General features: G+C 41.0%; 1 protein-coding gene across 1 annotated transcript; it reads left to right on the top strand.

Annotated features, from left to right (window-relative positions):
- The first annotated feature begins 99,890 nt into the window (after positions 1 to 99,890).
- LOC136879364 (mucin-3A) lies at positions 99,891 to 286,908 on the top strand. The gene is made up of 13 exons (XM_068229094.1): positions 99,891 to 99,969; positions 109,533 to 109,724; positions 208,690 to 208,796; positions 214,521 to 214,698; positions 227,246 to 227,428; positions 227,527 to 227,580; positions 235,622 to 235,810; positions 242,405 to 242,511; positions 242,610 to 243,586; positions 259,740 to 259,891; positions 271,378 to 271,548; positions 274,257 to 274,442; positions 286,010 to 286,908. Exons 1-13 carry the CDS (start codon positions 99,891 to 99,893, stop codon positions 286,906 to 286,908), a joined length of 3,474 nt encoding a protein of 1,157 aa, XP_068085195.1.
- The last annotated feature ends 1,450 nt before the right edge of the window (positions 286,909 to 288,358 follow it).

The following is a 288,358-nucleotide window of genomic DNA, read 5'->3' as shown; positions in this document are numbered from 1 at the left end:
AAGGCCTAACCGCTGACCATTCAGCCATAAATTCCTATTGCACACGGTGATAGCTTTTTCTTACCATTTGATTTACGTCGCACCGACACAGATAGGTCTTATGGCGACGATGGAATTAGAAAGGGCTAGGAGTGGGAAGGAAGCGGCCGTGAGCTTAATTAAGGCACAGACCCAGCATTTGCCTGATCTGAAAATGGGGAACCACGGAAAACCATCTTCAGGGCAGCCGACAGTGGGGTTCGAACCCACTATCTCCCTGATGCAAGCTCACAGCTGCGTGCCCCTGAGCGCACGAGCAACTCGCCAGGTAATACTATCGTAGGGATCGGAAGAGAATAGAATTGACTAAGAGAGGCCGATTAGGGAAGATGAAGGCGAAAGAGACTGCAACAAGTAGATGGAAGCAATGCCACCTTCAGCTAGGAACCCACTGTTCAGCAACCATGCTCCGATGTTTTTCAAGTGACAAAAAGATGAAATCACAACACAGCGATGTCTAAAGAAAGTGTTCATTGGTTCAAATGTAGGTACACAAAGTCGATATTGATATTGCTCATATTTCAAAAAAAAAGTTTAAAATACGCTACTGGTCTTGGCTTTCTGTGTTTTCCCAGATAATGCAGGCTGTTCTTCCTACTGTCTTACGTGGAATGAATAGAACTTAGAGCGTAGGTTTCTAGTTTTGTGGGAAGTCTCCCTTTACGGATGGCTAGCAATGAAGGTGCTTGTTTACCAATTGTCGCAAGACTAGCTGACTGTGACGGACATGGGGGCGTGCTGTGAGTCACTCTGCACCTCAGGTATCCCTCCTGGGGTATTGACCCTTATGAAAAATGAACAGTACCTTATGTTCAGAGACAGACAACTTCAGAAGCAATAGCAAGCATCCAAGAACATTTCTTTCGCAAACAAAGTATTGATCGCTCTCTATGTTCCATGTAAGTTTTCAACTTCTTGAATAATTGAGGCTCTGAGATCATCATTTTGGTGCTTTATGAGTTATTACTGTGGTTCTTATCTTTATATGATTCCGCATTTGTTGATGCTAAAATGGGACTAGTTCAGTAAGTCTTTCCCTGTCTGAACCAGTATTGAAATTTTGTGTCGTACAAAAGTGAAGTCTGGGACAGTGATCGGGAATTAAATTTGACGTCCAAATCAAATCTGAACATAGTTGTCTTACTATAACTACAACCTGGGTTGTTTAATAAGAAATTCCTTTTGTTCTATTCCGTCCATGTTACAAGCCAAGATACTGATAAGTTGTTGAGTTTTCTTTCCATGAGAACGTCGATTTTGGTATTATGTTTTGTTATATGACGCATGTTTACACACGTATTTGGAATGCGTATTAATATGCTTAAATGATTAAAAACACGTTTTGCTATAAAATTGTACGCATTTTTGAGTTTATAATTTTTGGTAAAATGAATAAAAAACGGGACTTGTCAGTCATTTTCTATACCAATTTCCTACTATGTGTCTTTATTATACGATTGCGTATTTTACTATATGACTTTAATCTTCCTAATGAGCATGTAGGGTATAGGAATATTATTATACAGAATTATGTATAAAAGTTGATATATCTCAAAACTACTATTCAGTGACTTGTCGCGCTTTTAATCTCAGTATCTCAATTACTGTCGAACCTCGATATCTCGAACGACGTCGGAAGTTAAATTTTATTTCGAGTTATCGAAATTTCGGATACGGAGAATTCCACGTAGTCGAATCAATTCAATTTACGGACTGATACTGTATACAGTGTTATTTAACCATATAAAAACAAACTCGATTTCATGATTTTAATAATTACATCACTCGGTCCGACTCATTGACTGAATGGTCGGCATTAGGCCTTCGGTTCAGAGGGTCCCGGGTTCGATTCCCAGCTGGGTATTGGATTTTAATCGCGTGTGATTAGTTCTTCTGGCTCGGGGACTGGGTGTGTTTGTGTTTGTCCCAAAACGTTCATCTTCAAACTCAAACAACGCACTACTCTACCAACCATCACAGAAACACGCAATAATGATTACGCCCCTTCAAAGGAAGGGCATCCGGCCGTAAAACAAGGCCAACTCCACATGTGCGACACAGTTTCGCACCCGCGACCACACAGGTGTGGGAAAAGCGGTAGAAGAAGTAGTAGAAGAAGAAGAATCACAACACTTATGGAAGCAACTCGTTGAAGACAAGCTTCTTTCCTTCCACATAGAGCAAACAACAGTTATTGCTGTGAAAAGCCTATCATTTACATTCAACTGTATCTGGGCTGGAAGAACACGTTCTGTATTCACCAAAGTCACTTACTTTTGCGGATCTTATATTTCGAAAACTCGGATAATATCATTATCTGGGACAACGCTCACTTCTGAATTCACCACAGAATTTATTACCTCGATTCACCAAAACTAAGTTTACATTTCAATCTGAATTTGAACTTCAACTTGTTCATACTAACACACGGAGAAACAAATGACCAATGCTGCCGCCAGTATCGAAATGTAAACAAGTTATGATTTCATTCCGGGTTTGCAAGTAATTTATAATATATTCTGCCCGCTATTAAACGAAGAAAGAAGCCTGTATGACTTTCCAAGAGAATGAAATGTTATTGAATTTGGTGTCAGGAAACATTAACATCATCGAGAATAAAGTGCGACTCGTTGGCTGAATGGTCAGCGTACTGGAATTCTATTCAGAGGGTCCCGGGTTCGATTCCCGACCGGGTCGAGGATTTTAACCTGGATTGGTTAATCCCAATGGCCCGCGGGCTGGGTGTTTGTGCTGTCCTCAACATCCCTGCAACTTACGCACCACACATAACACTACCTTCCACCACAATAACACGCAGTTACCTACATATAGCAGATGCCGCCCACCCTTATAGGAGGGTCTGCCTTAAAAGGGCTGTACTCGGTTAGAAATAGCCACATGAAATTATTATTATTATTATTATTATTATTATTATTATTATTATTATTATCGAGAATTAAAAATATAGTCTACACACTGTATATTTCAATATAATATAAGGCAGTATCCCGCAATTCTTCATTAAAAAGATCATCCATTCGTGTACCGTACAAGATATAGGCTATAACAGTAGCGTAGACAGGATCGACCGATGCGGGGGGAGGGGGGAGGTTATGGTTACAAAATGATAATATAACATAATGAAGGTGCTAGTACGTGTGTGGTTCGCGCATGCGCGAGTGTCATAAGGACGCTTATACAAGTAAATTATATTCACATTTCAATACCGGTACATTACCAAATCTGACATTAAAATCGTACCGTATCGTAATCTGCTTACCCTCCAGGGTCGGTTTTTCCCTCGGACTCAGCGAGGGATCCCACCTCTACCGCCTCAAGGGCAGTGTCCTGGAGCTTCAGACTCTGTGTCGGGGTATACAACTGGGGAGGATGACCAGTACCTCGCCCAGGCGGCCTCACCTGCTATGCTGAACAGGGGCCTTGCGGGGGGATGGGAAGATTGGAAGGGATAGACAAGGAAGTGGGAAGGAGGCGGCCGTGGCCTTAAGTTAGGTACCATCCCGGCATTTGTCTGGAGGAGAAGTGGGAAACCACGGAAAACCACTTCCAGGATGGCTGAGGTGGGAATCGAACCCACCTCTACTCAGTTGACCTCACGAGGCTGAGTGGACACCGTTCCAGGCCTCGTGCCACTTTTCAAATTTCGTGGCAGAGCCGGGAATCGAACCCGGGCCTCCGGGGGTGGCAGATTATCACACCAACCATTACACCACAGAGGCGGACTCTGACATTAAAATACAGAACAAAACCTATACGATCAAAGTTAATAGCCCTACGGCGCATGGTGTGTTCAGATTACAATCTAAAATCAAATTTTGGAGGCTTCTTAGAAAATAGATTCAAGATTTCTGTTGGTTTTACAATTTTGACCCTGGAATATTCAAAAGAACCATTCCTTTGAGTTGACTTTCACTTGTTTATTGTGAATTTCCGTTTATTTTCTTTTGAATAATTCCATGGGAGGGGGGTTGGTTTCTAACCCCCTCCCCCTTGGTTATACCCCTGGACTATAATCGAGAATTAATCTCAGAATTCCAGGTTATGTTCGATCATGGATAAAATTACACTGTCGAAGCCTTAGATAACCTAAAGCGTTTTTCAAAATCAGTGTCATTGTAGCCTCCAAAATTTGTAGTGCGTACTTTTTATCCAACTAGGACGTTTTATTGCAAAATCTTGGTTATACTCCTCATCGCCTGATTTTCTTCCAGTTAAATATTCAAGCCGCCTACGGGCTTGAAGAACTACTCCCTTAGATTTCCTGCTTTACCGGCCTAATTTACCAGTAAAACTTAAAACCGAGATAATGATGTTTGTTGAATACAAATATAACTGTTACACCGTTCTTTTAAACTTTAAACCAGGATAAAAGCTTTTACACGCATTGGTGAATACCAGCCTTAAGGCGACTCTCCGAAGATAAAAATATATTTTTACCTAATGCAGGGATTTTCACGAAACTTTGTGGGAATATCACGTACATAAAAATCCAGATATCACGGACATTTCTTTCATATACAATTAATCGTTTTTCCAAAATCGTTCTTTTAAAATTTTTAATTCATCTTTTTCATGAAATTTAATTAACATGTTAATGTAAATTCGTAATTAGGTAGATATTACTTCTTTTAAAAGCACTACGTATTTTTCTGTATATAATTTATATAAGGAGATGTATCGTACTAAAGTTTGTGTAATTTTTACGTTCTAAAATTTTGGACTTAAAAATTCCTACTACTCAAAAAAATTCTGCAATCAAAAATTCCATATGCAGATTTCTTCATATAGCTGTGATACATATACCATACACATTTTGTTACATTTGGCAGATATTATGGGAGAAAATGGGATTTAAATGCAAAATTACAATTGGCAAACGAAGAATTACTACAGTGATAAATTGTTTGAATTCAGCGGAAAACTTCTTGAAAAAAGAAACTAAATCCTTTCAATTTCAGTCATAAAAAATTTCAAGAAAATACCCAAAATATCGTTTTTTATCTCCGGCTCGCGCAGGAGTGTGTTCTTGCAGCTTCAACTGCTATGGTCAACACACCAGGGGTGAACAGATAAGCCCAATATAAACATACAGGTCGGCCCGGAAGCTGAACCGTGTATGTTAAGGAACAATAACGCATAAACCTTAAATGCTGTATTGCACAGTTAATGTTGTAAAAAAATCGAGTTACAGATACTTTCAGCTTCGAGAAATCGAGAAATTCGTGTAAAAGAATTTCAGGTAATACAAAATAAAAACACCTGAAGAATAAGACAGATGGCCAGGAAATTGAACTCACTTCGAGATACTAAAAATTCCAGTAATGGAGGTTTGAGATATCAAGGTTCGACTGTAGATCGCTGATGGTTTCAGTTTTATTTGATAGTCAAGTTATGGTACTTAACCCCTTATAGGTTTAAACTCTGGGGAACAAAAAATATTACTTATTTTGGTAAATAATATGGCATTGAGAGCTATTGTTTTTTCTTCACCAAACTCTGAGTCAATGCACTGTTTGTTAATGAAATTTGGGGTGGTAGTAATTTTACTAGAGATCATTTAGGATTATTATAATTATTATAATATATATTATAATTTACGAAATGATAAATACTATTACAAAACTCTATGGGAAGAGTATTCACAACGACATGAGACGTTTTGAACGCCTTAGATTGAAATCTCTGAAGACGATCGTGGTTGCAGGTTCGAAACGCGTCAGCGTTATTACACGACCTAACATCCCCAAATTTCGCCCTGTCGGTGGGGGCGGTAGAATAACACCCACAGTAACCTATGCCCTGCCTATCGTAAGAGGCGATTAAAAGGGCCCCAGGGGCTGTGTACTTCGAAGCGTGGGTTGACGAACACGGGACCCTTAGCTGTGTCATGGAATTGTTTCCACTTGTGCCGTCTACATCTTAAAACAACCTTAAATTGGTTATATAAATCAGAGGGCTTTACTAAAGAACAATGCACGTACAATGTACGCACAGAACATCCTATACACCGGATTAGTCCAGTTCAGTTTTGCTTTTCGTACTTGATAGAAAAATAACTATTGTCGCTTTTGTTGTTAATGCGAAAAACTCATGCATCTACTTACTGAATTACCTGCGGCGGCCCATCTCCCATTGTGGAGAAGGGCAAAGCGATTACCGGGCTGATGAGGAGACTAACAAATAAGCTGACTTCGTTTCGTATGGGCCATTCCCCAGTTTGAATATTCTACAGCAAAACCTGTCCATCCGAATGGTGAAGGATCGGCTCGTCACGTTGGTTAGATCATGAAGGTCTTAAGGTCTCTGTGTCCTGTAATAATAACGGTCAATCCCGGATCCTCTCTGCGGGCGGTTGATTTCCTCCTGACAACTGGATTAACTCATAACATGCATGCAGCGGCTCAAACACGCGCTACTGATCAATATCAAAACCTTTGTAGCTTACCAGAGTTAGTCTATTTCAACGTTTTCTGGCTAGGGAGATCTTAATCTGACAACCTGGATTTTATGGCGTTTGAGTAGCAATTATGAACGGCTGAGATAGGGAAGGAGGTTTAGAGATCTGAAATGAGATACTGTACAGTGAACTCCCGGTAATTCGGGATAATGAAGGAGAAAATATGCACACAAAAAAATCGATGAACACGGATAATCCAATTCAGCATCCATACTCACATACATCTTCAATATAGACGGCTCAGTGTGCAAGCATCTCTGAATTTAATAAACGCCTCCACTATCCTCTATCTGTAACTAGCTTTGAGGCTTCGTTTAGTTCCATATGTCATATCTTTAAATTACAAGACAACAAACTTCACTTAAACGTGGACAAGAGAGTCTCAATGACGTTTAGGAATGGTGAAAAAGCATTAGAGTTTTACATACACGGGATACCTCTGAAGAATGTATCAAGCTTCAGATATTTGGGCGTCACATTACAAACTAAATTATGCTACACTCATTACTTTTACCGTTTTCGAAGACGCCGAGGTGTCGGCCGGAATTTAGTCCCGCAGGAGTTCGTTTACGTTCCAGCTGACGTATTTGAGCACCTTCAAATACCACCGGACTGAGCCAGGATTGAAACTGCCAAGTTGGGGTCAGAAGGCCAGCGCCTCAACCGTCTGAGCCACTCAGCCGGGGGGTAATGTCTTCTCTAGCCACATCAATAACAGAATAAAGGCAGCAATCAGAGCTTTCAACGACAACAAGAAGCTGATTAATCTGTCTATCAAAAACAGTCCTGAAATTATTTGATCTCAAAGTCCCACCCGTGCTCACGTATTGTCTAGAAATTGTATGGCCACATCTGAAAATGAAGCAACTAGAAAGAGTGAAAGCAATTTTTTAAGAAAGAAGCACTATGTGTCACAAAATATACACCTTCAAGGCTTTTGTACGGGTGAATATGCGAACCTTTCTACGTAGAGGGCCTTCGTTATCACCTGACGCTACCAACTACGCCAACTTACCTGTAGCTTGTATAGAAATTATGGGCAAAGAAGAGAGACGTACGGAGCGAACTTTACTCGACGGACGCAATAATCTTCAAAGATTGGCAAGGAAGAAGATTGGAGCTTAGTTACACGCTTCGCCATACATGTCTTTCATTATAAGTTACGGACTGTGTTTGTGGACGTTGTGGCAAGATCTGTGAAACATACCATGCTATGATTTTCACTTGCTGGCACGAACCTCTAACAGCCTTTCGCACAGATGAACAATGTGATTTTATTATTAACGTAAATTCCTTTCTGGCCATTGGCTATAATAAAATGTATTATTATATCACTAAATTATTAAAAACTGAGTCTAGTCATCGAGTTTAACTTTCTCCTAGATAACCCATCCTCCTCCATACGCCTCGCCACCACCACAGAAGCCGTTTTTTGATTTGTCGCTTCTTCAGTCGCGTTATTTCCTAACTTAGGCTTTACACCTTCTCATTTCGAGTGCCCTCTTTTCATTGTCCCTACCTGTTTCTTACCGCAATCCTCCTCGCTACTTTCATGTCTATTACTTCTAAAGCCGCGTTACCGATGCGGGAGCGCACAAGCACGACCCGCATGCCAATCCGTTGAGCAAGTTTCCACTGTGTTCGGACCTCGTGCGGACCGAGAACACCGTCTGTGTTCAGGTGTAGTGTAGTGTTTTCCCTCGTCTCGTCTCAAAACTCACGAGTTTCAAAACTCACGAGTCTCAAAACTCACGAATTCCAGGAAGAGGATTGATAAGAACAAGTTTCTCTACCTGGGCCAGTCTCAAAACTGACGAGCAGGGCCAGTTCTTCTTTGAATGGATAAATGACCATCTTATTAGTGATGGGATAATCGAATACTTTTAATAATCAAATAACTCCCATTCGATTATTTAAATAATGGCATGAATAATCAAATCAAATAATCGAACGAGTTTCAAATATCATTCAGTTATATCACGCAGAATAATCGGATGCGTCATGAATATGTTTTTCTGTTTATTTGTGTCGGGTAGATAACCGATTGAAGTAAGCGAATAGTTGGACGCTTACGAAAAATAGAAATACGCCTGTTTCCAAATGAATCTCCCATAGTTGAAACTAAATGAGTGAATTATCTGCCTTCGTCTCCAATATTTCTAAATAAACTTCCTTATTCAAGTAAATGCCGCCTTCTGGCCGCATTGTCGAACTAAGGCCTAGCACTACCAACTGACAGTTTCTTTTAACTAGCAGCGGGCAATATACCTACTTTAATTTTATGTCGTCCAGCTGCATGCATAACCGGTTAGCATGCTGGCATTTGATCCAACGGATCCAGGGGTCCCGAGTTCAGTTTCCGGTCGAGTGAGAGATTTTAACTTTCATTAGTTAATTCCTATGGCTCGGGGACTGGGGGTTCGTGCCGTCTTCAGCATTAGACTTCATCTTAGGTAGGGTCTCATCCTCACAGACGTGCAGGTCTCCTATACGGTGTCAACTCTAAAGACCTGCACCAGACCTCCCCGGAGGCCACACGTCATTATTATAAATGTATGCGAAAGGTAAAAAATGCATTATATTATCTTTAAGACAACAGCAGAATATTTTAATAATAATAATAATAATAATAATAATAATAATAATAATAATAATAATAATAATAATAATAATAATAATAATAATAATAATAATACACCTCGGTCTCTTTCATTCACCAGCCATTATTTCTCTCCTGTGGGTTGGGGTGGCTGAATAACATCGACAGTATCCTCTGCCTGTCGTAAGGGAAGCGTGTGTCCCTTCTGCGGTTATCGCAAGTACGAGCTGTCCGGAGTCGTGAATTTTGAGACTCGTTAGAATGTTTACTACAGCTACCAGTTTGTAGTCTTGAGTTTTGATACTATTTGTTACTAATTACAGCCCGTGAGTTTTGAGATTCGTGAATTTTGAGACGTAACCTTTTGCCTGACCTGAGGCTACAATAGTGAATCGAAAATTGATTGTCGCCAGTTATTGTTATATTGTTATATTGCATTCCTTGAAAACAAAAAGGAGAAAGCTGTGGTGGCAAAGAAAACTGTATGAAGAGAGATGCAATGCTCAATTGTTACAAACGTTCGGACATAAAACAGATGACAACGTTAAAAATTTTACGAGAATGTCATCCGAGGATTTTGAATGGATATTGCATAGTATCAGGGCTACGATTGAAAGAGAGGACACACATTTAGTAAAGCCGTATCTGCCGAGGAACGCCTAGCTGTGACACTGCAATTCCTGGCTACAGGAGACTCTTCCACGAGTTTGCAGTTCCTCTTCAAAATTTCGAAACAAGCCATTGGCAGAATCCTACCTGAAGTGTGCCAAGCCATCGTAGCCTGCTTAAAGGATTGTGTGAAGGTATTGTAATAACCTCGTCCTTGAGGCTCCACAGAACGGGATACTTGTGGTAGTACCCCAGGAGGATAAGAGAATTATCCTGGGACAATTCCATTTCAACTTGAAATTATATTTCACACTCTTCCTTCACTTCACTTGCACTAGCGAGATCGCATATGCATAGCGACAGCGGAAGCGGTCGGCTCATACTGTTCGGGCTACCCCAATCGTCATCAACCGTCCACACTGAGCACGAACAGAGCACTAATCATATCCGTGTACTTCTGTCTAATTTCCTCGTCCTGGAAATATTTTACCCTTATCCGTCTGCAGACAGGTTTCACTTTCTCCATCCTAGGACTAGTGGTTCCCATCATCAATAAATCCCCGGAATACCCGTGCATACCTACCAAATATTCTGAATTCAAAGTGTGTTATGATGTAGTCTATTATGAATCTGGTGCCCCTACCCTCTCAGTTGAAACGGTGAATTCCCTGAAGCTTGAAGAATAAATTACCAACCGCTAATCCCACACTAACACGAAAGTCCAACAAAATCTTTCCATACCCATTTGCTTTCATATATTTAGAATATTTATTCATCATTTTCTCATATCCTTCAGTCCTATTTCCAATTCTCGTACTGAAAGCATCATTAATCTACTTGTATCCTTGCCAATCCGATATACTAACTCCCCTAAGAGCAGAAATCGGAATTCCTCGTTAACAGTACTTGTTACCTCGAAGTTATGCTCCCTAAAATCTTAACGTCGATCATCCAAACAATCAATCAATTTTAGAATGGAAAGTCAGCAGCTAAATCAATGACCCGTTATATTTTTCCTCTCATAACGGTGACAGTCCTATAAGCGGAATTAAGGTATGGCCTCTCCCAAGAATGGCTCCATTGAAGGCTAAATTATATACCTGATTTATTTCTGTCGCTGACTAGTTCACAGAGTACGAATAAAATACTTATGCAGATTACACCGAGCCAGACATATAGACGACTTTAAAAAGTTACCACCTGGCTCACCAAGGACATCCACTAATGATATAGCTACCAACGTCTTTACATCACTATATCAACCACGTGACCCAGAAGATCGGAGCAATCCCGGCCAATAAATCAACTGCCACATAAAAACGACAAATAATATAAATTTATAGTAAATTACAAACTGTTTGAGTGTTGATGAGTTTCACCTGTACACCAGTTTCTCTGTTAATCACTCAAGAATGATAAATAATCCAGAAACACGATCTACAACTCTTAATATGTAATAAAGATGAATAGTAGATTAATTAGCAACTTGAAGATGACAAACGTCTAAGTCTACCGAGCTCGATAGCTGCAGTCACTTAAGTGCGGCCAGTATCCAGTATTCGGGAGATAGTAGGTACGAATCCCACTGTCGGCAGCCCTGAAAATGGTTTTCCGTGGTTTCCCATTTTCACACCAGGCAAATGCTGGGGCTGTACCTTAATTAAGGCCACGGCCGCTTCCTTCCCACTCCTAGCCCTTCTCTGTCCCATCGTCGCCATAAGACCTATCTGTGTCGGTGCGACGTAAAGCCACTAGCAAAAAAAAACTTCTAAGTCAATCGTTTTATTACTTTAGCAAAACGAATAACCTATAGTTTATTTTGTTAGTGATTTAAACGTGTTCGCTCAAGATGCGTTTTCCGAGCACGATGGGATAGGGAAGAACTAGAACATGAAAAAAAGCGGCCGTGGCCTCAATTAAGGTACAGAGTCTGGTGTGAAAATGGAAAACCATTGGAAACCACTTTCATGTCGAGCCATGTTGTGAGTCTCATTCATAGGAAAAGTCATCTCACTTATAATTACTGCGTTGATGGTGTGAAAGTTCCTTATGAGAATCACTTACGTGTCCATATACGGAAATACCTTCATTGGGGTAATCACATAAATGGGACAGTAAATAAAAGGTGCAGATCTCTGCACATGTTATGAGAGTATTTAGGGTTTGTAATAAAGATGTAAAGGAGAGGGCATACTGTATAAGTTTCTGGTAAGACCCCAACTAGAGTATGGTTTCAGTGTATGCGACCCTCACCAGGATTACTTGATTCAAGAAATAAGAAACCAAAGAAAAGCCTCTCGATTTGTTCTAGGTGATTTCCGACAAAGGATTAACGTTACGAAAAAATTGCAAAGTTTGGGATGGGAAGACTTGGGTGAAAGGAAACGAGTTGCTCGACTAAGTGGTGTATTCCGAACTGTTAGTGGAGAGATGGCGTGGAATGACATCAGTAGACGAATAAGTTTGAGTGGTGGTTTTAAAAGTAGGAAAGGTCACAATATGAAGATAAAGTAGGAATTCAAGAGGACAAATTGGGGCAAAAATTCGTTTATAGGAAGAAGAGTTAGAGATTGGAATAATTTACCAAGGGAGATATTCAATGCATTTCCAAATTCCTTGCAATTAATTAAGAAAAGACCAGGTAAACAACGGATAAGGAATCTGTCACATGGGCAACTGCCATAAATACAGATCAGTGCTGATTGATTGATTGATTGATTGATTGATTGATTGATTGATTGATTGATTGATTGATTGATTGATTGATTGATTGATTGATTGATTGATTGATTGATTGATTGATTGATTGATTGATTGATTGATTGATTGATTGATTGATTGATTGATTGATTGATTGATTGATTGATTGATTGATTGATTGATTGATTGATTGATTGATTGATTGATTGATGCATCGCGATGGTGGGTTTCGAATGTACCACCTTTCGAATATAAGCTTACAGCTTACGCAATCAGCTTGCTTGGTAAATCAGTTGATCTCAGGACCGTTGTTAACATTAGGGGACTCAAAATAATAATAATGAAAATATTAATAAATACTTGTCGACCCTTCTCTGCTTCTCTACGGGGCCGGGTATAGTGTGAGATGACTCCCCGTAGCGAGTTCTTGTAATAAAACCCGTAAGCTCTGATTTCCTTACTATTGTACCTTACAAAGAATTGCCATACCAAACCAAACCCCATGGCACTACAGCCCTTGAAGTGCCTTGGCCTACCAAGCAACCGCTGCTCAGTCCGATGGCCTGCAGGACTTGCCATACAGTTACAATAATAATTATAAATAATCACATGTCCTGATGCACGATGTACAGACATTTTCACATTCTATGTCACTGAAGCCTTTTCCGTTTTGCTGTATTGGAAGGCAGAGAAATTAAAACACAACACAATTTTCACTAGGGATATTTTATATGCCGACATCGCAAGCTACAGTGCGTCGATGGAACATTTCCAGACTTTCAAAAATCCGACTGCCTCGGCGGTGTGTGAACCTGCAATCTTGGATTCCGGAAGTCGACACTCCAGCATTGGTCCAAGGAAGGATCTACGAGGCATGATATCAATAAGTGATATTTTTGAAAGAAAATGGAAGCTTGTTTTTCTACTAAGTAGGTTGCGTATTTATTCAGACATGTTCAGAGTGTGGTTTACAGAAGGTTCTACGAGTATGTTGGCCAAAAAGATACTGTCTCTATTTCTGTTTTACTTTTCATATCTGAAACCTAACCAATTCTATGAATTTCACAGTATAGAAGAATAGCCGATGTAGATGTAGGTGGTGCCAAAAAAAGACATAAGCTATAGACTATCCGAATAAGAATGATTTGTCTTAAGAACAGAACTTTGCTCACCTCAAGCGTAATAGACTGGTGTTTCTGAAAACAGTAGTATGAGAGTGACGCTGAATGACAATGAAACTTATACAATAATAGAAAGGAAGGAGAATAAAGGGATGTTTACGATGAAATAGTAATTAAATACTGAGCCAAACTGGGGAAAGAGATAAGTCTTATGCAATTTGGTCAGAAGAAGGAGCATAATGATAAGACACATTTTAAGACAGCCAGTCGACCTAAAGGAATCAAGACTTCATGAAAGAATTAAAAAGGAATCAAGACTTCATGAAAGAATTAAAATGAAAAAGGATGCTATGGAGAGTCTGTAGGTTGCTCCTAAACGGATGAGGAAAGGCGCACAGTAATCTATGGAAAGAATATAGAAGTTGAAAGCCCATAGTCTCGATATTAATAAATTGCTTTTCCATAGCACATCACAATCAGTTTTCACATGTTACAAGCATATGCATCACGAGGAAAAGCGGTTCTCCTTTTTCTTCTTGGAAGCCCTAATCTGAACTCTTCAGGTTAATTACATCCTACCATGACGAAATCTTCTTCCATGACTACGAAATAAAGTAAATTAATCGTACTGAGTTAGAAAGAGCGTAAAAAGTGACGGTCATATAGTAGGAGAAGAATAGTGAAATGAAAACCTACAACCTGTTTTCCAGTCAGTGACCGGATCAAGGATGAAATGAGTAAAGCCCCCATCTTGCGGTGAGGATAGGAAATGTGCCGGCTGCCGAAGCCTATCGCACTCCTCTGGGGCAGTGATAAATGACTGACATATGAGATGAAATGATATTGGGGAGTGTTGCTGGAATGAAAGATGACAGGGAAAACAGGGGTACCTGGAAAAAAACTGTCTTGCCTCCGCTTTGTCTAGCAAAAATCTCACATGGAGTGGCCGGGATTTGAACCGCGGTGTCCAGCATTGAAAGGTCGGCTATTTTCTTGGTGTGTGTGTCGTCATCATCATCATTACAACCTATCACGGCGCGCAGACGGAGGCTGTTAGGAAAATAATGGTATGTTTCTCAAAACTGCAAGAGCATATAACGTAAACACCATACCAATAACAGAACAGAGTTTTAGAGAAAAGTATGAGGTAGTATATTTGTAGTCACTCACTACGCATATTGTCTAATTATATTACGGTTCTCCCCTTGTTGTCTAAATACGAAATAATTTACTATTAAATAACAATCGCATAATGGTTGAAAATATTCGTCTTCGGATCAAGCCTGAGTGAAACTGCAGTCCGTCCGTCCCCATTTCTATAGAAATGCAATTCTGTAATTGGCTTTAAGCCTCACTAACTACTGCAATGTTTCTCGGAGACAACAAGATGCCTGCATGTTGTCCCATAGAAAATCTTTTTCGTGCCATCAAGTCTACCGGCACGAGGCTGGCGTATCTCAATACCTTAAAATACAGTGAGCCGGATTCGAACCCGCTAACTCGGCCACAGAAGGTTAGCATTCAACCATCTGAGTCACTCATCCTGGCACATATTTATTTCCAAATATGTCATAAAATTATTTTCTAAAATCGATTTCTAAATTTTCATTCTTTGTAGTGGTACTTTTTTTCACAGTTGGCTTTACGTCGCTCCGGCACAGATAGGTCTTATAGGGACGATGGGATAGGAAAGAGCAGGGATTGGAAGGAAGCGGCCTTGGCCTTAATTAAGGTCCACCGAACTCGATAGCTGCAGTTGCTTAAGTGAGGCCAGTATCCAGTATTCGGGAGGTAGTGGGTTCGAACCCCACTGTCGGCAGCCCTGAAGATGGTTTTCCGTGGTTTCCCATTTTCCCACCAGGCACACGGCTGATTCCTTCTCACTCCTAGCCCTTTCCTGTCCCATCGTCGCCATAGGACCTATCTGTGTCGGTGTGACGTAAAGCAACTAGCAACAACAACAATTAAGTCCCAGCAGACCATTAGCCTAGTGTGAAGATGAGAAACCACAGAAAACCATCTTCAGGGCTGCCGACAGTGGGGTTTGAACCCACTATCTCCCGAATGAAAGCTCATATATGCACGCCCTCAGCGCACGGCCAAGTCGCTCGGTAGGCTGCGTTTTCGAACATCAGACAAAGCCGTATACAAGATTAATTACCAGCGAAATTCCCTAGACTTCTGTTTGAAAAAATGGGACAGATCTAACCTTGGAAAGCCTATCTCTAAATACTCACCTTTTAAAGACAAGAGATGCCCGCCTGGAAAAAAACAAGCGAGAAGTCAATTCTATCCAGAATAACTTGGAATGTATAGTAGTATGGAACATTTAACAGGCAACACTTCAAGCGTTCTTGTTTAGCGGGACTGCATACTACCGTTACAATGAATAAATTGAATAAATAGTCATCTCAGAGACTGATTCGTACTTTTGTATTAATATTTATTCATTCATGCCATACCACGTTCTCAGAAAATATATAAGGTGATCGGTAAATTAATGTTACACCCAGTACTTTATATCGCATACTACAACTTCAAAACATAATGTTAGAATCATAGGGACCTGAATAAAAAATAAATAATTTGCAGTCATAAACTTCAAGACTGTTTCACTAACGACGCTTGTGTCTCCAGTTAAATATAGTTCCTAATAAATTTCCTATTAACTCTTTTGAATTTCTCGACTTTCTGATGTGAAAATCTTTTCTTGTGTGTAAATATGCCGATAAGAAAGGGTTTCTGTCATGTCCCAATTCCCCTCCATATTCCGTTATGTTCTGTCCTGAGTTAAGAAACGTTATTTAATTATTTGTCGTATGAAGAAAATGTACAGGATATAGATGATGGAAAATACTAGTAACGTTTACTGTCACTTTAGTATTACATGTTATTTTGAAAAGATTTTTATTAAAGGAGGAATCGTAAAATGATTAGCTGCAATCCCAGTAACCTTTAACTTAAATACTAAGTTCCATTAAATTCCAACTAGATGCTTTCCTGCGATACTTCATTATAAGACCAACAAACAAACAAACAAACAAACAAACAAACAAACAAACAAACAAACAAACAAACAAACAAACAAAAAACAAACAAAAATAAATAAAATCATAATTGATTTGCATTTAGGGCTATCTCACGCAGGTGGCAGATTTCATATTAACCGTTTACCTAATCTTTTATTAAACGATATCAAATAACTTGGAAATGTGTCGAACATTTCCCTTGATAATTTATTCCAATCCCTTCTCCCCGTCCTATAAACGAATATTTGTCGTGTTATGATCTTTCCTACAGTTAAAAGCACCACCCAAGCTTCTTCATCTACTAATTTTATTCCACGCCCTCTTTCCACCGACAGTTCGGAACATACCACACAGTTGTGTAGCCCGTCTCCTTACTCCCAAGTCTTCCCAGCCAAAAGTTGCAAATTTTTTGTAAAACTACTCCCCTATCGGAAATCATGCAGAACAAATCTTGCTGCTTTCCTTTGGATCTCTTCCGGTTCTCGTATCAACTAACCTCGGTTGAGGGTCCCGTACACTGGAGTCTTTCTAGAGACTTATACACCATCTCGTTTACGTACTACAACCCCTCAATACTCTCATAACCATATGAAGAATTCTGTAACCTTTCGTAACAACTCCGTTAATATGATTACCCCAATGAGGATAATTCCTTATATTAAAACCGAGGAACTTACAATGTTCTCCATGAGGTACAACAACACACTATTTTCTAGAAATTTAACCACCGATTTTTTGAACTTTGCTTTACGTCGCACCAACACAGATAGGTCTTATGGCGACGATGGGATAGAAAAGGCCTAGGAATGTAAAGGAAGCGGCCGTGGCCTTAATTAAGGTACAGCCCAAGCATTTGACTGGTGTGAAAATGGGAAACCACGGAAAACCATCTTCAGGGCTGCCGACAGTGGGATTCGTACCTACTATCTCCCGATTACTGGATACTGGCCGCACTTAAGCGACTGCAGCTATCGAACTCGGTTAACCACCGATTCAACCACTCTTTTGTCTAACCCAATAGCCCTCAGTTTCTTCAGTAATCTCCCATGATCTAAACTGTCACAATATTGCCCAGTTCGACGTAACTATCAGGTTAATATTCATAAAGATTAAATATAGAAACTGTTAATTTATAATATTCGTCGCCATAAGACATATCTGTGTCGGTGCGACGTAAAGCCCCTAGCAAAAAATTTATAATACTGAGTATGAGTTGTTCGCTTATTTTGAAATATCTGCATGCCCCTTGCGGTGCCCCAGCTAGTACTACTTTTCTTCGTTTATGTACGTCTTAGGGCTGACAGCAAGCAAGCCTTTTGCAATAAGAATATTATGAATATTGTATCTTTCATGTTAGTCTCTGGTTAACTACTTAATTTGTTCCTCTTCTTCTTCTTCTTCTTCTTCTAGTTCCAGCTAATCCCTTTTCCTATAGAGTCGCTGTTTTAATGACCGTCTTATAATTTCTTTACATACATTTTTCTCTTCATCTAGATCTCTCTCCTTGAAGTCTTTCCGTATTAGCTCCATTCATCTATTTGGCCAGATACTTCATAATTGCTCTTATTCCTTCTTTTATTTCTATCAAAACTCGCCTGAATTAATTCTGAACCTTATCAGTTCGTCGGCTGGCAAACCGAAATTACGATTTTAAGTTTTAACACGGTAATACAGGAAAGTACGGCTCCTAAACAAGTTTTGTACAGAAAACAAGAAAGAAAGAAAAAAGGAAAAATAAGAAAGAAGGAACGAAGCCACATAATAATAATAATAATAATAATAATAATAATAATACCGACAAGAGCCTCCGTGGCTCAGACGGCAGCGCGTCGGCCTCTCACCGCTGAATACCGTGGTTCAAATCCCGGTCAATCCATGTGAGATTTGTGCTGGACAAAGCGGAGGCGGGACAGGTTTTTCTCCGGGTACTCCGGTTTTCCCTGTCATCTTTCATTCCAGCAACACTCTCCATTCTCATTTCGTAGCATCTATCATTCATTAATATATCACTTTGGGAGTGGCGACCCCATTGTAATAATAATAGCCTATATATGATTCATTCATTACATCCCTGACCCGGTCACTGACTGGAAAACAGGTTGTAGGTTTTCATTTTCAATAATACCGACAGAAAACTGTACGTCTCACAAAATCTATCGATGGAAGTTTAACTAAGACACTATAATTCTTTTTTCTTGCTATTCGCTTTACGTCTCACCGACACAGGTAGGTCTCATGGCGACGATGGGACAGGAAAGGCGTAGGAGTGGGAAGGAAGCGACCGTGGCCTTAATTAAAGTACAGCCCCAGTATTTGCCTGGTGTGAAAATGTGAAACCACTGAAAACCATCTTCAGGGATGCTATCAGTGGGATTCGAACCCACAATCTCCCAGATGCAAGCTCACAGCTGCGCGACCCTAACCGCACGCCCAATTAGCCCAGTACACTATAATGCAATAGTCAGACCATCAGTATTTTATGCAGCAGAGTGCCTATCTCGAACTAAGAAAACCCCCACTAAGAGCCCTCGAAGTACAAGAAAGGAAGATAGTAGGACCAAGGATCCTATCAGATGGAAGGCGATGGTACAAACCAAACCGTGAACTCTACCAACACCAAGAGACCCTCACAGGTGCCATCAGAAGAAAACGGCTTGCTTTCTACGGACACCTGTGTAGAATGGATTCCCACAGTTTTCCCTGTCATCTCTCATTCCAGCAACACTCTCCACTATCGTTTCATTTTATCTGTCAGTCATTAATAATAGTATGGGCTAAGGGGATTCAGAACCATGGCGTCATTTTTTTCTGCTGAGTCAGTACCCGCGGTCGTTGACCCCGGCCAAAGGCACTGACCCTATGACGTCACGACCACGTGGTCTTGTTTGTAAAGCTGACAGCTGTTATCTTGACGGACCCTAAACTCACTTTTTTTAGACAAGGGAACGTTGCTAACCTCACTGCTGCCTTCTTGACGGACCCTAACCTCACTGCTACCATCTTAACGACGTGACTCAGTAATCCTTCATTCTTTGGCTGAACTTTACTTTGAGTTGCTCGGACCATTTACTGGTATCATGGTGCTTAGATTATGTAAGTAATGATAGGAAGGGTCTGGTTTTGATAGGTGAACGCCAGACTGAGTGGCTGTCCTATAAGATCTTCAAAGTAGCCAGTAAGGGTAAAGCCACTGGATCGCTGTGGATTCAGCTGGTAGAGAAGTAAGTTACGTGGCAGAACTTGATATTAACATTGCAATCATAATTAACAGGAGCAACTACCGTTCAACAATCAATAATAATGTTATTTGCTTTACTTTCCACTAACTACTTATTTTTACCGTTCTTGGAGATGCTGATGTGCTGGAATTTAGTCCCGTGGGAGTTCTTTTACGTGCCAGTAAAGCTACCGACACGAGGCTGACGTATTTAAGCACCTTCAATACCACCGGATTGAGCCAGGATCGAACCTGCCAAGTTGGGGGTCAGAATGCCAGCGCTTCAAACACTTGAGCCGCTCAGTCCGGGGTTCAGCTATCAAAACCAGAACCTTCCTATCATCACTTTCATAATCTAAGCACCATGAGACCGGGAAATGATTCTAGCAACGCAAAATAGAGTTCAGACGGAAAATGAAGGATTACTGGGCCAAGAGAAAAGGTCAAGGTACCAAAAGGAAAGTAGGAGCCAGACCTACGATTAAGACACCACAAGCAGCAACCATTGAAAACAAGAACACAGCTAAAGCACAAGCACCATGGTCCTTAGGTTGCCCAAACAAACTTAAATAATAATAATAATAATAATAATAATAATAATAATAATAATAATAATAATAATAATAATAATAATAATAAATATCATCATCTTTTCCATCTTTATAGCTGTACGATAAATCGCTTCTGCATTGACAAGTTTATTTCTAATTAACTGGGACTAGGATGTAAAAACAGTCCTTCGGGACGTCAAACGCATATGACAGACTAAAGGAAAATAAAATATTTAATCCATAATTACTAATAACAAAAATAAAGCAAAGTGTGCTTAATGCAAACAAAGCAGGTGTTGCAAGGCCACAGCAGCGCTAACCTTGCTGTTCACACCTGGGCAGATCTATCAGTTCCCGCTCATTACCTACAATGATATCACGATAGACGGCCAAGGTCTACCCACCCTCCTCAGACCTCCATTGAAAAAAAAAGGAACACGGTGCTTTTGAATAGGTAATAAAAATGAGAGAGATCGAATGAGTCTCAATAAGAATCAATTCTCGTCAGTTATTATTTCTTCAACTAAAGCAAACAAGCGAGCTCCTAGTTTGGCGTGACTCTCGATATGGTGATTATAGCCACGTGGAATTTCCGACATCCGAACCACAATACCACAGGCACTGGCCGCGATTCGATACACGGCCTCATCGGCGAGACGTCGATGACATTTCCACTTGGTAATCATGCCACTGTTATTTCAGCCATCTATATACGTACGATGATATAAGTAGTCTTTCTTTTCTTACTTCTAAACATCAAACAAAACAATTCTCTCCATCCTATCTGTCCGATGAACTGCTTCTCTATTGACACATTCATTTCTAATTAACTGGGAATAGGGTTTAGAAACAGTCCTTCGGGACATCTTCTTCTTCTTCTTCTTCTTCTTCTTCTTCTTCTTGCGTTACGGCCTCTGTAGGACCACGGACAGCTTCTTCATGGATTGCATTTTCTTCCTCTCCTCCCAGAACCTCTTCATTGTTTCTCTTCCTCTCTCCCGCTCTTCTTCCGAGATATTCAGTATCCTCTTCTCTTGTCTACTCCACTGGTGACTCTCAATCCTTTTCCTGTATCCATCCCTATCATTGATCTCTGGCATATTAGTCGGTATGTACTTGCTTCTCCAATTTTCCTTTCTTCCACCTTGATCCCCAATTCCGACCAATCTTTCCGGAGTTCAACTACCCACTTGGTTACTGTCTTTCCTCGTGTCTTCGCTGTTGTTTCCCATACTCTTTTCGTCATTCTATCCATATTCATCCTGATTACATGTCCCACAAACCTTGCTCTTTTCAGTCTGATTTCTTCTGAGATTGTCCTCATGTTCCGGTATAGTCCTTCGGGACATCAAAATAACACTCACATTCTGGAAATTGAATGCAAAAAGCAGGCAAAGTTCCATACTCCAAAAGGGGCGTGACAGTTGTACGATATTGTCACTGGCTTACGCGACCACGATTCAAATCTTGGCCAACGTATGTTGGAATTTTCACACTAAAATTCACGTCCCTATTGTTTGCATTCCACATAAAATTGGCGGCCCGTATCATTGATTACGATATCTTCAGTCTCATAATCACTACATTATTATCTCTACGTCAGCTGAGTGAAATCTGCTAGGAGTTATTTATAATAATAATAATATATCAGCGTAAAATGAGTGTTAATCGGTGAGTCTAGCGAATATATAATTATTCGAAAGATTTTTCCTCCTTTATTTTACAATAGGCGTAGGCACCGACAGAGATAGGTTTTATGGCAACGATGAGAAAGGGAAGGGCTAGGAGTGGGAAGGAAGCAATCGAGGCCTTAATTAAGGTGCAACCCCAGCATTTGACTGGTTTGAAAATGGGAAGCCATGGAAAAACATCTTCACGGATGCCTATCGTGGGGCTCAAACCCACTATCTCCCGAACGCAAGCCGATATCTACGTGACCCATACCGCACAACCACTTGCTCAGTATTCGTAAGATCAGAAGCTACTGTCCTTTCATTGTGAACAACTTGAATTTTGCAGAATATGAAGACAAAATAATCCTCCTCAAGGTTCAGATCCTGTTCCTCGGTTCTGCTCTTTATACATTTTGCAAGAAAGACGCATACGCATAGTATTTCCGCAAGCAACAAGTAGAAAATATAATGATGGTTCATTTCCGTGTGTGCCTTCTTGTACAACTAACAACAGCCTTCAGGCGTGGTTTGTGAGTAGTACAGACGATCGTGACTTATCTTTTCTTTTCCCTATATGTGTGTGATAAAGGCAGTTCGACTCGACCGGTTGTTGTGTTTGCATATGCCACTTGATCTCAGCACAGAGCCGCTTCTTGTTTACCGAGGGGCGTGCCCTCAAGGTGAACAACCGAAAAATCGCTCGCTCTTGTAGTACCCGTACCGTCTGCACGCCCCGTCACGGATTACCTCAGCACAAGAGGCCCTAATTCATATACAGGTTGTCTCATAAAGGCCGAACCAAACCTTTCCTAATGATTACACCAAATCACATTATGATTACAGATTTAGTGACATCTTTGTTCATTCTATGCATATGAACGCCTGTATGGAAACAACTTATAGGAGTATCAGAGGAAGTGTGTAAAATTCGGATAAATACCACTATATTTGATGTTAGATTCCTGCATTTGGTGAATGTAGAGGGAGAAGTGTTAAAACTCACGCGACAGACACCTGATATAAATCGTCGTGACGTGGCACCTTACTAAACTCTACTGACACGAAATATGTTTCAGTTTGTTTCTCTGCAAAGGGTGGTTGGTGAATTCATTAGTCGATGTGTAGTTTGTATCATTTTCCATAATGAAAATTCATGGCATGTTTCCAGTCATTCGACCGGGTTAGGAATGGAATGAATGAAGCTCGTATCTAGCGTCATGGATCAGAATTGTCCCGGGTGCCGAAGCCCGTCGCACTCCGCTGGACCAATGATTAATGATTGACAGATGAAATTATATTGTAGAATGTTTCTGGAATTAAAGATGACAGGGAACACCGGAGTACCCAGAGAAAAACCTTCCCGCCTCAGCTTTGACAGCACAAATCTCACATGGAATGACAGGGATTTGAACCACGGAGTCCAGCGGTGAGAAGCCAGCGCGCTGCTGCCTGAGCCACGGCCCTTTATTATAATATCCTTTATTATTTTCTGAGAATATATGCCAAAAGAAGAGGTAAATGTCTTTATACTAAGTTAGTACCGTTATCTCAGCAGATATTGACATCTTGGAGAGGTACTGCAAGTTCCATTATGAGCCCATTAATACTCAAAGTGAAAAGCATAATGTCGATATCATTAACGGTTCACGAGTTTTTTGAGATGGGCATCTTAGTTGTATGATCGTGTGAAATACGATCGAAATACTGTAGGATCACTCATCCAAAAATTGTATGTTAGGAGCCATAAAATACTGAATGATATTTTAATATCGTAGGGTTGAAATGTCCACTGTATATTTAATTCCTTCTTCTTCTATCGCTTTTCCCGTATCTATGGGATTGCGGGTGCGAATTCTGTCGCACATGTGGATTTGGCCCTGCTTTACGGCCGGATTCCCTTCCTGATGCCAACCCTATATGGAGAGATACACCCCGAAATTTTATGGACTAATAGGTTAAAATGCAAACTAATTTCGTTCGTAGGAAGTGGCACGCAGCCTATTCTTCCGTAATGTAGCGAGAGTAACATAAATGCTAGGGGTTCTCATAGGCAGTAACCCAAAAGTTTATGCTAACCTCATAGCGCAACTGTTGTGCAGGATAGACTATACTTGTTCCTCACTTCAGTATAAGATTGCATTCTAATCTATTACTGCCTAAAAGTCCTGGCGCTAATTATTATTATTATTATTATTATTATTATTATTATTATTATTATTATTATTATTATTATTAATATTATTATTATTATTATTATTGTTATTCCCCGGTCTAGAAAGCCAAGAATAACGGCCGAGAGGATCCGTCGTGTTGACCACACGACCCCTTGTCATCTGCAGGCCTTAGGACTGAGCAGCGGTCGCTTGGTAGGCCAAGGCCCTTCAAGGGCTGTAGTGCCATGGGTTTTATTATTATTATTATTATTATTATTATTATTATTATTATTATTATTATTATTATTACGTCCTTCGTTCAGGTCGGCTTGTATCGTTGTTCTATGTCCTACAGCTTTAGCAGGCTGGGGATATTGATTACCTCGGAGCGAGTAAGGGTACATCAGTCGGCTTGATAAGTATTATAACCGGGCGAGTTGGCCGTGCGGTTAGGGTGCGCTGCTGTGAGTTTGCATCCGGGAGATAGTGGGCTCGAATCCCACTGTCGGCAGCCCTGAGATGGTTTTCCGTAGTTTAAAATTTTCACACCAAGAAAATGCTGGGGCTGTACCTTAAGGACAGCCGCTTCCTTCCAACTCCTAGGCCTTTCCTAACCCATCGTCGCCATAAATCCTATCTGTGTCGGTGCGACGTAAAGCCACTAGCAAAAAAGATAAATATTATAATTTATTCAAAACTTCGGTAACTTGCACATAATGGACAGTATAGAGAACACACAATGCAACATAATATTATAGCATATTTTAGCACCTTACTACTTTAGTATTTAATCTACTTGTCGAATCTCTCTTCAAAGGATTATACAACAGCTAGAACGAATGAAAGAGTACGGAATTTAAAACAAGTTTAAAAAGCGAAGGTTATGAGTATATATGGAGGTGATGACATGAGGAGCAAAATTATACAAGTTAATCAGTATCGATATTTGGGGATCATGCTAAATGAATAGTGGATAAGTGATAAAGATATAACAAGAAGAACCATGGTAAAGGAAGCATTTAATGAAAAGAAACGCTTGTAACAGTGTAGAATGGAGTTAGAACAGAAAAAGACTTGTTAAACAAAGTGTTGTTTTATGCGATTGTGGAACATGGATTATGAAGAAGGGAGATAAGGTTAGGGTCGAAGCTTTGGAATAATTGTGCGTTTGGTGGAGAATGGAAGAAATAAAGTGGGTAGAGATAGTGAAACTGAAAGAGTGTTAAAATAAGTCAAAGAACACTCATGAATACCCTTTCATAAAGAAAATTCAACTGAATAGGCCACGGTATGAAACGGAAATAACTTCAGCAATAGCTCTCGAAGGTACAGTAAAAGGAGAAAAGAGACAAGGTAAGGTAAGGGTATGTTCTGCCCGAAGGCAGCTCCGAACCTCCGCAGCGGGGTACCTGAGCCGGAGTTTACGTACGGTAGGGTGGCCAGTTCCTTTCCGCTCCTCCATTCCCTTACCCCCCACCAACAGCGCGTGGCAACCCATCCACTTCTCGACCACGCCCAATGTTGCTTAACTTCGGAGATCTGATGGGATCCGGTATTTCAACACGGCTACGGCCGTTGGCCAAAAGAGACAAGGACAGCGAATAATAACAATGGCGAAAGAAGTGAAAAGTGGGGAAGAACAGGCTTGACACAGGAGGAGATAGAGTCAGAGGTGGTGTCTGGAAGAACACCAGATGGTGATGATGATGATGATGATGATGATGATGAGTATTTTAGTATCAACGGCTTGGGAATACATGAGGGGGCGTGATTATCTCAGCAGTGGCTTAGCTGATGGCTTTCCCCTCGGAAGGCCGAGGTTCGAATCGCGGTCAATCCTGGGTCGAGATTTCCATCTCAAGAATCACGCGGCGTCAGCAAGGGCATTCGGTCTCATACCCCGGCCAAAAGCAAAATGATCCTGGGTGGCTCCAGGGACCCCAGAAATAACTGGAATAAGCTGAAGAAGTCCGCCTCTGCGGTGTAATGGTTAGTGTGATATGCTGCCACACCCGGAGACCCTGGTTCGATTCCCGGCTCTACCACGAATTTTGAAAAAAGTGGTACGAGTGCTGGAACGGGGTCCACTCAGCCTCGGGAGATCAACTGAGTAGAGGTGGGTTCGATTCCCACCTCAGCCATCCTGGAAGTGGTTTCCGTGGTTTCCCACTTCTCCTCCAGGCAAATGCCGGGATGGTACGTAACTTAAAGCCACGGCCACTTCCTTCCCTCTTCCTTGTATATCCCTTCCAATCTTCCCTTCCCCCCGCAAGGCCCCTGTTCAGCATAGCAGGTGAGGCCGCCTTGGCGAGGTACTGGTCATTCTCCCCAGTTGTATCCCCCGACCCAATGTCTCACGCTTCAGTACCCTGCTCTTGAGGCGGTAGAGGTGGGATCCCTCGCTGAGTCCGAGGGAAAAACCAACCCTGGAGGGTAAGCAGATTAAGAAAGAAAGAAAAAAGAAAGAAAGAAGCTGAAGAAAGTTTGGCTTGGGGATACATGAAAGTTAAAAGTTAACAAAGAGGAACGATCATGTATTAAGTCATCTATAACCAATCACCATGACTTACTCACACAAATTTTGAAACGAAATGGACTCATCTTGTTGAGGCAGTTAAGTTTGCGGATGTTTATGTTTCTTGCACTGATTTTCTCTTTCCTGACAACTGTTTCTTAAAGGAAAGAAGTACAGTCTACTTTGATTCCCATAAATAGTTCGACTTGGTAAAGAAATCGAAATCATACAGACCTCAACTTCTCGCTTTTCTTTTACGACAAAAAATGTGCAAGTACAAGATATAGTTGCGTTTGGTATGTAATTTTCAGAGATGCTTGCAAAATAAAATAATAAAACATTCGGTATGTAATTCAACTTAAAACCTAAATAAAGTGAAATGAGGCGGTGTCATGATGATTTTAAGGTAAAACAGTCGGCGGCACACAGGACAGTAACTGACACGCCAGTCGGAAAAGGTTTGCCATTCCTGCTCTAAGGGTTCGTATTCCACGTAAGGCAGTGAAGTATTTGGCGTTTGTGATAGGAGATATTTGAGTCTAACATATTACTGTGATAATCAGCAACAAGTCCTAAATACTAAGCCTCTACAACCAGAGGTTCCTGCCTTATGCTGCACTCCGAACTTTCCTTCCTCGGTTTTTCTCCCTCCTTTCCTCCCGGTATATTTCCTTCCAAATGTTGTTTCGGAAACTGGTTATACCTTAATATACAACCTACAGATTTAACTTTCCTGTCTTCCATTACGTTCAGCACGTTTCACTTTTCCTTTCTCTCCAGTATGTTCGTATAATTCTCTACCAAATGCACATACCTACAGTTTGTAGTAGTTTTCTTTTCCTTAATTATCAATTGTCCAGTTCTCGCTTACGAATAACAACGTGCTCCAAACGAAGTGTTTATGAATTTCTTCTTTAACTCCTTATCCAATGATGATGATGCTTGTAATTTAAAGGGGACTAACATCGAGGTCATCGGCCCCTAATGGTATGAAATGAAATAACAAAAAGTACAAATTCATTCACTGACCAGAATAAAATAAAAAATAAAATAAAAATTGGATGGACATGAACGCAACAAAAACCAAACAAACAAACAAACAAAAACAAACAAACAAAAACAGTGGATCAGACTCAAGAAAGATCGTAAATAATAGTATTACTGACCAGGGGACCACTTATAAAGCACAATGATGCTTGATGTCTAAAGGGGTGCAAAATCCATGTCTGAGGCCCCATAGAATGGTAGGCCTACATGTCGCGAGCAAAGTAGAACCATGGTATTTGTCATGTTGGGGTACTAATCAAAAGTAGCGAAGACTCACGGTGTTCCACACAAGATGATACTACTCACAAGTATTGTACTTCGTACAGGGAACGCAGACCTATGGTGTTTCTCACACAATGGCGCCACTCATAGCCAACGCAAACCGATGAGGCTCCTCACCTAGGTGTATTAATCACGGGCGCCGGTATTCCCGTGTGTTCCTCACATAGTGAGCACCAATCACAGGCTACGCCCAGACCCGCGGTGTTGCTGACATGAGTTCCACGCACGGGTACTAGAAACCCCCAGGCCAACCTCTTAACTGCTACGAATCACAAACCTATTTCGTACCTAATATAGTGGTACTACTCGCAAGTACAGGCAACCCATGGTGTTCCCCGCATGTTGGTACGAATCAAAAGTAGTTTCATGGTTCTAATTCAATCATCCCTTGGTTGCCTCTTTTAGTCGCCTCTTACGACGGGAAGGGGATACCGCGGATGTATTCTACATGTGCGTCCCCCACCCGCAGGGGGGTAGTGTGTTTGGTTCGCGAGAGGTATTTTATTTCCCTCAAGTCCGCCGGCAAGCCGGTTAGGACCCCCCTATCCGCCACCTGGGACGCGCCACGTGGGAGTATCACCTCTCCCTCTGCTACGCCAGCGTAGCAGGTTCGTGGCTTCCTTACCTAAAAGTCGGTATGCTATTATACTATATATCCTGTTGAGAACATTTTATTGCTATTACAGTCCTCCTGATTTCACTGACGCAGAAATCATACTTCCCAAATCACACACTTGAGCTTCCTATTATTATATAAATATTAGTTTATCTACTGTCCTTCCCACAACTAGGGCTTTTTATTTTACAACTTTCTAATATTTGATTTATCTCCAAGCGTTCATTTTAAAAAAGAAACCCACTGAGAAAAATGTCGAACAAATACGTGGCGATCGTGATTTAAATCAATTCTTAACCATCTTCTTAATTACAGTTTCCAATCTCCATCTAAATCAGGGAATCCTTTTGTGTTTGATAACGTTTGGGAAGAAAAAACAAAAGTATTGAAATTAATTACCCATGGCATTTGCAGACGATTTTTCTGTACTTTCAGAGAGCCTGACAGATGCAACAATACAAATCAATCTCTTGGAAGGAATAGCCAACAAAACATATTTTAAAATCTCTGTAGAAAAAGCCACATTTATAACAAACATTAAAAACTCTCCAAAATCTTTGACGGCAGATATTGGTCAAATAGAGAAGAATCAAAATACAGGTAAGGTGAGGGTGTATTCTGCCCGAAAGAAGGTCTGAACCTCCGCAGAGGTGTGCCTGAGCCAGAGTTTACGTACGGTAGGTTGGCCAGTTCCTTTCCGCTCCTCCATTCCCTTACACCCCACCAACAGCGCGTGGCAACCCATCCAAATTTTGACCACGCTCAATATTGCTTAACTTCGGAGATCTCACGGGTTTAAGAAGGAAATATACCAGAACATAGAAAGTAAAACAGAAACAATACGAAACAGGAGATGGTAATTATTTTTACATATCTATAGAATGAATGATAACAGATTGACAAAACTGATATTCAAGTACCTTTGGGATATAAAGTCAACAACGAAGTGGATAAATGAGGTCAAGAAGGATTTAAAAATAATAAGAGGAGAGGAAAGTACAGAAAGATAATTTTTTTAAAATAAAGTTTTAAGATTGGAAGGATTCCAAGGAAGAATAAAAAAGAAATCTGATCCAAAGTGTTGTGAAGAGAGAAAAATGAATGAATAAAATGAAGGAATACTGGAAAGAGCTGAAGAGGAAAGAACAAAGAACGATAAATTGAACTTGACATGTGGTCCCTAGTAGGCCTCATCGTTAGGAAGAAGAAAATTACGGAAGCCACAAAAATAGTGTAGTAACATAAAATTCAAACATTTGTGAAGTGGTTTTGTTGACGCATATAGTACGATACGCTGCATGACTGTTTGACCTTCACGTCAAAACTTTGTATCTCACTTATAGCCTAGCATTGTGTGGTCCTGACCAGGAACTCGGTAAAGAAGAAGTGCAGGGAGGTATTCAACCGAATGCAATGGCACAGCAGGGCTACACAGACCTCCCACGGCGGAAACAAATGGGAACATGTCTAAATCAGTTCAGGACAGAGCTCGCCATAACATCTGAAGTAATCCGCTCACGATAGAGATACAAACTACATAAACATGAATTCGACTGAGGCCAAGGTCTCTTAGAAGAGACTGAAATAAGTTACTGCCATTTAAATGGTTATATTATATTAATTTACTTGATTTATCAGGATTCGCATTTGAGATCAACCAATTGTTAGGCGGGTGCGTTGATAATGCTTAAAATAAGCAGCGGAGCCAGGATCGACCGACGGGGAAGGGTTTACAGTTACAAAATGATGATAGAACTTTGTACGTGTGTGGTTTGCGCATGCGTGTCTTTATAAGGACACTGGTACAAGTGAATTATGTTCATAAAGTATTTGGTGGAGTAGCCCCCTGATGAACTAAGGAATACACAGATCAGTACAATATTAGACAGTCTTACATACCACTTAATATATTTTTTATTTTTTAACATTTATCGTATCCACTTGAACCGAAGCAAATTCAAGTGGATTATTATACTGACGAATGTTCCGGAAGTAATTAAAAAAGGAAATTATCAATATTTATGAAATGAGAAGGCAATTCGTCACTGCTAATGTCTATTCCCTTTCTTTTCTTAACGGATAATCACAGCATATGACACAAAACAGGCGTCCCAGCGGCCAAAATTTGAAGTGGACAGCAATTATGGCGCGTATTTTCCTACAAGAACAGTATTTGCAAATCGCACACTTCATACAATTTTTAAACTTATCTTTTAAAGAAATGGCCGATATTTATGAAATGAGAATGCAATTCGTCACTGATAATGTCTATTCTCTTTCTTTTGAATGCTCATTTGTCACTATAGGTTACTTGTGAGCTTCGCGAAAGGGATCTATACTACTGAAATAATAGATATAATTCAGATTACAGTATACAGTACCGGTACAGTACATTAAAACGCAGAACAAGAAGAATATGATCAAGGTCAATAGATTTACAGCGGATGGTTCGTTCAGATTACAATATAAAATCCAACTTTCGAGGCTTGTTAGAAAATAGTTTCAAGATATCTGTTGATTTTACATTTATGTCTCTGTGAATGTTCAAAAGAGCCCGCCCAATGAGACTACTTTCATTTCTTTATTTTCTTTTGTGAAAGTTCCACGAGCGGTTCTAACCCCCCCTCCCCCCCAGTAACCCCGTCCCCCCGCCTGGCTTCGCCCCTGCATAAAATAACAAATACAATTCAATACAATCGCATTTTCATGTGTGATTGTCAAACTTCCTATTTGTTTTTACTTTTTACAAGTTGCTTTTCGTCGCACCGACACACAGATAGGTTTTATGGCGACGATGGGATATGAAAGACCTACAAGTGGGAAGAAAGCGGCTGAGACCCCAGCGCTTTTCTGGTGCGAAAATGGAAAACCACGGAAAACCACTATCTCCCGGATCCAAGCTCACAGCTGTGCGCTCCTAAGCGCACGGCCAACTCTTCCGGTGGATACAATACCAGAGTCTTCCTGTTTTAAATAGATTTTTCTTACAGTTTCTAATTATCGAAAGTTATACATGACCTGCCCTATACCAGGTGGAAATATAATAACCCGTTCGCTTTTGGAGTCCATGGTGCTGATAGTGATTACCGTTTAAAAGCAGAAAGTACAATATAGGCAACCATCCCCAAGTAACACTAAGCACAAGAGAAAAAAGGAAAGGTCCGATCCTTCAAGAATGAATGAATCGCTAAGGGAAAGAAGTAAAAAAAACCACCGGGGTCAGAAGAAAATACGACTTGAAAATACGAGTTAACCATGGGAGGTGAGATAGGAAAGAAATAAAAAGCGAGGACACTGGCTTAAATAAGTGGATGCAATTCCTAGGTTCTTTTTTTTTTTTTTTTTTTTTTTTTTTTTTTTTCTAGGTCTTATGGCGACGATGGGAGAGGAAAGGCCTAGGAATGGCAAGGAAGCGGCCGTGGCCTTAATTAAGGTACAGCCCCAGCATTTTTCTGGTGTGAAAATGGGAAAGCACGGGAAACCATCTTCAGGGCTGTCGACAGTGGGGTTCGAACCCACTATCTCCCGGATGCGAGCTCACCGCTGCGCGCTCCTAAGCGCACGGCCAACTCTTCCGGTGGATACAATACCAGAGTCACCTAAGAGTCTCATGGTCACCAACCACTTACCCCAAGTTGACAGCCGCTGGGGCCTTCCTTTTAGTCGCCTTTTACGACAGGCAGGATAGTTCTGTATTCTATTTCCCTACCCATCGGAGAAAATATCGGATTCTCCTCGCCCCAGAACAAAACTAAACGATGGGATATTCTCAAAGCTTCGAAACTGTGGTTATACCAACCCATGCACATTGTTAAATCTTCTGAAAAGTGTATCATTAGTACTTATAAGAGCACCTGATGTCTGCATCCACGATACAACAATACAAGATCACACATGCATGACAGAAAGAAATGAATGAATGAATGAATGAATGAATGAATGAATGAATGAATGAATGAATGAATGAACGAAAAGTCACCGAACTAAGTGGCTCAGATGGCAGAACACTGATCGATTCCGGCTCAGTGAGGTTGTATTTAAAGGCGTTAAAATAGGCCAGCCTCGTGTTGTTAGATTTGTCGTCTCGTAAAAGAATTCCCGCGGGACATATTTCCGACACCTCGGCGTCTTCGTAATGCGCGAGAAAAGTTATAATACTTTAATCACCAGCAAACATACATGTCGTAAGCGGCATTTTGAGCTTTATCATTGGTGTTTTATACTGGTGTGCCGATCACTGATTTAAAGTCCAGACGTAGCAGAAAATCAGTCGACCTATAGGAATGTGCTTAATTATGGTTCTCCGTCAGGAAATCCAAACATTTAAGAAACGATATCTCCACTTCCGGAGGTTCACAAAGCTCTAAGGTTCACTCATCCTACACCATAAATGAGTAGTACGTTAATTCCTGGGGGCAAAGGTGAACGGACGTAGAGCTAACCACTCTACACCACCAAGTGCTAAGTACCCCTCCAAGAGCCTTCATGGCCTGTACGGAGATGACTGCGTTTTGCTTACTTACGGATAATAATCATTAAGACGAGAGATGAGGGAGATATTTAATTACCTATCTCCCAACTCCTTAGATGATAGTCATTTGAGACCCTCATGAGCCACGCTGTAATCTTCCTGCTAGATCACAGGGCGAAAGTTATCCAACTTACTTTCTAAAATCATGTAAACGAGCTTGTATTTTATGTAACTGTCGAAACACTCATCGTATCCACGAAACCTCCAGGTAATACGTGGAATCCGAATCAAGATGACGTGATGTTTCATTTTTAAAATCTTAAATATTTACGGTGGGAATTGAGCCACGGCCCTGATACTGAGATTTTCTTATTTTCTTATTTTATTTCTTTTTTTAATATCTCTGCTACAGGCTTTACGCCGCACCGACACAGAGAGGTCTTAAGGGGTCGATGGAATAGGAAAGGGCTAGGAGTGTAAAGGAAGTTAATTTTTTTGCTAGTTGCTTTAAATCGCACCGACACAAATAGGTTTTATGGCGACGATGGGACAAGAAAGGCCTAGGAATGGTAGGGAAGCGGCCGTGGCCTTAAGTAAGGCACAGCTCCAGTATTTGCCTGGTGTGAAAATGGGAAACCACGGAAAACCATCTTCAGGGCTGCCGACAGTGGGGTTCGAACCCACTTGGAAAGGAAGCGGCCGGAGTCTTAATTAAGGTAGAGCCCCAGCATTTGCCTGGTGAGAAAATCGGAAACCACGGAAAACCATCTTCAGGGCTGCGGACAGTGGGTTTCGAACCCACTACTTCCCGAATGCAAGCTCACAGCTGAGCGGCCCTAACCGCACATCCATCTCGCTCGGTCAGAGTGGAAGAGGCGCTGGGATACCGGATACTTTTCTTACAGTCGTGAACAACATCCCAGTACCTTGGAAACATATTTTTATGTTATTGGTTTTAATCTCAATTTCATACATTTTAGTGGTTTTTGGAGACGCCGAGGTGCCGGAATTTTGTCCCATATGAGGTGTTTAACATAACCGCAATTCTAGCGATAAGAAGCTGATGTATTTGAGCATTTTCAAATATCAGTAGGACTGAGCCGAAAGCGAACCCGCTAACATGAGCTCAGGAGCCCTGGGCTTTACCGTCCTAGTCACACAGCCCGGCAGAACACAAGGACAGCGACTAACCAACTGCGCCACAGAGGTCGGCGCCCTAAGTTAGAAGCTAGTGACGAAGACACGTAACTATTCTGCTTCAGACTTAGTTTCCACCCATTCCTAAAGGCAAGTCGCAAGCATCCTGACTTTCACGGATAAAAAAACACAGAACGAGAATCCTATGAAAACAAATTTATGCTTTGTATCATCTTATGCTACACTTAGAAATACGGACTCAGCTTTCCTTGTGCGGGCTAGTTGTCAACAGCCACAAGAAAGCAGCGAGATTCACTTGAGGAGGAGCTGTACAGGCGGCAAGTGGGCGGTTCTACCTACAAGTCAGACACACGTGTCAAGGCATAAGGCACGGGATGAAGCGAACGAGTGGGAGATTCCATCGACCTTGCGTCCTTCCGTTTATATCTCGTTTCTATGAAAAGCACTTTTGCTTTCTTCTCTGCAGATAATGAAGCGTTGCAACTATCCACAAGTTTAGTTACGGCGCGGGGAAATAAAATTGTACTGAGTGCGTCAATAATGTAGCAAATCTTTTATCAAGTCCACGTTCATATCCTTCTAACGAGCTCGATAGCTGCAGTCGCTTAAGTGCGGCCAGTATCCACTATTCGGGAGATAGTAGGTTCGAACCCCACTGTCGGCAGCCCTGAAAATGGTTTTCCATGGTTTCCCAATTTCACACCAGGCAAATGCTGGGGCTGTACCTTAATTAAGGCCATGGCCGCTTCCTTCCCACTCCTAGCCCTTCTCTGTCCCAACGTCGCCATAAGACCTATCTGTGTCGGTGCGACGTAAAGCAAAAAAAAAAATAATATCCTTCTGAAAAGAAATGGGAAGCCGCAACATTAAGATGTCGAAGCATCGAATCCCGACGCTAAAAGAAGTTATCTAGATTGGCGGCGGTGGTGGTGGTGGTGACTGTGATTGTTTTAAAAGGAAGTACAACTAGGCAACCATCTTTTCTTAACACCGTAAAAAAGTAGTTAGTGGGACGTTAAGCCAATAACATTGATTTAATTTTCTTAACACTTCCGCAAAGTACGTCGATACATCTATTTTTAAAAAGGTTATTTTATAATTTGTTTTACGTCGCACCGACACAGATAGGACTTATGCCGAGGATGGGATAGGAAAGGGCTATTAGGGGAAAGGAAGCAACCGTGGCCTTACTTAAGGTACAGCACCAGCATTTACCTGGTGAGAAAATGGGAAACCACGGATAACCATCTTCAGGGCTGCCAACAGTGGGGTTCGAACCCACTATTTCCCGGATGCAAGCTGGCAGCTACATGACCCGAATCGCGCGGCTACTTGCTCGGTACAAAAATATTTCCAAGGCCTGTCAAAAATAATACCGTTGGAGTCCGCAGAGAACAGCAGTAGGCTAAGGGAGGTCGGAAATTACGGATGAAAGTGAGGAGCCGACACAAGTAAGCGTGAGTGGAAACAATGCGAGACTTAGCTACGGGATACGTGGTCGCTAAATTTATGATTTTTCATAAGCAGTTTGTCCGGATTGTTAGATGTGCAGTAGTACAGTTTAAATATCTGGGATTGATAACTGAGTCTCACTTCCTTTGGAATGCTCACATTAATAGTACATCATATGACAAAGAAAATCTGTTCATTAGTATCAGGCAGAGATTACGCTATTCCACTTACACATCTCTCAAGAAAAGTATGCGAGAGTTCGGAGTTAAAGCCAAATTGGCAAACCTAATCCGTGAAACCCTCACAGACACCACATCAAAACTAAAATGTATGGGTGAAATATCTAAACCATTCAGAATAAATACAGGTGTAAAGCAAAGTGATAGTTTATCTCTTTTCTATTCAACTGCGTTCTGGAGAAAATAGTAAGAATTTAGAATGAAAACTGACAGAACACAAGCTATCACCAATAACACTGGAAAGAAAGAACAGAGGTGTTGAAATAAACAGGCTAGCATTTGCAGATGATTTTGCCATACTTTCAGAAAGCCTGAAAAATACAGCAATACAAGTCAATCTCTTGGAAGGAAAATCTTAACAGGTTTAAGAATTTCTATAGGGGTAAAAAAACAAACTCGTGACAAATATTTTAAATATGCTCCAAATGTATATTAACAGAAACTGGTCGAATAAGGAACGTAAATAAATTCAGATATTTGGGAGAAACAATTCGAGAAAATGGTGTGGAAAAGTCCGCTGTAGAAGAATGGATACACAAGATGGAAAGAAAATACGGTATAACAACGAATATCTACAACAGAACGTGTTTATCTAAAAACCTCAAAATACAGCACTACAACACAGTAGTCAAACTGGAATGCTTGCAAGCGAGTGAATGTCTAATACTGAATTACAAGATGAATAAATTCCAAGTACAGGAAAAAAAATTATACGGAATATACTCGGCCCATTAAGAACTACAGAACTAGGGAAATCAAGAAGTAATGATGAAATATACAGGAACATAGGAAACATAACAGAAACATTGCCAAGATGTGATTGGTATTTTTTGGACATGTATTCAGAATGGATGTAAACAGATCTTCAAATATCTTTGGAACAAGAAGTCAACAACAACTTCGATTCTTTTTAAGTCAAGAAAGAATTGGCAAGAAACAATATAAGAGAAGAAGAAACAGAGAGAGAGAGAGAGAGAGAGAGAAATTTTTAGAAAGAAATTGTTAAAAATGGAAGGATTCCAAGGTCGGGAGGGAAAGAAAACAGGCACAAAATGGTCCGAGGAGAAGTTGTTGTTGTTGATGATGATGATGATGATGATGATTGTTGTTTAAAGTGGCCTAACACCTAGGTCATCGGCCCCTAATGGTACGAAATGTTATGACAATTCAAAAACCCATAATCCTCCACAGACCAGAATTCGAAAACGTGAGACGAAGAATGAATGACTGCATATGAAGTTGAAACAATCAGTGGATCCGACCCGCAATGCCCCACATTCCCAGGAACTAGCGTTAAACAATAGTATTACAGACCAAGGGACTGCTTCTAAAGCACAGTACTGGATCGATGATGCTTGTAGTCGAAACGGGTCCGAATTCCAGGTCGTCTGCCCCTCAAAATGGTACTTATCGCTAGGAAAATAGAACCATGCTATTTTTCATGTTGCTGTACTAATCAAAAGTAGCGTAGACCCGCGGTATTCCACACATTATGGTACTACTCACAGGTTATGAAATTCGCACATGTAACACAGACCTATGGTGTTTCGCACACTGCGGCGCTATTTACAGGCAATGCAAACCTATGGCGTTCCTCACATAAGTGGACTAACCACAGAGACCCGCACTATCCCGTGGTGTTTCTTATATTGTGGGTACTAAGCATAGGCAAGGCAGAACCATTGTGTTGCTCATATAGGGGTACGAATCACAACAGGTACTGTAAAATGTATCCTGAGCCAACACACTGTCGCTACGAATCACAAACCTGCTTTTTACCTAACATAGTGGTACAAAGCGCAAGTAAAAGTGACCCGTGGTGTTCCGCGCGTGATGGTACTAATCACAAGTAGTATAATGGTTCTAATTTGATCATCCCTTGGTCGCCCCTTTTAGTCGCCTCTTAGGACAGGCAGGGGGTGCCGTGGGTGTATTCTTCGTCTGCGTCTCCCACCCACAGATGGTCCGAAGAGAAGAAAAGGAAATGAAGGAGTAATAGAGGAATAAGAAAGAACAACAAAGAAAGAAGTACTGAAATTGTCACGTGGTCCCCAGATCACCCTAAAAGGGAAATAATAATAATAATAATAATAATAATAATAATAATAATAATAATAATAATAATAATAATAATACCGCTAGTTTTTCGTCCCACTAACACTTCTACGGTTTCCCGTAAATATACCGACACGAGGTTGGCATATTTGAATTCTTTGGAATCTGAGTTTGTAAAAATATTGTAAAGACGAAGTTTGGAACCAAGGATTCGCTGAGGTGGATCTCACGTGGAATCGGAAGGCTTAACAGAGGAGGTGGTATGAGAATGAGCAATGTTACAGGTGTGGACCCGGCAGCCTTGAAGTTGTCTGGAGCTCAGGTAGCCCTGCAATCAGCGAGCATCAGCTGTTTCGCCCAAGGAGCAGAGCGGCCAGAGGCCCCTCAATTGCCCCCTATCAAACAATCCTGTTATCTCCTCACGCCCTACATCTTACCGGTCACTCCTTCGCTACATCACCTTCCATTGCTTTCTTCGTCTGGTTCCCGTATCTGAAGATTGATTGGCCATTTCAGTGTTGAATTCTTTCCATTCCTATTTATCTTAACCCCTCAACGTCGTTGTGTGTTTTGGCAAGGGAAATTATATTTCTGTAACAGGGCTTGTCCCTCTGCCTCTCTCATCTATTTTTGAATTTTGTAACATGACAAACCATATAGTTGATTTACAAGGGAACGCCGTGACGTTCGCGCTCCTGTAATAATGAATGCATTCAGGTAACAGTAACATCCGTGAAGTACATTATTTCGGAGCTCTTTGTATCTCGAGTTATTGAACGGAAAACTTTGAACTGGCCCCAGTTCGAACCCCACTGTCGGCAGCCCTGAAGCCGGTTTTCCGTGGTTCCGCCATTCTTAGACCAGGCAAATGCTGGGGCAGTACCTTAATTAAGGCCACTGCCGCTTCCTTTTCACTCCTAGTCCTTTCCTATCCCATCGTCGCCGTAAGACATGCGATGGTGCAACGTAAAACAAATTCCAAATAGTAAAAATTAAAAGCACTGCTCCCAGTACTTAGGCAACCTGCAAGCGCCTTTTAGTAAAATATGGCAGATATTACGTTCCTACAGGAACGTGTATCTAAATTGAACAAAATAAAAATGATAATAAGAAAAATTATTATAAACTAAGTCGAACCTCGATATATCGAACCTCCATTACTCGAATTTTCAGTATCTCGAAGTAACTTAAATTTCCCCGCCATTTATCTCATTCTTCGCGTGTATTTATTTCTCTCATTACTCGAAGTTCGGTTGCACGAATTTCTCGATTTATCGAAGCAAGCATATCCATTCTTGAAGCAAAAAATACTCTGTAACAAGAATTTTGTGCAGCATTAATTGTGCATGTGGTTTGTGAGGAACAGTAAACAAGTAAAGATATGTTTACATTGATTCTGGGAGCTAATATGACTGGAACCGAAAAAACTAAAACTTCCAATGATCGGAAAATCAGCGATGCCTCGCCTTTTCTCGGGTGTGAATTAATTAGTGGTCACGTACGAAAGCAACCCCCGAAGTCGCGGATGACAAGCGCCATTTATGAATGTCGGCTGCGTGGTATTGGCGGGAAGTTTCAGTGTGAAGGGAGGAAAGGTCAATAGTAACAAACAAAAGAGACTAACGGATTTTTTTTTTCCAAAGGTGTTAACCAAGGTATGTTTCTTGTTTCACTGTTGTATGTACTGAATCCTGTCTTTGAAAAATGTTCCACGAACCTGCTACGCAGGCGTAGCAGGGGGAGAGGTGATACTCCCACGTGGCGCGTCCCAGGTGGCGGATAGGGGGATCCTAACCGGCTTGCCGGCGGACTTGAGGGAAATAAAATACCTCTCGCGGACCAAACACACTACCCCCTGCGGGTGGGGGACGCACATGTAGAATACACCCGCGGTATCCCCTGCCTGTCGTAAGAGGCGACTACAAGGGGCGACCAAGGGATGATTGAATTAGAACCATGAAACTACTTTTGATTACTACCATCATGCGGGGAACACCATGGGTTGCATGTACTTGCGAGTAGTATCACTTAAATTGGTACGAAATAGGTTTGTGATTAGTTGCAGTAAAAAGCCTGGCCTGGTGGATTCCAGTACCCGTGCGTTGTACCCATGCGGGCAACACCGCGGGTCTGGGCGTAGCCTGTGAGTTGTACCGCTATATGAGCGGCACCGTGGGTCAGCGTTGCCTGTGATTGGTTCCCACTATGTGAGGAACACCACGGGAATACCGGCGCCCGTGACTAGTACACCCAGGTGAGGAACCTTACCGGTTTGCGTTGGCTATGAGTGGCGCCATTGTGTGAGAAACACCACAGGTCTGCGTTCCCTGTACGAAGTACAATACTTGTGAGTAGTACCATCTTGTGTGGACCACCGTGAGTCTTCGCTACTTTTGATCAGTACCCCAAAATGACAAATACCATGGTTCTACTTTACTCGCGACATGTACCATTCTGTGGGGCCTTAGACGTGAATTTAGCACCCCTTCAGACATCAAGCATCATTGTGTTTTATAAATGGTCCCTTGGTCAGTAATACTCTAATAACTACCTTCTTTTTTAGTCTGATCCACTGTTTTTGTTTGTTTGTTTGTTTGTTTTAGTTTTTTTTGTAGGGTTCATGTCCATCCATTCATTCTTCATGACATTTTTATTTTATTTTGGTCAGTGGATGAATTTGAATTTTTTGTTATTTCGTACCATTAGGGGCCGATGACCTCGATGTTAGGCCACTTTAAACAACAAGAATCATCATCATCATCATGAAAAATGTTACTATAATAAGGTTATAATTAAAGTGATGCCGTAAAATATAGTTTGTATATTCTTAAATACTGTTAAGAATAATGTATTCAGTATAAGCTCGTAGATGCATATGATTGAATTATGTGCTATACATGCTCAAAACCGGCGTTCTCTATATATAGACATTTCGATAACTCGAAATAAAATTTATCTCCCGAGGTGATTTGAGATATCGAGATATCAGAAATTTAACGTGGTGAGGTAAAGAAACCTTGTAGACAAGTTTCAGCATGGAAATGCACTCTCTTACTTATAATGAGCCTCTCATCACCCAAATATAAATCAGTGCTTCGCTATGGATATTTCCTCTCGTGTTAGGTATTCAAATGATATAGATCAGGGTTTTCCAACTTGTAAGTGCTCGAGGGTGACATTGGAAACCTGAGGCATGATCGCGGACCACACTTCAATAATAGAGGCAAATTTTCGTAAAATTCTGCAAATACAACCTTACAACTGTAGAGTACGTGCAAGTCGAAAAGTTGAAAAGTTGAAAACCAGAAAAGCAAGCTGGAATTGATCAGATTTCTGGGGATATACTAAAGACAATGGGTTGGGATATAGTACCATATCTGAAGTACTTATTTGATTAATGTTTGGTCGGAGGAGCTATACCAGATGAATGGAGAGTTGCTATAGTAGCCCCTGTGTATAAAGGAAAGGGTGATAGAAATAAAGCTGAAAAATACAGGCCAGTAAGTTTGACATGAATTTGGGAAGGCATTCTTTCTGATTATATTAGACATGTTTGTGAAATTAATAACTGGTTCGATAGAAGGAAATTCGGTTTTAGGAAAGGTTATTCCACTGAAGCTCAACTTGTAGGATTCCAGCAAGATATAGCAGATATTTTGGATTCTGGAGGTCAAATGGACTGTATCGCGATTGACCTGTCTAAAGCACTTGATAGGGTGGATCATGGGAGACTACTGGCAAAAATATAATATAATATAAGGAAAGATCTTCATTGGGGTAATCACATAAATGGGATTGTAAATAAAGGGTACAGATCTCTGCACATGGTTATGAGAGTGTTTAGGGGTTGTAGTAAGGATGTAAAGGAGAGGGCATATAAGTCTCTGGTAAGACCCCAACTAGAGTATGGTTCCAGTGTATGGGACCCTCACCAGGATTACCTGATTCAAGAACTGGAAAAAATCCAAAGAAAAGCAGCTCGATTTGTTCTGGGTGATTTCCGACAAAAGAGTAGCGTTACGAAAATGTTGCAATGTTTGGGTTGGGAAGAATTGAGAGAAAGAAGAAGATCTGCTCGACTAAATGGTATGTTCCGAGCTGTCAGCGGAGAGATGGCGTGGAATGACATTAGTAGACGAATAAGTTTGAATGGGTTTACAAAAGTAGGAAAGATTACAATATGAAGATAAAGTTGGAATTCAAGAGGACAAACTGGAGCAAATATTCATTTATAGGAAGGGGAGTTAGTGATTGGAATAACTTACCAAGGGAGACGTTCAATAAATTTCCAATTTCTTTGAAATCATTTAGGAAATGGCTAGGAAAGCAACAGATAGGGAATCTGCCACCTGGGCGACTGCCCTAAATGCAGATCAGTATTGATTGATTTGATTGATTGATTGATTGATTGATTGATTGATTGATTGATTGATTGATTGATTGATTGATTGATTGATTGATTGATTGATTGATTGATTGATTGATTGATTGATTGATTGATTGATTGATTGATTGATTGATTGATTGATTGTGGGCCAAGTCAATGAATATTTAATTTTCACGACCGCATTGTACTCGAAGAAACTTTCAACTTACAAGGTCGTGTTCCGTGCCCACAGTACGCATTGAAGAGTGATGGCAGTAGTGCAGTCTAGATTCTTTCCAACATAACAAATATGACCTAGACTACCAAAGCTCACTCGGACAGAGCAACCGACGCGAAATCGGCAGGTTGTGGGTTGGGATCCCACTGGTGTCCGGATGGCCATTTTTGTTCCGTACTTAACAAATCTTCAGTATGCTATTTGCTTTACGTCGCACCGACACAGATAGGTCTTATGGCGACGATGGGAGAGGAAAGGCCTAGGAATGGGAAGGAAGCGGCCTTACTTAAGGTAGAGCCCCAGCATTTGCCTGGTGTGAAAATGGGAAACCACGAAAAAACCATCTTCAGGGCTGCCGACAGTGGGGTTCGAACCTACTATCTCCCGGATACGAGCACACAGCTGCGCGCTCCTAACCGCACGGCCAACTCGCCCGGTTCTTCAGTATGTACTATCTGTACTGAACAAGACTTAATAACCAATATTCTTTAAATCACTATAACAATGCAATACCTTATGGTTAATGTGAATTTAGTCCGGCTCCATGGCTAAATGGTTCAATGCGTTCTACAAGAGGTCATTCGCAACCAGTAAATTCAGGTTGGAGTTACGGAAGAAGCCAGTCAGTTGCTAAGTCTGGAGCACTGATTTGTCAAAGGGTGCCAAGAAGAATTTTAGAGAGGAGAACACTCCCAGTGTTGCCAACTTAGCGGATCTTCCGCTAAATTTGACGGAATTAGGAGACTGTCGGCGGAGAAATATATCATTTAGCGGACAGCGGAATTTTTGGCGGAATTCTAGACTCATTATAGCGGAATTTAGTGCTTTATGCATTTTACCTTCTTTGTTAATTTGTACTCCAGTCTGTCTTCAAGCTATTCCGCATTTTTGTTGTCAGGAGCTAGCAGTCACGTGAGGAAACCATATTATTTGGATTTGATGTTATGAGATCATGGTATCATCAACTTCTAAAGCGTAGGGGAAAGGGTACTTATCTCTTAGTTGACGAATCACGACAGATAACGAAACATTGAGAGAGTAGCATTTATATTTATGCTATGAAGAAAGACCGTTTACAATTTAATAAACTGGCTTGTTCTGTGTGTGGCCCTTGAGGTAGGGGTTCACCTAGTTTGCATCCAGCAAGTTTTAGAGCGCCGGCTTGCAGGCAGGGGGTTAATCCCAGTGAAACTCACAGATCAGGTGCGTGCAGATATTTACTTTTATTATTATTATTATTATTATTATTATTATTATTATTATTATTATTATTATTATTATTATTACTCATTATTTGATATCGGATTTCTTGGCGGAATTTCAGCGGATTTTAAGTAGTATTTAGCAGATATTGAAAATATAAGTTGGCAACACTGAACACTCCTTTACACATTTCTTCCGAGCAAAGCCAACTGGTTCGGACATGACCTGAAAAGAACCCGATTATTGTATGATGTTTAAGGAAAGGTAAAGGGAGCATGGGTAAATGGGAGAAGAAGAACCCAGTTACTACACTAGCGGTTTCCAATTCCTAAGGGACCAAGGGACACATTGGCAACCTTAAGCATGATCGCGGGCCGCACTTTGATAATGGGCCAATTTTCGTAAAATTCCACAAATAGAACAAATGTAGCAGTATGACATAATATGCATAGTTCAATTGAAATAAAGGTTTAATCATTTCAATTGCTTAACACAATATTTTAGAATTGCCTAAAAGAGCGAAATTAAAAATAAACAAATATATTCATACACAGGACAATTGAATTTGGAAGAAGAGTACCGAACAATGTCAGTTCATTTGAACTGATATTTGACAAATGACAAAAAGGAAAAGAATATCTAAATACAAACCGAAATTAATAATGTGGTCAAAAGCTTACAGTTTAGTATAGTGTGAAGGGAACAATGCTGTACAGTTGTAAGAGCCAACAATCGCAGCAGTGCACTTCCCTGAACATTTCTTCGAGTGTGCAGCATCGTGTACTAGCCAGTACTACCAATGAGAGAAGAACGAAGAACTGAGAAGTAAAGAATTTCGTGGCATGCTACGTTTCATGAATTGTCCACAGTGAGGTTGGCGTGGAGTTCAAGATTTGGAAGGGGTGGCATAGCCATTTTTATAATGGCCGAAACCCAGTACTGGCATTTGTGAGGGCTCATTTTCCGCCGAAGTTTGGATTTAATTTTTTAAATAAAAAATAATATATTCAGATCAAGTGAATATTTAAAAATAGGAAATAATATTAAAGACTTGAGTCTATAAAGGGTATACAAATTAATACATTTTTAATAAGCTATGAAAATTTTCTTGTAAATGTTCTTCACATTTCTTGAAATATATCCGTTAAACGCTCTCGCGGACCGCCATTTGGGAACTCCTGTGCTAGAGCATCTAACAGAACAATTGAAGTACTGGATGCTGAAGAAGTAAGCTGAGGATAGAGCGATATGGAAAGTCAAATTCACAAGCCGAGTCAAAGGTCCTACCATTAGACACAATAATAATAATAATAATAATAATAATAATAATAATAATAATAATAATAATAATAATAATAATAATACGAGGGCGAATAAAAAAGTAACCTACATTTCCAAGTTTTGGCCATTTATGAAACCACCTACACATAGGAAACACGGTTCTGACAGCATGCAATATCAGTTTCGGACTCGTCATCCACTGAGATCCTATTTCATCTTACCAAACACATGATAATCGCATGGCGCTAAGTCTGGATTGTATGGAGGATGTTGCCATACCTCCCACTTAAATCTCTGCAGCAGTTCGGATGTTTGGCGGGTCGTGTGAGGTGTTGCGTTATCATACAACAAAATCACACTGGCGCTCAATTTTACGAAACGATGAGGAGGTGAAAGCAACTGTCTCCAGGTGGTTATATAGCCCTGGAGGTGATTTCTACGCGTACGGAATCGAAAAGTTGATTGACTGTTCCGAGAAATGTTTACAGACTCGGGGACTGTGTGGAAAAGTGAGCTTACATTGTCAATCAATCAATCAATCAATCAATCAATCAATCAATCAATCAATCAATCAATCAATCAATCAATGCTGATCTGCATTTAGGGCGGTCGCTCAGGTGGCAGATTCTCTATCTGTTGTTCTCCTAGCCTTAAACGATTTCAAAGAAATTGGAAATTTATTGAACATCTCCCTTGGTAAGTTATTCCAGTCACTAACTCCCCTTCCTATAAATGAATATTTGCCCCAATTTGTCCTCTTGAATTCCAACTTTATCTTCATATTGTGATCTTTCCTACTTTTAAAGACGCCACTCAAACTTATTCGTCTACTAATGTCATTTCACGCCGTCTCTCCGCTGACAGTTCGGAACATACAACTTAGTCGAGCAGCTCGTCTTCTTTCTCCCAGTTCTTCCCAGCCCAAACTTTGCAACATTTTCGTAACGCTACTCTTTTGTCGGAAATCACCCAGAACAAATCGAGCTGCTTTTCTTTGCATTTTTTCCAGTTCTTGAATGATGTAATCCTGGTGAGGGTCCCATACACTGGAACCATACTCTAGTTGGGGTCTTACCAGAGACTTATATACCCTCTCCTTTACATCCTTACTACAACTCCTAAACACCCTCATAACCATGTGCAGAAACCCGCACCTTTTATTTACAATCCTATTTATGTGATTACCCCAATGAAGGTCTTTCCTTATATTAACACCTAGATACTTACAATGATCTCCAAAAGGAACTTTCACCCCATCAACGCAGTAATTAAAACTGAGAGGACTTTTCCTATTTGTGAAACTCACAACCTGACTTTTAACCCCGTTTATTAACATACCATTGCCCGCTGCCCATCTCACAACATTATCGAGGTCACGTTACAGTTGCTCACAATCTTGTAACTTATTTATCACTCTATAGAGAATAACATAATCTGCAAAAAGCCTTACCTCTGATTCCAATCCTTTACTCATATCATTGATATATAGAAGAAAACATAAAAGTCCAATAATACTGCCCTGAGGAATTCCCCTCCTAATTATTACAGGGTCAGATAAAGCTTCGCCTACTCTAATTTTCTGAGATCTATTTTCTAGAAATATAGCAACCCATTCAGTCACTCTTTTGTCTAGTCCAATTGCACTCATTTTTGCCAGTAGTCTCCCATAATCCACCCTATCAAATGCTTTAGACAGGTCACTCGCGATACAGTCCATTTGACCTCCTGAACCCAAGATATCTGCTATAACTTGCTGGAATTCTACAAGTTGGGCTTCAGTGGAATAACCTTTCCTAAAACCGAACTGCCTTCTATCAATCAGTTATTAATTTCGCAAACATGTCTGATATAGTCAGAAAGAATGTTTTCCAAAAGCTTACATGCAACGCATGTCAAACTTACTGGCCTGTAATTTTCAGCTTTATATCTATCACCCTTTCCTTTATACACAGGGGCTACTATAGCAACTCTCCATTCATTTGGTATAGCTCCTTCAACCAAACAATAATCAAATAAGTACTTCAGATATGGTACTATATCCCAACCCATTGTTGTTAGTATGTATCTCATAGCCGTGTTGCCTATGTGTAGGTGGTTTTATAAATGGCCATAACTTAGAAGTGTAACTTACTTTTTGATTCGCCCTCGTAATAATAATAATCAGAAAAGCTAATTTTGAACAGGAAAGCGGACACTGAAAACATTGAGAAAAAGGAACGAAAAATCATGTGAAACATTCTAGACCCAAAACCGGCAGATGGACAATACCGACTCAGAGGCAAACAGGAAATAAAAAAAAAAAACACAAATATTCACAGTGACATTAGAAAACGCAGGTTATGATTCTATGGACCCAGACACAAATAGTCGAATTCTATGACAACAGGAGTAAAGCAAAACAGACACAGTGAAATGTGGACTGGTGAAATCAGAACCGATCTGAAACAGGCAGGAATTACACGAAACAGATATCCAATACTAGGTAATATTCAGATCCAAATTTTTAAAATGGCAAATTGACCAAGAGGAAATACTAAAGAAGAAGACTGGAACAAGCTTCTCTGAAGACAGAAAGGAAGCCCACAGTAAAAGAATTAAGGCAATACCGGCAAAAAGGAAGGCCAAAGCATGCCTCCAAGTACTCTGTGTAATCTTAGTCGGCTTAGTAGCTAATAATAATAATAATAATAATAATAATAATAATAATAATAATATTAATAATCATTTTACTATTCATATGGGCAGAATACATTTCTTTAGTTCAGATGCTGTTGTTGATCAGGGTAAAATTAATTTAATGAGTTAATCAAAGAGGTGAATAGTTTCTGTTTGTGGCTCAAGCAGTCTAGAAATTCACCAAAGACTTGCCTTTGAAAGAGCAGCACTCAAAGGCCTATATAAGATCTTCAAGTGTTCAGATCTATGTTTGCATACTGAAGTCAGAATCGTTAAAGCATTAGTCTTGTGGGAGGTGGACCATAAGGAAGTAAGATAGCAAGCATATTGGTGAGTTTGGGATCTGGTGTTGGAAAAGGATATTGAGTATCCCTTCGACAGCTAAGAAGACAAATGCATGGCTCATTCATCTGTCTCTTGAGGCACTCACTACAAGACTACAGCTGTGATATTCTGGGCACAATGTGAACGCTCTGATTCACTGGAAACTACTATTACACTATGTTTCGGAAAGTGGAGCGGTCTCGGAGAGGATGGCGGCGAGCATTGAGATGGATGGACTCCATCAAATCCAACATGAACATGTCACTGAAGGATTTTAATTATATGGTTGAAGCCTGAAACATCTGGAGGAAGTCCATCCATGCAGTCACCAGGAGTCGACCTTGACTTGGTGGCACATCATCACATATTTTCAGTACACTACCGAGATGAACTTAAGTAAACTCCTCAAATGCCTCGGCCTGAACATAGTTCTTCTGGTGTCGTATCGTCTCAGAAGGCTGGCGGCCATCCTGAGGTCATCTTAATGTTGGAATGAAATGGCGTATAGCTGTTAGTGCCGGGAGTGACCGAGGACATGTTCGGCTCGGCAGGTGCAGGTCTTTTGATTTGACTCCCGTAGGCGACCTGCGCGTCGTGATGAGGATGGAATGATGATGAAGACGATACACACACCCCCAGTCCCCGTGCCAGACAAATGAGCCAATTAAGGTTAAAATTCCCAACCCTGCCGGGAATCGAACGCGGGACCCCTGTGACCAAAGGCCAGCACGCTAACCACTTAGCCATGGAGCCGGACTATCTTAATGTTGAACACATTTCTTAGCAGACAAAGTAGGGGGTCCCCATACTACGTAAAACGTATTTTCCTCAATTGTGCCGAAATTTGAAAGGATAAAGAGCCCGCAAAGGTTTCAAATTGTGAGTCTTGGATAGCTCCATCAAACTAAAAACAAAAAATTTCAAAAATCACTTCTGGCCTAAATGCAGCCCAAAATCGCCTGTTTCTTTACTCGTCTTCTTTTTGATTCAAATCCTAGCCAAATTAACTTATTTACATAATTCTTCCTGTAATGTGTTCCTTGATTCAATACACTCAGCATTTAATGATTTTTGAAACATGTCCACACTGAATTTACTTACAAGGGCTTAAGTGAAACTCTGCATTGACTCACATTCGCGCTCGTGGTGGTAGAAAAAGGCAAACTGCTAATCTAATCGACCGGATAACGATGATTAAGAAAAGTATTGTAATTTTAGTAATAAATAAAGAATATAATCTCATACTTCATTTAGTGTTGTAGTATACAAAGAAGAAGATTTGTACAACACAAATAAAAATGTTAATTTTGAAGCCCTTTTTACTCTGTACAAATAAGTTTCTCTAACTTGTTTCTTTTGCTCAATGTATGTACATTAAATCCGTAATCTGAATAAGCTTGAAGATGTCTTGGAAAATTAATACATATATTCAAATCTAACCTAATATGTACAATAAGTTTCTCGTTGCCAGAACACAATGAAAAATCAATATCCCTATAATTGACTGCCTAAGTTGATCATGAGAAGAGTTCTAGCAGAGGGCTCTGTAAGTTTACAATCTTAATATGACTGATGCCTTGTTGGCAGGATGTAGTGTTTACAGTGCACTATGTCTTCTGGTATAGGCTAGAGTAATTTTGTTACTTTCATTGACCTGTCTCAGTCTCATCCTTGGCTTTGACAATATGAAAGTGACCGAGGTATGAGCGAAGCCAGTAATGCCATTCCTCATGTACCAGACCCTGTTATGAATGGTGTGAAAATATCGCTCATAGGGTCGGTTGGTGCATGCATTTCAGTGGGCTTGGCAGACTGATATGCAATAGCAACTTCTGGCTCATTGAGGAAAGCAACGGGAAACTACCTCACTCCTCACTTCCCTAGTACGCCTATTGAGTGACACCTAGGCTATCTATGACAGCTGTTGGTGGAGCTGTAGAGGATCAAACCAATACATACATACATACAATATGACTGTCCACTTCAAACAGGTGAGGTGTCATCACAACACTTTATTATATTTTATTTACCTAAAATTCGTAGCTCATATCCCTAGGATGTTTTCAACATTTAGTTGCTTGCCTGAAGGGACAGAACTGTGGATTTTTCCTAACTTTGTGACCCCATATCAGAGCTGCCGTATTGTGGATGTCGAGCCACTTTTGAAGGTTCCGCGCCCAGGATAATCTTCTGCAGCCATTTCGATCATATTTTATGATCAACTGTACCAGACTATATTTTCCATTTCTGAAGATTTCATCGAAGTAGGCTGCAAACAGGACTGGTGGCCGACCCGAGGATGTAGGACACATATAAAGAAAGATCACCATTAAAAGGGTGGACAAATAAAAAAATAGAAGCTTTGAATGATAAAAGGAAGCGCTAGTCAGTCTTAAACACTATTCCAGAAGGCGAGACTTCTATAAGCCTTGGCGACGCCCACTTGAAAGATATAAACGATCATAAAAGTGACCATGGCCATTGGGTGTTTACGAAAATGAATGAGGAATCATAGACCAAGAGATCAGCAGACATATGGTCACAATGAATGAAAAGAAAGACCTTGAAAGGAAGAATGAATGAAGCAATAAATAACACCGTATGTGCTGCAAGTTGTGCTGCCTGGCCCTCTCGCAGCCATGAGGAGGGTGACAACACAAAAACTTGCCTCAGTTAGTAGCCTCCCCTCTCCTGGACTGATGAATATTCATCTCTCCTGGCTGGTCGTCGTCCACCTGTCTGCCAGTTTTGGCTAGCACCCAGCAAGCTAATACACTCACTACTACAACAACAGTACCAGTCCGAGTACACAAAGCATGATTTCTGTTGATGTTTGATCAACCCCGTTTACTTTTCTCTGCTTTAACATTATCTCTGGTTAATGGTGAAGCCCAATTCTACCCTGGTTGTCTATTCATATGTGGTGAATTGACTGTGTTTGATCATCATACCCATATACCTGAGCGAGGGCAATCTGTCTGGTATATTGCGCTATGTGTAATCGTAATTATTTGGAACTATGTAAGGACAGGTAGGCACTTCAGAAATTATTGGAACCCTGAGGGAAAATGTCTCTCGGATTACCTGCTGTCAGCGTCGGGATTTAGCGCATCCTGATTTCCAGTTCTATTGCGAGAAACGACACTTTATCATGTATTAACCTGAATTAGGATGATAGCCTCCTTACCGATAACAGCTAATTCCTTGAATATCCTAACACATCTATAAATATATTGAAAACTAAACACATTTTGTTCAAAGATAGAGTCAGAAAAAGACAAACCCTATTGCGCTTCAGTACTCATGGACTTTGGCCAACCAAGCAACCGCTGCTCAGCACGAAGCCCTGAAAATTACAGTAAAAGGTGATGCGTGGGCAGCGCGACGAATCCTCTCGACCGTTATTCTCGACTTTCTAGACCGGCGCCGCTGTCTCGCCGTCAGATAGCTCCTCAATTGTTCTCACGTAGGCTGAGTGAACTCCGAATCCACCCTCAGATAGAGTTTGAAATCGTTGACATGACTGGGAATCAAACCTGGAGCCTCCGGCTAAGGGTCAGACTCACCACCCATAGATTACGAGGGCCGGGATCAATGTATCTGAAATTAAAAAAGAACGTACAGCCGCCACTGATAGCAAGCAAATGATTACAACACAACATGTGTTTCTATGTGCCAGCACTACGAGTAGGTGCTTGCCCCTTACCTGGAGCACCTAGGTTCGATTTCCGGACAACTAAGGATTTCAAAAGAGCTCCGGTGCAGATAACTCAGCCTCCTGGGACTAACTGAAGGGATCCTTGATATAAGAAGTAGTGAACAGGTCACGGAAGCCAAGTAGTACGGCAGTGATACTCTAATATAAGTCTGGGCAGCAGTCACCTTGGCAGACAAAGGTGCTTACTGGGCCATTGTTCCACGAGCTGGTTTCTGTTCATGCGTTTTTCTCTCAGACATTGATCTTAATGAACTTTTCGAGAAACTATTTGCATGGAATTAATGACTGCGGTGTGCAAAGTCTCTAAATTAAACAGTAACAATATGAAAAATAGCGAAATAGTCTACCGATTCCGCCCTTCCGGGGAGGAAGAACCACGTCGTAAGCATTCGAATATAGTCGAAAAGTTTTCAGGTTGAATACAAGCGTTTCTTTACTACGAGATTTCAATGCATGGGTAAGACGTGAACTCCCACCTCTCAGGTAGTACAACTTCGAAAAATTAATATGTTGGCCAAAGAAAGACAAGAGCTACGAAAGGCGTGAAAATGAAAGACTCTCTAGACCACGAGTGCTCTAATACCGCTGGGGTCGGAAAAGAACAAGAGTCGACCAAGAAAGGTCGGATACGCTAGATGAAAGGGAGGAGCCAGACACAAGTAAGTCAAACAATACCAGGACTCACCTGAGGATTCCGTGGTCGCCAACACACGCTCTTAAGTTAAGAGCCCATGGAGCCCCTTTCAGTAGCCTCTTAAGACAGACAAGGAATACTGTCGGTGTTATTCTACCACCCCCACCCACAGGGGACTCCCACTTCTTAATGCATTTCTGTGGCAAACATAGTGCATCACTTATCATTAATCATAAATGCCTTTCTTTAATGGAGGTCGATCCAATCCCCGTAATAATCACGTATAGGAGAAAGTAGACCGTTGTACAAGGAAAGTCCTCATATCGCCATCAGAGAAGAACACTTCCATGTTGACAAAACGTGTGAATTTTCAACTCGTTTAGAACGAATGGCTGAACTGAATTTTCCAAATTATAGACATTAAAATAATTGATTTAATATAATGTAAGTACCTGTGAATATTGATTATAACTTGAGCCCGGATTTTTATGCATTAATAGGTTAGAATGCAAAACTTACTGAAGCGAATAGCATGTATAGTCTACCTTCACAACTACTATGCTACGGGGTTTGCATAAACATTAAGGGCACGGCCCATCAGAACCCCTAAAATGTATGTTACTCTTGCTACATAATGGAAGAGCGGGTGGCCGACACTTCCCGCTAACCAAATTAGTTTGCAATCTAATCTGTTACTGCTAAAAATCCGGGCTTTAATTATAATAGTTCAAGAAAAGTATTCTTTAATTTAAATATCATCGAAGAATTTACTCATTCTTTCCTTTTAAGTACTCTCTTCCTTCTCTTCCGACATTCCTTTGACATTTCAGACTATCAGTTTTATTTTATTTGGTTTCATAGCATATCACTTGAGCAAATAATAATAATAATAATAATAATAATAATAATAATAATAATAATAATAATAATAATAATAATAATATAGCATATGGATATTGTATAGCATCCTGGATGTTAGTGCATGTTAGACATCATTCCGGCATTTGTCTGATGTTGTAGTCAGGAAGCTAACGGAAACAAACTGTACGATAGTTCAGAGAGGGGATTTAACCCGCTTCTCACCTCAATGTTTTCGAGGCTGACCAGTCTCTCCTACAACATACAAGCAACCCGTATTACACATCAGGAGAAAGAAAGAAAGAAAGAAAGAAAGAAAGAAAGAAAGAAAGAAAGAAAGAAAGAAAGAAAGAAAGAAAGAAAGAAATAATAGTGTCTGGGATAGAGTAAGTTTTAGAATAAAAGGACCGAGAGAGGGCCATACGGTTAGGGACGCGCAGCTGTGAGCTTGCATTCGGGAGATAGTGGGTTCGAGCCCCACTGTCGGAAGCACTGTAGATGGTTTTCCGGAGTTTCCTATTTTGACCAAACAATTAACGCCAAAGTCGCTTCTTCCCCACTCCTAGTCATTTCCTATCCCAACGTCGCCATAAGACCTATCGGTGTCAGTGCGACATAAAGCAGCTTGTAAAAAAAAAAAAAGATAGAGGGACAAGAAACTAAAATTGCAGGGGTAAAGGAGAGAGGCTTAAGACTTCTACAGAAGAGCAGTAAAGATTTCAAGATACAAGGGTCTTTGGAAAGAAAGGAAAAAGCAACAAAAAACGTACACAAGAAGGGATGAAAGGCTGTTTCCTATTCATATCCAACGGACGGCTGTATCAATTATTATTATTATTATTATTATTATTATTATTATTATTATTATTATTATTATACGGGTTTATCATCATACCAACTACTTTCACGGATTTTAGGGACGCCAAAGTGCCGTAATTTTGTCCGCCCACGAGAAAAATTGACAATCGAGCTAAGGAGAGGACTTTTTTTTGTGTGTTTGCAATTTGCTTTACGTCGCACCGACACAGAGAGGTTTTATTGCGACGATGGGTTAGGAAAGGCGTATGAACGGGAAGGAAGCGGCCGTGGCCTTAATTAAGTTACATCCCCAGCATTTGCCTCGTGTGAAAATGGGAAACCACAGAAAACCATCTTCAGGGCTGCCGACAGTTGTGTTCGAACCCACTATCTCCCGGATGTAAGCTCACAGTTGCGCGACCCTAACCGTACAGCCAACTCGCCCGGTAGGAGAGGAAGAATTGTAAGTGCCGGGCTATCTAGCGACACGAGGTTGATATATTTGAGTACCTTCAATTACCACCGCTCTGACCCGCGCTCGAAATGCGAACTTGAGCCAGCTCTCCACCAAACCAAAACCAAGCCCCATGGCGCAACAGCCCCGAAGGGCCCTGGCCCACCAAGCGACCGCTGCTCAACCCGCAGATTACGAGGTGTCGTGTGGTCAGCAACTCTTGGCTCTCTAAGACCGGGGCTGCCATCTCACCGTCAGATATCTCCTCAGCTGTAATCACGTAGGCTGAGTGGACCCCGAAACAGCCTTCAGATCCAGATAAAATTCCCTGACCTCGCCGGGAATCGAAGCCAGGTTCTCCGGGTAGGAGGCAGGCACGCTATCCCTACACCGCGGGGCCGGCAGACAGCTCTCCACCATCTAAGCTAAACAGCCCGGCAACAAACATACAAAATCTTCTTCTTCTTCTCCTCCTTGTTCGCATTTTCCCAATTTCTTGGGGTCATCCCCATGTGAATTTGGCCTAGTGATACGACCAGATTCACTTCCTCGCGCCAAAACTATGTGAAAGGCTGTATTCACTATTCGGGCTTTCTCTGGTGGTGTTTGTTAGAGTGATGTATTGTACGTAAATGCACATGTGTTCTAAGAAGAAAACAAATACCCTGTTCCCGAGTTTGAGGAGAAAACCATACCCCTTTCAAAATCCTTTGACCCGAAGGCCATTACGCTAGTCACACAGCCAATGGAGCTGGCCAGACTTAAAAAAAAAATCTTGAATAAAGGTTAATTAAATATTTAATTACTTGTGTACAGAATTATTTACAACAAGTTTAATCGCGGGTTTGATAAGTTATAGTGCTTCATTACCTGTAGTGATTGATCTCTCTCTTACTAATTAGGAAAAAGAAACCATTCGACTTAATGCTGATCAACTTGTCACTCGTTTAGTAAACAGGAGTCATCACTAGGCACTAAACTTAATTGATGGGTATCAACTGTTTGCTCATTTAACACCTCATTAAGACTGTCTCTCGCTTTCAGACAAGTCTGCAACTGCACGAAAACAAAAACGACAGTTATCGCTGAGGCGACGAGGAATGAAAGAGCACCATGTGGAAAGTGATCCTTCTCTACCAGATGTGTAACTTCGGAACTATGCCTCAGTCTTAGAAGCACCAACAATTTTCTTGGTTGCATGGAGTAGGCCTACCAAGGAAAGGGAGGGATGTGTGGGTGGGTTACAAAATACCTACAAATTCCTCGTGACAAATCACCACTTTATTGAATCTAATGGCATGTCTCCAAAGACTATAAGCCTCGTAATAGCTCACTTGGCTGCGGTGGAGATCTGAAAGTTTTTAAGGGTTAGGAGGTTCGAATCACACGCAAGTATTTTACTCTATTTTCGAGGCTGACCAGGAACTCTTTACAGCATACAAGGAATCGGCATTGCATATCAGAACGAAAGAAAGAAAGAAAGAAAGAAAGAAAAGAAATAATGTTTGGGGCAAAGCGAGTATTAGAAAAAAAGGACCGATCTAATTGGACTTGCTATTAGGCCCGCGCAGCTGATTCGGAAGATAGCCGGTTCGAATCCCAATGTCGGCAGCCGTGAAGATGAAGATGGTATTCCGTGGTTTCCCATTTTCATACCACGAAAATGCTGGGACTGTACCAAAATTAAGGCCACGGCCGCTTCCGTCCCAGTCCTAGCCCTGTCCTATCCCATTGTCGCCATAAGATCTACCTGTGTTGCTATGATGTAAAGAAAAACTGTTTTCCCTTCTTTCTTTCTGTATGAGGAATTCATTCTTAAAATGTTGGCTTTGAAGTGAATGGTTGAATGATCAGTGTCCAGAGCTTCGGTTTATGCGGTCCCAGGTTCGATTCCCGGCTGTTTCAGTTTTTTAACCTAATCTGGTTAATTCCCCCGATTAGGGAACTGCGAGTTTCTGTTCATCCCGATGCACACCTCATTATATACATACTACACCACCAGCTACAACAGGAACACCATATGGTAAATACAGGGTGCGCAAAATAAAACTGGCCCGAAAATATTTATAAAACTGACGCGGAATTGACCCTTGTTAATGAACAGGAAATGTTGGAAACCGTGATTTCGATGCACCAATCGGTTGCTATCACATGTCTGCGCGTGCGCATCTCCCGAGTACGTCGCCGTGTCATGACTAGAGCCCGGATTATATGTAATTACATATTCTGTTCCCATTTATATAGATAAGACAAAGACACCTCCGTACAGGCCATGAAGGCCCTTGGAGGAGTGGCATGTGATGGGGTATAGTGGTTAGCTCTACGCCCGACCGCCTTTGCGCTCAGGAATTAACCTAGTACTCATTTTTGGTGTAGGCTGAGTGAACCTCAGGGCCATATGCACCTCCGGAAGTGGAAATGCCGTTTCTTAAATTTTACGAATTCCTGACGGGGATTCGAACCCACGTCCTTCCGGGCGAACCGAGCACGCCTTTACCGCCTCGGTCAGGCAGCCCCTCCATATATGTAAATACAAGAGAAACTAAAATGTTGGCGAATCACACTAAAAGGACTATTATTCCAGGAGTTTAAAGTTACATATTTTTACATATTTTGACGCATAATAAATATTTTGATAAATATTACATATTTTAAATATTTTGAAGAATATAGCGCATTTGAAATAAAACACAGTTCTTTTTTTTCACTAATTTTACATCGATTTAATTAAACACTTGCAAATAATTTAAAAAACCTGCAAGTCTCTAACATCTAAAAACAATTTAATATTTTAAAGTCAGGTAATTTTGTCAAAGAATCGCATCCCTTACCTATGTTGGCGGTACAATCCTTGGGTGTCTCGAGCTGTGTCTATCAATCTTCCCTTGCACAAACTTTGTCACCTTGTTCTCCTCTCAAATTTCTCTTTATTTCATTCTTTCGTCCTTTCTTCTTCAGTTATTGCCCATGCTTCACTTCCATAAAGGGCTACACTCCACACACAAGTCTTCAGAAACATTCTTCTAATAAGCATACTTGTGTTTGAGGAGATCAAATTTGTTCTCTCTTAACAAGGACCTTCCTTGCTTGAGCAAGTCTACAATTTAAAAATTCTTTGCCGGGCTAATTTGAAATACGCGCCAGTGACTTCATGTGAATTTGTAAGGTCTTTTTCTATATATAACAGCATCCTAACAGACAGAAGGCATTCGATGACCGCAGAAAATTTGGAAAACTATTTAGTTTTTAATTGAGCCTCCGAACGAAATTTAGAGGTCGAATGACATCTGCACTTTTAACTTTTTTGGTCTTGTTTCCTTTTCTGTGTACAAGAATACACCAAATAAATCTTAGATATTAAGTTAATGTATATACGTATTTATTACATATTCAACTACATATTTTGTCAATTTTAGCTACATATTTATGTACATATTTCTCATTTTTATATCAGATATAATCCGGGCTCTAGTCATTATATGTAAAATTTGTTATTTGTTCTACGTCGCAGCGACACAGATAGGTCTTATGGCGACGATGGGATTGAAAAGGGCTGGGAGTGGGAAGGAAGAGGCCGTGACCTTAATTAAGGTACAGCTCCAGCATTTGCCTGGTGTGAAAATGGGAAACCACGGAAAACAATCCTATCCACTATCTTCCGGATGCAAGCTACCAGCTGCGCGCCCCTAACCGCACAGCCAATCCCCTCGGTTGAACGCTTGTTTGACCAGTGCGAAGGAGTGAAAGGTGCAGACGTGTTTAGTGACCAGTTCAATGCAACACAAAATGGTGCTCACGAGAAAGCAGCGCATGTTCACAGTCGTGTGTTATGCGAACCACGATTCGCGGAAATCCTATCCGGAACTGTTTGCGAAAGAGTTTAAGACTGGAAGTGTCTTTGCAAAACCTCCAGCAAATTCTGCAACGCAAAACTTAGTGTCAAAATGGGGTGAAACGGGCTCTGTAGCGATTGAAACCCGTAACGTTCCGACAAGAGTTCGAAGACCAGGAAACATTGTTCGACAGAAGGAAAGCCTGGTATGAAGTCTGAAGAAATCTCAATGCCTCTTATCTGTGCAAGCGGAAATTAAGAGATCGGCGTGTAGAAACATTATCGAAAAGGACCTGTATCTGCATCCTTAAACATTTTCTGTTGTGCATGCTGTAAAGCATCCAGACGAACCTTCGCGTGTTGAGTTCTGCCGGTGGTTTCTGAGTGCAGTGGAGTCAGAACCTTTGGAACCTCAATTATTCATTTCTTCAAATGAGGCCATTTCCAGCATCTTCTGCAGCGTTGCCAACCTCTGAGATGGTCAGGATCGTACAATAAACCCAAAAGGATCGTATTTTTTTCAAGAGAGGATCTTACGACCTAAGATAACCACTAAAATATTCGCTATTTAAGTCTGTTTTACAGACGCAATGGCTCACTTACGCAGCAGCTTGCTTCTCAAGAAGCTGACTGGTTTGATTCGTGGTTAATAATATGATATTTCCGAAAAGTCGAGTACGTCTGCTTCGGACGGCACGTAAAACTGCACGTTCCGCGGGTAACGTATAACACGATAGCTAAGTGTCCCACTGCCGCAACTCCACATTTAAACAGGTTAAGATGCACAATAAGTCATTGTGCTAATATGTGAGATACAGTGTCACGGATACGAATATAATGTTTATTTAGATTTTTTGCTAGTGGCTTTACGTCGCACCGACACAGATAGGTCTTACGCCCACGATGGGAGAGGAAACACCTAGGAGAGGGAAGGAAGCGGCTGTGGCTTTAATTAAGGTACAGTCCCAGCATTTGCCTGGTGTGAAAATGGGAAACCACGGAAAACCATCTTCAGGGCTGCCGACAGTGGGATTCGAACCCACTATCTTCCGGATGCAAGCTCATTGCCGCGCCTTTAAGCACACAGTTTATTTAGATTACTCAAGAATTGAGTAATTTGTAAAAAAAAAAAGTAGTCAACATGAGTTGTAAAGTCACTGAAGTGTCCTAGGCCTACCTCATAGCTGGAAATCATCATCTTCATCATTATCATCTTCTTCTATGGAACCTTTAGGCACATTCACAGCAGAAGGTTCTAAAGTACCAGTACTTGAGCTTGCTAGTTGATTATACAACACTGCTTTAGTCATCCTCCTGAGCATATTCATCGACGGTTTGAAATCTTCACACGTACCACTTACTCATACACTGACTGCGCAGCGAGCATCCATTCACCGCAGAAGGAATTAGCCTATTCCTCTCTTTGACTTTAATAAGATTAATTTTGCAGAATATTCTTTCACAATCACCTTTCGAGTGAGGAAGTGACAAAATAGAGAGCGCAAGTTCTGGAAGTGCGGGAAATTCACATTCAGCAAACGTGTTTAGCACCTCCTGTAACTTACCCCAAAATTAATCTACTTCAGAGTAGGCTTTAATATCATCACTGACGTTGACAAAGGGTGATTTCCTCCAGTCATCGTCAATATTGTGATCCATTGATTGCAGTACAAGCACGAGACCGCAAAGTAACTCAGAAAGGAAGAGAGCCCATTCTTGGCAAATTCCCTTTGGGAATCTCATTATTCGAAAAGTCTCTCCCTCTCTTTCCAACTTGTCATTCATGATAATTTGATAAGGTAAATCCGGTACAGATTCCGCTCCGGTGCAGATGTCGCATACACTGTACGCACAGGTTCCCATCGTTGGAGCTATATGGCACTGTGTATGGTTTCTCAGTTTTTAAGGAAGAACTACTGTCTGCGGGTGTAATGGAATTTGCTAGTATATTACGCGAGTTATAGCCAATATCTTGTGGAGAGTACATGTTTCCTCCTGACAAAGTTTTTCCTTCTGTTCATTTATTGAATATTAAAATGGTTTCAAATGCTTAAACTAGCCGTTCTTTGGTACAGCAGAAATCAGAAGCATTACTCTAATTGAAAATAAGCTTATTTTCGGCCATGTTGGTCTTGAGATACAACAGGAGAGGGAGGCGTCTCTACCTGATAGTTGGGAGAGTTGGCGCACAGCAATCCGGTGGAGATGCCTCATTGCTAACAGATTCTAATAGCGATCTGAAAACATACATTACTATTCAGAGGGTACCAGTATTGCGTCACGATTTTTAAAATAGATCATTTATTTTTATTGCTTTCATTGCTAACATTGTTGTCATTACATACAATTACATTATTTTCAGAAATAAAAATGTATTTGATAGACCAGGGAGTGTTTATAAATGGATGAGTTTGGAGTCCTGGCTAACAGCCAAACTGGTTCTGTGATAACGAAAAAAGGTTCCAAATCTGTTCCTGTACTAAAGTCAGGAGAGGAAGGCGAAAATGTAACTATTCTGGCTTGTTGTAATTCTTCGGGCCAATTTATGCTTCATGTTTTTATTTATTTATTTATTTATTTATTTATTTATTTATTTATTTATTTATTTATTTATTTATTTATTTATTTATTTATTTATTTATTTGCTATTTGCTTTACGTCGCACCGACACAGATATGTCTTATGGCGACGATGGGATGGGAAAGGCCTAGGAATGGGAAGGAAGCAACCGTGGCCTTAATTAAGGTACAGCCCCAGCATTCGCCTGGTGTGCAAATGGGAAACCACGGAAACCATCTTCAGGGCTGCCGACAGTGGGGTTCAAACCCACTATCTCCCGATTACTGTGTTTTGATTTGTAAGGGTGTTCTAATGTTCAGTTATATTAAAGTTGAAGAAATTAGCTTCAATTTGATTTTGTTCTTGATTATTTTACTTGCGGCATCTCTGCCAAGCAAAGTCGGCATCTCTGCCAAGCAAAGTCGGCATCTATATCGGGTTCCAGGGAGAGACGCCGCTGATGCAACAATTGTTTTGTTCTTTCCTTTCTCTTATTTATTTTCAACTACGAACGTTTTTCTCATCTCTTGTCGAATGTAAATATTTTCAAATTATATTCTATCAATTTGCAACATTTTTTAAAATAAATGTACTGATAAATAACAAAAAATCTAAAAAATGCGCCAACTCTACCGGAATTACCTTAGAACATAACTTGCACGAATAAAAGGAGCAAAAATCTACGCATTTTAAGGGGAAAGCAAGAAAAAAATTACGATACGTCATTGGATCGTACATTAGGCGTACGATCCGCGGGATGGATCGCACGAGAGTACACAGATCGTACGGTTGGCAACGCTCATTTTCTGTGATGTACATTAAAAGGGATCAATACCGCGTCAGTCCTGTTGTAAATATTTTCCGGACCAGTTTCATTCTGCCCACCCTGTACATCCCTGCACACAGCGTTGGCGTCACGTAGGGTATCCAGCCGTAAAACAAGGCCAAGTCCACACGTTCCCACCTGCGACCCCAACAGAGCATTGGGAAAGTGGCGAAGAACTACGAGCTCATAAATAATTACCACAATTCTCTTCTTGCATTCCAGTCGGTCTCATTACTTTTTCCGCGCGACAACCTGCAAGTGCTCTCAACTTTTCTAACAGATGCGAGAGTCAAGATCACACATGAGCAGCTTTAAATAACGATGACGTGGACGTTACTTTCAGCTGGCAAGTCATTAAAATAATTAGGCTTATGCCTTACGTACTGTTTATCACAATAATACTTAATGACATGGCAATTACATATTTATATGTAATTACAAGGCAGAGAAACCCGATAAACCAGACGGACGTAATAAAAGTTGATCGCCTTCTTAATATGACATTACGACTTGCAGGAGTGGCTAATGCATCAAGGTCGGAGTCCAAAGACTGAAACCCACTATTACTGGGGATTTTTAAATAAAAATTGTGTCACTGGGCCACAGACTTGTGGGTACGATTGGTTATTAGGCAATGATAATCAGGCTAATCAGCACTTGGCTGGAGCAGTGAATCATACAATACATATTCCTGGATTACTACTTGCGAAAAAATTATCTATATATATATATAAAATAAGAGTTTTGTCTGTACATTGCTCAAAATTTTAAAAGGATGGTATTTCTGTATCAGTCATGTCCATAGTAACAAGGATATGCATTCTTCAATTTTCCGTAATGTCTGTCTGTCTGTCTGTCTGTCTGTCTGTCTGTCTGTCTGTCTGTCTGTCTGTCTGTCTGTCTGTCTGTCTGTCTGTCTGTCTGTCTGTCTGTCTGTCTGTCTGTCTGTCTGTCTGTCTGTCTGTCTGTCTGTCTGTCTGTCTGTCTGTCTGTACACGCATCACGAGAAAACGGCTGAAGAGAATTTAATGAAAATCGGAATGTAAAGTCCGGGAATGAGTCGCTACAATCTAGGCCAAAAATAATCTTTTTCACGCTGAGAGAAATGGTAGTTTAGGGGAAGGCCTAAAATTTCGTTCCTAAATATTTATGTTACTAGTGCTCCTATCTTAATGAAAACCGGTGTGTAAAGTTCTAAAATACGTCGCTACAATATAAACTATAAATAATCTTATTCACTCTGAAAGAAATGGTAGTTATGGGGAAGGCCTAACATTTTATTCGCAAATATTTTTATTAGTGGTCCTATCTTTATTTTTTTTTTAAGTATGAAAAGTCGGCGAGCCGGTCCCGTGGTGTAGGGGTAACGTGTCTGCCTCTTACCCGGAGGCCTCGGGTTCGATTCCCGGCCAGGTCAAGGATTTGTAACTGGATTCCGAGGGCTGGTTCGAGGTCTACTCAGCCTACGTGATTAGAATTGAGGAGCTAACTGACGGTGAGATAGCGGCCCCGGTCTATAAAGCCAAGAATAACGGCAGAGAGGATTCGTCGTGCTGACCACACGACACCTCGTAATCTGCAGGCCTTCGGGCTGAGCAGCGGTCGCTTGGTAGGCCAAGGCCCTTCAAGGTCTGCAGTGCCATGGGGTTTGGTCTAGTTTGGTTTTGCATCGCAGATAAGTCTTATGACAAATCCTCTCGGCCGTTATTCGTGGCTTTCTAGACCGGGACCGCTATCTCACCGTCAGATAGCTCCTCAATTCTAATCACGTAGGCTGAGTGGATCTCGAACCAGCTCTCAGGTCCAGGTAAAAATCCCTGACCGGAAATCGAACCCGAGGCCTCCGGGTAAAAGGCAGGCACGCTACCCCTACAAAGCAGTTTGTAAAAATAAAAGGTTAGTATTATGCTTATGAGGTCAAGTGTGTTTTTCATTTTTCCACTTTAATGATGAGCCTTGCAATTTTTCTTTCCATTACTCGGAACTATTTATCTCACCTGTGGACGAGGTCAAGATGCTACTAACAGGGGAACAATCGAAGAATCTGTACTCACACTCTCGTCTTTTAAGCCAAAATATATCCATGATTCTATGTTTTCCCGTGTAGCGAAGAAAATGTACGAGTGCGAAATTTAAAAAAAGAAAAACTTTTAATAATGATAATAGTGCGCCTCTTTGGTGTAGTGGTAAGTGTGATTAGCTGCCACCCCCGGAGGTACGGGTTCGATTCCCGGCTCTGCCACGAAAATTTGATGGTACGAGGGCTGGAACGGGGTCCACTCAGCCTCGGGAGGTCAACTGAGTAGAGATGGGTTCGATTCCCATCTCAGCCATCCTGGAAGTGGTTTTCTGTGGTTTCCCACTTCTCCTCCAGGCAAATGCCGGGATGGTACCTAACTTAATGCCATGTTCGCTTCCTTCCCTGTTCCTTGCTTATCCCTTCCAATCTTCCCATCCCCCACCAAGGCCCCTGTTCAGCATAGCAGGTGTGGCCGCCTGAGCGAGGTACTGGTCATTCTCCCCAGTTTTATCCCACGCCCCAACGTCTCACGCTCAAGGACACTGCCCTTGAGGCGGTAGAGGTGGGACCCCTCGCTGAGTCCGAAGGAAAAACCACCCTGGAGGGTAAGCACATTAAGAAACAAATAATAATAATAATAATAATAATAATAATAATAATAATAATAATAATAATAATAATAATAATAATAATAATAATAATAATAATAATAATAATAATAATAATAATATATTTACGAGGTCTGGAACATCATTAATTTGTCACAATATTCACGAACATTCTTTCGTCGAAACACTCATTTTTATTTCGATTTATCGGAACTCTCAATCTCCCATACGGGTGGAGCCAAACGACGAATTATCTGTACCTCTCGTATGTCGTGAAATGAAATGGCGTATGGCTTTTAGTGTCGGGAGTGTCCGAGGACAAGTTCGGCTAGCCAGATGCAGGTCTTTTTATTTGACTCTTGTAGGCGACTTGCGCATCGTGATGAGGATGAAATGATGATGAAGACAGTACATACACCCAGTCCCCGTGCCAGCGAAATTAACCAATTAAGTTTAAAATTCCCGACCCTGCCGGGAATCGAACCCGGGAACCCTGTGACCAAAGGCCAGCACGCTAACCATTTAGCCATGGAGCCGGGCGTCGCATGCCGTAAGAGGCTACTATGAGGGGAATAACCAAACAATCTGTACTTGCTCTTTCGCCTTCTAAGTCTAAAACATACTCAAGATTCTATGCTTTTCGGTGTACCGGAGACGATCTACGAGAGCGAAGTTAAAGCACTTGTTTCAAGCTATCCATAGACCGACCAACCCCAGAACATAATCTGTTGAGGGCCTTCCACGTCACCTAGTTTTCTTTACGACCAGAAGGGAAACTTCCTGATGGTACCCTTGAGCCATACGCCACTTCATTTTCACCCACCCTGCACGATCAGTTGATCTGGAAGTAAGATCACCGGAAAAAAACCATTTGTCACCCTAGTGCGCACGCACAGATGGAGCGTTGAGCGTGTACAGATGGCGCAACGAACGAGACCCATCCTCAAAGGCGGGCACACTGCCTCTATGTGAGCATAGGGCAGTAGCGCACAGCGAGACATTGATGTTTCAAGCGGACAGAATACGTCAACGTGGGTAGATGTAAGAATGTGACAGAGTGGAAAAAAGGAACAATCGTGTTTGGTCATGCCCATGGTCACACGGTGCGTGAAGTTGCTGGATTTGGTGGTGTTTCGCAGCCGACTGTTCATCGTGTCTACAAGCAGTGGTGTACTACATGTCGCCACGGAACACGGCGTCGGAATTTTGGTCGGAAAAAGATCCTAACGGAGAGAGGCCGGAGACGTGATTCAGAGCTTGTGAAACAAAATCGCTTCTAAACCCGATAGGAATTGCTGCAGTCAGTAAATGCAGATCCATCACAACCTGTTACCGAGAGAAGCATGCGGTGAACACTTGGAGTTGGTCATCTCGCAACAGGCCATTGCTCACACAGACACATAAAGCTGCCGATCTTCAATTGGCTAGAAATCATCGAAAGTGGACAGTAACTGACTGCCGGAACGTAATCTGGTTGACGAATCACGTTTATGCCTGCATTCTAGTGACGCACACCGTCGAGTGTACCGAAAACCAAACAAAGCATTTCAGCCTGGATGTGTGTAAGATCAGGGTCAAGCCGGCGGTAGGTCTGTGATGCTTTGGGAGTGTTTTTCGTATTATGGATTGGACCCGCTCACTGAGGAGACCACTAACATGAACCAGCAGTTTATTGAAATATTCTAGATGATCAGCTGTTGCCTTTCAGTTAACATTAGCATTATGATTATGATATCAATACCCCAAATTTTCAAGATGACAGAAGCTAAGTTCATCGGGCTGGACGCATCTGTGACTGGTTTTATGAACACTCCACCACCATATTACATCTCGATTGGCCTCCAAAATCACCTGACTTGAATCCCATTGAAAATTTGTGGGGCATGCTGGAACAGCCGGTAAAACGCCGACATCAGTATCCCCGCAATTTGGTGGAACTGCGCGATCCAATCCTCAGCAAGTGGCTTAACCTGGATGCGCCGTACCTGCACGACCTTGTGGACTCGCTTCCTAACCGAATCCAGGCGGTTATCAAGTCCATAGGCGGAGTTAGACGGTACTGAATGATGTTTGTAATGGTTTCTCCAGGGGTGACTAATTTATTGTCCGTTGAGCTTATTACGGCAGAAAGGGGCGAGGCGTAAACATCGAAAATGACATTTCCTACAGTTCGCCAATACAGGAAACAGAACGGACAAATTTGATGTTTCATGTTTTGATCCCCGTAATATAGCTACACCACCGTGCATAATACGACGTATATCCCTCGCAGGAACCTTGTAAGGCTAGGGGAGCAATGTAGCTGCCTCCTTGGCAACCTGGTCAACTAACTCTTCCCACTACACCACGGGCTTGGATGCCACACAAATGTAATTCTGGTACTTACTTCCCATAATCAAGCCGGGGGTATTGCGGGAAGCACGTGTCGACAGACTGCTATGAGTTCAAGGAGTCAGTGCACACAAGGTAATGTTGACGTCTACTGAACAGCGCGTACCGCACAGCAACCAAGATGTCATATAGCTCGATTCGGTACACACTGCAGGATTCGTGTAGAGGAAAGAGAAATCTATTATCGTTAACAATTAACGAATAGCCCACTCCCCCTGCTACTCTCGCGAGCCATCCTTATACAGCACACTTGATCCTAAATACCAGCTCCCAACGTACCAGAAAAGCCTCTGATATATGGAGGTATCCGAGTTGTCTTTTTGCCGGTGTACAATTTCAGGATAATGTCAAGTCGACATATTGTCCATAGAGGCACCTTCTAGGTGTTCTGAGAAGACAAGGAAGCGAAGGTACTGTGTAGAGATGAGAAGAATATAAGAAGGAAGAATGTGGCCGGCAAGCACGAACTTCCTGTTCTGCCCAGACAGATCGGCTCTTATCTGCTACACGAAAATAATGACTCACACTTTGCAATTTGCTGGATTACAACTGACAAGAGCGAAGAGCTGCCAGTAGAAGATAATACAAAGTCGCCTGAGTAGTAGCGGAGTTGCTATGGTAACCATTGCGTCACTGGCTCTGCTGGAGAAAACCCCTTCGCCCCGTGCCTCACGGGGCATGTGCATTCTTCTGATCTCCCAACAATACTTCAAACATTGTGTACTTCCAACCGTATTCCAAACGGCTGCGCTGCCCGTGGATAAGCAGCATACAACCAGCGATTCTGGTTATGGAATACGCAAGGGCAGCTTGGGTGAAGTGGAATCTGCCGTAGATTTGCAGCATACAGGTGTAAAGGAGGTTGGCTGTGGGACTCGCACGAAAAGATCCTGTTACCAGTCTAACTCCGCGGTGGTGGACGCTATTCAGTTTCTCAAGAACATTTTTCCTTTATGATCCGTATTCTACACTACCGTAGTCTAGTCTGGATAAAGTATGTGCCTAAAAATGTGTAGGAGCCCCGTGCGATCAGCCCCCCACCCCCAACCGCCTGCAATTGCGGCTCACACGATAATATACAGTAGTATCGAAAAAGAGCCCAAGAAATCGGTGGGTGTCTACGACAGGAACAGCCTGAGGATGAAGATACGCTTCCGGCAGAAGTGAACAACAGATGCTGGCCGTTGAAAACCGAATGAGTGTTCGGTGAATTTAGAAAATAATCACTTTACAAAATGTAATACCTACATTGCATAAAATAAATTACAACTTATAGAATATTTTCTTGATGTATTCACACGAAAATACATGAAAGCAGATTTCACTTTTCACAAAATTACATTCTGGCAGACATGTATACTATAAATGTAAAAAAAAGTATAAATTTATTATGAACAATTGTTTTTTTGTTACAATCTATTCAAAATGATTAAGTGCTTATGTCTTATGAGTTGATTATTGTTTTTTTCTGGGCTGAGTGGCTCAGACGGTTGAGGCGCTCGCTGGTCCTCTGACCCCAACTTGGCAAGTTCGATCCTGGCTCAATCCGGTGGCATTCGAAGGTGCTCAAATATGTCAGCCCCTTGTCAGTAGATTTACTGGCACGTAAAAGAACTCCCGCGGGACTAAACTGCGGCAACTCGGCGTCTCCGAAAACCGTAAAAGTAATATTTTTCTCCCCCACGGAATCCTCACCACTCTTCGATAGACTGAAAAGCTTTAAAGTTATATATTCCAAATCAAGTCATTCTTCCCATTCCATCTCTAAAGCTATTCACCATTGGCTGCTGAGAATTTGTAAATAAATCTAATCATTTAATGTCCCTCTTGTCAACCAACTCTTATCCCGATGTCTGGAGGGGGAGGGGGGGGTTAAATTGGGTAGGGTCCCTTGTGAGAAACAAAATAATAAATCTCTAGAGTGCGCTATAGGTGTGACAAGCTAAGAACGAACATCTTTAAACCACTGGCCGAGTTTGTTTTCTTTTTGCTCCGTGTAATTACTTAGAATGTGTCTGGTTAGAGGCGTGTTTTAGTCTATGAGGCGCCTCCATTTCTACACCTCCTGGTCCCTGATGAATTTTCATATACCGCGATACTTTACAACTGCTCGTTCGCCTTAATCTTATAATAACAATTTGTAGTCGTACCCTTTTCTTTTCTTTTCTCTTATGTTATTTTTAGTAGACATAAATTTTTATAAAGCTCCTCTACAGTTTTGATTGGATAAATGTAGGCGATATGTGCTACTCTATATGCAATAGCACAACCGTGATATCCATTTTACCTTGGAAAATTATTTTTCACTGGTGAACGAGTTTGCCGTGCAAGCTGGTTGGCTACCACCATTGCCACAGTTCAGCGACATCTTAATGCCTTTCCGTGTCGCTAATAGGAAATTCTGGTATAGTAGTTGCAGCACGTTGAACTAAGCAGTGCAATCTTTATTTCGTTGAATCGCTCGCTGTAAGTATGGATATACGGTTGGAGGACAAGTATCTTGTAAATTAATTGTAGTCTAACTGCATTAAACTATACATTAAATGTATGTGAACGAATATCAGCCATAACATGCCTAGACAGTTACAACTCCTCTCTATAAAATCACAATCATGTCAATATCAAGAAAATACAGCTCCAATTATTCAGACTTCTATTTTTTTTTACAATACTGTATGTTTTACGTAGCAGCGACACAGATAGGTCTTATGGGATGGAAAAAAGGCTAGGAGGGGGAAGGAAGCAACCATGGCCTTAATTAAGGTACAGCCCCTAGCATTTGCCTGGTGTGAGAATGGGAAACCACGGAAATCCATCTTCAAGGCGGGCTGCCGAAGGTGGGGTTCAAATCCACTCTCTCCCGAATGCAAGCTGATAGGTAGATGACCCAAACCTCACAGCCACTGGCTTGGTATTCAAATTTAATAAATATAATAAATATGTTATTGGTGTTGTGTTCCCCTAACTATCAACTGAAAAACCACTATCGACTATTCGGGCATACGATCTTGTAACTTTTTTTTTTTTTTTTGCTAGTTGCTTTACGTCGCACCGACACAGATAGGTCTTATGGCGACGATGGGACAGGGAAGGGCTAGGAGTGGGAAGGAAGCGGCCGTGGCCTTAATTAAGGTACAGCCCCCAGCATTTGCCTGGTGTGAAAATGGGAAACCACGGAAAACAATTTTCAGGGCTGCTGACAGTGGGGTTCGAACCTACTATCTCCCGAATACTGGATACTGGCCGCACTTAAGCGACTGCAGCTATCGAGCTCGGTGTGTAACTATTGACTCAATAGTTGAATAATTTTAGTCGAAGGTATTCTTTATATATCGCAAGTAATCCGTGGTTTCCTGACTAAAATATCTTAAACTATCACCAAACTGTGTATAATGTTCACTAAGTTTAGATTTAGCGTTTTAATTTTCACACTCATCGCTTCTGGAACCGCACCTATGTCCGCTATACAAAAAATGTTGTACCCACGTCTATTCTTGACAAAGTCCACTGATAAGAAACATTTATTTCTGCCGGGGAACTGAAAAATGTCCGTTGTTCAAAAGAGCCAGCTACTCAGAAATATCTTTCTTTTCTTAATCTGTTTAGCCTCCAGGGTTGGTTTTTCCCTCCTACTTAGCGAGGAATCCCACCTATACCGCCTCAAGGGCAGTGTCCAAGAGCGTGAGACTTTGGTGATCTAGAGGGAGGACCAGTACCTCGCCCAGGCGGCCACACCTGCCATGGTGAACAGCGGCGTTGTGAGGGGATGGGAAGATTGGAATGGATAGACAAGGAAGAGGGAAGGAAGCGCGCCCGGGGCCTTAAGTTTGGTACCATCCCGGCAATTGCCTGGAGGAGAAGTGGGAAACCACAGAAAACCACTTCGAGGATGGCTGAGGTGGGAATCGAACCCACTTAGTTGATATCCCGAGGCTGAGCGGACCGCCTTCCAGCACTCGTACAACTTTTTTTAAATTTCGTGGCAGAGCCGGGACCTCCAGAGGTGGCAGCTAATCACACTAACCACCACACCACAGAGGCGGCTATCAGAAATATTTTCGCTGTATTTTTAACTGCAGTTAATTGTCGTCTCACGATTTTTGAGCCATTTTAAAAATGGAAGCCTTAGTTCAATGTTTGTAGTTTATTCGAGTCGCCGGCCCCGTGGTGTAGAGGTAGCATACCTGCCTCTTACCTGGAGGCACCGGGTTCGATTCCCGGCCAAGTCAGGAACATGGATCTGAGGGCTGATTCGAGGTCCAATCATCCTACATGATTAAAATTGACGGTGAGATGGCGAGCCCGGTCTAGAAAACCAAGAATAATGGCCGAGAAGATTCGTCATCCTGCCTAAATGACACCTCGTAATCTGCAGGCCTTCGGGCTGAGCAGTGGCCGCTTGGTAGGCCAAGGCTCTTCGGGGCTGCAGTGCCATGGGGTTAGCTTATTTGAGTCAAGTGCATTTCTATTTATTTTGCAAAATTCCTTCGTAATTTTCCCATTCACAATTTCTGTGACTGCTTTTACGATTACTGAGCAATAGTTCAATGTGCACCTCCAATGTACGTAAGAAATAGTTTTCTAACAATCTCATTGCCAACTTCGGTATTATAGTACTGGAAAAGAGGTAGTCTGCGTCCTGTTTTATTAATAACTTCTCAAAAGCCATTACAAATATGATCTACATTAGACTACACATTGTGCTCCCCAGCGTAGCCTAGTTTGCGCACAGGCGCAACACTTGGTTAGCAAAAGTGTTCCATTACATGCTATTTCAGATTTGCCCGCATACAGATAATAGTCGCATCTTGCTCTGATGATGATGATGATGATGATGATGATGTTCGTTGTTTAAAGGGGCCTAACATCTAGGTCATCGGCCCCTAATGGTGGAGACGAAATGCAATGGCAAATTAAAAGTCCAAAATTCTCCACTGACCAGAATTCAAAACGTGAGGACGAAGAATGAATGGATGGATATGAATTTAAAACAATCAGTGGAACCGACCCACAATGCCTCACATTCACAGAAACCTGGCGTAAACTGGCGTGTATTACTGACCATGGGACTGCTTCTATAGCACAATACTAAATCGACGATGCTTGTAGTCTAAAGGGGCCTAACATCTAGGTCATCGGCCTCTCATGATGGTACTTATCGCTAGGAAAGTAGAACCATGATATTTGTCATGTTGGGGTGCTAATCAAAAGTCGCGTAGACTCGCGGTATTCCACACATTCTGATACTACTCACAAGCAATGAAATTCGCACATGTAGCACAGACCTATGGGGTTTCGCACATTGCGACGCCATTTACAAGCAACGCAAACCTATGGTGTTCATCACATAAGTGTAGTAATCACAGGTACTGTAAAAGCCGGAAAAGCACTCTGTTTCTACTAATTACAAGAATATTGTGTACCTAACATTGTGGTACTACGCGCAAGTAAAAGAGACCGATGGTGTTCGCCGCGTGGTGGTACTAATTACAAGTAGTCTCATGGTTCTATTTCGATAATTCCTTGGTCGCCCCTTTTAATCGTCTCTAACGACAGGCAGGAGATACCGTGGGTGTATTCTTCGTCTGCGTCCTCCACCCACACGGGGTAGAGAGAAAGACAAAAGAAGAAAAGAGAATGAATCCGTGACTTCGAAGAATAAAGTAACGGAGGAAAAAACGCAAGGGCCACGAAGGGCGTGAAAACGAAAGACTCCCTAGGCCTCCATACGTAATACCGTCCGGGTCGGAAATGAACAAGAGTTGACAAAGGGAGGTCGGACAGGAGGAGCCTGGTACAAGTAAGGGGAAGCAATGCCAGGACTCAGCTAAGGGCCCCGTCGTCGCTAAACCACGCTCCCAAGGGGCCCCTTTTAGTCGCCTCTTACGACAGACAGGGGATACCGTGGGTGTATTCTTCGGCTGCGTCCCCCACCCACAGGAGGTCATCTTACTGTTGTAGCACACATCTGATACCAGTGAAATGGTAACTCTCATGTGGAGAGGGCAAGGCCAATAGACTACTTTTTCTTCTACCACGTTTCCCACACCTGTGGGGTCGCGGGTGCGAACTACGCCGCACATGTGGATTTGGCCCTGTTGGCTGGATTCCCTTCCTAACGCCAACCCTATATGGAGGGATGTATTCAATATTGCGTGTTTCTGTGCTGGTTGGTAGTGTAGTGTGTTGTGTGAATACGAAGTGGAGAGTGTTGGGACAGACAGAAATACCCAGTCCCCAAGACAGAAGAATTAATCAGAAGCGATTAAAATCTCCGATCCGGCCGGGAATCGAATCCGGAACCCCCTGAACCGAAGGGCAGTACGCTGACCATTCAGCCAACGATTCGGACGACACACTTATTATTATTATTATTATTATTATTATTATTATTATTATTATTATTATTATTATTATTATTATCTTTCTTCCACCACTTTCCGACACCCTAGTGGGGTCGAGGGTGCGAACTGTGCCGCGTAAGTGGACTTGGCTCTATTTTGCGATCGGATGCTCTTCCGAACGCCATCTCTATATAGAAGGATGTACGGTATGCACCAATGCGTGTTTCTGTGGTGTTTGGTATTGTAGTGTGCTGAATGTCTTTAGACAAACACAAAAACCCAGTTCCATTGTAAGAAGAATTAGCCAGACAGTGCATTATGTACAGGCCGAGCAACTTTGTTACTTTCATTGATTTGTCTCATCCTTGATTTTGACGATGTGAAAGTGACTGAGCTACGAGTGATTCTAGTACCGCCATTCTTATGCAGCTAGTCCCTGTTATGAATGGTGTGAATATGTCACTCATAGGGTCGGTTGGTCCATTTATTTCAGTGGGATTGGCAGATTTTATGTAATAGTAACTTATGGCTTGGTGGGAAACTACGTCACTCCTCATTTCCCAGTACACCTCTTTAGTGACACCTAAGCCATCTATGACCTCTGAATGTGGAGCTGTTGAGGATCCAACCAGCCTTCAGGATGACTACTTAACATACATGTTCACATATTTACAGCTATCAGTTCGGTTTCCTATTTGTTGCCCACATCACTCATGTAGTGTCCGGCCAGCTCCAATGAAGGGATTCAATTCAAATGATGATTGCAATCCACAGCGAATGTCTTAACACATTTAAAGAGCAATCATTTAAACCTCAAACCGGAATACCAAACGGGGATACTTCTAAGTGCCTGTACAATAAACTAAAACGAAAAAGATGTTGTATATCTTCAGTTTTGTGTTCATTGGAAGAAATTTAGATTCCAGTGTGGACTCCAAGGGTAAAATGGCTTATTGGCGGTTGAGACTTTTGCTTTAATTTCTTCTTGTTAAACGCACAGCGTAATGATTTTCATATTGAAGCTTCCACTGCCTGTCAAAATGGGTCATCATCTTCATCCACTAAAGGCAACGCGTTGCCGCTGTAGCCACATCTGACGATCTTCTGCTAGCCACTTCATGTTGCTATATGAACCACACGCCAGTTCACCGACGGAGTTCTTGACGTCTGACATCTATGGTCGTCCCCTGGGTTTCTTTCCCAGTACTTTACCTTCAATGATGGATCTTTGTTTTCCTTTTCTTGGTCGTATTTAATAAATATCTATCCCCTTTTATGTTCATTAAAAGAAAGCCATTTGTTGTTTTATCTGTCCAAGTTGTTTTTGTCATTCTTCTCCAAAACCACATTTCTGCAGCCTCAAGTTTTGTTTCTTCCTATTTCCCTAATGTCCACGTTTCGCATCCATACTGTAGCACACTCCAAACAAAGGTCTTGAGAAATGATTTTCTGGTCTTCAAACTGAGATGGTTGTTTAGCAATAAGCTTTTCTTATTTTGGAAGGCTTATTTTGCTACCACTATTATTTTCTTGATTTCTGAAAGGGATCTGTTATCAGAGGTAATTACACTATCCAAATAGGAGAATTCTGTGACTTGTTCTATCGGCGTGTTATTTAATTTTAAGTGTTTTCTCCCTGTACGCCAACGGCCGTAGCAGTGTTGAAACACCGGATCCCGTGAGATCTCCGAAGTTAAGCAACATTGGGCGCGGTCAGGAGTTGGATGGGTTGCCACACGCTGTTGGTTGGGGGTAAGGGAATGGAGGAGCGGAAAGGAACTGGCCACCCTACCGCACGTAAACTCCGGCTCAGGAACACCTCTGCGGAGGTTCGGACCTGCCTTCGGGCAGCATAAAAGGACAGAACCTCTCCCTATAGGCTTCTTTTTGTCTACTATCATGAATTTTGTTTTTTTTTATATTTATTTCTAGTTGAAATTGTTCTAAGGATTTGTTGAGTGTTCTTAGCATCTTACTCATATCCTTTTGAAAATTAGCTAAGAAAGCAATGTCATCCGCAAAGCGGATACTGTGCATCTGACTACCATTAAAATTCACCCCTTTAGTGTGCTCTTTCACTTCACTAACTGCATTTTCTATGAACAGGTTCAAGAGATATGGTGACAGTGGGCAGCCTTGTCGCACTTCTCTTCTAATTATTGCTTCTCAAAATCGGTATACATTCCTAATAAATTTTTGATGGTGTCGTGCATTATGATGGCGGTTCACATACATTGCAGTGTTCATTGTCAATGTGACTGAAATATCGTATCAACTTATACTAGCAGAGCCTCACCGAGCAAGTTAGCTACTCCGAACGTGTCGTGCTGATGTAAGCATGCATTTAGGCGATGATGGGTTTAATATATATTTATAGCTGATCCGCATTTAGGACTGTCGCACAGGTGCCAGATTCCCTATTAATTGTTTATCTAGTCTTTTCTTAATTTCAAAGAAGTTGGGAATTTATCGAACATCTCCCTTGGTAAATTATTCCTTTCCTTAATTCCTTTTCTTATGAACGAATGTTTGCCTCAATTTGTCCACTTAAATTCCCAGTTTATACTCATACTGCGACCTTTCCTACTTTTGAATGCTCCACTCAGGATTATTCGTCTACTAATATCATTCGACTCCACCTCTACGCTGACAGTTTTCCATAGTTTCATATCTTCACACCAGGTAGATGTACCTCAGTTGATGTCAAGAGGTGCTATTCATAAACATTGACTAGTTCTGCTTTACTCCAGACTAACTACGTACCAAGAATACGTTATTCATAGACCTGTATTATGCACGCACTAAGATAGTCTAGAGATCATCCTCGCAGAGTGTTGTCAAGCGTTGTAAATTACTTGTGAGCGTGCGCAAAACTCGCGAAACGGAGCACGGCCGTATTGATGTAGCTAGCTAGCGCTATGGAGATCTTGTTGGACCGTTTCCCGAGACGTCAGTAACAACTGAGTAACAAGTAGCGTCCGTTTCATATTCATACGTGCAGACCTGACTCATGTCGGACGTGAAAAAGAAGATTTGAGAAACCAACTGGAAACTAGAGGAAAAATTATTCCTCTTTTCACGTATGGAGAAGAGATTGCAAGGGGTGGAAAATAAAATCTACTTCCACAAATTCGAATATAAAGAAGATACATTCATTTTCAATTTCTCGTAAGCATAATTACCCTAATATTATCTTCCCAGTTACTGATGATTTTACATTACATTACTTACAAGTTTATAAAAATATTAGCATTGGATAATATCATGACTGATCGGGAAAAGTTTTCTATTTTTACCCGGACGGGGCGTTACATAAGACTATGTGTCTGTATAACAGATAACACGCTGATATTGCAAATGTGCTAATAGTATTAATGTGACAGACAGAAAATTAAGATGATTTCATGGACCATATTGACCATAATAATGTCAGTTGTTAAAGCTAGCTGATTAAAAGCAGGCTAACTATATTTCGGAGATTTTTTTTTAATCCAGTGTCGCTTGGTACGCCATGGCTTTCGGGGTTGTTTTGCCATGGGGGCTTGCTTTGCTTTATTTATTTTATTACCTGAACCTTTAAAGAAAACCATCCTTTTCTATTACTATAAATTTGTGCGTCTTCCTCTCCAGGATTTTAAAAACCGAAAGTGTATTGATGATTACAACTGATAGGGTGCCGGCACATAGCCTACTGCTGTCGAATAGCACGAAGGGGTCTGCTCAAGCCCTTATGTCCCCATCCGAATGACGAATCACCATCAACATCGCCAGTTGCCATCACTCCATATGAGTAATCCTATCACAGTACCACTGAAAATCCTCCCATCCTTACACACCTGTGCATACACTGTTAGCGAAGTGAGTTCTATAGGTAAGCAAAGATTTATAAACTTCCATCGAGGCAAAGAATCTTGATGAAACTACCTGGTCACCCTATTAGTGATATGTCACGTCCACTTGATTTCAACACTTCCTGCTCTCAGTGGCTGGTTTAACGGGGATCTTGTATGAATGAAGTTGAAAACTGTTACACCACTCTATATTTGATTAACTGCGACATGTGAGGCCCATTAAAGGCGGGTTCACAAAGCAGCGCCCAATTTGAGTTAATAGGATGGCCATGTTCAGTCCTTGGCGTCATTAATTTCTCAGCACTTGGTCCCATTCATATCGACCAGATAAAATAGAGCTTTCTTCGCGGAAACTTCCACTGTCCCTATAAATACTGCTCCGTCTTGGCCTTTTCCGAATTACTTAGGATCGACAATTCATCTGAAACTTGCCCAATATTACGGCTGGACCATCCGTATGAGTATTTCGGTGGTAATGTGATGTGATGTGTTGTATGTGTGAGTATATGATGAGGTGAGTATTAAGATGAACACAAATATCCAGTCCCCGATACAGAGAAATTAACCAGACGTTGCTAAAATCCCCGGCCCGACCGGAAGTCGAACCCGGGAAACTCTGGATCCAAAGAGTCCAGTCTGTCGATAATACATCTTCACCTTCGTCCACCACTTATCCCACATCTGTGGGATCGCGGGTGCGAACTATTTAGCACGCGTGGATTTGGTTCTGTTTGGCGACCGGATGTCCTTCCTGACACCAACTCTATATGGAGAGATGTAATCACTATTGCGTGTTTCTGTGGCGGTTCGTAGTGTTGTGTGTTGTCTGAATATGAAGAGGAGAGTGTTGGTACAAACAAAAATACCCAGTCCCGGGACCAGAAGAATTAATCAGACGCGATTAAAATCTCCGATTCGACCTTAATACTACTACTACTACTACTACTACTACTACTACTACTACTACTACTACTACTACTACTACTACTAAGAATAAGAATAATTAGGTGGGTTCACTTCATGATTTCAAAATGGTGGGTTTGATTCCGGACAAAGTCGTCAGTTCAGTTTTAGAGCCAGGCAAAGATCCTTATGTTAAAAATACAGTGAGTCTATATGTACAGTGTGACTAACGAGTGCTTCATTCTGATTGGCTCCGCCAGGATTTAGCCAAATGTCCAGGCAGCTGATTTATACGTATGTATTCCGCACAGGGAAAGATCGCTCTAATGCAATTTCAGCGAAGTACAAGCTACCTGTTTTAAATTTAATACTATTGAAAATATGTTTTTTATTAAACAAGGGGGATTATTTAGTATTATTAGTTTCCAAATGTGTGTGAATTTACGTATTTCTGAGCTCTGAGGTCTGAGTTTTGAAGAAAATTACAGCAGGCTGTTGTGCTTATGGATGGGCAAAAACAGATCGGGAAAGGGTTTTAAAATTAAATTGGAAAATTTCTTATTTTCACCCCTGAAAGTAGCACGCTATAAGACGCTCACAGCAACGAGTAGAATTCTCATATGCATTGTAATGGTACCAATAATAACAAAATGGGTTAGTAATTTTATAGAGGCCAATGTCAGATTTCTCCGTTAACATTCGCCGTTATCAGAAACCTCTACATAACGAAAGTTGTTTCGTGCGATTTTACCGTGTAAGGAAAAATGAGAGATTCTCACGATTATATTCTTTTTTACAAATTTCCAAATATTATTATTATTTTTTTGCTAGTGGCTTTACGTCGCACTGACACAGATAGGTCTTATGGCGACGATGGGATAGGAAAAGTCTAGGAGTTGGAAGAAAGCGGCCGTGGACTTAATTAAGGTACAGCCCCAGCATTTGCCTGGTGTGAAAATAGGAAAGCACGGAAAACCATCTTCAGGGCTGTCGACAGTGGGATTCGAACGCACTATCTCCCGGATGCAAGCTCACAGCCGCGCGCCTCTAACCGCACGGCCAACTCGCCCGGTCCAAATGTTCTGGAAAATATCTATTTTATCTAAAACCTGTACATAAAAAAGTTACCCTCGATCATTTATGTCTCATTCATTTTCACCGTATGAGATATCATGTTTGATATATTCTCGAATTCAAGCTTTTTGGCTATTCATCTCTTAAAGGATGTGGTTATAAGTGCCGCCTAGCATCAAGTTGAGTTTTCCCATACATTATAATGAAAACAGTAATAGTCCGGTACCGTGGCTGGATGGTAAGCACACTGCCCTTCGGTTCAGAGGGTCGCGGGTTCGATTCTCGGCAGTGGGGTATTTAATAGCTCGGGCTTGGGGATCCATTTGTTCCACACTCTCCTCTTTATATTCAGACAACACACGACAAACCACCGCAGTGATTACATCCCTCCATATAGGATTGGCGTCAGGAAGGGCATCCGGTTATTAAACAGGGCAAGATCCAAATGTGCGACGCAGTTCGCCCCCACAACCCCACAGTTGTGGGAAGAGCGGTAAAAAAAAAGAAAGTAATGATAACAGTAATAATAATGTATTAGCGAAACCGATAGTAGCGTATAGAATGTTCAAAATACAGTGGGTATCAACCAGTACTAACCGAACCGGGGCACAGAATTAGTCGCACATCACGGGGATCGAACCGCAGGCGGTCGATAATCGAGTGAATACAACTACTCCAGGACGACGGAAGTTGCTTGTTGTTTTCACCACTAAAGAGTAACAGGTTTTCGTTATTATTTGTGTTAGTATCACGAGTAGAATGGTACAGTATATTATGTTAAATTATATTGTGTTCACAAAAATATGGAGCTAGATAATACAATTTTGTCTACCTATCGACTAACTAACATATTATTTTCTATCTTCTGCGTGTATTAAGATTCTCTACATACCGATAAGTCATGAACAAAAAGTACATTTCTATGTATAGTTTGATGATGCTACGTTGTATATTCTGATAATATGTAAAACCATGTAACCTGGAATATGGCAATGTTAATGTAGGCTAAATTTACAGTCATCAGATTATTCAAACAATGACCAAACTATATTATGCCACATGTATTATAATATAAATGTTATTATAGGCCTAGCTACCAACACAGAATTTCTAACCTCTTAAAACACTGTGACTTGTATACCACGTATAAATCTAAATTTTGAAGTCTTACATCAGGTGGTCAGATTCTGAATATACAAATCCTGATAGACATACACAGTATAAGCAAAATAAATAGCATCTTAAAACATTGAGCTAGTCTATTCTTTATTGAAACAATAATAATATAACTCTCCTTCATCTATCAGCTGATTGAGTACTTGGCTAAAACACTTCTTCTACTTCTTCTTACAAATTGTTTTACGTGGCACCGACACACGTGGTTTCCCATTTTCACACCAGGCAAATGCTGGGGCTGTACCTTAATTTAGGCCACGGCCGCTTCCTTCCCAGTCCTAGCCATTTCCTGTCCCATCGTCGCCATAAGACCTATCTGTGTCGGTGCGACGTAAAGCCAATAGCAAAAAAAAAAATCCGGTCCCTGCCGGGAATTGAACCCGGGAACCCTGTGACTAAACCATTTAGAGCCGGACATTCAAAACTAGATTGTGTGCGTGAAGTGTTATACGCATTTGGTGCTGCTTAGGGTGTGGAAGGCTGGACACTATTGGTAATGACTTCTTGACATAATCTTACTTTGTTAGGTCGTACTGAGTACATGTAGTTCATGCCGAAGAGATGTCAAGTTCAGAACAAAAGATGACCAAATAGAGACAACGTTCACATTTCGCAACTGATGCTTTTCCTCTTGTGATACGGGGGGTTGTGTACAATAGTTCTTTCCGGCATGCACCCTATCTACTCGACAGGACCTATAGTTTATATTTTGAAAGAACGAACATGACGGAATTGGCGGGAGCCCGTAAGAACTCAACAGTAGCCTCAGCTGATTTGCGTGTTGAATGACAGTGTCTTAAAGGGGGAGACCTAGTTTAACACAGGGAAAATATGCCAATATTCATTCGATTGTTATATATGCTACAAACGTAGTTGACAAATGCTGCACATAACCCAGTATTGGCATGCTTCAGAGCAATCAGAAGCAACTTCAATAATGTCAAAATTCTAATTACAACATTTCAAAATAAAATGTCCAAAATTTCCCGCCTGTTTAAGGGTTTCCTTCATAATTCCCTTACTGTTTCACGGATAATTATGAATTTTTCAGAGTTTCCTCACACAGTGTTGTACTACAATCTGTACCTCATTCAGATCAATGGGAATGAAATTAGATTTTATATAACGTATTTATTTACAAAAAATCCGAATTACAGTCTATGTTAATGATTGAGGTTCAATTTGCAGGTGGAGGTTTGATACACACTTTAAAAAAGGAAAAGTACGAAAATTCTTATAAACTTGGAATTTATAAGCGAAACAGTGATATCTTGTAAAAAAAAAAAGGCGGGAAATTTTGAACTTTTTATTTTAAAATATTAAAATTATTAAAATTCTGACAATATTGAAGTTGCTTCCGGTTGCCAGGAAGCTCGCCAACACTTGGATATGTGCAGGAATTGTCAACAACAATTGTAGCATATTTAACAATCGAATGAATATTAACCTTCTATTTTCCTTTGTTACGCTGGGTCTCCCCCCCAACGAGTAGATGCGATCAGAGCAGTAGTGTAATATCGTTTCAATACAAAAGTTCACACAGCGTCTATATTAACTCAATGCAATGATTCGTTTCGTTACAATTCAACAAACACCAGGCTGTAGCAAGTTATCTACATGCAACACCAAGTCTAATGAATAAAGGTAAGCACTCGCAGTATGTACAGGCATAAATGCAGACGATCCGACTTCACAGTTCACGCCCACTTCAAAATTGAATGAATAACCTTATAACTTTAAATATTAACAGGCAATTGTTCATATTGCTGGTCTATGCTGCGTCCAATGTCACAAGTGAGTTTTAAACAAGACTATTATTTACGTGACTCATGCTGCGGAGAGTACGAAAAAGCCAACAATCTTTCACACAACACATTTAAACGCAGAAAGGGACTTTCAATTGTTTTTCCGTGGTTTCACATCTCCACCCCAGAAAAATTCTGAGACTGTACCTTATTAAAGGTCGAGTCGCTTCCTTCCCACCCCTAGCCATTTCCTATCTCATAGTCGCCATAAGAATTATCTGTGCCGGTGCGACGTAAAGCCAGTTGTAAACAAAATCCATTTCTTTCGACCACAATTATGTTTAAGGGACCCTCTACCTATTCCCTCGGCAAAATAGTAGTAGAAAGTCATGAAAAACACTAATACATTATGCTATTTCTTAAATCCATAAATCCTATGCGAATTAGTAGTGTTATGTTGCCATTGATGCTTTCACGGCCTGTACTTATAGACATGATGCTGTATAGGCTTTTAGGCTTATGCCGTGTCAAGAAAATAAGGTGAAATTCTCTACGTTTCGCAGGGAACTGTGCCATGCGTCCTCAGAAGAATCTCGACTGTCCACAACTCATGCTGGAGAGACTGCGAAAATACCAACAACCTTTCACACAACTCGTGGACAGTCGAGAATTCTTCTGAGGACGCAGGGCACAGTTCCCTGCGAAACGTAAAGAATTTCACCTTATTTTCTTGACACGGCATAAGCCTAAAAGCCTATACGGCATCATGAGTAGTAGTGTTATGTTTTCCTTAACAATGTAGTCTTAACTCTGAGATATAGGCCTGCTAAAGAAAGTGCAAATAGTTTCAGTGCATAACACGAAAACAGTAAGTTTTAATTAGAAAGAAATGCAATTTATAATTTACAAAATTGGTCATTTCCCAACCATTTCAAGTTCTTGAGATAGGCCCCTTTGGTTTAGGACCACAAACTAGGCAAGCCTTCTGCCCCACGGGACGAATTCTCAGCCTTCGACTCCGTGAAGTCATAATACGAGATAATTCACACAACAGAATAACAAATCCGCTGAAGCAAATAAAACGGTACGGAATATACAGGGTAAAATAGCGAATAGACAGCAAGGAGAAGCGGACCGGTTGGTGCATCTTACACAGCATGTGGCACAGAAATGAATTATTTCCCACTAATATTAACAATGTTATATTTTTGGGCCGGGGGCCTATATCCAATTAGCGTCATCTATTTCTCGACGTCATTGTGACCATGGCAACCAGTATTCGTCTATGTATACTAGGTCAGTAGCGCCATCTTCTCACTGTGCGTTTTTTTCGTGTAACTAAGAGCTTGAGAAAATCTCGTATGAAGTGAATCCCGTTCTACTCCTCAGTCCAGAATTAAAATCTTTGAACTGGCCAGAAAACGAACCCAGGGCCTTGGAATAAGACACGGGCACGCTACCTCTGCCCTACAGGGTTCGCTAATAATAATAATAATAATAATAATAATAATAATAATAATAATAATAATAACACCTCCACGCCGCTAGTTCAAATATTGCGCCAATTTAAACTCCTCTACAGGAGAAGTTTGGAACTGTGAAATCTGAACTAATTCTACTATTTCTTAAAAGATGTCACTACGGTAAATGGTGTAATTTTGAAATTTTCTGAACTGTGTCAATTCCGACGTGTTTTTGTTTACTATCTAGCAAGAGGTGTGGACGTCCTCTTCTAGATGTCACTGCCTAAGAACTATAATTATGCACCCTAGTGCGAAGTGAAGGAACTGTTTTTTGAAGAAATTTGGTATTAACAAGTTTGTTCTTTGTTAAATTTCTTTCATTCATTTTTTGGGTTGGCAGTATAACCCTTATCTTTCCGCCAGTTTTGAATTTAACCAATCAGTAATTTCTGTAATTAATTTTCCTCCAATCATAGCTTTCTTCCTCAGATTTCCATCTGTAATTCCTGGTCTACCAATAAAGTTGAGGGGGTGTGTCTATTCATTCTTGAAAGGTCTCGAATTTTCCACGAGGATATAAAAACTGCTGATTTTCTTGTCTCGCGGCCACTTCAGTAACATCTCTCTTAGTGTGTGAATATGTAGCAGGGGGCGGGAAGCGCCTCTTTCTTCACGCAGCAGTTCATCTACAAGGTAATGGCCTGTTAACATCTTTATTTCTTGCTAGCTCAGCAGTTTAACTCTCGGGGAGGGTTCGAAACCTTTAGTATGTAACCTACCTTCTTAAAATGTAAATTCTTTTCTGTCTATCTATAAATTACAAATCTGTAAAGCGGGGATAGAGAGTGCTTCACCCTCTCGAACTCCCCTTCATTTTTGAAAAAGGAGGTGACTACGCTTTCATAACCGTTCTTCTCTTCTTTATGTAGTAAAGTTTTCTAATACGTGTCACCTCCCTAGCTTGGGATTAGCCCCTGTATGATCGGCCTAGCGCCACATAGGTTTTAGACAAAACTTGGTGTAGGGGTGCAAGTTATCGCCTCCATTCAATTTTGTATTTTGGGCCATTTACTTAACCCGTTTGTTTTCCTTCCTGCGAAGGCCCAGTAGATTTCCTTGTGTGCCTTTAGGGCAGATAGAAATGAAGTTTGTTGTAGCCTTTGATAGGCTTGTAAAATTGAGAGCGGGTCTGCTCTTTTTCTCTTAACATTGTAATTAGGAGCAAGGGCTCCTCGTACTTAGGGGTTTTCCGCTCTTCAGCAATTGTGGTTGTGAGCTGAGGGCTCAAGGAATGTAAAACGGGGCTCGAAGGCCCAAAACTTGTAACGACTGTAATCTATAACTTCTTAATTTGTTGATTTGCTACTTGGTACCTGTTACGCTTTTGTTATTTGTTGTCATTTGTTGATTTTGAAAACAAAATATAACCTTTGTTAAAGTTTTTTTTTTTTTTTTTGCTACGGGCTTTACATCGCACCGACACAGATAGGTCTTATGGCGACGAAGTTAAAGTTTTAAATTAACTTTAATTTGGTAGTTGAGACCTATTCCAGCCCGCACCTTCTTTCACCTCTGCTGTTCCACAGATACCTCGGAACAATAATAATCACAAACTTAGACAGGATCACCAAATGAAAATGAAATGGCGTATAGCTTTTAGTGCCGGGAGTGTCGGAGGACATGTGCGGCTCACCAGGTGCATGTCTTTTGATTTGACGGCCTTAGGCGTCCTGCGCGTCATGATGAGGATGAAATGATTATGAAGACGACACATACACCCAGTCCCCGTGCCAGCGAAATTAACCAGTGATGGTTAAAATTCCCGACCCTACCGGAAATCGAACCCGAAATCCCTGTGACCAAAGGCCAGCACGCTAGCCATTTAGCCATGGAGCCGGACAGGTGCACCAAAACGAAGTCGCAACTCGACTAAATCATGTCCATTCTGATGCAAGGAAGAAAGTACCGGTTCACTCCCAAATGATGAAAACCTGGTGGGCCTACAACAAGACAAACAGTTTAGATCTGGCGGTCCTTAGCGGCGCTAACGATGAATAATAATAATAATAATAATAATAATAATAATAGATCAAGGAGCTCGATGTCAGGCTCCATAACTCATTTGTTATGGAGTTCCACACCCGCAGAACCTACCGTGAAGAAGTGGATGTGCCGTTTGGTGGTGAATGCAGGGATGGTCAGGATATTCCTGTTGTGAGAGCTGGTGTTTAGTTGATGGGTTTCGACAGCTTGGTAAACCTGGATGCTAGGTGCTGAGGTGCAGACGTACGAGTGTTGTGCAACAGACACAGGGCATAAAGCTGCCTTCTCATTTGCAGGTTTAGCATAGAGAATTTGTTCAGATACGGAGTGACATGCTCACGCGGTTTCACACTAAAGATGAAATAAATGCAGGAATTTGAGTTAGGGTCGTTGTACACGTATGCACAGAAATGGTGTTCCGACATAAACAAAACATGGTGTCCCCCACCTCCTCTCTTAACGCACTGCTGCAGTTAGACAGCCCTACAAGACTGGTGTAATTGAAACGGGCACAGTGATGGATGTATAGCAATACACATACTGTGCCTTCAGCATTACCCGTTCACTCCCTACCCCCCCTTTTCGGTACTGCAGTGGCCTTCAACACTACCACTTCACTCCCTGCCCTGCTCTTCAGCACTGGAGTGGGGCAGTGTTGATTGATTGTTTTTTTTTGTGGCGGGGCATCATTTCTGTGCATTTCTGGTGGCCATGATCGTTAAGGCGCTGACGTCTAAACCAGGGTCAGCCAACTGCGTGTACGTGTGATGTCAGGTAACACGTCACACACTCTGCTCGGGCAGCGAAACGAAGTACTTAGTACTGTAACTGAGAAGTGAAGGCTAGAGGGGTGAGGGGAAACACAACGTCATTCGTAGGGGGAGGTCCAAGAGCTGCAGGTACAATGCGGTATGTATAGTACATATTTCTATCTAACTATTTTATTGCAACGTAACTTTGTTATGAAGTAACATAAGAGTTATAAAGCAACTTTATTTCTGCATATACAAACTAAACATTTAGCTGTAGCAATCCTATCTTTTCAACAAATAAATATAGATCTTCCCATAAAGATAAAAAGATCGGAGGGGTAGGTAGCTTGTCGCACCGTGATGTGCCCGGTTCATCCATACGTACTGTACCACTACCACCACCACTGCGTATGGCACTGCACGTGTTTACTACAAAGCGAGGCCGTCTCTTCGTCTCACTCTACGTCACATGTGCTCTCCGACGTCACACGGGCCCTCTTACACCACACGCCAGCCAGTTGGCTGACCCTGGTCTAAACGCTCTGACACCGAGGTTAGCCGGTTCCAGTCCCGTTGGTCGCAAAAATTTTCTCCATCAGAATGTTGGCCGGCGTGCCAAAAGCCTGGATTAAATTCCAAACCTCTCCGCAGTGCTCATATGGAGTGAGGGCATATGACGCTGTTGATGGTGATTCGTCCGTCGGATGGGGATCTTAAGCCTTGAACAGACCCCTTGGTACTCTTCGACAGGAGTAGGCTATTTGCCGGCACCAAGTTTCACCCTCACCCTCCTCTCATATATCACGTCATTCATTTCATCTCATTAACTCTTCTGATGAGGTTGACGTCAGGAAGCGCACCCGCCACGACAGATTCATCTCACTTCATACCCGACCCCGTAGGGAAACGAAACACGCGTTGGACAAACACACACACATCATTTCTGTGCATGCTTGTGCACAACGCAGTCACCTAATATGGCATTATTAGTGTGTTCAGTTGATTTTTGTTGTAAGAGGAAGTAATTTGTGCAGTGGATGGAGGGACCGATACACTCTCAAACAGGTACATTTTACATGATCTACCCATTCGTCGGACATAACATTCAGATTCGTTATTCTTTTCCACAGTACAACTTTTGTGTCATATAGAACAACGTCAGGTAGGCTAATCTACAAGCTGCTGAGTCTACTTGATTCCAATCCATTTACAGCCTAGAGCATGAGCAAGCCTCGATCGCGGAAGTCTCCTGTTAGATGAGACAAAAAAGTACCATAGTATAAACGCTGTGTTTGTACGACAGACACACTTTTCATAACCGCTCCAATCTCTCTCTCTCTCTCTCTCTCTCTCTCTCTCTCTCTCTCTCTCTCTCTCTCTCTCTCTCTCCAGTGGCGATCGCACTCACATTAAGAACATTGTGGCGGGCGGAGCAACCGGTTTTCTTAAAAGGACAGCCAAAAAACGGTACCTTAAATGCGCTTATTATATCAAATAGCCATATCACACACGACAAAATAGGACCACTTCTAATCTGATAAAATGAAACGTATATAGCCTTCTATGTGGTTAAGTAAATTCAGAATGTTACATTATAATCAACATATTATAGTTATTAATATTACATCTTCTTGAGATCGTCGTAGTCATCATTACTGATTACAGTTTTCCATTGCAGGCAAGTTAGCCCTTCTGACTCTCAATTAGCACTTTTATTTTCATTATCCTTGAAATTGAACGGCTCTAAATTGTCTCTAAAATGTATTTAATACCCTGTCCTTCACTTCAAAATATGTTAAAGCCCATATTCTTAAGACTGGTCACACCTACCAGCCACATATATATATGCAGTCCATCAGAACAATTTTCATTGTCTCCATTTTCATATGCTGATGTGTAAAGGAAAATGAACGTTACTGTAGGAGTGCGTACATTCATCATGAAAACAAAATCGCTACACTGCGGTATGGTAAGGTCCATTTTTCTTTACACATCAGCATGGGAAAATGAACCTAATGAACATTATTCCGATGGAATGCATATTAATATGTGGCTGGGAGACGTGGCCAGTCTTAAGGAATATAATAGGTATTAAGAGCTTTGGGACATGCGAGGATTTAAAAGAAAGCCATCGATACATACATTTTTGGGTTTGCCAAGTCGGGGCGGTGAAGGTTGGTTCACCCAGGAGGACGAGAGTTCGTTTCCCCGTCAGGGAGTCGAAAGGTGTAGAAACGAAAGTTCCACGTCTGGAGGTGCACATGGAGTACCAAGTTCATTCTTGGCGGTAAAGCGGCTAGGAATAGAGCTAATCACTCTATCTCACTTAATGCTGAGGTTGCCTTTACCTTGCATGTTTCCTCGATGCAATTTACATGGCAAGTCATTTTCCACCTCCGGTGCATTTTCCCCACTTTACTACCACTCCGCTTTTAGGCGGGGATGATCCGAGGCATATCGTCACAATACGATTTTTTTTTCTATTTCCTTTACGTCGCACCGACATAGACAGATCCAATGGCGACGGTGGGTTAGGAAAGGGCTAGGAGTGTGAAGGAAGCGGTCGTGGCCTTAATTAAGGTACAGCCCCAGCATTTGCCTGGTGTAAAAATGGGAAACCACGGAAAACCATCTTCAGGGATTCGAACCCACTATCTCCCAGATGCAAACTCACAGCTGCGCGCTCCTAACCGCACGCCCAACTCGCCCGGTAATACGATTTGTGAATACCCAGAGTTACCGTAGAACTCATTTGAAGTGTGCTAACATGTTATATCCATTCTGACCGAGCTCGATAGCTGCAGTCGCTTAAGTGCGGCCAGTATCCAGTATTCGGGAGATAGTAGGTTCGAACCCCACTGTCGGCCGCTTCCTTCCCACTCCTAGCCCTTTCCTGTCCCATCGTCGCCATAAGACGTATCTGTGTCGGTGCGACGTAAAGCAATTAGCAAAAAAAAAAAATACAATCTGAACTTACTGTAGTTTTAACATGAATATGTTTTTGGGCTGGGTGTTCTATCGGTATTGGGTCACCAATTTCTGTACACCACTGTAACCATAGCAACCAGTGTTCATCATCTATGTATGCTAGGCCAGTAGCGTCATCTTTAAGTTGTCATAAGAAGTCCGGCTCCATGGCTAAATGGTTAGCGTGCTGGCCTTTGGTCACAGGGGTCCCAGGTTCGATTCACGGTAGGGTCGGGAATTTTAACCACCCCTGGTTAATTTCGCCGGCACGGGGGCTGGGTGTATGTGTCGTCTTCATCATCATTTCATCCTCATCACGACGCGTACGGGCGTCAAATAAAAAAAGACCTGCACCTGGCGAGCCGAACATGTCCTCGGACACTCCCGGCACTACAAGCCATACGCCATTTCATTTTGTTATAAGAACACAAGCTTCGTGAGTACGAGTGCCATTTACTACTTGGTGGTGATTTGAACAGCACCTGGTCAAGAATTTATCTCCTTAATGCGTGATACGTTTGCCCTCAAATTAAATAATGACCCAGTCACTCTTACTACGAGGAGTAGTAGACGCATACATATAAATGGTGTCCCGACATAGACAACCAACACTGCCCCACTCCAGTACTGAAAAGGAGGGGAGTGAGTGAAAGGGTAGTGTTGAAGGCCACTCCAGTACTGAAAAGGAGGGGAAGGGAGTGAACGGGTAGTGCTGAAGGCAGTGTGTGTATTGCTATACATCCACCGCTGTGGGCATTTCAGTCACAACAGTCTTGTAGTGGGCTGTCTACCTGCAGCAATGCGTTAAGCGAGGAGGTGGGGGGACACCACGCTTTGTTTATGTACCGGGAGGTACACCTCAACTCCGCTCATTCAAAAGAAGCGACTTAATGAACTCTATCTATCAAACAAACGTGAAACTGCCACTGCATGAAGTCGGGACGTTAATCAGAAGATGCCATTACTGAATAACTGAGAAGTTTGTCATTTCTAAGTTTCCCAAACTGATTGGATTTATCTTGTTTTATTTTGGTGTACATCAAGAAGTTTGGACATTTCTCCATAGATGTCACTACAAAATTTGATGTCATGCACTCTGGTGCAAGTAAAAGAATTTGTTATTGAAATAAATTTTGTGTTTATGGCTTTTCTCAAGTAAAGTAACTTCCATTTTTTTTCAAGGTTTGCAACACTTCTTTCTCATTCCGCCAGTTTTGAATCTGGCCAATAGGAATTTTCTGTAATTATTTTTCAGCCTTTCACAGGCTTCTTATTGGTTCTTTGGGTGTAACTTTTGATTCTGCCAATAAAACCGAGAGGGTGAATCCGGATTAGTCCAGAACCCTCTAGAACCGTCCCCTCGTGTAAATAAGCTGCGGCCTTGCCGGCTACCTTGTCTCTTGATCGCCGTATTTCTGAGAGTGTGTGTGTGTTAAGACAGGAGGCGGGGCTTCTCATTCTTCGCCAGGCAGACCATCAGCCAAATTAATGACCACCAGACTTATTTTTCTGTAGCTACCTCTGCAGACTTACACGCGGGAAAGGTCCTAATTTCTAACTGTTTTCTAAAATGTAAATTTTTCTTTCGGCTAATGTAAAATTTTATGAAGTCTTTAACTGCAATTCGGGGATAGAGAGTGCGTTACCCGCCCGAGTTCCCCTTTAACACGGTGTGAGGTAACTACGATTTTGTAACTGTTTTTCTTCTGGAATGCATTAAATTAACTTCCATTCGAGTCACCTCAGTAGCTTGGGATTAGACTCTGCATCATCGGACCGAGAGCCCAGTTAGGGTTTTACATGTAATGTTCTAGGAATTCGGGCCATTAATTTAACCTGTTCTTCTTTCCGCGAAGGCCCAGTAGTTTGGGCAAATTATACCCGTGTGTAAATATTGTAAAAGTGTAAGACGGACCTAGAGAGGTCAGAAATTATAAGATTTTTGATGTAATGTTGCCTTGAATAGGCTGTAAGAAATTGTTTACAGTGGGAGAGTATGTAAGCTCTTTCCTGTAATTTCTAAATTCTACTGTAATATTAAGGAGTGACTCTGGAAGGCTGTAAATTTGTTGGAGCAAGTGCTCTTGAAGTTAGGAGATTTCTATCTTTGTCTAAATAATGCCACTTTTGAAATTGTAAATGTGTAAACTAGGGACTTGAAACCCCCTCCCCCCCCCCCCCAAAAAAAAGATAAATCCAATCAGTTTGGGAATCTTAGAAATGTCCCTATTCTGGGGTTCTCTATTTTTATCCCAAAATTTCACTAAGTGAAAAATTGTTAAGTTTGTTTACTTGAAAATAAATATAACCTTTATTTAAATTAATTTTTGATATTGTAGTTAGACCCATTCAAGCCCACACCTTCTTTCACCTCTCCGCGTTCCACAGATAATCCGGAGCAGTTTATATCGGGACACAATTTCTGTGCATGCACGTGCACTGATGCTGTGTTCAGTTGTCACGTAAACCAGTTAGCATTTACCTCTCTATATGAAAACCCACAGCCTGTTTCCAGTCACTCGACCGAGTCAGGAATGGAATGAGTGAAGCCCCAATCTAGCTGCGAGGATTTACCTCTTTATATCTATTTATCTATCTATCTATATATCTGTCTATCTACACAATTTTTCATTCCTCCCTGAAGGGGGAGGTGGGCCTCCTAGACGGTGACGCCGTCTCTCAGGCCAGGAGATTTGTAACGGGGTATGATATGCTCGGAGAAGGTGATGCAATTGGCGGCCATGGGCTATACTAAGAACTGTTCAGGCATTCCCCTTAGAGCAGGAGAATGGAAAACCACGGAAGAACATTCTCAGAACAGTCGATAGTGGGGACCAGCCGGGCGATTCGAAGGCCAAAACCTACTCTGTATCCACCGACCCCAATTAGCAACTTAACAGTACGTTTCTTACTTTTCCTATCACCGTCCATTACTGAGCATAACTAATGTACCCAAACCTATGTATGTAAAGATCGGACCAGCTAAGAAGACGTCTGGTAGCGCATGCGCACTTTGGACGATCCAGCGTAGCACATCCCCTCCTAACAGAGCTCCTGCTACAAGGACAGTTCAGAGCATAAATTTACACTCAGCTGTTGCGTGCTGCTTTCTAATTTCTCTTTGCTTAGTAACTGTGGTTAGTGGTGGTGTACGTCAGGCTTATCTGTGATAGTATGGAAGGCGTTAAATGTAGCCTGCATCGTAAGGTGTTAAACAGTTAGAATCGAGCAGCAATCCAGAACGTTGTAGACTTTATCGAAAGGGAAGCAATGGAGGAAAAGTTCATGATATATTGATGATAGATTGTAAGAAAGTGCAGGAAAGAGTAGCAGCAGCTGTTGGAATGTCAGAAAGTTCTGCGGCACGGATTAAGAGCGAAAAACGAAAAGCGATAGAACTAGGAAAACCTATGGATAGTCTATTTGAAAGACCAAACAAAAAAATGAAAGCTTATAAAGAATGTTACTGGTCTGGATGATTTTGACGTAGCTCAGGTTATGAAGCCTGCTGTTATACCAAACCATATTATACAATGTACACCTACAGCGTGTCCGGGGGGTGTAGGGGGCAACGCGTCCGCCTGTCACCCGGTGGCCCCGGGTTCGATTCCCAGCCGGGTCAGGGGTTTTTATTGTAATTGATTAATATCCCTGGCCTGGGGACTGGGTGTTTGTGTCACCCTTAAGGTTCCTTTCCTCACATTCAACACTTTACACTTCCGCCATTTACAAAATAAACGCAGGTTCTTCACATATGGTACAAGTAGGGGCAAAAACCTTTCTAGGTCGACGCCCCGAACAAATAGCATTTTAAAAAAGATCAACAGCGTCGTTAAGTTAATTTTACATACATACATACATATATACATTATCATTATAGACTGTTATGCCTTTCAGCGTTCAGTCTGCAAGCCTCTGAGAATTTACTAAACGTCGCCACAATCCTCGATTTACAACTAGTGTTGTGGCCTCATTTAGTTCTATACCTCTTATCTTTAAATCGTTAGAAACAGCGTCTAACCATCGTCGTCTTGGTCTACCTCTACTTCTCTTACCCTCCATAACAGAGTCCATTATTCTCCTAGGTAACCTATCCTCCTCCATTCGCCTCACATGACCCCACCGCCGAAGCCGGTTTATGCGTACAGCTTCATCCATCGAGTTCATTCCTAAATTAGCCTTTATCTCCTCATTCCGAGTTCCCTCCTGCCATTGTTCCCACCTGTTTGTACCAGCAATCATTCTTGCTACTTTCATGTCTGTTACTTCTAACTTATGAATAAGATATCCTGAGTCTACCCAGCTTTCGCTCCCATAAAGCAAAGTTGGTCTGAAAACAGACCGATGTAAAGATAGTTTTGTCTGGGAGCTGACTTCCTTCTTACAGAATACTGCTGATCGCAACTACGAGCTCACTGCATTAGCTTTACTACACCTTGATTCAATCTCACTTACTATATTACCATCCTGGGAAAACACACAACCTAAATACTTGAAATTATCGACCTGTTCTAGCTTTGTATCACCAATCTGACATTCAATTCTGTTGGATTTCTTACCTACTGACATCAATTTAGTCTTCGAGAGGCTAATTTTCATACCATACTCATTGCACCTATTTTCAAGTTCCAAGATATTAGACTGCAGACTTTCGGCACAGTCTGCCATTAAGACCAAGTCGTCAGCATAGGCCAGGCTGCTTACTACATTTCCACCTAACTGAATCCCTCCCTGCCATTTTATACCTTTCAGCATATGATCCATGTAAACTACAAACAGCAAAGGTGAAAGATTACAATACGCAAATTGATACACGAAAAAGATGTTGACAGCTACTAAAATAAGAGGTTAAATTATCTTCTAAATCCTTAAATCTATCATCTGTAACACTTGTAAATAAATTCATTTCGGTAGCTATGTTTGTAATTTGAAGCTGGAAAGGAATTCAACTAACTAAAATCTGCGGAGTGTTCCATGTAATTTATAACTATACCTCGGATTTTTAGGTGATAATAGGTTAGAATGCAAAGAAATTTGGTTTGTAGGAAGTGTGATGCAACCCGTTGTTCCACAGTGTAGGAAGAGTAGCATAAATTCAAGGAGTTCTATAGGCTGTACCCCTAATATCTACGCAAATCTCATAGCATAACCGTTGTACAGTGGAGGGTATACTTGTTACTGGATTACGTAAGTTTGCGTTCTAACCTATCAGCACCTAATAATCCGTACTCTAGTATAACAAATATTTCGTGTCAACTGCACGACGCCACAACACCGAGCGAGAAGGGGAAGTCAGCGTTCTCGCTCCCACGGCTCTGCTTTCTCACTCGCACACTCTCCCTCAGCGGCTGTCTTCCTAGCTGGCCCGATCACTACATTAATGTTTAAGTACACTTTTGTTTCATTTCAGCAGTACTGTACAATTTTCTTCTTTAAAAATACTTAATTGGACCTCTACACTCCTGTACTCAAACACTCGCACTTTTCTCCACTACAGAATAGCATGGAATCGTGGATATGAACTCGCTCTCGCCTACAAACATGTGCGTAATGCTATGCTTTTACGTGAGGTGGGAAAAATGTACGTTTAAGTCAAGTTTTCTGTCAAAAGTGATCAACTTAATATATCGTTAGTTTTTTTGCTATTTGTTTTACGTCGCACCGACACAGATAGATCTTATGGCGCCGAAGGGATCGGAAAGGCCTAGGAGTGGGAAAGAAGCAGCCGTGGCCTTAATTAAGGTACAACCCCAGCAGTTTCCTGGTGTGAAAATGGGAAACCACGGAAAAAACATTTTCAGAGCTGCTGACAGTGGGGTTCGAACCCACTATCTCCCGGATGCAAGCTCACAGCCGCGCGCCCCTAACCACACGGTCAACTCGCCCGGTCGTTAGTTTTGTGTACCATTAGCCAGGAGATCACAAGTAATAGTCTGTCAACCAAAAGTGTCTTCAGTACAGGCAACACAGTTACCTACACCTATCCAGGTGCACCACGCGGAGGAATCAGCCACGTCAATTCAAGATCTTCTCCTATTCAAACAGCACAGGAACTTATTAGGAGGGATTTCAATCCAAAACCTGACAGGCAACAAGAGTGGTAGTACAGCGTATCTCCGACTCAATGGTAGCCAATGTTCAGTTACAGCTGGCTTTGCCCCGCAAGACATGGGTAGCCCTCAATAGAATCCGTACTGAAAATGAAATAGCGTATGGCTTTTAGTGCCGGGAGTGTCCGAGGACATGTTCGACTCCCCAGATGCAGGTCTTTTGATTTGACACCCGTAGGTGACCTGCGCGTCGTTATGAGGATGAAATGATGATGAAGACGACACATACAACCAGCCCCCGTACCAGCGAAATTAACCAATTAAGGTTAAAATTCCCGACCCTGCCGGGAATCGAACCCGGGACCCCTGTGACCAAAGGCCAGCACGCTAACCATTTAGCCATGGAGCCGGACAGAATCCGTACTAACCATGGGAGACGCGGATCAATGATGTTTAAGTGGGGATGAGATCTTCCCCAGCCTGTGACTGTGGTCCAGTTAAGCGGACTATCAACCATATTGTCACCGAATGCGTTGGAAGGGCATTCGTTGGATCCATCCAGGACTTTGTGGTTGGCTTCTACTGAGGCCATGCGATGGCTAAAGAATTTAGGTTTAACTCTTTGAATCCTTTTGCTTGCATGCTTGTTTTCGCTGTAATAACGTGTATATTTTTTAATTATGTATATAATATTAATTATGCTTACTTTTCATGTATATTGTTTTGTGTACATTACCATACGCTAATAATAACTTAATACATTATCAACTAATGGATGCAGAATGTTTCCTTTTTCCCCGAGTTTTTGGTGCTAAGTTGGCACGCAACGTTTTGTTATATTCAGTCTTGTACTGTCAGAAAATGATTACATCGCTCCCAATAGTTTTACCGTGATGGATTCTTGTAAGGCTGAATGACCAGTTCCAAACATTTTCTTCCGCAGTGGTCCATATGAACCAATCCAAGAGAAGAGCTCAGGGAGGACAATTTCTTTCACTCACCTGCAAGATAAAAAAGAAACGAGTTAAAATTAGACAACGTCACGGTAAAGAAGAAGCCGAAAATAATGAACACATAAGCGGTGTTGGTATAAAAACCGGATTATCAGCTTGTCTTAACATCAGCGTAAGGAAAAGGGTGATGATATTGGGTAGAGAGAGAGAGAGAGAGAGGGGGGGGAAGAGTCGTGGAAGGCAAGGGAATTAATGGCTCCCACAGCCTCATAAACTCACCACCATCAGGATTAGGAGTTAATAAAAACTTCTGTGAGGACAAGGCACCAGAAGAAGAGGAAGAAGAAGAAGAATAATAAGAAAAAAATAATGGACTCCGGGGGCGATTCTGTAACCAGCTGCACCATACGGTCGAGTAAAAAAAAAACTTTTCCCATGTCAGATTCTTCTTCTTCTTCTTATTATTATTATTATCATCCTCCTCCTCCTCTTTGTTCTTCTTGTCCGTTTCACCCACTTTGGGGGTACGATAGATCAATCAATGGTTAGTGAGTCATGTTTTCCTGTCCTCCCAGTACTTTTTCATCCTTTCAAATCTTGCCTTCCTCTTTTCTTCAGAAATTCTGTATAGTCGCTTGGGCTTCACCCTGTCCTGAAACCTCTTTATTTTATCTTTGGTTATTTTCTTCGCGGATTTATCTACAAACATCTCTTCTGTAATTTGGAACTCTCGTAGATCCTTCTCAGTTTCCTTAAACCAGTTCGGCTTGGATTTCTTATTGCGGAAATAGTCGAAGAATATTATTATTATTATTATTATTATTATTATTATTATTATTATTATTATTATTATTATTATTATTATTATTTTCAATTAATTGGGGATCGGCATTAAGTATGCATTGTACCCTGTTTCACAGCCCGATGTCTTTCCTAAACCAACTTTATGTGGATTGTGTGTTTCTATGATGGATGTTGGTGTGGTGAGTTATGCATGAATGAAGATATTATGTCTATTATTATTCAGTAAAAGTTTTCGAATTACTTGTAGCGATTACTTCTTTAGTAATTGAAAACCTTCAACCTGTTTTCCAGTCATTGACCGGGTCAGGGATGGAATGAATGAAGCCCCATCTTGCGGCGAGGATAGGAATTGCGCCGGCTGCCGAAGCCTGTCGCACTCTTCTGAGGCAATGATTAATGACTGACAGATGAAATGAAATTATAAAGGAGAGCGTTGCTGGAATGAAAGATGACAGGGAAAACCGGAGTGTCCGGAGAAAAACCTGTCCCGTCTCCACATTGTCCAGCACAAATCTCACATGGAGTGACCGGGATTTGAACCACGGAACCCAGCGGTGAGAGGGCGACGCGCTGCTCCCTGAGCCACGAAGGCTGCTTTTTTAGCAATTCTTATCTGTAATTGTTACTTTTCACAAAATGTAATCTTTCTCGTCATTTACTTATTGAAATAAAATTATAATCGTTACATTCTGGTAATCGATAACTTACACAGCGCACCGATTTTTGGCAACTTTCGAGCCCCAGCACACGCATGCGCCGCGCCAAGGGTATAAAACCAAGGATACGACGCGCCCTAGTGGTCGGCGGACGCAGAGAAGACGTCGGCCTAAAAATGACCACTACTGGTCGTGGTACGACAGCTCTGCATTCGGGAGACGGAGGGGGGCTTCCTCAGAATGGCTTTTCGGTAGTTTTCCATTCCAGCATTAAGGCGAATGCTGAAACAGTTCCTAGCATACGCCAAGGCCGTCAACACCTCCAGACATCTCCTTCACCGAAATGAATCTCCCTGGCCCGAAAGATGGAGTTATTGTCTAGGAGGCCCACCGTCCCCTTTAGGGACCGAATGACAACTTTAGTAGATAAGACAGCGCCATTAGTACATTCCATTTACTCGCAGCTGCTTGAGGTCTAGATAATGGTGTACTACGTTGTCGAGAATGGAACGGAAATAAATATGTGATGGCGAAAGCCTTTAGGAATTCCCGTTCCCCTAATTAAATAAACATTTTGAACTAGCTTGCCCTGAAAATAATGAAAACCCGGTAATGACGTGCAAATTTGGCTTGGGAGTAGTCACTTTGAAACTCTCTTTAGTCTCAGTGATGATAGCCACTTAATGTCTCTCTGTCAAACAACATAAAATGAAGTAATGTCTTTTACTTGCAAACTTCGGTACCATTCCAGCTCCATGTTAAAAGAAGTCATTAACTTGCCCAATAGCTGAGTAGCTTAAGTGCGGCCAGTATACAGTATTCTGGAGATAGTGGGTTCGAACCCCACTGTCGGCAGCTCTGAAGATGGTTTTCCGTGGTTTTCCATTTTCACACCAGGCGTATGCTGGGGCTGTAATGCTACGGCTGCTTCTATTTTTATTTTTATTTTTTTTGCTATTTGTTTTTACGTCGCACCGACTTAGATATGTGTTATGGCGACGTTGGGATAAGAAAGGCCTAGGAATTGGAAGGAAGCGGCCGTGGCCTTAATTAAGGTACAGCCCAGGCATTTGCCTGGTGTGAAAATGGGAAACTACGGAAAACCATCTTCAGGGCTGCCGACAGTGGGGCTCGAACCCACTATCTCCCGATTAACGGCTGCTTCCTTCCCATTCCTAAGCCTATTCCTTCGTCGCCGTAAAGCCTATCTGTGTAGGTGCGACGTAAAGCAACTTGTTCAATTAAAATAAGTCTGTGGTTTCCTAAAGACTCGCAGTCTATAAAATAATTGTACTTGTAATTTTACTGGTCACTTGTTGAAAAAGTAAGTAGTAATTTGTAACTGAGTAAAACATTTCTTCAGGTAACTGTAATTCAACTCAAGTAATTTTATTGAGTACTTTTTCCACAAGTCCGCCTCTGTGGTGTAGTGGTTAGTGTGATTAGCTGCCACCCCCGGAGGCCCGGGTTCGATTCCCGGCTCTGCCACGAAATTTGAAAAGTGGTACGAGGGTTGGAATGGGGTCCACTCAGCCTCAGGAGGTCAACTGAGTAGAGGTGGGTTCGATTCCCACCTCAGACATCCTGCAAGTGGTTTTCCGAGGTTTCCCACTTCTCCAGGCAAATGCGGGATGGTACCTAACTTAAGGCCACGGCCGCTTCCTTCCCTCTTCCTTGTCTATCCGTTCCAATCTCCCTATCCCCCACGTAAGGTGAGGCCGCCTGGACCAGGTACTGGACATCCTCTCCAGTTGTATCCCCAGACACAGAGTCTGAAGATCCACGACACTGCCTTTGAGGCGGTAGGGGTGGGATCCCTCGCTGAGTCCGAGGGAAAAAAATCAACCCTGGAGAGCAAGCAGATTAAGAAAGAAAGAACTGTAATTCCACCCAAGTAATTGTATTTAGTTCATTTCCCACAGCTGATTAAGACTAACACAAACCCCAGACCCTGAGACAAAGGAATTCACCAAAAGCGAACCTGGGCCCTCTCAACCTACGCTGCCCATTCAGCCAGGGAGCCGGACCCGAAGTCAGATGTTAAGTAAACATCCGGGAGATAGTGGGTTCGAATCCCTCTGTCGGCAGCCCTGAAGATGGTTTTTTCCGTGGTTTCCCATTTTCACACCAGGCAAATGCTGGGGCTGTACCTTAAGGCCACGGCCGCTTCCTTCCGACTCCTAGGCCTTCCCTATACCATCGTCGCCATAAGACCTATGTGTGTCGCTGCGACGTAAAGCCACTTCCGAAAAAAAAATGTTATGTACAAACAAAAAACCTCTATTTTCCGTAAAAAAATACACTGGCTGATCTATCGCCATGCCTCTGCCCCTTGCAGCTTACGTGTTTGAAGTACATTCAGTCGGAAATTCACACGAAGCCCACAGTATTCAACTCGGTATGCAACACGGATGCTGTTGACCAGGCGTATTCATGGATCTGTGCAGTAATAATAGATATTATGCAGGAGTAGCCTGAACCTGCAGCAAGCGCTCGTGTGGACAATCAAAGCAATTGGATAGGTGGAGTTGAAAAGTACGGAATTCCCAGGCTCATTCTCTTTATGCTGTCAATAAGTACTCTTGTTCTATGTCAGATTACGATTAGGATAGGTATACACCCAGAACAGGGGTAAACAGTAAAATGCAACAGTGCCAAGATAAATTAAAGATGAGAAATTTACGATTTCTTGTACGCCTGAGTACAAATTTTCATCTGATTTCCTTTCTTTTCAATATAATAATATGTAACAGGCGGTAAAGAAAATCAAATAGAAATTTGGAAAGGAAATCACAGTGGCAGGAGAGGAAATTAAAACTCTGAGATTTGCCGATGATGTTATTTTATTCGAGTCTGCAGAAGATCTGAAATATATGCTGAATGGTATGGACATAGACTTGGAGAAGCAGTACAAGATGGAAATAAATAAATTCAAAATAATAATATTTATTTATTTATTTATTTATTTATTTATTTATTTATTTATTTATTTACCGGTTTACAACAGGGTAGTAAACCCCAATTACAGTAAACCAAAAAAATCTTTAAAGTGCTTATACAATTACATTGACACAACGTCTTCGATCTTAATGACTAAAAATACAGTTCTTAACTAAATTATTCATTCAATTATTCCGTACCTACAATAACTTTCTGACAGCTTTCAGTGGGATGTTAATTTTTAGTGTTGTGGCAGTCTAGCTGAAAAACGTTTTATGAATACAGATATTGACATGTAATAATAATAATAATAATAATAATAATAATAATAATAATAATAATAATAATAATAATAATAATAATAATAATAAGAGAATGCAGTCGAACGACGTCAGATGATGTAGGAATGAAGATTCGAATGAAGATCCTTCTTTAAATTAACACTTACACAGTGATTACTGTGGGGTACTTTCACTCCATCAACACAGCAATTAAAACTGAGAAGACCTTTCCTTTCCATCAAACTTACAACCTGACTTTAAATCCCGTTTACCATTATACCTCACAGCATTGTCGAGTTCTCCTTGTAGTCGTTCACAATGCTGTAACTAATATTCTTAAAGGAAGTAATTGAGCAGCAGAATAACTAAGGATGGTATAAGTAAGGACATAAAATGCAGACTAGCACAAGCAAGGCGGTCTTTCTTAAGAAAATAAATTTGCTCACTTCGAACATTAATATAGAAATTAGAAAAATGTATTTGAAGGCTTTCGTCTGGAGCCTGGCATTATGGCATTGTATGCAAGTGAAACATGGATAATAACTAGCTCAGAAAGAAAGAGAATAGAAGCTTTTGAAATATGGTGTTACAGAAGAAAGATGAAGGTGAGATGTGTAGATAGAATCACAAAAGAAGATATACTGAATCGATTTGGCAAAATTTGATCAGAAGAAGAGATAGAATGACAGGACATATCTTAAGACCCCCACGACTTCTTCAATTGCCTTTTTGGGGGAAGTGTGGGCGGTAAGAGCGGTACCAAGGAATGAATGTGACATATTAGTGTAGATGTAGGATGTAGTAGTTACGTGGGAATAAAAAGGCAAGCACAGGATAGAGTGGCATGGACAGCCACATCAAACCAGTCTGTGGACTGATGACCCAGAAAACATCATCAACATCAATAACAATAACAACAACATTCTCTTCTCAACCGGTTTCGAAGTTTTTGTTGCTTTATTGAAGTACTTGTATTCGTGAAACTCGTCAGTCAAAGTAGTGGCGCAGCATCTTAATAGGGCTTTGGCCTTCCAAGACGGCTGCTGCCCGGCTAGACGACCTGCAGAGACTGGAGCTCAGGTGATTAGCGTGACTATGTCCCCAGCCGCATTGCTAGCTTCCTTGACCGGGTTCGTAGTCTCTCATGCCAGATAGCTCCTCAGTTGATGGACCAAGTTTCACCACTCATTTCAAAATTACAATCACTCGGTTGGCTGGGACATAGGGTAAGAGGAAGACACGCCACCCTTACACTACGGGGCTGGCATGAAACGTCTTTATTATTGAAACTCTGACAACAACGTTTTGTAATAGTTCGGACGGCGAAGCAGATTGGACTCGAAGGGAACGTATTTGTTACAAGCTTCCTCCGTGCCTATGATTGCTATGAGACTGATTTTAAGGGGTGCATAGATCGAGATTATAACTCCATCTCTCAGTCAATGGCACAGTGCCCACCTCAAATGTCGCGAGTTCAAACACACTAGAGGAAGATTATATTTTAATTATTGAGGATTTTGAGAGCCGTGGGACCGCTACGGTAGCTGTGAAGGCCCTTCAGGAACTCTGCAAAGCGGTGGCAAAAGGGGCTCTGGTTAAAATGCAGAATTTCGTTTTGGGACTTAGGATCCAAAATGGGTGATAAAAAAATTGTAATGTAAATTTTAATCTTATCGCTGTTGTATAGTATTATTTGAAGTAATTCCACATACTATATATGAGTTGACTATGTTTGTAAGTACAGGATATATTATAAGTAAAATTTTGTACACAATATAAATTTATTAAGGATGAGCTGTATGTTTAATAGAAAACAAATTGTTAGTGTAAATTGTACAATACTGTATTCTAGGGAAATGTCTTCTCCTCTTGATAATTTAAAATTTAGTGCTTGATAATAATGTATTTGATTGTACCATTTGCCACCGAGATAGACACTTCATTTGCAAATAAAGTGATTTGATTTGATTTGATTTGATTTGATTTGATTTGATTTGATTTGATTTGATTTGATTTGATTTGATTTGATTTGATTTGATTTGATTTGATTTGATTTGATTTGATTTGATTTGATTTGATTTGATTTGATTTGATTTGATTTGATTTGATTTGATTTGATTTGATTTGATTTGATTTGATTTGATTTGATTTGATTTGATTTGATTTGATTTGATTTGATTTGATTTGATTTGATTTGATTTGATTTGATTTGATTTGATTTGATTTGATTTGATTTGATTTGATTTGATTTGATTTGATTTGATTTGATTTGATTTGATTTGATTTGATTTGATTTGATTTGATTTGATTTGATTTGATTTGATTTGATTTGATTTGATTTGATTTGATTTGATTTGATTTGATTTGATTTGATTTGATTTGATTTGATTTGATTTGATTTGATTTGATTTGATTTGATTTGATTTGATTTGATTTGATTTGATTTGATTTGATTTGATTTGATTTGATTTGATTTGATTTGATTTGATTTGATTTGATTTGATTTGATTTGATTTGATTTGATTTGATTTGATTTGATTTGATTTGATTTGATTTGATTTGATTTGATTTGATTTGATTTGATTTGATTTGATTTGATTTGATTTTGATTTGATTTTGATTTGATTTTGATTTTGATTTTGATTTCACGTCTACGCCCTCTTATTTACACCCTTATTACAATCCCAAAATACTCTCATAACCATATGAAGAGACATGTGATAACCCCAATTAATATCCTTTCTTATATTAACACCTACGTACATACAATGATCCCCGTGGGGTACTTTCACCCATCAACACAGTAAGTAAAACTGAGTGGACCTTTCCTTCCCATCAAATTTACAATCTGACTTTACATCCCGTTTACCATTATACAATTGCCTCACAGCATTGTCGAGTTTTCCTTGTAGTCATTCACAATCCTGTAAATATTTTACTACTCTATACAGTATATCATATTCTGCAAAAAGTCTGATCTCCGATTACAGTTCTTTGCTCATATCATATATAATATTGCCATCCGGGAACGCCTGTTAATCGTTACAGGGCCGGGTAATGCTTCAGCTACACTAATTCTCCAAGTTCTATTTTCTAGAAATTTAGCCAGCCATTCAACCATTTTGTCTAGTCCCCTCAATTTTGTCAGCAGTCAAACCCCGTCCAAAGCTGTGGACAGGTAATTAGCAATATAATCCACTTGACAACCTGAATCTAAATTATCTGCTATATCTTGTTGGAAGGAGCCTCCGTGGCTCAGACGGCAGCGCGTCGGCCTCTCACCGCTGGGTTTCGTGGTTCAAATCCCGGTCACTCCATGTGAGATTTGTGCTGGACAAAGCGGAGGCGGGACAAGTTTTTCTCCGGGTACTCCGGTTTTCCCTGTCACCTTTCATTCCAGCAACACTCTCCATTCTCATTTCATTGCATCTATCAGTCATTTAATAAATCACTTTGGGAGTGGCGACCCCATCGTACTAACAGCCTATATCTGCTTCATTCATTCCATCCCTGACCCGGCCAATGACTGGAAAACAGGTTGTAGGTTTTCATTTTCATCTTGTTGGAAGTCTCATTGGAATAAACCTTACCGAAACCTGAAATGACTTTTATCAAACCAGTTAGTAATTTTGCTCTATCAAAGGTAGTGAGCCCACAGAAGAAAGAAAGAAAGAAAGAAAGAAAGAAAGAAAGAAAGAAAGAAAGAAAGAAAGAAGTGTGGTTGTTTATAAGTTCCCGGAAGTTACAGATAGTATGTCGGGAGGAAAGTACAACGGCATGAAAGATTTGGGACAGTATTTTGTTCAGCCCTGTTCTCCATCGCGCTACAGATAGATCGACTGATTAAACAAAGAGACTGCAGGATAAGACCCTCAGGAGCTGGGTCTTCCCCGAGCGGTAGCCTTTCATTTTAATACTACGTCATGATCAAAATGCTGAGTGGTTCAGTTACGGTACCGTAAATCTTAGGTAAACTGCTGTTCCAATTAAGAGACTTACTCCTACCGAAAGTATTTCTGCAGTAACTACTTTACGACAATATTACTTTTAAATTATATTCTCACTTCAAAATTCAAAGGTTTTGATCTAAACATCTTACCTGTTGGCAATTCACTGTCTTGAACTGGCAAACTGTTAGGTTTAATATAGAGAAAAACTCAGTGATTCCTAACATTTAAAAAGTGGTATTTGGCTCCTGATTCCTACTCAGTCCATCTTCTTCCATTTCTTTCTTCTTCTCTTTTAGCGAATGCTCCCAATCTTCAAGGGGTCCTACCACTTCCTCTATCTACCACGATTAGCATTGAAAGGAAGGTTAACCTTATTCTAGTGTAACGACACACAGCAATTACTACCATTCTACATCTTCTCCTTTACATCCTTACTAGAAACCCAAAATACCAGGCGAGTTGGCCGTGCGGTTAGAGGGGCGCGGCTCTGAGCTTGCATCCGGGAGATAGTGGTTTCGAACCCCACTGTCGGAGCCCTGAAGTTGGTTTTCCGTGGTTTCCCATTTTCACACCAGGCAAATGCTAGGGCTATACCTTAATTAAGGCCACGGCCGCTTCCTTCCAACTCCTAGGCCTTTCCTACCCCATCGTCGCCATAAAACCTATCTGTGTCGGTGTGATGTAAAGCCCCTACCAAAAAAAAGAAACCTAAAATACCACTACATTGCACTACAAAGTACACAAACTCGTTTGATTCAGCACTACTTGTTTCTGTCGGAGGGGCTCTTTGTCACCAGTATGTACTAGGTAATACATGAATTAGTTGTTGTTTTTATGTTAATAATAGGCCTTTATTCAAAATGTACACTGTATATAAACAAACTGTTATTGTTAAGGATAATAATTAAGGAGTTCTTTTAGATAGAAATTAGTTAACATTGTGTGAATACTATAGCCATGTAATAATTGTGTATATCATCATTATCATCATCATCAACAATAAAAATGTATTTCCATTTATATTCTAATGTTTATATCACTATACTGCATTCTTTAGTAGCTGTAAGATATCATTTATAGACGCACCTGTTTTTTCACAAAACGCGAAATCGCAAAATGTTCGCAAAATTTTACAAATTTGGCTCAAAACGCAAAAAAGTATTGGAGAAATTCTGTGGAATCGCTCTTTGATCAAAGAAGCATAATAAATAAAATTCCCACCCTACGGGAACTTTCAACATCAGAATATTTTGAACCATAGACAGTATTTCATGTAGAGCAGGTGAAGATATTGATGGGATTATCCTTCTTTCTCTGAAATCAGAATATAGGCACCGAGCAAGTTGACCGTACAGCTGTGAGCCTGCATTCGGAAGATAGTGGGTTCGAACCCCACTGTCGGCAGTCCTCAATCCATGGTTTCCCGTTTTCACACCAGGCAAATGCTGGTGCTATACATTAATTAAGACCTATCTGTGTCGTTGGGACTTAAATAAAACTGCAAAAAGAGAAACTGAAAAGGATAGTAGGACCAAGGATCCTATCAGATGGAAGGCGATGGTCCAAATCAAACCTTGAACTCTGCCTACACCAAGAAACCCTTACAGATGACATCAGATGAAAACGCCAGGCTTTCTACGGACACCTGTGTAGAATGGATTCCCACAGGCACTCCTATAAGATTTTCAAAGTAGCCAGCAAGGGTAAAGCCACAGGATCGCTGTGGATCCAGCAGGTAAAGAAGGGTCTGGCAGAACGCAATATTAACAATGCAATCATAATTAACGGAAGTAACTGCCTTCCTACCATGTCTTACAGCAGTTAATCACAATGAGACCAGGGAATGGTCAGGGAGGCAAAATAAGAGTTCAGAAAGAAAATGAAGGAATACTGGGCCAACAGAGAAGGTCGAGGTACCAAGAAGAAAGCAACACCCAACCCTACCATTCAGAACAACAGAAGCGGCAACACTAGAAAACAACAACAACAATAACACAGCTAAAGCACAAGCACCGTGGTGCTCTGACGGCGCAAATGAACTTTTAAAAAATATCAAGGATTTATTTTAGATAGAAATTAGCTAACATTATGTGAATAATATAGTAAAAAACCTACAACCTGTTTTCCAGTTAATGACCAGGTCAGGGATACGATGAATGAAGCTCCTAACTTGCGGCGAGGATAGGAATTGTGCCGGCTGCCGAGGCCTGTCGCACTCCTCTGGGGCAATGATTAATGACTGACAGATGAAATGAAATGATAGTGGAGAGTGTTGCTGGAATGAAAGATGACAGGGAAAACCGGAGTACCCGGAGAAAAACCTGTTCCGCCTCCGCTTTGTCCAGCACAAATCTCACATGGAGTGACAGGGATTTGAACCACGGTATCCAGTGGTGAGAGGCCGGCGCGCTGCCGTCTGAGCCACGGAGGCTCGTGTATGATATAGTAATGTAATCAAAATTGTGTACATCATCATCACTTATTTCTTATTTTTGTATCATAACACTGTACTGTTTAGTAGCTGTAAGATGTATCACTTGCAGTCTATTTCTTTTAATTCTTTAATGTAAATATTGGTTAGATGGAAGACAGGGCCTAGTGAACTAAATCTTATCAGACGAAATAAATCTCTTCTCGTGTTTTCTATACCAGACGTCATCACGTAGTAGCTCTAGGGAGCCGGTGTTACTTGCTCCGCTCCGGACGGCTGTTTGTCACGTGACAAGAGAGCAGAGGACAGGCGGGTTGCATACCGTGGCGGTACTGTACTTGCCGCTAGGAAATGTTACCATATGAACAACAGCAGTGAAATACATACCGGTACATAAATAAATCATCTCTGAGGAATTATCAAACATTATAAAAGATAGAGTTGAGTAAGGCAATATGAAATGTATGTAAATCCTCAAATGTGTTATTTTTAAGTTTTTCTAGTAACGCTCTGCTTTCTCGGCCTTCATAGTTATCATACTTGTTGGAATGACATAAAGAACAACGGCGCTGCAGATTAAATTTTTGATGTGATTAAATATTTTATTACATATTGAACATTTTGTGCCTTATTTTCTTGAAGTATCAAATACTCTTCTTTCCAAGAAGGTTTGAAACTTGTTGGCATCGATGAGCTTGGCTGTGCTGAACTCACTTCCATAGTAAATGCAATATTTACCGACTAGGCTTGAGCGTCGTGTGGTGTGAGGATAAAGGCGTGAACACGCTAATGTCACCTCACATGAGTTCAAACGTATCGTGTCGCAATCTAACCTGTTCAGAAATATGTGCTATACCTTTGAGCCACTGACCTTCAGTGCGTTCCACGTCATGCACTTCCCCTACTTGTTCGCTAAGCTGCTCTCGTTCCTCAAGAGCGGAGAGCAAACTGGCTCCGAAGGCATTTCGCTCTCAATTGACGATGGCTGTTCTATACTATTCTATTAGATATATTTAGTAAGGCATGGTTTCTTAAGCTACGGGTCGGGACCCAAACATGGGTGATCCATTTGAGATAAGGAACCGTAGTCCGGAAACGTTCGAGTCAAAAGTTATTAATAATCCAAGTTGTTTGATGTCCATCCGTTTTTAACAGACGCCCGCTTCTTTTAATTCTTTAATGTAAATATTGTATTTTCTGGTTAGATGGAAGAGAGGGCCTAGTGAACTAAATCTTATCAGACGAAATAAATCTCTTCTCTTGTATTCTATACCAGACGTCATCACGTAGTAGCTCTAGGGAGCCGGTGTTACTTGCTCCACTCGGGACGGCGGTCAGTCACGTGACAAGAGAGCAGCGGACAGGCGGGTTGCATACCATGGCGGTACTATACTTGCCGCTAGGAAATGTTACCATATGAACAACAGCAATGAAATACATACCGGTACATAAATAAATCATCTCTGAGGAATTATCAAACATTATTAAAAAAAATAGAGTTGAGTAGGGCAATATGAAATGTACCCCCACTTGATTTCTTCTTGTGGGGCCATATGAAAAGCCTTGTGTATGAGACACCTGTCGAGACTGAAGATGATCTCTTGGTACGAATTCTCACTGCCTACGACGCTGTTCAAACGACACCGGGGATATTCGAACGGGTACGACAGAACTTTTTGCGACGATGCTATGCTTGCATTGACACAGGGGGACGTCATTTCGAACATCTGTTGTAAATGGAGCAGCTTGTGAAACGGACTTAAATGAGTAGAATTTTGCTTAACATTGTATAATACGTCCGCCTCTGTGGTGTAGTGGTTAACGTGATTAGCTGCCACCCCCGGAGGCCCGGGTTCGATTCCCGGCTCTGCCACGCAATTTGAAAAGTGGTATGAGGGCTGGAACGGTGTCCACTCAGCCTCGAGAGGTCAACTGAGTAGAGGTGGGTTCGATTCCTACCTCAGCCATCCTGGAAGTGGTTTTCCGTGGTTTCCCACTTCTCCTCCAGGCGAATGCCGGGATGGTACCTAACATAAGGCCACGGCCGCTTCCTTCCCTCTTCCTTGCCTATCCCTTCCAATCTTCCCATCCCTCCACAAGGCCCCTGTTCAGGATAGTAGGTGAGGCCGCCTGGGCGAGGTACTGGTCATTCTCCCCAGTTGTATCCACGACCAAGAGTCTGAAGCTCCAGGACAAACGACGACGATCTAGACGTTAGGCCAATTAAAACAACAATAATTAGCATAACAATCATTATAATCATCATCACCATGATAATTTATGTTCATTGACTCCATTTGAAGAAAACCTGAGTAACTTTGTGCAGGAAAATTAAGATCGTGATCAATTCTTTTTGCAGACTGTCACTACGAGGGGCAGAGTTACAAGGAGGGAGACCGAGTCCACACAGAGGAGCCATGCCTGAACTGCTCGTGTGTACGTGGCTCACTGGTATGTCATCTGCGTGTGTGTCCTGTTCTACCCGATCCCCCGCCTCCAGGATGCGTGCTGCTCAAGCGCAGAGGACATTGCTGTTCAGAGCTCATCTGCGGTAAGTTGTAAATACTACTATCTTCCGATGGGTGGCAGCATTAACGGAGAAAGAAGGATATGGTGGCATTTTAAATGCGACCGTAAACGACTCTCTGCGCTAAGTGATGAAAATGATGCTGCTGCTGATGATGTTGATGCTTGTTTCTTAAAGAGCCCTAACATGTAGGTCATCGGCCCCTAATGGAACGAAATGAGACGACGTAAAATCATAATTTAAAATTTAAAATTACCCACGGAGTAGAAATGTACAAAATGATGTCCGACTCGTTGGCCGAACGGTCAGCATACTGGCCTTCGGTTTCTGAGGGTTCCGGGTTCGATTCCCAGCCGGGTCAGGGATTTTAACCTTAATTGGTTAATTCCAATGGCACGGGGGCTGGGTGTATGTGTCGTCTTCATCATCATTTCATCTTTATCATGACGCGCAGGTCACCTACGGGTGTCAAATAGAAAGACCTGCACCTGGCGAGCCGAACCCGTCCTGGGATATCCCGGCACTAAAAGCCATACGACATTTCATTTTTTTGTACAAAATGATGATGAATGATTATTCATTTACAATATGCAGTGGATCCAGTGAATACGAATTTAAAATAATCAGCGGATCCAGCTCACAATATTGAAAGTTACAAATAATTCCAAAATTAATCCACTGACTAGAATTCAAAAGAAGAGACGATGAACAACGATTATGAACTTAAAACAATCAGTAGGTTCGACCCGCAATGCCCCACCTTCCCAGAAACGATCTTAAAACAATGATATAATTATACTGACCAAAGGTTTCCTTCTAAAGCACAATCCTAAATCGATGATACTTGTTGTCTAAAGGGGCCCCAAATCCAGGTCAACAGTCCCTCATAATGGTACTTATCACTAACAAAGTAGAACCATGGTATTTGATGTATTGTGGTATTAATCAAAAGTAGTGCAGACTCACAGTATTCCACACATTATGGTACTACTCACAGGTAACGTAATACGCACACGTAACGCAGACCTATGGTGTTTCTCACATTACAGCGCCACTTAAAGGAAAAGCAAACTTATGATGTTCCTTACATAGGTGTAGTAATCACAGGGACTTGTACTATCTCCTGGTGTTCCTCACATAGTGGGTGCTAAATCAGAGGTAACTCAGACCCAAGGTGCGCTCATATAGTGGTACTAATCACGGGTACTGTAAAACCCATCCTGATCCACACTGCGTTGTTACTGATCACAAGCCTAACATAGTGGTACTACTCGCAAGTAAAGGCGACCCATGGTGTTCCCACGGGATGGTACTAATTACAAGTAGTCTCATGGTTTTAATTCGATCATCCCTTGGTCACCCCTTTTAGTCGCATCTTAAGACAGACTGGGGGTACCGGGGGTGTATTCTTCGTCTGCGTCCCCCACCCACAGGGGGTTGTGTGGTTGGTCCGCGAGAGCTATTTTATTTCGGTCAAGTCCGCCGGCAAGGTAGTTAGGACCCCCCTATCCGCCACCTGCAACGCGCCACATGGGAGTATCAACTCTCCCCCTGCTACACCAGTGTAGTAGGTTCGTGGAGTTGAGAACGGACAGTACACATGTAGTCGAAAGAAGGACCTATAATTCAAAAAGCGCCGAAAAAGAGGCAAACAAAAGGACAAGTAAAACCATTTTCTGGCCAACAATGACCCAGAATGAACATATATTATGTTGGGCCTTGTCTTTGAACATTCGCTGGAAAAAATAAATGACTTTTCCTCAACTTTCGAGCTCTTGTTATTATCAACCGGAAACGGATATGAACTAGCAATATTTCATTTAAAAGTCAATGTCTAAAGGACTTGCGCTAGACAGGCCGACACCAACAATCATACCCTAGTAACACGGTGTTCAGTACACGTACAGTAGAGCAAGCAGCAGGTGTAACTCCAGATCGAAGTCAAAATGATATGTTAATAGTCGCAGCAGATAGGCTAGAGCAAGGATTTAATTATAAGGAGAACGCTACAAGATAAATCCATTCCACTTCGTTTTAATTTTATTTTCAGAATACCTGTTTGCAAGTACAAGTCGCAAGTAGAAAATGAATGAGACTAAGAATAATTCAATCAATTCCAAGCCGTGCAAATGGCAGACCAATAATAAATAATAGATATTTCTGCAACTCGAATAATTACAAGCTTTTCATCATATGCAATTGTAGCAATAGATATTTTTGACACTCAGAACATAGCTACCTATTCATCAAATGGCCGTCCTAGTAATAGACATTTCTCGCACAAGCAATTTATCAAATGATACCCCAGCAACACATACAGTGGGTAAAATAAGTATTCATACAATACCTGTGCGACTTGTCACACATCTTTAATAAGAACACAAGTACCGGTACGTCATGCTCTAGTTCATGAATTATATTTTAAATTAAGTGTAAGAACCACCTACGGATAGAAATTATGTGCAGTCTTTAAAACAAAACAAAATGAATATAATTTTCTGTCCGCAAAATTAATATTCACCGGGCGAGTTGGCCGTGCGCGTAGAGGCGCGCGGCTGTGAGCTTGCATCCGGGAGATAGTAGGTTCGAATCCCACTATCGGCAGCCCTGAAGATGGTTTTCCGTGGTTTTCCATTTTCACACCAGGCAAATGCTGGGGCTGTACCTTAATTAAGGCCACGGCCGCTTCCTTCCAACTCCTAGCCCTTTCCTAACCCATCGTCGCCATAAGACCTATCTGTGTCGGTGCGACGTAAAGCCCCTAGCAAAAAATTAATATTCATACATGTTGAATGACTGTCCACAAACACACAGAGTTTGACTTCGTATGCATTCCCTAGACATTGATAACTGCTTGAAGCCTTCGTGACATAGAGCTTACAAGGTTCGATGTGTTTTTGGCTTCAATTTTCGACTATTTCTACTTCAGATAATCGAGGTATTCTTCTTCTGGCGAGCATGTCCGTTTCCTTACTCTCCGCTCCAATAATGCCCGCGTATTTGTCTTAGGACTGTGGAGGCGTTGGAAGTTGCTCACGAACACTATACAACAGCCATTCTCTTGTTATACGAGCCGTATACTTGGGTTCGTTGTCTTGTTGAAAAAACAAACGACTCCTCAGGATTTAATTTCGCAATACTGGCCGGCAAATGATTAAGGAGTATGTTCACATACGGTGTGGCAATCATATTACCCTCAACAACAACAACCAGTTCTTTCACCCTAGCGTAGCTCCTGCATCCCCAAACTATGACATGAGCTCCGTCATGCTTGACAGTTGGTACAATGTTCTTAGGGTCAAATTCTTGATTTGGTTTATACTACACATACCTTCGCCCATTAGATCCAAAAGGGTTGAATTTGTTCTTATCCGGAAACACAAGCTCCTTTCAGTATTACATCGGTTTGTTGAGATGTGTGTGAGCAAAATCCAGTCTTTACACCCTATTGCGCTCGTTAATGAATGGTTCTTTTCCTGGCGCTCTGCCTTTTAAGCCAGCTTCGTGAATGTAATTACTTATGGTTTGAGGTGTTACTTCCTTGTCTGATACTGTTGCGATATCTTCAGCAAGCATTCGGGCGCTCACACCTGAGTTCTTGCACGCTCCTCGTAGGCGTACTACATATCGCGACTTTCGGTCCGTTATAGCACCAGGACGTCCAGACATTCGCACATTCGCCGTAGATCTTGTTTTATTTGTATTTATTCGCAACACACTGGACAGTAGCATGTGAGAGGTTTAGTTTTTGTTTATGAATGTACATCTTGTCATACGGAAACTCTTTTTCCTTCACAACAGTTTTTAACTCACCCGATCGACGTCCCATTACTGTGCACCATTAGTTCCAAGCATTAATACTCACTGTTATACTGTTATACTGTTATACTGGATACACGCTAAATAATTTGTATTCAGCCTTCGTTCGAACATGTTTTCATTCCCCATCCTGAAGGGGTGGGGCGGGCCACCCAGAGTGTTACGCCCTCTCTTTGGCCAGGAGAGGTGACGGGGATAAGGAGAAGCGTTAGATGAAGGAGAGGATTAAAGCTCGGTTGAAAAAGAGAGAAACGGAGAATGGACCTCTTGGCTAAGTAGTGCAGCGAAGATGAAACTTTATTCATAAGAGAGATAGTACAGAATATTAACAATACAGAGTATAAGTAGAAGGATTTATAGGAGGGTGTTAGGGAGAAGATGGGAGGCTAGGATATCATCGAATGAGGAGAAGTGGACAAGGGAAGTAAGAAGAAGGTGAAGGAGGCCATGGGAAGGAAGGAAGGTAGCGGGGGTTTTCAGCCTTCTACTACCACTACTAAACGTTTTCATTCCTCCCCTGAAGGGGGAGGCGGGTCTCTTAGACGGTGACGCCGTCTCTCAGGCCGGGAGATTTGTTTCGGTGAAGGAGATATGCGAAGAAGGTGAGAGGGTGGGCGGCCGTGGCCTATATTACGAACTGTCCCGGCATTCGCCTTAGTGCAGGAGAATGGAAAACCACGGAAACCATTCTCAGGACAGCCGACGGGTGGAGCCAGGCGAGAAGTCCGGCACTGTGCCCCAGGCCCGTCTCCCGAATGCAGAGGCGTAGAGCCACGGTAGAGCCGTGGCCAACTTTCCTCTGCTCAGTTGGCCGGTCAGAGTACAGAGCTGTTGGAGCAGGGCAAGTCGTGGGGTCTTAAGGGCCGAAACCCAGTCTGCCTTCAGGCGGGCGACGTTCACATAATATACATGACTGCGATCTAACTGTATGAAAACGTTGTTTGTGTGCAATTAAACAATACTTTGTTATAAACCAGGTAACGTAGTGCGTACGACCAATGTATGTTACATGTAATTACGTCAAATAGTAGTTAAACTGATACAATTATATACATTATATGCTTTCTTTTCTTGAAATTGTCTTGGCATAATTAATTCTTGATGTACACCAATTCATTCGATCAACATACACTGATACATGATATTAAAAAAATGGATATTGAATTTATTTGTTAAATTGTTTCTTTTACTCATATGTTGAGATACATTATTTGTGTGGTTCATATCAGTATAATAAATATGTTTAGAATATATACTTGAACGGAGATTCTTCTCATTTAGCAATATTAGAATATCCCTCTCATATTATAGAATCCTACTTTCATTATTTTAGATAGTGCCTATTTTATTTCTTTATCGGACATTCCATTACCCATATTGCTCTACGAATTCAGCCGGTGATCTTATGAAAGTAGGGAGGATGAGACTTCAAGCCTGGTAAGTGACTTCTGGCGGTTCTCATCGAAATGTTCCATCTGTACATCTGTTTGTGAAACCAAATTAAGTAATATTGCCCTGATATACCTAATGTAAGCCTCATTTTTGTTGCCCAATTTTTGGGGCCAGTTTCATTTTGTCGCCCGATGTGCTCAGAGCTGGTTCATACTTAGTTTAGGTGCGACGACTAAAGCCCTAACGGTTGCATTTCTTCTATTCGGCAATTATGTACATAAAGTTGTACCACACGGCTTATTTCGTATATATATTTACATCACGTTGATGTGTTTCTTCAATGGCACAACACTTTGTACACTGATATCCAAGTCCGCGTCTGATATGTTGGGCTGCCACTATACAGACGACAATTAAGTAACGTGTTACCACTGCAGTTACACAGTTGAGAATGAGATACAGTGTCTGGGTCTTGGATATATTTATAGCCTACGGGCAAAATGGTCAGGGGGGGAGGTGAATTATGCCCCTGTTGGAAATGACAGTCCGGTAATCGAAGTTTTTGAACGACGTGATAACAATCGAATTAAAGCTCATGACCTCTACTTTCTACTGAACATCTGTGAAACCAAAGCGATCAGTAGGTTATTCATAATTTCCAAAGCGTCCTTTTGGAAAATCATGCGTCATGTTTCATCATGCAATATCTCCCACTTTTTTCCACATGTTGTCAGATTTCAGTAGTCGCCTTTGATCTGCGTACTACTGTATGATAGGCGTCATTACTGATCCATATTTAAAGTATTGTGTTTATATGCATTGACAGTCAGCATAAAATACATTTGCTCGAATGAGACCTGACTTATAAATTTAGAAAAATTATTTCATATAGAAGTATTCTTCTTCTTCCTCTTTTTCGTAAATTATGGTGAAGTGGTACTAATGAATGCGGTGTTGAATTTATAGTGGGCATTTATTTTTCAACGGTTAACACACCTTAATTTGGCCCTGTCTCAGAAAACCTCCATCTCCGTGCGTAGCGTTATCATCCCTTCTCGCTCGCTCGGAAAGAGAGCGCGGTTTCAAGGTTAACAATACTGCGCTGTCTTCTTCTCGTCACAGCATAGGGAAACTGCTCCATCCGGACTGGCGCGTCGCGGATCATACCCCGGTTAAGCATACAGAATGCTAACTACTGCGTTATATGTCACAGGATGTTGCGGAAAACGGCATATATAATTATCCAGACCTCCTAACATCTCCATGGCATGACGGTGAACGGTCACATCAGTAAGAGGTCATTTTCAATTTGTTGTAATACAATTTCTGACAAGAGAACAGCTCTGGAACCCAGTGATATGGAAGTCATGGTATCTCTGTCTTTTACAGACCGATGTGTAAATTATATACGTAGGCTAGGTCCTACTTGTTACAGTGGCAGGATGATTTTTTCCGAACATCCTGGCTTTGATATACTGTATGTAAAACGCGTTTTCAGCAGAAGCATAACTTACGTTTCTTGTACAAGTATAAACAGGCAAACTATGTTTCACTGCAAATATGCTATCTTTAGTGTTTGCTTTTATTGGTGAAAAGTGGAAATAAAATTTAGCGAAATGATTGACGAAATAATATAGAAATAGCGAAAATTATACCGTAATAAGTATGAAAAATGACGAAATTAGACAAAGATTCTTCACCCCAAACAGGTTGCTCTAGCTATGGTCATTTTAACGAAAGAGTCCAGGTATTGAGACCAGACTACGCCTCTGCACAGCATGACTCATGCGCCACCAGTACTACGTGTCTGTCCGTAAATACTCAGGGTTTTTACTACCATCTGCCAAGCTTTGTTAGTGTCTGTGATGTAATCGAGTGGACTTATACATTTCCTTATACTTGGAATGAACACATTAGAACTGTTTATGTATCGTCACGTGTGGGCAGTACATATTTGAATGAATGAGACTCATCTCATTATATCCCGTATCGCTGACGAGCTAATCTTTCTTCTTCACCGTCCTTTTTTTTTCTTCCTCGGCAGGAACTAGATTTGTCGTTTCAACTTGTAGCAACATGACGTCACGATCAGTAGTGCCTGAACCGGTTTGATTAGTTTAATAGCAGTTGTCTTGTGAAGGAGTTTCAGGAGGGGCCAGTTCTCTTATCATACAAACTACGTGTGTCCACTGGGATTTAAATCGCCTCACAGATGTCTGTATTCAGACGCACTCAGCTCCACTCTTCCCAGTGTACTTAAAGACGTTGATGAACCAAAATATTATAATCTGATTCACACTAGAGGCCGGTGTGACACCACACCGCCACATCTTCTCAATTGCGTTCATGCTGACCGTTATGTAGATACTCGTAGATCGATATAGACCGAGCGGTTGGCTGCGTGGTTTGGGTCACGTAGCTGTCAGCTTGCATTTAGTAGTGGGTTCGAATCCTGCTGTAGAGAGCCCCGAAGATGATTTCTCCATGGTCTCCCACGCTCACACCAGGCAAATGCTGGAGTGTACCTCAATTAAGGCCACGGCCGCTTCATTCCCACTCATAGCCCTTTCCTATCCCATCTTCGTCGAAAGACCTATCTGCGTCGGTGCGACGTAAAGCGAATTGTAATTAAATATATATATATACATATAATTATACGAAATATTATAGGAGAAAAATTAAATTATGTTCTGTATAGTTAAACATAGTGGGCCTCCGTGGCACAGGCGGCAGCGCGCCGGCCTCTCACCGCTGGATACCGTGGTTCAAATCTCGGTCACTCCACGTGAGATTTGTGCTGGACAAAGAGGGGGCGGGACAGGTTTTTCTCCGAGTACTCCGGTTTTCCTCTATCCTCTTTCATTTCAGCAACATTCTCCACTATCATTTCATTTCATCTGTCAGCCTTTAATCATTGCCCCAGTGGAGTACGACGAGCCTCGGCAGCCGGCATAATTCCTATCCTCGCCGCAAGTTGGGGGCTTCATTCATCCCGTCCCTAAGTCCGGCTCCATCGCTAAATGGTTAGCGTGCTGGCCTTTGATCACAGGGGTCCCGGCTTCGATTCCCGGCAGGGTCGGGAATTTTAACCATAATTGGTTAATTGCCCTGGCACGAGGGCTGGGTGTATGTGTCGTCTTCATCATCATTTCATCCTCATCACGACGTGCAGATCGCCTACGGACGTCAGATCAAAAGACCTGCACCTGGCGAGCCGAAGTCTTCGGACACATCCCGCCATTTCATTTATTTCGTCCCATCCCTGACCCGGTCATTGACTGGAAAACAGATTGTAGGTTTTCATTTTTCATAGTTAACACAATGTTGCAGGTTAAAAACGTCAATCAATTATGTAAAAGTTAAAAATAAAGGAGGAAAAAGAAAACTAAGTTAGATGTGGTTTTCTCACTAAATGGTTACCTAATGTTTTCTAGAGCTATGAATCCATGTTTAAAATGTGACCAAAATATATTTTTTTATATCCAGACTGTCTCATTGACAGCGTATGGTTAGTTCCTTTAGCTCGAAGGTTGGTTGTGTGGTTGGGCTCGTCTTAATACTCATCTCGTCATCTATAACCAAAACTCCACACTATCAGCCAGCACAGAAGCACGCAATAGTGAATACATCCGTCCACATGGGGCTGGTGTCAGGAAGGGCATCCGCTGTAAAACTGGACCAAACCCTTCATTAAATGCCGATCAGAATAAATTCAGGAAAATGTCAGGTAGAAGATTATTTTTTTTTTGCTAGGGGTTTTACGTCGCACCGACACAGATAGGTCTTATGGCGACGATGGGATAGGAAAGGCCTAGGAGTTGGAAGGAAGCGGCCGTGGCCTTAATTAAGGTACAGCCATAGCATTTGCCTGGTGTGAAAATGGGAAACCACGGAAAACATTTTCAGGGCTGCCGATAGTGGGATTCGAACCTACTATCTCCCGGATGCAAGCTCACAGCCGCGTGCCTCTACGCGCACGGCCAACTCGCCCGGTAGGAGAAGAAATAATTTTGAATGATATACATTTGACTTTCACCAATTAATTATAACATTAAAGGATATTTTTGAACTTACATATTATTCTTTTCTTTTCTTTTCTTTTCTTTTCTTTTCTTTTCTTTTCTTTTCTTTTCTTTTCTTTTCTTTTCCTTTCTTTTCTTTTCTTTTCTTTTCTTTTCTTTTCTTTTCTTTTCTTTTCTTTTGGGTGCAAATTACAACAAACAGAAACGGGTTTAAATCCATGTTAATAATTAATTTGAACTATTAACTATGACTCAGAGATCAAATGAAATACACTGGATTGCTCATCATAGGGGAGCACAATGATGACTTCCGAGAATATTAAGAGGTTCTTCGATGACTGAATATCCCAGTTCTAGAACCACAAGCTCTACACCATATTAAAACTGTCCAACTCGCTGGCTGAACGGTCAGCGTACTGGCCTTCGGTTCAGAGGGTCCCGAGTTCGATTCCCGGCCAGGTCGGGGATTTTAACCTTAATTGGTTAATTCCTACGGTACGGGGCTGGATGTATGTGTTGTCTTCATCATCATTTCATCCTCATCACGACGCGCAAGTCATCTACGGGTGTCAAATAGAAAGACCTGCACCTGGCGACCCGAACCCGTCCTGGGATATCCCGGCACTAAAAGCCATACGACATTTCATTTCATATTAAAACTGCCAAAGCTCCTTGTCGTTGAAGATCTAGTGCGTATTTCTTCTCTCACCCTGCCTACCCTCCTGAGACTGAGACATTGGACTTTCGTAAAGTTTAACTTGAAATGGTTTGAAGAGGTAAGAAAAGAGTGAAGTAACAAGGAATAGGCGCCTTTAAAATTATTGGCTAACTTGGACAAAATCAAAGGTATAGTTTTACATACTTCAGAACTCGAATCGTATAGGCATGCATCCAACATGAGACACACAGTGTATTCCCAAACACGAGGAAAGTAATCGGGGGAGCGGGGTCGGTAGAAGCAGAGTAGGTCTCAGCCCACAAGTGACCACGGCTGGTCCAAGGTACAATACCTCTGTACTCTGACCGGCCAACCGAGCAGAAGAGGGGTGGCCACGGCTCTACGCCTCTGTATTCGGGAGACGGGAAAGGGTTGGTCCACACCGTCGGTTGTCCTGAGAATGGTTTTCCGTGGTTTTCCATTCTCTTGCACTAAAGGAAATGCCGGGGCAGTTCCTAGTATAGGTCCCGGCCGACAAACCCCTCACCTTCTCCGTGCATCTCCTTCACCGTAACCAATCTCCCGGCCTGAGAGACGGCGCTACCGTCTAAGAGGCCCACTTCTCCCTTCAGGTGAGGAAGTGGGGAGCGGGGAGTGAATAGCACACCGACAAATATCCCACTCCGAATATTATTGTGCTCCTCTATATGCTAACAACCGGCATCTCAAAGGGTTGCCTAGAATTGAGTGGAACGGGAAGCAGTGTTGTCATTTTTTTAGATTGTAGTGTTTTTTTTTTCAAGCTGCTGTTCACTTCATATTTATTTTATGGTTTGGTCAATTGAGTTTCACATTGTGAACTGTGAGTTCCTTAGTACCCAAATCACTTATACCGAACCTGCGAAATATGCAATAAATATACAAGATATAGCAACACAGCGCGTCACTCCACGCGGAGTTGACAAGAAACTGTAATCCAGCATTCTCAGTTTTTCAGTGGATACCGAAGTGCTCTCGATGGTGCGACTTGAGGCAAATTATATTTCAGCCACTGTCTACTTAGTCTACCGACACTGACAGTGGCGCGGCACAAGGCAGAAACATCAAAGAAGCACCGCATCGTAATAATAGCTGTTCCCATTTTAACAGGCTTACATGAAGTTCTCAAAATGTCCACCGTTCACCGGAATGCACGTCTGAACACGCCGCCTCATTCATTATCGAACATTTTCGAACACTCCAGGCATTGCACGTATTCGATATCCACTGTTCCACACGCTGGCGAAATACTGCAAAATCCATAAAGGCATGACTGACTCCAAACTCAATCTAAATACGAACTATCCCCACATTCCTGCTAATAGCTAAAACAGGCTTAGCTCATTAACGATCGACCGTAGGGCAAATGTTTATGGCAACTTCCTGTGCTGTTTTGGGGTGTACACGCATGCACAGAGATGGTGTCACGACATAAACAATCAGCACTGCCCCACTCCAGTACCGAAAAGGAGGGGAAGGGAGTGAATGGGTAGTGCTGAAGGTACAGTGTGTGTATTACCGTACATCCACCACTGTGCCCATTTCACTTACAACAGTCTTGTACATAGCGGGCTGTCTACCTGCAGTAATGCGTTAAGCAAGGATGTGTGTGTGTGTGGGGGGGGCATGCTTTGTTTATATCGGAACATACCATTGTTGTTCATGCGTGCACTCTCCAACACCCCCTCCCCCATTTCTTCCCACGTGTTTGGGAACACTCTGTAGCATACTAATCGCGAGGTCTCAGGAGACTACATAAAAATGAGCAGCAAGTTAATTCCTAGAAGTAAAGGCGTCCGGGCGTACACCTAACCACTCTTATCTCAGTCAGGGTCGAGGTTAAGGACAGCGCAAGCCTTTGTCTCCTACTATTACTGTACTACCCCTTTAATCTCCCTGAGATACCACCGACCTCAATCAATCAATCAATCAATCAATCAATCAATCAATCAATCAATCAATCAATCAATCAATCATAACATCTCTGCATTTAAGGCTGTCGTCCAGGTGGTAGATGCCCTATCGTTTAGTTTACATAGTCCTTTCTTTTCTTAGTCCGGCTCCATGGCTGAATGGTTAGCGTGCTGGCCTCTGGTCACATGGACTTCGGGTTCGATTCTTCCAGGGTTGGGAATTTTAACCATAATTGGTTAATTCCCTTGTCACGCGGACTGGGTGTAAGTGTCGTCTTCATCATCATGTCATAAGGTGAAGACACAACAGAATGTTGGGCGAAAGGAACACATACTTCGTTTGCATACCTCGCAATCACGCAACCTTACCAACCAATACGTGCCGCAAAAGTAGAGTACCCTACGATCAAGCCTAGGGAATAGACGATATACAGATCCTGCCTAGAGAAGGCTACAGGTCCCAAGGAACTTAGATTTCACACAACATAGAAGGCTTCCATTACAGAGACCTAGGACGTAAGCGACACCTGAACGCTACAAAGCTCATTAGATACACGGGAAAAATTGGGCAGAGAAATGCCCGACCCAGGAAGAAAAATAAAACGAGCAAATAAAATATACTCATTTTATCATAGCAGACGACCATCAGAAGTGACATCCAGCAAGGCTTAACAGGAGAGATAAGGAGAGGATGGCCTGAAGGCATAGTGCCTATACAATGAGAGTAGGTTTATCGCAAAGAATTTAGCCCATGAACATATGGGTATGTATGTATTGCGGGTAGGATAAGCCATCGCCTGCAATTATTGGAGTGATCATTTAATGATATGATTTTATGATTACTCAAAGCTGGCTGAATTCAGAGCCCTATCAATGTCTCATGATTCACAGGCAGATAATTCCGGAGAAAACAAAAGGAAAGCAAATCGGTCCAGTAGAACAGATGGAAGGATTTTCCAAAGCTGTTTTAGTAAACTCTTAATATATATTGCATTTCCTTTCACCTCGTAAAATTAGGGCCCGATGACCTAGATGTTAGGCTCATTTAATCATCATCATAATCATCATCATCAACAACAACAACAACAACAACAACAACAACCTACTTTTAGAAGCTTCACTCAGCCTTATTCTACTAATGTCATTCCACACCATATCTCCACCTACACCGCGGAACATGCCACTTAGTCGAGCAGCTCGTCTCCTTACTTATAACTCTTCTCAATTCACTGTTTGCAACATTTTCATAACACTATCAGAGATCCAACCCTGCACCTTGGACATAGAATTTGGGTATAAGTAACTGCTCCAGTGAGGCTGGCGTGTAGTGAGACAGTTCCATCTCGACTTTTACGGCCGTTGTCACAATAAAAAAAAAACGGTTCTTATTGCCACCAGAGACACTCAGCAGAAGCATACGTTGCAAGTCAAGAGATCTGCAAGGACAACACAGACGTCACGATCCAGGAAAATGTAAGAAAAACATTTGAGACTTCGTTGCCTGCCACACCAGGTGAGCTGTCAAGTGAGAATATAGTTTTTGTTACCATTGCAGAATCTTGTGAATTCAAAAATAAATACATCATCAACTAACCATGGCATTAATTTACAGCTTTCACCTGCAGATACCACCATCAGTATTCGTACTCCTGTGCTGACAAACGGTGTGTAGCATTGAGTCAGCTTCTCTACGATACTTGTTGGAGTTAGAGTAATAAGACTGATGGTATTACAAATCAATAAATTCCTTTATTTGTATACATCCAAGATTTGAACAAAACGTGTACACAATCTCTAGTATTAAAGGAATAATATAAGGAAATACGAAAAGCTATCGTGTTCGTGCACGTACTATGTTTGTTGTGAACGAACTCAATGCAGTCTCTCGCTAGGTTTTCAATACCTTGTTGAGGTTCCCTTTGCTTTAACGACAGCTTGAAGACGCCGTGACATCGATTCGACAAGTTTTTTCGGTACCTCATTGGACGTAGGGGCCCATTCTTCCTGCAAAACCATTACCACTGTAGCCTTTCTCGTAATTTGCCTTGGGTAAAAATAATGAATAGTTCTTGTGCCTAACCATTCGGCACTGTTGATACACAATAAGAATACAACACCATAATAATATACATATTACAAAATTAGCAAACAAAGTCTTGGTAAAAATATACATATGGAAAAGTTAATTCTGCTTTGGCCTTTATAAATCGTCACAAATGCAATTTTGTTAGTAAGCATTACTATATAACAGTTATGATGAAAATAATAAAAATAAATAAAAATATCAACACACTCTTTTTTGGCATTACAGAGCCAGAACGTTAATATATATATTTCAGAAAATTACAAAAGACGGGTTAAAATAAATATTTTTCTTAATTATTCACATTGTTTTCAGTATATTGAGTACAATAATGGACTACATTCCCCAACATATTTAGCTTTTGGTAACTATAAAATTTGACCAATGCCATCTTGGATATCTGGACACAAACTATGGTGTCGAGAGTGCGAAGTGCCATGGGTTTTTAACACTGAATGCATGTACACTGCAATCACCAACACTAGCACAGCTATAAAATGAGCTGAAGTTGTCGCAAAGGTGGTACTTGAATATATCGGGATCGAGCAGTCCGTTTGATGATGTACGTCACGCATCGCCAAGCTTGCGTAACACGGGTACAATCATGCAGACGGTGGAGAAGAGTGTCATCTCCTCTGCGATACACGGTACATAGTGAATATTCTGCCATCGAATATTATGCAGTTTACTATTTGTCAGCACAATGTCATGAACAAGAGGAGGAACCCTATGTGTAATATTCCTCTAGATGCGGTTCCAGTTGCATACCAGAATAGATTGTTGAATCCTTGGAGCTACATATTGGCTACGCTGCAGAAACGTATACCGGTAGCTTGTTTTCGATGTCACACTATTGTTCATAAAAGTTTGTGGTAGATTGCTCATTTCATATTTCAAATATTGTGCATGAGGGCGGGGAAGGGGGAATTTATTTACATTATAGAAAGGGGAAGGTTTTTGCATCTGCTGTAAACTGCACCACTCTTGGATACATTTTTGAGAATACGGATGACCTTCACCAATAAGGAATTTTATGAGTCGATTGAGGAATAAGGCTGTCAAATGAGTCTTGATGTCCTTGAGTCCTAATCCACCAGTAGGTCTTGACGGAGTTAAAAAGTCACGATTCATGCTTTGAACCTTGCCAGATGTACTAGCCTACAGCAAACATTACCTTACTACCCGATACCCGGGGCAGAGATAGGATTTGACCCATGTATCCCAGTTTACTGATTATGTGTGTATTGCTATACTGAATTTTCTGCAGTAATGATAGATTCCTGTATTTTTCTCGTTGTAACAGTCCGCGTATCACATTCACTGTTTTGCCCCAGTTATGCTGGATCATTTTGGGAATACTGTTAAAACAACTAAGTCGTAAGATGTTTACCTCTTTCTGCACCGTTGCCCAATTTAACAAATGTTTATCACGTAGATGGCTTGCTCCTAATTATAACAAACACGATTTATTAACATTTAGCTTTGCACCGGATATATTGCAGTAGTCACTGATAGTTTTTTGAAGGTCTTGTGTGTTTGTTCTGCGGTCCGCATTGATAGTGGCATCATCAGCAAAGGCAAGGATTTCCATCATATCTCTGCCGCGTAAACATGCTAAATTACTCAATAGTGGTTCAAGAGATAGCACAAATAATAACATCGTTAACGAACATTCTTGTTTTACTCCTGTTTTTATGCTAATTGCCTTAGTGGAGAAACTATTAAATTTGACTTCCGTAGATCCTCTCTGAAGAACATGTTTTAGGATATTAATAAATCGGTTGTCTAGTCCCATTGCACGTAGAAGAGCAATTAAATAAGTATGATTCACTCTGTCAAACGCGTGATCGAAATCTAAAGATATTAGTTGTTTGCATTGCCTTCTAATCTACAATCACTGATAATGTCTCTTATTGCACATACTGAGTGTATAATGTTTCTGCTGTGGGCTCCACACGATTGGTGTTCACCTAAAGCATCGGACATAAGGAAGGTCATTCGCTGTTTAAGATACTGGGTGAGTAACTTGTACGCAAAGTTCAGCAGAGTAATTGGTCTGTAATCTTCTATACATTTAGGATTATGCTTTTTTGGTACTAGTACAATCAATCCCTCTTTTAGGCGACTTATATTTGGTCTTGAAAATAACACATCACTTAAGGCTATCGTAAGGTCTTCCTTGATAACTGGCCAAAATGTCAGGCAGAATTTTCTTCCAAGGGGATTTGTTAGGCAAACTTCGCTGTATGGCTTTATAAATGTGTTGTGTGTGTCCTCCGCACCTAAAGCTAAGCGCCTACAAGCTCCGCAGCCCGCCGCATCACTGATGTTTCCAGAGACTACGAGATGACTGCACTGCGCCTGGCATGCTCGTCTGTGACGTCAGCCAGCGCTATATAAGGAGCAACGTTCCACGCCTCTTCAGGACTACCCCAGTGTCCAACGACCAGACCACACCGCAAGTCAGACACGGAGGCATCCTCTTTAAAATGTGTTTGAACAGGTGGACTGATTTCTGGCCGTGAGGTCTCACCTCTGGACATTGCCTCACTTTCCCTGATCCCCGTAGGCACGTCGAGCCCCGAGTCAAGCATTCTGCTACTCCCTCAAGTCCTCCCAGTGCTCCGACGTCAATCTTAGCATTCTGCTAATTAAGAATATGAATGCAAGTCTCTTGCAAGTCTAAGCCTAATACTAGCTTCCTGTTAACACGAACTCTCGCTACGAGTTACTACTCAGCAGATAGTTTTCGACTATCCAAGGACATTCTCATTGGAACAGACTATCTCATCAAGATAGGATTGTATGTGTATATAGGACTCTCATTTTGTATTAATGTATATACGTCACAGACCTTCAGTCTACCTTTTAATATCAGCATTAACTGCGTGCAATTAATCAAGTTCAAGAAAAGTTTAGTTATATTTCTTGTAAATACTGTATAAAACTATTGAAGCAATAAACTTTATGTTGTGTTACTGTATACTAAGTTCCTTGTATACAACAAAATGTCTTCCTCCTGCTTTCTTCGATAAGATAGTCTTGTTGCACATGTGTCAGTCTTCCTCTAACAGAATCAAAAAGGCACTGCTGATGTCAGTAAAGACATCATTCGTTTGTTCATACAGTTGTGTAAAGTAATTGTATTCTTTATGATATTTACATCCCAGAAGACTCCCCAATTGACGATATAAGTTTCGAAATATATTTCTGTTTGCCTCGCTTTCTCTAGCGAATGAGAGAGTACAATGATTACATTTCATCAGTATTATTTCTATGATCTCTGGATCGTATTTTAAGTCCTTCATTCATCTCTCTGTGTCCGACTCGTTAGCTGAATGGTTATCGTACTGGCCTTCGGTTCAGAGGGTCCCGGGTTCGATCCCCGGTCGGGTCGGGGATTTTAACCTTAATTGGTTAATTCCAATGGCCCTGGGGCTGGGTGTATGTGTTGTCTTCATCATCATTTCATCCTCATCACAACGCGCAGGTCGCCTAAGGGAGTCAAATAGAAAGACCTGCAGCTGGCGAGCCAAACCTGTCCTGGGATATCCCGGCACTCAAAGCCATACGACATTTCATTTTCATCTCTCTGTATAATCTGAGAAGAAGTGCTCTTGTTTATTTCATCCGGAGATATGTTCATGGGTTCCTAGGATCTTCCCTGTACAGCTGACGTAAACACTTGTAAAAGAATTCGGATTCATTTGTCGAGTATACTGAGCGCTAAACCCTTTCATGAATTTGATCGCATTGGGCTTTGCATAAAATAACCACCACTCAAGTCTCGTTTTATAATGTGAAGTATGTTTCCTCCATAGTTGCCACTGCACAGAACACGGTTCCTACAGTTCTTCACTGTTCAGTATATTCGTATTGAGTTTCCATACAACCCTTCCCCCAGCTACTCCCAGCTCCGATTGCTTTATTTTACATATATATGCTGCATGGTCCGAAAATTCGACGGGGCACACATCAGCATTCCCAACATACTCTTGCAGACTTCCACTGACATATATTCGGTCTAAACTTGATGCTCCAGTAACGCAAAAGTATGTATAGCCTGGGTCGGATGATGCTTGTAATTTCCAGGTGTCTATCAGTGTGAGCCCTTTCACTAAGGTTGCTAATGCTATACAGTTCTAAAAACTCCTGCTCTGATCGTTGGCGTTGATAACAACATTAAAATCCCCGCCAATAACCATTCAATCTCTATGATTTTTAATTAAACGTGTGATATCACTAGTGTAGAAGTAATTTCGTTCGGTGTATAAATATTTACAATTAGAACTCCTTTTATATTGTAACTTTTACCACGGGAACTAGGAAGAAATACAGGATCTGTATGGGAAATTGTATCCTTTATATATAACTGTACCTCTTCTGGTCTAGTTGGTATTTACTATTTTTTCATACCCAAATAAATTAATTTAATAATCCGTAGCAACCTTCTGTAACAATGCTATATCAACATCTTGGCCACGAATTAATTTCTTAAGAAGCTATTGCTTGCTTGCTATCTGTATACAGTTAATGTTCAAGGTTATTATAGTGTACGTCAATAGCATGAGGAATGTAACATTCATCTTGATATTAAACTTAACTGTCGAGCGCTTTGACCCGGTAGACATTGCCATACTACCGTCTCTCACCTATCCTCCCTCCTTTCCTTCGAGGATCTTTTGGGCTGATATAAGGTTGTACTGACTTATGGACGCCATATTGTGTGGAATGTGTAGTTTTTAGATTTTTTAACGTTTTTCACTTGCAGAACAATTTCACTGGAGTGAATTTTACTAGTGCCCTTAAGCAGTGTATGAGGCGAGGGTTCAAGGTCATCGGACCACAGCTGCTTAGGAGTCTGTCTATGACCTGTCAAAATTTCGGTGGTACTATCATCGGTTTCTAGTTCCATATCTTCCTTCAGAGGATTCCTAGTGTTGGGTTTCTAGAACTACTTAACTTGTCTGCCAAAAAACTGGTTACATCAAATTCTGTATTTGCGAGTTCAGAATTAATCATTCCGTTTCCTGTCGTAAGTTCAGTTTTAGGGTGGGCTGAACGTTCTTCAACTTGAATGTGATCCGTAGATTGCTCCAGTCCTACAGTTTTGGAATGAGCTGGTTGTGGATATATTACAGGTCCGTTCTCATCGACTGAGTTACCTTGGTCATGTGTTACAAGGTTATTCGGTAGGGGATGTATCTCCTCTTGCGTTGTGATAACCTGAACTTCGTTGAGTGTATCCTTTTTACGACCCGGGCTGGTCTGTCCATGTTGTGACTCAAAACCTATAACCTGTTGTGATTCCAGCTTGTCGCTCCTGCCTTTGTTTACAACTGTGTCGCTCGTGAGAGATGAGGTGGTACAGTTCGGACTCATCAGCCTAGGTCCTGTTTCACCGGTCGAATTTGTTCCTCGCCTTGCCGGGCAGTCTTGTCGGAGATGATCATTACACCTACAATAATAATATGTTTTTGGTTGTCCTTCATACATTATCTGAGCTCTATATCCATCAATTGTCGGGATAGCACTTTGTAATTCGATACGCAAAGCTCTAATTCCACTATATACAGTACATTGAATGTGTGTGTGTGTAGAAGACCATTTTTCGTTACGAATTTCCCTCATTTTTCCGTATTTACTGAAATAAGTTGCCACGCGTTTACTGACCATTTCAATAGGAATATTCATTATACGTACTAGTTTCGTGTCAACATCAGCACTTCCGAAAATGAACCATTGCTTTTTTTTTACCTGGGATTTTCCTGCTGTTGAAGGCACAATTCGCTCCATCAGAAGTTTGCTGCTACACTGCTGTTTCCAAATTGTCCAATTGTATTGATTCCATTTGATCAAGATTTAATCCACTCGTGAATCTCTGCCGGTCCGGGTTTGTTTAGTTTATCAGGAAACGCACATTTTACTGTATTTTTCCTAATGTTGAAGCTTGCCATTTTCTTTCACTTTGTACTAATGCCACTCGAAACACACTACCTCACAACGCACAACAGAATAGCCCGTTCGATGTTTACGCTTGCATGTCTCACAGCGAACTACTACTGACGAACTTCTCCCCCTGTTCGTGTCCTATACGCGCAGACGTATCTACAGTATAAACACAATATTATATTTTTGCGATAACTCTATTTATAAACGTAAGTTATTCCGTTTAGTTCGTGTTGTATGTAAACTTAAAAACAATGTGCTCGTTTACGTCTAGTAGATTTCATATAGCAGGAAGAACTGCGATAATAGACATCCTTATTGCGTAAACGACTTCCTCCTGAAAGTAAGGTTATTCCTGTGAGGCTCACCTTGTAGGATTCCAGCAAGATAAACCCGAAATTTTAGGTTCTGGAGATGAAATAGACAGTATCGTTATTCACCTATCCAAGACTTCTGATACGGTAGATACCCGGCGAGTTGGTCGTGCGATTAGGAGCGCGCAGCTGTGAGCTTGCATTCGAGAGATAGTGGGTCCGAACCCCACCGTCGGCAGCATTGAAGATGGTTTTCCATGGTTTCCAATTTTCACACCAGGTAAATGCTGGGGCTGTAACTTAATTAAAGCCACGGCCGCTTCCTTCCAACTCCTAGCACTTTCCTATCACATCGTCGCCATAAGAACTATCTGTGTCGGTGCGGCGTAAAGAAAATTGAACAAAAAAATACGGTAGATCATGGGAAATGACTTAAAAAAGAGTGAATTAGTGGCTAACTTTCTAGAAAAAAACTCAGAGAATTAAACTGTGTGTACGTTGGATATTCAGGCTGGTTTGATCCTCCATAGATTCACCAACAGCTGTCATAGATAGCCTAGGTACCACTTAAGAGGCATACTAGGGAAATGAGGAGTGAGGTAATTTCCCGTTGCTTTCCTCATTGAGCTAGAAGTTGCTATTACATATCAGTCCGCCAAGCCCACTGAAATGCACGCACCAACCGACACTATGTGCGATATTTTCACACCATTCATAACAGGGACTGGCTGCATAAGGAATGGTATTAATAGCATCGCTCATACCTCAGTCACTTTCATATTGTCAAAGCCAAGGAGGAGACTGTGACAGGTCAATGAAATGAGCAAATTTATTCTCGCCCATGCCAGAAGACAGAATGCACTGTAAGCACTACATCTTGCCAGCAAAGTTTTTTTTTTTTTTTTTTTTTTTTTTTTGCTAATTGCTTTACGTCGCACCGACACAGATAGGTCTTATGACGACGATGGGGCAGGGAAGGGCTAGGAGTGGGAGGGAAGCGGCCGTGGCCTTAATTAAGGTACAGCCCCAGCATTTGCCTCATGTGAAAATGGGAAACCACGGAAAACCATATTAAGGGCTGCCGACAGTGGGGTTCGAACCTACTATTTCCCGAATACTGGATACCGGCCGCAAGGCATATTCTAGCTGAGGCATTATCTGATCCAGTAATGCTTAAGAGAAGGGTCCCGCAAGGCATTGTTGTGGGGCCCTTGTTTTTCTAACATATATATCTTATATGACTAAAAAAAACTGGAATGGCAGATAAGGCTTTTTGATTATGACGATGCTCCTTGTTCAAAGGGGCCTAACATCTAGGTCATCGGTCCCTATTGGTACGAAATGTAATGACAATGTGAAAGTCCAAAATTCATTCACCGACCAGAATTCAGAACGTGATGATGAAGAATCAATAGATGAATATGAATTTGAAATAAGCAAGGGATACAACTCACAATAATGAAATTTTAAAAATTCCAAAATCGATCCACTGACTAGAATTCAAAAAGACGGCGATGAACAATGATTATGAACTTAAAACAATCAGTGGATCCGACCCGCAATGCCTCACCTTCCAAGAAAATATCATAAAACAATAGTATATACCGACAAAAGGGCTGCTTCCAAAGCACAATCCTGAATCGATGATGCTGTTGTCTAAAGGGGTCCAAAATTCAGGTCGACGAACCCTGATAATGGTACTGATCGCTAGTGAAGTAGAACCATGATACTTTTTATGTAGCGGTATTAATCAAAAGTAACGTAGACTCACGGTGTTCCATACATTGTGGTACCACTCACAAGTTAATGTACGTCGCACAGGTAACGCAGACCTATGGTGTTCCTTATTAATGGGTCGGTAGATGCAGAGTGGGGCTCCGTCCATAAGTGGCCACTGCTCTACCGTGGCTCTACGCCTCTGTATTCATGAGACGGGACGAGGCTTGACCCCACGGCTTGCCCCAACCGTTAGCTGTCCTGAGTATGGTTTTCCGTGTTTTTCCATTATCCTGCACTAAGGCGAATGCCGAGATAGATCCTAGTATAGGCCACGGCCGCCAACCCCCTCACCTTCTCCAAACATCTCCTTCACCGAACAAATCTCCCAGCCTGAGAGATGGTGTCACCGTCTGAGAGGCCCGCCTCCCCCTTCAGGAAAGGAATGAAAACAGTTTAGTAAGTAAGTCACATAATTGCACCACTCATAGGCAACGCAAACCCATGGTGTTCCTCACCTAGGTGTAACAATCACAGAGACCCAAACTATCCCGTGGTGTTTCTCGCATAATGGTACTAATCACGGGCAACGTAAGCCCGTGGTGTTCCGCATACAGTGGTACTAATCACAGGTACTCTGCTGCTACTAATCACAAACCTATTGTGTAGCTAACATAGAGGGTTTTTGCTATAGCTCAGTCCACGTTAAGAAAACAGTATTGCTCTTACGGACCTACAAGGAGTGAACGCACCCCCTCTGAGACATCCATAATTCCTCGTGATTAAGGGATATAATACTGTACTTTGTAATGTATTACGAAAGACAGATAAAAAGAATGAGGTTTTTTGCCCTGAGTTATTAAAACAACTGCATAACATTTTCTTTTTCATAAATATATTCCTAGGGATGTTGCACAATGACAGGAACAGCCATCGCTTCGTTGCCTTCCTTCATTTTCCTTCTTGTGTGTTGCTCTGGTACAAGCCTCGCGTAGTCCCTCACTCGCCGGCAGCTCAGTTCTGTAGTAAAGTCATCTGCAGTGTTTATTTGTTGCGTGTGTGTTTTTAGGTTTTAAATCAGTGCGTACTTGTCTTGTGTTGAGTGAGAGTTGGTTGTATATTGCACAGTATTTATGTGCGTTCTATTATTTTCGTACTGTACACAAGTGTTTATTGAAGATTTTGGTGTTGTGGTGTAAAGCGTTACGTCATAACATAACTTGTACTGATAAAAAAATTGCCGTATTTATTTGTGCTTGGTTTTGTTGTTTAGTTGTTCTTTCTTACCACTTTTTTACGACCTCGTTTCATTTTTACTGTTTTGTGAGCGATACAACAGCACAGTAGCACCCCGCGTTGCCAGGGGAAATTTATTAAAAGCAATTAAATGCATGCTTCACCCCTCCAGCCCTTAAACATATTATTTTTCTATTTACTCTCCCAATTTGCCTTACTCTTCAATGCTCAGATTTTTTACGTGTCGTAGTTTACCTCTTTTTAAATTTCGTGAGGCTATTTCTAGCCGAGTGCAGCCGTTCTAAGACAGACCCTCCGATGAGGGTGGGCGGCATCTGCCATGTGTAGGTAACTGCGTGTTACTCTGGTGGAGGATAGTGTTATGTGTGGTGTGTGAGTTGCAGGGATGTTGGGGACAGCACAAACACCCAGCTCCGGGGCTATTGGTATTAACCAATGAAGGTTAAAATCCCCGACCCGGCCGAGAATCGAACCCGGGACCCTATGAACCGAAGGCCAGTACGCTGATCATTCAGCCAACGAGTCGGACAGTTTACCTCTGATTCTGTAGAAACCAAAAATAGCCCTTGTAAATACCCCCGTCCACTTTAATACATAAAAATAATGTGCAGCTTACTACTTTCTTCCGATTTTTATCTGGAACTTAAATACTGTATTCCACACATTTATGTGCCGCCGGTGTTGAGCAGAGCCGTTCGATATGGCAACCCTGTTGTCATAAGAGCAATACTGTTTTCTTAACATGGAATGAACTATAGTGGCTTTACGTCGCACCGACACAGATAGGTCTTATTGCGACGATGGGATAGGAAAGGCCTAGGAGTTGGAAGGAAGGATCCGTGGCCTTAATTAAGGTACAGCCACAGCATTTGCCTGGTGTGAAGATTGGAAACCACTGAAAACCATCTTCAGGCCTGCCGACAGTCGGATTCGAACCCATAAAGGTACTACTCGCAAGTAAAGGCGAACCATAGTGTACCCCGCGTGATTGTACTAATCACACGTAGTTTCATGGTTCTAATTCCATCGTTCCTTGGTCGCCCCATTTAGTCGCCTTTTACGACAGGCAGGGGAAACCGTGCGTGATACAGGGTGTTTCTAAATTCCCATTACAGGCTTTAAGGGCTTGCAGTTGGGACCGAGGCGGGTAAGCTTATCATAGGAACTTGTGCACGGAAACGTACCGTATTCCCGCTCCCCGCAAAAAACCACCACAGTACACGATCACAGCTCCCGCATTTTCAGCGTTCTGTTCGAATCCTGCTGCTTGTCGTTTGGGTCCACCGACGTAAACACAGACACGGTACCTTCGTTCCATGTTCCTGTACCCACGATCATTAACTCCTAGTCCTCCAACATCCGCCGCAGCCATAACCCGCGCCAGTAGGTCTTCCTCGGATTCCACAGGGGTCTCGAAAATCAAGGTTTCCATGTGATCCCACAGGTAGTAGTCAAGAGGTGTCAAGTCGGGTGAACGGCAGGCCATGAAATAGGACCACCCCGACCTATTCAGTGTTTCCAAAATCTTTGGTGCACATGATCTCGGATCGCAAGTGAAAAATGAGGTGGTGCGCCATGGTGCTGAAACCACATCTTTTGAACTCGTCTAAGAACTCATGCAGTACGTCTTCAAGGAATACCAAGTGCGCGACACCCGTGAGATTTCGTGGAATAAGGTATGGCCCAATAACATATCCATTCAGGAACCCTGCCCAAATGTTCACACCGTATCGTTTCTGAAACCCATGAAGGCACGCATTTGCATCAGCGAAAAGGATCCGCCGTGGGAATCGTGGTTCATCTACACAACGATGCAAGAAACACCTGCAGAAGTGGGCTCTTGACGCAAAACCCTGTGGCTGCATTGCCTGGACCCTCTGGGTGTGTCACGGATGTAGCTGGTGCTCATGCAGAACAGACAGTTGTGTGGTCCACGTTCAGTGACCTTGCTTATGTTTCTGGTACTCGTAGTATCGTCCACTTCCAATGCGTGAAGTACAGCCTCTTCAAATTCGGGTGTGCGGAGCCGCCGTAGAGCACCACAGTCGTCTTTGCTGGCGGTGAATCTACCCTTCTCCAAGTCTCGCTGATACACCTTAGCAAAGAGGGCGTGCGATGGCATCCTGCGGTATGGAAAATGCTCCTCATACAACTCCCATTGTACCGAGATTCACCGTACAATATCAATATGTCGGCGTATTCCGCAAACGTGTACGCATGGTCAACAGCAACACATTACCAATGAACTACTCAAGGTACAGCTTACTGCTGTGTACGTAGTGCTGTGCTCTGGTATGAACGAAGATCACATGCACAGTAGCAGATACAACACGTATCCGTGTGGATCTGTGCTCTGGTATGAACGAAGATCACATGCACAGTAGCAGATACAACACGTATCCGTGTGGATCTGTGCTCTGGTATGAACGAAGATCACATGCACAGTAGCAGGTACAACACGTCTCCGTGTGGATCTGTGCTCTGGTATGAACGAAGGTCACATGCACAGTAGCAGATACAACACGTATCCGTGTGGATCTGTGCTCTGGTATGAACGAAGATCACATGCACAGTAGCAGGTACAACACGTCTCCGTGTGGATCTGTGCTCTGGTATGAACGAAGATCACATGCACAGTAGCAGGTACAACACGTCTCCGTGTGGATCTGTGCTCTGGTATGAACGAAGGTCACATGCACAGTAGCAGGTACAACACGTCTCCGTGTGGATCTGTGCTCTGGTATGAACGAAGATCACATGCACAGTAGCAGGTACAACACGTCTCCGTGTGGATCACACACTCAGCTGAATAGCATGAAATGTCAAAAAACCTCTAGAGGTATCGGACATCACGTGATCGTTCAATGGCGTACGTACTTTAGTCAGTGGCGCCAAAAATGCGGGAGATTTCAGCATGTGCTCTGGTGGTTTTTTGCGGGTAGAGGGAAGATGGTACGTTTCCGGAGACATGTACCTATCATGTCTTGGTCCCCACTGCAAGCCTTCAAAGTCTATAATAAAGCGCAGGGACAAACTCTTGAAAAAGTGGCTGTCTACTTACGCGAACCGGTATTCAGTCACGGCTAATTGTACGTTACATTATCTCGGGCAAGGTCTCCCTCTATTTCTCTTACCATCCATAATAAAGTCCATTATTCTCCTAGGTAACCTATCCTCCTTCATTCGCCTCACATGACCTCACCACCGAAGGTGGTTTATGCGTAGTCGTGTGGCTATTTCTAGCAGAGTGCAGCCCTTGTAAGGCAGACCCTCCGATGAGGGTGGGAGTCATCTGCCATGTGTAGGTAACTGCGTATTATTGTGATGGAGGATAGTGTTATGTGTGGTGTGTGAGTTGCAGGGATGTTGGGGACAGCACAAGTACCCAGCCCCCGGGCCATTGGAATTAACCAATGAAGGTTAAAATCCCCGACCCGGCCTGGAATCGAAACCGGGACCCTCCGAACCGAAGGCCAGTACGCTGACCATTCCGCCAACGAGTCGGACCATAATAATAATAATAATAATAATAATAATAATAATAATAATAATAATAATAATAATAGGTTTAGGTCCCACTAACTATTTTTACGGTTTCCGGAGACGCCGAGGTGCCATAATTTAGTCCCGCAGGAGTTCTCTTACGTGCCAGTAAATCTACCGAAACGAAGCTGACGTATTTGAGCACCTTCAAATACCACCGGACTGAGCAAGAATCGAAGCTGCCAACTTGGGGTAGAAGGCCAGCGCCTTAACCGTCTGAGTCACTCAGCCCGGCGGGATAAGATGAAACCGGGTGTCGGCACATAGCCTACTCCAGTCGAATAACACCAATTTTTTAGCTTCATCATAACAGGAAAGCTCCTTTTTTTCACTACGCTGTGTGTTCTGCGGGAGAGATGTGTATCAAACTAGCTATTGTAAAACAGGCTGGTTAGTCCGACCAATAGCTTAGTGTGCCATGCTTGTCAAAAACAACAAAAACTATGGCTTAAACTAGGAGTCACTCTTCAGTCACTTGCTCTCGGGTGAGACAGGAGCAATGTTATGTGTTCATGTAAGATGTTATTAAGCTTGGAACGTAGGTCATTACGTCTCAGCTGTCAATCGGTTGCCGCTAGCATCAAATTATGGATTGTGTATGACGACACTGATCATTTCGTCCTTATTAGTCTGGTTTATGTAAGGTGTGCCAGGTGTTCCCGGTTGCCGCGGTACTTGCTGTCATCTCGTACTCATAAAATATAACAACATACAGCATGATGCATAAAGAAAATTCCACCCACTTGTATAGCCGAACGCACCAACACACAGTAGGCCTGGGAAGAGGTTGGGGACAAATTTCGATTCTTACCATGAGCAGTGGTGCCAAGTTTAACATATTTTGGTAGTCCACGAAAATATTAATGATTATTTAACCGCAATCATCTCAGTATAGACCCCCAAGACTTGTACACACTAAAACAAACAAAAAATCCATCTTGAGTACTATCTCAAGTATGAAACGATAGAAAAATATAACTTCCGATGTTTAGTTATATATCTCAGGAGCTAAAAGAGGTATTTGCCGAAATATTCTTTTGTTATATTCAGAATACATTTTCATAATTTGGGTAATATATATACTTCCATGTTTATAATTTTTTGTCAGGAAGAAAATTATAAAGATCATATTTTAAAAAGAATATTGTTATAATTTCCCTCAACTGACGTACCTTTTTCTGAGAAAGTACTCAAACCAGACACAAAAGATTTTGCATGCATAATACCTATACGTTTTTTGAGCCGCTGAAGTAAAATTATTGTCCTATTGTTTACAGGAGTTGAGTTCTTTTTTTACATCCTATTTTATTTAAAATTTCCAGTGCTCTTCAAGCTGGCCTCCATGAACTGTTCAAGATATCTGATTAAATTTACTTCCACAAGTAGATCTATCTTATACATTGTTTAAGAGACTACCAAGTTTCATATACATTGATTATTCCCCGACTTTGCATACCGATTTTCATTAAGATAGGACCACTAATAACATAAATATTTGAGAATTCCACTGTAGGCCTTCCCCTCAACTACCATTTTTCTCAGCGTGAATACAATTATTTTGGCCGAGATTATAGCGACTTACTCCTCGACTTTTTATACCGATTTTCATTAAGATATGTCCCCTAATAACATAAATATTTGAGAATTAAATTTTAGGCCTTCCCCTAAACTACCATTTCAGTCGGCGTGAATAAAATTATTTATGGCCTAGATTGTATCGACTTATTACCCGACTTCCTATACCGATTTTCGTTAAATTCTCTTTATCCATTTTCTCATGATGCGTGTACATACATACAGACAGACAGACAGACAGACAGACAGACAGACAGACGGACAGACAGACAGACAGAATGACGGACAGACAGACAGACAGAATGACGGACAGGCAGACATTACGGAAAAGTAAAACGTGCATTTCCTTGTTACAGTGGGCACGACTAATACAGAAATACCATCCTTTTAAAATTCTGAGCAATGTACAGACGAAACTCTTATTTTATATAATTACTAGCTGATGAACCCGTGCTTCGCTACGGAATTCTACATTGTATACAGAATTCTACGCTAGGTAGTGTACATGTTGTGAGCAAGATTGTATTAAATTGCATAGCCTTTAACGTTACCCTAGAAACGCGACGGGGAAGTCACCAAACGTCTTTTCTCATATGAAGACTGTGTTAGGGAATTTTCATTATAATGATAGGCCCGCTTGCCTACCATCAGTCACAACCAGGTTGGGGAGTTTTCATTATAATGGCAGACACTCTCTACCAGCCATTTTACATCCTCAGAAAGACTGTCTTAGTGGTTTTCCCAACTGAAATGAACATAGGTCATTGCAATGACGTCAGTAGGAATGGTGCGATTAAAAACAATGCTTTCATATGAAATACTCCATCAAATGAAAGACCACACTCTCTCGCACTTGTAACGAACAGTACTATGCTGGAATTCCAAAGCTGGAATGACCAAGGCGCAGACAGCTGTGATCCGTGAACACTCTTAGTCTTTTTTCCGTGGTGCGGGGGGGGGGGGGGGATGCGAATAGTAGAGAGTCCCAGGGCAAAAACTATGCCCTTTTACTAATCTGTTTCCTAGGAGTACCCGATGAGTCGGAAAATCTCAATTCACTACACTGGCAATGGAAAAATCTGACTTGGAGGCAATTTTTTCCTCCAAGCCAGAGGGGAAGCCCCCTCTTCACTGCTAATTTGGAATTAAATGAATGTAGCATTTAATAAAAGTGAAGAGGAAGAAGCTTATCTTAAGAAATGGCCCTTTTCAGGGTTGACTTTTGAGTTATTTAGTGAACTGTGGTGCTATAATTTGAAACAGGCTTAAATTGTAATTCTTGACCAGGTCCTACTACTACTACTACTACTACTACTACTACTACTACTACTACTACTACTACTACTACTAAGTGAGCCTCTGCTGTAAGTGCGCATACAGCTCATTCAAAACAGCGCGTCAGAGTACGAATCGAATAGGTGGAATACTATGATGAACCAGTGTGTTACGTACCTGCAGTATCAGAAAATGTATGAACCAGAGGAATGGCATGCTAGAGAAGAAAGTTTTCCAACTCCCCTGCTATTTCCCGCCACTGTTCAGTCAGGCTGTTATACTCTGTACGCAGTAATAATCCCATCTATCGGAGTTGAGCGGCACCATAAGAAACTAAGAACATCACAACAAACAATGGTCAATGTAAAGTTATTGTTGATCAGTGTTATGCGCTTTGGATATTGTAGGCTTTCTGAAATACCACTCTTATCATAGTCGGTACCGTAAAACTGAATGAAACATAAATGATCGGAAATTGTATTGTCTATAACTTTTGTTATGTAGTACTGTACTTTCCGATAGCACCAATAACATAGGTACCGGTATTTAAAAATTAAATTTTAGGCGCTTACCCCTAAACTACCATTTCATCTCGGGAAAATAAAATTATTTACAGCCTAGACTGTAGTTTCTTATTCTCCGACTCTGTATAGCGGTTTTCATTAAATTTTGTTAACCCATTTTCTCGTGACTCGGCGTTGATATGGACTTAGCAACAAAAATACAAATTCATTAATATCTGTGTTATCAGAGCCGGTACGGTAAAAATGTATAAGACATAAATGATTGGAAATTTAATTCTATATAACTTTGGTTATATAGTATGTATCGATAGGACCGCTAATAATATAAATATTCGATAATTAAATTTAAGGCCTTCCCCTAAACTACCATTTCACTCAGCGTGAATAAAATGATTTATAGCCCAGATTGTAGCGACTCATCCCCCAACTTTACATACCGATTTTCATTAAATTCTCTTCAGCCGTCCTCTCGTGATGCGTGTACATACATACATACAGACAGACAGACAGACAGACAGACAGACAGACAGACAGACAGACAGACAGACAGACAGAAATTACGGACAAGTAAAAAGTACATTTTCTTGTTACTATGGACATGACCGATACAGAAATACCATTCTTTTCAAATTCTGAGCAATGTACAGACAAAACTCTTATTTTATATATATAGATATAGATGGTGGGTTTCAACCACACTGCCGACACTCCTCTCCTTGCCTGACTGAGGCTAGCCTCTATTGTATCCTGGAGCTGAGACCCCTATAATATTGTACCTGTCAGGAGCAATCATGCTCTTTCCGGTTTCTCTCTTGTTGTGTGGACCGGGCGAGTTGGCCGTGCGGTTAGGCGCGCTCAGCTGTGAGCTTGCATCTGGGAGATAGTGGGTTCGAATCCCACTGTCGGCAGCACTGAAGATGTTTTTCCGTGGCTTCCCATTTTCACATCAGGCAAATGCTGGGGCTGTACCTTAATTAAAGCCACGGCTGCTTCCTTTTAACTCCTAGGCCTTTCCTATCCCATCATCGTCATAAGACATATCTGCGTCGGTGCGACGTAAAGCCACTAGCAGGAAAAAACCCATCTGTGTCAGTGCGACGTAAAGTAAATTTTAAAAAATGGTAGGGGTTAAGAGCCATCTTTAAATAACAGTTTAAATGCAAGACTTTCTGTGGTTCACACGTACTGCGTACAGTCTATGTACGATATCTCGGGTGATCGTGATGTACGGATGTGGCACCCACCAAATTTGATCTTTTTTGATAGTGGTTTAACGTTGCATTAACCCAACGAAGGTTTTCGGCGACGGAAAGATGGGAAAAGTCTACGACTGGGAAGGTAACCGGCCTTAATTAAAGTACAGTATTTTATCTGGTGAAAAAATGAGAAAACCGGGCGCGTTGGCCATTCGGTTAGGGGCGCACAGCTGTCAGCTTGCATCCGGGAGATAGTGGGTTCGAGCCCCACTGTCGGCAGCCCTGAAAATGGTTTTCCGAAATTCCCATTTTCACACCAGGCAAATGCTGGGGCTGTACCTTAATTAAGATCACGGCCTCTTCCTTCTCACTCCTAGGCCTTTCCTATACCATCGTCGCCATAAGACCTATCTGTGTCGGTGCGACGTAAAACAAATTGTAAAAAAATGAGAAACCACGGAAAGGCATCTTCGGGCCTGCCAACGGTGGGATTCGAACCCACTATCTCCCGGATGCAAACTCACAGATGCGCGCCCCTAATCGCACGGCCAAATCCCTCCGTACCAAATCAGGTCTCAAAGCACTCCAATTATTATTATTATTATTATTATTATTATTATTATTATTATTATTATTATTATGTAGTTCCCTCTGTGGACCAGTGGTAGAGTGTGTCAGCCTCCGGATCTCAACAGTTGAAACCTAGGGGAAGTAGTCGGATTTCTGAAGGACATTCTATGACGTACGATGTAGGCATTTAAAAGATCTCTGTAACCCATTTAATTTTCATCATCATCATCATCATCTGTTTACCCTCCAGGGTCGGCTTTTCCCTCGGACAAAGCGAGGGATCCCACCTCTACCGCCTCAAGGGCAGTGTCCTCGAGCTTCAGACTCTTGGTCGGGGATACAACTGGGGAGTATGACCAGTACCTCGCCCAGGCGGCCTCATCTGCTATGCTAAACAGGGGCCTTGTGGAGGGATGGGAAGATTGGAAGGGATAGGCAAGGAAGAGGGAAGGAAGCGGCCGTGGCCCTATGTTAGGTACCATCCCGGCATTCGCCTGGAGGAGAAGTGGGAAACCACGGAAAACCACTTCCAGGATGGCTGAGGTGGGAATCGAACCCACCTCTACTCAGTTGACCTCCCGAGGCTGAGTGGACCCCGTTCCAGCCCTCATACCACTTTTCAAATTTCGTGGCAGAGCCGGGAATCGAACCCGGGCCTCCGGGGGTGGCAGCTAATCACGCTAACCACTACACCACAGAGGCGGACCATTTATTTTTCACTCGACAAAATTAATTAGAAACTCAACCACAAACGCCCAAGAGAGAATCGGCTTACCCTGCCATCTAATAGGCCTGGAGTAAAACAGAACGTCGAAATTGACGGGCAAGCAGCCAAATGGGGTCAAATACAATACTTGCACACGATAGTTGAGGCCATATACTATTATTATTATTATTATTATTATTATTATTATTATTATTATTATTATTATTATTATTATTATTATTATTATTATTATTATTATGTCCGCCTTCGTAGCGTAACGGTTAGTGTTATTAGCTGCCGTCTCGGAGGCCCGGGTTCGATACCTGGTACTGCCAAGAGTTTAAAACTGACAGGAGGACTGGTATGTGGTTGAAATGGTACATGCATCTCACCTCCATTGGGAGTGTGCCTGAAAAGAGCTGCACCACCTCAGGATGAGGACACGAGTTTGTCCGACTCGTTGGCTGAATAGTCAGCGTACTGGCCTTCGGTTCAGAGGGTCCGGGGTTCGATTCTCGGCCGGATCGGGCATTTTAACCTTCATTAGTTAATTCCAGTGGCCCGGGAGCTGGGTGTTTGTGCTGTCCCCAACATCCCTGCAACTCACACACCACACATAACACTGTCCTCCACCACAATGACACGCAGTTACCTACACATGCCAGATGCCGCCCACCCTCATCGGAGGGTCTGCCGTACAAGGGCTGCACTGGGCTAGAAATAGCCACACAAAGTTATTATTATTATTATTATTATTAGGGCACGAATGTTTTTGACCTAAAAATGTTAGAAATATGAAGCATGTATGACCAAAAAATCTATTAAAAATGACAATAAATATGACTTAAAATTTTTGGGTCACATTTTCGAAATCTTAAAATTCTTACCGCTATTAAATTAATATTATACTGAAAATATACTTTTAAAATCTAGAATATTCAGTGGTAAGAAATATGTAATAATATCAATTTTATTATTATATTTTTAAATCATTTAATATTCAACCAAAGGTAATTCTCGACTTTGCACAGAATGATATAAATGTTACATATTGATGGGCGATCAGAAATAATTAAATATATTGTAAGGTTTTCGAATAGGAACGATCTTCTTATTTTCACGCAACATAGACTTGTAACGGGAAAAAGACCGCTCAAAATCGCACGATGTTATTGGGCTATACTTGAAATACTTCAAATCACTAGAGTTCAATTCAGGCTCACCTTTCTGCCACTTTATAACCATCTCTCTCTTTCTATACAGCTTACCCTCCTAATCCACATAAATATGTATTTATAAGGAAGATAATTGTAAAAAAAAAACACAGAAAATAATTAGGAGATGTGAAAAATCTGTCTTTGAGACCTTTTCAAGCAGGTATGCGAAAATGGAAGAAAAAGATAAAAATATGGGAAAAATACGAACATTCACGGGAAAATATGACCATAATACAAAAAATTGCCGGAAATGACAATAAACGTTGAAAGAGGCAAAGTATGATTTTATATGACCCTTGAAAATTGCATAATTTTAGTCACCATGTTTTTTCTATGGAGATAATATAAAGATAAAGTACGACATCCCATAAACATCCGGACCCTAATTATTATTATTATTATTATTATTATTATTATTATTATTATTGTTGTTTTTCCGTCTCACTGGCCACTTTTACGGGCTTCGTAGATGAAAATTTTAACCAATGTATGTAGTTCTATTCTTAACGAACAGAAATGCAGAAGTACATAACTGAAAATAGCAACATGGACAAGATTTCAAATATATTCAGACGGAGGAATTTCATAAATAGTTTTTTCCAAACTTTCATTATCGGAGAAGGTTTCAACCATCAGATAATGAATGTTACGATACAAGGCTATTATAACTAAAACGTATTAGAAGACAACTGGAAGCATGAATCAAATTCGTGATTTGGCCATAGGGGACCAGCGATTACATGGACGGCTTTACACATACATCTCGGTTTGTGAGCATGTTTCCTCCGTCATAACTATAATCAGATGATCTTTAATGGAGGAATGAATGGAGTGAGACGGGAAACAATCGGCCGTTCACCCGGAAGGTCGAGACCTGCGTGGGTTGTACTCAGACTGCCTTGCCTAGCCTCTTCACACAAACTACCAGCTAACCGCACAAGTATTTGCCGTTTTACACAAGGGTGAATAAAAGGACAGAGAGCCTCATTTCTACACTACATCACATAAGGTCGCAAAGTAATGTTCAGCGTGCTGAGTTATTTTAAATAAAAACTTAACAAAACATCCACAGCTCTAGCCCTTCAGGCAAAGAACTTATTGTTGAAAATATCCTGGAGATATGAGGTACGAATTTTAGGTAAATAAAATATAATAAAGTATCAGAACATATTCATTATTTACTCCTAAAAAGTACAATGCTTTTCTCAACCATCGTTATTCGGACGATTATATTAGCAGTTTGCCTCTCTCTACCATTACCAGAGCGAATGTGAGTCAGTACATTGCTTCACTTACCACCACTACGAGCGCTAATGTGAGTCAATGCAGAGTTTCACTTAAGCCCTTATACCTACATTCGATTTGGGCTTTTTCAAAAAATTTAAAAACACCTGAGGGTTTTGAACCAAGGAACACATTACAGAAAGAATTATGTAAATTATTTAATACGGCTTGGATTTTAATTAAAAAGAAAACAAGTAAAGACACAAGATTATTTAGGCTGTTCTTTCGGAACTGCATTTAGGCCGGAAGTGATTTTTTTGTAGTCTGATAGAGCTACTCAAAATTTCAAACCTTTTCGGGCTCTTTAGCCCTTCAACCTTCGGCACAATTGAGGCAACTGCTTAATTCTACGTTTTTTGTAATATGGGGACCCCTACTTTGTCTACTATGAAATGTTTTCAACAATAACACGAAAGTTTGAATAGCACTAGAGCCCGGATGTATAGGTATGCTAGAATGGAAACTAATTCGGCAATCCATAATGTAACATAACTCTAGGGGTTCAATCAGGCCTAACCCCTACTGTTTATGCAAATGCCATAGCAGAACTCTTCTCCGACCTAGAGTACACGTCTTGTTGCTCGCATTCGTCTATCCGTAATGTAACGAGAGTAACATAACTCTAGGTTTTCAATCAGGCCTAACACCTACTGTTTATGAAAATGTCATAGCAGAGCTCTTCTCCGCCCTAGAGTACACGTCTTGTTACTCGCATTCGGCTATTCGTAATGTAACGAGAGTAGCATAACTCTAGGGGTTCAATCAGGCATAACCCCTACTGTTTATGCAAATGTCATAGCAGAGCTCTTCTCCGCCCTAGAGTACACGTATTGTTGCTCGCATTCGGCTAGTCGTAATGTAACGAGAGTAGCATAACTCTAGGGGTTCAATCAGGCCTAACCCCCACTGTTTATGCAAATGTCATAGCAGAGCTCTTCTCCGCCCTAGAGTACACGTCTTGTTATTCGCATTCGGCTATTCGTAATGTAACGAGAGTAGCATAACTCTAGGGGTTCAATCAGGCATAACCCCTACTGTTTATGCAAATGTCATAGCAGAGCTCTTCTCCGCCCTAGATTACACGTATTGTTATTCGCATTCGGCTAGTCGTAATGTAACGAGAGTAGCATAACTCTAGGGGTTCAATCAGGCCTAACCCCTACTGTTTATGCAAATGTCATAGCAGAGCTATTCTCCGCCCTAGAGTACACGTCTTGTTGCTCGCATTCGGCTAGTCGTAATGTAACGAGAGTAGCATAACTCTAGGGGTTCAATCAGGCCTAACCCCTACTGTTTATGCAAATGTCATAGCAGAGCTATTCTCCGCCCTAGAGTACACGTCTTGTTATTCGCATTCGGCTATTCGTAATGTAACGAGAGTAGCATATCTCTAGGGGTTCAATCAGGCATAACCCCTACTGTTTATGCAAATGTCATAGCAGAGCTGTTCTCCGCCCTAGAGTACACGTCTTGTTACTCGCATTCGGCTATTCGTAATGTAACGAGAGTAGCATAACTCTAGGGGTTCAATCAGGCATAACCCCTACTGTTTATGCAAATGTCATAGCAGAGCTATTCTCCGCCCTAGAGTACACGTCTTGTTATTCGCATTCGGCTATTCGTAATGTAACGAGAGTAGCATAAATCTAGGGGTTCAATCAGGCATAACCCCTACTGTTTATGCAAATGTCATAGCAGAGCTAGCTGCCTCTGTGGATCAGTGGTAGAGTGTCGGCCTCCGGATCCCAAGATAGCGGGTTCAAACCCGGCAGAGGTAGTCGGATTTTTGAAGGGCGGGAAAAAGTCCATTCGACACTCCATGTCGTACAATGTCGGCATGTAAATCTCTGGAGACACATTTGGTGTTTACCCGACAAAATTCATTAAATCTCAGCCATAGACGCCCAAGAGAGTTCCAGTTTACTCGGTCTGCCATCTAGTGGGGGCCTAGAGCAAAACGGAAGGTCGAAATTGACGAGCAGACAGCCAGATGGCGTCAAATTGAAATGTCTGCACACGGTAGCTGAGGCCATACGATTATTATTATTATATTATTATTATTATTATTATTATTATTATTATTATTATTATTATTATTATAGCAGAGCTATTCTCCGCCCTAGAGTACACGTATTGTTGCTCGCATTCGGCTAGTCGTAATGTAACGAGAGTAGCATAACTCTAGGGGTTCAATCAGGCATAACCCCTACTGTTTATGCAAATGTCATAGCAGAGCTCTTCTCCGCCCTAGAGTACACGTATTGTTGCTCGCATTCGGCTATCCGTAATGTAACAAGAGTAGCATAACTCTAGGGGTTCAATCAGGCCTAACCCCTACTGTTTATGCAAATGTCATAGCAGAGCTCTTCTCCGCCCTAGAGTACACGTCTTGTTGCTCGCAATCTGGCCGATAAATGCCTGAATATACGGGCTCTTATCACATTTATCTCTTCCGTTCAAATCAAGGACTACAGTTTAGGTTAGTTACGGCAAACTCTAATTCTGCCGGAACGCATACAGGGCAAGTGCGAACTTTCAGGACAGATGGTGCATCAACAACACGTTCAACGAGCATAGACGAATTGTAGCAGGTAAGGTTTATATCTTATCATACATGCAAGGTGGTTGAAAACAATGTTAACCGGGTATATGAGCGTTACGGGGTTGGCCATACTGATTTTTTTAAAATATTCGATATCTCGCGCAGTTGTCATTTTATCAGCTGTTGAAGTTACAGAATCAAATCGCCTCGCGGGCGAATTCAAATGAGCTTCGTGAGCCCATGTTGTTAAACATAGCGTAAGGTTGGTCTGAGAGCACTAAACGAGGATAAAAGCTTCGCCAGGGGTGAGATTTGAACACGGACATCGGAGCAGACAAGATCGCGCTACGGTGACACTGGCTGAAACCCACGGTGTGTTTGTGTTTGATACTGATTTTTCGGCATGGCTCTCTTAAGCCACGTGCGAATTTACCAACAAAGCCTCGCAACTCTCATTTGAATTCGCCCGCAAAGCGATCTGATTAGGTAACTTCAGTAGCTGATAAGAAGATTATAATGGCATGAGATACCGAATATTAAAAAAATGTATTTATCAGTACGACCATCTCCCCAACGCTCATATACCCAGCTCACATTGTTTTTTTTTTTGCTAGGGGCTTTACGTCGCACCGACACAGATAGGTCTTATGGCGACGATGGGATAGGAAAGGTCTAGGAGTTGGAAGGAAGCGGCCGTGGCCTTAATTAAGGTACAGTCCCAGCATTTGCCTGGTGTGAAAATGGGAAACCACGGAAAACCATTTTCAGGGCTGCCGATAGTGGGATTCGAACCTACTATCTCCCGGATGCAAGCTCACAGCCGCGCACCTCTACACGCACGGCCAACTCGCCCGGGCACATTGTTTTCGACCACCCTGTATGTATATATACCGGGTGCTTAACCAGCCCCTTACTTTTCGGAAGTAGGTAACCCAACTAACGTGTCTATCATAGTCATCCGAAAAACATTAGTACCTGCTACTTTATGGCCTTGTACAACCATACCGTTTGTATAATGCTCGCGAATATTGTAGAAATCATTAAAGGGAGTGTTATTTATATTATGTAAGCTATAATGAATGTGGAAAACGATCACAGCTGTGATGAATAACACTATCTTACGTTTGGACAGGGATGGTATATAAAGACTACAACGTGCTAGCCATCCACCGAGGCTCGCGGCTAAGCCACGCATCGCTGCTGTTGCATCAGCCAAGTTGTGCGGTAGTAAGTTCAAATCACAAGCTGGTACCTTTTATTATTTTTTCGATTAACGCCGTTTACAGTGACAATATGTGACGTTTACAATATGGTCGCATATTATCCTGTTCTAAAGCGTGAATTTTCATTTGGTCCTGGAAAGGACCTTTCTTAATCCGATGTTACGTATTCAGGATGGTCTACGACGTGATTGTCTGTAGGTAGAGAGTAGGGTACCTAGCATATTCAGAGTAACAAGTGTTCGAAATGACCACTTTACAGCGTTCATTTAACTTTTTACCATTACGGACCGTCCGCCTCTGTAGTCTAGTAGTTAGTGTAATTAGCTGCCACCCCCAGAAGCCCGGGTTCGATTCTCGGCTCTGCCACGAAATTTGAAAAGTGGTACGAGGGCTGGAACGGGGTCCACGCAGCCTCGGGAGGTCAACTGAGTAGAGGTGCGCTAGATTCCCTCCTCAGCCATCCTGGATGTGGTTTTCCGTGGTTTCCCACTTCTCCTCCAGGCAAATGCCGGGATGGTACTTAACTTAAGGCTACGGCCGCTTCCTTTCCTGTTCCTTGTCTATCCATTCGAAACTTCCCATCCCCCCACAAGGCCCCTGTTCAGTATAGCAGGTGAGGCCGCCTGGGCGGGGTACTGGTCATCCTCCCCAGTTGTATACCCAGACCCAGAGTCTGAAGCTCCAGGACACTGCCCTTGACGCGGTAGAGGTGGGATCCCTCGCTGAGTCCGAGGGAAAACCGACCCTGGAGGGAAAACAGATTACGAACGAACGAACCATTACGGACTACGTGGCATACATTTTAATTCGACCGTACTTTCTCCATAAATTAGCAACAATTCAACGGACCCTTCATAGGAATACATCGTAAGGAAATGAGTAAGTGCTGTGATGTGACCTGGTAGGTGTGGATTATTATTATCTGCGTTGGATTCGGTAGGTTGTGGATTCGGTAGGTTGTGCATTCGAATGCCATGCTGGCCGTCCTGAAAACGGTTTTCCACGGTTTCCCATTTTCACTACCAGGCGAATGCTGGGACAGTAGGCCTACCTTTATAAAAGATCAATGTCGATTTCCTTCCCAATCCTTCCCTCACCCATCCTTAGGAGAAATACGCCAAATCAGAGCGCAACCCCTTAAAACCAACGGCAAAAACTATTCTTTTTGTATCCCCGCTAAAATGAAGCACCTCTGTCTTTCAAAAAAGTTCCTAATGCTGGATTCGAACCACTACGCTGCCGGTACTCACAGATCTTCTGCCCCCGCCCTTAACCGATTCAGCCACGTAGCGAACATACATGGATCTTGCTTAGAGGTTTAGTACTTAAGAACGGCCGTTCCACCTCGAAAGTTAACATACGTGTCAGTCTTCAATGAAGGTTTACAGTGTTCATTCAACTTCCTTGCGTTACAGAGCATGTGGCATGACCTGTTAATTCGATCGTATTACGGGTACCTGTGTTATTTAGAGGCGCAACAAATCACATGTTTGCAGAATGGTCCATAGTATTTGGCGGGGAATTGTTCATAGTAGTTTTTCGTTTGCTAGCTCTATGGATCAATTTACAGTGATGGCACACAGGTAGGGGAAAACCTTATTGTCCATAAGGTGAAATTTCAAGTTATTTGGTGTTCATAAAACTAAATTATAAGGATCTTTAGGTTATACGCGTTATTTGGGTTGCCTGACTCAGAAAAATACGGGGCTGGTGAAACACCCGGCATATATATTATATTCGCTGTATACAGTGGTGCAAAACACGTCGTCTGCTAAGTGTTATGGCAGACCGATGGTCGTGTGCTAAATGAGCATTCGAATATTTTTTTAAAAATATATAGTAGAAATTTTTGCGTCCGCCTCTGTGGTGTAGTGGTTAGCGTGATTAGTTGCCACCCCCGGAGGTCCGGGTTCGATTCCCGGCTCTGCCACGAAATTTGAAACGTGGTACGAGGGCTGGAGCGGGGTCCACTCAGCCTCGGGAGGTCAACTGAGTAGAGGTGGGTTCGATTCCCACCTCAGCCATCCTGGAAGTGGTTTTCCGTGGTTTCCCACTTCTCCTCCAGGCAAATGCCGGGATGGTACCTAAATTAAGGCCACGGCCGCTTCCTTCCCTCTTCCTTGCCTGTCCCATCCAATCTTCTCATCCCTCCACAAGGCCCCTGTTCAACATAGCAGGCGAGGCCGCCTGGGCGAGGTACTGGTCATTCTCCCCAGTTGTATCCCTGACCCAAAGTCTGAATCTCCAGGACACTGCCCTTGAGGCGGTAGAGGTGGGATCCCTCGCTGAGTCCGAGGGAAAAACCGACCCTGGAGGGTAAACAGATTAAGGAGGAGGAGAAATTTTTGCATGTATTGTTACACGTAACTTTAACGTAATCCTACAATTACAGCATCCATTTGAACGACTTGAATGAATGAAATTAATTAAATAATTAATGAATACCTACACGAATTGGTCGATATTTGATGTAATGATTATATTCGTGCTTGAACGCTCTTCTCACCCAGTCACGGATAGCCACCAACTGGGGAGAGAGCATTCTTTAATGAACTATTGGTTGATTCCGATTGAATGAATGATTGAATGATGGAAATGAAATGAATGCATGCCTAGTGCTGCGGAACCCAGTCGTTAGGGGAAAAACATTCCAATCTGTTTGACTGACTGAGTGAAGGAATGAGTGAATGAATGACGGATAACCTCGAATTTGGGAGAGAGTTACATGAATGAATGGATGAATGTTCTTGCTAAGTGAGCATTACTTACCGGAAGTCTAATGGAGGAGGCATTGTGTTGTGGGCCAATTTTTCGTGAATTTGTCTTGGTTCACTTGTTTCAGTTCCTCGAACCAGGAATGCAGACGTTTGTCAGGCAATATGAGACAGTTCCATACTACCCATCGTGTGGCAACAATTTAGAACTAGCTTGTTTTAATTTTCAACATGACAAAGCACCCATTCATAAAGCGGAAGTCATAACCATACGGTTTATCAACATGGGAGTGAATAGAATAGAATGGCGACCTAAATCCCTAGTCTAAACGTCTCTGGGATGTGTTCGAGTGCCAGTTAACTGCCAAACCAGAACTGTTCGCCATGTTGCAGGAGAAATGGAAGAAAATACCAAGAGACCTCTATCTACACTTAGTGGAAAATCTTCCTAGAAGAATAGAGACTGGGATACGTCATGGACCTACGTCATATTGATGATGATGATGATGATGATGATGATGATGATGATGATGATGATGCTTGTTTAAAGGAGCCTAACATCTAGGTCATCAGCCCTAAATGGTACGAAATGTAATAACAATTTAAAAGTCCAAAACTCATCCACTGACCAGAATTCAAAACGTGATGATGAAGAGTGAATGGACGAATATGAATTTAAATTATCAGCGGATCCAACTCGCAAAGTTGAAAGTTAAAAATAATTCCAAAATTAATCCACTGACTGAAATTAAAAAAGAGACGATGAATAATGATTATGAACTAAAACAATCAGTGGATTCGATCCGCAATACCCAACCTTCCCAGAAACTATACTAAAACAATAGTATATACTGACCAAGGGGCTGCCTCCTAAGCACAGTTCTGAATCGATGATGCTTGTGGTCTAAAGGGGTCCAAAATCCAGGTCAACGGCACCTCATAATGGTACTTATCACTAGGAAAATAAGAGCCATGGTTTTTCTCATGTAGGGGTACTAATCACAGGCAACGCCAAGACCCGTGGTGTTTCTCACAATGGTACTAATCACAGGCAACGCCAAGACCCGTGGTGTTTCTCACAATGGAACTAATCACAGGCAACGCCAAGACCCGTGGTGTTTCTCACAATGGTACTAATCACAGTCAACGCCAAGACCCGTGGTGTTTCTCACAATGGTACTAATCACAGGCAACGCCAAGACCCGTGGTGTTTCTCACAATGGTACTAATCACAGTCAACGTAAGCCCGTGGTGTTTCTCACAATGGTACTAATCACAGGCAACGCCAAGACCCGTGGTGTTTCTAACAATGGTACTAATCACACTCAACGTAAGCCCGCGGTGTTCCGCATATACTAGTGGTACTAATCAGGGTACTGTAAAATCCAGACTGATTCACCCTCTGTTACTACTAATCACAAACCTATTGTGTACCTAACATAGTGGTACTACTCGCAAGTAAAGGCGACCCATCGTGTTCCTCGCGTGATGTACTAATTACAAGTAGTCTCATGGTTCTAATTCAATGATCCCTTGGTCGTCCCTTTTAATCGCCTCTTACGACAGGCTGGGGGCACTGTGGGTGTATTCTTCGTCTGCGCCCCCACCCACAGGGGGTTGTGTGTTTGGTCCGCGAGAGCTGTTTTTATTTCGCTCAAGTCCGCCGGCAAGCCGGTTATGACTCACCCGCCCCCTCCTACTATCCACCACCTGAGACGCGCAACGTGGGAGTATCACCTCTCCCCGTGCTACGCCAACGTAGTAGGTTTGTAGCGTCATATCGATGCCATAGTAGCTCCAGTCAAGTCAGTACCTACAGGTGTGAGGTCATTAAAGGCACTGTAGTGTAAAAAATACTTCCAGAAATGGTTCGTATGGAGTGTACTTTTACACATCTGTGAAATTCTGAAGAAGGGAGATAAGGTTAGAATTGAATCTTTTGTGAAGAACGGGCTTGGAATAAAGTGAGTAGACAGAGTGAAAAACGAAGAAGTGATCACAGATCTCTCCTGAATAGTTTTAAGGAGGAAATCCAACTGGGTAGCCCATATTATGACAGGGAAAGGTCTTCTAATAATAGCTCTCGAAGGTACTGTAGGAGGATAAAAGGACGGCGAAGAACAACGTTGGTGATTAAAGGAAGGAGGTTATGAGTGGACGAAGGAACAGGCTCAGGAAGAAGACCGCGGTGGTGTCCAGGACGTAGAATTCTAAGTAAAATTGAATCAAGGTGCAGCAAAGCGAATGCAATGAGCTCGCAGTTGCAATCAGCGTGTTTTCTCGGAAGAAACTACTGTGTCTTTACAACGGTCTGTTTCCAGACCGACTTTGCTGTACGGAAGTGAAAGCTGGATGAACTCAAGATATCTTACTCATCAGTTGGAAGTAACAGACATGAAAGTTTTGAGCATAATTGCAACTATAAACAGGTGGGGCCAATGGCCGTGTGAGGTGAATGTAGAATGATGGATTACCTAGGAGAATAATGGACTCGACCATAGAGATAAGAGAAGTAAAGGAAGCCCGAGGCAACGGCACCTGATGTGTTCGAACGTGTTTGACAATCAATAAAGCGGCGTGTTCAGGCGTGCATTCAGGTAGAAGGTGGACATTTTGAACAATTCTTGTATTACAATGCAGTATTCCTTCTGCTTCATCAACATGGTAACAGTTACTCGACATGGGATATGCTAGATACTTCCCGTACAAGGTTGAAGAGTCTGTAACTTGTAAACGATCGACCGCACAGCATATGTTCATAGGGACTTGTGTTGTTTTGGGATGTTCCAGCCCTCCCCCCTGATTACATCCCACATGTTTGGGAACTAGTGGTACGAGGGCTGTAACGGGGTCCACTCAGCCTCAGGAGCTCAACTGAGTAGACGTGGGTTCAATTACCACCTCAGCCATCCGCGGAGTGGTTTTCCGTGGTTTCTCACTTCCCCTCCAGGCAAACGCCGGGATGGTACCTAACTTAAGACCACGGCCGCTTCCTTCCCTCTTCCTGTCTATCCCATCAAATATTCCCATCCCCCACAAGGCCCCTGTTCAGCATAGCAGGTGAGGCCCTGCCCCTCCTCCCCAGTTCTACCCTCGACCCAAAGTCTCCGACACTTTCTCTAGGCGTATTCCTCACTAGCCCCCTAGTCCGGCCCCATAGCTAAATGATTAGCTGGCCTTTGGCATACAGGTCCCGGGTTCGATTCTCGGTCGGATCGGAATTTTAACCTTCATTGGTTAATTTCAAAAGTTCGGTGTATGTTTGTGTGTGTATGTGTGTGTGTGCCGTCTTCAGTTGTAGGGCCCCATTCTCACGGAGGCTCACATCGCCGAGACGGCATTAACTCGAAAGACTTACACCGGGCCTCTTTGAAGACCACACCTCATTACATATTAGCCCCGCAGAACAGCACAGTCCCCATTTGTATAACATGCTATTACATCCGGCATGTCCTGTCTTTATTCTGTTTGGTCTTGTCCAGTCTCTCTTTAAGCCAAATCCACGTAGAATTGCCGTTCGGTCTTGTATGGGTGTAGTCTTTGTTATCTGGGGCCATGCATCTTTCGTATTGAAATTATCATTCCTAGGACTGAGTGATACCGGATTCCAGGATGAGAGTAGATTTTAGGCAGAATCATTTACAACCCGATGGATTGAGAGATCCTGTGTGGAGTTAGGTTAGTGTAATTTCCTCTATTCCCTTATACAGGAAAACTTCCGATTATTCGTGTGCTGGTTATCTGATTAGCTAGTTATTCGTGTAAATTAAAAAATAAAACATGAAATATAAAACCAATTAAATAAAACATTCTGTAAATACATGTGCTGTAGTGCACATTAATTTTCCTGCTTTGGAACTAAGTTTTCTCTAACAATAAGTTGAGTTGTTCAGAAATGCATATTTTATGACAGCAATAAATCCCTTCGTCCAGTGACGATCGAGTACGGTATCCATTGTCATCGGTCTAGAATATCAGTGAAAACTGAACATTTATTTTTTTTTTTTTTTTTTTTTGCTATTTGTTTTACGTCGCACCGACACAGATATGTCTTATGGCGACGATGGGATGGGAAAGGCCTAGGAAGTGGAAGGAAGCGGCCGTGGCCTTAATTTATTTTATTAAATCAGTCTTTATGGTCTTCAGTTCTACCTCGTCATGGTAGAATCGGAATGAAATTAAAAGAAATGGCGTACGGCTTTTGGTGCCGGGAGTGTCCGAGGACAAGTTCGGATCGCCAGATGTACGTAGGTCTTTTGATTTGATGCCCGTAAGCGACCTGCGCGTCGAGATGATGATGATGATGAAATTATCATGAGGATGATGCATATACCCAACTCTCGTGCCAATGAAATGAACCAATTATCGTTAAAATTCCCGACCCTGCCGAGAATAGAACCCGGGATCCCTGCGACCAAAGGACAGCACGCTAGCCATGTAGCCATAGAGCTGGACTGCCATGGCAGAAGAACTATTTAACACAAAAAGACACGCTGGCAGATTGTAGAGCACGAGAATAAACTGCCCACAGTTATAAGACAGAAGCTACAGGAGCGATAGTACTTGGCCTTCAGAACGTTAAGGTATAAAAATCTCTACGTATCATCTACTCAACCACATGATATACACAAGGAAAAATGAGACATATGAACCTACAATTCCATATTACACTAAAAATATCATTTGTATTCCATAGAGATGTTGGGATTGATGATAGGAGCAAGAGGACCCATTACCACATATTTCACAAGCTTTGCAAGAAATTTAATTTGGATGACCAATTTATTGAAGACATTGGGTTAGTGGCCCTGAACGGCTAGTTAACAATACTCCTTGTCGTCTCTCCCAGCTCTAACTATATCCTATGAGGAGTTCCATATAGGTTTCAAAATATTGTTTGATACGATTTTTACCGATTAATATAGTATACTCTGCCTGCTGTCATTTCTTGATGGATACAGTACTTTTGCATCCATCTCTTGGCACAGGCCAGACTAAAGTGTAGCTTCCACTGAAGTCCCAGTCAACATCCATGGCTGTGACAATATGGAAGTTGCTGGGGTATGGGTAGTGCTGAGTAATGACATTCAGAGCATGACTAGTGCATCTGAGTGTAATGAAAGGTGCTGCTCATAGGGTCAGTTGTGCTGCAATAGTACTTTCTGACCCAGTGAGGAAAGCAATGGCAAACTACCTCACTCCTCATCTTGCCTAGTACGCCTCATCTTGGTGCTGCCATTGGTTTTTGGGGTTTCCTCATAACCGCATAAACTTTGGTGGTGCTATTTGAGGATCCAACCAGCCTCTGGGCTGATGACCTAACAGACAGACATGGTATACTAATCCTTTAAAGACGATGTATTTTACACAGCCTTTGTAGTTATCAATCCACTTTTTTACGTAAGGTTTGTCTTTTGGCAGCCTCCAAATGGCAGCAATAGAAATAATATATTCCTATTTTAAAATTTGTATTATATATAATCTCTGTATGCTTCATTACATGCGTAGTACTAGATGCACTTAACTAATATTACATATTTGTGTGAGAAACATTGATTACATTTAACATGCATATTTGGTGATGGCTATTATTCTTGACACTTTCTCAATGCTTGAAAGTTTAAAGAGTTCACAAATTTTGCAAATGGTTTTGAATATATTTTGATTAGGACAGACTTTTGCATTGGCCAGTTGTCTACTATACTAACAGTGTTAGTAAACATTTCTCTGTGGCAGGAACACTCGGGACTGCGTACAATCCTAAGCCTGTGAAGATACGATGCGATATTTCCATGGCCGGTTACTATTGTTGTCATATTTGGCGTTAGTCTACCTTCAACTGATGGAAAGAATTCCTTTGTAATTGTACCTTTTGAAGTTTATTCCCATTTATTGCCATTCGTTAATAGACTCTCTCCTGAGATTACTTTTAACTGTGCTGATTTGTCATGACTTATTTCGTTTAATTTTACCGCTTCCTTTGCTGGTTTATCAGCCAGCTCATTGCCTTGTACACCTATATGTGCCTGAACCCATTTCAATTGTACGCTCCAATTATTTATTCTAAGTGTTGCTATAGTTTTCCTTATTTTCTCAACTAGATGGTTATGATTATTGTAATCCACTATGGAGTCAATTGTTATTCTACTGTCCGTGTGTATAGTTGCTTTTTTATCTACATCATCCTCTAACGCATGCTGTTCCTAAGGATTACAAAGCTTTTACTATGGTGAATTGCTCCGTCCGATTGTTCGAACATCTGTCGTGGAGTTTAAATTTGAGTTGGTGTATCAATTTGATTTGTATATAGCTACTCCTGCTTCCATCCGTATAGATTTGCCATCGGGTACTTTCATTTTCTTCTATTTTTTGGTCTCGTATCCCTACAAACACAGCCGGGCGAAGCCATCTTGCTGGTTTTTCTGGGTAATCTATTACGTAATCTGCAGTTGTTTTGCCTGTTTTATATTATATATATATATGTACGTAGGTCTTTGGACTTGACCTGTTATTAATATTATTATTATTATTATTATTATTATTATTATTATTATTATTATTATTATTATTATTATTATTATTATTATTATTATTATTATTATTATTTTGTCAGTTGTTTTACGTCGCACCGACACAGATAGGTCTTATGGCGACGATGGGACAGGGAAGGGCTAGGAGTGGGAAGGAAGCGGCCGTGGCCTTAATTAAGGTACAGCCCCAGCATTTGCCTGGTGTGAAAATGGGAAACCACGGAAAACCATTTTCAGGGCAGCCGACAGTGGGGTTCGAACCTACTATCTCCCGAATACTGGATACTGGCCGCACTTAAGTGACTGCAGCTATCGAGCTCGGTTATTATTATTATTATTATTATTATTATTATTATTATTATTATTATTATTATTATTATTATTATTATTATTATTATTATTATTAAAGACTTAATTTTGTTAAAAATGAAGCCATACTTTTCAGTGTCGACTTAGTTAAATGTAACAAAAACTTTCCAGTCTGTCAAACACACTGCAATTACAATACAAATTATAACATACCTGATTCTTTGTATAATAGTGTGTATTTTTTGCAGGTATGTTTATGGTGTTACAATTTAAATTGTAATTGCAGTGTGTTTGATAGACTGAAAAGTTTTTGTTTCAAAGACTGAAATGTCGTGCTTTTACAGTGGTTCAAGAAAAAGTGGAAGAAATTAACGTCATCGGTACTATGTGTGGAGAGAAAGTCAAATTATTCCCTGAATTTTCATTAAATTGAATAATCGGCGTTATTTTTATTTTCTGGAGTATGTCCAAATAATCGGCACGTTACTGAATCGCGTGAATTGTGGTGGCGGAATTTTCGTGATGGTGTAAAGCCAACGGCTAGGTGTTAAGCCTGGAATGGTTAACAGACAACAATTTGTAAGGATTTTGACACAGTTTAAGAAACTTATTCAGTAGTAAATAATTGTGTGTCTACAGGTCGAGTGCTCAACATAGGTGTTACAAGATAAATGGTCCTATCACCCGGATTAACTTAAGAATTCTAACATGTCGCTTACTGCTAGGTTCATATATATCAGTACACCCACACATCAGACTGCAGCTGTTATATACGTAGTTTCATACAAGAGGCATAAAACTGTCAACTAGTAATAGAAGTACTAGTGTTCATATCCTAGCGACGCAGTCCATGAATACATTTCAATGCAAAGGAAAAAGAAGTCATGTTCTCCTATAAAAGTCAACAGCAAATAATATAACCGCAGTAAATAATATCTATCTTAGATCTTTCAACACTACAATGGCATAGAATATTTTCCTGTTGTTGTGCAGTCCTGATCTCGGTGTGATGGGTTCACTAGCTCTATTCATTCAGGATATGCAGGTACAACCCAGTAATTGTTACACTTTTATTATGTGTACCGAGACAGTGAGAGAGACGGGGGTACACATCGTTAAAATTTATTACAATGTGAAAGAGTGCATGAGCTGTACAGAGTGTATTAAAAATGACCACCCATGAATGCAAGTACACTGACCGACCATATAATATGCAATATTCCCCACATAAATAATGTTCCATTATGATGAGGCCAACATTGTAATACTTGTTACAGTTCTTAAAATAGTTTACAAGTACGGAAGAGTCTTGTTTCCTGTGACGGCATGGGCAAGTTTTAGTATCGAAGCTATTAAGATCATACATGAAGCCAAACGTTTTCCACAACTTTATTACAACAATCTTTTCAAGCAAAGCACTTACCAAAATATCCAGTCATAAAGCCACGTATGATTCATGGGTCATAAATTTAAAATTACTTTCGTGAAGACTAGTTACTTTCAATGAAGACCAAATTTGTACAGAGGTTATTTCAATGTGCAACAAAATAATACCCAGATCAGGAGCTACAAAATTACATTTTTATGTAGTCTAGACAAGTTCAAAGTCATATGCAAGCAATACAGCTTGTCTGGCACAAAAAGAGCTCAAATGTATCAGTTTTGGAGCAATAATTACGTATGCACAGAATGCTGCCTTGGTAACAACGCTGTGTTGAACTTCCCTGCTTGAAGATGTTAATGAAAATCTGTCATGTAGTCTTTCACTGGGAAGGGAACAGTCTGGAGACAGAAATTAATATTTCAGTAATTTATTCAACAGAGAAAACTATATTTAACTTTGTTTTACTCCTTCCCAAATTTCCGATCGTATATGAAGGTGTTCAAATACGCCAGCTTCCTGTCAGAATATTTACTGGCACGTAAAGAACTCCTGCGGGACGAAATTGCGGCACTTCAGCAACCCCGAAAACCGTAAGAAAAAGTTAGTGGGACGAAAAGCCAATTATTATTACTTCCATTAAAAACTAACTGAACAAGTCCTGGATGTCTTAAGATGTGACCTATCACTCTATCTCTTCTTCTAGTCAAATTCTGGCGAATCGCAATTCGGTTCAGTATCTCTTCATTCGTCATTCTATCTATCCATCTCACCTTCGGTATTCTTCCGTAACACCACATTTCAAAAGCTTCTAATCTATTCCTCTCTGAGCCAGTTATTGTCCATATATCACTTCCATACAATGCCACGCTCCAGGTGAAAGTCTTCAATACCATCTTTCTAATTCCTATAAAGGCCTTCCTTGCTTGTGCTAGTCTGCATGGCGTGTCCTCCTTGCTTCTGCCATCGTTAATTATTCTACAAACCAAGTAACAATATTCATCTATTTTCTAATCTGATATTTCCTGCACCACCTGATTTCGTTCGTTTGCACTCTAACACTTTTGCTTTGGATTTTTTATTATTTTCATCTTGTACTCCTTGTCCAAGATTGTGTCCATACTTTTCACCAAATTTTCCAGATGTTCTGCGGACTCAGATAAAATAACAATATTTATCGGCAAATCTCAGAAGTTTGATTTCCTTTCCTTGGATTGCGATTCCCTTTCCAAATTCGTCCTTTGATTTCCTTTACCGCGTTTTCTATCGGAACATTGAAAAGGAGATGGTACTAACCGCAGCTCTACCTCAATCCTTTTTGGATTGTTTCTTATTTTCCATAACCCCCGATTCTTATCACTGCAGACTGATTTTTGTATAGATTGTAAATAATGCTTCCTTCTCTGTATCAATCAATCAATCAATCAATCAATCAATCAATCAATCAATCAATCAATCAATCAATCAATCAATCAATCAATCAATCAATCAATCAATCACTACTGATCTGCATTTAGGGCAGTCGCCCAGGTGGCAAATTATAATTTAGTATAGGTAATTACCTATCTGTTGTTTTTCTAGCCTTTCCTTAAATGATTGCAAAGAAATTGGAAATTTATTGAGCATCTCCCTTGGTAAGTTATTCCAATCCCTAACTCCTCTTCCTATAAAACAATATTTGTCCCAATTTGTTCTCTTGAATTCCAACTTTATCTTCATATAGTGATCTTTCCTACTCCTAAAGACACCACTCAAACATATTCGTTTACTAATGTCATTCCACGCCATCTCTCCGCTGACAGCTCGGAACATACCACTTAGTCGAGCAGCTCGTCTCCTTTCTCGCAAGTCTTCCCAGCCCAAACTTTGCATCATTTTTGTAACGCTACTCTTTTGTCGCAAAATCAACCAGAACAAATCGAGCTGCTTTTATTTGGATTTTTTTCCAGTTCTTGAATCAAGTTATCCTGGTGAGGGTCCCATACACTGGAAACATACTCTAGTTGGGGTCTTACCAGAGACTTTTATGCCCTCTCCTTTACGTCCTTACTACAACCCCTAAATACCATCATAACCATGTGCAGAGATCTGTACCCTTTATTTACAATCATATTTATGTGATTACCCCAATGAAGATCTTTCCTTATATTAAGACCTAGGTACTTACAATGATCCCTAAAAAGAACTTTCACCCCATCAACGCAGTAATTAAAACTGAGAGGATTTTTCCTATTTGTGAAACTCACAACCTAACTTTCAACCCCGTTTATCATCATACCATTGCCTGCTGTCCATCTCACAACATTATCGAGGTCATTTTGCCCAGCTACCGATCACCTTCAGAATCTCAAATAGCTTGGTTCTATCAACGTTATCGATTGCCTTTCCTAGGTCTGTGAATGTCACGTAGGTGGGCTTGTCCTTCTTACAATAATAATAATAATAATAATAATAATAATAATAATAATAATAATAATAATAATAATAATAATAGTAATAATGGTTTTACGTTCCATTGACTAATTTTGACGATTTTCGGAGACGCTGAGGTGCCGGAATTTTGTCCCTCAGGGGTTCTTTCACGCGTTAGTAAATCTACGAGGCTGACGTATTTGAGCACCTTTAAATACCTCCGGACTGAGCCACCGGACTGGTCAGGAGGCCGATGCCTCAACCGTCTGAGCCACTCAGCTCGGCGCTTATCCTTCTTAATTCAATCCTACAAATAATATTGATTTGATATCTTACCACTTACTTTCGAGGTTTTCTTAGACTTCGAGGCTGGCGTGTACTACGGGACTGAATCGGGCTTGCGTTCAGAAAGTCAGTACTCTACTGTCCAATCCACTCGGACCGCTCATTTCGACTGATAACCTCTATGGTGTAATGGTTAGTGTGATTAGCTGCCACCCCCGGGGCCCAGGATCGATTCCCGGCTCTGCCACGAAATTTGAAAAGTTGTACGAGGGCTGGAACGGGGTCCACTCAGCCTCGGGAGGTCAACTGAGTAGAGGTGGGTTCGATTCCCACCTCAGCCATCCTGCAAGTGGTTTTCCGTGGTTTCCCACTTCTCCCCCAGGCAAATGCCGGGATGGTACCTAACCTAAGGCCACGGCCGCTTCCTTCCCTCTTCCTTGTCTATCCCTTCCAATCATCCCATCCCCGTCCGCCTCCGTAGCGTAACGGTTAGTGTTATTAGCTGCCGTCCTCGGGGGCCCGGGTTCGATTCCTGGTACTGCCAGAAATTTAAGAATGGCAGGAGGGCTGGTATGTGGTTGAAATGGTACATGCAGCTCACCTCCAATGGGGGTGTGCCTGAAAAGAGCTGCACCACCTCTGGATGAGGACACGAGTTTAGTCCGACTCGTTGGCTGAATGGTCAGCGTACTGGCCCTCAGTTCAGAGGGTCCCGGGTTCGATTCCCGGCCGGGTCGGGGATTTTAACCTTAATTGGTTAATTCCATTGGCCCGGGGGCTGGGTGTTTGTGCTGTCCCCAACATCCCTGCAACTCACACACCACACATAACACTATCCTCCACCACAATAACACGCAGTTACCTAAATATGGCAGATGCCGCCCACCCTCATCGGAGGGTCTGCTTTACAAGGGCTGCAATCGGCTAGTAATAGCCACACGAAATTATTATTATTATTATCCCATCCCCCACCAAGGCCCCTGTTCAGCATAGCAGGTGAGGCCGCCTGGGCGAGGTACTGATCACCCTCCCCAGTTGTATCCCCTGACTCAATGTCTCATGCTCCAGGATACTGCCCTTGAGGCGGTAGAGGTGGGATCCCTCGCTGAATTCGAGGGAAAAGCCAAACCTGGAGAGTAAGCAGATAATGAAAGAAAGAAAGAAAGAAAGAAAGAAAGAAAGAAAGAAAGAACACGAGGCTAAGTTAGAGACAAGATGGCTAAAATTCTAAGCAGTATCAAGCAGCTGAGCAACATCGTATTATGCCTAAGTTTCAATTAACCTCTACTTTTGGAGCATAATTTTACGTAACGTTTTTTAACATGAAGTGAACACTGGATTTCTGCAGTCGTTGCAGTTTCACATGATACGCCTCTGAAATATCGCTACACACTCAAGCTCCGTAATTCAACATAGCCAGCACCACGATCTCAATGAACATCTTCCTCAGAGGTGAGGGAAGATACGATAAATCTATTTGGAACTAATGCAAAATACCAGACACGTTATTAAGGAAATGATTCACAAAGTAGATCAGCAGCAGGTAATCCGCAAGAATTCCTCAATTCTAATTCTTAACGACAGATCCGTTTATAAGTACTGAACGAATTTCACTGCTCTTTTGACAGTCATAAAACTTCGATCCCATTGCTTTAATGAAAGTCATAGTTCAAGCACTACCGGGCGAGTTGGCCGTGCGCGTAGAGGCGCGCGGCTGTGAGCTTGCACCCGGGAGATAGTAGGTTCTAATCCCACTATCGGCAGCCCTGAAGATGGTTTTCCGTGGTTTCCCATTTTCACACCAGGCAAATGCTGGGGCTGTACCTTAATTAAGGCCACGGCCGCTTCCCTCCAACTCCTAGGCCTTTCCTATCCCATCGTCACCATAAGACCTATCTGTGTCGGTGCGACGTAAAGCCCCTAGCAAAAAAAAAAGTTCAAGCACTCTCAAAAGAGTGGAATCAAAGAGGGTTGAACACCACAGTTTTCAATTCCAGGGTATTTTGCCGGAATATCTCGGGCAGCTCCATTATACCTCATCCATTAAATTTTCTGCCTTGATGTTATTCCCTAACAGATGATCGATCACCGAACATATTTTGACTACGCCTAACTAAATAGGTCATATGTATGCATGCATCTAGAATGACGTAAGCGTATCTTATAGACTATAGACCAATATAACGAGAATCTGTAAAGGAGATGGTCAGATGTTATTCCAAGGTTAAGTGAGTTGAGTGAGGGAAGAACCCGATATAGCACACGATAGCCCACCTGGATCTGGACCACGTGACACATTTCCATATCTGGAAGAAATGAAGCTGTGTGGGAAGATAACAGTTAACGAGCAATACGTAAAAGAAATATTAGGCGGTGTGTAGGCTGACAATGGTGAATGCTCGCTGATTTCGACTGGTAATAAGAAGCTAAGTCAGAGACGACAGGACGCCCAGACTGTCTAATATTGGGGGCGTACAGAGAAAAGAGAGTTCATTTCCTTTCCCTTTTGACACTTGAATATTTATTTAGTGGGGTAATTGTTTGACGGAGTATTTTCATTTAATTTTCAAATTCCAATTCTGGAGCGACTTAACGAATATGAACGAAATTCGGGATGAGAAGGGGTACAACAGTTCCAGTCCACCCACTTCCCCTACTCCAACCACCAAGATCAGATACTTACCGTTGTGAGAGGGCAGGAAATTTGGTGTGTTGGGCATTGCTTGGACTTGGTCAAATGTTATTCTTCTCGACATCCTTGGTGGTGTCATAGTTTTCCTGTCATCTGACGTCTGTCATTTATTTATTTATTTATTTATTTACTTTTTTTACTCTTTGACAAGCGCAGTCACAATTTTCTGGTGACTCTTACATATTTATAGGATTCAATCTGCAATACAATTCAGAACGTTTTGAGCGGCAGGAGCGATTGAGTAGACAGGGGTTGACTATTAACTTGTTTTATTTTAATTTTTTTTTTTTACACGTTGCTGTAAGGACCACCGGCACAGATAGGTCTCATGGCGACGATAGGATAGGCAAAGGCTAGGAGTGGGAAGGAAGTGGTCGTGGCCTTAATTAACGTACAGCCCGGGCATTTGCCTGGTGTGAAAATGGGAAACAACGGAAAACCATCTTCAGGGCTGGTGACAGAGGGGTTCGAATTCACTATCTCGCAAACCGCGCGGACACTTGCTCGGTGACTTGTAACTGTTGAATACGTACACGCAAGTAGGTGTAGGTGAAGATGATATAATACATACACCTTCCACGATCTCTCTTCTTGAGATATCCCTGTGGGTGGGGGCGGTAGAACTAACATCCAAGGTATCCCCTGCCTGTCACAAGAGGTGACTGAAATAAGGACTTGGGCTATCAACTTGGTTTGGCGACCACGATGCTCGTAGCTGGGTATGACATTGTTTCCACTTACTTATGTCAGGCTCCTCACCTTCATCTTTCCTATCTGGCCTCCCTTGGCCAACCCCTGTACTTTCCCAACCCTGACAGTACTACGTTAGAGAGGCCTGGGGAGTCTTTCATTTCCACAGCCTTCGTGACCCTTCCCTATATTTTCCCGGTGTCCGGCTCCATGGCTAAATTGTTAGCGTGCTGGCCTTCGGTCACAGGGGTCCTGGGTTCGATTGTCGACAGGGTCGGGAATTTTAACCATCATTGGTTAATTTCTCTGGCACGGGGGCTGGGTGCAAGTGTTGTCTTCATCATCATTTCATCCTCATCACGACGCGCAGGTCACCTAAGGGAATCAAATAGAAAGACCTGCACCTACCGAGTCGAACATGTCCTCGGGCACTCTCGGCACTAAAAGCCATATGCCATACATTACATCTTTTCCCGGTATATTTATTCTTCGAACTGTCGGACATCTTCCGTTATCCTTGTGGTTAGTCGTACTAGAGGATGGTTGTTAAATTGTTCGTTCTCTTCAAACAGTAGTCACCTCCACTACCACCTCTCTTCTCGGAGTTCCCTAACTGTGTCTAACATTGTTTCCACCTGCGGTATGCGTCTCACTTTCAAAATTGTAGAGTGGAATTGTTAAATGATTCAAGTGCCAAAATGTATTTTTTTTTTCTCCTTGAAATGTTCTACCTGGTGCATGAATAAGTCTTTTCCGGTTTCACTAAGAAATGGCGCCAGGGAACAGTACGCAGCGTATGAATTTGACACTATACGTCAATTTGTTCCTCTGACATTAACCTACCAACACACACAAGTTAAGTCCGCCAAATACTAGTGTCTGTATTGTATCGTTTAGTGATCATGTCTACGTTTGGGCCTGAAAAAGAACATTTGCGGCACGCATTGCTTTTCTTATTTAATCAATGGAAAAAGGCTATGGAAAGTCATCATTTGCTGGTAGAAACATGGCGAACACGCTCCATCGATTAGAACATGTGAGACATGGTTTCCACAATTTAAACGTGGTGATTTCGATGTGAAAGACAGTGCGCGCTCTGGTAGACCAAAAAAGTACGAAGACTCTTGAAGCCCGGCGAAATAGAGCACGCGCTCGCAGAGCAGCACTTCAGCAATTTTGAGGAAGTTGGAAAATGGCTCGACGAATGGTTTGCCGCAAAAGACAAGCAGTTTTTCGGGCATGGTAATCATAACTTACCTGAAAGATGGGCGAAGTGTGTAGAAGCCGATGCCCAATATTTTGAATTTAAAAAATGAATTTCCCTTAAAAATTACGTGTTTTCTTTACCACAAAACCCTATGCATACACCTGGTATGTATCAGTGCCAATACCATGTTATATTATCAAAGCTCGAATCATTTTCCTGGTAGTTTTAACATGCGTGAACGGATGGCCGGACCTGTATGTCTATATGGCTCCTGCCACGGCCGACTGGATCCCTCGCTGCAATCCTTAGAAACTAGCTACAGCGACGCATCAATTCGGCCGTGCTCCTGCTGTGCTACTTGATCTAAGTACCGGTAGGTGGCGTGGTAGTAGGGAATTTCACTGACGCTGCTGTAAGACGCGTTGTTAATTTGCCGTTTTCAGGGATGTTTGACATCGTTGAATTTTACTATTATTATTACTATTACTATTATTATTCTTGTTAACTATTATTCTTGTTTTAATGTTCGTTGAATTTAGCCAAACGTGGTGCATCGGAAGATCTACTTACAGCGCTGCAACTCCCATGGATGGACTTTATTCCTACTATTCGACAACAAATTCGTCACAAGTGGTCTACGGAACTGGAAACATATCAACTTTACAAAGGTAGAACTTATGCTCTCGTACAACCCAGCGTCCCTCCTACGCCATGGTTTCATCGGTCACGAGGTCTAACGGTTTCAGTAATCCGAATGAACCTAAATCATGGATCATTCCCTTCATATCTACATCGCTTAGGAATTTTGGATTCACCACACGGTGAGTATGCGGGGGATGGCGATCTTAAACACATTTTGTTTAAGTGTAACCTTCATGATGCTTTTCGAAGCTGCTGTCTATCTGAACTGTCTCATCTACAGGTGCCGTTCCAGACCAGGGCTGCACTGGTGTTGCAAGGTGAAAACAATTCAGTTCTCAATGCTGTGATGGACTTTTTGAGAACCGCGGATATAAGAATTTGACTTTGTGCTCATCACATTGTTGCCAGTGTTTTGTTTGTTCTCCCCCTCTCCTCCCGGAAGAGAGATTCAGTGTGATTTTATGTACTTGATGAACGTGGACGAATTGCTTTTGATCTCTTATAAGTTCTTTGCGATGACAATTCATATTTTTGTATGCGTGCTGTGAGTGTTCATTGTACATGGAGGATGGCCAAACGTTGTTACAACAAAGGTCAATTAAATAAAAAATACAAAAAAGGACATCGTTGAACCCAAATTCCTCTTGTCTGACTACAGTGATTCTTCGTCAGACAGAGGTTTTGCTCTCATTGAAAAATGTGCAGACAGTAAATTATGTTGACAAACGTCAACAATGTATGTTGACACACAGGTTTTATTCAAATTACGTGCCTGCGAATGATGAAAGATTATCCTGGTTTAGTTACATAGAAAAACACCTTCAGTGACATCGTGTAACAGGAGAAATGCTGAAAATAGGAATTATTATGTGTCAGCCAACTTGAAAACTTACCTAAAATGTAACCATTGACTGAAAACAAAAATATAGAGTTCATCGATGAGGAAAATGGGGAATGTTACAATGATATTTTTGAGTGTTTAATTCCCAGACACTTAGTTCAATTAACAGGGAATAACTGAACAAATTTAGATCATTTCTATGGGTGTTTTTTTTTACATTTTTATACTTCATTTACCAAAATTTTATCGATATGAAACCATAATACTTTGGATAATGCTGATGTACGTGTATTGCAATGCTGTAACTGCTAAACAAACATAAATAAATAAATAAATAAATAAATAAATAAATAAATAAATAAATAAATAAATAAATAAATAAATAAATAAATAAATACATTAAACAATCAATGAATCAATCATTTTATTCTTCACGAGTGTACTGTTACTCAAAAACTACATTTTAGCACTTAGATCATTTAATACTTCCATTTTTTATTTCTGTTCGACGTCACTTGGTCAACTTTTGTTTACTTCCGACCCCGGCATTATTAGGTTTGCGAGCCCATATGTCTGTTGGCTCGGACGTGCAGGTTGACTATGGCCGTCAACTCCCAAGACATGGACCAGGCCTTTCCAGAGGCCGCACGCAATTAATATATTTTATTGAGTGTTCAGAGAGTTGGATGCCTCGGTGTACTTCCTCCTAATACTATAATCTCTTCGAGCACCTTTAGTTACGCCATGGTGAGAAGGAAACACAGAGCGTTGCTGTAAAGTCGTCCAAAATTTAAAAACAGGAAATAGGAAATGCTCTACTGAACATTCTGAGACAGGGAGCCTGGGGTATGAGAAGCGAGCTTAAAGAGATATTGGTTAGAACATGTCTGTCACGTACTGTTTACCAGATTATTCACATGTACGTCATCATTATCATCATCATCATCATCATCATCATCATCAGTGTTCTGCCATATGGCAGGTCTTCACATGGCAGCCCTCCACGCAGTCCTGTCCCTTGCCACCCTCTTTGTTTCCTCATACTTGTATTCTATCGTGATACTGTCCGGCATCTGATATCTTCTCCGTCCTCTTTGTCTTTTTCCATTTACCGTTCCTTCTATAGCCATAAGCAAGCAATCTCTCCTCATCCAATGAACAATCCAATTGTGCTTTCTCTTCTTGATTACTTTTAATATATTTCTCTCTTCCCCAACTCTTCTCAAGACTTCTTCATTCTTTACTTTTTCTATCCATTGTATTATTTCAATTCTCCTCCACATCCACATCTCAAATGCTTCCAGTCCTCTTTCGTCTTCTTTTCTCAATGTCTATCTATGAGAGTCAAAATGTTACACAAGTCACCAGAACCTGACAGCAACATGCGTGGCGCTATCGTCAATTTACAAAAAGAAAAAAAGGTACGGCTGACCCTTAGGAGAAATACTTGTTTTTAACAACTCTGCTTTACGTCACACCGACACAGATAGGTTTTATGGCGACGATGTGACAGGAAAGGGCCAGGAATGGGAATGAGGTGGCCTTGGCCGTAATTAACGTACAGCCCCAGCATTTGACTGGTGAGAAACTACGGAAAACCCTCTTCAGGACTGCCGACAGTGGAATTCGAACGCACTATCTCCAGAATCAAGCCCACTGCTGCGCTGTTATTAGTAACAACTCGCTCGGTCGGAATAAATATATGAATCATAAGAATACAAGTTAACAATGAAATCAGCGTTATTCCGATATTCTATCACACAAGAGAAACAATAAAGATTCAAGCCAAATTCCGGAAGTCCTAAGAAGGTACTATTTCTTGAAAGGATTGCGTCTATAATCTTTATCTATGTATATTTTTAAATAATATCTAAATTTAAAATCATTTCTGTGCTTAGATTATTATGCAAAACAGCTACACAATATTTTTCGACAACGGGACTTGTTCAAATGATCCTGTGAAAAGAGTGTCTAAAAATATTTTTCAAAGTATACATTTTTCTGGATGCTTCGTTGGCTTGGCAATCACATCTAACGTGTTAAGGTACCACTAAGAATGGAAAAGAAGATAAATTGAAAATTACAGGTCGAGTTGGCCGTGCGGTTAGGGGCACGGAGCTGTGAGCTGCATTTGAGAGATATTAGGTTCGAATCCCAATGTCGGCAGCCCGTGCGTGTCATAAGAGGCGACTACAAGAGGCGACCAAGGGATGATTGAATTAGGACCATGAAACTACTTGTTAGTACCATCATGCGGGGAACACCATGGGCCGCATTTACTTGCGAGCTGTACCACTATGTTGGGTACACACTAGGTTTGTGATTAGTAGCAGCAGAGAGTGGTTCATTGTGGATTTACAGTACCTGTGATTAGTACCATTATGTGAGAAACACCACAGGCTTACGTTGCCTGTGATTAGTACCATTATGTGAGGAACACCACGGGACTGGGAGTTGCCTGTGATTAGCACCACTATATGAACGGCATCGTGGGTCTGCGTTGTCTCTGATTAGTACCCACTATGTGAGGAACACCACGGGATTACTGCCGTCCGTGATTAGTACACATAGGTGAGGAACACAATGGGTTTGCGTTGCCTATGAATGGCGCCATTATGTGAGAAACACAATAGGCCTGCGTTGCCTATGAATGGCGCCATTATGTGAGAAACACAATAGGCCTGCGTTGCCTATGAATGGCGCCATTATGTGAGAAACACAATAGGCCTGCGTTACCTATGAATGGCGCCATTATGTGAGAAACACAATAGGCCTGCGTTGCCTATGAATGACGCCATTATGTGAGAAACACAATAGGCCTGCGTTGCCTATGAATGGCGCCATTATGTGAGAAACACAATAGGCCTGCGTTGCCTATGAATGGCGCCATTATGTGAGAAACACAATAAGCCTGCGTTGCCTATGAGTGACACCATCATGTGAGAAACACAATAGGCCTGCGTTACCTGTGCGCCGTACATTACTTGTGAGTAGTACCATAATGTGCGGAACACCGCGAGTTTAGGTTACTTTGGATTAGTACCGCTACATGAGAAGTATCATGGTTCTACTTCACTAGCGATAAATAACATTATGAGGGGCCAATGACCTAGATTTTGGACCCCTTTAGACAGCAAGCATCATCCATTCATGATTGTTCATCGTCGCCTATTTAAATTATAGTCAGTGGATCAATTTTGGAATTATTTTTAACTTTCATTATTGAGTTAGATCCGCTGATTATTTTAAATTCATGTTCATATTCATCAAGTTTTGAATTCTGGTCAGTGGATAATTATTGGAATTTTAAATTGTCATTACGTTTCGTGTCATTTCGTACCATTAGAGGCCAATGACCAAGATGTTAGGCCCCTTTAAACAACAATCATTATCATCGTCATCATCAAAAGTTCCCCTTTTCCTCCCCAAAAGGCCAGGCCTGACCAGTTACAGAATTAAGGTTTTCTGTGGCCTAAGTTATGTTGATATACCTAGGCATTCACTACTACAGATAGATTGTACACCCACTGATGATCGAGTTGATTGTACCATCTAAAACCACTTAACTTCAATAGCACTTATCTGCCACTCGTTCCGCGACAATTCGAAGATTAATCTCGGTCTTTATTTTCCGTTACCGCATGATGTGGTGTTGAATACCCTCGTCCTTCAGAGGCGGGAATGTAATTTTATAGCTTTACAGCTGCTCGTGTAGCCTACTCTATAGTTTCCCCGAACTCCAGTCCATTCATTATGCCTGCCTGTTGGTCGCATTATATGCATGCCCGTCGGGGATGCAGAGGATTGCAGGTGGCACAATTGCCGTTGACTGGCGGAGGCCTCTTGTATGCTCTGTAATTTCATCGTTGAAGGTTTGATTTACTTTTATTTTGACGCTATGTTCAGCATGATGTTTGCTTTTCTGTTCTTTGTCCTGAAGACTGATGAAAAAGTGGTCCTTTCAATGAATGGCAATTTCCATTTTTAATTTTTTTTACAACTGGCTTTACGTCGCACCGACACAGATTGACCTTATGACGACGATGGGACAGGAAAGAACTAGGAGTGGGAAGGAAGCGGTCGTGTCCTTAATTAAGGCACAGCGCCAGCATTTCCCTGGTGTGAAAATGGGAAACCACGGAATACCATCTTCAGGGCTGCCGATACCATCTCCCGAATGAAAGCTGATAGCTACGTGACGCAAGCCACGCGTCCACATGGTCGGTTAGTAATATACCGTATTAACGCGAATAATCTCCGCCACCGAATAATCCCCGCACTGTAACTTAAGGAAGGCTGATTTTGAAAAAAAAATTCCAACATTGACTGAAATAAAACCCGCACCCCAATTTCGTGCCTCATTTTTTTAAATATGCGGGTATTATTCGCGTAAATACGGTAACTGAATTCTTATGACATCAGGACGGTAAAGGCATATTCGGTTCACCCGGAAGGACGTGGTTCGATTCCATGTCAGGAAATATAATAGTATAAGAAACTAGATTTCCACATCTGGAGGTGCATATGGCCCTCAGCCTTCACAAAAAAATGAACACCAGGTTAATCCCGGGAGCAAAGGCAGCCGGACGTTATGTTAACCACTCCACCTCACCAAACGCCGAGATTACGGATAATGGAAGTCTTGACCTTCCAACCCTCCAAGAGCCTTCATGATCTGTACGGAGGTGAGTTGACTTTTTAAGACAGTTAAAACTGTATTACCTCTGTAAAGAAATTAAAGTCCTATATTAAGTAGGTTTTTTTTTAAATAACATCCCTGTAAAATGTTGACTGTTGGACAAATATTCTATATTTAACATTTTAATGTAACGAACTTCTTTAAACAGAGGAGGATGAAATTTGACATAAAGGAGTATCTCCAAACACTGTATTTTCTAAGATATTATCTCAAAATAATTTTATTTAATTTTTGCTCCGATTTTACCTGTCAAATCAATTTCGGGGTGGTGATGCATGACTGATTATGGAGAATTAATGGAATAAACTTGACAATGGGCACCGAACATGGTCTCCCAGCTCTCCATTATACAGAACAAATCGCACATGAAGTCACTGCAATTTGAACAGGAGAAGCAGCGGTGTGACGCCGACGTTTTATTGTCTGAGCCATGTAGAGAGCTATCCTAATCCTATTCCCGCACGACAATAACACACAGGTTTCCTGATCATTTTCAGACATTCTCAAGTAAAGGAATGCCATATTCCTAGTTCCTACAGACAGGCATTTGCTTTGCAAAAAAGACCGTTAATGATTATTTATGGTCAAAACTAAGAATAATAATAACTAATGACCACTGAGCGCAATAAAGATATATAAGACTACTTTTAACTTCTAGTTAACTTCTAGCATATCGTTTGGGAGGTTGTACGAGTTACCAGTGCAAACTGAATGAATCGATGAACTGTGGATATAGGGCTACTCCACGTCTTCAGTTTAGAAGCTTGTAAGTCGCCTCACGTTATAACGTGAGGATATTAAGTGATCTAATCTAGTTTCATAAAGCTGAAGGTGTGCTGTTAATGTGGTAATAAATATAATTATACGGCATAACTTTCTCTTGTACAGGACGGTTATATGGACAGAGTATAGGAAGAGTTCTGTGTTGGCGGTGCATCATAAAGGCTACACACTATGCGATCACAATTTCCTTGAGAGTACTGTGTCACGGTTGATCTTTCGATGTAATACTCTTCCGTCCCGTCTCGTCGATTATTAGTTGTCTTTGGCGACGTTATATTGCCGGAAATTTGTACAGAAAAGGGGCATTTTATTGTGAAAGTAAATCTTCAGACAACTCATTTCACATTTAAATAACTGGCAACTCACCGCGTTGGGATTTGGCCCATCTACTTTGGGCATAGGAGGTCCATGCTACGCTATGCAGCTGATATATCATACATTTTCTTCTTTTGGCATTCGAGATGAAGCTTATTCAGCCAGTGAATTATGTAAGGAAGGTATTTATATGAATTTATTATTTTGTTTGTTGTTTGGGTACAGGAGATATGGACTCATCTTCTCGTCATAAGGCCCTTTATGACTTCCACTGGTGCACGTGAGTAGGCCATGGAACAGAAGGAGGTGAAAGTGGTGTAGTTCTGGTAGGGAAAGGTCGATGTTAGGTGCACATTTTAGATTCGGAGTCCAATATCAGAAAGATCCTGGCTCCATGGCTAAATGGTTAGCGTGCTGGCCTTTGGTCACAGGGGTCCTGGGTTCGATTCCCGGTAGGATCTGGAAATTTAACCATCATTGGTTAATTTCGCTGGCACGGGGGCTGGGTGTGTGGGTGTTGTCTTAATCATAATCACATCCTCATCACAACGCGCAGGTCGCCTAAGGGAGTTAAATCGAAATACCTGCACCTGCCGAGCCGAATATGTCCTCGTACACTCCCGGCACTAAAAGAGCCATATGTAATTTCATTATCAGAAAGAAATGCATATAATATCGTACTTTATCGTTCATATGCGCAGCTGAACAAGTAAATCCGCTCCTGACAGGATTAGAAGGTCAAGACAGGTTCGAGAATTGATATCTAGCACTGACAGTGGCTATCCTGTTACTGTGTTCAGTGGAAGTAGAGGCAAAGAAACGGCAGGGCCTAGGCGACTGGACAAAGGAACACACAAAAACTTTGAATTTAAAATATATTTGCCAAATTATATTTTATTTTATTTCCTTTTGTTTAGTTTCTATTCACTTTTCAAGGAAACAACAACAAGATTAACAAGCAATAACAATATATACAAGGTAATCTTTAGAGCTCAATAATTAACACAGGAGAAGAAGCTCCCATTTCATAAGACTTGTAAGTCTGAAATACATCCTTGGTAGAGATTCTTTGGTATATAACATAAATTTTGCAAAAATTGCTATAGATAAAATATTTGGCAGAGAGAATCTTTGGTATCCAGTACATAAGCTAAACCTTCCTAACAGTTCAGGTACATAATGCAGAGAAGAACGGTCACACGGGCCATGAATTTATATTCACGTTAAGTTCCCCGAAGGGTACACTGAAGCTACTTGGCTTGACACTCGCTGTCCTTAATACAGTGCAAAGCATTAAAAATGAGATCACAAGATCTAGAAACACAGGAACACAGGCTCATACTACATGGCCGAAAATGACCAAAACATAAGGTTAAATAGAAAAGACCGTAAACAAAATATGCTGAGATGCTGAACCACTCAACCAATCCCGTGTCATGACTCGCCATAAAACCTAATGATCCGGGGACACAGAGGATACGCCATACTCTGTGGTGACTAAGACAGGAAGGAATTAATAGCCGAAAATATGTACCGGTAGATAAATGTAGAAAAAAATAGGAAAGCTTAGTCACCAAAAATCAAAGTGAACAAGGGAAACGAGGGTCCACACTCGTACATCCCAAAGGCACAACATGATCAATCAGTCACCACCGATCTGCATTTAGGGCATTCGGCCAGGTGGCAGATTCCCTATCTACTGTTTACCTAGCCTTTCCTTAAATAATTGCAAAGAATTTGGAATTTTATCGAACATCTCCCTTGGAAAATTATATTTAACCCCAATTTGTTCTATTAAATTCCAAATTTATCTAAATATTGTGATCTTTCCTATTTTTAAAAACACCCTTCCACAGACAGCCTAGAAAACTACATGTTACAAATGTACCGGTACTATAATTTACGAAGCCTACAATAAAACTAAGGTAAACGCGGCACACCCTAACCAATACTGTACATGCTGGTATCTTCCCGTCGCCACACGCTAGCAAGATCACATGATAGAGAAAGTCTAGCCGCCTACCTTACATACTGCCCCAGCTCGTCCTTAGTCTCCTGTGACGGGAACCTCACATGCCGCTGCACTCAATATGTTCCAGATAGATCAATAAAGTCCAAGATTACCGCTATTTATAGGGGCGATGATTGGTTGTTTTAATTTGAACCGACAGTAGTGCCAACTTAGAAGAATTAGGTTGTCGAGTGTCAACCCTCTAACAGCTACAATTCTCTGCTAAGCAGAATTCAGTTCAAGTCACTAGGTGGCACTCCAAAATCAAAAGTAGTGGCATCTGTTAACAAACTCGAAAACCAAGTGCTCTTCATTCATTTCTGCCTCTCTCCGTCAGACTTCACTGCCTTCATGCGTTAAAGATGTTGCCTACCACCAGGGATAGGCTGTATTGATGCTACACTGAGTATGGCTTCTCCCTATTCTTCCACACCCTCTCCCTGCAGGTGCATAGTAGTATATTCCACAATTTGAAGTCACAGGGCACCCAACCACGAATTGCAATAATAGAGTTTGCTACAGATTTCACTATACCGAGTGAGATGGCACTACTGATCGTGTAGCTGTAAGCTTCCGTAGTGGGCTGGCAGCCCTGAAAGTGGATTTCTCCGATTTCCCATTTTCAAACCGGACAAACTGAATGAATTATACACTGACTGACAGAGCAAATGCAACACCAAGAAGGAGTGGTTCGAAAGAGATGAAAGTTGGGGAAAAAACAGAGACGGCACGGACGAATAATTGATGTTTATTTCAAACCGATATGCAGGTTACACAATGCGCACGGCATCGACTCAGTAGGATGTAGGACCACCGCGAGCGGCGATGCACGCAGAAACACGTCGAGGTACAGAGTCAATAAGAGTGCGGATGGTGTCCTGAGGGATGGTTCTCCATTCTCTGTCAACCATTTGCCACAGTTGGTCGTCCGTACGAGGCTGGGGCAGAGTTTGCAAACGGCGTCCAATGAGATCCCACACGTGTTCGATTGGTGAGAGATCCGGAGAGTACGCTGGCCACGGAAGCATCTGTACACCTCGTAGAGCCTGTTGGGAGATGCGAGCAGTGTGTGGGCGGGCATTAACCTGCTGAAACAGAGCATTGGGCAGCCCCTGAAGGTACGGAAGTGCCACCGGCCGCAGCACATGCTGCACGTAGCGGTGGGCATTTAACGTGCCTTGAATACGCACTAGAGGTGACGTGGAATCATACGCAATAGCGCCCCAAACCATGATGCCGCGTTGTCTAGCGGTAGGGCGCTCCACAGTTACTGCCGGATTTGACCTTTCTCCACGCCGACGCCACACTCGTCTGCGGTGACTATCACTGACAGAACAGAAGCGTGACTCATCGGAGAACACGACGTTCCGCCATTCCCTCATCCAAGTCGCTCTAGCCCGGCACCATGCCAGGCGTGCACGTCTATGCTGTGGAGTCAATGGTAGTCTTCTGAGCGGACGCCGGGAGTGCAGGCCTCCTTCAACCAATCGACGGGAAATTATTCTGGTCGATATTGGAACTGGAACAGCCAGGGTGTCTTGCACATGCTGAAGAATGGCGGTTGACGTGGCGTGCGGGGCTGCCACCGCTTGGCGGCGGATGCGCCGATCCTCGCGTGCTGACGTCACTCGGGCTGCGCCTGGACCCCTCGCACGTGCCACATGTCCCTGCGCCAACCATCTTCGCCACAGGCGCTGCACCGTGGACACATCCCTGTGGGTATCGGCTGCGATTTGACGAAGCGACCAACCTGCCCTTCTCAGCCCGATCACCATACCCCTCGTAAAGTCGTCTGTCTGCTGGAAATGCCTCCGTTGACGGCGGCCTGGCATTCTTAGCTATACACGTGTCCTGTGGCACACGACAACACGTTCTACAATGACTGTCGGCTGAGAAATCACGGTACGAAGTAGGCCATTCGCCAACGCCGTGTCCCATTTATCGTTCGCTACGTGCGCAGCACAGCGGCGCATTTCACATCATGAGCATACCTCAGTGACGTCAGTCTACCCTGCAATTGGCATAAAGTTCTGACCACTCCTTCTTGGTGTTGCATTTGCTCTGTCAGTCAGTGTAGATATACACTGCTTCTTTTACTCGAAGCTTTCAAGTCACCTCGTGATATAACGCGACGGCTTTAAGCGATCTATCCTAGTTTCACAGGACCCAGCTGCATCAACCCGATCTACGGAATGATGACTCAAATAACAATAGCAACAAACAATGAGAAATAATTATAGAGACTCATATTCGTAGCCGGCCCCGTGGTGTACGGGTAGCGTTCCTGCCTCTCCCCCGACGACCCCGGGTTCGATTCCCGGCCAGGTCAGGGATTCTTCTCTCGACCTGAGGGCTGGTTCAAGGTCCACTCAGCCTACGTGATTAGAATTGAGGAGCTATCTGACGGTGAGATGGCGGCCCCGGTCTCGAAAGTCCAGAATAACGGCCGAGAGAATGCGTCGTGTTGACCACACGGCCTCTCGTAATCTGTAGGCCTTCGGGCAGAACAGCGGCCGCTGGGAGGTACAAAGCCTTTCAAGGGCGTTAAGTGCCACGGGGTTTGGTTTGGCATATTCATAGCCCAATCTGTTACTGATGTGGTCTTGGAATCTAAAGTCGAGCTGTTAAAATCCAGTAATCCAGATATTACTATGTACTGCAGGCAAACGCTAAACACCCAGCAGTTACAGCTTGAAAGAGGGCTCTGAATTCGGGAGCCGGTGGGCTTGTGCCATGTCGGCTCTCCTGAAAATGGTCTTCTGTGGTTCCTCATTCTCATCACTAAGACAAATGTCAGGACAGTTCTATGTCGACTGTCTTGAGAATGGTTTCTGTGTTCCCCATTCTCTTCATTAAGACAAATGTCAGGACAGTTCTATGTCGACTGTCTTGAGAATGGTTTCTGTGTTCCCCATTCTCTTCATTAAGACAAATGTCAGGTCAGTTCTATGTCGACTGTCTTGAGAATGGTTTCTGTGTTCCCCATTCTCTTCATTAAGACAAATTTCAGGACAGTTCCATGGCGGCTGTCTTGAGAATGGTTTGTGTGTTCCCCATTCTCTTCGTTAAGACAAATGTCAGGACAGTTCTATGTCGGCTGTCTTGAGAATGGTTTTCTGTGGTTCCCCATTCCCTTCATTGAGGCAAATGTCAGGACATTTCCATGTCGGCTGTCCTGAGAATGGTTTTCTGTGGTTCCCCATTCCTTCACTAAGGCAAATGTCAGGATAGTTCCTTTTATAGGCCATGGCCGTTCTCCTCTCGCCTTCACTTCATCTCAAATCACCCCCTGGCCTGGGAGAGGGCGTCGTCTTCTAAGAGGCCTGCTGCACCCCTTCAAGGTACGAAATGAAAACGAAAAAAATCGCCGAATGTGATGCCTTATTCTCAGTGCTGGAGCACCGCTCTAAATCGAAAATAATCTGCATTTGAGCACTGATAACCGGACTGATTAGTGTCCAACTCAGCTAGGATTATAGATCATGTCTATAGCAACTGAATGGCCGTAGGAAGCGTGCAAATGGAAGATGCTGCATTCTGGCGGAGACTTGACCGAACAGTCAGGGGTAGCAGCTTGCCATCAGCTGTTTATCAGTATAATTTCCAATACCCGAACATCTGTACTGCAACAGTCGATTCAGGTATATGATGCACAACATTACTCTGGAAATACGAGTGATATAAAACAAAAATATCGGCATCACTAAAACTGAGCTCGATGACACCTCCTTTCTTTTTTTTGCTAGTGGCTTTACGTCGCACCGACACAGATAGGTCTTATGGAGACGATGGGATAGGAAAGGCCTAGGAGTTGGACGGGAGCGGCCGTGGCCTTAATTAAGGTACAGCCCCAGAATGGGAAATCACGGAAAACCATCTTCAGGGCTGCCGACAGTGGGATTCGAACCCACTATCTCCCGGATGCAAACTCACAGGCGCGCGTCCGTAACCGCACGGCCAACTCGCCCGACGACACCTCTACCAGTATTTTGAAAGACGCGTAAATGTTTTGCACTACCATCTTTATACGGCAACTTTTAAAATATTTTGTCATTAGATTATAAATTGGCTCAGATTTGTTTTTAGTTTTCTTCACAACAAATCAAGTTGTAAGGTTTGTAACGTACAGAAGAGCGGCACATTTTTATTTTCCGCTTTCGTTAACATTTCTTTAAGATAGTTATCCAATGTAATATTTCTTAATAGGTTGTAAATAGTTCGGATTGTAACTATCAATAGAGTGTGTTCAAGCAATATTTTGTCAAGAAAACAAGATCAAAAAATAAAAGTTAATGTTTATATAATTATACGTATGTGTGTAAGACATAGAAATATCCACTCTTACTATATACAGTATATTTTTCTGTATTGCAACAAAATGTTATAAAAATATCTCAGCTTCCAATATTAAATACATCATATTATTTCCCATCTTCCCCATCCATCACTTCCTCCGCAACCCGCCTAATTCTCCTGACCAGACAGAGGGCGTTACCCATTAGGTTGCCCGCCCCTCCACTTCAGGGAGTGGATTGAAAACTTGATAAGCTGCAATGGGGAATGTAATTTTAGGTATTTGCATGTATTTGTGCCGGTTTCTTCTGGACACTTGCGGTCATCCTGAATACCGGACAGACGTTCTTTTCCTTTTTAGAAATATGTATAACAGGAAAAACCATCATGTCTTTGGGTGTAACTTTACTTACCAAAACAGTCCACATGGAGCTAAGTTTGTGTGTTTCCGAATGCGATAAACCGCATATGTAGAATTCCCGAATTTGCCGTCCTCACTTCGTGAAAGCCACGCCTACATGAAATCCAGATCGCTCAACTATATACAGAGTGGTCTGAACCAACATGATTTATGAGCGTTAGAGGGTTGGTCATACTGATAATTAATTGAGGGAAAAATAGATATCTCGCACCGTTGTAATTTTATCAGCTGCTGAATTTATCCAATCAGATCTCTTCGCGGGTGACTTCAGATGGGTTTGCGAGGCGGTGTCGCTAAATCTGCGCGTGGCTTATGACCGACTTGAGAACGCCAAAAGAAGAGATAAACTTCTCCAGGGGAAGGACTTGAACAAACAAACAAACAAACAAACACACTACGGCAGCATTGGCTGAAACTCACGGTGTGTTAGTGTTTGATGCTCATTTCTCAGCAAGGCTCTGAAGCCCAACCAAACCACCTGCAGATTTAGCAACACTGCCTCATAAAGCCCATTTGAAACGATCTGATTGGCTAACTTCAGCAGCTGATAAAATGACAACCGCGGGAAATATCGATGTAAGGTTTTCAAATTACATATCATTATAACGAACTCTCTTACGCTCATATACTCCGTCCACGTTGCTTCCGACCACCCTGTATATGTCAACAGGAAAATGTCTATTAATATTATTATTAATTCGTTGTACTCAAATAAGGAGTGTATTGAAGTTTTTAATACGATATTTATTCCCAATATCTCTTCATTCCTTCATCGAGTTCCCTAACGAAGAATTCCGGAAATGATCCATCGCCTAGCAGCTACTGGCACCGAGAAATCAATATCAAACACACCGTGGGTTGCCGCCGGTGTCACCGCAGCGCAGGGCCTGTCAAACGCCCAAAATCTCACGCGTGCAAATCGAGGCGCAAGAGCTCCGTGCACTGTGCATCGGTTCCACTCGGCTCGGCTCGGACCAACGCTTCGTCTCTCGGCTACTCGGCTAAGCTCGGCTCGGATTTGGAGCGCCACGGAACAAGTGAGGAAGAGGGAGACAGGGGGAGCGAGCGAGACAGGGGTGGGGAATAAGGGAGACAGCGCTATTGCTCCAAATCGAGCAGTGGGGGTCTGCACTCTGGGCAGCCAAGCGAAGTCGTCTTTTGCACCGTGCACAGTGCATGAACCAGACGCATGCACCCTGAGAGGCCCTGCCGTAGCGCGATCCTGTCAGCTCGGCAGACGTGTTCAAATCCCTCCCCTGACTGGTGCTCTCAAGCCGGCCGGCCTAACGCTAGAACTGGCATTGTTAAATCTTGTGGTGGCAGCCATATTTGACAGCTTTTAATTGTCCAAATAAAATACGAAATGATATTGTATAGGATTTTGGGTTTATGCCGTGTCAATAAAAGAAGGTGAAATTCTTTACGTTTCGCAGAGAACTAAAGAAAATCTCGTCTGTCCACCAAACAATGACATTTTGAAATTTAGACGTTGTAATAGAAGTGGAAATGTTACGTCCATTCGTCACCAGATGGCTCCCCGGACGTGGCACAGCGCTAGCGTTCGAAGCGGAAGCTGACCGAACCATCAGAATCAGTCTAAGAGGTCACGTAACATGTGTACGTAACATATGACATTGACACAAGCCTGGAATGAAACATCTGGCGATGAGGAACGTACGAATTTGGAAAAATACCTAGACGAAATAACAATGGTGAAAACCTACAACATGTGTTCCAGTCAATGGCCGGGTCAGGGATAGAATGAAGGAAGCCCGTATCTTGCGGCGAGGATAGGAATTGTGCCGTCTGCTTAAGCTTGTCGCACTCCTCTGGGCAATGATAAATGACTGACAGATGAAGTGAAATTATAGTGGAGAGTGCTTCTGGAAAGAAAAATGACAGAGAAAACCGGAGAACCCGGACAAAAACCTGTCCCACCTCCGCTTTGTGCAGCACAAATCTCACATGAAGAGACCGGGATTTGAACCACGGAACCCAGCGGTGAGAGGCCGACGCGCTGCCATCTGAGCCACGGAAGCTACTATGGAGTTTTATATATCTACGTAAAGCTAATACACCGAGGATTATCGTGGTGACACAAAATTGTATAAATGTTTTCACTAGGAAAATGTACAGACTGTTCAAAGAGTGTAATTCCTAAATTCAAAATTGTAATAGAAATTTCGATCATATGTACACAAAACCGGAATACCCCATAAACAATCCGAGATGTAGAGTGTGTCAATAATGTATCTGTAATGCACTAGTGAACGTTTCATCACTCTGAGAGGTATATTTTTGCAAATAGTAGGAAAAATGTATTGGCATGGAACGATTTGGAGGCCTGACCTTAGACCACATTGTTATGATAGGTTGTTTTATGGGAGTTTGGTCTTCACTTTCACTTTCCGATATTTGAAGCGAAGAAATAGCTGATGAACATTCCAAATCTAACTCTTAATCTGTCGGTTCATTCTCAATAACTTCAAAGTTAGATCCGCCACTTCTATCTTCCAACAACTTTCTCACTACTTCATTGCTCATTTTCCATAATTAAGTGGAGATGCCATATTGAGACACACACTGTACTAAAAATGTGTATAATCAATGAAATAACAATATATATATACAGAAGTAAAAAAGTCGCACCAATCGGTAAACCACAAAATGTAATTGAATAGCAAACCATAGCCCGTGAAGGTTTGTTTACATGCATCACAGAAATGGCGCTCAAACAGATCGTCGGAAACCTGCACTCAATTATTTCTGTGAAATAACACCCAAAGAGGTTGTAAATATGAATGAAACTGAACTCGCGGCTGCAGTGAATATCGAGAACGACAAGAAGTAGACTGTCATGACATCTGTTGAAGAAATGAAAAATCACGAGGAGAAATACTAACATGTCGAATAATCGACAGTGCCGCAACAGCAGGGACCAAAGTGTTGAATATTTGACAGTTGTCAGTTCTAGGGTTAAACTAGGTGCAAATTCAGCAACACCGCCTCGCAAAGCCTATTTGAATTCGCCCGCGAAGCGATCTGATTAGGTAACCTCAGCAGCGGATATAATGTCGATGGCACGAGATATCGAATTTTCTTTTTCTAACGTTCATATACCCGGCTCGCTTTGTTCCCGACCACTCTGTATAGCCTACCACAAGCTGTTAAGACTTATACCAGCAAGTAAATGGATCTAATAACCACGTCGCCCGTAGTCTCGTAAATCGAAGAAAGTTACAGCAACAAAACTATTACAAATAAGTCGGATTCTGCTTTGCCACGTATCCCGTTTAGTACAACGACCTTGTTATTGAATTCTTGGAACTACGGGTTGTAGAAACTGCCACCGGGGTGGAATACATCACAACAGATGAAGTGTACTTACGACAGAGCCCTTTAATGATGCGTAGGGTCATCGACATGGCAGCAGAACCGTACATCATTGAGATTTTCTTGGTACAACTATTACAATTTCCCCTTCAGCATCATCTGTGTGAGCTTGTAATGTTAGGATACTATAAAATGAGTTGATTTATGCCCCCGTGTCAGTACTGGAGTATCTGAACGCGTGTACAGCCAAGCCCTGTGTATAATAGAGTGCAAATTTTACGACCTCGGTTGCATTAGGTGCTTCACAGGATCTAATCGTTAGTCGTTTGCATAGAATTCCGCCTTGGATTAGTGTCAGCGTATGTTTATTTACTTTTTTTCATTATTTTATCAACTATTTTCCTAGGTTAATCTTTTATTCTCATCTGAAGAAGACTGATTTGATACTCATACAGGGGCGTAACATTAGGGCCTGTAGCGAAGCAAGCCCTTTAAGGGGCCCCGCAGACTCCTTGCAATATATATATATTATAAAATAATTTATGATTCTGGTGGATTTTAATTTATGACTTGGTAAATTAGATGAGTCAAGTAAACACTAGCATTGGGCTTCGCGTAATCGCGCGGGCGCGTGATGAAATACTGTATATTAATCTTTGCATTTCCTAAGCAGCCTTGCGAACCTCTGAGTTGGTCTGGATCGAACAGTAACCCACAAAAGATCGTAGTTTTTCAAGAGAGGATCGTACGACTTAAAACAATCATTAAAATATTCGCTTTTTAAGTCCCCTTACCGACGCAATAGCTCACTTACGCAGCAGCTTGTTTCTGGGGAAGTTGACTGGTTCGATTCTTGGTTAATATGCAACTTCCTCTGGTTTGGGCCGTACGTAAAAGTGTACGTTCCGCGAATTACCTATAACACGATAGTTACAGTAGGTGTCCCACTGCCACAACTCCACATTTAAACAGGTTAGGATGGAAAATAAGTTATGTCATAGTGCTAACTAATATGTGAGATTCAGCATCAAGGATACGAAAATCATTTTTATTTATAATACTCAAGAATTGGGTAATTTGTAAGGAAGTAGGTCAGCATAAGATATAGTCACTGAAGTGGCTTACATCATAGCTAGGAATCTTCATAATGATCATCTACTTCTATGGAACCTCTAGCTGCATTCACAGGAGAAGGTTCTAAAGTACCGGTACTTGAGCTTGCTGGCTGATCATACAACTCTGCTTTAGTCATCCTCTTGAGCATGTTCTCCGACGGTTTGAAATCTTCACACGTAGCACTGACTCAAACACACCAACTGCCCAGCAAGCGTCCATTCACCGTAGAAGTAATTAGCCTATTGCTGTTTTTGACTTTAAGGAGATTAATTTTGTTGAATATTCTTTCACAGTCAGCTTTCGAGTGAGGAAGTAACAAAATAGATTGTGTAAATTTTGGAAGTGCGGGACACTCACATTCAGCAAACGTGTTTTTCACCTCCTGTAACTTAGCAAAAAATAAATCTACATTAGAGCAGGTTTTAATATCATCATTGAGGTTGACAAAGGGTAAATTCCTCCAGTCATCGTCAATCTGCTGAAGGTATGATCCATTCATTACAGTACAGGCGCGAGACCGTGAAGTAACTCAGAAAGGAAAGAGCCCAGTCTTGGTAAATTCCCTATGGGAATCTCATTATTCGAAGTCTCTCCCTCTCATTCCAACTTGTCATCTATGATAGAACGAATGAAAGAAGGAACAAAAATCTACCCATTTTAAGGGAAAAACAAGACAGAATATACGATACGTCATAGGATCGTACAATAAGCGTACGATCCGCGGGTTGGATCGTACGATAGTACAGAGATGGTAATTATCGTACATGTACGATCCAGATAGTACGGTTGGCAACGCTGTTCCTAAGTAATAGCATGCGGAGCATGAGTTCATATTATTTTTGGAAGGCTTATCAGAGACCGATCGTTCCACGCACACACGTCCTGTAAGCCTCTCAGGGAAGGGAGAATGGTAATGTCAATTTAATTTCCCTGTGATTTTATTGATGAGTTGATGACAACATTTAGATGTTCCGACCAGGAGGGCATCAACTCTAAGCTCGCATGCAATTATAAGACCCATTAAATATTTTTCTTTTAAATAATGTATAATCCCTTTGATTACATAAATTAACAATATATTGCGTTACTTCTTCCTGCTGTGATTGAATTTGTATTAGTTATTCATAGGTTTGCGGTAGCTTGGTAGGCCATGGCCTTTCGGAGCTGTTGCGCCATGCAGTTGGATTTTATTCATAGGTTTTACATTTTATTTGAGGGGGGCCGAATTTTATTTTTTTCAGGTGGCCCGCGTAACATTCGTTACGCCTCTATATTCTCTCTGTGGATCAGTTACTTCTGAATCCCAAGATCGCGGGTTTAAAATTGAATAAGTACTAAAATAGCGTTCAGGTTCCGTGGTTTCCTATTTTCACACCGGGAAAATGCTGGGACAGTACCTTAATGCCATGGACGATTCCTTCCCTCTCCTAGCTCTTTCTTATCCCATCGTCGGCATAAGACCTATCTGTATCGGTCCGACGTGAAGCAAATTGTAAACAAACAAACAAACAAACAAACAAACAAACAAACAAACAAACAAACAAACAAACAAACATTGCCATTCACGTGCGATCCGCCAGAGAAACAGGCAATGGCTACAAGAACATAAAGAACATACTAGGACCACAATCCCCCCTGTGGGTGGGGGCGATAGAATAACACCCACGGTATCCCCTGCCTGTCGTAAGAGGCGACTAAAAGGGGCCCCAGGGGCTCTGAACTTTGGAGCGTGGATTGGCGACCACGGGGCCCTTAGCTGAGTCCTGGCATTGCTTCCACTTACTTGTGCCAGGCTCCTCACTTTCATATATCCTATCCGACCTGCCTTGGCCAACTCTTGTTCTTTTCCGACCCCAACGCTATTAGGTTTGCGAGGGTTAGGGAGTCTTTCGTTTTCACGCCCTTCGTGGCCATTGTCTTTCTTTGACCGATATCTTCATTTTTCGAGGTGTCGGATCCCTTCCATTTTTCCCTCTGATTAGTGTTATATAGAGGATAGTTGCCTAGTTGTACTTCCTCTTAAAACAATAATCACCACCACCACATCACTAGGACCACAACCGGGCTAAAACTGATTGCAACTGTGGAATTTTGAAGCAAAATCAATTTAGAAATGATGATGATGCTTGTTTAAAGGGACCTAACATCTAGATAATCGGCTCCTAATGGTATGAGATGAGAAAATTCCAAGCTTAATCCACTGACCAAAATTCAAAACATAATATTTTTTTAAAAAAATTAAAGAATGATATGAATTTAAAATAATCAACGGATCCAACTCACAATACCGAAAGTTACAATAATTCCAAAATACATCCACTGACAAATTCAAAAAGGCGAAGATGAACAAGGATTATGAACGTAAGACAATCAGTGGATCCTACCACAATACCACAACCTATCTTAAAATACTTTCACGTATCCTATTCGACCTCCCTTGGTCAACTCTTGTTCTTTTCAGACCCCGACGGTACTACGTATGGAGGCCTAGGGAGTCTTTCATTTTCATGCCTTTCGTGGCCCTTGTCTTCTTTTGGCCGATGCCTTCATTTTTCGAAGTGTCGGATCCCTACTACTTTTTCTCTCTGATTAGAGGATGGTTGCATAGTTGTACTTCCTCTTAAAACAATAATCACTACCACCGCCACATCCCATAAAATAAGTGAACAAGGGACTGCTTCCAAAGCAAAATCCTAAATCGATGATACTTGTTCGCTAAAAGGGTCCAAAATTCAGGTCACTGGCCCCTCATAATGGTCTAATGGCTGGTAAAGTAGAATCTTAGTGTTCGTCGTGTAGCGGTACTAATCAAAGGTAATGTACTTCGCTCAGGTAAAGCAGACCTATGGTGTTTCTCACATAATGGCACCACTCATAGGCAATACAAACCTATGGTGTTCCTCACCTAGCTGTACTAATCACGGGCGACGATATTCCCGTGGTGTTTATCACAGGCGATGCTCAGACCGTGGTGTTCCTCACATAATGGTATTAACCACAGGCAACGTAAATTCATGGTGTTCCGCATATGGTGGTACCAATCACGCGTACTGGAAACCCATAGTGACCCACCCACGATGCTACTAATCGCAAGCGTATGGTGTGACCCATATAGTGGTACCAATCGCAAGTAAAGTCGACCCATGGTGTTCCACGCGTGGTGGTACTAATCACAAGTAGTCTCATGGTTCTAATTGCATCATTGCTTGGTCGCCCCTTTTAGTCACCTCTTACGGCACTCAGAGTAAAGTAGTGGGTGTAGTTTTTCGTCTGCGTCCCTCACCCACAGGGGGGTTAAGAGAGAGAAGATGTAAAGGATCCGGTACTTCGAAAAATGAAGTACCGGACAAGGAGAGAAAAGAGCCATGAAAGGCGTGAAAATGAAAAGACTCCCTAGGGCTCGAATACTCTAATACCGTCAGGGTAGGAAAAGAACAAGAGTTGGCGAAGGGAGGTCAGATACGATAGATGAAAGTGAGGAGCCTGGCACAAGTAAGTGGAATCAATGCAAACTCACGCTCCCTGGGGCACCTTTTAGTCGCCTCTTACGGCAAGCAGGGGTTACCGTAGGTGTATTCTTCGTCTGCACCCACCACCAACATGAGGGCAATTTAGAATTTTGTTCTGGTTCAATTGAGAATAAACTTCACACAGGTAATCCCAAATAACGATTTCATAAAAGGTACGAGTGAAAAGAGGAGGAATGCAGGGCTAATGTGCAATATCTCAGTTACAAATGAAGTAGTTTCTACTACAGTGTATCCAAGGAGAGTCACTTACTTCCCTTGCCATGGATGTTTTGTCCATTTGGTTGATTGAAGTCGAGCGACTTGCACGTGATGCTACTGCGTAACACGATGCCGCTCTCGTCTGGGAATCTACAATGCGTAATCATTATTGAGTTGGCAAGCAAGTCTAGCAAGCATGCCAATTGACAGGAGTCGGGTGCTACGGAACAACTTAGATCACTGATGGATGATTCTCAGAAAGGAGGGAAGTAGAGAAAATATTCCAAAATCATCTACGAGATTTCCAGAGCCCAGAAAAGTACAATCCAACCTCCAGTACTCAAATTTTCAGTAACTCGAAGAAACACATTTTCCGCCCGTTTGTCCTATTCTTCACGTGTATTTATTTCTCTATTACTCGAAATTCGGTTACACGAATTTCCCGAAGCAAACATTTCCTTCCATGAAGCAAAAAGTACTCTGTAACTCGAATTTTGTGCAACATTAACTGTGCAATACGGTATTTGTGGTTTGTGAAGAACAGTTAACAAGTAAAGAAAGGGTTACAGTGACGCTGGGAGCTAATATGACGGGAACCAAAAAATTAAAACTTCTAATGATCGGAAAATCGGCGAAGCTTCGCTGTTTCTCGGGTGTGAATTAATTACCGGTCACGTACGAAAGCAAGCCGGCCCCATGGTGTAGGGGTAGCGTGCCTACCTCTTACCCGGAGGCCTCGGGTTCGATTCCCGGCCAGGTCAGGGATTTATACCTGTCCTAAGGAGCTATATGACGGTGAGATAGCGGCCCCGGTCTAGAAAGCCAAGAATAACGGCCGAGGGGATTCGTCGTGCTGACCACACGACACCTCGTAATCTGCAGGCCTTCGGGCTGAGCAGCGGTCGCTTGGTAGGCCAAGGCCCTTCAAGGGCTGTAGTGACGTGGGTTTTTTGTGACCTGTATTTTGGCTATAGAAAGGGGAGGACATAAAAGATGCGAAGATGAAAAACTCCCTAGGCGTCACTAATAACCTAGTATATTCGGGTAATGAAGAGATAAAGAACTCACTAAGAAAGGTTGGACAGGAAAGATGAAAAAGAAGAGCCTGGGAAAGTAGGTGGAAGGTATGATGGGACCCCACAGCTGTCACTCCACGTACACGAATTGTGCCTCTGAAAGGGAGGAAATTAACAACAATAATAGTGCCATTTGTTTTACATCGCACTAAATACTTTATGACGGCTTCGAAGACGCTAAGGTGCCGGAATTTTGTTTCGCAGGAATTTCTTTTACGTGCCAGTAAATCTACCGACACGGGGCTGACGTATTTGAGCACCTTCATATACCACCGGACTGAGCCAGAATGGAACCTGCAAATTTGGGGTCAGAAGGCCAGCGCCTCAGCCATCTGAGCCACGCAGCCCGGCGAAAAAGAATAAAAACGGGATTATGCGACAGCGGAAACAAAATAAAAAAAGGAATGAAGACTGGGTTATACAAATGAAGATTGGATTCTGCGATAGGAGAAGGCAAAAGGATTATAAGGATGATCATGCTGATGATGATTGTTGTTGTTTAAAGGAGCCTAACAGCTGGGTCATCGGCCCCCAATTGTACGAGGTGAACGAAACGAAAATTAAAAATTTAAAATGACTAGAATTTAAAACGAATGATGATGAAAAAATGATCGTGAAACAAAACAACCAGTAGATCCAATTCACAATGGATGATACGCATTATCTAAAGGGGTCCAAAATACAGGTCACAAAAAACCCACGGCACTACAGCCCTTGAAGGGCCTTGGCCTACCAAGCGACCGCTGCTCAGCCCGAAGGCCTGCAGATTACGAGGTGTCGTGTGGTCAGCACGACGAATCATCTCGCCCGTTATTCTTGGCTTTCTAGACCGTGGCCGCCATCTCACCGTGAGATAGCTCCTCAATTCTAATCCCGTAGGCTGAGTGGACCTCGAACCAGCCCTCAGGTCTAGGTAAAAATCCCTGACCTTGCCGGGAATCGAACCCGAGGCATCTGGGTACTACACCACGGGGCCGGCATAAAATACAGGTCACAGGCCCCTCATAATGGTACCAATGACTGCTAAAGCAGAACCATGGTGTTCCTCCTATAGTGGTACTAATCACAGGTAATGTAGACCCATGGCATGACGTACACAATGGCACCACTCACAGATAACACAAACTTACGGCGTTTCACACATTAGAGCAGGGCCTCTCAAACGCCCAAACTCTCACGCGTGCAGAGCGAGGTGCATAGGCTCTGTGCACTGTGCATCGGTACGCTTCGCCTCAACTCGGCTTGACTCGGGTGGTGTAGTGTGCTGAGAGCGACGAAGCGTTTGGTGGTAGACGACGTGTTTATCAGTGAAATAGACAAGCGCACGACAACAACACAATAATGGAGCAACCTGTTTCGAAGAAAGCAAAGACTTCCGAAAGTCCATTTCAATCGAACTGGGAACTTTCGTATTTTTTTGTTTGTTTGTTTGTCGTGACGATAACGCCAAATGCTTAATCCGTGGGACGATAATTACATGCGTAAGAAAATCATCTATTGAAAGACACTACAACAGACTACATTCGGAAAATTATTGTGAAATCATAGGAGACGTCAGAGAGAAAGAATTAAGGAAGTTAAAACAGCTTGAAGAAGAGCATTCTATATCCACAAATGAGTTTTGTTCCAGTACTGTAGCATTTTCATTTTGGTTACGGGTTCTGCATTTTTTAAAATTATGTTTACATTCCTCTCAAACATGTATGTGTATTTCTAATTCATTTTCTTATTTTTTTAATAACACTGGTAACCTTGTCCCATACAACTGTGCGTCTCCGCTCACCACACGTAAACATTTCGCAGTGGGGGAGAAACAGCAGTGAAGGTGAGGAACGCGGAGAGAGGCCGAACGGGGAGACAGGTGTAGGGAGAGAGGAGTGGGGGGTCTGCACTCTGGTCAACCAAGCGAAGTCGTCTTTTGCACCGTGCACAGTGCATGCACCACGCGCATGCACCCTGAGAGGCCCTGCATTAGAGTATTACTCACAAGCAACGCAGTCCGTGGTGTTCCTCACTTCGTGGAATTAATCACAGGCCACGTATACTCATGCTGTTGCTCCTATAGTAGTGCTAATCATAGGCAGTGTAGACCCATTGTGTATCACACATTATGGTAACGCCCACAGGCAACACAAAGCCAAGATGTTCCTCACATAATGATATTACTACTTTCAGGCAACGCAGACCCACGGTTTTACTCAGATAGTGGTACTAATCACGAGAGCCAGCCAAACTCATGGTGTTTCTCACTTAGTAGCACTAATCACACGCACTTTATGAGAAACACCATGACAAGTAATACAGACCCATGTCCGACCCCGTGGTGTAGGGGGCAAAGCGTCCGCCTGTTACCCGGCGGCCCCGGGTTCGATTCCCGGCTGGGAATGATTAATATCCCTGGCCTAGGGACTGAGTGTTTGTGTCATCCTTAACGTTCTTTTCCTCACATTCAATACTCAACGCTTCCTCCATTCCAATTATACGCACGTTCATATCACATGGTGCAAGTAGGGGCAAAAGATTTCCATAGGTCGACGCCCCGAACTAATAGCACCTTTAAAAAAGTACAGACCCATTATGAACACAGTGGAACGGAACAGTTGATTGCACACGATGACCATTATCACAAACAACGCCCAGATCCGTAGTTCTTCTCACATAATGGTACTGCTCCTATGTAACGTAGACCCATATATCCCCTCGCAAGGTGATACTAGTCGCAAATAACGTCGACCGATGGTGTTCCGAACGTAATGGTACTAATCACAAATACTCTCATGGTTCCAATTTCATCATCCCTTGGTCGCCCCTTTTAGTCGCCTCTTACGACAGGCAGGGAATACCGTGGGTATATTCTTCGTCTGCGTCCCCCACACACAAGGGGTTGAAGACAAAAGGAGTACTGAGCTGTGGAACAGGGAAAAGAAAAATGATTGGGCTGTGTAACAGGAGAAAAAAAGCTAATTGTATGTTTTGACTGTAGATATGATGATTAGCGGGCGATTTGGCCGTGCGGTTACGGGCGCGCGGCTGTGAGCAGCATCCTGGAGATAGTGAGTCCGAATCCAACTGTCGGCAGCCCTGAATATGGTTTTCCGTGGTTACCCATTTTCACAGCAGGCAAATGCTGACGCTGTACCTTATTAAAGGCCACAGCCGCTTCCTTCCAACTACTAGACCTTTCCTCTCCCATCGACGCCATCAGATATATCTGCGTCGGTGCGACGTAAAACCACTAACAAAAAAGAAATATATAATGATTGCAAAGTGTCCGCCTCTGTGGTGTAATGGTTAGTGTGATTAGCTGTCATCCCCGGACGCTCGGGTTCGATTCCCGGCTCTGCCACGAAATTTGAAAAGTGGTACGGGGGCTGGAACGGGGTCCACTCAGCCTCAGGAGGTCAACTGAGTAGAGGTGCGTTCGATTCCCAGCTCAGCCATCCTGTAAGTGGTTTTCCGTGGTTTCCCTCTTCTCCTCCAGGCAAATGCCGGGATAGTACCTAACTTAAGGCCACAGCCGCTTCCTTCCCTCTTCCTTGTCTATTCTTTCTAATCTTCCCATACCCCACCAGGGCTCCTGTTCAGCATAGCAGGTGAGGCCGCCTGGGCAAGGTACTGGTCATTCTCTCCAGTTTCATCCCCTGCACGCTGCAGGACACTGTCCTTGAGGCGGTAGAGATCCCTCGCTGAGTCCGAGGGAAAAACCAACCCTGGAGGGTAAGCATATCAAGAAAGAAAGAAAGAAAGAAAGAAAGAAAGATTGCAAGGGAATAGTAATTGTACAATATACGTAGTCTACAGCCCTATGGTGCTCAATCTAATCATTTATTTACGAAGTGCCATCAACATGATAAAACTGTCTGTAAAACGTTAGTACAGTAGTTGAAAGAGATTAGAGAAAAAAGAAAAAGAGATGTTACGCTATGCAAAAGGATGTGTTAATACTTCTCCTCGCGAGTCTCATTCACATCGTGAGGAGATGTCGCGGAGTAATTGCACCACAACTCACAGGGACATAAATGTCAGAATAATAAACTCGAATGTCATTTAGCGGTTACAACAGTATACGTTATGATGCGGGTCGGAGTTACAAGAGAAACTAAAGGAAATTTGCTGTGCTTCGTTCCTAAAAAATAAAAATGTTATTGTCGCATAAAAATACTTCAAATGTTTGATCGTTTAAGGGCGTTTATATCTGAAATCTCAATTAGGAAACGTAAACAATTCCGAACCGAATTCTTCTTTTCTCATCAACACTTCTATTTATTTCGTTTTTGTTTAACGTAATAGCATAGTTTGGTTAATTTTTCGGCGACGATGGATTAGGGAACAACTGGGAATGAGAAACAAGCCTGGTCTTAATGTACAACTTCTGCATTTTCATGGTGTGAAGATAAAAGACTACGGAAACTCATTTTTCAGGCTTTCCGACTGTGAGATTCGAACCCAACATCTCCCGAATGAATGTTTATAGTTAAAAGGACTCGTACCTCGTAGCCAACACGTACAAAGCTATATCATTAACAGAGTTCATAGTTCACGCTGTTATTTATCCAGATAATATAACGATGACAAGAAAGAAACGCTTCAGGTTTTCCCAGTTACTTCTCCGGTCACTGGAACCAGCTTGGCGCAGTCGGGCGGTGTAAGGATGGATGGCCGTCCTGATCCTCGCGTGATTTCTCTCGTGAAAATTCCAACCTGGTATTTGAACCTCGTTCCTTGGGGTGGAAAATAGCAGCGTAGCATCTACAATCACACCCCTTCGGTACTATACCGGGTGAATCAGCTGCCCCTAACAATAATGTTTTATACAAGCTGCAGTTTATTATACAGTATGTCCTGAAAACATCTCACCTTCCGGTACGCACAGTAAACCCAGTGAAAATAATAACGTGGTGTTTACGGCCTACACAAAAACAGGAAGCTGTTATGCCGTAATATTAGTAAATAAATGAAACCATGAGTGAACTTTTTAAATGAACTGATATGAAAATGAACCATTTGCAAGCGCGAAGTGGACATTGTGATCAAAATATGTCCCGGATGTTTATAACATGTCATATATTTTTCTTTAAATTATTTCCATGAAAAATACAAGTTTAGCATAATTTTATTTATGGTGACTACAATTATGCAGTTTTCACGGGTCATATAGAGTATTATTTTGGCTCTTTTAACGTTTTTTGTCATTTTGCGGTAATTTTTCATATTATGATCATATTTCTAAATTTGACAAACTATCATCGCAGACTGAACTGACCGTGTAATGATTATCCACAAATATTAATTCATACTAGGATAAACTAATCACAAGTCCTTGCAGACTGAACTGACCATCTAACTTGGATAATGAACATTAAAAAGAAACCGGACACTGATCATTGCAGACTGAACTAACCATCTAATTGAATCCACGAATGTTGAAAATAAACTGGACTCTGATCATTGCAGACTGAATTAACTATCTAATTGATTTCAAGAATGTTGAAAATAAACCGCACACTGATCATTGCAGACTGAACTAACTATCTAGCCTAATTCACGAATGTTGTTCCATGGAGACTCACCGCGGGTAGAAAATTGGCAAGTAGTACGGGATAGGACTGACAAACCGGTATCCGGAAGGTGCTAAATATTCTACACAATTAGTGCGTAAAATCGTGTCATCCTATTCCCCGAGGTGGTGCAAATATTTTCAGGGACACCCCTAACGGAGATGAGCTGCTTGTACCTTTTCGTTTACATACCAGCCCTCCTGCCAATCTTGAATCTCTGGCAATACCAGAAATCGAACCCAGGTATCAAATGATGCCAGCTAATAACCTTTACCATTACACTACTACAACGAAACAACGAAGGCTATTAGTAAAAATTCAACGGAGAGTTTGCGTAGGTAATATATGCTGTCTGTAGGTCGAGCTTGGCTCAGTTCGGTAGTGGCTGAAGGTGCTCAAATACGCTAGCCTCGTATTGGTAGTTTTGCCGTCACGTAAAATAATTCACACGATACAAAATTCGGGCAATTCGGTGTATCCGAAAACCATAAAAGTAGTTACTGGGATATACAATTATTATTATTATGATTACATGTTATCTGTAAATAGAAACGGCACAATTCATACAAATGTCTACGAACTAAACACCTGCTGCGGAATGACCTAGCCAAACAACGTTGTAATTACTGGGACAATAATTTATAATCCTTCTGTAATGCCTCATCCATCTTCCCCCGTTGTGTTCCTCTTTCAACTTCCTCTCCCAAATTCGTTGAACTATTTAGGGTCGGGGACAGCTCGGATTAGCAAAATTTTCGAATGATCAAATTTTCTTTCAAAATCCAGCACTGTGCCGCAGCCACGAAAACTGGCGTGTAATAACTAAACATGGATAACTGACTTTCTAAAATGAAATAACAAGCGACTGATATTTCTGGATCGTTGTGTTTTATTAATTTCTGTGTAATCAAACACTACGAAACATGATTAACTTTGTTACGTTATTTCACCTCGATTTCTGCCTCAAAAATACTATCGAAATACAGAGTGCAATATTATTGTATATCAATTCTATACATGCATAACAAAAATACAAATAATTTTCGTTCATAAATGCATTTATTTTTCATTTCATTACTACTTCGGTAATTCAAAATTTTTAGTTCGGGTTAGCCGAGTTATTGGATAATACGGGCACGAATTAGCGGAATTCTACTCTAACTTATATATGCTTCCTTTCGCCATTCTCCGTGTAACACATTTTTGTCATACCGGTAAATATGTCTTAAGGATGGGCATCACCTGAAAATTTGCGTCACGAAATAAGCGATACAAAATGTGAGACGCGATGTTACCTAGCAACCGTACAGGCTGCTGTGTGAAGTATTGATGGAGGCCATGACTGAGACATACAGAAGGATCTTTTATCAAACATCATCTCGTCATGCTCTAGAGAACTCATTATTTCACTCATGGTAGTTTCATTGGCCTCGAGTCAGTTTCCCTCTTTAGATGGACTGAATCTTACACTGCCTCCGTGGCTCAGGTGGCAGCGCGTCGGCCTTTCACCGCTGGATACCGTGGTTCAAATCCCGATCACTCCATGTGTGATTTGTGCTGGACAAATTTGAGGCAGGACAGGTTTATCTCCGGGTACTCCGGTTTTCCCTGTTACCTTTCATTCCGGCAACACTCTCCAATATCATTTCATTTCATTAATAATTCATTAATCATTGCCCCAGAGGAGTGCGACAGTCTTCGGCAGCCGGCACAATTCCTATCCTCGCCGCTAGATAGGGCCTTCATTCACTCCATTCTTGACCCGGTCGACTGACTGGAAACAGGCTGTGGATTTTCAATCTTACACTTGTCGCCTCCAAATTCCATACGGATGACTCTCGAAAACGATTCGTTGGATGCAAATAAATTAATAGTTCTCAATTTGTGTTTCGCTTATTGAAAAACATATTTATGTCGTTTGATTTTCTCAAAGGGAAAATTATTCCACCATCTAAAAAATACGGCACGATGGATTAAAATGTGCGCGATTCTCTTAGAAATTCTCAGCCGTCGTTTCTATATGAATGCAATCATTCACTCATTTACAGATAGCAATTATGCGCAGGGCAGACGAAATCGCTATCCTTTTTAGCAGAGGAAGCTGTCTGAAAGGTCCTTCTCACAAGTACTGTAAACGATTCATAACTATCAAACAAACAACAAAACAATCAATACTGATCTGCATTTAGGACAGTCGCCCAGGTGGCAGATTCCCTATCTGTTGTTTTCCTAGCCTTTTCTTAAATGATTTCAAAGAAATTGGAAATTTATTGAACATCTCCCTTGGTAAGTTATTCCAATCCCTAACTGCGCTCCCTATAAATGAACATTTGCTCCAATTTCTCCTCTTGAATTCCAACTTTATCTTCATATTGTGATCTTTCCTACTTTTGAAGACGCCACTCAAACTTATTCGTCTACTAATGTAATTCCACGCCATCTCTCCGCTGACAGCTCGGAACATACCACTTAGTCGAGCAGCTCGTCTTCCTTCTCCCAATTCTTCCCAGCCCAAACTTTGCAACATTTTTGAAATGCTACTCTTTTGTCGGAAATCAACCAGAACAAATCGAGCTGCTTTTCTTTGGATTTTTCCAGTTCTTGAATCAAGTAATCCTGGTGAGGGTCCCATACACTGGAACCATACTCTAGTTGGGGGTCATACTACAGACTTATATTCCCTCTCCTTTACATCCTTACTACAACCCCTAAACACCCTCATAACCATGTGCAAAGATCTGAACCCTTTACTTACAATCCCATTTATGTGATTACCCCAATGAAGATCTTTGCTTATATTAACACCTAGATACTTACAATGATCCCCGAAAGGAACTTTCACCACATCAACGCAGTTAATTAAAACTGAGAGGACTTTTCCTATTTGTGAAATTCACAACCTCACTTCTAACCCCGTTTATCAACTGCTGTCCATCTCACAACATTATCGAGGTCACGTGAGGTCTTATTTCCTCGACTCGTGCACACTAGTGCCAATAACAACACAAATACGGCGAGTGTCCTGTTCGAAGTCAAAGGATAATAATAGGAAGAGAAGAGTATGCGGCTCTATCATCCTGTAATCTGAGCACTCATATGAATGGTAAATTGCCAGCAGGTAGTTCTGCTCCAGTCTTGCCTCGCCTCGTCTCACACAACATTACAGTAGATTTGGCAAGTTCACGGCAATCTCGCCGGATAATCAGGTATATGTATGACAAACATGTTTTAATGAACGAGGAACTAGGACTGAACAAAATGTTCCTCGCACGCCACGTGCGGCAGGCACATGCCTCAAGCAAAACCGAACTATCCTACTTATTACATTTTTCCAGTGATATTTATTGCCTTCTAACGATTTATTTGAAACAACACGAATTAAAAGAATTATATAACTGTATTTATTTATTTACTTATGTATTTAAGTTATTTATCGTATGACTCACTCCCGGTAGTATCCGAGCACATGTTTGACTCATCTAGTGAAGGTGTTTCAATCTGACGCCCATGGGCGACCCGCGAGTTTGGGTATGAGGTAAAATAATGATAATGAAGTAAGGAGAGTGTGAAACCCAGTGTCGGAAATTACCCTAGTCTTGTCGAATAACACCAAGGGGTCTACTAAAGGCTTAAGGCCCCCATCCAAAAGGACGAATCAATAGCGTCATATGCGTCACTCTACATCATGAACACCGCGGAAATATTTGGAACCCAATACAGACTTTTGAGAGACAATATAATGATTAGAAATCGTATATCATCACCTCTTCTACTCTACCGGCCAAAATTTCTTTCCACCAACGTGGCTCAAACCGGCTAACTAAGGTGTCAGACCAAAGACACTTAAACATTTAACGATCATGGCAATCAGGCGGGAATAAGTGAATATAAACCATATGGCCAAATAGATGTTGATGTACCGAAGTTTTTTTTATTATTTTTTTTATTTACAATTTTGCTTTACATCACACCGACGCAGATAGATCTTACAGTGACAGTAGGATAGGAAAGGGCTAGGAGTGAGAAGGAAGAGGCCGTGGCATTAATTAAGGTACAGCCCGAGTATTTGCCTGGTGTGAACATGGGAAACCACGCAGAACGAAGTACAGAGCTGCCGATAGCGAGGTTTGAACGCACTGTCCCCCGAATGAAAACCGAAAGCTACGTGACTCACACCACGCAGCCGCTTATTACGTGAATTCAAGTAAAAAATTGTCATCCAAAAATGTCAGATCTCAATTATTGATGCCAGCTTGATTCGTTATTTATTTTATAAATTCGGCTTTCGATCTTATCGACTATGCAGCCTGCTATAATTTTGTATCTCTCTTGTTATTAATTTGACTTTATGAACTGAACGTATACACTTCAGACGAACACAAATACCCAGCTCCCGAGCACAGAAATTAATCAGACGAAGTGAAAATTTCCAACCCGGCCGGGAACCGAATCCCCCCGAATCGAAGCCCACTACGCTGTCCATTCAACCAAGGGGACAGAAGATTCGTTATTTATGAAAATCACCAAACATTATCAAAATAAGTAACACCTCAGTACACGTACTCTAGCGAAAATAGAGATCACTTGCCCGAGTACTTAGTATGTAATCCTACACCAAGTAGTTCCTTTTTTCCTATTTGCTTTACGTCGCGCCGACAAAGACAGGTCTTATGGCGACGATGGAATAGGAAAGGGCTACGTCTGGGGAACAAGCACCTTGGCCTTAAATAAAAGCTAGATTACATGGCGACACTAAGTTTCGCAACTAACTTTATGAAACAGATTTCACGAAAGTAATTGCATGGATGCTTGTTCACATGGACACATTAGTGCATACTGTACTTTCATGATATCGTGTACATTTGATTTCAGTATCATCTAATTATTATGGATGCTCACGTCCTTGTAGCAACTACAGTGTGGAAGGGATGTTGTTAGTGACTGTAAAGGATGAGGAAATAAACATATGAATATGGAATGGAGAAGGGTTAAATAAAACATCACATTTAGGATGTCCTGCAACCTTACTGAAAACAACATAATAGCAGAATATTATATCTAAAAAGAAAATATCTAACTCTACATTTTAATGTGATTTTTTTTATTAAAGTTAACAAATAATCTGTAACAAATTTAAATAAATTACTTTTTACAAAATTATTTTAGTCTGGAAGGAATCAACAGTGTCGAACTGGGATATCTTTTACAAGTTACTTTACGTCGCACCGACACAGATAGGTCTCATGGCGACGATGGGACAGGAAAGGGCTAGGAGTGGGAAGGAGGCAGCCGTGGCCTTAAGGTACTTTCCCATCATTTACCTGATGTGAAAATTGGAAACCACGGAAAACCATATTCAGGGCTGCCGACAGTGGGATTCAAACCCACTATCTCCCGAACCGAACTGGATAGCTGCAGTCGCTTAAGTGCGGCCAGTATGCAGTATTCAGGAGATAGTGGGTTCGAACCCCACTGTCGGCAGCCCTGAAGATGATTTTCCGTGGTTTCCCATTTTCACACCAGGCAAATGCTGGGGCTGTACCTTAATTAAGGACACGGCCACTTCCTTCCCATTCCTAGCCCTTTCCTGTCCCATCGTCGCCATAAGACCTATCTGTGTCGGTGCGACGTAAAGCTACTTGCAAAAAAAAAAAAGAATACTATCTCGCGAATACAGTGAACTAGGGAATTCTCGGCTTATACATTTATTCCATGCCACTGCTGGACTTCTTAATGCTCGCTATCTTCCTTATTGTAAGTTCAATCGTATAGGTATTCCTAATACAACGGTTTTTGTTTTCATTTCAACTGACAGTCCATCCACATTACTACCTTCCAGAATAGATTCGATACCAGTAGTGCATGCGACTTTATTTTTAAAATATCATCATTAAAATCGCATAAACATGCTTGGATTGTTTGCAAGTCCCAATATTTCACTATTTCTTCACTTCCCCGCTTTATTTCGCAAACTAAGTAAGGGATCAAAACGTTTATAACCTCAAAATTACCGGTTTAGTTTCACGAAAAGTTGGAAGTAGCCGAAAGTTACTAGTGTCGTAATTTAGTGTCGCAACTGCAATTCACTCATGCGCATTCAAATAAAATCCAGTTAGGAAATTTGGTGTCATCGTGTAAACTAGCCTAAAGATACAGATCCAGAATTTGTCTGGTGGAAAAGTGGGAAACTACGCGTAACGATTTTGAGGGCTCGCAAATACAAGCTCACTGCAACAGGACACTAACCGCATAGCCAACTCTCTCGGTAACTAAGTTGTTAACTACATCATTTGTGCATGCAACTATTAAATTTGCCTGACATTAATCAAACAGCCTTACAGTCCTAAAGGAATACAATCTGTTAATCTGAATGTACCAGTAGTGACGGTAAAACATGAAGGACCGGGCGAGTTGGCCGTGCGGTTAGAGGCGCGCGGCTGTGAGCTTGCATCCGGGAGATAGTGGTTCGAATCCCACTGTGCGCAGCCCTGAAGATGGTTTTCCGTGGTTTCCCCTTTTTCACACCAGGAAATGCTGGGGCTATACCTTAATTAAGGCCACGGCTGCTTTCTTCCAACTCAGGCCTTTCTTATCCCATCGTCGCCGTAAGGCCGTAACATGAAGGCTGGCTGTAGTTGGACTACTCGATATCAATATAAGAGCTGTCAACATGCGAAAGATAAATGAAGGACGATGTATCGGCAAACGGAGTTTTTTTCTGCGCGGAAGCAAAGCAAGCTTATAGTTTTATGGGACTGTTGGTATCGTGATAAAAGCCATGGAATCTTAAGTTTTACAGGGACTCCCAACCACATTGGCTGCAATTAAACTACGAGTGCCTGAGCCGGTGCAACAATAAAACACATGCAAAAGAGAAACAGAGACGTTACCTCGACATGAGTAGCAGTATTTCAGTCACCTTCGCAATGAATACTGCAATGAATTCAAAACGTCAATCTACATGGCTAAATGGTTAGCATGATAGCCTTTGGTGCAAGGCGTCTCGAGTTCGATTCCTGGACGGGTAGGGCATTTTAACTTTCGGTGCCTAATTCCTCTGGCTCGGGGACTAGGAATTTGTGCCATTTCCCATGAGAATTCATCTCAGACGCGCAGGTTGCCTACATAGTGTCAACTCGAAAGATCACACCAGTCCTCTCTGGAGACCATATGCATTATTGTTGTTGTTGTTATTAATACTTTAACATCTGTACGGCAGCTCCCTAGTGGTAGGCAACACCTTAAAAGCCTGAGGGCGGTGAAGTCTTGCGGAAACAGTATGAATTTTCCGAAGACCACATGATTCTGAAGTTTGGTAACTTTGGTTTTGGGTGCTACCTAGGGACTTGGAATGAACTTTCTTTAGTAGAATACTGTAACAACTAGGGATTGGCACAAGGTAGAGTACATCTTCTGTTTCTAAGATGCCACAACTGTGATATCGAATTAAGCCTACGAATCACTACCCAGCTGTCCGACTCGTTGGCTGAATGGTCAGAGTACTGGCCTTCGGTACATAGGGTCCCGGGTTCGATTCCCGGCCGGGTTGGGGATTTTAACCTTCATTGGTTAATTCCATTCACTCAGGAGCTGGGTGTTTGTGCTGTCCCCAACATACCTGCAACTCGCACACCACACATAACACTATCCTCCACCACAATAACACGCAGTTATCTACACATGTCAGATGCCGCCCACCCTCATCGGAGGGTCTGCCTTACAAGGGCTGCACCCGGCTAGAAATAGCCACACGAAATTAATAACAACGACCCACCTCACCTATATAAATAAGAGCAAACTAGGACCTTATGTATCTATCTTGATCGGCGCGAGCTGGGGCAATTTGTAAGGTAGGCAGCTAGAAACTTAACTCTATCATGTGAACTTACTTGCATGTGGCGACGGGAAGATGTCAGCATTCCCCTCTAACATGTAAAGGTCAGGGTAAAGCCACGTTTACTTTATTTTAATGTACGTTTCTCTTTGTTTAACTTTTTTTTAAATGCAGGTTTCCAGTTTGCGAGTGTGGACCTTCCTTTCCCTTGATCACTTTGCGTTTTAGTGACTAAGATTTTCCAAATTACTATATTTTACTTCTTGCTTTTCGGTCTGTAATTTTCTTTGCCCGTCTCAGTCACAAATGTTGTATCGTATATTCTCTGTGCCACCGGCTCTTCTGCCCCAGTAGGTTTATCACGGGATTGCTTGAGTGGGTTCAGCATCTTATTCTAATTTGTTTTTGGTCTTTTCTATCAACTTCTATTTAAGCCATTCCGGGCCGTGTAGTGTGAGCTACTGCTCCTACTCCTTTAGGGATCCCTCTGATCCGTATGTTGTGTTGTTGCTTCCCTCTGAATTAAGGGCAGCAAGTGTCAAATGGTGTAAAAGCTGATGAGCTTTTAAGTGTGCTAAAAGGTACCTTGATGCGGATATTAGGCTCTGGCGGTCTTAAGTTTGGAGTACTATCTTCCTTTAGTGTGTACAACGTAATTATGGGAACCTGCGTCTTCTTGTGGTACATACCAAAGATAGTCTTGAACATAAAGTTAGTAAATAATACACTAGAGATAGCAGCGACGTTACCGTCTGCGAGAAAATCATAGTAGCCAGCGGAGCATGTTGAAATCTCAGCTGTTTGGCAAAAAGCTCGCCCCGCTGTGCTCATCATATGTAAATAGAGGACTTTAAAAACTGTGTGGATATTGATATGGTTTTAATTTCTTACATGTAAACATTCTCAGAGACTACAGTGTGCTTACGACGTTTCTCTCCAGGAGAAAGAAAGTCCAAAAAGAAGAAATACAGGACAAATGCTTGATAAGAAAGGACGGTGTTCAATTGCAGTTAGTACACAAAATCAATTTACTGTTCATGTTAAGTTTTCTAACAACATACTTTTAGAATGGGGATACGTATATTTCGTTATCTTTTGTGTAAATGTAAGAAATGAACAGGACTTCAGCATAATTCTGCTCAACGACTGAAAACATTATCCCACGTACGAACCGAATAAGCGAGTTTTTAGGCCTAAAAGCGTTGCCGAGATTTTGGAGCAAAGTAGACAAAAAATTGCCATTGCCGGTTAAAGCGCTGGCTTTCTAAGCCCAACTTAGCAGGTTCGATCCTAGCTCAGTCCAGTGATATTTGATGCTCAAATATGTCAGCCTCGTGTCGGAAATTTTCCGGTACGTAAAGGAACTTCCGTGGGATGAAATTTCGACACCTCGGTGTCTCCGAAAACCGTAAAAGTAATTAGTGTAACGTGAAGCCATTATTATTATTATTATTATTATTATTATTATTATTATTATTATTATTATTATTATTATTATTATTATTATTATTATTATTATTATTATTTCCAAAATATGATTATACATGGAAATACGACTCGCGGTTGTGGTTTCAGTCTATTATGGAGTTTTTATTTGGGTTCTCGTGAAATGTTTGATTTGCTTTCAGATTTTAAGTTGTAAAATGACTTCCTTTAATGGAAAGCGACAGTGGTAAATGATATGAGTGAAGAGAACTAAAAACATTTACAATAATATTTTGTTTGTTTACAACTTGCTTTGCGTCGCACCGACACAGATCTTATGGAGATGATGTGATAGGAAAGGGCTAAGAGTGGGAAGGAAGTGACCGTGGCCTTAATTAAGGTATAGCCCCAGAATTTGCCTATTGTAAATATAGAAAACCACTGGAAAAGCATTCTCAGGGCTACCTACAGTGGAGTTCGAACTCACTATCTCCCGAATACAAGTTCACAGCTTCGCGACCCAAACCCCGTAACCACTCACTCGGTATTATACACATCAGTGGCATTACAAGAAAAGAAAAGGAATATATCAGGTTAACCTCTAAACACCGAGTAATCATGGTCATGAGGAGACAATTATACCCGTCAATATAATCAGCGCTGTAAGAAATACGTTGAGAAATCAACATTACTTTCTGATTATAATGAAGAGTAACAGTGTATCAACGTATTGGTTCCGAAACAAATTGTCTTTGTTAACCTACTTCTAACATTAGGATCATGCATGTATAATCTACCAACACAATGCATACATATGCCTATATTTGTTTATTCTTTCGCTGGATATTCACTTTATGACCATTCATCGAAAGAAAAATGCCTTCCCTTGCATTTCCTAAAACTTTAATTTCAGTCTTCATGGTAAAGTCCAAAGATTCTCATTGACGCCGACACGGAAAGAAACCGCAAAGTCACGAAAATGCATTTCAAATAAACGTACCTATGAAAGGATACGCCTTTGCCCTTTACGAATCTCCCTGTGCAGCCATAAGCTGCCCAGCAGACTGACATTTTCTTTAAGAGAAGTATAAGATACTGTACAGGCTTTTGGACTTATGCTGTGTCAAGAAAATAAGGTGAAATTCTTTACGTTTCGCAGATAACCGTGCTCTGCGTCATCAGAAGAAAATCTCGACTGTCCACGAGAAAGACTTCAGTTTATCGAGAAACTCCAGTAGTTACAGTGCCAAATCATCCAGCTTTTGCCAAACAGTGCGCTCGTTCAACGTCGCATGCGACTGAAAATAAAACCAATAACTGACTACATCTACAGTTATCAGGAAAACTGGAAACGTCACATACAAAAGATGGAACCTGGAAGATTGCCAAAAGAGATTTTCCGATATCAACCCAACCCAGGGGAAAAAATCTGTAGGGCGTGAGATGAAGAGGTGGCGTGACACTGCAAGACCGTAACGAGTCACATGGCCCATTACATGAAAGGAATATTATTATTATTATTATTATTATTATTATTATTATTATTATTATTATTATTATTATTATTATTATTATTATCTAGGATGCTGTATAAGATAAGAATGGGCATTACAAGAAATATGTTTCTGAAATTAAAACATGCATATGACGGTGGCCTCTGGTGGAGGTGACCTCTCTGTTTGGTATGATAAGTTGTACCCTAGCTAACTGAACACATTTACTTTTTCTAAGGGTGGCGTGCACCATCTTGGAGTAAATTACTACGGAAGTAGCGTTTACTAAAGAAGTCCATACTACAGAAGTAAATTACTACGGAGTTATTTACTCCGGAAGTAACGTCGGACAGTTGAAGTACAATTTACTCTTTTAGTTACTACTATAGAAGTAGCGTTCGTTACTCGCAGAGTAGTGCTGTGTTCGTGTATCTTCTTTAAAGAAATCTAAAAAGAAAAGGTTATGTGCGATAGGAAACGGGGAAAAACGTAAGCGAAAAAGTTAAATGCTTGTTAATAGAGATAATGAGATCTATGCAAAGGATATAAGGTGTAAGAAATACAACATTAAGATGCTGGATAAGAAAAGAAATGCATGGAAAGTCGTGACAGAAGACTTCAATGCTTCGAGTGACGGAAAACGCAGTGAAGAACAAGTTAAGATTCTGTATAAGGACTTAAAAGCGAAGACGGAAGCAAAGCAGAAAATCATGGACACGCGGGAAAAATTAAAACTGATGGTGGTTTCTTCATACAGATGGCCTACATCCACAGCGAAATTTTCCCATTTTCACACCAGGCAAATGCTGGGTCTGTAGGCCCTACCTTAAGGCCACGGCCGCTTCCCAATCCCTAGGCCTTTTCTGCCCTATCGTTGCCATAAGACCTTCTGTGCCGGTGCGACGTTAAGCAAATTGAAAAAAAAATACCTCTCCCGATTTCTGAAAAGTTCACCGTTGTCACCGAGAGGGCAATAAATGGGAATATGCGCGCAGTCACAGTCAATTGCACCCACGATGTGTGGAAACCTGCCAACGTGAAGAATATCCTTTTATTTTCCGAACGATCATCATCATTTGCAGGCGTACCTCCCTCTTAGCCTCAACTAGTGCTTTAACCACGCGATGAAAGATACGGCTAGCAGTTGTGCGGTAAACGATAATTAGGTCACCGGCAACTATACTGTAATGTTCCGGTACGAAACACTCGTAGGGCACACAGCAACTGTAATTTGAGAGATACAACAAAATTAAGAATTCACCTGTAAGTGATCTCCAAGTAGATTTAGAAGGAAAGTAAAGGATTCCTTCCTAAGACCAAAAACGTTCCTGAAACTCGCCGTGTTCACATTACACGGCTCTCGCCTTTCACGCACCGTAGGCCTACGCACTATTACATTTCCCATCGTTTACTACGTCGAGATCGTCAATATAATCTAAGAAATCCATAAACACGTTTGAAACGTCTTTCCTCTCATAGACGGCACGATATTGTCATTAGTCAACAAGTCTAAACTTAGCTTACTCCATGCACGACGTGAGAGTAAATTCTAACCTATATTCGTACGTTATTTACTTCTTTAGTAATATACTACAAGATGGTGCTCTTCAACATTTTACTCTTGTAGTAATTTAGTCCAGGAGTATCTGAAAGGACTAAGATACTTCGGAAGTAATTTACTCTCGTATGGAAGTCGCCGAATGCTAACTTCAGGAGTACTTTACAACGGAAGTAGAACTTACTCTTGGTTGGTGCACGCCACCCTAATTGTATTAATGTATTATTTAAACACTCTTTGCAAAGGATGGGTTCTCTTTCCTTGGATGCCTTTATTTTAGGCTTTTCTGTTGAGATAATCATACTCATTCTGAAGAAACACTGCTAAGATTAAATACTAACTTTGTAGATCATCTTCTGTCAAAGCAATCCAATATCATTAGCAAAGCAGAAAATGTTTGAAACGTCTACTGATTGGTATTGAACCATGACGTCTTTGCCTCCAATCTTTCATTATTGAATTCATATAGGCTAAATGATTAAAAAAAAAGTAGAGGGAAAGTCCACAGCCTTGTCCTACACCGTTGTTTATTGGTTTTCGATCAGTCTGGTTCCTTTTCAATTTTACAGAAATGAGATTCGGTGTGTAGGTATTGTTTATGATCTGTTCAGAAACATTACCTTTATTTAAACATTTCCTATGTACATAATATGCACTAAATAGCACGCAGTCAAACACGAATGAAGAAATTATATTCTATTGAACAGACCGTAGAAAACAGGATTTATTAATTTACTTATTTTACGAAGTACTTTTTATCCCAAAATACTGGATATGAAAACATACAAATCGTTTTACAAGTGATAAATCTTTTCTTTCTTTGCAGATGGTGATGCAGAAGATACCAGTTGGGATTCCGATATCGACGGTGGATACGACGGTAGAGGTAAGCAAGCATATCAGTTAACAGTGGTATGGATGCGCTGCTACCGGGTAACTCTGGCAGAAAATAAACGTATTACTTTCAAGGATTATTTAGTGAAATGGTTTAAAACAAGTTCAGTCACCTTACTACGGATTTGTCGAAAAAACTCCAGTCCAGAAGCAGGTTAGGAAAACCTCAAACCCAAGGCAGCACAGAAAAGAGGCATACTAGATAAAGTGAGAAGTCAGGAAGCAGAACGAAGATCATGGATCCCAGTTTCGTATATATAAAAGATATGGCTTTTTCTCTATGTGACAGATGTTGGAACACTTTTTAGAGACGTTAAACAAACCAATCTATCTGTAGAAGGTCATAATAACTACTTGCATTATATTTGAATATTCTGAAATCATCAGAGCTTAATAAACCCGCGTATTTGCACAAGAACTTCATTGATAAATGTCATAAATATAAACGGATAGAGATTCGAACGTTCAGAAATTCGAATAAACATTATGTTCTCTTGATTTCTTTACTAGGTACAACATTGTTTCCGTCATCAAGATTAAGATCGAAATAAATAGAGTATTGAATTAGGACATACTAGTTCATTCATTCAGTTTATAAAGAACGATACTGTAGTTCATTTTCATCGAACGATTTTCCGAGTTCGTAACTATTGCATCGCAATGAGCTCCCTTTGTCAAGTTCCGTTGACACTGCTTGCGTGAAATTTTACAAGGATGGTGACAGTCGATCTGCGAAATAAATTCATATTGATTTATTGACATTACAGGTCTAATGCAGGCAGATTTTGTTTAACAATATGCCTTACGTCGCACCGACACATATAGGTCCTGTGGCGACGATGGCTGGGAGTGGGAAGAAATAGACGGTGGCCTTAATTATGGTACAGACCCAGCATTTGCATGGTGGAATATGGAAAACCCTCGGAGAACGATCTTCACGGCTACCGACAGTGGGAGATATTTTGTAGCATAATATGAATACGGAAGTTCCTGCTCGTGATGCTACATACTGGTCAGCAATTATTATTATTATTATTATTATTATTATTATTATTATTATTATTATTATTATTATTATTATTATTATTATTATTATTATTAACATTGGCTCTCTGAATTCTAGAATAGGTTGCACTCGAAATTGTTTCCATATACAAGGGAATGTATTCGATTTAAATAAATTGTAAACGAAAAGAACGTCCTCGGAGCATTTTATTACAACACTAGGAAGTACCTGATATGGTACAGCAGGTGAGTTTGTAAGAAGGTGGATTTTTCTATTTTTACATCACACTGACTTACGACAGGTCTCATGGCGACGATGAGATACGGCAGGTGATGGTGGTTTTTGTTTTAAGAGGAAGTACAACTGGGCAACCATCCTCTATTCACGCTAATGAGAGGGAAAATGGAAGGGGCCCTCCACATCGAAAAATGAAGGTATCGGCCAAAGAAAGACAAGGGCTGCGAAGGGCGTGGAAAAACTCCCTAGGCCTCGTAAACCTAATACCGTTGGGTTCGGAAAAGAACAAGAGCTATCCAAGGGAGGTCGGAAAGGATAGCTGAAGGTGAAGAGCTTGGCACAAGTAAGTGGAAGTAATACCAGGACTCAGTGGTCGCCAAGCCACGCTCCCAAGTTAAGAGCCCCTTTTAGTCGCCTATTACGACAGGCAAGGGATACTGTGGATGGCATTCTACCGCCCCCACTGGGATGGAACAGGGCTAGGTCTGGAAAGGAAGCGACCGTCGCCTTAATTAAGGTTCCGGGCATATGCCTGGTGTGAAAATTGGAAGCCGCGGACAGTCACACCGGGATATGATCCCATCTGCTGAATGCAAACTCACAGCTGTAACGGGCTAACGGGCTTTAAAAGAGTCTTTGTGGGTAACAGATAACATTCTCCAAATAGCAGTGGGCGTGACGTAATGCTAGCCGTCTTCCCAAGGCGTCGAGTCTCCGGTATATAGTCAGGTTCCATGGCTAAATGGTTAGCGTGCTGGCCTTTGGTGACAGGGGTCCCGGGTTCCATTCTCGGCAGGGTCGGGAATTTTAAGCTTAATTGGCTAATTTTTCTGGCACGGGGACTGGGTGTGTATGTGTCGTCTTCATCATCATTTCACCCTCATCACGACGCGCAGGTCACCTACGGGTATCAAATCAAAAGACCTGCACCTGAACATGTCCTCAAACACTCCCGGCACTAAAAGCCATACGCCATTTCATTTTCTCTGTTATAATATTGTGGGTCTTTACCATTCCTTTACCATTACCTTCCAGTCAGCTGCTACTCATGCAAAGAACTCTCACGTCACACGAATAACACTTCTTGTGTATGCGCAGTGCATGCGCATCTTGAAATGCAGTGGACATCAGAAGCCTTTGCCTGTCATTACAGCAGATATCCAATCCAAGTTTGTTTAGATGCAGATAAGTAGAGTATTGAATTAAGACATACTAGTTCATTCATTGAGGAAAGCAACGGGAAACTACCTCACTCCTCATTTCCCTAGTACGCCTCTTCAGTGATGCCTAGGCCATCTATGACAGCTGATGGCAGAGCTGTTCAGAATCCCACCAGCGGAATCGCTGACGGACTGAACATACAGTTCATTCATTCAGTTTATAAAGAACGATACTGTAGTTCCTTTTCATTGAACGTTTTGCTATGTTACCTCGTATCCACCCGCATTGCTGACTTGTGAATAACTAAGTCTTCGGGCCTCGGGGATTCATGTTGGTTTCCCAGCCGAATCGTAGTATTGTAATCGAGAATCCTTTGCTAAGCGAATGGGTGCTAGTATTATCCGAACATATTTTATTGTATTTATTTAATACGTTTACCCTCTGGGGTTGGCTTTTCTCCCGAACTCAGCAAGGAATCCCACCTTTACCGCCTCAAGGGCAGTGTCCTGGATCGAGAGGCATTTGGATACAACTGGGAAGAAGGACCAGCTATGTTGAACAGTGGCCTTGTTCTGGATGGGAAGATTGGAAGGGATAGACAAGAAAGAGGGAAGGAAGCGGCTGTGGCCTTAAGTTAGGTACCATCCCGGCATTTGCCTGGAGGAGAAGTGGTAAACCACAGAAAACCACTTCCAGGACGGCTGGGGTGGGAATCGAACCCACCTCTACTCAGTTGACTTCTCGAGGCTGAGTGGACCCCGTTCCAGCCCTCGTACCACTTTTTAAATTTCGTGGCAAAGCTGGGAATCGAACCCGCGCCGTCGGGGGTGGTAGCTAATCACACTAACCACTACACCACAGAGGCGGACCACGACATATTTACTTCTTCAAAATACGATTGCACTACGACGAGACGGGGTTAGTGTTTGTTAATCGCAACAGGTAGAGAACCGCGGGGCAAGCAATGGTCATGGAAGTGTAGAACTACAGTTTGAACATGATTCTCACATTACAGACAGGACAAGTTTGATTTTACATGCAAAGTACAGGGCGAATTCGGAATGGAATATGCACTGATCATTCATGGGCTAGTGACGTTAGAGCGAAAAGAACTACTGTATCACCAACGACTGGCTCCATTGCTAAATGGTTAGCGTGCTGGCCTTTGATCACGCGGGTCCCGGGTTCAATTCCGAGCAGGGTCGCTCCTCAGTTCTAATCACGTAGGCTGAGTGGACCTCGAACCAACCCTGAGGTCCAGGTAAAATTTCCTGACCTGGCCGGGAATCGAACCGGAGTCTCCGGGTAAGAGGCAGACAAGCCACGGGGCCGGCAAGGACTGACTAACTGAGTAGTCATATTTACCGCGCTACTATAAATGGAGACTGAGCACACGCAGTAGTTCATGACATGCCCGAGTGCAAATTGTATTTTCAAGCGCGTAATACCCTCCATTACCCTAACATGCAGCTTCGTACACACGATATGCGCCTCCCATTCTCGCCGGGGGTTCTGTCTCACAAGAGCAAAACCAAACCAGACAATTTATATTATAATTAGAGTCAAAATAACAACCTGGGCCTTTCCGTCAGTCAACGCATGATACAGATCCAAATTGACCTTCGCGAGAGGTCAAAAAATTGTCATAAGAATAAAACAATAGTGTTTATCGATGGCTTTCTTTAAAAACCTCGTAAGTCCGAATACTATTCCTATCCATTATATTCCTTAAGACTGGTCACGCCTCCCAGTCCCATATTTATATTCAGTCCAAAAGAATAATTTTCGTTATGGTCATTTTCCTCTGCCAATTTGTAAAGGAAAATGAACCTTAAATAAATTATACTGTAGGAATGTGCAAATTTGCCATGCAATCAACATACCTACAATTCGGTACGTTAAGGTCCATTTTCCTTTAGACTTTAGCAAAAGGAAAATGAACACAGCAAAAATTACTCTGATGGACTGCATACAAATATATGACCGGGAGGCGTGGCCAGTCTTAAGGGATATAATAGGTAGGAAGAACATTTGGACATACGAGGTTTTAAAAGTTAGCCATCGTTATTTTTCGTCCCACTAACTACTTTAACGGGTTTTTCGGAGACGCAGAGGTACCAAAGTTTTGTTCCGCAGGAGACCTTTTATGTGTTCAGCTCCTTGGCTGGCCTTCTTTACAATTCCTGGCCAGGGCACTCTCTGGTTGAGACGAGGAGTGTGTGTTCTAATATATTTCATCTAGGGCTACAGTACACAGCACACTATCATCCACCACAGAGACAGTCCCCCCTGGCGGCCATCATCGTTAAGGTGTCAAGTCCATTTGAACTGACACCGTAATTAGCCATATCGAGTCCCGTTAACGGGAGGGGGGGGGGGTCATCACAACCATAATATTGGTAGGGGAGGGAATGAACTACAATATGGAGCGAGAGCATATGACAATGTTGAAGTGATTCGTCCATCGGATTGGAACATTAACCCTGAGCAGACCGTTTGGTGCTATTCGACAGGAGTACGCTATGTGCCAACACAAAACTACACCCTCTCCCTACTTCATTATCTTACAACCAGACGCGCAGGTCGCCTATGGGCGTCAAATAGAAAGACCTGCACCAGGCGAGCAGAACTGTCGTCGGACACTCCCGGTATACGCTAAACAATTAGTGCCAGGAAGGGCACCCGGCCGTAAAACTGAGACACGGGCACGTCAAGTGCGAAACCCCCATAAACTGGTAAAAATGCCACGATGTATATTATAGTCAGAGTCAATAACAACCTGAGCTTTTCGGTCGGTCAACGCTCGATAGAGCTGAAATGAACCTTCATGATTAATAAAAAATATTATTTTAAATGCTCATAAGATTATAACAATATTACAGACTGATTTTTGTCCCACTAACTACCGACACGAGCATAATCAGCTACCTCTGGACGAGCCGGGATCGAACCCCGCCAACTTGAATTCAGAAGGCCAGCGCTTCTACCACCTGATCCCCCATCCTGGCTCGAGCAAAGTAATTCTGCCTCCTTGTTTAACGTCACTCCGATTGTTATAAATTTTAAGAGACGTCTAAGTGTAAGAATTGTGCCCCGCAGTAGCTCATTAGACCCTAGTGATGTCAACCGTGAAAAAACCTAAGATGTCACAGAGAGAACACAAAACTGGAACAGGCGGATAATTTCAAGTATGCTTTTTGAAACATAGTAACATTCCAAAAGTCATACGATACCCGTCTAAAAACGTGTAGGACCCCCTCTAGCTCGGTGAACTCCAGTAACTCGACATGGCAAGGACTCCTCTGGAGAGATGAGCCATGCTGACTGAATAGCTTCCCGAAGTTCTCTGGTATTTTCAGCTGCTAAATCTTGGGAGTGAATGGATCTCTCCACCACATCCCATAAATGCTCTCTTGGTTTCAAGTCGAGGGAACGTGCTGGCTACTGCATTCGGTGGATCTGTCCAGAATGCTCGTCGAACATTATCCTGCTGGGACATCCTATTTTTGTCAGGATACATGAAGTTCATGAACGGCTGTAAATGATCACTAAGAAAATCATTGTGGCTGTTACCATATAGTATTGTGGATACAAATACAGGCGGACAAAACTCATGCCATGTGAACACACCCCACACCATTACGGAGCCACCACCATCCCCCACGCGGTGCCTTGTTGATAAATGGGATCCATAGTTTCATGGGGTTTGCGCCATGCCCGACTCTGCCGTCGGCCCGAAACAACCTGAATCGTGACTCATTGGACCAGGTCACATGTTTCCATTTCTTCAGGGTCCAGTTAGCAACTTCATGAGCCCTATTGAGGTGGTGTCATGCTGTTAACAGCGGCATTCTGGTAGGTCTTCTGCTTCTGTATCCCATCGAAGTTAAAGAACGTCGCACTTATCTGACACGCCTGACAACTCTTGCAGTGAATTTGGATGTAATTTGGGCAGAAGTGTTCGTGCTCCGTTAGCATGGAGAATTGCTACCCAAACTCAACCGGTTACGATCCTCAAGTAACGTTGGACGGCCAATGTAAGTAATGGATCGTAATGCCTTGGTGTTGATATTCTCTATATAGACGTGACGCCATGGATCGAGGTATACTGAAAGTCTTTGGGGCAGATGACATAGATGTTAGGCCCCCTTTAAACAAGCACCATCATCATCTGAAAGTCTCCATAACTTAGGATATTAAATGTCCCAAATTTGGCACCTTCAATCATGGCCCGTTCGAATTCTAATAACTCACTCGCCTTGTCATGAGCATGAAAACAACAACCAATCCGATGGACAAGACTGCTGTACCTATTAATAACTGAAACTGGTTGAGGCCGTACAACGTCGTGCTAGTGCAGTAGCACCACTACTTAATCAGTTACATTGCGGTTTCCCATGACTTATAGCATGTCGGTTTACAGCATTTTCAACCAGTATGGTAGAATAGTAAGCAAAATAGAACCAAGGTGTGACAAAGCTAATGTAATGATCTAGCAGTTACGACCAACAGTATTCTCTGTAAGAAAGAAGTGAGTTGTCGGACGAAATCATCTTTACATCGCTCCGTTTGCGATACGGAAGTGAAAGCTGGGTGGACTCGGGGTTCGTAAATTGGAAGTAACAGACAGGAAAGTAGCTGGTACAACAAGCAGGTGAGAACAATGGCAGGGGGCACTCCCAATGCGGAGATAAAGGCTAAGATTGGAATGAACTCACCGGATGAAGTTGTACGAATTAACCAGCTTCGTTGGTGTTATTCGAAGCAAATGGAGGATAGATTAACTACGAGAATAATGGACTCGGCAGAGGCAACCCAAGGCGCCGATGGCTGGACTCAGATTGTAGTTATTTAGAGGTAAGGGTGTCGAACTAAATGAAGCGACAGAGATAGAGGATTAACGATGTGAGTTAATTCATAGAAAGCTTGCATACTGAACGCTGAAAGGCATAACAGTCTATAATGAAGATGGATGGATGTAAGTTCTTTTGCGTGCCGGAAGCCAACGACAGAGTTGTCCTATTTAAATACTCTCAAATGTCATCGACTTCAGGCAGGGTCAAACCTGCATTTGGGCGATAATCTGCTATGCTAACAGAAAAATGATGATCAATATTAGTTTTTTTTTGCTAGGGGCTTTACGTCGCACCGACACAGATAGGTCTTATGGCGACGATGGGATAGGATAGGCCTAGGAGTTGGAAGGAAGCGACCGCGGCCTTAATTAACGTACAGCCGCAGCATTTATGTGGTGTGAAAATGGGAAACCACGAAAAACCATCTTCAGGGCTGCCGACAGTGGGAATCGAACCCACTATCTCCCGGATGCAAGCTAACGGGAGATAGTTCATAAATCGGCCAACTGACCATTGTAATCCATATAACAGCAGCAGCCTTAAGAGCGCTTTTCCAAAATAAAGTAATGTGCTTCAAGAAAATACTATTCTTCTTCTGCTTCATCCATTCCCTTTTCCAGATTCTCTCTGTGTAGGGCAGTGTACCAAATCCCTCCACTTTGCTCGAACTTTTCTCCACTCCCCTTCTAGCACTAAGTGCTATCGACTCCTCTAGTTCCAATACACTCTATTACAGAGCTCCTCCATCTTATCCAAGGCCTCTTTGCAGTCACTGTATCCATATATTTTCCCACTGGAATTCTTTCCTGTAGCATTCTTGTCATGTGTCCAAGCCAATGAGCTTTGCAGCGTGAATCTCTTCTTGAAGTTTACAAACTCTCACTCTTCTCCTTATTTCGTATTCTATCTTGTTTTGTCTTTTCTTGTATGCTCCTTTAGAAACTCATTTCGGCTGCTTGGGTCCTACTTTGGTTCCGCATACCCAGAGTCAGGGGTGTTGAAGCACAGGTTAATATTGTTCTAAAACAGGACAAGGATAAAACCTTGCACTTCATTGGCACATCATTGTTCCATACAATGTCTCTCAACACACTAGTATAAGCTTGCAAATTCCTGTATACTTAAATTAATTTTTCCAACCTGTGGCGTTACGCTGCTCTTTCTCTACTTTAAGAGGTTAATTTCCTACTTTTATTATACCCCTACCTATTCTGTTATCCCTCGTCATGATCAAATTCTTGCTTTTTGCACCCCTAATATTTATTCCAAAAATTCTTATCTCCTTATTCCATAAATCAACTTATGTCTGTGTGTAATAAGTCTATACCTCGGATTTTTAGGTGGTATTAGGTTAGAATGCAAAGTAATTTGGTTTGTAGGAAGTGTGATGCAACCCGTTGTACCATAGTGTAGGAAGAGTAGCATAAATTCAAGGAGTTCTACTGTATAGGGTGTACTCCTAATATCTATGCAAATCTCATAGCATAACCGTTGTACAGTGTAGGGTATACTTGTTACTCGTAAGTTTGCATTCTAACCTATCAGTACCTAATAATCCGGACTCTAGTAATAACAGTAACGGTAATGATATGACCATTCAAAGAAGAAGAGCTGTCGTTCCACGAGATATTTTGAGCTTATTCGTTTAAAGCTTCCGTGGTTTGATATCCCTCGGACATCCTGGAAAAGCAGGTTCCATTCACAACTGGACACAATATTGAAGACATTGTTGTAGGTTGAGGATTTGTGCGTAGGAATAGCGCGCAGTGTAATGGAATATTCTGAAAATTTTGAGTCGATTTCCAAATGCCTGAGTTATGCTCCTAAAATTGCGTATACATTTCTACGCGACTGTTTTTAATTACTGTACTTTGTTACACTGGTCGTACGTAACTTTACACCGCCATGCATTGTTTCCTGCTTTAATGTCTTTCATTATTATGAAATGTTTTATTTGATATAATTTCTTGTAATTGTTCGTTGTATAATGTTTGTTTTAACTTCGTAATAATAATAATAATAATAATAATAATAATAATAATAATAATAATAATAATAATAATAATACGGTACTCTGTTTTCCTCATTACGAATAATAATGGCGTGTGGGCTACGGAGAGGCGTGGTGCAGGTCTTTCGAACTGACGTCCATCGGCGACCTGCACGTCTCTGAGGATGGGGCCCTACCTAGGAAGATGATAATGATGACGATGATGATGATGCTTGTCTTTTAAAGGGCCCTAACATCTAGGTCATCGGCCCCTAATGGTACGAAATGATACAAAATGTAACGACACTTTAAAAGTCCAAAATTATCCACTAACCAGAATTCAAAACGTGATGATGAAGAATGGTTGAATATGAATTTAAAACGATCAGTGGATCCGACCCGCAATGCCCCGCCTTCCCAGAAACTAGCGTTAAACAATGGTATTACTGACCAAGGGACTGCTTCCAAAAAACAATACTAAATCGATGATGTTTCTTTTCTAAAAGGGTCCAAAATCCAGGTCATCGGCCCCTCATAATGGTGATTATCGCTAGGAAAGTAGAACCATGGTATTTGTCATGTTGCGGTACTAATCAAAAGTAGCGTAGACTCACGGTGTTCCACACATTATGGTACTACTCACAAGTATTTACGTCGCACAGGTAACGCAGACCTATGGTGTTTCTCATACAACGGCGACACTCATAGGCAACGCAAACCCATGTTGTTCCTCACTTAGGTGTACTAATCATGGGCAACGTAATCCCGTGGTGTTCCGCATTCAGTGGTACTAATCACAGGTACCGTAAACCCACAGTGAACCACTCTCTGCTGCTACTAATCACAAAATTGAGTACCTAACATAGTGGTACTAATCACAAGTAAACCGGGCGAGTTGGCCGTGCGCGTAGAGGCGCGCGGCTGTGAGCTTGCATCCGGGAGAAAGTAGGTTCGAATCCCACTATCGGCAGCCCTGAAAATGGTTTTCCGTGGTTTCCCATTTTCACACCAGGCAAATGATGGGGCTGTACCTTAATTAAGGCCACGGCCGCTTCCTTCCAACTCCTATTCCTTTCCTATCCCATCGTCGCCATAAGACCTATCTGTGTCGCGCGACGTAAAGCCCCTAGCAAAAAAAATCACAAGTAAAGGCTACCCATGGCGTTCCCCGGATGATGGTACTAATCACAAGTAGTTCCATGATTCTGATTCAATCATCCCTTAGTCGTCCCTTTTAGTCGCCTCTTACGACAGTTAGGGGATACCGTGGGTGTATTCTTCGTCTGCGTCCCCCACCCACAGGGGACTACCTAGAAAGAAATCTAATGTTGAAGGGGACACAATCCGCAATCCATAAGCCAGAGAAGTTAAGAAGTCATGTTTTAATTGTCAAGTGTGAGCTATAGTTCGACACCTGAGCCGATCTTCTGCTAGTCTGAGTGAGATTTGAAGATGTTTCACGGTGAAGTATTTAATTTGGTCTGGCCATCTAAACGGTGTTCCACTCCGTTCTTCTCCGTAATAATAATAATAAGAAGAAGAAGAAGAAGAAGAAGAAGAAGAAAAAGAAGAACTCATAAATCACGGCGAAGGACCTGTAAAAGTTATCGCCGGGATTGGAAGAAAGCCACACATCGAAAGACTACTTCTGATGTAAACAAACATTGCTAAGCAGTGAATTAAAAACGGACACAACAGACTGTATTGAAATAGGCCACACTTCCACAACTAATCATGATAACAAAGAACGCGGGAGGTCATGTCAGCCTTGAAGAGTTATTGGCATTTGCATGTCTTTAACTTATCACACAGGCGATAGAGCAGCTTCAGGTCTGACACGCTGCCATCAAAGCAGCATTATTCAACAGAGCGTGCGTCAACGAAATCAAACAGCTTCAGAGAAGTAGAAGCCTCGGGTTATTTTGCAAATAATGCTTAAGTGCCTGAATTCTGTCAGTTTCTTATATCAACAAAGCTTTTTTTTATGTCTTACCGAACTGTTAAACGTTTACATGGAAATGATTTACTTAATTTCGGGCAAAACACACGAGAGTTCTTTCCATGTAAAGACGCAACATTTGGGCGTGTGTTACAATAAAATAAGTGCTGCACAAAGAGCTTTAAAAGCCTTCAGTTACAAAACGAGTAAAAACGGAGATCACAGCAGCAAAGGGCCATGCATCTGAACTTTCTTACAAATAAAAGAGTCTGCAACTTTGACAAGAGATTGCATTCGATATAAGGTTCCCACGCAATGTTTTTTTTTTCCCCTTTGACAGCTCCTTCATCATGTGCTACTTAATTCAAAGTCAACCGAATAGGCCTGGATGCAAGTACAAAATTGCCACCTGTTGACGACACTGAGAAAAAATGTTTGCCTTCGCGTAAATCAATACATCACCCACGTCAAGGTATACTTGTGAACAGTTTTTAAAAGCACCGGAGAAGAACGATCGAAATCTACTCATGGAAGTAAATACAAAGAAAGGTCATAAGGCCTGTAAGAGGTATCCATGAGGTTCCTTGAACAAGGTCTTTCTTTCTTCCTCCACCGTGGGTGAACTCAGCCCACTTTTTACGCCCAGATGCCCTTCCATATTTCAACCCTATGTGGAGGGATGAATTCAACAATTAAGTGTTTCTGTCATGGTTATGGCAGTGCAAATGAATTTATGGGTATTAAAACAGACATGGACACTCAGATCTCGGGCCCGATGGATTCATTATACGTGATTAAAATACCCAGTACCCTCTGAATCGTAGCCAGAGCAATCACAATCAAGGAGTCAGACTTTCTTTTTAGAAATTCTCAGAATATAGGAGTTAGATAGAGTTAGCATTCTGGGAGACCATACGTTGGAGACGTCGCGAATAATCTCAAAGAGTGAAAGCAACTTGAGAGGGGGATTTACCCTCAGTTTTCCCTCCCTGCAACAAGTATAGAAATCTCGATTAACCGAGGTTCCGTGTTATCCGAGTCTCAATCCAAATAAATAACTATCGCGTTTCAGTCAGTTCCAAGCAATTCAATTGTTTCACAACTCGAATACAACCACTCTCTTCTAATCGGTCTGTCTGTTAGGTCATCAGCCCAGAGGCTGGTTGGATCCTCAAATAGCACTACCAAATGTTATTCGGTTATAAGGAAGCCCCAAAAACCAATGGCAGCACCAAAATGAGGCAAGATGAGAAGTGAGGTAGTTTGCCATTGATTTCCTCACTGGGCCAGAAAGTACTATTGCAGCACGACTGACCCTATGAGCAGCACCTTTCATAACACTCAGATGCACTAGTCGTGCTCTGAATGTCATTACTCAGCACTACCCATACCCCAGCAGCTTCCATATTGTCACAGCCATGGATGTTGACTGGGACTTCGGTGGAAGCTACACTTTACTCTGGCCTGTATCAAATTGAAAGCGCAACACAACGACTCCTTTGTTTCGATGCTCGAGTCTTATCACTAACCGCTATCCAATTCCTGTTTCGCGGCATTATTTCTCAGAACTGTAATCGTAAGATGTCCATTCTATTTAGCCCCATGAGTAAAGAGTTGATTACCGAGCTCGATAGCTGCAGTCGCTTAAGTGCGGCCAGTATCCAGTAATCGGGAGATCGTGGGTTCGAGCCCCACTGTCGGCAGCCCTGAAGATGGTTTTCCGTGGTTTCTCATTTTCACACCAGGCAAATGCCGGGGCTGTACCTTAATTAACGCCACGGCCGCTTCTTTCCAATTCCTAGACCTTTCCTATCCCATCGTCGCTGTAAGACTTATCTGTGTCGGTGCGACGTAAAGCAAATAGCAAATAGCAAAAAAAAAAAAAAAAAGAGAGTTGGTTGCATGTCTAAACAAAACACAATTTTCAGTAGCGATCAGTTTTATATCCAAGTTGTTGGTTATCCGAGGTAGTCTTGGTCCACATTAACTCGGACAACCAAGACTCTACTGTACCTAGATAGTAACTTACACAAAGGTGTCTCTCTTATACTTGGCCACAAACTACTGCATGCACTAATTAATCAAAAGTTTCTTACTTGAAACGGCAATCGGACTGTCCCTGTAACACAATTTTCATAGTGGGCATTAACAGAGGAAGAAAGGATCACCCTTCGCTTTTTTTTTTTTTTGCTAGTTGCTTTACGTCGCACCGACACAGATAGGTCTTATGGCGACGATGGGGGACAGGAAAGGGCTAGGAGTGGGAAGGAAGCGGCTGTGGCCTTAATTAAGGTACACCCCCAGCATTTGCCTGGTGTGAGAATGGGAAACCACGGAAAACCATTTTCAGGGCTGCCGATAGTGGGGTTCGAACCTACTATCTCCCGAATACTGGATACTGGCCGCACTTAAGCGACTGCAGCTATCGAGCTCGGTCCCTTCGCTTTCATGACATCTCTAATTCTGCCGGGGAAACATTTTACCAGGTGACTGAACGTCTCTGGAATGAAGTCATTCCATTCTTCCCAAAAATCTGCATCCAGAGCAGTTCATGATGTGTCTTTGGAATTGAAATCAACGTTGCAATTCATCCCAAAGTTGTTTTATGAGGTACATATCAGAGCCCAAAGGACGTTAGTCCATTTTCGGAATTTTACAAACCACAAACCAACTCTGAACAGATGCAATAAGGAATACAGTCATAATCGAACGGGGTTTTGCCGTAAATACTATGCAACTGGTCAAAATTTCCTAATTCAGGGCATTTTAGATTTCCCAGCAGAGTTTAGAAAGGGACAAGGCCATTCCATAAAGGACACCGTCACAATGTTATGCCATTTCACTGCTGGCGCTAACATATCCAATGAGGCATTGTTTTCCAAATATCTACCTAAATACTTCCATTGGACTGCTACATGATATAGCATGATTCTGCACTCCAAATGGCGCGTCTCTAGTGTCACTGTCCACTGGCGTCGCTCTTTAAACCACTTCAGGCAGTGCTTAGCGTTCTCGGAAGAAATACTTGATACATAAGTCAGGAAACCTCAGTTCTTTTAACTCTGAGGCCCACGGCAGGCGAGTGTAGCGTGTTTGAAGACATCACATTTCCTCGAGAAACAATTCTCTTATTTTGAAAATAATCACACTCCATGAATGTAAAATGTCCATGAGTCTAACGCTAGGTAGAAAAAGCAGTAGCATTCCATTAAAAAAAATCAAATGTAGCACCATTATCTGGGCAGATGTTGACACATTGGAAAAATACTGCCAAATAAAATATTTCTTGCATACTACAGGATTGCTTTTATCGTAATTACAAAGTGATACAAAGTAAAATCACGAACAGTATTGCTTACTATACCTAGCCTAGTGGATCACATATTATCTAAACTAATCTAATCGAATTAATCTAATCTGTTATTTTTGGCTTGGGCTTACAAGGCATCCAGTTCAGTTCTGTAACACATTACGGCAGTTCTGTTTTGATATTATCAATGAGAAAACAGCAAACTTAATTAGGTCCTTTGTGGACAGTATCTTCATGGTGTACGTAAATTTTTGACTAACAATAAATAAATGGCGTATGGCTTTTAGTGCTGGGATGTGTCCGAGGACTCGGATCGCCAGGTGCAGGTCTTTTGATTAGACTCCCGCAGGCGACCTGCGCGTCGTGATGAGGATGAAATGATGATGGAGACGGCACATACACCCAGCCCCCGTGCCAGGGGAATTAACCAATTATGGTTAAAATTCACGAACCGGCCCTGAATCGAACCCGGGACTCCTTTTTACGAAAGGCCATCACGCTAACCCTTTAGCCATGGAGCTTGACAAAGTTTTGGCTCATTGTTCTTTATATCTGTGACGCAGAATGCATTAATGCGGAGCTGGCGTATATAAAATGCTCCCTGAAATGCAAATATTCTGCATGTATTCAGAACACAAAGCAGCCACACTATTATTTTCTGCACACTTCTACTTTACTGCTTCCATTAATTTGTAATTATTATACAAATTTTCCAATTGTACTTTAACACAAATTAAAATTTTGTAAACAACTACTGTTAAGGAATGTTTAATACTCGTAGCTAAACAATAACAATACATTTCTTTCCTTGGAAGATAGATAAATTACTAGCGTAAAATTTCGTACAGAAATTCCTATCATGCAATAACAACATGAGACCGCAAAGTTTAAAAAATATCGAGCAGCAACAGTAAACTCTATCATCTTGGTCTTTTTATGGGAAGTAAGCAAATACCGGGGCTTAGTATTGAACTAACTGAAGACGCTCCTACCATTCTGATCCTAAATTCGCTTTATGCTTCTCCTGTAAAATTTGCAATTTTGTTTTAATGTTGTTTATGCATCTACCTATTCAACTGTCATATATCAATGCTAGTCGTGAATTATTTTAAAAATATTGTCGTATTTTATTTTATGAAATACTTCCTCTCATGCAGAGGCTGCCTTGCGACAAAGTATACTTAACATTTATTTTTAGAAGCGAAATAGATATACTGTACTTTAGAAATGTTGAAGGTAACCTAACTTTAACAGTGATTTCTTAGAATTATCAGTGAGCCCCTTAAGGGTATGATGCACTGAAAACAAAAGCATTATATTTCCGAGATGTACTGTTATATATATTGCATAGTCTGTGAAGTGGTGAATTTTGATGGCGGATGTTATAACATTAAATAGTGAATTTGGGCGTGGCTCATGGAAATTCACGATGGAAAGGAACTCAGGAGTTTCAATTTGCGATTATTATTATTATTATTATTATTATTATTATTATTTGCTTTAGGTCGCATCGACACAGATACGTCTTATGGCGACCATTGGATAGCAAAGGCCTAGGAAGTGGAAGGAAGCGCCATGGCCTTAATTAAGGTACAGACCCAGCATTTGCCTGGTGTGAAAATGGGAAACCACGGAAAACCATCTTCAGGGCTGTCAACAGTGGGGCTCGAACCCACTATCTCCTGATTACTGGATACTGGCCTTACTTAAGCGACTGCAGCTATCGAGCTCGGTAAAGGGTACATTTAGCTGAGTATTTTGTGAGTTTGTATGTTGTTAAGACATTTTAATTACACTCCACTTAGTCATATATCTTTAGAAGACATGCCATCTATCATTTAAAATTAATACGAAAACATAGCGCCACAAATCTGGCCTTAATTAAGGTACAGCCCCAGCATTTGCCTGGTGTCAAAATGGGAAACCACGGACAACCATCGTCAGGGCTGTTGACAGTGGGGCTCTAACCCACTATCTCACAGCTGCGCGGCCCTAACCACACGGCCAACTCGCTCGGTATCAATTTGCGAAATTACTGGAATGTCCAATTTTTAAAACAATCACACTCGTGAATTTGTGAAGTCCTTGGCTCTAATACGAACCCTTTGGTAACATTACTAGAAGTGAAAACCTATTTTCGATATCTTTGATGTGAACATCTTAGCTCACTCATTCTGTATTGGCCTAATACATTTTCTCAATGATACATGATTTAAGGCAAAGGCGGACACAATTCGGCTCAAGGAGCAAGCGCTTCAGCCCAGCCAGGTGAAGGAGCAGTGTATACATTCTGACGGATGGTACGGCCTAGCAGCGGCTTGCAGTTACAACTAAAGAAAGGGCGCGCGTCAAAACAGAATTAAACGGTTTTAATAGTGCCTAATATCTCATTCTATTCAGTGTATTAGATTATGGTGAGGAAACAAAATAAGTTATTTTGTGTAAAATTGGCTATTTTGTGCATACACAAACCATGTGCTAAGTAAATGTTTAATTATATTCACTTTATTAGGTTATGCATAGGAAACAGAATTAATTATTCTGACATATGATAACTATATACTCCTTTGACTACTACCTGCAGTCATGGAAATACTCTGGAACAACATAAAAACTTGTTTAGGAATATAGCATTTTTTAAATTATTTATTATAAAGCCTTCCTCCACCTAGAGGCTTCCCGAAGGCAAAGAATAGGCAATACAGTGAAAATACATAAAACAATAAATAGTTTGTAAAGAAAATGAAAAAGATTGTGAAATTGGATCAACTTTAAGCAGTTCTAAAAAAACAATTAGTGAATTTAAAAGCTACCAAAACTTAAAATGTGTTAAGAACAACTTGATAAATAATTCCTACAAAATGTAAAATAGAATAATGATTCGGACTTGAGGCCAGTTGATCTTATTCCGATTACAGTCACAAAATGAGGGTGGACCCCCTGAGAGCGTTTAGCTCCCAGTCCAAGACTCTCACAATGAACGATCTGTACGATTGTATTTCGTAAACATAACATACTCAGCCAAGTGCAATGTTGTGGCTATGCTTACACCTTGACTTCACATATCGCCATCTAGTCTTTACAGCACAAACTGCTCTTACAGCGCTCATGGCGTTACCTCAAGGAGCGGGGCTCTCTCATTGGCTACCTACGATTTAAAGGGAAACCAACACCTTCGACAGACCACAAATGCGATTTTTCAAGTTATCTTTTTCATTCAAAATTGAACTTTCCTCTTTATAACAGTGCAAATTTTTTGTTAATATCTCAAATACTTTCGGAGTTATGACCAAAAATGTGAAGCCCTGTCACCCAAGTAGGCTCTTTATGGGTAAGCTTGATGCTCGCTTCCAGTAACTTTTGTTTTTCAGAACCGTTTCCCTGATAACTCTGAAAGAGGTTAAAGATATTAAGATGAAATTTTGCATGTATGTATATTTCATAGAGAAGAAGAATATGTACTCTACTAGAATCATTGAGCTAGCTTTATCGGTTAAGTTTTTTAAAAAAAATTAAAATGAAAATTAATGAAAAATAAATTATTTGAAAATAATTTCATGAAAAAATATTTATACTTACTGGGGATCACTGATTCTAGGACATGTTGTAGCTATAACGTTACTAATCATAATAAAAATGAATCATAGAAAAATATTCATGTGTTTGTAAATGATCAGGAAAACGGAAAAAAGTGGCCATGATACATCGCCATTTTGCATAATTAAGTTATATATATAATGCCATAGGTTTATGTGATTTCTAGATATGTAGGCATATTATTGAGGAATAATGTGTTTGTCATAGTAAGTTCCCTTTTAGTATTCGTTTCATCGCCGCAGAAAAAATGTTTAATACACTCTATTTTTCTACGTTTAAAGGTGTAGCTTCCCCCTTAAGGAAATAAAGACTTTCACAAATTACCCGATTTCAAAGTTGAACATTTGTAGTGATTCTCTTCTATCATCTCATGTAATCTTAATGTCCCACAGGGTGCATGGTGAATGGGACGCTGTACGCCGAGGGCTCCGCCATGGCCAGCTCAAGTCAATGTAACTTCTGCTACTGTATTCGCGGCCAACAGCGCTGTGTAGAACCGCAATGCTTGCTGCCCCTACAAGGCTGCAAGCCGCAGTACCAGCCGCACTCGTGTTGCCCCATACGTTACGACTGCAGTAAGTAGGAGTGTACAACAAACCTCTACAATATGTTTTACTGTAGAATCGGAGATTTGGGTACCTCATTATTATTGCAATACCTCATTTTTGGGCAGGTGAAGCTGTCGCAGCTACTACCACCCCCGCTACAGCAAAAGGGAGCTTTACTGGTGAGTACCAAAATATAAATATTAAAATGTTCTACAATGAATTTGTCTAATATTTTGGAAATACACGGCCTGACATGACGAAATTCAGATCTATGCTCATAAAATAAACCATCTGCATTTCACCGACATCACGATACATTAGCCCCCTTGGTTCCTTGTCAAAAAATCCATTTATACTGTATATACATGAACTGTTTAGACCCGATAGAGGAATGGAACGTGTTCTAGAATCTGTGGCTATGAAAATGATTCGCCAAGTTCTATGCATGAGGTCACAGGAAAACTGCTGCTTTGGAAAATATACCTACTAAAAACACTAAAGACAGGTCACTAAATTCATCTTCCTGAATAACTACTGCGTATAATATATTAAAGTACGAGTTAACCTTAAATTAAGCTCTGTGAGAGTTCAGACTATTGTCCCATTGCGAACATCCTGTCTTATTCTTTTCAATATTTACACTAATGATCAACCTACTGAGCTGAATACCTGGCATTTCCTATTTACTGACGATCTTGGTGTTAGAACTCAGACCAGATAATTTTGCGAAGTACTTCGTAGAACCCAGGCTACAGAACTGTCTAACTGATTATCCAAATATTACAGACCGAAGCCGAATCCTAGAAAGAAAAAAAACAGATTACACTATTTCATCTACATAACCGTGCTGAAATTCTCAAACTTAACATCAATTGGAAAGGAAGGAAATTTGAGTTCACCTCTGTTATCAATTATGTTGGAGTTAAGCTTGATCCGTCTCATACAGCACATTACCATTCTGACAGCACGAAAGTCACAAGACTATGCATGGTAACAGGGTCCAGCAGGGGAGCACATCCTGCAACTGTAAGAATTACAGTCTTGGCAATTCCTTTCTCTACAGCTGAGTATGTTTGTCTTGTGTTGGTCAACTTTGTCCATTCCAAGCAAGTGATGGTGTTTGTTGTTTTAAGGGGCCTAACAGCTATGCCATCGGCCCTAACGGCACGAGGTGAACGAAATGAAAATTAAAACTTCAAAATGTATCCACTGACTAGAGTCTAAAACGAATGACGATGGAAAAATTGCCGTAAAACAAAAACAAACAGTGGATCCTATTCACAATGCCGTAAGTATTGGGATGATACTTATCTAAAGGGGTCAAAAATCCAGGTCACCGGCCCCTCTAATGGTACTAATCACTGGTAAAGCAGAACCATGGTGTTCCTCCTATAGTGGTCCTAATCACAGGTAATGTGGACCCATGGTATATCACACACAATGGCACCACTCACAGGTAACACAAACCTATGGTGTTTCGCACATAACGGTAGGACTCACAAGCAACGCAGACCCATGGTGTCCTCACATACTGGGACTAATCACGAGCGCCGGTATTCCTGTGAAGTTCCTCACTTAGTGGAGCTAATCACAGGTCACGTATACTAACGGTGTTGCTCACATAGTTCTAGTAATCATAGGCAATGCAAACCCACGGTGTATCACACATTATGGTAACGCCTACAGGCAACACAAACCCATGGTGTTCCTCACATAATGGCATTACTCTCAAGCAACGCAGACCCATGGTTTTCATCACAGCGGTACTTATCACGAGCGCCAGTCAAAGCCGTAGTTTTTCTCACAAAATGGTGCCAACCACAGGCACCGTAGACCCACGGTGTTCCTTATAAAGTGGTAGTTCTCATAGGTAACGCAGACCCATTCTGAACACAGTGGAACGGACCGGTGGAATGCACACGATGGCACTTATCACAAACAACGCCCAGACCCGTACTGTTTCTCGCATAATGGTACTGCTTCTATGTAACGTAGAACCGTGGTTTTCCTCGCAAGGTGGTACTAGTCGCAAGTAACGTCGACCCACGGTGTTCCACACATAATGGTACTAATCACAAGTAATCACATGGTTCTTATATCATCCGTTGGTCGCCCCCTTTTAGTCGGCTCTTACGACAGGCAGGGGATACCGTGGGTGTATTCTTCGTCTGCGTCCCCCACCCACAGGGGGTTGTGTGTTTGGTCCACGAGAGCTATTTTATTTCGCTCAAGTCCGCCGGCAAGCCGGTTAGGACCCCCCTATCCGCCACCTGAGACGCGCCACATGGGAGTATCACCTCTCCCTCTGCTACGTCAGCGTACTAGGTTCGTGGCCAAGAAAGTGGACATTGCTTTGAACGATGCGTGTCGTGCACTTTCTGGCTGCCTCAAACCAACAAATGTCGAAAAGCTATACCACACCTGTGGCATCCATCGGAAAGTAGAAACTGAAAATGAGAAACTCAAACAAGAGGTGAACAACCGCCATCCGCTCTATGATCATGAAGTAATAAAACAGCGTCTCAGATCAAGGTGGAGTTCCATTAAAAACACCGGGACAGTTCCAGCCAGTTCCTGACAGCAATAGTCCACACTATGCGATGGCATCGGCCTACAGAAGGAACTCCAGCACACACTTCACAACCTTGGCCTCTCTGGATAAGATCTGGAACGCCTAAAGCAAGCCAAGGCTACACTCAAACGATGGGGTTATGCACAGAATGTCGAGTACGACTGTGGTGCAATTCAAGATCTTGAGCATCGACTTCACTGACCAAACTGCCTGTGGAAACCCAACTTCATTCATTACAGTAAGTGATAAAGCTATTGTGGCCACTTCATTATGCGTTAAAGGGTACTTTTTTTTTTGCTATTTGCTTTACGTCACACCGACACAGATATGTCTCATGGCGACGATGGGATAGGAAAGGCCTAGGAAGTGGAAGGAAGCGACCATGGCCTTAATTAAGGTACAGACCCGACATTTGCCTGGTGTGAAAATGGGAAACCACGTAAAACCATCTTCAGGGCTGCCGACAGTGGGGCTCGAACCTACTATCTCCCGATTACTGGATACTGGCGCACTTAAGCGACTGCAGCTATCGAGCTCGGTAAAGGGTACATTTAGCTGAGTATTTTGTGAGTTTGTATGTAATTAAGACTTTTTAATTACACTCCACTTAGTCATATATCTTTAGAAGGCATACCATTTATCATTTAAAATTAATACGAAAACACAGCGCCACAAATCTGTAGCTATAATAATACACATACACTCAAAATGGCGATTGCGAAATTGAGAAAAATAACATTTTTGAACGAAGAACTCGAACTTATAAGCATATAAGTGAGGCAAATACTGAATTCAACACGTTTTGACTTAGTTATCGCAGCACCAAAATAAATAAATAAATAAATAAATAAATAAATAAATAAATAAATAAATAAATAATATGTGATCTGCTTTACGTCTCACTAACTACTTTTACGGTTTTCGGAGAGGCCGAGGTGTCGCAATTTAGTCCCGCAATTCTTTTACGTGCCGGCAAATCTACCGATACGAGGCTGACGTATTTGAGCACCTTCAAATACCACTGGACTGAGCCAGGATCGAACCTGCCAAGTTGGGGTTAGAAGGCCAGCACCTCAACCGTTTGAGTCACTCAGCCTGACCGAAAAGAAAGAAAAATACGAGTTATATGTCATGTAAGTTACTGGAAAGAAATATCTTAAGAATATTTTGTAATATATCTAGACTTATGTTCTGCTGAGATTATATATTAGATGATAATGATACGCAGAGAAGATTCTTCTTCACAGCATTCTTTCGTAAAATGTCCATATATCACCAGGCGAGTTGGCAACGCGGTTAGGGGCACGCAGCCGTGATCTTGCATCCAGGAGATAGTCGGTTCCAACCTCACTATCGGCAGCCCTGAGGATGGTTTTCCGTGGTTTCCAATTTTCACACCAGGCAAATGCTGGAGCTGTACCTTAATTAAGACCACGGCCACTTCCTTCCCACTCCTAGCCCTTTCCTGTCCTATCGTTGCCGTAATACCTATATGACGGTGCGACGTAAAAGAAATTTTGGGCCGATGACCTAGATGTTAGGCCCCTTTAAACAACAAGCATCATCATCATCATCATCATCATCATCAAAACAAATGCTATAAAGAAAAGTCCATATATCTTTTCTGGTTCGTCCAATCCCAATAAATGTTTTTGTTCTCACATACAGCCAAATTATTTTGTTGTGAAATTTAGGGAATTACGTGGACCTATAATCATGTCATCAGATAAAACGTCACACACGACCATCTATATTAATTTCGTCAAAGTTCATAATGGCTACCTTTTGTAAGTGCTTAAATGTTTCTGCCTCTAACCTTAATGAGATCGAGAACTTCTGTGAGAATTTCAGGTTTACACTTAAAAATGCTTGGCCTAATTTTGAAAGGTTGAGCGACAAGGTAGAGGATATACTATATCTGTTTTCGCAAATAAACATATGCCTAAGAAGAGAGCGCTCGTAAGGTAAGGGCATTTGTAATGTCCTGGAGGCCCCACTTCACTCTCTTGTTTTTGCTCATAGGGGATCTAATTTGGCCCGGAGAGAAACACAGAGACCAGCACGCTTCAGTTCACTACGTGCTTCTTTTTTTGAATTGTGCGCAGATCGCTTCGTAAAAGGTGTAGCATATTTTGTAACTTGCGGCATTTTCAGGGCTATAAATTATTTCTTTAATGACAAATTTTCCGTCTTCAGTCTCTGTATTTCTGTTTCCATCCGACTGATTTCTTCTTTGGTGTTGTCAGCTATCTCTAGAATCGTGTCTGTATTCGTTGATTAGTGAAGTTCTTTTGAACCTAATGTAATAATTTCTGTGAAGAAGTAGAAAATCATAGAGAGAAGGAAATATACGGTAGTTACAGGAATAGCCTATTCACAATATTTTCGGATATTTTTCTATTCAGAATTTCAGTATAGTAATCGATGTAATGTCCATGCCACTTAGAAATATTTTGGGAGGATACAGCATTTGCCTTCAGTTTCCTTTTTTTTAATGGCAAGCCCAGCAGTTCGTTTTTTAAGTCTCGTTCATAGTTATGAGGTAAGAAATGTGCGGAGCAAATTCTCGCAGCGTTAGGGTTGATTTTATCAGCTCCTTGACACCATAATATCCATTTAACCCATATATTTCTTAAAAGCCGTGATAAGTTATATTCTCAGTTTTTTTATAGGCCATATTGTTACACTCTGCAACAGTGCAGTTATTCCTGCTTTTACTGATTTTACTACCTCCTTGCACTAAATGACAGAACGTAATCTAAACTTCACTCACACATTGTACTAATTCACTTAATAAACAATTAAACACCGGGCGAGTTGGCCGTGTGGTTAGGGGCGCGTGGCTGTGAGCTTGCATCTGGCAGATAGTGGGTTCGAATCCCACTGTCGGCAGCCCTGAAGATGGTTTTCCGTGATTTACCATATTCACACCAGGCAAATGCTGGGGCTGTACCTTAATTAAGGCCACGGCCGATTCCTTCCAACTCCTAAGCCTTTCCTATCCCATCGTCGCCATAAGACCTACCTGTGTCGGTGCGACGTAAAGCCACTAACAAAAAAAAAAAAAAAACAATTAAACAGCCGACCGGAGACCACTTACTAATATTACCGAACACGCTGCAGAAGTTTCCTCACAGTGAAGTCACAAGCTACGAGAGCAGTTAGCGCGGGAAAGCGATTCTGGCAACCCCTGGCTGGGATGTATGATGGGTGATTCATCTTTTCCCATATGAATGTTTGAGATGTATCCTTCATAATCCTGGCTTCATGAGGATGGATATAATGTACTAATATGACCTTTGAAAAGCGTTCTGGAACTCTGGACTGTTTATGAAACTCTTCGGATCTCTTGGACTAACTGGCACGTTGCAAACTTCTACGTTCAGTCGAGATGGTTCCACTCTGCTAGTCTTATTCTTTCATCAGTAATGTCCAGTATTATAGTCGAATTTATTCTCTCCTCCTGTCACATTCCTTACGAGTATATATTTGTTACATATCTGAATGTTGTACTTTTCATTATGATTTATTTCCCTAAAACCGTTTACTGTTTTCAAGTAATTAGGCCTAGTTATTATACGGTGCAAGCTATACATGAGCTTTTTCTCTCTTCTATTCATGCTTAAATAAGTTCATTTCTTACAGTGGAAGTGGATTGTTAGGGAAGGTAAACCTTCCCTGGTTCATGCATACCATCGCTAAAATGATCGGTGAAAGCTTACCATAAAATGAATAAAACACATCCACTAGTGATGGTGTACCATCACAGGCCCCGGTTAGTGGATGTGTACAGTAACAGATTATTATTAATGATACGTGAATTGGTCGTGAATTTTTATCGGCTATGAATATGATTCAAACAATGGACTGATATATTTGTCTTCTAACATGACCCCGTATTAGCGTTCAACAATGATACCAGGTATCGGCATGAATATAATTGTCGTCATTTGTTACTGTTGTGTTATACAACAGTGCAGCTATGGTTGAATCATTGATGTTCTACGAATATCTTAGAGTGGAACGGAGAAACCCCAGTTATAACTCTGTCTTCATGGGCAAAGAGAAGTACGAGTCACTTACCAGCAAGGTTAAATCACTAAAATCTGGACGAAAGAGGGACGGTAACGACTACAAGTTTTTAAAGAGATATGAAGTTCTCGAGGTGAGTGGAATGAACAAAATTAATACAACCTGTTTCTGAAGAAGACAAGATTAAGTACTATGTTTATGATGAAGAACTGTATGATATTCTGCATGATGCTCATGCAACGACTAGCCACGGTGGACGCGACCGAATGATAAAATGCTTAAAGTCAAAGTAGCATAATATAACATACAGAGATGTCCAGATTTATCTTAGCTTATGTCGGCCTTGTTTACAAAAACAAAAAGGTCAGAAAAAATTAATAGTAGTGTAGCCTATGCTGTTCAGAGAGTTAAATTACAGATGTCAAACTGATCTCACTAACTCTCAATCGCAACCAGATGGAGACTAAATTCGTAATGGTTCATCAGGACCATCTTACTAAATTAGTTGTTATCAGGCCAGTGAAGTACAAAACAGCGGAGGAGGCGTGCGATATCATTATTGACAAATTTAGATTGTTGCAGTCAGACAATGGTCGAGAGTTCGTTAACAAAATAATGAGCAGCTTAGCTGAACTATGGCCCAATTTTAAGACCGTGCATGGCAAACCTAGACACAGCCAGAGCCAAGGCAGCACAGAGCGAGCAAATCAAGACATAGAAAATATGCAAACTATAGTATAAGTTCTTATGAGTTGTGACTTCACATTTGCGCGCTGCCTTTTGGCGGAGACTAAGTGAATGAATAAGCAACCAATCATAGGCAGCCAATCGCTCCGATAGAGTGCGTTACACTCTAGTTCTGGTTACCGACTTCGATCGAGGAGGAGAAGATGCAAGGTCGATCTTGGGTGTCGTCCTCGAGACAACGGCTGATGGCTTCTACCGAATCGGGGCGAGAGATGGTGTGCTGAGCCAGCTTTACGCAAGGTAATAAATTGACTGTTTTTGAATATTTCGGGAAGGGACGATACGATATGCGACTGCGACAACATTTTGTTTCAGATTCTAGTTCAGTACTTGCCCTCTTAAAATAATCTCGGAGGAAGAAGTTCCAGCAGAGGAAACTGTTGCCTGGAGGACTGTTGCGACGTCTCCATCGACGAGAAGCGGACAGGGATTCTTCAAATGCAACTTCCAGCACAAAAGTCAGACTCGCAGATACTTTTGCGAAAAGAAAAATGTGTTGTACAACTTTCAGTGCAGCAAATTAATATTTTTCTGTTCATATCTTATATTTCCATGCTATGTTTTCAAATTACAGCTCATAAAATGCAACATTCGAAATATGACTGTGTTTTGTTAATGCAGCACCATGGTTCACATTCCTTACCTCTTGGCAGCGAAGGTATACCATCACTAGCGATGGTGCACAATCCCTAGTGGCAAAACTGGTATCAATAATCCACTTTCACTAAAGGGGTCAGGGAAAGTGCAGTGATGGTGTATCTTCAATGGAACTCCACTTCCACTATAACATATACATAGTTTTTAATCTCTAAAAAGTACACTTTGTGACCCTTAATTTATACTGAAGATTCATAAACATTTTGTTGAAGGTTGTGAAGTTGACGGCGAGCAGTATTCCGAAGGAGACATGGTCCAAGGGGTAGCGAACTCATCCTGTGATAGCTGTTTCTGCATGAAGGGCAAGGTGCAGTGTGTTCCACTAACTTGTTCGATACCACTACAAAGCTGCAAGCCTATCATTCTTCCTGGGGACTGCTGCCCATCCAGCTTTGAATGTGGTAAGTTTGTATGTACGGCACAATGATTTTAATAATAGTACTGAGCGGAGTAGCCGCGCGTGGTAAAGCTACTACGACTATGAAGTCAAGATCTGCGTTCGGGAGACGAATGGGTTGGAAACACATCGTCAGCTGTCCTGAGAATGGTTTTCTTTGGTTTCCTATTTTCACTTCCAGGCAAATGCCGGGAGCGTTCCTATTCATAGGCCACAGCCGATTACTTTCACATCCTTACCAATTTTATTCTCTGGCATTAATTTCATCAGCTCCTCATTTGGGGTTTGGCGTCAGAAAGGGCGTTTGACCGTGAAATCATGCCATATAATTTCATCTCACTTCATCCCCGACCCAGTATCAGGAAACGAGACTAACGGGTAGTCATATAATAATAATAATAATAATAATAATAATAATAATAATAATAATAATAATAATAATAATAATAATAATAATAATAATAAAGCACTATCCCTGAAAAACTGCAACAATTGGCTGAAGGGAAATACACGAAGACCTACAAGAAACAATTAAAGAACAAAAATGTAGAAGCTTAGTAAGCAAACATAAACTTGCAGAGAAACCTAAAAGAAAACAGAGGATGGACAGAAGAATACAGAAAGGAAGTCAGTGAATAAATGAGAAGATATTGGGAAGAATAGAAGAAGCATTAATAAGTCCAAACGTTCTCCTTAGATAGGCATAACGAATCAATAATAATAATAATAATAATAATAATAATAATAATAATAATAATAATAATAATAATAACAACATTAAGCCACTTCGTCCGAATGAATTCAGAGAAGCTAAAAAATACCGTATTTATTCATTTCGATAACAATCCCAAAACACAAATCCGATGGTTAATCGCGATTAAACAGGATATGGTTCAGATGGTATCACAGGAAACAAAATATTAAATAGAGCCATTTTCAGGAAAGGGCTAAGGAGTTTGGAGGGTACTGGGAGAAAGAGGAGAAGCAAAGGAAATTGTATGAACGGAGGAGGAAACATAATGAAAGAATGAAGAAATACAGGAAAGACAGGAAGGAAAGTAGAAGAAGAAGAAAATCATGAAGTTCGTTCAAGTGGTTCACAGCTCGCCAAGATCGAAGAAAGAAGAATAGGATAAAGAATAAGAAGATGAAAAATACATATAATCAAGATTCCACAAAATGAAAACTACTTTTCAAATAACACAACGAAAAGTCTCTCTCGGAACTTCAAAATCCGATACTATACAACAGTAATCACACCATAAGCACTCTACGCAGACACACTCAATATCCAATACGAAACACTACAGGAGTAATTAGAACTTAAAGAACCTAAAATCATGAGAATAATACTGGGACCAAGAACCATATCATTCAGCAATTTCTTTGATCTTCTACACCTTCAGATAAAATATCACTGGCAAACCTCAAGAGTTTTGATTAGCTCTCCTTGAGCAGTCTTCTCTTTCCACGTTCATCTTTGATTTCCTTTACTGCTTCTTAGCTTCTTCGATATAAATATTGAAAAGGAGCAGAGACAAACTGCAACCCTACCTCACTCTTTTCTGGATAGCAGGTTCTTTTTCATAGGTGGTGGTGGTGATTATTGCTTTAAGAGCAACTGGGCAACCATCTTCTACGTAACGCTAATCAGAGAGAAGCATGGAGGGGATATGACACTTCGAAAAATGAAGATAACGGTCAAAGAAAGACAAAGGCTACGAACGGCGTGAAAATGAAAGACTTCCTAGACCTCGAATGTTCTGATAGCGTCGGGGTCGGAAAATACCAAGAGTTAACCAAGGGAAGTCGGATAGTATAGATGAAAGTGAGGAGCCTAGCACGAGTAAGTGAAAGTAATGCCAGGACGCAGGTGAGGGCCCCGTGGTCGCCAACCCACGCTCCCAAGTTGAGAGATCCTGGGGTCTCTTATAGTCGCCTCATACGACAGGCAGGGGATACCGTGCGTGTTGTTCTAGGCCTACCGCCCCCACCCACAGGGTGATCTTTTTCATAGCACTAGACTGCGTGCCAAAATCCTGGATTGAATTCCTAACCTCTTCGCCGTATTCATATGACGTTCTTGATGGTGATTCGTCCGTCGGATGGGGACGCTAAGAGTTCAATGGAGCCCTTGGTGCTATCATATATCACGTCATTTATTTCACCTTCGTAACTCCTCTGATGAGAAGACAGGAAGGGTTGGGGTGTAAAAGCTCGCTATGAAGATTCATCACACTTCATACTGGACCCCGTAGACAAACAGGACAAGGGTTGGATATCATATACTTATAGGGAACTACTGGTATCAGCTTGTATTATGACCTTAAAAGATAACTCTACGCTAGTTTGTTATTTGATAATGACATAATCTCAAAACAAAAAGCTTCCATTTTCTTATGAGAATTTTCCTTTATTCATTTTGTTGTTTATATAAATATGAAAAATTTAAGGTTTTCCTTGTATTACAGTTATATAATTTATTTACTGTATATTTCTCACCTTAGATTAATTATTGTAACTATTATATATAAGAGATTGACACTATGCTGTTTCTGATTTAAATAAATAAATTTTGTGCAATATACATATCATACTACGAATGTATTACTTGAAATGGTACACTATCAACATTGCATGCTTTCAAAGACAGAAAGCAAATGGATTAAGATGTGCAGATCTTAGAGGCCACTCGATGGGATTAAAATTCCAGTTGAAGCAGAATATATTAAAAGTTATTTCCATGGCTGGATTTTCTCAGGGACATCGACTCATGTGGGAGATGGGGGTGGGTGCGGGTTATACTTACAAAATTATGATAGAACATAATGAAGGTGCTTGTGCGTGTGTGGTGCACGCATGCATGAGTGTCATTATAAGGACATTGATACTAGTGAATTATGCTGATATTCAGATTAAAGTACCGATACACTGTTAACATACAGAACAAGAACAATATGATCAACGTCAACAGTTTACAGCGAATGGTATGCTCAGATTACAATCTAAAATCCAACTTTCGAGGTTTTTTAGAAAATAGATTCAAGAGATCTGTTGGTTTCTACAATTATGCCCCTGTGAATGTTGAAAAGAGCCAAGCCATCGATTAGATTTCCACTTTTTATTGTCAGTTCTGTTTATTTTCTTTTGTGAAAATTACATGGGTGCATTCGAAACCCCCTGGTCTTACACCATCATCACTTTTCCAGAACTAACTGAAACATGTTTTTGCTTTATGACCTCTGAACTACCCGTAACTTCTTCGGAACTTCTCTTTTGGATGAAATGATTCAGTGTGGGTTTATATCATTCCACTTATGCTGATTTACATGACCGACTTCTGTACAGACAGAAATTAATGGTTTGCATTTTCATACAATTAATTTAGTGCACATTTGCAACATCTGTGTTATCTGGGTTATCATCAGCACATTTTATGCACTATGTCTGCAGATTTTATTTGCTTTTGGTACTACATCTGTAACCTTCCTTTCAGCATTCATTCACGTCGTATAGGCCAACCTTGGACCACGTCAATTCAACTGGCTACTTCTGGCTTTAATGTCTGCCCAGTATTTCCACATGCGTTCTCGGTGTCGTTCTTTCCTCTCCTGTATCCATGCCTTCCCTGTTTTTAATTTTGGCTTGTCTCGGATACCCTGCAACGCTTGAAGTTTCTTCTTAAGTGGTACACGCTCCTGGATGTCATTACGTGTGATTCTCATTTCTTCAAGGTCTCTATCCATCTCAATGGGTTTTTTTTCTGCTAAAAGAAGGTAACGATGTGGTTGGTCAGTCTTGTTTCGTGCATTCGTGTCACATGCCCATCACAGATCATTCTTCTTTCCCGGATTGTAGCGGTAATCTTCTCTACGTGGATGTATCGTTCGTCGTTATGCCGTCTTCTGTACTCCCCATTGTCTTTGACGGGACCCAAGATCTTTCTCAAAATTTTCCTTTCCTTGGCCTCCAGTTTCTCGGTCAGGCCTTTTTTGTTCATTGCAAGACATTCTGAAGCGCATAAGACCTATGGACGAATGACACTGCAGTTTTGATTTGAAAGATATGGATCTTATGTTGTAGACGACGTTTGTTAAATAGTACGCCATTTCCAGTTTGTTCATCCGTAATGTAAAGGCTTCTTTCTCTGACGCAAGTTTGGTGTTATCAGTTCACCCAGATACTCGAACTTATCTACTCGAATAATTTTGTCTTGTCCCACTGTGCCCGAGTGCCAGCTTGATATTAGTTAAAAAATTTGTTTTCTCAAAAGAGATCTCGAGGCCCGTCTTCACTACTTGTATTTTAAGCTGAAAAACCTGTTCCATGGATGTATTTAAGGAATCTGAAAAATTGCAAGATCATCTGAAAAGGCTAGGCAATCAACATCAAAATGTTGGCTTTTGCACCCTAGCCTGACTCCGATTTGAACTCCTTGATTATTCAGTTCTTTGCGCCACTCCCGGATGACCTTTTCAAGGACACAGTTTAAGAGTAGAGGTGATAATCCATATCCTTGCCTAACTCCTGTCGATTTTAAAGGCGTCTGAAATCTCTCCCCTGAACATCACCTTTGGAGTTGTGTTGGTCAATGTTTGTTGGATGATTGTTCTGGTGTTGTTGTCTAGGCCAAATTCCCTCATGATTCCGATCAGGGTGGTATGATCTATCGAGTCATATGCCTTCTTGAAATCTATGAATGTCACCACAAATTCTTTATTTCTGAGCTTCAAATATGAAAGGATGGATTTGAGGTTCAAGATTCGTTCGCTACAAGAACGCCCTTTCCCGAAACCTCCCTGATATTCACCGATTTGTGGGTCTAATTGTTCTTCTGCCTTCGTTTGAAGGCTTTTGAGAGAATCTTGTATGGTATCAGTAGGAGAGAGATACCACGGTAGTTCATCACGTCTGTTTTATCGCCTTTCTTATGAAGGGGGTGAATGAAAGCTGAAGTCCAGCCATTCGGAAGCATCACTGTTTCCCAAATCTTACAGATAATTTCCGTTCGTTTATCCACACTTTTGTCATCTGCATACTTCCAAAGTTCAGCAATTATAGAATCCTCATCTGGTACCTTGGTATACTTAAGTACAGTAACTGAATAATTGTTTGAGTTCTTCTTTCATTGGTGATGATGAATTGGGATGAATCTGCACGTCTTCAAAAGGAAATGTGGAATTTGGAGCTTCACAGTTCAAGCGGGATGCAAAATCATTCCTTTCAGCAGCTTTCTGAAGGTGAGATAGCGGCCCCGGTCTAGAAAGCCAAGAATAATGGCTGAGAGGATTGGTTTTGCTGACCACATGACACCTCATATCTGCAGGCCTTTGGGCTGAGCAGCGGTCGCTTGATAGGCCAAGGCCCTTGAAGGGCTGTAGTGCCATGGTGTTAGGTTAGGTTAGATATAATTATATATGCTTTTTCTTTAGTAATTTAATTTTTAAAGCCAGAAACACTTCGCTTGTGCCATTGTCACCAAATGTTCATGGAAATCCAATGCTCAGTTGATCCATAACATTTTCAGTTTTGCAGAATTTCTCAATGAGCATAATAATTTTCCTGCATGAAGTCCATAGATGTGAAACAGTTTTCCAATCCAGTCATGAAAATAATTTCAATATTATGTTCTTACATCATAGTATTTTCAAAAGACATCAATTCACCTACTGTGAATAACCATAAGCATTCCTGAATACCATTCAAAAATATACCACATCTAGAGAAACATCACAAAAACCAGTAGGTATTAGTGGTCACTTCCACTAGTAAGGTATCCCTGTATTAAATCCAATATATAATGGATTGCTTAAATTTTAAGAAACCTAAGAGTAGGCTACTGAATATCAGAACAGGAAATAAAAATTGGAACAGGTGGATTATTTCAAGCATTTAGGATGTGTGTTCTCCCAGGATGGTAGTATAGTAAGTGAAATCAAATCAAGGTGAAGCAAAGCTAAGGCAGTGAGTGCATAGTTGCGATCAACGGTATTCTGTAAGAAAGAAGTCAGCTCTTAGACAAAACTCTTTACATCAGTCTGTTACCAGGCTGACTTTGCTGTACAAAAGTGACAGCTGGGTAGAAACAGGATATTTTATTAACAAGTTGCAACTAACAGGTGGGAACAATGGCAGGAGATTACTTGGAATGAGTAGATAAAGGCTAAGGAATGAACTCTACAGATGAAGCTGTGTGAATCAACCAGTGGAGGGGTCATGAGAGGTGAATGGAGAATAGGTTACCTAGGCAAATAATGGACTCAGCTATGGAGTGTAAGAAGTACAGAGGGAAACCAAGGCAATGATTGTCAGACTCAATTTTTAACAATTTGATGATAAATGCACAGAACTAAACGAGATGACAGAGCTAGTTACAAATAGAGGATTGTGGACGTACTCAGCTGATTTGCAGAAGCTTGCAGACTGGAGGTTGGAAGGTATAACAATGCATATAAATTACACCACACCCTTCAAAATGTAATAAAATTATTACAATAAAGTTACAACAACATTTTTTAAGATTAACACTTTATCAAGTTTTCATTTTATTGAAATGTCACATTATCTCAGTATTAATAACTACCATTAAATATTCTAGGTGCACCTGACAAAAGACTGACTTCCAAGCACAATACTTCAGCGCAAGCAAAGAAAAATACTACTATACTAGAAAACACTGCCTCACTGTCAATAACTTATGACATGGTAAGATAGAATGTAAACCAGATCATTTTAATGAATATGACAATTGAACTTTTCTACAAATCTCATTACTTTATACTTCATGTGTTTTTGATTTTCAGGAACCCAATAATTCTGAAAGAATAGATGGTATTCTTGTTCGTTCAAAACCTCGCTTGCCATCCATGGATGACGATAGTGGACTACTTGGAAACACACTACCAAGCGAAAGTCGTAGCAATAGAGAAATGCCTGCAAAAATGAACAACACTATCCTCAAGACACCCAAAAAGAACAATACAAGTAATATTACTACAATGCTAAATACAGATAACCAAACAGATATCTTGAGCACAACATATATGACAACAACCACTGAAATTACAACTGAAATATCAACCATAACAACAACAGATCCTACAACAATTCATTCAACAGAACCCACAACAATGATCACAGCTGACACAACCTTAGTTAATGGGACAGATGAACTGGAGCAAACAACAACTGAGAGTATAGTATTAAACAAAACTGAAACTGAGGAAGAAATTTCAACTAATGCAATTATGCTGGACAAGGTAAGAAATGAAACTAACTCCTCAATAATACAGAATCAAACAACTGCAACCAGCCAAATCACATATGACCCTAACATGCAAAACCAAACATTAACAACTGAAAGAACTCCTATACAAGACACAGACACACAAAATATAACATCTACCAAAGTGATTGAGGCAGATATACTGGAAAGGACTTCTGTAACTGATCTCCCACTCCAGATCAAAGAAGAAGCTGATATTATAACAGAAGCAGCAGAGGAACCAATAACAATGCAAACGGAGACAACATTCATGACACTGATGCCTACGACTGTGATTATGCCGGAGGAACTAGATGTTGTCAATGTAACACTGCATAAGAATGTCAATATTGCTGATGCCGATAACAACAGTGCTGCTGTAAATGAGAGCCTTCTCCCTGTAAGAGCTATTCCTCCAGAGTTAGAAGCAATTCTCAACATAACACACAACAAGGATGAAGATTATGAATATGATTACAATGAGCCTTCACTGCCACCATCTCTACCAGGAGTAAGGTATGTTACAGTTTGCATTTATAATAAAAATGAATCTTTCAAAAATGATAACATTTCTACTCCTTCTATTTTAACTTCTAGATGATTGTCTCAAGTCTGAGGCAGAATTCATTATTATTACATTTATATGATTATGATTACTCTTAATATTTCATATAACTTGACAGTTTTAATGGCATTTATAAATTTCATCCTGTAGCAGCATCTTTTTGATCAGCAGAAAATCTATCTGTTTGGAATAAATATTGGCACTTCCTTATGTCAGTGTATTTTCTCAAAAGCAGACTGTGTCTGAAGGAAAGTGCTAGTATGAAGAAGAAGTAGTCTATTTCCTCAAGCCTTTAATCAGATACCTTTATATACCTGGATAAGGGACCTTCTTGTGACAGAATAAAGGTTGTCAAGCCTATCTGTGGTGATAATTCCAATGTTTTGCCCCTGTACGCAGTCGAATCACATTATTATGACCACCTGCTTGTATCCAGAGTAAACACCTTCACAGTATGGACAGCAGCTAGATGTGCTGGCAGTGATTCCATCAGGTGCTGATAGGTCTCCTCGGGTATCTGCAGAGCATCCCACAACTGTAGAAGGATGCGTGATGGAGAAGACAGAGGTGAACACGACAACTGAGGTAGTCCCACACATGTTCAATTTGACTGAGATCAAAATTGTTTGGAGGCCAGGGAAGAACTTTCAAGTCTTAATTGTACTCTTCTAGGCAAGTACGGACATCTAGCTGTTTGACAAGGCACGTTATCGTGATGGAAGATCCCATCTTCCCGAGGAAAGACAACCATCATGAATGTGTGTGTGTGATTGCCGAGGATGGATTCATAACCAAATCAATCAAGAGTGTTTCCACATGGATGACTGGACCTAGAGAATACCATGAGAACAGTCCTTAAACCATAATACTGCTCTCATCATCTGTGTTTGTCCAGCAATAGTTGCAGGGTGCTTGTTTTCCAAAGATTCTCGTTGGACATGACAACGTCCACCCATTCTATGCAGCTGAAAAATTGTCTCATCAGAGAAGGCTATCCATTACCAATCAGCAGCAATCCAGTTGCCATACTGTCCATCAAATTCCAGCTGTTTTTGTTGGTGCACCTGTTAGCATGGGTGCAGTCACCCTCAGTCTACCCAGAGCCCCAATTGCAGAAAGGTTTGCTGAACTGTTGCGGTATAAATATGTCTGGATGCCAGTTTCATTTGGTTGACAGTCTTAGTCAATGTTCACCTTGGATATCAATGGCAAATGGAGCTCCACAGTTTCCATAATGGTTATTCACAATAGTGCCATTGTCCACTCACAATACACCTTTACCACAGATGTATGTGAACATTTCACAAACTTGCTGTTTTTGAAATGGCCTCTCTTGGCCCGAAAGCCAATGATCATCCCTTTTTGCCATCTGATTAAATCGCTTCCCTTGCCATGACAGCAGGAAGTGCAATGAGTATAAAACGTCTGTTGGTCACATTATATACACTGTTGGCTATAATCCTGGAAACTTTGTAAGAAAATTGCTAACCTTCATTTTTCAAGCACTGAAGTTATTTTCACACATACGGAATTGCTCAAAAGACATTCAAATATCAAATAATTGTTGATGATGATGCTTGTTGTTTTAAGGGGCCTAACATCTAGGTCATTGGCCCCTGAATATCAAATAATTCAATCTACATCAAAATAAATTCAACTTACAAAACACTCTTTAAACCTAATAACTGTGACAGTACACAAATTTCTTTTCATTTGTAATTTAACATCACACTAACACATCGAATGTTTTCAGCAATGCAAGACTGGGAAAGGGCTAGGATTGGGAAGGTAGCAGATGTGGCCTTAATTAAGATACAGCTCCAGCGTTTACCTGGTGTGAAAATCAGAAACCACATGTAATACATATTTACCAAGTCTCCATGTGATTTATTTCATATTCACTTCGTAGCAAGGAAACGTCAGAACTTCATTTGATTACAAGTGTTCATTAAATGAAAGAGCAAGTAGTGATGTCTGAGTCAGGGGATGATAAAATACGACAGCATAAATTTTCTCTTTTCCTATAGTAATTATCTGCAAATACCATAGACTTCAGGACAAATTATCTACATTACAGATCAAAATTCTCTTCTTGCTAGGTAATGGGGTTTTAAATGTTCACCTGCTAATAAATAAACATGTTGCAATAGTACAGTGCAAATGCAGGAAGTTTCCACAAAAGGCCACCAGTGTATCCGCTTTACCAGCCCACGTCACGGGGCATACATCATGGGCTACACGCTGTAGATGGCACTTCTAGCAAGTGGTCATAATAATGTGATTCAACTGTGTAAATCATCAATCTCCACCACTTTTCTTTAAAGAAGACATTTTAATTTTTTTAAATAATTCACTACGAAACTATCATTCTTATTAAATTAATTATATTAAATCGTGTTAAAAACAAATGAACATGACTAAGAACACACAATGAAAGGTCAGCACCAGAAGAAGCAATAAAAAAAGAAGTCGAGGACTAACACGTAAACACAATAGGGCAAGTACATCTTCATACTGTTGGATCTCTCCTTATCAATGCCAGTTCTTCTACATACATTCTTTTCTGAGTCTCCAACGAGCTTGTTACTGCTTCATAGCTTTATCAGGAGGGTGGACTTCAACACTCACTGAAAGGCCATCTTGACAGTCTTGATGTGGGCAGGCAGGGTGGGATAACAAGAAAGCCAGATAAATATAGGAATAGAAAAGAAACAAAAAGATGAGGATGAATACAGGTGGTAACGGACTAGTAACACAGGACCAACACACAAGGAAAAAATGGGACAATTTAGTAATGGAAAGGAACGACTTTTTACCATTTGCTCTATGTAGCACCGACACAGATAGGTCTTATGACGACGATGAGATAGGAAAGCGCTAGGAGTAGGAAGGAAGTAGCCATGACTTCAGTAAAGATACAACTGAGCGAGTGGCTGAGCGGTTAGGGTCGCACGCCTGTGAGCTTGCAGTCGGGAGTTAGTGGGTTCGAGCCCCACTGTCGGCAGCCCTGAAGATGGTTTTCTGTGGTTTCCAATTTCCACACCAGGCAAATGCTGGGGTTGTACCTTAAATAATAAGGCCACAGCCGCTTCCTTCCAACTCCTAGCCCTTCCCTCTCCCATCGTTGCCATAAGACCTGTCTTGAGTCGGTGCGACGTAAAACAAATTGCAAAAAATATAAAATTAAGATACTCAACCTCGCACATTTTCCTTTCTACTTTTAATACAAGAAGCTACAACCACGTCTACCAGCTAATTATAAAAATAGCTATGTTTCTGATGGGTACTTGTCCTCACTCCTAACTGCTTCAAGAAGTTTGTCGTATTATCTTTTCATATAAAATTAACAACTTACTACCACTAAAAGTGACTTTTATCCTAAATATTAATCTATTATAAGCTCCTTACGCCATCTGCAGAATAAGGCACTATATTCACCAAATTTTATTTCAGTGCAGCAATTTACGTATTCTTTTTGAACTTTTAACTAGCCACTTGTTACCACATTTTAAAAAACGAGACATTCATAAAGATCTACAATAAGGATTGATTATAAGACTTTGTCATAAGAGTACTTATAACTACTATATTCTACTTGCTAGTCATTTTATACACATTTGTACCTAAAACAGTAGCCTCTTTTTTAAGTATAAGAACAAACAGGATCCTGATCTATCTTTCTTTCAGGTATGAGATTTTTAGGCTGATGATGCCCTCATTATGGTGAAACATGTCCCTATATCTAATATGTTAAGAACTATTTCTTAAATTTAAATAAAAAGCTCTTATGTATTGAACAGGTGGAGTTTATAATCTAGTATTGACTTTAAGTACATTTCAATACGGACCATAACATGAGATTTGTAACATGTAACATACCACTTACTCAAACAGCTTGTCTCCTTTCTCCCAAGTCTTCCCAGCCCAACTTTGCAACATTTTTGTAATACTACTCTTTTGTCTGAAATCATCCAGAACAGATCGAGCTGCTTTCCTTTGGATTTTTTTTTTCCATTTCTTGAATCAAGTAATCCTGGTGAGGGCCCAGACACTAGAACCATACTTTAGTTGGGGTCTTACCAAAGACTTATATGCCCTGTCTTTTACATCCTTACTACAACCCTGAAATACCCTCATAACCATGTGCAGAGATCTGTATCCTTTATTTACAATCCCATTTATGTGATTACCCCAATGAAGATTTTTCCTTATATTAACGCCTAGGTACTTATAATGGACGCTAAAAGGAACTTTCACCCCATCAATGCAGTAATTAAAACGGAAAGGACTTTTCCTATTTGTGAAACTCACAACCTGACTTTTAACCTTGTTTATCAAATTATCATTGCCCAATGTCCATCTCACAACATTACCAAGGTAATTTTGCAGTTACTCACAATCTTGTAACTTATTTATTACTATATACAGAATAACATCATCTGGAAAAAGCCTGGCTGTGTCAATTCAATGACTGGTTTGCCAATACAGTGGATCTTTTTTCACTGGGATTGATCTTGAGCAATACATTAATATTGCATGTAGTTTTGTAACTTAGCTTCGTCCAATAATGTTTTCATAAAAATATGTCTTGTTCTACCAGTAGAGTGTTTTCCCAGGTATCTTATCCTCCAACATATTGATCCTTAACACACCACGACAAATTCTACAACCAAAATACTCATAATAAGGTTTATAAGATGTCACTCCTCATGAACACGGTCCAGAAAATCGGTCTTTCACATCCTTTCCACCTGGTTTATTTCCCCAGTCTCCTTAGGTTACATCTTTCATTCTTTTTTAAATGTCTATGTATCAGCGCAGTATGGTACAATTAGCCAAATGTATGATTTTACTAGGCATTTTGTTAAGCTGATGGACTCTGCTCATCAGCATATTAAAGAACTCTTTTCCTGGAAGGCTTATTTGGCCACTGCAGTTATGGATTTAAATTCATTCCGACTTCCACAAAGATATCATCACTACGCTGCACAACTGCAGGTCCACAGTCAGTATGTTCTTCTTAAGCTTTTCATGTTCTCAAAATTTCCTTATTTCAGGTTGTCTATGAAGTTTGTCCTCCTTTGTTCTCTTTTCTTGCCTTTCAACACAAACTTAAAAAAAAATGTATGTACATCATTATTTCATCAGTCATCATAGTCTATACATGACATGCTAATTAAAATAATTTGGATGAAAATTTGCTGAGGATGATGAAAATCAGAGGTGCAGGCTATTTTCTTTTTAATCAGCAGCGTAACTCAGAAGAATACATCACGGAGAGATGAGAGATCTATTCCATCTAGTATGTGCACACAGAGACCCTTTTAAGTTGTATAAACTTCTGTAGAGAGTTACCAGACCAACGTTTGGTTGAATCCTTCTAAGGATGCTTCAGAATGGAAGTTTTGCCAAGATAGAATATCCAATGCGAGGCATAACACTTTCTGGAAAGAGTACTTGCAAAATTCCACTGAAGTGTACCCCAGTTTGCTTAAGATACACCTTTCATTACAAAGGAAATATAGATGTAATGAATCTATTGTAGCTCATAAATGAACGTATGCAGCCTCATCAACATGAGGTACCTCTTGATTCTATCGTTCTTCAACAATTCTTGCATACTAAGTAGGCCTATTATTATAAGTTTCGTGTACTGGAAAATTCTTGATTTTTAAATGGAATTTCTCTTTACCAATACTTCGGTCTTTGCCAAATCTATGGAAACTTTCATGGATAGTAAATAATAATAAGTACGAGTTACAATTACAAGTTCTTTTATCAATCCATCAATCAATAAATCACCACTGATCTGCATTTAGGACTGTCACCCAGATGGCAGATTAATTATTTATCTATATTTTTTTTTCTTACATGATTTCAAAGAAGTTTGGAAATTTATCAATTATCAATTCATCTCCCTTGAAAAATTACTTCAATCCTTAATCCTCTTATCATAAACGAGTATTTGCCCCAGTTTTTCCTCTTGAATTTCAACTTTATCTTCATATTATCATTCTTTCTCTTTTTAAAAACTCCATTTAAGCTTATTCACCCCCTAATGTAATTCCATGCCACCTCGAAACATACCGCTTAGTCAAGCAGCTTGTCTCCTTACTCCCAAGTCTTCCTGAGGGATATTTTCATAACACTATTGGAAATCACACAGAAAACAATTGTGCTGCCTACGTTTGGATTCTTTCCAGTTCTCGAATCAAGTAATCCTGGTAAAGGTTACATACTCTAGTTGGGGTCTTACCAGAGACTTACATGCCTTCTCCTTTACGTATTTACTACAACCCCTAAACACCCTTATAAACATATGAAGAGATAGGACATATTTATTTACGATCTCATTAATGTGATTATCCCAACGAAGATCATTTCTTATAGTACCACCTAGGTACATACAACGATCCCTGTGAGGTACGTTCACCCCATTTACCACGATACCTTTGTCTACTGAGCATCTCACACCTTTTTCAAGGTCTTGTTTCTATTGCTCACAATCCTGTAACTTATTTAATGGCTTTCCCCACAACAGTATTAACATTTAATTCTTAAATGGTGTCCCATCCTCCAGTACCTTACACAGATCAACCTAATGAACAAAATAAAATGTAGGTTATTTAATGTGGAAATTCAGTGATGTAAAAGAACAAATAAGAGACAAATCAAGTAATACTATGCATATAAAGATAGGTACATAAAAGGGAGCATATAATAGGATAAACACAATGGCAGATCAATGACGGAAAAGGGAGCAATGGAAAGAGAAGACAAGGGCAATCTCCACATTTTCACAGACTGCCATCTTCAAATAAAATTGCTCTCTCCTCATCAATCCCTGTTGTTCTACATTCATTTCTTCTCAGCCCCTCAGGAGCTTGTTTCTGCTTCATCATTCATTGAGAAGCCATCCTGACAAATTACTGTTGCAAATTCAATTAACATGTCTCAGTTATAAGAGAGAAATTAAAGCAATCTTGTTCTTGTTCTTCCTTGGTGTTTTCCCATCAAGATGCAGGTTCCACCATAACTCTACAACTGCTCGATGGCAACACCAGTTCATAGGCACACATGCCTCATATCCTCATGTACACAGTCATCCAGTGCTTTCTTGGACTTTCTCTTGCTCTCCATCCATCAGGGTTAAGTATAGAGATAATACATGGGCTACAGGTATAAAAAGCAATACATTTCTTGGTACTTAACAGAGAATGAAGGTGAGCTACAAAACCGCAACACACGAGTGTCTCTTAAAATCAGCAGTGCAGACATGTAAAATAGCGTATTATTATTTAATTATAACAAATAACACATTCAAAGGATTTTGATATATGCTTTTATAAAGAGGTTTATATCAAAATCTGAATATGATAGTACTTTATGATTAATTTAACAGTCGTTTTCTTTCATTTTGGCCGAAACTGGATCACGTTAATTCGAATTCAGCTTCATCTGTTTCTGGGCTTTAATCCTCGTTCACCGGGCGAGTTGGCCGTGCGTGTAGAGGCGCGCGGCTGTGAGCTTGCATCCGGGAGATAGTAGGTTCGAAACCCACTATCGGCAGCCCTGAAGATGGTTTTCCGTGGTTTCCCATTTTCACGCCAGGCAAATGCTGGGGCTGTACCTTAATTAAGGCCACGGCCGCTTCCTTCCAACTCCTAGGCCTTTCCTATCCCATCGTCGCCATAAGACCTATCTGTGTCGGTGTGACGTAAAGCCCCTAGCAAACAAAAAATCCTCGTTCAGTTCTCCTTCATCCTTTCACTCTGCAATCTCCTCCTTTCTTCTGTCCATTGCGCTTGGGTACGGGATCTAACTTTTCCTTGAAACCTTTTCGTGGCCTTGTTCCTCAACTTGTAAACATCCCTGTTGCTGATTTCCGTTCCTTGTATTCCTATTTCTTCCAGGTCCTGGTACCAGCGCACTGTAGTTTTCCTGATCTCAAAAAATCTAATTATCTTACTGGTCAGTCTTTCAGGGTTCATTTTGTAGATATGTGCGAAGAACATGGCTCTATACGTTTCATACACTGGAAAATTCTTGATTTTTAAATGGAAGTTCTCTTTAAACCAAATAAAATAATAATATTTGAATAATATTTGAAACACAACTGTGTTTCAAATATTTTGTTCTACATGTGATATGGCTGAAGATGACATTTAAATAGGTCAAAACTAGACCCATTAAATGTGAATTAATAAACACTATTTAATTTGTATTGAAAAGGTGGAACAACTCACTTATTATTTTATTTGGTTTAATCAAAGTTCAATACGGACCCATAAAATGAAATTAATTTCTCTAGAATTTCTCTACCAATATTTTGGTCTCCACCAAATCTATGGAAACTTTCATGCATAGTAAATAATAATAAGTACGAGTTACAATTACAAGTATTTTATCAATCCTTATCCAAGATCTTTTCCATCCTCATATATAATTCTTGGGTTTTTTTTTTTTTTTTTTTCTGGTATTTGGGGTCCCAGTATCTTTCCCTCCACTAGTTGCAAGTTCCGGGCGGATCACTGTCTGATAGTGTCCGAGTTTTGCATTGATCGAGATATTCTTCTTGTAGCAAGTGTTCATAGTTAGTTTATATGCCAAGTTAATCTAGTTGATTCTCGATAACAGTGCCTCTCTTTCTGCAGGTTATTGTCTATCAACTCCCACAGATAGTGTATTTGAATTTCTCCACTTTCTGAATCCCTTCTCTCTCAACTGTCATCCATCTGGGTGCTGTTTTGATGTTGGTCATGTATTATATCTTTTCAAAGGAGTTCTTCCTGGAATTGGGCAATTTGGTTCTGTGCCTTCTTTATTGACTCCGACAGAACCACAATGTCATCCGCAAATGCTACACAATCAACTCCAATTCCTTTGTTCTTGCATTCCATTCGTATACTGTCCATTTCCTTGCATTTTGTGTTGCCACATTCTAATAATTTTGTCAAGAACACAACTGAACAGAAGGGAAGATAGTCCATCTCCCTGTCTGACCCGTTTGAATCCCAGAAGATTCCGATAGGATACCTCTGAACTTGACCTTGGATGTTGTGCCAGTCACAGTCTATTTAATGAGTTTTCTTATCTTCTTATCTAGACCCATTTGTGCTTGGATATGAATCATTGATTCCCCTTCTACGGAATTGTAGGCCTTTTTGAAGTCTACAAATGTGAGCATGAATTTCTTGTTTCTGGTATGCAATGATCACTTTTAGGTTCAGGATCTGTTCTGCACATGACCTGCCATTTCTAAAACCTCCTTGATACTCACCAATTTGTGGTCAGGATTTTGAATTCAACTTTAATGCAACTAATACTTTGGAAAACTCTTAATGTGCTGGTGAACTATACTGCAGCTTCATCTGAAGCATGACTAGGCCTGTTGTTATGTTTTCCCCGCCTTCGACTTTATTTTCTTTATTATATTGTTAACTCTTCCTCGGTAATTCTGCAGACCATGAACACTCATGCATGACTTCTTGCAGATTCTCCGGGTTATACCATCAGTTTTCACTCAGTAAACAAAGCTATTTTGCTTGTAGCTTGGTTCACCTTCAGATAACCTGTATCTCCGCTTTACAGGAATAAATGGTTTATTTTGTCACCTATTCAATACATATAAATTTTACATTTAGGAATTTATTCTTAATTCCGCTTGAGACATGTTTTGCCCTTCATTGAGGGCATCATCAGTCAAAATTATCACCTCAAGGTAAAAATCAGGTACCTGATTAGTATTTAACATGCACAAATTAGTATACATTACAATGGCAAAATTAAATACGAGAAACTCTTGTACAATGGTGATGGTTAAACAATATAAGTTTAAAGAATAAGAAGTCAGTACCAATGCTTAAAATTACTGGGTAAATTACCTCAAGGTAAAAATCAGCGAAATTTCCAAAGATATTAATTTCCTTAAAGAATGTGTTAAGCTAAATTTAGTACCTAAATTCTTGAAATCACTACAAAGGAAAAACATTCCATCTCAAAATTCAACAATCACTCAAAACAAAGTTAACAACATCTGCTTGAAAGACGAGAGTAAACAACTATACAGGAAAAAATCTTTCTTAAATTTACAGCTGTATCGAACACATTTAACCCTTGCACAATACTTATCCCCGCTTGAATGGCAATCTTTCCTAAGACATACCGACAATAAATTAACTAATGTACTAGAAAAGAAACAAGAAACACTAAACCTCAAACTAGCCCATCTGAAGGCAACTAAACCAAGCACATCAAACCACAATAAGAACAATACCGTAACACTACATCCATTATTTCAAACAACACCCCTGCCACCATTAACTTGTCTGATACCACCTTCTCTGACAATGAAATGAACCTCCTAAACAGAGGCTTAAAACACAATTGGCCTAACCTCAATACGATAGATGACCTAACCACCACTATTGCAGAAATAGAATCCAACATTAGTAAACAGATCACCACAGAAAAACAAAATGACGTCAGACACGAAATAAAAAAGAAACTGCCCTCCCTAGTTAATGAGTTAAAAACCAGCAAAAACACTACCCTTTCAAAACAAATCCATGCTTTAAAGACCAAAATAAACACCAATAACGTCATATTAACAAAAGCCGACAAAGGTAACACAACTGCACTTATGAACAAACAGGACTACATCAATAAAACTGAAGAAATCTTTTCCAACGCAACCTACACCATCATCAACAAGGATCCTATACCAAAAGTACAACGCAATTTGAAAACCCTTCTCAAAAATTCAACTTTCCTCCTAAATGACCAAGAAATCTTTAAACTAGTCAATATGAATCCAACCTTACCCACAGCAAAGTCCTTACCCAAAACCCACAAAAAAGACATCCCCATCCGACCAATTATCAACAGTAGAGGCAGTCCAACATACAAAACTTCAAGATTTCTACACTACTTTCTCGAAAAACATTACAAATTCAACAACAAAAACCCCATTAAGAACTCAATTGACCTATGTCAAACCTTAAATAAATTTACACTGCTGCCAAACCACATTCTATGTTCCTCTGACATCACTAACATGTATCCGAACATCCCAGTTCTCGAAACCATCAGCATCATAAGAAACAATCTCTCCAAACACAGTGGACTAAGCAAAATAGAAATTGAAGAGTTTATTAAAGTACTAACCTTTGTATTAAATAATAATTACTTCACGTTCAATCGCTCTGACTCTATAGTTACCGTATATTTTCTACTCTCTCCACTGCAGTTCACAGCATAAACAACTCCATTCTTTTTCACTAGACCAGCAACAAAAAACTGTAAATTCGTCCCGAGGTCCTTCATACATTCATTCACGAAACAATATCAATTTACGTCTCACTGGCATCTCACACCGATGTTTTCACACATCATTCCAAGCTACAAGAAATCTACGAAGAAAAAGCGAAGGATTCAACCTGCAACACATTCCCTGCAATACATTTACCTACAAATAACTGCCGTCATTGTTGCCATTCAAATGCACTGTTTACTCAATGACCCCCATTGAGTCTCCGTCCACGCTGACAAGTTCACCGTACCGAACCCGGTGCTTCAACCAGACAACCTTCTGTTTGATGCATATAGAACCTCATTTGGCTATGGAATATTTTCCCTGCCCCCTGTGATTATTAACTAAGATTAAACCACTCTGCATATTTCTGATATGACAATGCTACAATCAACTTCCAGCGATTAAAGCAACGGGACGCACTTGGTAATTTACTTTTTTATGTGCTTGCTCACAAAGCTGCTCTCTTGTAAATATGTATATAAACTGTAAATTTCTCAACTGTTCATTTAGATAATGTATATTTTCTGTATAGTTACCAACCATTGGCAGTAATTTTTGTTAAAAACATTGACACCGAGCACTATACCCTTCCCCCCGACTGTTATACTGTAAATAATTTTAAAATTTATAATTTCCTAAGAGTGCATCAATTATTCTTCAGAGCACCACTGCTGAACTCTGCTATAATTACCCAGTAATTTTAAGCATTGTTGCCGACTTCTTATTCTTTAAACTTATATTGTTTAACCATCACCATTGTACAAGAGTTTCTCGTACTTAATTTTGCCATTGTAATGTATACTAATTTGTGCATGTTAAATACTAATCAGGTACCTGATTTTTACCTTGAGGTGATAATTTTGACTGATGATGCCCTCAATGAAGGGCAAAACATGTCTCAAGCGAAATTAAGAATAAATTCCTAAATGTAAAATTTATATGTATTGAATAGGTGACAAAATAAACCATTTAGCATCCTACATTCAGTATCTTCAATACGGACAACAATGATTTTTATCACTTACAGGAATAGTTTAAATACATCCAAATAAATAAGCATTTTGCTTATCAAAATCGGCAAGATCCCAAAACGCATTAAATATTGTTAATATCTGTTGTTCTTTGAATTCGAAACATCTCAGGGGACAGCGACACAGCTCTTAGACTTTTCTCCCTAGAACAACATTTCCGGTCTTGCTCGCTACATATTCCCTTGCTTCGTTTCTCCTCCTCTTATTGACATGCATCTTCTTGATATATCTCTTTTTCCTCCTAGAATGTGTTGGAACTTTCTCAGGTGAATGTAACAGTGGCCCTGATAAATGATCTGGGATATCCTAAACAATGGAACACCAAGCCCTAGTAGGAGAAATACCCATGTTGTATCCTCTGTTATGTAAGTAATAAATCACTCTAACAAAAGTGTTGCAAAATCATGCACTAGTTTCTCTGCAACTCGTATAAACCTCTGATCGTAACTGACAATGTATCATTTCTTGGGGTCTGGTTCCATGGCTAAACGGTTAGTATGCTGGCCTTTGGTCACAGGGGTCCCGGGTTCGATTCCCGGCAGGGTCAGGAATTCTAACCATCATTGGTTACTTTTGCTGGCATGAGAGCTGGGTGCATGCGTCGTCTTCATTATCATTTCATCCTCATCATGACGCGCAGGTCGCCTACGAGCGTCAAATCAAAAGACTTGCACCTAGCGAGCCGAACATGTCCTTCATTCTTTCATAATGCATTTATTTCCTGGGGCAGAATAGTTGTTGGCACATAAGCAAGTCTGTGTTCCTACAGCATGTAACTTCAGTAAATTATAAATATCACCAGTATGCCAGTGGCAAAATTGAAATAACATAATTCCTAGTGAAATGATATTCTTTTAGGTTATACCAGCTAGAAGAGACAGACTACAAGGTAACTCAGTGTTTCATCCCAGTTGTTCTACATACATTTCTTTACAGCCCCTGATGAGCTCATTTCTGCCTCTATGAAACACAGTGATAAATAATAAAATGTTGACAGAAGATGAGTGGATGTGCAACCTGTAACAGAGTAAACAGCTTACCTTGTACAGTGTGCGATGACACTAGGTAATAAATAATACAAAGGTGTACTGTACAGGAAGGCATCTGGTAGGAAGTAAATTGGATGTGGATAGCAAAAGGAATTTTACAGCAAACTTATCCAGTCAGTTTACAACCTTGTGAAAATCTTGGGAGAGAATGCTGGTAGAAGAGGGTTCGACGCATGAAGGAGATTTTTTTCTTTACACTGCAAGACTAGGCTCTAGGTATTATTAACCAGAGATGGGTTTAGTTTGGATCAGGAATGTGACGCTAGAGTGTGAAAGGCCACTTGACGTAGCCTTGACTGCCTAAACTCATTTTCCAACACAAACCACCATGTGCCAAATCTCTTACAGAGATTTCCATTTCCCCACCCCACCCCTTCCCCCACTTCTAGGGAAAGGAAACAAGGCAGGAAGATGGCAGGAACATAATGAACAATTCTATCAAGGGAAAGACATGACTGATAAGGTTCTGGAACAAGAACAGACTGCTGATGCTCATGAGACCCAATTTTAAGGTCAGCATTCAACAGAGCATTATCAACACAGTAATTAAAACAGAGAGAACTTTTCCTCTTGGTGAAACTCACAGCCTGACTTTTCATCCTATTACCGTCATACCACTGTCTGCCATCTACCTCATAATAAACAAGGTCTTTTTGCAGTCACTCACAATCCTGTATCTTACGGTATATATTACTCTATAAAGTACTTTATAACATCACCACAATTCGTGATTCCAGTTATTTACTCATATCATTTATGTATACAGAATGCAGTGATCACCCCAGAAATTTTCATCAGCTGGTGACAGGAATGAGTAGCTGGGCAGGGAATTCTACTTAAAAATGAATAAGATAAATTCTCTATTTATCCCCCTTAAGGTATTAACAATATCAGAGCAGCAAACATTAACTGAAAAAATTGAACTATTTTAGTGTTATTACCACAAATAAGACATAAGAGTATTTTGAACTAGTGTTCTACTGCTCGTTCATAATCATGTAACTCCGGGCTTATCACTCGATTACTGTGGAGTGCCATACGGGTCTGTAACATCATGCGGAATCGAGTGCTCGCATGGGATTCCATGCTAATCCATACACCACTCATGCAATGACACTATGCGGTAGTCAAACTGAACATTTAAACTCCGATGTAATTGATCAGTTTTGCTGACAATAATGAAGATTATTAAATGAAGAGTTTTAGAGTGTTTACGTTTTAATTTGGAGCACCCAACGACTCAAATATGTATTCATATTATGTAACTAGAATGTATCTACGTTATGTTAGCTGGGCAGTCAGTAAAAAGGTCCTAGGGAAAACATTGGAATGTAACAATACAGTATGGTCAAACAATCAGGACACATTCCTCACATGCAGAAGAAGAAAATATGTTATATGGACATGGGTCCAGAAAAAACTTTTTTTCCATGTTAGAACTCATTTGCTACAACTCTACACAGTACATTAATCATGGGAAACTCACAGAAACAGAACATAGCAGCATAACACATGAAATTCTTTGTTATATGAAATGTTCAAAATGCTCTCCATTAACATTGATACATGCGTCAACCCGCCATCGCAGGGATATATCAGCCCTTCCGAGATTCAATCTTTCACCTGTGTTTCTCTAGAGAGCTCACCTGGTTTTATCAATAATAATGTTATTTGCTTTACAGTACATCTCACTAACTAAATTTTTACGGTTTTCATAGACGCCGAGGTGCTGGAATTTAGTCCTGCATGAGTTCTTTTACATGCCAGTAAATATATTGACATGATGCTGACGTATTTGAGCACCTTCAGATACCACCGGACTGAGCCAGGATCGAACTTGCCAAGTTGGGGTCAGAAGGCCAGCGCCTCAACCGTCTGAGCCACTCAGCCCGACCCTGGTTTCATGAGCATCACGTATAGTATATTCTTCCCTCTTGTTGGTTCCATATTTTCTGATTCAGCTGTCCTTCCCATAGCATTAACTTATTTATCATTTGCTGGTCATGCTTTCTGCAATTCACATTACCTTCCCAGTTAATATTTGGTCAGTTTGGATTACCCTCTACAATCACGTTCCTTTCTATGTTGTTCCCCACGTAGCTCATAATCTTATAAAGTAATTCTGGTTCACTGTCGCTGTTTCCACATCTGTACATCTTAAAATATATCCAAGTTGCCTATTATCTTTAGAGATGAGCCTTACACTTAGAATTGTTTGTTTCCTAACCTTAACTTTATCACAGCTTACAAATTCTTCTTTCTTTTACTAGTACAAATGTGCCCCCTCATATTTAATCTATCCTATCTCAAGAATAAACACTCCAATTCTGGAAGAAAATGTCCACATCTATCTATCTTCTTAGCCATGATTTTACTCCTATTACCATACCTATATTTATTAGATTACTTGATTATTTCTTTCCTAACCTTCTGCATTTGATATTCTAATACATTTGTTACTCCACAGCAACATAGGTCTCCTTGTCTTCTCCAACAGAGCAAGAAATTGTACCAGTATATTTAAAAAAAATAATTTTAACCTAGTAGGTCTATGTGCATCATTTCCTTGTCTGGGTAAGTTGCACCCCTCAATCTCTTCCATTTCCAGCCTGATCACTATCAAAAGTACTTCATCCTTACAATGCATGAGTAATTCTAATAATCTACAACTTATAAACAGATTTCAGATTGACTGAATTTTCACTTTCAGAATTATTCCATTTGTAGCGGCAGATGCCGTTGTTGAGGATAAGAATTCCCCAACATCGTATCCTAAACAAGATAAACACAGGCCAACTGACAATCCTGTCTTCTACAAAGTGTCTCATCCAAATCTCTTCTCTCCACCAGCTGAAACGGAAGGTAAGTAGCCTATGTTAGACACATTTCTACTGAAGAATCTTAAAATTCTTGCAGGTTTACAGTAATTTTTATAAATATAGCTGTCAAAAACATTCCGTATCTTTTAGATTATATTCTGAGAAAAGATTATTGCTGCATATACAACAAGATGAGATGGATGAATAGCACAAAAATGAAGCTAAGCTATCTCCATACAGGCCAGGTAGGCCCTTGAAGTGAAAGGTAAAGGCTTCCACTATTTGTACCCTTGGCACCTAAGTAAGTAGGATAGCGTGGTTTGTTCTATGCCTGGTCATCTGGTACCTGTATTTGTTACAGTCTGAGTGAACCTCTTTAAAAGTGGAAATCTCTTCTATTCTTGACTTGGGGAATAGAATCCATGTCCTTCTAGGTGAACCAAGTATCCCTTTCTGTCTTCACTAGGTGGACCCTGAATAAATGGAGTATTTTTTACTATTAAGTATGGCCAGAAATCAATACAACTATGAGAGTAGGAGTTTGACAGTAAACCTGAAATTTTCTTGTAAATGATTAACAACTCTTCTTTTTCCTGGTCTTTTTCCCAATTCAATGGGGTCAGCACATCATGGTGGATTTGGCCCACTTTTGCAGTGGGATGCACTTCCTGATCCCAACCCTGTGTTCACTATTGGATGTTTCTGCAGTGGTTGGTAATGTGGTACATTGTGTCTAGATGAAGAGAAGTGTACCAAAACAAAACACAAACGCCCAATCCCAGGGCCAGAGGAATTAACCATCCTCGGTTGAAATCTCTGATCCGGCCAGGAATTGAACTTGGGGCCCCCATGAACCGAAGGCCAGTATGCTCACTATTCAGCCAAGGAACCTTACTCTTTTTAAATGATTAACCACCAAAGGAAACAACATACCTTAAATCCAAAGCAAAATTATGCAGGCCTTCACAAGCAAATAAACAACATATTACTCCTTATGTGTAAAAATTGTGAGCAGCTAAGTTCTTAACCAATCCTGAAAGCCTTTCATTTATTTCAAATTTATCCTCATTGCACTAGATTTCATAGTACTGAATACAAATTAAAATACAAGTCCTGCGGTGATCTACCTATAATAATTTGCTAGCCAGCCCTGTGGTATAGGGGTAGCATGCCTGACTCTTACCCGGAGGCCCCGGGTTCGATTCCCGGCCAGGTCAGGAATTTTTACCTGGACCTGAGAGCTCGTTCAAGGTCCACTCAGCTTATGAAATTACAATTGAGGAGCTATCTGACGGTGATATAGCAGTCCTGCTCTAGAAAACCAAGAATAACGGCCAAGGGGATTTTTCGTGCTGACCACACAACACCTCATAATCTGCACGCCTTCGGGCTGAGCAGCGGTCGCTTGGTAGGCCAAGGCCCTTCAGGGCTGTAGGCCATGGTGTTATAATAATTTGCTGATACAGTCAGGAAGAGGAGAGTTAAGTTCTTTGGTCAATGGATAATGCCAGACTTGCAAAACAAATTTTTAATCATGTTTACAAGAATAAGAATGGCAACCAGTGGATCCAAAGTATCAAGAGAGATGGGGATAACAGCAGATATAATACAGGGCAGAACAACTTTTAGGAGATTGATACAAAATGTCAAGGGTTTCCAGGAGAAAGAAGGAATAGAATAACATCTGGGCAGAAGAGAGGAGGAAAAAACACAGTGAAACAGAAATGAATGCAGTGGGTTAATATCTTACGTGGTCCTAAAATGGCCAAAATTGAGAAATAAGAATCTGCTGATACAGAAGATTTCAAGTTCTGACCAAACAAAAATTCTTAGGATCTACAGCTATACATCAATTGTTACTGAATTTCAAGCGAACAGATGTTTTAAATATTACATAACACAGCATTAAAATATTCATCAGAGCTTATGTTGCTTTCTCTCTGGGTTTCACAATCAATCACAATTGATCTGCATTTAGGGCAGTCACCCAGGTGGCAGATTCCCTATCTGTTGTTTTCCTAGCCTTTTCTTAAATGATCGCAAAGAAATTGGAAAATGATTGAACATCTCCCTTGGTAAGTTATTCCAATCCCTAACTCCCCTTCCTATAAACGAATATTTGACCCAATTTCTACTCTTGAATTACAACCTCATCTTCATATTGTGATCTTTCCTACTTTTAAAGACACCACTCAAACTTATTCGTCTACTGACGTCCTCCCACACCATCTCTCCACTGACAGCTCGGAACATACCACTTATGATATAGATGTTGATTCCCATAGGGAATCTGAAATATTTGACCCGAATGAGTAAATTTATAATACCAATATACATGGTCCGTTATTGGATATTATAAATACTCTTTTGTCGGAAACCACGCAGAACAAATCGAGCTGTTTTTCTTTGGATTTTTTCCAGTTCTTGAATCAAGTAATCCTGGTGAGAGTCCCATACACTGGAACCATACTCTAGTTGGGGTCTTACCAGAGACTTAGGCTATATGCCCTCTCCTTTACATCCTTACTACAACCCCTAAATACCCTCATAACCATGTACAGAGATCTGTACCCTTTATCAACAATCATATTTATGTGATTACCCCAATGAAGATTTTTTCTTATATTAACACCTAAGTACTTACAATGATCCCCAAAAGGAACTTTCACCCCATCAACGCAGTAATTAAAATTGAGAGGACTTTTCCTATTTGTGAAACTCACAACCTGACTTTTAACCCCGTTTATCATCATACCATTGCCCACCGTCCATCTCACAACACTATTGAGGTTACTCTGCAGCTGCTCACAATCTTGTAACTTATTTATTACTCTGTACAGAATAACATCGTCTGCAAACAGCCTTATCTCTGATTCCACTTCTTTACACATATCATTGATATATATAAGAAAACATAAAAGGTCCAATAATACTGCCTTGAGGAATTCCAGGGTCAGATAAAGCTTTGCCTACTCTCTCTGAGTTCTATTTTCTAGAAATATAGCCACCCATTCAGTCACTTTTTTTCTAGTCCAATAGCACTCATTTTTGCCAGTAGTCTTCCATGATCTACCCTATCAAATGCCTTAGATAGGTCAATCGCAATACAGTCCATTTGGCCTCCTGAATCCAAGATATCCGCTATATCTTGCTGAAATCCTACAAGCTGAGCTTCAGTGGAATAACCTTTCCTAAAACCAAACTGCCTTCTGTCAAACAAGTTATTAATTTTGCAAACATGTCTAATATCACTAGCAGTTCCACTAATCAGGTAGCTTTATGGCAATGAGGGCTAGGACTGGGATGGAAACAGCCATGGCCCTAATTAAGAAACAGCCTTGCCATTCACCTGACATGAAAAGAAGAAACCATGATAAAGCATCTTCAGAGTAGCCAATGGTGGATGAAAGAGAAACAAACATTTTCATTATAGTTTAATTTCAACTTTTTTAAATAGGCCTAAGTTATTTATGAAGGCACTTCATACTGCTAGAAACTAAGTTATGAAGTGGCAGCTTTGGACATTCACAGTTCATTACTTACAAACTCATGATAGGTTTCAAAGAGTCAAAAAGACAAAGGCCAAATGGTTAAGGGTTGATGCCGATAAACCTGCCAGACTCTATACGAGTCCTACTAGCTGCAGCTACACTGCCTAGTTAAAGCATATAATCCCTCAGAAAAAGTGTTTCCCTCTTTACAGATTTTTTAAAAACTGTGAAGTATCGGTATATGGTGACATATCTTTCATAATAGTTACCACAACCATTCGATCCCCAACCAGCAGCCTTTGAATTCTAAGAGAACTCCTGTGTTTGTTCCTTAACACCCTGGGTTTCCACGAATACATTGTTTGGCAAGCTGGCCCTTGGCCGCAGAAAGACATCTGTTTATAGATGCATTTTAAGGGGAGACATTCAGATTTACAGTCATGTGTTTGATTGCATGTATCCTCCATAATTTTGCATCAAATCTAAACGAAACTTGCAAACTCCTTTAAAATGACTGAATGAGAGTGCTGTGAATGTTGAATAATCTTGAGTTAATTGTACCTAAATTACAGAGAAATGTGAAATACAGAAAACTTTTTGTAATGAGATTTCAAGAGTATACCCCTTCTAAAACTGTCCATAACCGTACTACTCTTCATTAGCATCCTCTTTTTAAATGTCATTTGTAGTTCGAATTTCAGTGTATCGTTTTGAAAGTATATTCTCCTTGATATATAGGTCTAGCTTCACGAAAATTGTGATTCTTTTCCTTTAATTCTGCCTACATTTCCCCTTAAAGAGTCAAGCTTCTAGAATAATATTGCACACAGTTATGTAAATTCCCAAAGGCACTAAAGAGAACTAAACCATGTGCGTACTACTTCAGATACTATGAGGCACCAAAGTTGTTGTTCAGGAGTAAAGATGCAGCAACACTTATTTCGAGGAACTCCGCCTGCAACACTTAAGAGGGTGGGTCTGCAAGACTAGAGGAAGTATAGAACAGTGCTTCATAAACTTTCCGCTCACTATGATGCTAGCTGGGGTACAATGACTGCAGCAATTATAACTGGCACATTTAAGTAAAACTGAAAAGAGAAAAATTATAATTTTTAGTAAACATCTTCAGTCTGTTCACCCTACAGATTGGAGATATCCTTGAAAATTTATCAGTATATTTGGAAACTAAACATCAGTAATGCAGCTTGATATCCTTATTAACAAGAAAAGTAATCGAATGTTATCAAATCAGTGCAAGAAAAACCATAAAGCTAAGTAATGCCATCTGCTCAGGTTATGAAGACCACCTCTCAATATATGTCTCAGATACTGAAACCTAATTCTTTTTTCAAGTGTTTGAACCATTTATGAGATAATGAATGAATTTAATGCTCACGTCTCAAGGATGGGGATATCACCACCAAAACCCAGACAGCAAGTCCCAGGCAAAAGATAGGTCACCAAGGTAGCTCAAAACAGGTGATCAACAACAGCTTCCTTCACAATGACGTGAAGATTCAGAGCAGTATAGTCTAAACTGAAGGTGTAAATTAAATAGAATCAAACATGCGAATTCTTTCACTTAATCATGTACTTTCATTGCTATTTATTTTACATATCCACGACATGAATTTACTTTAAGTATGAACAGGCATTAAAAAGTTAACTGATTATTAACAGAATATAGCAAACAATATGACAGGGGGTAAACATAATAGCACGTGCACAATTAAATGTGTCATAAAGCCCAGAATTTAGTAGTCTGTAAAGGTTATTCAGTTCCTACAGTTTATTCAACCACTGTGCAGGCTTCTGCTAGCTCTCTGCAAACCAAACAGTGTCCTGGAACATACAGGATTCCACAACCATAAAACCCATTCGTGGTTATTTAGCCCCACCTTTTCAGATTGGGTTCATGTCGAGACACATCAGTTCGGAGTCTACTCAGTGCCTTTCATGTTATATACGGGTAAGTTATAACCAGCAGCACGTTCCTTTTTGACAGTCTTCCAAGGACCCTCATGTCCATAATTGTGCCATACATCTACTCAGCGAGCTCCAGGTGACGATGAAATTGGCTGTGTTGTTTTGCCTTAGTTTCTGCTTGTGCTTAGAATGTCTCTAATTAGCACGAGACTGACAAAAAGACCTTGCGAACAGGTCACCAAAGTTTTGATGCATCTATTTATATAAAATAAGAGTTTTGTCTGTACATTGTTCAGAATTTAAAAAGAATGGTATTTCTGTATCGGTCGTGTCCACAGTAACAAGAAAATGCACTTTTTACTTTTCCGTAATTTCTGTCTGTCTGTGAGTATGTACATGCATCACAAGAAAACGGCAACAGGGAATTTAATGAAAGTCGGTATGTAAAGTCGGGGAATGAGCCACTACAATCTAGGCTATAAATAATTTTATTCACGTTGAGCAAAATGGTAATTTAGGGGAAGGCCTAAAATTTAATTCTCAAATATTTATGTTGTTAGTGGTCCTATCGATAAACACTGCACAACTAAAGTTATATAGAATTAATTTCTGATAATTTATGTCTTACCCATTTTTACTGTACTGGCTATAATAACAGAAATATACATGAATTTGTATTTTTCTTGCTAAGTCCACATCAATGCCGAGCCAAGAGAACATGGGTAAACAGAATTTAACGAAAATCGGTATATAGTATAAGGGAATAAGAAACTACAGTCTAATATAAAAACAATTTTATTCACCCTGGATGAAATGGTAGTTTAGGGGAAGGTGACTAAAATTTAATTCTTAAGTACCTATGTTATTGATCCTATCAAAAAGTACTACATAACAAAAGTAATAGAGAATACAACTTCCAATCATTTATGTTTTATATAGTTTTACCATACCGACTATGATAAGAGTGGTATTTGAGAGTCGGAAGAAAACTAAATGTGAAGGCCTACAATATCGAAAGCTCATAAAATTGATTAACAATAAAATTACGTTGATTATTGTTTGTCGTAATTTTCATTGTCTCTTCTGCTGCCACTCATCTTCAATAGATGGGATTACTGCTGCATACTGAGTATAACAGTCTGCCTGAATATTGGCAGAAAATAGCAGGGGAGTTAGATAACTTTCTTCCCTAACATACCATTCCTCTGGTTCATACATTTTCTGACACTGCTGGTACGTAACACGCTGGTTCATCATAGTATTCCAGCTATTTGATCCCTATTCTGATATGCTGAAGAGCCTCCGTGGCTCAGACGGCAGCGCATCGGCCTCTCACCACTGGGTTCCGTGGTTCAAATCCCGGTCACTCCATATGAGATTTGTGCTGGACAAAGCGGAGGCGGGACAGGTTTTTCTCCAGGTACTCCGGTTTTCCCTGTCATCTTTCTTTCCAGCAACACTCTCCATTCTCATTTCATAGCATCTATCACTCATTAATATAAATCACTTTGGGAGTGGCGACCCCATCGTAATAACAGCCTATATCTGATTCATTCATTACATCCCTGACCCGGTCAAAGACTGAAAAACAGGTTGTAGGTTTTCAATTTTTTTCTGATATGCTGATTGGATTGATCAGTGTGCACAATGAACGGAATAATGGCAGAGGCTCACTTATGACCTGGTCTAGAATTACAATTTCAGCCCATTCCAAGTTATAGCACCACAATTCACTAAATAACTCAAAATTCAATCCTGAAATGAGCCGTTTCTTAAGCAAAACTTCTTCCTCTTTACTTTCATTAAATTCTACATTCATTTTATTCCAAATTAGCAGTCAAGAGGGGTTTCTCCTTTGGATTGGAGGACAAATTTGCCCTGAAGTCAGATAGATTTTTCCCCGCCAGTATAGTGAATTGAGATTTTCCAACTCATCGGGTACTCCTAGGAAACAGAGAGTAAAAGGGCTTAGTTTTTGCCCTGGGACTCTCCACCTCTTCGCCCCCCTCCCCTCGCTCCCAAAAATAAAAGTGTGTTCACATCTCACAGCTCTCTGCGGCCTGGTCATTTCAGCTCTGAATCTTTGGACTGTTAGATCGGCAGCATACTACTGTTCGTTAAAATTAAGAAAATATGTGTTTTTTCACTTGATCGAGTATTTCATATTGCTTTTAATCGCGACATTCCTACTGGCGTCATTGTAATGACCTATGTTTATTTCAGTTGGAAAAATTACTAAGGCAGTCTTTCTGAGGATGTAAAAAGGCAGGTAGAGAGTGAGAGTCTGCCATTATAATGAAAATTCCTCAACTTGATTGTGACTGATGGTAGGCAAGAGGGCCTATCATTACAATGAAAATTCCCTAACCCAGTCTTCATGCAAAAGATACGTTTAGTGACTTCCCCATCGCGTTTCCAGGGTAACGCTCAGAGCTATGCAATTACAATCTTACAACGTGAACACTACCTAACCTAGAATTCTGTATAAAATGTAGAATTCTGTAGTGAAGCATAGGTACATCAGCTAGTTGTCAACAAATGTGATGCAGACCATAGCAAGAAAGTGCACCGGTTCAAATTACAACGTGCAACTCCCACCTAATTCCAAGAAAATGGAATTTGAATACTTCAAGAGTGCTTCACAAGGCAAACCTGGGGCACATTCCCCCAATGAAGGCGCAGTGAAACGAGCAAGCTCTCTGCTAAACCAACTCACGATTCAAGGATCGAATCTTGCTTACCGAGTGAACTGACCACGCAGATTGTGTCACACAGCTGTGAGCTTCCATCTGGGAGCAGTGGGTTTGAACCCCACTGTCAGCAGCCCTGAAGATGGTTTTCCACAGTTTTCCAGTTTCACACCAGGCTGTACCTCTTTTTTTTTTTTTTTTTTTTTTTGCTAGGGGCTTTACGTCGCACCGACACAGATAGGTCTTATGGCGACGATGGGATAGGAAAGGCCTAGGAGTTGGAAGGAAGCGGCCGTGGCCTTAATTAAGGTACAGCCCCAGCATTTGCCTGGTGTGAAAATGGGAAACCACGGAAAACCATTTTCAGGGCTGCCGATAGTGGGATTCGAACCTACTATCTCCCGGATGCAAGCTCACAGCCGCGCGCCTCTACGCGCACGGCCAACTCGCCCGGTGGCTGTACCTTTAATTAAGGCTATGGTCGCTACCTATCCCATTGTCACCATAAGACCTGTCTGTATTGGTGCAACGTAAAAAAAAAAAAAAAAAAAAAAAAAAAAAAAAAAAAACCAGCTAATCTTGCCTGCGTAGTGTTTTAATGGCTTCGTTATTTGAATGACATGTACATTGAAGATATACACAGTAATATGTGCTTAACAATATTGCAAGCCTCTTACCCAGATGCTCTGTGTTCGATTCCCAGCAAGTTCAGGGCTTTTATCCTTTATCTGAGAGCTGATTTGAGGTCCACTTAGCCTATGAGATTACAATTGAGGAGCTATCTGACAGTGATATGGCAGCCCTGGTCCAGAAAACCAAGAATAACGGCCAAGGGAATTTGTTGTGCTGACCCCATGACCCTTCGGGGCTGCTGCGCCATGCAGGGTGGGGTGTATCGGATGTTATGTATTGAAAATATGAGTAAGTTATTTTTAAAAATTGTTTGTTTCAAAAACAACATAAGTAATGTTATAATTAATGATTACAAGTTTGGTATCATAACAGAAAGCACAGCATTTGAGCCATTTTTGCTTCATGTTTGAGTAAAGGACTGTGACCAAAGCATTCACGAAACCATTTTTGTCAATATCAATATGTTTGCATAATTAAATCTATAATTCAAAGGATGGGATGTTCCAACTGATCAACATAATATGGATATGAGCCACCACGCCAGTGGCTTAAGTCTAGGAAAAGCTTCTTGAGAGTAACCGAAACACTTGCAGGAACAGCGCAGCAAGCAAGAATTCAAGAATGGCGCGTCAGGAGTCAACATATGAGGATCGGTCAATGGATGACCCCAAAAGAGGAACTCCCTCCTGGCCATGTCACAGATTGGGTGAATTGGAGAGCACTGAACAGACTGCGCTCTGGTGTTACGCGGTGCAGGGTAAACCAGAAGAAATGGGGTTTCGAAGTGGACAGTACCTTATGTGTATGTGGAGATGAGCAGACCACAGCCCATTTGCTGCAATGCAGTTCATGCCCATTCAGCTGCACAACAGAAGACCTGGTTAAAGCGAAGCCAAATGCACTTGATGTTGCAAGGTTTCGGGCTCACATAGTTTAATGTGGCTCTTCGCCATTGGAGTATTTATATTATGTTTTATGTTCTTCCTTATCTTTAATTTTAAACTTATGTATGCTTCTGACACGATATAAATAACATAATAATTTAAAGTTAACAGATATTTTATGTTAAAACACTAGTTTAAAATTAACTTTAAATTATTGAATTGGTCAGAGGGAACATCCCCTACTTTGAATTATAGGTTGAATTAAGGAATCATCAATACAGACATGAAGCTTATATCATACGAGAAATATATTTGCTCTCGGTTATTTACAGTACGGTATATACAGGTTTGCAAGAGTTATCAACCAATCATCAATGACCTACATTTAGGGCGGTCGCCCATTTCCCTATCAATTGTTTACCGCATAGGGCCTATTTACATTTATTTATAATTGTTTACCTAGCTTTTTCTTAAATATTTTTAACGAACTTGAAAATTTATTGAACATTTTCCTTGATAATTTATTCCAATCCCTTACTTCTCGTCCTATAAATGAATATTTGCCCAAATCTGTCCTCTTGAATTCCAACTTTATTATGATCTTTCCTACTTTTAAAAGTTCCACTCAAGCTTATTCTTCTACTTGCATCATTCCACACCAACTCACCACTGACAGCTCGAAACATAGTCGAGCACCTCATCTCCTTACTCCCAAGTCTTCCCAGCCCAAAGTTTGCAACAGTTTAGTAACACTACTCCTTTGCCAGAAATCTCCCAGAACAAATCGTGCTGCTTTCCTTTGAATATTTTCTAGTTCTCGTATCAAGTAGTCCTGGTGAGGATCCCATACACAGGAGCCATACTCTAACTGTGGCCTTAGCAGAGACTTATACACCCTCTCCTTTAGGCCTACATTCTTACTACAACCCCTAAATACTCTCATACCCACGTGAAGAGACCTGTAACCTTTCTTAACTACCTCGTTAATATGATTACCCCATTGATAACCATTCCTTATATTAACACCTAGGTACTTACATTGTTCCCCATGAGATACTACCACCCCATCAACACAATGAGGACTTTTCCTCTTGATTAAACTTACAACTTAACTTTTCATCCCATTTACAATCATACTATTGTCTGCCGTCCATCTCACTACATTGTTTAAGTCCCCCTGCAGTAGATGACAATCCGCACCTCATTTACTACTCTATACAGTATATCATCATCCACAAATATCCTTATCTGTGATTCCAGATCTTTACCCATATCATTTATATATATAAGAAAACATGAAGGTCCAATAATACTGCCCTGCACGACGCTCCTCTTAATCATTACAGGATCAGATAACACTTCACCTACTCTAATTCTCTGAATTCTGTTTTCTAGCAATGTAGCCACCTATTCAACCATTCTTTTATCTAGTCCAATTGCCCTCATTTTTGTCAGTAATCTCCGACGATCTACCCTATCAAAAGCCTGGCCTGAGCCAAGAGACAAATACAAAATTACTGCACCCATCAAGAAATGACAACATATAATTTAGTAAAAATCTTTGCAGGTGTAAAATCCACCTGAGTTCAAATTCTGACCAATCTTGGTCATGTTCCTGTGATTCAGAGTGAAGTCACATGGCTATGATCACAATATCTACACTACGTACTTCAGTTCCCCTATAAGGATCATCTTTTAGGCTAGCCCTTTCTGCAAGTAAGTCATCGACTGTGAGCAGGTCAATAGCAAAAGCAAAAGCAGAATGGGACAGAACACTAAAATTAAAAAAATTTTTTTTTTAAAGAAGGCATAAATATCCAACAATACATTAGATGAAGAAGACTTTAAATAATTAAGAATGTTCTCATTATTTTTTTCTAAAGATGAACATAATTTTCATTTCAGGAGGATTTGTTCCTCGCGAACCAATACTGGATGGTCTCTTCTATGAATCAAAGTTTGATGTTCCATATCATACAACAGGAATGAACATCCCAGCGGCTCATATTTCCTTAGATATAACCTCTGGTACAATAATTCCACCTGCAATCACAATCCTACCAAAGACTGAAGATGGTAAGTACTGGTACACTTCTAATTATTTATAAAATGTACATTCATGAAAACGTAGCAGATCTTTACATCAATTAAAATAGGGATTGGTTCTTTTCTCTAAGGGTAAATTAACTGACTATTCCATTAAGATGATGTGAAATTTATGTGGTCAATGGTGATTAGTGAGTGTTTGGTTTGTAGTCCTACATCAAACCGTGCTAGAAGTGATGAGTGAATGTGTGGTCTATTCATCAATTTGTGCTCTTGACAGGGCAGTAGTCATTGAAACAAAAATATATAATCACTGTTGGTTATATTAGGAATTCAGCAGACACTTCAAGCCATTTAGTCAGCCTGTGCCTCTGGTGATATTCACTATAATACTCACTAAACTCAATTTATAGGGTATTTTCTTTTGAATGGTAAATCTAATTAGTATAGATATTCTATTCAGATAGCCTACTTAGTTGACTCACGAACACACAAAATTCTAAGCATTTCTTTTTAAAAATACGCATGATCCTTGAAAAGAAAAATAAAGCTGATCCATAACTTACATGCAATTTTTAAGTATACCAGAAAGATTGCATGGCAGGCATGTAATCAATATGTTGTGGACCTGTACCCACCTTGTATTTCATGATAATCTGTAAATTACGAAACGATGAAGCCCACTCATTTTAATTCTAACAATAAACAAAATCAATCGCTCGAGTTTTTTCTTTCTGTAATCTAACCTCAAAACACCACTTACGTAGGTTCTATAATACACACATTACCGTACAGTGACCTCGCATGTGCGGATGTCAAGAGATCTTACAAAGAAAAAAATTACAACTACGTAATCTGAGAACACATTTTTCATCACATATAACGCAAAGAAAAAAACACAGTAAATGTGAACCAAACACGAAAACTGTAAAGTTTATAAACACAAGGTAACTTATCACGTTCACTACAGATCCTGAAAAATTAAAAACACGTACTGTAACATCAATTCTCCGAGTGTTCACATACTGTCAAATTCAAATCGCGTCCGTAGTTACACGAGACTTTTCTGACATGCGCAAAGAATAATTTGTGTAGACATGCGTACTCCAGATCCTATAATTTGTAGAGCAGTTTTAAAAATTCCGATATATCTGTAGAGGATATAATATCGGCATGAGTAAATAAACTGTTTGTCCTGTTTTTACAATTCTTCAAAAGGTGTAAAGGTTGACGATATGACTTGTCATCTTGGTTGGGTGTTGGCAACGAAGGCAAATACTTGACGAGGGGTACTGGCCGTACTGGCTTCGTACTGGTTGATGGTTATGAATTTCATGTTTTTGGTCCGTATTGAACAATATATAAGTAATAATAATAATAACTTAAATGTTTCCACCTTTTCAATACAATATATTCACAAAATTACAAAATTATACGGTACTAGTTTCGACCCATCTAGGGGTCATCATCAGCCGTATTGGAGCAAAGATCATTTGTGGCGAAATCCAATACGGCTGATGATGACCCCTAGATGGGTCGAAACTAGTACCGTATAATTTTGTAATTTTGTGAATATATTGTATTGAAAAGGTGGAAACATTTAAGTTATTATTATTATTACTTCGTACTGGTTGGTAATATTACAAAACGTTAACAAATGAATGCGTAGCGTACTAGCATTTAACAAAGTGCTGTAATCTACCGACATTAGGTTGAACGACGTACTCCGAGTCACGGCCGACTAGATCTCTTGCTGCGCTTTTTTATCCTAGCTAGAGCGACGCATCAAGTCGGCCGTGTCCGAGTTAATTTGCTTGATAACCAGCGTTGTTGTTTCTCTTACAGATAAACCTCGTTAGTCCAGATTAATGGGGCCGAGGGATAAGTTGAACAACAGTAGGAAGTGCATTAAAATTTCGTTTACAGCAACAAAATACGTTTGTTATGGTACATCTAAACGGGCGTACGTTATGTTTTAAAAAATCATTACATATCACTACATTACGTCGTCTTCTAAATCCGGAAAGCTAGCCTGATATCTCTGAAAATATAATTCCTAACTGCTTTGTCAGTCTTTCCGCGGCAACTTGAATTTCAGTTCCTCTAACTACCGAACGTAGGCTAGCTGTGGGTATCACTTCTATGCAGCATCATCTAGGGTGTGCTCTGCGGGTTTTCCATTCGCCTAACTTCAATTTTTTAAATCATATATTTTGATTACAGATGTTTCAATTCAAGTTTTTTATTACTGTTCATTTTTCGTAAATAGGAAAAACCCTTGTGTCTGCATTTCTCAATGACAATGATAACATTAAAACTCAGTAGATCTACTGTACAATACAAAGGACGAGATGCATTTGATACAAAGCTTAATAGAAAATCACCACAGTGTGTACTCACAACAATAATTTTACTGCCAATGTTTTTTTTTTTTTTTTACAAGTTTCTTTACGTCGCACCGACACAGATAGATCTCATGACGACGATGGGACAGGAAAGGGCTAGGAGCGGGAAGGAAGCGGCCGTGGCCTTAATTCTAAGGTACAGCCCCAGGCTGAAAAAAATTTCAGTGATTCCCTGAAGACTCGCGTTCTGTGAAGTAATTATAATTGCAGTTTTACTGATTACATTCTGAAAAGTAATTAGAAATTGGAATTGGGTATTTTTTCTCAGGTAACTGTAGGTGAGCCCTATTACTTTTATTTTGTACGTTTGCCATCAGTGGGTGTATGTTACAGAGCACTGCCTAACGAGCGGCCGAGAATACCGACACGGAGACTTGCTGCCCAGCTCTGATCCCTGTCTTCATTGCATCTGTTACTACGGTGAAGTACTATGTCAAGCTGTCAAGTGTCCCGCGGTGAAGAGTGGTTGTCGTCGACTCAAAGACAAGGAGCATGGCAAGTGCTGTGGAAGAATTGTTTGTGGTGAGTCACAGTGACATCTTACATTTACTATGAAACAGGAGTTCCAGAGATGCATGGTGCAATAACCAGTACGACTGTAAGTAGAGGCATGCTATTTTTTTCGCGTTAATGATAAACGAGACAAAAAATATTTTGAAGCGATTTCGAAATATTTTTACGAATCATATGATTCTGGTTAAGAAATTAGTGATTTTGTTTTCGCGAACTAGAGCGGATTAAAGCGACAAGGCCAGTTTAAAGCGAAATATACTTATTTTGCGAACATTTTGTGAAAATGCAGCGAAATTTGTGGAAAATAACGATCTTCAAATTGTATTCCAATATCACATGTGTGAAGGGAAACAAAAGACAGAATAAGGATTTCTCATTTCGACAGAAGCATCTCTTCATATTAATATTCTATAAAATCCCTTAATGGTATGGCCATATGAGGTGAAAGCTACGACCACGTAGGGTGAAACGGTAATTTGTTATGTAATCTTGATTAGGAAGATTAGGGCTATATTTTACGGTAGTTCTAATCAAGATTACATAAGGAATAATGAATTATTATCAATATTGCTTCTCTTTATTAATCTATCTTTAAACATAAATAATTCACAAATCTCACGAATTAAACCTTTTATGAATAACTTTAGAAAAGGATTAAAGCGAAATTTAAAGCGATGGGGTCAGTCCTATTTCGCGAATTCACAAATAAATAAATAATTCACAAATCTCACGAATTAAACTTTTTATGAATAACTTTAGAAAAGGATTAAAGTGAAATTTAAAGCGATGGTGTCAGTCCTGTTTCGCGAATTCACAAATAAATAAATAAATAATTCACAAATCACACGAATTATACTTTTTATGAATAACTGCAGGAAAGGATTAAAGCAAAATTTGAATCGATGGGGCCAGTCCTATTTCGCGAAATAACGCGAAAAATTGTTCCCTTTTCGCGAAATCGAACATAAATTAGTGTGAACAAATCATGCCTCTAAATTTTAAGCTATAGCTGAGGCTTCTTCTTCTTCTTCTTCTTCTCCTTCTTCTTCTTCTTCCTCTTCCTCTTCTTAGAGCACCACTGAAAGACACATAGACGTAGAGATATTTAGGGTGATCTACTATCCTGTTTTCTTGTGACCCTATGTTTTTATTTATTTATTTTTTATTTATTTATTTACTTATTTATTTGAGAAACCAAAACAGCGAGATGCCGAATTACACAATTCCTCAGTGAAAGATATATTTACAATAGAGTAAGGAAACAACAATTAATAATGAAAATAACGGCAAATGAGAAGAATGAGGAAAATTAAAAATTGAAAATAAAAAGAAGAGAAGATTTGTTGTTGTTATTGTTGTTTTGTTGTTCCTGTTATTTGACTACCCCTTAGTCCATTTTCATAATACGGGGACTGGGATAAAATTTACGTAATGTTTTACGGCCGGATGCCCTTTCTGAAGCCAGTTTCAGTTGAGGAGCTAATGAAGATGAAATGAATTATGATGAAAACGAACTGTCCCGACATTTGTCTGGAAGTGAAAATGGGAAAATTTTGAGATATGTAATTTATAATGACGAAATAATTTTCCGATTTTAAGACCAATATATTTTTATAATTATTATTACCGATTTGAATATCCTTTCAAGTGCTATAAATTCAAAGGAACTTTGGAATGACGGAATTTTGCTCTTAAAAGTGCTCTTTAACTTTCCACTAAATCTACTGAAACGCACTTTTATAATACCGCTATGTCCGAACATAATAATAATAATAATAATAATAATAATAATAATAATAATAATAATAATAATAATAATAATAATAATAATAATAATAATAATAATAATACGGTAATAATAATAGGCCTCATAATAATGGAATGTCTGCAGAGAAATAAGGAAAGAATGTCTCACTACTATGATAAATCGGATCATCCCACAAGTTCTTGATCTAGAATTTCAAATATCACTTTTACTAAGATAGAAGAAAGCAATGATTTTCTCTACCTGCAGAGTTAATAGGGCCTACATTATTTTTACATTTTTATTACACGAACGAAGTTTATGATCAGAATTCAATTGTATATCTAGACGACTTAACAGATTAGAATAAGCTCTCTGATCAACAGCGACTACAATATCTCGGAGCGTAATATCAAAACCAAAATGGTGGATGTAATAGGGGGATCAGCTGCGAACGTTCAAGGTTAGGGCATCATCTAAATAACTTCATTTCTACGCGAAATCTTCGCATATTCGATTGCTTTCCTCCAGGAACTCTAAAATTAGTATTTTAAAAAATGTACTTTGTAAACAATAAATGAAATGATACATAGTAAACGAAAAGAAGGGTACCACCGAATGCATTATTTACGTTAATTCGTTACTTATCATCTATATATATAAAATAACTTGTACTGACTGGCTGACTGACTGACTGACTGACTGACTGACTGACTGACTGACTGACTGACTGACTGACTGACTGACTGATTCATCATCGCCGAGCCGAAACTACTGGACAGAGAGAAATGAAATTTTGGGAATACATTCATATTAACATGTAGGTGCTCGCTAAGGGAGGTTTCTTGGATATTCCATCGCTAAGGGGGTGAAAAGGGGGGTTAATTTTTAAAATGAGGATATCTATATCTCAAAACTTAAAGGTTCAGAGTAATAAAAATTGGTATTTGGAATCTCCTTTAAAAATAAAGACGCATTTTTTGTGAGTGTATGACCACCTTTTAGGAGGAGACTTATATCTCAAGAACTGAAGATGTTACAGCCATGAAAATTTAAATTTGGAACCGCCTTTAAAAATAAAGAAACACGTATTTTTTTGTTTTGGAGAAACCAAATAATAGGGGGTGAAAAGGAGGGTGAATTTTTAAGATGATTGTATCTATATCTCGAAACTGTAAAAGTTTACAGACGTAGAAATTGGTATTTAGAATCTCCTTTAAAAATTAAAAAACTCGTATTTTTTTTGTTTTCTGAAAATCCCAATAGGAGGGGTGAAAAGGAGCGAAAAATGGGTTGAATGCCATTAATGAGGATACTTATATCTCAGAAACTGGAAATATTACAGACATGAAAAAAGGTATTTGGGATCTCCTTTAAAAATATCGAAACATTAATTTTTTTTGTTTTTGGAATATCTAATTAATGGGGGTTAAACAGGAGTGACAAATTGGGGTGAATTTTTAGAAAGACTATATCTACAGTATATCTCAGAAACGTAAAATGTTACAGACGTAAAAACTGGTATTTGGAATCTCCTGTTAATGTAAAGAAACATGTATTCTCGGAAAAATGCAATGAAGGGAGGGGGGGAGGAGGTTAAAAAATTGAAATATTAATTGAATTAATTGTATGAGGATACTTACATCTAACAGAAACTAAAGTTGTTACAGACGTGAAAATTGTATTTAGATCTTATTTAAAAATAAAACGCCGCGTTCTTTTTGTGGGGGGGGGGGGGGAGGAATCATATTTGGGGGCGGGTGTGAAAAGGAGTTGAATTCGTTTCATGGGGACACATATCTCAAAAACTGAAGGAGTGTGAAAGTAAGTGAAAAAAAGGTAAATTATTTTTATGGGAATACTTATATCTCAAAACTGAAGGTAGCACACGTGAACATTGGTATTTGTAGGAATCTCCTCTAAATATAAAGAAACACGCTCTCTTTTTTGAGGGGGGGGGGGGGTAAATCAACTTAACCACGGGGGTGGAAAGGGAGATGAGACCAATTGATTTTACTGTTCATAATGTACTTATAAGAAGCCTCCGTGGCTCAGGTGGCAGCGCGCCGGCCTCTCACCGCTGGGTTCCGTGGTTCAAATCCCGGTCACTCCATGTGAGATTTGTGCTGGATAAAGCGGAGGCGGGACAGGTTTTTCTCCGGGTACTCCGGTCCTTCCCGTCATCATTCATTCCAGCAACACTCTCCAATATCATTTCATTTCATTTGTCATTCATCAATCATTGCCCCAGAGGTGTGCGACAGGCTTCGGCAGACGGCGTAATTCCTATCCTCACCGCTAGCTCGGGGCTTATTCATTCAATTCCTGACCCGGTCGAATGACTGAAAAGAGGCTGTGGATTTTCAATGTACTTATTTTGATCATAAACCGATCATTATTAATCTTTCCTGGGTTCGTTTTCAAGAGCCATCTTTTCCTTTGGAGAACCTTCTTAGATTACAGTTGATTCTCCTGGCATATAAAGAAAAATTTAAACACATTTGAAATAAACGATAGGAATGAGATTGACCGTGCAATTGTTCACCTCTATAATAACGTCAATAATGCACGGAAGTTTGTCATTCGTATCGCCAGAAATCCTGCGCACTTGCCTACGGGCGACAATGGTGCTGATCATACTGTCATCAATGACAATGGCAGCAGATGTAATTTACCGCCAAGTAGCGGTCTTGCATCTTGCTGTGGGGTCCAGAACATCAATAATAATAATAATAATAATAATAATAATAATAATAATAATAATAATAATAATAATAATAATAATAATAATAATAATGTTCTAGACCGTCGTCAAAATGTGCGGCCCGCGCTGGAAACGGGTCCTGGACGGGTAATGACTACGAATGCAGTCCGGTCGCGGGTTCAGTACCGCCAAGGCACCCAAGAGGACACCACCCCAGATCTCCTCAAGGATTTGATCCACATTAAAAATGCTTATAGGAAAAGATGGCAAAGATTTAGGGACCCAACTGACCGGGTGGAATACCTGGACCTAGCCCGAGAAGTACGAAATCGATCGCTGGATAAAAGATTGAAAAATGGGAGGAACTTTGCCGTAATCTCTCATAAAACGAGTCAGATCGTGAATTTTGGCGGAATCTCTCAGAAAACGAGTCAGATCGCGAATATCGGCGGGTTATACATAAAATATTAAGTGTTCAATTATAAATTTCAGTATAATACCGTAGCGAAGCACGGGTATCTTGCTAGTCGTTTATATGATTAACACAACACTGACACAACGAAACATGCAAATAAATAAATAAATAAATAAATAAATAAATAAATAAATAAATAAATAAATATCACATGCAATAGATATATTTTAGCGAACCGTTTAGTCTAAAGACAGCATTGCCTATTAAGACTGAATTGCTAGAAAATTCAAAGGAGGTTAATGTAAACATATAGGCACATCTCTATTTATCCGCTATTCAGAAATTAAATTCAAATTTGGATAGCATTCTCAGAAATAACAGTAACCTACTCTCGTTATGTATGCCACAATAATTGTATGATAAAAGATGTCCATAGCTAGAGCAACTTTCCGCCTCTCGATAGCTGTGGAATACAGGTCTTTCGTGGTCATACTTAGAGTAAACTTTAATAACTTTCTTATGGACCTATTCAATCAAAATTATACATGATGAGATAGTCATGATGTTAGTTCTTTGTATTGACTGATAGGCTCCTGTAAATTAGTAAGAAATTGTAGCAGCCCATATCAGAAACTAAAATTTCCAATATTATCCCAAAGCAAATTTTATTTTCCTAAGTCTTACTACATCCATATCACTATCAGAAATCAAGAAATCCGATAAAATATTCACTAGGATATAAATCCTATTGGAGATGGAGAAAAGATACTCATCATAGTAAATCCAAAGATGACTCATCAAATTGTACAGCTGTTAAATTGAAGATCTTCAGTTCCTCCACATTGCAGCATCCACTTAAACGTCTTGGTTGGCACACTCATATTTTGTTTATGAAACACCTTCACATTCAAGTAACTCAATACTTCGAAACTTGCACTCATTGATGGATATCGTCAAATCTGTTACCATCGTCTACCTTAATAAAAATAACACTACTACGCTTCGTTACTACTTTAAATGAACCAGCTGTTTGTTCTGAAATGGTAAAAAGTAGATAAAATCTTGTTCGCAGAGAAAAATTCAATTCATCTTCTTAGAATACTCACCACTTTCTGTTGGAAAGGAATATTCCCTAACAAAAAATCATGGTTCGATGTGTTCGTTAAACTTAAGCATAGGCCAGTGGTATATTGTGAAAATGTATTCTTATCAATCAATCAATTAATACTGATCTGCATTTAGGGCAGTCGCCCAGGTGGTAGATTCCCTATCTGTTGCTTTCCTAGCTTTTTCCTAAATGATTTCAAAGAAATTGGAAATTTATTGAACATCTCCCTTGGTAAGTTATTCCAATCCCTAACTTCCCTTCCTATAAATGAATATTTGCCCCAGTTTGTCCTCTTGAATTCCAACTTTATCTTCATACTGCTATCTTTCCTACTTTTATAAACGCCATTTAAACTTATTCGTCTACTAATGTCATTCCACCCCATCTCTCCGCTGACAGCTCGGAACATACCACTTAGTCGAGCAGCTCTTCTTCTTTCTCTCAGTTCTTCCCAACCCAAACATTGCAACATTTTTGTAACGCTACTCTTTTGTCGGAAATCACTCAGAACAAATCGAGCTGCTTTTCTTTGGATATTTTCCAGTTCTTGAATCAGGTAATCCTGGTGAGGGTCCCATACACTGGAACCATACTCTAGTTGGGGTCTTACCAGAGACTTATATGTACTCTCCTTTACATCCTTGCTACAACCCCTAAACACCCTCATAACCATGTGCAGAGATCGGTACCCTTTATTTACAATCCCATTTATGTGATTACCCCAATGAAGATCTTTCCTTATATTAACACCTAGATACTTACAATGATCCCCAAAAGGAACTTGCACCCCATCAACGCAGTAATTACAACTGAGAGGACTTTTCCTATTTGTGAAACTCACAACCTGACTTTTAACCCCGTTTATCAACATACCATTGCCTGCTGTCCATCTCACAACATTTATTATCATATTTATTATTAACTAGCGAATGTACCCGTGCTTCGCTACGGTATTCTACATTGTATTCGGTTATCGAAGTAAATAGTGTACATGCAGTAAATAAGATTGTTTTAAAATTGCATGTCTCTTAGCGTTATCCGAGAAAGAGCATGGGGAGTTCCCCGTACGTTGTTTCCAATGTAAAGTGTTTGTTACGGATTTGTGATATAGCGGCAGACTCACTTGCCTACTGCCATTCACAATCGAGTTGGGAAGTTTACATTATAATTGCAGGCCCCATTGCCTACTACGCGGACAGAATCGATTTGGGGAGTTTTCGTTAATATGGCAGCCACCTTCCTACTTCCAGACAGATTTCAGTTGAGGAGTTTTTATTATAATGGCAGGCAATTACCCTACTATCACTCGAAATTGAGTTGTGCAGTTATCATTATAATGCCAGGCCCATTTTCCTACTGCCAGCCAGCTTACTGCCAGTCACATCAAGTTGGTGAGTTTCCATCAAAATAGCAGGCCACTATGCCTAATGCCAGTCACATTTTAGATGAGGACATTTCTTTATAATGATAGGCACCCTTGCCTACTGCCAAACACAATCGGGTAGGGGAGTTTTAAACAAAACTGCATGCTCACTTGCCTTCTGCAAGTCAAATCGAGAAGGGAACTATTCATTATAATTGTAGGCTTTCCTTACTAATGACAGTTACACAGGAGTTGGAGAAGGAACCCTTTCCTACTGCCAGTCAAAGTCGGTGTGGGGAGTACTTATTACAATAGCAGACCCACCCTTTCTCGATCGCTAAAAATCGACATCAGTGAATATATATAGATCGACATACGAAAGTATATGCGTATTTACAATATTGAAGACCTTCATTTACAGATTAACTGCTACTAAACGTACGTCATATCGACAAAGGATTATACCATAAGACACGCCGGATTTAGTGGCCTAAATGGCTGGTCCTATGATATGTCATCTATTCTTGGGTCAGATTGAATTAGAAACGTGGAACAGGGTAAAGGTTTTGTAAGATTATCTCACATTACATTACTTTTCGGATACATACATAGCATTTGGCTCACATATGGCTACTGGGTGGGCCAATTTTCGTGAAGAGTTTAATGATTCTGTATTTCATATAAGTAATTGAAAGTATGAATTATGCATGTGAAAATTCCAAATTGACTTAACATCGATTAAAGAGAAAAATCAAAAGTAAAAGGGATGCAGATACGGCAAAAAGTCATAAGACCACGGTTGTAGATCATTCCAAATTGAACGGAGATTGTGCAATCCGTTATAGGATAGGAATTTCCGAAGGTCTGCACCATCATTAAAATTGCCTGCGTATTTCGATATTCTTCGGGGATTCAAAGTGAAAAATTTAATGATCTAGGAAGTTTTCCGTTCGTTACAGGCTTAAACGTATAATTTTGTCAAATTTCAATTATCTTCTTTTTCTTCTGGCAGATTATGGCGCAATTTGGATTTTGGGCGAGGCGGGTAAAAATTAGTACTTTCAGGAAACTAAACCAAAAATTATGGAGATGGTCATTATTACCCCTTAAACGGAAAGCTGTACGAAAATTTCGCCAAAATAGTCAGTGTAGAGGCACACAGTCGTTACGATTTGATTTATATAGATAAGGAATCTGCTCCATGTAAAACACCTTTTGGGCTATGTCCGCTGGACTTAACCTGCAAAAGTGACCATTCATGATATCTCCCTTAGTAATCCTCCTGACGAAAGAATGCACATGAAAAAAAGGTTTAGAGGTGGAATTCCATCACGTTTGGTCGATTTCCAGTCAGGTTGGTCTTGTTCTGTATATGTTGTGGAAGAGTAAAATCACCATTTCGGTTCCCTATAAACCGCCAGTCCATTCCGGAACATGAAATGTTATTTACGTTTAAAACCTACCTTTGGACAGGTGGATGCTAAATATAAATTTTGGTTCGAATGTCTTCAGTAGTTTTCAAATTGTAAGGAGTACGCTTTACACGCACCCGCTCGGGAGTTAAGTCCGATGGGACTTGTACAGAAAAACGGTCCGTTAATGATATCTCCCTTATTAATCCTCGTATCGAAATGATGCACATGAGAAAAAAGGTTTAGAAATTATCTACCAAGGTAGGTAGATTTCCATTAAGTTTGGTTGTGTATATTTTGTGGAAGTGCAAATTCACTGTTTCGGTTTCGTATAAACCCCCAGTCAGTTCAGGGATTTAGAAACAATATTTGCCCAAAACCTATCAAGGACAGGTGTATTCTAAATATGAGTCTTGGTGGAAATACATCCAGTAGTTTGTAGCACTCGCGTACATACGGCGTAATTAAGGAAGAAATAATACAGTTAAGAAAGTTGAAAGTAATAGAAAATGGATTATAACTGCGGACAGCCGGATAACGACAAATATGTAAATGCCAAGTGAATGTATTGGAAAATCAAATGCCCTTCAATAAATTATGCTAGTGTGAGTAATGGATATAATAAAGCGGTAACAGAGGAGAAATTTAGGTCAGTGATTCTTAGGTAAACAAATAATAAGAAGATGACTAATGGTGTTATTACTTAATCTATTCGAGGGCGGTTATAATATCCAACGATATTCCGCCAATATCCCGCAGATAGGCCGATTGACGCCTCTCTTGCCTTCTACCCAAGGAACAACCACGAATTTAAAAGCATGATGAGGAAAATGGCAATACGTTACTTCCCTGCTGGCATGCAGTCAGAGACGTTGCCATGGTAACCTGTAGTTTCGTTGTCGGTCTGTCGGTCACTCAATGCAGAGCATGATACCAGCGGAAAATTGTAAATTTCTCCGTCATGTGAAGAGTAAGGTAAATTATGAACATAACGAAAGTTGTTTATAATGAAGAGACGTTTCACGTACGGTAAACGAAGTTTACAGAAAATCAATAGTATAAGAGAAAATGGAGGAAACCCATTCTGGTTTTCCTATAAACCACCCGTCTATTCGACGATTGTAAAATAATATGCATATCGAAACCTTCCCCGAGATGAGTATTCTCTAAATATGAAGTTTGGTTGAGATCTATCCAGCCGTTTCGAAGTGATGGTGGAAAAACCATTCAGGTTTTCCTATAAACCCCCGTCTATTGAAAGATTTTAAAATGATATGCATATCGAAACCTTCCCCGGGATGAGTATACTCTAAATATGAAGTTTGGTTGAGATCTATCCAGCCGTTTCGAAGTGATGGTGGAAAAACCATTCTGGTTTTCCTATAAACCCCCGGTCTATTCAAAGATTTTAAAAAATATGCATATCGAAACCTTCCCCGAGATGAGTATACTCTAGATATGAAGTTTAGTTGATATCTATCCAGCCGTTTCAACGTGATGGTGGAAAAACCATTCTGGTTTTCCTATAAACCCCCCGAGTATTGAAAGATTTTAAAATGATATGCATATCGAAACCATCCCCGGGATGAGTTTACTCTAAATATGAAGTTTGGTTGAGATCTATCCAGCCGTTTCGACGTGATGGTGGAACAGACAAACAAACAGACAGACAAACAGACAAACAGACAAACAGACAAACAGACAAACAAACAGACACGAAACGTAAAAACCACCGATTCCGTCTTGAGTTGACCTAAAACGGATAAATATCTGAAAAATTGGCAAAACAAAAGAAATTACAGACAGCGGACCCCCTACAATTTTATTTATATAGACTACCACAAAAACAGCTTCATGATCACTAATACCATCTATTACTTCAGTTTCCCTATAGAGCTCATCTGGTTTTATCAGCACCACATCCAGGATATTTTTCCCTCTGGTTGGTTCCATCACTTTCTGAATCAGCTGTCCTTCCCATATTAACTTATTTGCCATTTGTTGGTCATGCTTCCTGTCGTTCGCATTTCCTTCCCAATTTACATCTGGCAAATTCAGATCTCCCGCTACAATCACATTTCTTTCCACGTCGTTTCCCACATAGCTGACTATCCTATCAAATAATTCCGAATCCGCATCAGTGCTACCCTTTCCCGATCTGTACACTCCAAATATATCAAGTTGCCTATTATCTTTAGAAATGAGCCTTACACCTAGAATTTCATGTGTCTCATCTTTAACTTTTTCGTAGCTTACAAATTCTTCTTTCACCAGAATGAACACTCCCCCTCCCACCATTCCTATCCTATCTCTACGATACACACTCCAGTGCTGTGAGAAAATTTCTGCATCCATTATATCATTTCTCAGCCATGATTCAACTCCTATTACAATATCTGGTAAATATATATCTATTAAATTACTTAATTCTATTCCTTTCTTTACAATACTTCTACAGTTCAACACTAACAATTTTATGTCATCCCTACTTGATTTCCAGTTCCCTTTTCCCTTATCACCGCTCCCTAGGCCATCCCGTTTCCCTGAATGTACCTCCCTATTACCCTTCCAAACAAATTTCCTAACTTATCTTCAGTCCATTACTCAAATCTGGAAATTTATTTAAATATCCTAGATCAGTATTTTTGTACAGTTTTCTGATTGTTATATTGCGGTGGGCATTCGGTGTATGATAAGGAAATTGCTATTTATAAAGCTCTTGAAATGGTAAATCTCTTTATTTCTTATTCTGATACCATCTTTTCTATATTATTATTCTATATGATACAACACAAGTTATGTATATTCTTATGCATTTATGTTCCAGCTGACAAGAGTGAGTCCCCTACAGTTGTATTGGACCGTATAGATGTCACTGCACATCCACAAACACTGCAACAGCCGCCACCTCATCTTGGAGGGATAGTTCCGCCTATCACTGTGGCGGATGGTGTGGTAACTCCAGATCCATTCCGAGATGTCATCCGCACAGAGCCTGCCCCAGATTTACCTTCTCTCATCAGTGACATTATGCCGTATCTTCTAGAACGGCACACGAGCGCCAGCACAACCGCATCAACGTTACCGGCAATTACAACAGCTGACACGACACCAGCAACCACTTCAGCAAAAGCAACGACAACATCAAGAACAACTACTACTACAAAACCTCCTCCGACCACGGCACCGGCCAGTCATGAAGACATTAAAAATAAAGACACAGAAAAAAATGAAGCGGAAAAGGAAGACGATGACTCTGGATTTTCTTTTGATAGTGTGTTACAGTTCTTGTTTTCTGCAGATCCCACAAATCCTCCGCAACCACCGGCACCAACTATAACTCGACAGCCACCCAACAAATCAACCCCATCAACTTTAGCCCAGAAGACAGCAATTTCCAATGTTAGTTCTGAATCTGCAACAGTGTCAACAGAAGAAATCCTTGCACTGAACACCACCCAACAGTTATTAGAGATATTCAACATCTCTCTAGATACTAGAGAAATGTCTAGTACGCCAGAAAGTGTTGCCAGTTCTCCCGGAAGTAGTAGTGTGGAGCCAATTCCGGCAGATTCTGGAGCTACATCTGGTTTGCTGAAGCTTGCGGGATGTAACATCTACGGTCGTATGTACCGAGTTGGACGTATTATTTCAGAACTCTCGGGGCCGTGCCTTGAGTGCATGTGCACTGAGGTAGGCGTCCAGTGTCGCGCTCTCGACTGCTGACATAAGCAGTCCTTGTGACTATCCCGCAGTCGGTACTGGGGTCGATAGTGAAGTATTTTATAGGTTACCTTCTTCTGATTACGTCAGCAGAACGGAAGTTTTAAGAAACTGGAAGTCAACTTCCCAGCTCACGCTTGATGAATCTCCCTTCACATTAATATTTTCGGAATTTTACTGCTTAGTAGCATGTTTAAAATTAACATTTCATGGACACTGAATCATGTTAAGATTAGATAGAGGAAACATAGTAGACAATTATTTTGTAAATCAAAGTCAATTCGTTGAGGACCTCAGGGGCGAAGCGTCAGGGGAGACAGGGTAGACATCGTGTACCCTTAAAATGTTGTGAAAGAAATATTGTCCAGTTAAATCAATTACTTTTTAGAACATTAATTATTTCCAGATTCGTGACATTATTGTTTTCCCCGCTTTACTTATTTTCGTCTCACTTCGGCAATGCTAAGGCTCGCGTCAATAACACGAAGCACGTGGGCGAAAGTAGACGCTGTCCATTCTGTGTATTTTCCCTTTGATTTTCAAAGCTTTCAGATAGAGCAACACTAACGCTATCTGTAGGAGCTGACTGTGGAACTAGGACTTTCCTATAGCGAGATGTCTCCGCCCAGTAGACAGACTTACCAGCGTCTCTTCTTGCTCTCATTGGCTAGTATTTGGATCTCTCTTATAAAGGTGCTCTTATTGGCTACCATCTTAGACATGCTTTTAATGTTATTAATTTGAATTTACTTTATTATAAGACACATCTAAAAAGAAATTAATAATATTTAAATACGAAGTATAGTAAACTTACACGTAATAAATTAATGACAGCATCAAAACCCTTCAAGTACGTGCATTTTCTTGCCCGCCAATATTAGTTGCGGTATTATAACTTCAACAACTATTGTCTTCCAGTCTTAATAAGGTAGGCTACTCCAGAGTACGCATACGGAAAAAATTGCTTAACTTGATGCTGTATATTCCGTTAAAGTCAGTTTCTAGTGAACGCGCTATGAGTGTTTTCAAACGAATTAAAACGTACCTATTTAAGGAATTGGATGACCAACCAGAGACTGTCTACCTTGGGAACTCTAGCTATAGAGAAGAAATTTCTGTGGAATCTTAGCAAGACGCTTGACTTCAAGATGAGAGTAATAGATATATTTGTCGAAATGAAGGACAGGCGGATTAAACTCATTTACAAGAATGTTGTTTAAGGTGACTTGTACGAAAAACTATTTATTTCTTATTTCTCTTATTAAATCTATATACTGGTAATATTGAAATATATTGCTATTTTTATTCTAAAAGTATGTTGTTATTTGACAACTCCCGCGGCCTATTTCGTCTATATTTAAAAACGAAGCAAGTGCACGTAGCGTAATATAATACTGAATACAGATGTATGCGTCGAAAACAAAATTCCATATGAATATTCCATATAATAATA

The sequence above is a fragment of the Anabrus simplex genome, chromosome 8, assembly GCF_040414725.1.
Source record: "Anabrus simplex isolate iqAnaSimp1 chromosome 8, ASM4041472v1, whole genome shotgun sequence".
In the NCBI taxonomy this organism is placed as follows: Eukaryota; Metazoa; Arthropoda; class Insecta; order Orthoptera; family Tettigoniidae; genus Anabrus; species Anabrus simplex.
This window is presented reverse-complemented; position numbering and strand designations above follow the sequence as displayed.

Coding starts and splice junctions, on each gene's coding strand:
- LOC136879364 (XM_068229094.1), top strand. CDS start 99,891: ATGCCTCTGCCCCTTGCAGCTTACGTGTTTGAAGTACATTCAGTCGGA. Junction 208,797..214,520: donor TATGGATGCGCTGCTACCGG/GTAACTCTGGCA, acceptor TGGTATTTTCAG/CTGCTAAATCTTGGGAGTGA. Junction 242,512..242,609: donor TGTCAATAACTTATGACATG/GTAAGATAGAAT, acceptor TTTGATTTTCAG/GAACCCAATAATTCTGAAAG.